This window comes from Ciconia boyciana, chromosome 17 (genome assembly GCF_034638445.1).
Source record: "Ciconia boyciana chromosome 17, ASM3463844v1, whole genome shotgun sequence".
In the NCBI taxonomy this organism is placed as follows: Eukaryota; Metazoa; Chordata; class Aves; order Ciconiiformes; family Ciconiidae; genus Ciconia; species Ciconia boyciana.
In genome coordinates, this window is record NC_132950.1 from 1,408,454 (window position 1) to 1,696,811 (window position 288,358).

The 288,358-nt window shown below is 44.6% G+C and overlaps 1 protein-coding gene across 2 annotated transcripts; it reads right to left on the bottom strand.

Annotated features, from left to right (window-relative positions):
* Positions 1–10,249: 10,249 nt before the first annotated feature.
* Positions 10,250–225,645, bottom strand: GALNT17 (polypeptide N-acetylgalactosaminyltransferase 17). 2 transcript variants are annotated; one of them, XM_072882456.1, is made up of 11 exons: positions 225,187–225,645; positions 169,259–169,442; positions 146,865–147,031; positions 137,606–137,780; positions 134,683–134,880; positions 88,326–88,443; positions 29,425–29,610; positions 25,796–25,933; positions 24,434–24,529; positions 14,219–14,386; positions 10,250–13,550 (listed from the first exon to the last, which is right to left on the bottom strand). In XM_072882456.1, exons 1-11 carry the CDS (start codon positions 225,422–225,424, stop codon positions 13,422–13,424), a joined length of 1,797 nt encoding a protein of 598 aa, XP_072738557.1. In that variant the 5' UTR covers positions 225,425–225,645; the 3' UTR covers positions 10,250–13,421. The 2 variants fall into 2 exon arrangements, with proteins under 2 accessions (XP_072738557.1, XP_072738558.1); XM_072882457.1 differs by lacking the exons at positions 134,683–134,880; positions 137,606–137,780; positions 169,259–169,442; positions 225,187–225,645 and having other exon boundaries at positions 146,865–146,984.
* Between the last annotated feature and the right edge of the window lie 62,713 nt (positions 225,646–288,358).

Below are 288,358 nucleotides of genomic sequence, written 5' to 3' on the forward strand. Positions count from 1 at the left end.
AGCACAGGGCAGCACTGCTGAAGGCCAAGCCACCTCTGTACCAGCCCATGCAAGTCCCTCTCTCCTCTGAGCAGCTAGAAGATCCCTCCTTGCCGTGTCAAAGCTTGTGAATGTGAAGCTACAATTACACACCACTTTTTACCTAACAATAGCTCTTAGATGGAAACCCAGACGATCTGTATCTCCTTTTTAAAATATTAAACTACCCGTCTCTCTCTCTCGTCTCCAAGTGTCTGAAAAATGAACCTGCCATTGACTTCTAGCAGTGCCTCTACCAGAGGCACTTTGGGACAACTCTGCTCCCAGGGAACCGGGCTTTCTTGGGGTGAGGCAGAGCAGAGCCCACCCACAGGAGACCCCATCCTTCAGCCTGTCCTCATCACCCACCCAGCCCCCTGGTGAACAGGGACTTGGCACTTTCCCGCTGCCTTGTCAGCAGAGGAAATATATATTTTTTGCTATGATTTGTTCTAATGCCATATGATATGATTTGTTCTTCTGAGTGTTTTAGAGATGGAGAGCTTCTGTAACCCAGGCCTTTTGCCCCAGATGCTACTGTTCAAATGACAGATTTACAATTTGTACCTTTTCGCCTCGTTTCTACTCCTGCGTGTCCTTTCCCCCCGTTTTTGAAGATCATCCTCTTGCTTGCAATGTGCAGAGATGCCTCTATTAGGTCTGACATTGCCCCTGATGGTTTGCCAAGTAGTTTAGATGGGGTTTATTAGGCTCACATGATTTCCGTGTTGGAAAAGTCCAAGACCGCTCCAGACCCAGCAGTTCCCAGTGTTGATGGTAACACACTGATGCTTGCACAGCATCAGGGCCATCTCTGCCTCCCACGCTGCCCTCCAGCAAGAGGGCTGGGGGTGGGCAAGAGGCTGGGAGGGGACATGGCCACAGCGGGGGAGCAAGCAAGGGGCTGTGTGGGCTTAGCTGCCCGCTGACATTAACCCACAACAAATACGGAGGAGGTTTTCCTGGTCAAGCGGGCAGAGTTGCGTTTGAAGGTGAGGTTTGACTCTGCAGCTCCGTGTTTTCACCCGGTACTTCCAGCCGTGCCAGCCTAAGGCAAAGCAGCTCTGTTGCTCTTCCCTCTCCCTTGCCTCCTACCACTGGGCCTTTCAAGAGGTCAGCTTTCCTCTTTGCCTGAAGGTGTAATTCCCTGGTTTGATAGACTGATGGCCAGGACACTTGCTGTAGTTAAGGATCAGGGTTAAAAAAGGGCTAAAGACGCACACACACACACAGAGGATACTGGGCTGTGTCCTGCACTGCTTGACACTTCCCCGGGCTCAGCATCTGGCTTCTGCATACGGCAGACCAGGGACGTGTGGCTGACACCAGGAGAGCATCTCCACAAGAGGCCTCGCTGGCAAAGAAAGCACCTTTCAGACACACGGGCACCCCAAGCTTCAAACTCCCATTCTTGTTTATTGCCCCATTTACCAAGCGTCTGAGTCCCGACCGGGAGCCGCATCCTGAGGGCAGAGCTCCCCGGCCTGCGCGCCTCTCTCCAGCTGGGCAGGTATAAACCTTTCTTAAATACACCATTTGTTAAGGCGAGGCTCAGCTTCCCTGGTGAAAGCTTCACATAAAGTCACGTAGTCAGCAGGGCACCTCTCCCAGGGAGGACCCATTCACAGCTTTATTCAAAAGCCATTGTTTGCCCCCATTTGGGATTTGCTAGCCCCATAGGCGAGTCCCGGACTGCTCACCGCCACCACCCTGTGCTTTTTCATCCTGCAAAACCGCCGGGCTGTTTGGTTTTCGGGCACAAGGTGGCACTGAGGAAGCAGCTTTCCACGCCGTGCCGCGGGCCGCCGGCACAGCAGTGCCCACGCAGGGCAGGTTCCCCCCGCGGCCCCTCCGCCCCGGCAGCCACCGCCGCTCCGCTGCCGTGTGGGGCTTGAAAGGAAACAGAAAACCCTGCGTTTAAACTACCCACCCACAGCTTCACCCTCCACGCGGGCACCACTTCCCTGCGTGAGCCCCGTGGGGTGCCGACACGCCGCAGGAGAGCGTCGCCCCACCAGGCCGCAGGCGGGGAGCGGCCGGACACCCCCTGCCGCTACCCAGCCAGGGGTCCAAGCCCATCACACTTCGCCGGTGTTGCCCTCGCACGCCTCACGTGACTTTCCTTCTCCTCCCGAGGCCTCGCACCCCACACGGGGCAGTGGGGCACGGGGCGGCACCCCACCATGGGCCACCCCACGCTGCCTGCACGCGGCTGCTGGGCTCCGGCTGAGGATGCAGCACCCATCAGGGACTCGGCTCCCCAGGAAGGACACCCATCCTCTTTACCTCATCAAGGTGCTCCTCTTGCACTTGTGATTTCCAACTTGCTTGGGGGAAGTTTTTTATTATTTTTATTATTTTTTTTTTTTTTACACGCACGCACCACAGCCTGTTTCCCTTCAAGGAAGGAGATGTGAGCGTGCAGGAGGGGCAGAGGGCTCTGCCCTGAGCGTTGCCCTGGGACACGGGGGAAAGGCGCGTACTTGGGTGGCACCAGCCCCGTAGGCAAGGAGTGGCCTCCGGGCAAGCACCGAGCACCAGCACCTTGCCAGGGCCACCCAGGAAAGGGGAGCAGCTACGAGGCAGCTGCCAGCGCTGCTGGAGCACACGATAGGCATTGGTCGAGGTCCCATATGAGCCTCGTTGCAAAGGGGACAGGTAGTGGTTTTCCGGCAAAGCCAGGAGAGAAGAGCACCCCACGCTGCTCGCCCACGTTCAGGGGTTGGCACAAATGAAGACCGTAGCCAAAACATGAAGCACCTCAGACCAGCTGCTCTGTGGTATTTAGAGAGCCGTCTGGCTCAAGGGGAAGGCAAAACGAGAGAAAGAAATCCAAATCTAGCAAATAAATAAAGCACTCTGCCTCCTCGCTGGCTCTCGGGATGGACATCAGCACCCGGGACAGGCAGGGGCACAGGCTGCCCGCAGGCTTCTCCCCAGCCTCAGAGCAGAAACAGCCCTGCCCTGCCCAGGGACCATGCCCAAATACTCCTCCTTGCCTCCAACCTTCACCCCAGGCATTTCAGCCATCTCCTTCACCATGCTTCGCGCAGCTCCCACCATGGGGACACCCACATTGTTGGGGCGTGCGGGGTTTCTCATAATAAATGGCTGGAGCATGTTGCATACAGCGTAGCTGAAAAATAACAGTCATGAAACGTTAAACACTGCAGCGAGGAGCAAATACCTCCTAGGTAGTTTTCCAGGCCAATGGTTACAACAATCTCTCTGTGTGTTTACACACAAATAACAATAATTAAAGCAAAAACCAACAGAACTCCTTGCACTCCTAACCAGATTAAAAATTAAAAAAATAAAACCCTCCTTGGAAAACAATTACACTTTTTCTGCGCTGTTTAGCTATTTGGAGTCCCATAGGAGTCCAGTCTTTTAACGAGACATATTATAGGATGCCATTACATAGGTTAAGATCCCAAGTATTCAGGGAAAAACCATGTCCCTGCTCCACAGGATGGGAGTGGGAAGAGTTTTGTGCTCAAAGGCCCTCAGCACAGCTTACTTCTTGCAACAAATAGTATTAGCATTATTGACGGGATTGTCTGTCTCATTGCAGTTTAAAAGCAAAATTGCAGAGAAATGGATGAGCTTATTACTTTTCATAATTTCACACACAAATTTGCAGTATGGAGGAAATAATTCATTAAAACATGAAAAGCAGCTTGTTTGATTTTAAGGTTTTAAGGACTCTGGTTTAAAGGCTTGAGTAATAAATACATTTTACCTGCCACCTTTCTCCAGGAAGGATTAAAATACTATGGGGCCTTCATTTTGTATGCAATCAAATATTAAGTAACATTTTAACCGCCGTTTTTCACTCCTCACCTTGCAACTCCAACCGTTAAATAATTCATGCAAGACTAACGACAAAATCCACCCTCCTCTGATTGCAAAGGGGAGATGCTCTTGTTCACATGCCTTCTTCACCTGCAGTAAAAGGAAATTGGTGCTAACTAGGATCATCGACAGCTGGAAGCAAGATTTCTAGCTGCATTTCCAGCTCCAAGGCCGCTTCTGTAGCGAAGCAAGCAGGAACAGTTAACAGCCAGCTCCAGCATTCAGCCCGCAAGCACACTCCTTGCAAAGCATTATTTTTTTTAAATGTGCATCTCAGAAAAATCATGTTTTCCCTCGCCTGCTATTGTCAGTGATCACTTGCCTCCCAGCAGTCAAGAGATAGCAGCTGATTAATATCAAATCTCTGGGAGCTGTTAGATATCCATCAAAGGCCTGAAGAGTGTGTCTTTTGCCTATTGAAACAGTTTAACCACTGATGGGATTATAATTATCTTGCTATCAACTGCAACAAAGCAGCTCAGCAGGAGCTGTTACACTTAAACAGAGGAGGTCAACTAAATTATCCTAGTAGGAAAGTAAATGTGAGACCGTGACCTTGCTCTATAGATTGCCTAAAATTAATTGGGTTTATGATTTATATTGGGGCCAAGCTTTTATCTGGTGGTCCCAGGCCAGTGGGTCACATGCTCAACAGCTGGATGGTCCCTTGCCGTCACCTCCCATTGAGGGTTTGGGATATGTGAAGTCTCTTGGCAGCAGGCGTGGAGTGATTCCTGGCTCCAGCAGTCATGGATGAGCAAGAAGGAGCTGCCTCTTTTGGGCTAGGAAGCATGAAAGAGCCACAGCTCGCCCTTTTCTGGACCAGAAGAAACACGACACAGGGAACAGGAGCAGAAGGAAAAAATCCATCCAGCCTCCCTGTCGGGGCTGAGGAAGGCAGAAAGGCTCAGGCTGGCCATTCAAGCAGGAAAATTCAGCTTAGACACGTGAACAATATTTATGACAGTGAGCACGGTGATGCCTGAGGAAGCACTGATGAACCATCAGCAGCGGTTCAGGACCAGATGGGACGAACATCTGCCAGGAAGGGGCCTGGGCACGGCTGCCCTGGGGGACGGAGAAGCTGCTCGGTGCCTCCCAGCCCAGCCCCATGTGCGCTGGGGCTGGGGCTGACCCATGCACAGTCCTGGGCATGGCAGGGCTGGCCCTTCCTGCGACCCATGCTGGGTCGGGCCCCTTCCTCGTGGCCAAAGACAGGCCCATCCTGGAGCAAGCAGCCCAGGTATCTGCCCATTCCCCCTCTCACAGGATCTGGCCCTAATGTCTTCCATCTCCCTTTCTTTATTTCCTCCACCCCATGCAGCTCCTGGCTTTTCCCCTGGAAGTTCCACATGCTTATGGTCCCACCACTGACCCACTATGGGGCATCTGGACAGGAGGCTCTGGGCATTTCTTCTGCTGTCATTCAGCTCGACTGGGGTAGCATAAAGACTGGTAGAGTATTTGGGGGGTTTTTCCTTATTAGAAGAAAAGACAATCTCAGCCTAGAGCAAAGCTGTGTTCCTGAGACCCTGACACCCTCACATCTACCCTAACCCCTTTCCCCCTCCCTCTGCATGAGTGACCTGGACCCTCTCAGTGAAGGACCACAGGATCACCCCACCACCTTGGAGAGACGTGTCCCCAAACACCACAGCTTTCTGCTGCTTAAAAGCAGGATCTGCCCATTGCCTGCACCTTTTCACGGCAGGGAGGTCTCAGAGTCTGGAAAAACCATGGCTTGGGCCATACGATCACCACCACCCAGCCTATGTCAAAGCACTGCAGCACTGGCAGAGGCAGGATGGGTATCAGCTGCTATAACAAGCTGCGTTGATGTCTGTTTATTAGCAATAAAAAGGAAAAAAAAGGATTTGGATCATAGGCACTATGATTAAAATTTAAAGAAAGAAACAGACTGGTTTCCAACTCAAAATGCAAACTTGGAGAAGAAAGCGGTAGATGGGGACTCTAAACAGCAAAACAATGATGTACAAAGAACAGAATGACTAGGAGAGAGAACAAGAACACGGGGAAAACAAAGCAAGATGAAAAAAGAAGAGAGATGAAACAGGAAAGAATAAGAAGGAGTGAAAAAAAAATCAGGAGTGGAAATAAGCAATCAAAAGAAATAGCAAAGGAAAGAGAGAGCAAACAAAAGAAAACACATGGAGAATAAAGGAACGAGAGAGGATAGAGATGGAGCAAACTCACACAGAGAACAAAGAAGGGAATGTAAGGCAGCCCCAGACACAAAAACTAAGACAAGACAGCACTAAAGACAAAGGGAAAGTGGAAGAAAAATAGCACCGAAGCAGAAAAACATGAAGAGAGTGAAGGTACCGGTGAGATGACACTGGAGTCGAGGGGCAAAGCAGAGCACGGGGGCAGCCTGGGAGGGCAATGCCGGGGCAGACGCTGCTCGTGTGCTGCCCTCCCTCCTCCTAGCGCAGCCCTGCGGGACGAGGAGGGGGCCTGGGGAGGGTGGGCAAAGGGAGCTGGTCACAGCAGAGACCCACGGCCGGGCTTGGGCTGGAAGGGTCGGTCCCACACCATCTGCCTCCCCACCAAGCCTCCCTCCCCACCCCGGGGCAGGAGTGTCCTCGGCTGCCTGGCCTGGAGCCAGCTCTCTGCACAGAAACCCCTCCGAAGGTTTAACAGCTCCTCGGATGCTCAAAGTCATTGCAAAACCTCTGATGGCAAGGGGCAGCCCTCCTTTCCATCGTAATTTGTCCCTCCCTCCCAGGACCAGAGTTGTCTTGTCCCCTGCTTTACTCCAGGAGCTGCATGAGGTCCCACCTGGGCAAGTGGGCACGGGGCAGAGCAGGGTCGAACTCAGGCTCCAGCCAGTTCCAAAACCGACCCGCTGCTGGCCAAAGCTGAGCCCAGCAGTGAAGCTGGTGGAACCTCTGGGATAATATATTTAATACAGGGTAAAAAATGCTGCGTAGCAGCTCTGAGAGAGAGGAATGAGAAAAATGTGAGAGAAACAGCCCTGCAGATACTGAGGTCGGTGAAGGAGGAGGAGGAGGTGCTCCAGGTGCCAGAGCAGAGATTCCTCTGTAACTGGTGGAGAAGACCATGGTGAAGCAGGTTGTCCCCCTGCAGCCCATGGAGGAAACCATGGGGGAGCAGATACCACACTGCAGCCTGTGGAGGACGCCACTGGAGCAGGTGGAGATGCCCTGAAGGAAGCTGCAGCCCACGGAGAGCCTGCACTGGAGCAGGTTTTCTGGCAGGCACTGCGGCCCATGGGGGACACACGCTGGAGCAGTTTGTGAAGGACTTGATCCCATGGCAGGGACCCCACGATGGCGCAAGGGGAGAAGTGTGAGGAAGGATCGACACAGACAAAGTGTTATGGACTGACTGCAACCCCCCTTCCCATCCACCTGCACCGCCTGGGGAGTGGGGAGGAGGCAGAAGAGCTGGGAATGACAGAGTGAAGTTGAGCCTGGAAAAAAAGGGGGTGTGGGGGAGAACGTGTTTTTAGTTTTGGTTTCTCACCATCCCACTCCATTTTTAATTACAATAAATTAAATTATTTTTCCCCAAGTCAAGTCTGTTTTGCCCATGATGGTAATTGGATAGTGATGTCCCTGCCCTTATCCTAACCCATGAGCTTTTTCATCTTATTTTCTCCCTCTGCCCTGTTGTGGAGGGTGGGTGAGAGAGCAGCTGGGTGGGCACCCAGCAGCCAGCCAAGGTCAAACCCACCACACCTCTCCTCAGCTCAGCATCTCTGCAGCCGCGGGAAGCTCCTGCGCGTGCCAATGACCCATGTGGAAGCTCTGTGCCATCCGCCACGTGGGGCTGCATCCTTGGATAAGGCTTCGAGCACATTTTCAGTGCTGAGGAGCACTATGGGAAATAACCCAGCCTCCTCAGGGGGAGCTTGCAAGGCTAAAAGGATCCTCGTGGTAGCTGTTCTGCTCTCTAAATGCCAGAAGTTGTTACCGGTTTAGTGCTGGGTGCCCATTCTGCATCTCAGCACAGCAAATCACCTTGTCCCCACTCTGCTGTTATTTTCCTCCCGGCTGTGATTTCTGAAGAGCACAATAAGAAATTAGTTCCTGCACGGGTTCTTGCCTAACTATGAAATACTTGCCTATAACAATAAAACCTAGAATTACAATAGCCAGGAAAGACATTTGGAGAGCTATTACCCATCACGTCTCAGAGCCACCAGATGGGAATAAAATAAGAAACTCCTCCTCTGGAAAGCTCTCCAGGTTATGCAATCTTTCTTCTTGTTATTTTGCCTTCTGTCAGAGGAACAGCACTTGACACAGAGGATCAAGATGGCCCTTCTAGGTAATGATTCCTGCAGGCCTTCAAAATAAATATTTAGCAGTTTAGGAGACCCTGGTGCTAATGCCTAGGTTATTATTTTCCCAATAAATGGCACTGCCTTGAGCACAGCCAGCGTGAGGTATCTCAGCTCCAAGCACGACCCAAAGCACTTGGGTCAAATTCTCAGCTGGGGTTTGCGCGAGTAGCCCAAACTAGCAGTCCTGTAAATTGGAACTGAGCCTTTTTTTCTGCTATAATTCCTACCTCAGCCCATAGGTGAGACCTCCCCGGGGTGAGGAGCCATGGATGGCACCAGCTGCTGCACCCAGCTGAGACACCAGTGGGTATTTATCACAGTAATCCCCGTGGGGTGTGACACTTAACCCACTTGCTCTCGACAAGATATCCTGGATAAGCGGAGACCGCTGAGCTGGGATTGCAAGCTTGTCATTTCTGCTATATTATTTTACTTTGAAGGTGTTGCTAGAAGGATGCTATCACTTTGCTTCTAAGAATAAGGCGCAGCTGAGATCCCAGTCCCACCAGCACCGACTTAGCTGAAAACCTGAATGAGCTGAGCAACTTCAGTGGCTTCAGCGTGTTGTGTGGCTCCTGCCTGTAGGAAGATTTAGAGCTGTTAGTAATTTGGGGAATTTTTTGATTTATAGGAACAGTGATTCCAGGAACCACCTCCTGCCAACACGCAGGATCAGCCCACCTGCAAGACCTTGGCCTTTCAGTAAAAATGCAGAAGAGCTCAGCCCCTCACCTTTCCAGCACTAGGCTGGTGGGGCTCGAAGGGTTTATGTCCCTGAATCTGGCACAAAGTTGTTCTGACGTTTAAAGGACCATCTACAGAATACTTTGGTGAGGCAGTGACAGGAAAGGGCCCTTAATACTTCATCTCAACGTCCCTGGAAATGCAGCTGAGATTCCTAATGGCCATATATGCTTTCCCCACTCCCCAACCCAATACAAGACGGCTTTTCATCTGCAAAGGCGAGCTGCGGAGATTTCAAAATGCCTAATTTCACACTGCATAGCGGAGTGCTTAAATCTGTATCTATTAGCAGTGGATGAGTGCCCAAATTGCTCAGTCATGAAGCAGAGAGGCTTTTCTATCGGGAGTCCATGACTTAAACTTTTGACTTCAAAATGACACCAGTTTAACTTCATCTGAAGGCTTAGAGGGAACTTTCTGAAAGTTTGGCTCTCTGCCCTGGGCAGCACAAAGGTCCGGCTATGGGCTTCAAAAGAGTGAGAGCTCGCTGTTGACTTCACTCTGCCGTAAAGCACATCGGATTGTGCCGTTCTCTAACCTGGACCTTTCCCCTTAGAAAGTCTCGAGCGTGTAAAATGCGCACAACAAGAGCACAGGTTTCCATCTTGTGTCCTCCTTCAAGAGAGCTGTGGCTGCAAATGGGACACTCCATGATGGAGCTCTGTTCACCATGCTCTGCACTAACAGGCCCAAGGTTGGAGGCTACACTTACCTGGACTCATGCTAACAGCCTGCTCTGTCCTCAGCTCGGGTGGGAGAGCTGCTGCTGCCATCAGGAGAACTGCAACGGTGCCCTTATTAGACGGTGCACCCACAGACACACTTCCCTCTTGCATTGGCATATACCTACCCATACCTCACTGCCCTTACAGGGACACCACATCACTGGCCAACCTGGTTTTTAGGACAATATGGACGTAAGAAAGTGGGTCTAAGGAGTGCCCCCAGCTTCATGTTACATTTAGAAACGCCCAGCCTGGGTACAGGAATGCATTTGCAAGCGATGCTTTTTTACCGTGTAACGTCTCTTTTCAGCTTCTTGAATGTAACTGCATTATCTTGGTGAGTGGCAGCCGGCAGGGACGGATGAAATGGGAGGTTAATCTGCATCGGCCATCTCTCTTGATTTCTCCTTCATTTCCATTTCTTTTTAAAATGGAAGTTCCATTAAAACAGCAGCACTTTTCTATTAAGTAAGTAACAGAGAAGAATGACTGCCTCTGTATCTCATCAGCAGTGAATCTTTTTAAAATCACTCAAGAGGCAAGGCTCAAATCATATATTTAATAAGAACCACTTCGATATCACTTTTTAAAGCAATTAACATATTATTAGAGATAAGCGCAAGATGCAACATTTAGATCCAGATTTCTAAGACAGATTTCTACGGTTTAGGAGGGTGCGGACCTCGGGTCATCGCCTCAGCAATCATCTCTGCATGTCACAAACCAATGTCAGAACAGAACTTCAGTTACATGGACACAGCCGATTAAATTCTCAATTTAATCCTTATTTTACTCATGCTGCTTCTTTTCAGTCATTTTAAAGCACTCTATGTACACCAGCGAGAATGGGCAAACCACCTCAACAAGGTTTCTGCCCCACCTGAGGGTCCTGGAGCAAAGCGTTCATTTCCACGGTCCCCTTCCTTCTGGATATTCAGGCATTTGCTGTCTTTAGGGAGCATGAAGGAAACACGTATCTGAACCTTAATTTTTCAAAAGGATCAAAAAAGCCCGTCACCAACAGGATCCCCATCGCCAGGTCGTCTTGTGTCACCTGCGGGCAAGCTCCCAAGCGCACGTACATCACCTCCAACAGGCAGCATGAATGCCACCAGGCAGCTGGAGATGCTCGGAGGTGGACCCCGCTTCTGCCAGGGGCTGCTGCCTCCCGAGCGGAGCCGCGTGGCCGCCCTGGAGTGACTTCGGCTGACAATCCGGTGCGTGACACAGAGCGAGTCCCTCCTGCCTGGTGGCTGAAGCACATCCTGTGAATTACGGTAGCGAGGTGCAGCCACACATTCATTTCTGCTGCCGGTGACTGGGACAGAAACCTCCAGCAGCTGAAGCAGATGGAAGGCTGGGGGCAGTGACACCTTATACCACCACGATTAAATCTGACAAAGCCCATCTGTCGGCGCCCTGAGCACTGGCAGGACTAGAGCTGAACTGGGAACCGTGAATTATAGCACAGGCAACATCCAAGGGCTTTTTAGCTGTTTACCCTGAAACATGCAGGCTTTTCCCAACACTAAACAATATGCGGCTTCCGCTGATGACTGACTGATTGCTCAATTAAAGGGCATTTTACCATTTTGACCATTAGGTGTGAAGTCGCAAATCCCCCAGACTTTCCTGGAGTCCACTTCATCAGTAAATTGCTTTTCTTAGAAGGCAGCAACAAATGCAAGGGGAAATATATCATGCACCTAAAGACATTGTGATCGTGTTGGTTTTGTAAGTGCTAAAATTTATTACACGAGAGATGATGCAACAGCGAATAAGAGAGCAAAATTCTACATTGACTCCCTACTTTGCAATTCAGGACAACTAAGAGGTTTTGCTTCATTAAGGAAGGCAAGGGAAAAAAATCAGAGACAACCCCAATGGATGAGGAACTCTTGTCAAGCCTAAATGAACAATCAGTCCTATGTGATGCTCATTGCTGTAGAAGGAACTATGAAATATATCTGCTTCTGTTCAATAAATTACTAAAACATCAGTTATAAACCTGCTGCATGGCATTGAAAATTAAACTCATTAAACATCCAGGTAGCTTCATCCTGATGCAAATGGAAGACAGGCATGAGTGCTCTGCAGCAAACAACTCTGTGCACATCCCGTCTTTGGGAAACATATTTACACGTACATCTCATATATTAATATATTTTAGTGCACCCTAGCCAGAGGGCAACCAGAAAGAGTATTATTCCATGAGGACAGGAGATGGGCTGGCTTCTCCTCTCCACCGAGCGAAGCCCGTATCCAGCCATTAGTCTAGCATCCATGTAAAACAACTTTGCAAGATCACATTTCCCTTTGCCAGTTAGCCAGACATCAGGACCTCAAACCAACCATCTCCCATGACGGCTGGGTAGATTTGGTAGCCAAGATTACTGTGGGCTAAAAAAAGCAGGTGAGATTGCCCCACTGTATTAACAAGCCTCAAGTGACTTCAACGTCAAGAATTTCAGCCAAACTGCCATTTATTGGTCTCTTGCCCTCCCTCTCCCTTCCTTACTTCACCATCGCCCATGAAGGACTGCCGCAACACGTGCTGTTCGGGGTGGACCTTGAGCACAGTCTGATGCTGACCAGGCAGGATAGGTGTGCTTGAGCCTCAGGAAGAGAACTACACCACTACAAATTACGGAGACCATTATTGAAGGTCTTCATTCAGAGCAAGAATGCCTTGAAAACAAACCCTATAGCCTCCACGGGAGGGAAGCCCGAGCGGGACTTTCTCTCACGTTACCTGCTCTCAGCCTGTTGCACCCACCTGCACATCCACCCTCACTTCTACAAGAAAAGAGCAAAAAAAGGGTAAAGGTGGGTCTCCAAGGGGACAGTGCCAGGCCAGCAGCTCTGCTGGGAGGGCAAGGTGGATCTGCAGCTCCCCAGGCTCCTGCAGGGAAGGAAGCATCCCGCAAGCCCTCCTCACCACACGAGTCCAACCGATACCCAGAAGGGCAGGCAACTGCCTGAACAGGCAGGCATACATCCGAGGTCTTTTCCAAGGGGAACCCATTTGGGGTCTCCATGGGAGGGACTGGTGCTGCCTGGGGCTGGCTTGTGCAGCAGCGCGTAGGCAATGGAGAGGGGGCAACGGGAGATCGGTGTTTGATTCAACAGGATTTTGTTTAATCACATCTGTGATCCATGGGAGCTACCGGGGTGTCTCTGAGAGCTTTGCCTCTCCCAGACTCAAGAAAGGGGCTGCTGGATGCTGGGGCAAGAAGGGGAAAAGAGAGAGAGAGTACCTAGCAAAACACCACATCTTTCAAACTCAGCTCATTTGGGGCTTGGCAACCTTTTCCTCTGACTAGCACGTAAGTTTTCATGCTCGCGAGGCAGGTGTATCCTCGGTCTCTTGACTCCGATCGTGGTGCAAACCTACCTCGCCCTTTGGGAGAGCTTGGAGTCATCTGGGAAAGCAACAATTCCCTGTCAGTAAAATGCTCACAAGACTGCATGAGCTTATTACAGTCATTCCAGCAGAAATAAGTGGTACCTTTTAGAGTGCTTGCCAGAAGAAAATAACAGTTCTGACCCAATTTCACACAGTTGGAATCAGCTGTGGGAGACTAATATACAATAAAAATAAAAAGACACAAATGCCCATTTCCCCCATGTCCTCTCCTAATAACACGAATAAAGCTCTGTTTTGATATTTCATCCTTTCCAAAGGAGTCCAGTCGGATCAGTCCAAGTCAGCCGTGTTTTGAGTCAAACTCCTCTGACTCTTCCACCCTTTACTTGATGAAATTTTTAATTGTCCACCTTTGTCCTGTGCAGCTGCGAAGAATCAGATCGATGCCGGCCATTCCCCTGTTCTCCACTTCCAAGCATCGTCCTGTTCCCTTGTTCAGGATGGCACCGTTCTAAAATTAAGGGATACGGGGAAAATATTAAAAAAATTAAAGGCATGGGGTTGCCTGTGAAGCAAGCCAGGACGGTGCATTGCCCAGGAGCACAGCTGTGTCCTTGTGCATTGCTGGAAAGTGCACAGCACTTAGCTGGGCGGTAATGCAATTCAAACAATAAAATAATTCCTAAGATAATCTCTAAAATAATCAATGTGAATTGAATGAGCAACCTTTATCACTGACAACACAGATCCCTAACACACCAGCCACCAAAGGATATCTGTAACCTTTAAATAGCATGGCTGCACACCTGCGTCAGGAAGATGTGACGCTTCTGTAGAATGTATATTATTTACACTCTGCTTTGGGACAAAAGTACCGTGTTTTCACGTATTTCACCACAGATTATCTGTAAGAAACAAAGAAATCTGGAAGTCATCGGCAGGGCAGGTTACGTACACCTGAGGGTATCAAAAAGGGAGACTTCTACTGGAAATTGTCCTAAAACACTGTCCCTGCCCCTGATCCCTCCTAACCTTCTCCCTCTGCCCTAGGGCCTGGCACCTGCTGTTGCATGGGACCATTTCGTCCTTGTCTCACACTGTCTCACGCCAAAGACGATGTGCCACACCCCACGTTTTGGGAAGCAGAGGAGCAGCATCGATGGCAGACCCATAACAAACCTGTATGAAATTCCAGCGCTTATGGAGGCTGCTCTTGACCTTTTCGCAATCGAGGAGCTGAGGGAAGCGGCTTTTCACGTTATCCACCAGGCAGCGGGTATCGGGTAGAAGAGTCGTGGTCCCGAGGGCGCCGAGATGAAGGAATCCCTCCTTGGTGTAGCGTGCAAGCTGGGGGGGCAGGGAAGGAGAGGAAAAAGACCATCAGTATCTTTGGAGCATCATTAAAAAGCGACAGAGGAAAGGACAAGTTTGCAGAGCCCCAGGAAAAAAACTGTGAGGATGGTGCACAGAGAAAGTAGAACTGACAAGAGGAAAAACCCCGACTTTCTCCAGCCTTTTTTTCTTGTTTTTTTGCAGATGCAGGTGAGGAGCTGGGGCACAGGGAAGGGATAAGAATAAGTCTGAGCCTTAAACTCATCACGGGGCAGACTCCTCCGGCCTCCTCTGGGCCTGAACACTCTGTAGGTTGGGGCGATGGATGATTTCCCCTGGTTTTCAGCCAGAGCCAGCTGGCTTGGCCGGTCATGCTGGCCCAGCCTGTGGCTTCTCGCATGCTTGGTGAGCCAGCCTTGCTTTGGCCTGCGAACAATGCCGCTGGTGTGTCTGGCACAGCCCTGCAACAACTCCAACAGCAGCCGGGCAGCAACATCAGCCAAAGGGGGCCAATATATAATTGGCCCCGTTCCCCGGGGATGCAAGCCCAAATCTCCCCCACGCTTCAGCACTGAAGCAAAGGCTCAGGCTTGCACCTAACCGCTGCAACACCCCCCGCATCCGACCGCCCAGTGCTCCCAGGGACCCGTCTCGGCTGCGGGGAGATGCAGGCTGGGAGCATCGGGCAGCGCACAGCTGGCACCAAGACAGCCCCGCTGCTGCTGCGGGCTGCACACAAAGGGCACCTCCATTTGCAGTGTTTAAGGAATCCCACCAAAATATTTCCCTAAACATATTTAAATTCAGGAGTGAAGAGAGATGAATGACAGTGGCCTGCCTTCTATAGTTCAAGGGAAAGATATACAAGCTGCTTATTTAAATTATGAATCAATCCATTATCTAGCAGACAAATAAGGAGTATTCAGCACGTTAATTAACTGAGCATATCTGTGACTCAGATGCTTAAAAAGAGACAGGAAATCACACTGGGAGTTCGGGTTATCTCAGTGAGAATAATTAAACATTGAAAATCAAGTTAAAACAATGTAACAGGGTCCGACTCCAGCTAGTAACTGCAGATACAGTTATGGTGCTTGAAGCTGATTTTGCCTTCCCTCAGTGATGCTGGTTGCAGGTATAGGTGTGCTGAATCCGCCGGCTGGCCCCCGTGCTGCCCGTCTTCCTTGGGACGGAGGGGTTCCTGACGTGCTTTGCTTCCTGCTGCTTGTGGAGTTACACTTTTAGCCAAGGTGTTGTGCATCAAAGCAAGACCTCTGCTACTTTACATCTCACCGAGGTCGATTTGCCAAAGGTATTCACCCCCAGGTGGATTCAGCTGCAGCAGCCCACACCATACAGTTGATGCTAGCGTGGGGCAAAGCTGCCCTGTCCTGTCCCCCGGTGCAGGATCTGCTCTTCTGCCCCCGAAGCCCTTTGCGAGACGGTGCAGAACAGTACATGACTCTTCAGCTTTACAGTAATTTCCCTTCCAAGCTGCGGCACTGGTGCAGCAGGGGTGGAAAGGAGGGCAGCCTGCAGAGCTTAAAGTTGTAACCACCACCTCCTTCTCCCACCGATTCTCCGTCTCCCCCAGGCGTGGGGTGCCCGACCGCAGGACGGGGATCCCATCCACCACCGAGCTCAGCTCCCACTGTGCCAGGCTCCCAGCAAGGGAGCTGCCCTGCGCACGAGGCTGGAGCAACCTGGGAATGACCCTCCTGGGCATCTCCAGCCCAGCTGAAGGCTCAGATTCAGATTATTTGTTTTTAGCAGTTTGATGTTTTGATGAGCCAAGCCTCGAGCACGATGGTGCTCTCAGCCTGACAGCGTGTTTTTAACCACGCAACTCATCTGAATAGTATTTGAGCACCAATACAGAGAATGAGGCCACTTGCCTTGCAAAAAGAAAGAGGTATATAAAGGAAAAGACAAAAAAAGACAAGCCCTCTCCATGACAGATGGAAGAAATTGTCCAGAGGTCCCCAATGGGCAGTGCAAGTTACTCTCCTTCTCCTGTTTCCGAAATGTTTCCTACCACGTACATAAAAAAAGAAAGCGTCTAGCACACTAATTATGATGTTTGGCAGCTTGTCTTCAGACAGTTGGCCTAATGCCCACAAGGCAACATGATTTCTGCTCTTACATGTTATCGCCTAATGTGGTGGGAAAAATAAGTAGAGCAAAAATCAAATCTTTCCTGAGGAAGAGAGCGGGGCGGGGGCTGGAGGGAGACAAAACGAGCTGAAAAACAAACACGGGTATTAGGAAAAATGCATTAAGTGCAATCTATTAGATGTGTCATCTACTATGTATAACAGCCAGATAAATAAAGCCCCGAACACGCACCTGGATCTAGCACACTGCCTAACACTTGACCTACTCTGCTGAGGGCAGCGGAGGCTCAGCAGCAGCCGTTCCAGCCTTCAAGCCTGTCCAACCATCAAACCTGAGAGTGGTTATTCCCCAAAAACCCCATCTAACTCGCAAGTGCAAGCTCCACTGTGCTGCTAAGACATTTATGGAATTTTTGTCTTTTGGGATATTTTGCCTTTGATGCCTTAGTTCCTCTTTTGTTATTTTGCTCCTCTCCAGAGCAAGCCTGCCACAGCAGCCAGGGGCCTCAAGGACAGGGTGACAGTGGGGGGTGAAGCACTCGGGTAAATGGGAGTCCTGCAGTGAAGCACCGATCCTGCTGCCGATGGGTCTTTCTTGAGCGATAAAAGGGGAGAAAATACAGAGCAGAGGCTGACGCTTGAGATGGCCCCACAAGCAGCGGTGGGAGCGTACCCGCTGCCTGGATGGGTGGCACCTTCTATCTGGATTTGCCTGGTAAGAGAAGAGGTAGGAAGCGCCTCTGTCTCATCACCACATACTGCATTGACCAACATTTTAAAGAGTAACTCCAGACAGTGCGCCCATGTAAGACCTGAGCCTACCTTAGAAACTGAAGATGCCATACAAATACTTTATAATATCAGTAAATTACACCTGCTGTGGTTATTAAAACCTTCTGAGTGGTTTCAGCAATTCACCAACTCAACAACTCAGTATTTCAAGCAAAGTTGCCTGCTTCAACACGGCCAGCACAGCCCCAGATGATGACCTCTGGGAAAGGCGGTTGATGAGAACTTATCCTTTGGCTACATGTGAAAGTTGAATGAACACGATGTAATAGTGAGAGGTTTCTGCCTGACCAATACTGCAAGTGCTCATAGGGATATTCAGCATCAGCGCAAAATACCCCCAGGGTAACACCACTCCTTGGCTCAGGGGAGCACAAGAAGGGCCTGCCTAGAGCAGGATTTCAACATGCTCCTTCTTTGGGCACCGTGTTTGGGAGTCTCAGCAACGTAATTGTGTAAATCCTGCCGTCTTGCCCAGGAGTGTACCCGGCACCGCCTGAACAGTCTGTGCTCTTCCCCGCTCCTCCTCATCCTCACAGCACAGCCGGGTGAGCTCTTCCCACAGGATCTGGGAAGGCTCTTGTACCATTTGTTCTCCTGTTGGACCACATCGGTGTTCTCCTCTCAAATGTTTCCTAAGGATTGTCCCTCCTGTTCTTGATTCTTTCATTGCCAACCACCCCAAAAATGTTGCCTACATCAGCAAGTGTCTGAACAAGGCTGCTCCCTCAGGGATCCCATGGCTGCTTTGCAGTCACCAATTATTTCCTCCCACAGTCATCATGGTGCTTAAAGATAATAAAAGTTTGCCTTTTTTCAAGGGAAATTATTTCATTGATGAAGAAGGAGGTTTTGCCAAAGTGTCCAGTCACAGGAAGTTACTGACAGCCCATGTCGTATAACCAGTGGTTATACGTATAACCAGTGGTATAACCATGTCGTATAACTATTAAATACCACATCCAGTGGTATTTAATATAACAAAACCATGTTTTCCTGGCTTTGTGGAAAGGCAAATCACTGGTCATCTGAGTTTAAATTCTGCTCTACTTGCCCTCAAAATACATGTTTTCCTTTAAAGTGATGGGTTCTACGTCTCGTTGCCTGTTAAGCAGGTTTGTCAGCCTCCAGAAAGCAGACCAAGCCAGGCAAGAGCTGAACGAACGGTAAGGGATGCGGCCAGTCCAGCAGGAAAAAGACAAACATGGGGGTACCAGCCTGAGGAAATGCCTGAAGGAATTATCCAGCCTGGCACAGGTCAAGAAACAAATGGAAAGACCAAGAGGAAGGACCAGAGAAAAACAGTTTGAAAATATTAACAAGTTACCCGTTTAAAAGTGGTTAATATTGATGAGGTCTTAAACCCCGTAATCAGTGTAAGTGGCCCAAAGCCACATCCCCAGGGAGAAACACGCATTCATACCCACAGCCTCGTACAAACACCTTTCCAGGTAAAACTGCATCCTGGCTAAAACTGCATCTTGCAAAGTCCCCCACCTTCAGGTACTGCTCTGGGGGCTGCTTTGCCCTGGGGGGACCCGCAGCCCCGCTGATGCCAGGAGAGCGGAGGGGCGTGCGGCCGCACACGCGCCTGCTGCGTCTCTCGGGTTGGTCTCCCGTCAGCAAACTTGCACCACCAATACATCTTCTTTGATTATTGTTTCTGGCTGGCTGCGTCTTGGGGATGGGAGAAAGTTAATTAGACATCTTAGCACCTGGGAAATAAAAGCCTTGATGGCCTTCATTGACTCTATTGGAAAATAATTTAGTGTTGCTTAGCTTCCTTTCTGTACTGAGCAGATCATCAATTAGCAACCATAAGTAAAGCATACAGTATTTTCTTTTTAACCCAATTTAATCTGATGTGCTATTTTGTCACCCTTGATACTGCAGTGTCCCAGATGATCTCAGTATTGATGGTTTTGTCCCCAAGTTCTGATGCTTAAATGGGCAAAACATATTTTATCCTATAATTAAATGAAATGCTCTGCTGGGTGAACATTATCTTAAGTTTTATAGTATTATAGTGCTTTCTATCACATTAATATATCACCATAGTTCTGTCACTCCAGTGAGGTATTACTATATTATTAGTGTAATACATCATTACGGCAAGGTGTTTTCATGATGTATCACTTAAAAGATGAAGCCATCAGGAAGAAAAAAAATCCAAGAGCAGGCTCAATATAATTACAGGATAAAAGGATACTTCATCATGAAATCTGATAATGATTTGACCTGGAAGTGAATGAAAGCAGGGAGAATGGAAAGCTAAAGGGAAAACAAGAGAATAAAACAAAAATTTCCCCCACTGATAGATGCTACAACAGAGGTGCTGCAAGCAAAAGCCAAGTTCTCATCCAAATTCAGTGCTAGGTATGGGGTCCATCACACCTAACGGCATCCATCTGAATGCTACACGCTTAGCTTAAACCAATTAGCAGTCATCAACAGCGAGAGCAGAAACTCAAGATACAACTCAAGCTGCCCGGCTTTGAACGGGACAAATCAGTCCCTGGAGAGTAGGTCATTTCCCCCTCTCTCTGCGTTGGGCTGCTCATCTACAGATACGCAGCAGCCACAGCGGACAGTAGCATGGTGTGGGGATGGACTTGGAAAGAGTGAGGACTTCCAACAAAATCCCAACATTACCCGGCGTGGCAGGGAACAGGACCTGTGACACTGCTGTCCTCGCGTCATTAAAATGCCAGCAGGGAGCCCACACCTTACCTTCGCTTGCTGCAGCCAAGGAACCTGCTCCTTAATTGTGAAATACATTTAAACGCGTATGTGATGGGCCACATATCATGGAGAGAAGTGGAGATTTTAGGACGCTACATGAACATTGAGCACAGGCACCACTGTGTGTGCTGAACAACTCAAAAGGAATTGCAACTCCTTGTGGTTTTTATATATATATATATAAACCAAGTGAACTATTTAAACAAAGTGTTTACATTACTTCAAATTATATTCCCAGCAATAAATTACAACATGCAGCCCATTAATTAAACAGTAGTAGCGAAAGTCCAATTTCTTTTGTGCAGCGCCCATGCTTCTGCAAAAGGCTAATTTCAAAGCTTCTGCACTCACTGATAGCTACTTTTAAAATGCATTTTCAAGGGGTTAAACTAATTGCATGTATCACGAAACAAAAGAACTGCCAAGAACTGACTCTCAGCTGGAGGGGGAAGGGACAACGTGGAGGTGGAAGACCAAGAAGAAAAATCTGTGCTGAGCTTGTGCGACAGGCGAGCTGAAGGGAGCCAGCAGCGCTGCAACATTTGACTTCAGAACATCAGGTAGGAAAAGAAAACATCGTTAAGTCTAATCACAAAAACAGCTGAGGAAAAAATAAATAACCTGCTTTTAGCCATTCATCTTAAAGCCCAGGGTTAGCAGACAATGTCAGGCTAATTCAGTTTCTCATACTATAATGCACTTAGAGGTTTAAGTTTCCATCCAGAAAGTCCAGTTTGTGCCATTTAAGAAAAAAATTGTGTGCATTTAAGCAACAGCTAGGTTATATTTAGCAGTGACTTGATCAGCCACAGTTGACTGATCTTTGCTTAAAGGCAAGGATAAACCAAAGTGAGATTTGTCTCTACCCCGAAGGACTCCCATGGCCAGTTCCTAGGCACAGGTGGCTCCTGAATTTTGCAGTTCAGGCTCAGATGAGCTTTGGGATTACTTAGTCCTGGTGAGCCTGGAAAGCCCAGGCTGACCATATTGTGAGAACGGGATCTTTACACATTCCCATCACTTGAACTATACTTTTTTTTAGCTGGAAACATACCTCCTTGAGCTTGCTGGACCCTCAGATACTCACTAAGGCTGCCACAGCGGCAGTGTCCTGCAGCTCTACGTCCCCACTCGCTCCATCTCAATCTTCAACTCACCCTCATGCCAATGAGGCTCATTTTGCAAGTGGAGAATTAAGAGCGACGTGTTTAAGCCATATTTGAGGCCTGTGATAGAACACAGAACTGACACCCCATCTTGCTAAGCCCTGATTAATGCTTCAGGTTTTCAGCCAGATTTGATGAGCTAATCATTAAGATGTGACAAAAAAATCAGATCTTTTCTCGGGAAAGCTACCAGGAATGGGATCGCATGTTCCCAGACCCTAGGGAATGGCTACAAGATTTTGCTGTGAACTCTAATATGTGTTTCCCACCTGAAAAGCAGCAGTTGGGGCACCTCCCTCCCTCATAAAGACCTCCTCCCACCTATGGGCTGCACCAGCACTGTGAAGGAGCTAGACTGACATTATCTGTAATGTCCAATGGATTAAAGAAAGTTCCGTTTTCAAGATCGAGTTTACTTATCTCTGGTATTCACACAGGTATTCAATATTTGGGTATTCAAAAAGAGACACCCAAATCCAAGATATGCTACAACCCATCATGGGCTAGAACGCAGCTGGAGCCAGCAAACCAGTCACACCAGCCTCTGCTTCAACTGGAAAGCTCTGATGCTTAAATTGGAAATCTGCTCAATAAATAAATTACCCCAAATATGCTGGGAAACCTTACTGTCTGGTGGGGCGCTTCTCCTCCTCTCCCTGCTCTCCTTTCTGATTCATGGGAGAAATTTGCACAGGCAGGGTTTTATTATGCAAATACCTGCAGGCACTTAATGGGATGGTCTTTATTATGTTATATTTCACAGTTTTGGCCTTAATGAATGCAACTGCAGTGCTAAGCTTTCTCCTGTAACATTATGAAGGAACCAGAAGTTTCTCCTCTCTGTACCTGCAGGGAGATCCCAGTGACCCTGGAGCAGAGGTGCAGGGCAGGCTTACAGAGCTCTTAGGAGCAGGAATTCAACTACTGGTGTTGAGCACTTCTATGTAATTTATGTGCTTCTGGGTTGAGACGAAGGTTTGCTACAGTAACTTGCCTTTGATGGCACAGTAAATCTGTCAAACACTGGAATGTATCAGGTGGCCTGGCTCTGAGTCTTCACTCGTTGCTGTGTCACCTCCTGCGCTGCTGCAGCACAGCAGTTTGCTGTTGCGCAGTAATTTCCACAGGACTTAGGTGCTCACAACGCTTTAGACGTGGTCCTGCCCATCCAGTTCTCAGCCTAAACCCCGCGTCATATGCCAGCACTGACAGCTCTGGTTTGGGGCCGTGATGTTAAAATTAGCTGTTGGAAGGCATGGCCAATGCCAGAGTAATAAACATCACGATGCCAAGACAGAAAATGGTGGAATGACAAAGCCAGGGTTGCCTTACTGGGTAAGGGAAGAACACAGCCCGTACAGCACAGCGACCAGAACACATGCAATGAGAGGGCAGGTCTTCCCTAAAACACGCAAAGACAGATTGTTGTCCTGCAAATAAAAAGAAATCTCTGTCTACACCTTAAACGTACCTAACTTGGCATCCAGACACAGCTGGAATGGGATTGTCTCACCTAACCTCACCCAAATCAATGTTAAACTTCCAGGGTAAGACTTGTCCTCTTTGCAATGGAGCACAACAGGCCGGACCTACCCCACCGTGCAAGGTGCCACGGGTCTCCTCCTGCGGCACATCTTGACTTCTTTTGAGAGAATGTGGCTAATGGCTTCAGCCTAGAAACTTGGTGTTCAGGCAGCTTTTAGGTACAGTTTTGCCTCAATTTCTAAGCAGATTAGTAGATAAAACCCCTTCAGTACAAATGTGGCTGATCCAGAGAAGGTAGCAGGGAAATATTTCTGAGTCTGGCAATGAGCATGGACTTTTTAACAAAGAGAAAAGAAAAGCAACAGAAGAAACAGCTTTGTCACAGAGGAGTTTATCCCTGTTTCCACCCATCGCCACTACCCGCCGTGCAAGCACAGTGACGGGAGAGCCCATCATCTGCAACCTCCCTGCCTTGGCTAAATTTCCAATACAGATAGCCACAGCATCTACCTGGGAAATGTAAACAAAAGCAGGAGGTTGAAGTCAGATACATACATCAAATCCTGATGATAAGCACCCAGGGATAGAGCTAAAATGCCAGAAGAACAAGTGCTGCTACTCTGCGGCTTTAGGGCGGTCAGGCATGGTTTTGGTAATGAAAGAAAACGTAAAAGTCACATCGTAACTCTTGGAAACCCCGTGTGTCACAAGATGGCCATTCTGCTTCCAGACCTAAAGGGAAACTTGTTCTATTTTCTCCTCAAAGATTGTAGGGGAGAAGGACATTGTGCTAAGGGATTTGCGTGATGAGATGATGACCACCAGGTGTACAGAAAGAAAAACACAAAGGCAATCACAGGATTTAGGCAAAATACTGAAGTGGGGATATGGGCAGAGATAAGAGAAAAACAGACAGGAAAAGTTAGTGGGGAACTGGGTAAATTGTCCCCGGAGTTGCAGATCCTGAAAGTCCAGCTTAGAGTCTGCCATTGGTTTAACAGATGCCAGCAGCGACAGAGCTGGTGGTGTACCCCGTTTTGTTCCAGCTCTGTGGCAATTGAACCAGCAGCATTCCCGTGCTGCTTTCTTCTTAAAACATGGTGAGATAAAACCACAGAAGAGGCTGAATTAGTTCATCACCACTAACTTTCAGTATTTGACATATCCACCAATCCTCTAAAAGATAGGAGATCTAAAGTGAATCTTGGAATGATGATTTTTAATCTACAATAAGCTTAAAATTAGGGTAAGAAGCTTTTGGTTTGCTCCAAAACTTTTGGAGAGGCAAAACGAGTGCTAGAAAACTAGCTACGGTAAATCCCAGCCAAGCTGAAACAGCTAATTATCATCCTATTTAACATAGGATGTGCTATTTAACGTACAGTTAAAAAGCACTGTATGTTTTCTTTACCCAGTTGGTACGTTTTTACTCTGCAGGGTGAAAGAGAAAGGAAACATCTTCAAATGCTCTGCTTGTGTACGCTCTGCTCTGCTCATGGGCTATTTGCTTTCAGCATTATTTACCCTCGTCTGGAAGGTTTTTTCAAATTATGCTTTTACTTGCAGCTCTGGCATGATTAAGGTAATCCAGAAAACAGTTACTCTAAGGGTAGCTGGGAAAGCGCACCTTTGTATCTGAGGTATTTTTAACAAGAAGCTGGGCCTTATAAATTTGAGAGAGAAGCCAACAGACACGTTGCACATCCACACGCTGTCCTCTGTCCATCCAGCCTCTGCCGGACAGTTCCAGCAGAGTAACTCCTCACCTGCGGTCCCCAGCCGTGGCACGGGTACAATATTGCTGTGTGGTTCTCCTGCGGGCCCTGGTCAAGGCAGACGTCTTTCGCCTTGTTGTTTCGAAGCTGTAAGAAATAAAAAGTGCAGAGTTATATGGCCCCGTCTCTTCGGAGAGAAGCAATAAACTGACATGCAGCAATGTTGGGATTGCTTTAGAAGCCCCTCTTGCTATAGCAAGGATATACGGTGCTATATCACTGGGCATAATCAGGCAGAGAAAGGTTTAGTGCGCCATATGTTTTCTTTAAATACAGGGCCTAATGATGACTGCTTTTATATAATAATCATCATTCAAAGGAGACAACTTCCTTGAACACAGTTTCCTTTGTATTTGGTCATGTGTGGTGGTAACAAACATATTTTTAGACTGCCGTCAGCATGTTGCCAGGAGCCTGAAATCAATGCAGAATTGCTTGTATTTCATCGAAATCTCAAAGTGCTCAACAAGGCAGGGAAAAAAGTCCAGCTAGCGCAAGGAGCTCCTTCAAATCATCATGGGGATGCAGGAGGAGATGCAGAGATGGCAAACCAGCCGTCAAGTACTGAAGGACCCACTTCGCAGGGAGCACTGAAGTGCTGGGTTCGTGCTACAAAGCCGCATGGCCACTGAACCCCAGCCACCAGGTCTGGTAACGCAGAGACGTCCTCTCTCCAGGCTCCCCATGTAGGGCAACGGCAATAATGCCTTTGAAAATACTTTTTGGGGGCTTTTAGCTTGAAGGCATTAAGTAACTCTGATTGATAATAAATCTTTCTCAAAATTAATGCCCATCTGGGGTGCTCAGGCTGTGCTTCAAGAAGGCTTCTCAAACTGCCACTATTCCATGAGACCTATTGCAACAGAGTATTATTAGTTCCCATACATGTCTCTTTTTATATTCCCAGTACGGTCTCAAAGCCAGCAGAGATTGAATTAAGTCTCCTTACTTTATCTCGTCCTTAAGCTGTTGTGACAACGCACTGTATCCTACAGAGACCTTGTAAGGAATTAGGCTGAGTTTAAGTCAAAGGATTTTATAAAATGACTATGTATTAAAAATATACATACAGCTGCTTAATCCATGGAGTCAATGGGTAATATAGATAATTTTCTGTCAACTCAGTAAATGAGGTATTAAAATATTTTACCGTATATGGTCTCCAAGATCAGAAATAAATCCCAAAATAGGTTTTTAGAAGAAACTGTGAACAGATTTATACAAATTTATATAATTATACACAAATAGTAGGTTGTGATTCACATTCCTCTCCTTTGAGGCTATTTCTCATCAGAGACTCACCAGCTGTAAATATTACCAGTCTGATCTAAGGGACTGCTCAGCCTTAATTACCTCGCCATAAGCGACGGTGTTGTTGTATCTTCTCATTTCCGGATAAACGTGGTCCAGGTACCACTGGAAATTTCTACACTTCAAGCTCTTCCTTAACGCTTTTCTCTCAGAAACATCCCCAATGTCAATACCTGGATTCTGAAAAATAAAGACACAGCACGTCACTGAACAGATACTCTTAAAAAAAATGTAAAAAGAGCATATTTCACTGATGTTTGGTATCACTTCCAAGCCGCCTGGAAACTGCCAACAGCTGAGTAATTCCACGCACAGGCCATGCCAGGGAATTTTAGCATGTGTGTCCAAGCTGAAATCATCGTCACAGAACTCAGAAGGAAGACTTGGGTTTCACAGTCACAGCGAGGAGGAGATGTGTACTTCTCTCAGAGGTTTTGAAGGCATCCTTGCAATGGCCACCAGACTGATGCTGGACACATTTTGGTCCTGGCAAGTAATTTAGAAAAGAGAACCTAAATGGAGAAGAAAAGGTTTTGAAGGAAATATGAGAAGTGCAGGGTAACAGAGGTGAATCTTCCAACCGATTCCCCTGGGCTTTGGATGCATCTGAAAAAGACTGAATTTGTCAACGGGTACAACAACTAAGTATTTTTAAAAGATCTCACCTCCTGTTTAGGTGCTGATGTACAGGACTTCCAGAAGAGCTTAACAGCAAATGTACATCAGGATTTAAAAGATAGTCACGCGCTGACTCCTGGAAACGCAAACGCCTGACTGTGCCCTGAGCACCAAAACTCTGCCCCTTACTCACCAAGGGTGTGTGACCCTCCTAAGAGGCAACGCAGAGGACAGCACAGTTAAAAGTATAAAATAACGGGGGAAAGAAAAGACGGAAAAAAAGAAAGGTTTAAGATTCATATATAAAAGAGGCAGATAGCTAAGAATAAAGGATAAAAATTACAGGAGAAGAGAAGTTCAGGCTGAACCTCAGAAAAATCTCTTGACAATTTGGACAATTATGGGCTGAAATACTCTCACTGGAGACATAGAGGAACCCCGCTGCTCGAGCCGATTTAAAAGCAGACAAAGCTACGATATCTGTCCCTGGAGGAATAATCTTACAAGAGCCAGGGCAGGGGCTGAAGAGAGCTGCCTCCCTTTAACCTTTTATTCCATTATAGAATTTGGGGAACTAATGCAGCAGCCAGGTGAAGGAAACCAAAGGTACACTGCAGCCCCTTTTACTCCTTCCTACAGGTGTCTGGGTTTCTACTCTATTTTAGCTCCTGCTCTTGTCTTTTCCAGTGATCATTAAATACAGATGGGAAAGCAATTTTCCATTACAACGCTTGTAATGATCTTCTAATGAATTATTCACTCTGCTTCAGAGAAGACACCATTTTAATGCGCGACTGGTAGCTCATAGGTAAAAATAAAGATGATTCAGTGTAGACAGGTAGGACAGGCTGAAATCTGAGTGGCGAGATGGGACGCAGAGCAAAACAGGACCTCAAACCAGTCAGCACCTGAGATATTCAGTGCATGGGGTTTGGCTTCGTTTTGAATATAGTGGCATCACAAAAGAATTCAGTGTATATCCATAATCCCCTGCACAATACCACCTGTCAAACAAGGCTTCTCTAAAATTAAATCTCAATTTTACTGGTAAGACCTAGAAAAAAACCTCAAATTGTTTTTAGGGCAACCCAGATCTGTTTCCCCAGACCTGCCCCGAGTGCCGACTCGTGTGATGCTGCCTTTTCCGAGCCATACAGGACCTGCGGCTTCCCGATTAATTTTAATCCCTTCTTGTCGCTCTCCAAAGCTGTTCCTGAGCAGGAGCATGGTGCCTCACCCCTAAAAAGGAATCAGCCCGAGGATCGGGGCTGAACCCGCAGTAATTTATGATCCCTGCCTATGGGTGTTTGGACCTTCGGATTTTTAAGAGAGACTTGAAATCGCTCAGTCCTGCAGGCAACTCTCTGCCTCTCCAAACGCTTGGAGCAGTGCCCGTCACAGCCAGTGCCCTCCTGCCGCTTGCTGGGTAAACAGCATTTCTTTCCATCTCTATTCATCTATTTCTCAATAATGAACTAATCCAGGACTCTCCACCACCCCCAGGACGACAAACTGGCAGCGCAGGCAGCTCATCGACCCTTCCCAGGTACCTGTTCTCTAATGCAGTACAAAGCTGCGACTACTGTGGTTCTAAATGCCAGTAACTCTCCCCAGATGTAACCTTTCCTCACAAAACAGCGGCAGCTCATGTTTTTATGTTTTAATGTTTTTCAAAATGCCCCGGAGCACAGTGCTGCCAGCCAGGGACGCTGCCGCAGCAGGATCAGGACCACAGCGGCTCTTCGCAGGGGTGTGATCTGCAGGGTATGAATATTTCATGTTTATTTTTAGCACCCAAAGGGTGGCTGTAAATAACTGCTCACACAGGGTCTGGCCACTCGTGGCAACGGTTCTTCCTCGCACTTGAACAGAGCAGCCCAGCGCTTGTGCTTAGGTACGCTGCAAGAGGAGTGGGTGACGGGGGGCTCTGCAGGGCACCCTGAGCCCTCATCTCACCCCTCACCTGGAGAGCACCCCTGCCTCCCCCTCCCCACCACCCCTTCTTCTCCTTCTGGCAGGACTGGAGGCAGGAGATGGGGGGACTGGTCCGGCCGGGGGTGCTCCCAGCACGCTCCAGGCAGCGTTCCGAGCCGGGAGGCAGGAGATGCTCTTGGGTTTCATGATTAGACATAACCTGCACAGAGACCAGAGCTCAAGCAGCAGCCTTGGACCCACACAAAGTCCTCCTGGAGCCTACAGAGCTTTATGCAGAAGTGCAGGGAATCACCTAGAGAGGTCCACATGCAGGATGGGTTCCTTGGGCATGGTCAGCCTGTCTTGTTGGTGGGACCCCATGGTTTTCCAAAGACTCACCATGCTGTGACATGGCAGGATTTACATGAAAAATAAAACGTCAGATCTAAGAAAATCTAACCATTTCTGTGCAGAAATAAATATAACTACCAAAGCTACTTAAAGAGAATGGGTTTGGTGCATTTGCACACGGTGCTGCTGGGAGGGGATCTCCTTCTGTGAGATGCTGACCTCCCATCCTTTACCTCTGAACACGGTTTCTAAGCGCTGATGGCCGCGACTTTCCCAACGCTGGGAAAGCAAACAGCCCAAGCACCTGGACCACACACCGTCCGCAGAGGGCTCTGGGCAGTGACAGCACCTGTGAGCTGGGAAACCCAAGTTGGGCTGCATGCGACACGAACCTGCCTGAGCCGCAGGAAAAAACCTCATGCACTAATGATGCTGATATTAATAATCTGCTGCCAAGTGACTTTACAGACAGACTCCATCTGCGGAGCAGTGTAATGACATAAACTCATGCTGTGTAAACACTCAACGGGTAGATAAACACTACAATACAGGTTTAATTTTTAGAAATGAAAATAAAGACGCTGATGGGAATTGTAGGAATTCCTCCAAAGTCTGCAGGTTTTGCAGCATCTTTGTCAAAGCCGAGGGAGCTCTGCTGACTTCCACAGCTGGGGATGCGACCCCGGATATTTAAGGCTCTCCTTCACCCAGGGGTGCTAAATGAATTCTATAATTCAAGTTTTTAACCCAATAAAGTGAAGACTTAGGACAGGGTGCAATGGCCGTACCTCCAGCGGCAGGTTCCACGCGATGTAGACGTGCGATTTGTAGTCGTCCATCCACACCTCAGCCACCCGCAGAGCATTGCGCTTCGTGTAAAAACCAATGTTGTTGTTGTAGGGCTTCTTCTTGCGCTCGATGTGAGCCACCCTGGAGCAGGGCAGGACCTCCATGCTGCCGCCGCACAGCCACACCTGCAACACAACCGCACAACACCGTCAGGACAGGGCTCTGCCCTGATGCAAAGGGTCCACGTATAAATTAAAGAGAAAGAAGTGGTGGGTTTTGAGGTTTCTATAATATCCTGGCAAGCACAGAGCATCACATCATCTAGCTGGCAAGTGGAAACCCATGGGCAGGTTTGGTCTTTGCTCAACGGCAAGACACACAGGGATACTTTAACCCGTGCCCAGAGCAAAACACATGTCAACTTTAGAGGGATCAGGTCTATATCCAGCACGTGGTATTAATGCGTTGTAGGATCAGGTGCTGAGTTTACAGTGATGTTGCTACTAAATAAAAAGGATTAGCGACTGGAATAGTTGAAACAATTGCAAGATCTCCTCCTGCAGAAGGGATGACTCAGTGAAACATATGGCAGGGACAGATTTCTCCCACTTGAAAACATTTGTTCATTATTTTTCTTTCACATGCTGTTTAAAATTCCCTTAAATCACAGTTTACAAGTTAATAAAATCTTTTGAGATCTTCTTTTTATCACACGGAAAGGGAATTTGCAGAAAGACTCGCCATACCCAAGTTCTTCCCTCCCTGTTTGTCTTCACCAAGAAGTTATTTATCTTAAATTAAAGATGTGTATCCAGTACACCAGGCACCGGGCAATTGTTACAAACACATATGCCAAACAGGCCTAATAATCCCAGTTTTGCCTATTTTGCAGTCTGCTCCGCATTATCATTTTGCACAGTTGTTGTAACACCCATTGTTTCTGGGATCGCTTCCAGGCTCACCACCTTTTATCCCATCTGCGTTCCCTAAATTTTACTGACCCTGCTCAATCCGCTCTCCCCGCACCACGAGGAGCCTCAGCTGTATCAGCTGCCCTTTTTAATCTCTCAGTGGTGGGTTTAGCACATCCAACGCAGGGCACGTGCATCTCCCAAGCTCAGGCAACACACGTAAGGGACAGTACAGCAGGGAGACGTCTTCCCTTGGGGTAATCCTGCTCCTCGTGCTGTTCTCACTTGGACTGCTGCAGAATATAGGAGTCCACATCAAAAAATCAGAGCCCCATTTATTAGCTGGTGCATAAACATGCAGCAAAAAAATCCCATCTTACTCCTGTTCTGCTGTTTGACCGTTCTGAACACCTTTAAATACAATTTCATGCCTCCAGAGAGAATTCAGAGTTGATCTCTGAGACGAGGGGCATGCCCATCCCTCCTATCCAGCCTCAACCACACTCGCCTTTGGCCAGCAAAGTCCACGTGGTCTGCTCGAACTTTTGCAACAGGCCACATGCTGGCAAAGCAAATAAGAAGCGAACAAGGTAGTTCTAAAGAAAAATATACATATTTTCAAAAGAATATTCCCAAGGCAATAGTTTGACAGAAACCACCTGTGTTGCTTGCCTGCTCAGTTTTTTAGTTTCTCAATGTCTCGGTGAAATAGGAGCATCGAGCTCTGCCCTCAGGTGCTCCCAAAGCTGCTGGGTTCAACCGCAACGCTGAATAAAAATGCCAGTCCTGGAAGATCCCCAGCACCACCTGTTTTTGTAGTTTTGGGGTTTTGCTAGGTTTTGTCCTGATTTGAGATCAGAATAATTATTTTAAAAATGTAAAAACCGTGACGTAATTAAAATGTCATTTTCCAGCAAGTTTGCCTCTAGCAGTCAAGGTGCAATATTGTCTTTCTGTGCTTTAGTTAAATAATTCACATGGCTTTATGCTAGACAGCTTTCCTAGACTTCTGGAATATCTGTACAAACCATCTTGAAATGCACATATTGTAACAACCTGAGAGAGAAAGAGTGTTGGGCATTGTGCAAAGGGCATTGGCCATATACGTATCCACAAGCCAGTGCCAGAGAGATCAATAAAAATTTAATTCAAAAAAGGCACTTATGCAAGGAAAGACCATACTTCTATCTCCTAAATAAAGCCTAAATTGTCATTATAAATTAAAAAATCTAACTGTTTTTACAAGGCATTTATAACCATTTCTGCTGGTAACAACGGGAGCAAGGAGAACTATTACATGGGAAACGGCCAAGTCGCACCCAGCATTGCTGTCCTCAGTGTACAGAGGAGTAAACCACGGCCCCACGAAGATGTTGCTTGTTCCACATGGCCTGGCAAGGACCTTCTGTTCCTGCTGACATGCAAAAATGCACGTGAAGAGGTCCACAGGTGACAGCACAGGGACTGCAATCCAGGAGACATCCTCCATGGCCACGAAGCGTGAGGTGTCTTTGCCCTACAAGCTCAGCGTGATGCTCTGTCCTTGCTAACCACAACTGTGGAGTGGTGAACGGCCCCGAGAAAGGTCTCAGACTTTGTTCTCTTGACGCCAACATGAGATAAGCTGCGAGACACCGCAACCAAAAGAGCTCAGCAGACTCTCCATCCTCCAGCAAGGCTGGAAGTCATTGCCTGGCTGATGCCCTGATGCATCTCGGCCACTTGTGTCCATGTGCCGCAGGCAAAAGCCGCACTCAGTCGTGCACACACGCGCAGAGGCAGCCGCCTCCGCTGAGTTCACTGGCCCTAATGTCCCAGCCTGCAGCAACTCCACCCCTGTGGCACTCAGACCCTGAGGGCAGAAGGTTCTTTGGGAACCTTCATTTATGTTCCTATTGAGCAGCCATTTGTCCCACCAAAGACCTTTAACAAATAGATGACCTTCCTATTAAGTAGATTTTTCATGTTCACAGAAAATAAACCTACAATCACTTAAGATGCTCTATTTACTGCAACTAACAGCATTAACAGAATAATCAGTCCAGCATGTTGTTTCTGCTAATTCCTCGAGGAATTATCTCAGTAGATGGGTAATCAAGAGCCAGCGCAACATTACGACCAATCAGAAAAATAAGGTATTGTCACATGAATTCATGTTTAGCCTGTTTAACAAGACAGAGTCTTTTATATTGCTTCCTACAAAGGATGAAATCATGATCACTTCATTTTATAAAATATGCATGGATGGGATGTAAAGGCATGTTTAAAGACTCAAGATAGAGTATGTAACACAGCAGGTTAAATATGACGAGCAAGTCTCAAGTTTCTCCCTTATTTTCTGACATTCAAATTTCAACACAACTATTAGCTTGCCATTCATCCACCCGTAAAGAGACGCAGAACTAAAAATAGAAGCATTCCCCTCCAGTAAATGACGGTGACTCAATAACTTCTCCATCAGTCTACACACAGGAGTAATCAAACATACAAAAAGATGTTTGGATTTATAAATAACCAGTTAACACTAAATTCTAGTGAAGAAATCCCAGAGAAACAAGCAGAAAACAAATCCATCACCCAGAGATCTTTGATGTGTTTTGCAGAAAGCTGGCGGGTAATACGCTTGCAATTATTTTCCAAGCAAAATGTGACTGTCCTAAGAATTCAGCATGGAAAAGCGGCGATTCCTCTGAAGCAGTGAAATGTCCTAGTACGGCTGAAACTGCATCGGCCATCTACTTTCTAGAAGTGTTTGCACATGTGGGAGGCAAACTTTGGTTAGCATGAGACTGCATCACCTTGCTCCAGCGATGGGATGACCCAGCTTTGCTTTCTAATCGCCCAGAAGCGCGAAGGTGTCACAGGTGTGCGAAAGCATGTGTGAAACAGCCAGCATCTCAGTGACCCGCACTGGGGATAACCCAAAATTATCCCCCAAATTATCTGGGAGCAGATTCGGCGTGATGCAATACAGCAGCAGAGCTACAAGGGAGGTCCAGGCACCTCTCTTGTGCACGCGTACCTGCATGTTAGTGTGGGCGTGCAAGTACTCGGCAATACTCAATAGCAACATATTCCTCCACCTCCCAGCCAAGGCATCAGCATCTCCTCTGCCATCCGCCTTCAGGCCTCCATTTGCAAAATCAAAGAGTTGTTTTTACGTTGCTCTTGTGGAGCACTCTATACGTCATTCCTAATGACAGCTAGGACATGAGTAAACGTAGCATTTGGGAGCATCCTGGAAAACAGCGGTGACCAGGCCTGTTAGACGGGACTGCAAGCAAGCCGAGGGAGGAGACACCCTGGCACTGCCTGGGGAAGTGCACGTCCCCTGCGGTTACCGCACTCCTGGTAATGAAGGGAGAATGGAAGACTGCTCACAAAATGCAGCCTACCGATGGTCCTTTGTGCACATAATAGAGACAGCAAGAAAATCCCAATTTCGCTTGAGCAGCTCATTGCAACAGCCGCAGAAACCATTTTCAAAGTGTTAAGCAGTTAAGAACAATTACTGTCCATGATCCCCTTTGCCCTCAAAAATATACTGCAGCTATCAATTTGCTTTGCTACTGTCTGCCAGAGCCAGCAATTACTCTCAAGGAGCATTATTTAAACAAAAGGGCTTTTGGCAATCTGCCTGATGTCAAAGGAGCCAGCCAGGCAGAAAAGGACCAGAGGAGGTCCACCACCCAGGAGGGTGCCAAAAGCCCGTCCTGTGCTACACCAGGCTCAAGGCATCATCTGCGCTCCCCAGACGAGCGGGGATAGAAATACATGTTGGAGGGGTTGGCCAAGTTCATGCCTTGAGGCTGGCAGTGCTGGTGCTATTAGTGCTTTACAGGTCTGGTTTGCTTGGAGGGAGCAACCCAGAAGATGTGTTTGGATGCCACTTGGGGCAAGCAGGAGGATGCTGGGGAGCATGGGGGGCTGCTGCCTTGTCCCACCCTCTCGTCTCCGGCAGGTCAGAGCCGCTGCCTCCACTGCGTGCTGTCCCCCTCCGCTCACCCCATGGAGCGGGGACCCCTTGGGGCTCCCTCCCTTGGGTGCAGGTGCAGCAGCACTGAAGTCCAGCCAGCACCCGCTGAGCAGCAAAGGACACACAGAAGGGAAGGCACGGCTGCAGCTCTAGCAAAAGAATGGCCGAAAAAATTAACTTTGAAAACAGAGGTTTTAATGCATATATATTAAGAAAACCTTGTTCCCCTCCCCAGCTTTCTGCAACCAGTCCTTGCTCTGCCATGGTGCCCACTGGCAGGGAAGCAGAAGATAAAATTATTAACTTGAGTATTTTCATCTGAAAATACTGACGCAGGGGCTGCTTCCCCTGGGATAGTAGAGTAACTCGTACGTTGCTCTTCTCTTCACGCGGCTGCAAGCCGTACAAGGGAATTCGGGCTCACCATCTGCTTTTGGCACAAAGAAAGCCCACATCAGAAAAAGAGAGAAGGAGCTCTGCAAGATCTGCAAGATCAGAGGCAGCACTGGGGCTGGTCCCTCGCCCCTTTCCAGCCTGCGGAATGCCAGGACAGTGCCCTGCCCCAGCACAGCACCTTCTCCTCTCAACCATCAGCATCTCCAGATGAAAAACCATACCTATTGGGCACCCCTGGGTCGCTGCCTTATATAATGCTGTGCTTCCTCCTCATCCCTGGGATATCATTAATACTACTACTACTACTACTAATAATAATAATAATAGAAGAGACAGTGACTACCTTGGATCCTGGACGTGGCATTCTAGCTGGAGCGTAGCGTGACATCCGTGATGAACACTGACAGCTCCCATTAAAGGATCCTGACTTTAGTTGCTTATAACTTTGCCAAATTTTAACTATTCCGACTGAAATATATCCTAGAACAGCTAGAGCCTGCCTGCAGTTAATGCAAAGAGACATCATGTCTAATGGTGTTAAGATGAGTCTGCGAGGTAAACTTTTAATCTCTGAATGTATTGTGACAGAAGGAAACGGGGGAAAAAACCCGCTCCTAACTTTCATTACACAAACTCCAGGCTTTTTCAGCTGATAACTTCATTTCTAAGGTGATTAGCAAAACCGTGCCTTAATTAGCAATAGATTTCCCATTTAACAGCTTTGCCTTATCTTCACCCCCTTCTTTCTTTTAAAAGTAACTTCCTAAGTTAAGGGAAAAACACAATTACCCCAGGCAGCTAGAATAATAAGGAATGTATCAGAACAAAGACCTAAATAATAAAATCGAGAAACAGAAAATAAGGCAAAGAAATAACCATTTCTCCACAAGCTCCCTTGTATAGTTCTGAGAGACGGTATCTCTCCAAATTATTCCTTTTGTCAGAAGAAACAACACTTTTACAGATACATTTCCAGCTACGTATCTGAAGCTGTTTCTGCCCTTTCTGTTCCCATTTTGGCTGTGCTCCATCCCACGTCCCCGCAGGCCAGCATGGGAGGATGTCCCCAGGGCGAAGCTTGCGCTGCCACATCCTGGTCCCCGAGATGCCAGAGCAGCAACGGGGTCAGGAAGGGGATGAAGAAGTCTCTCCCCAAAACCTCTGTAATTCCTCGTGCCCAAAGCGACGGCGGGGACGAGACTCGAGCAGGCAATGCCGACGTGGGGCAGGGCAGCCCAAGCCTAACTCCTCACCCCCAGGCAGTGGGGCCAAGGATTCCCACAGCAACGGCTTGTGCAAGGAGAGGTAAACACACTGCATTTTCGGAGCAACCACCCCTTACACTTGAAATCCCTCTTGAAGAGAGAGGTGATATAGTACCTGGCTGTTATTTAGGCATTCTCTCAACACAGAGCAAAGGCAGCGTGTTGGTCTTACTTCCTCTAGAAAGCCTTATGGTTTGGTACTTAAAACAAGTATAACTTGGCAGTAGTACCTTTATTACCCTGGCATAAGGTCCTTCTAACGTAGCGGCGAGAGACCCACACCACAGTGAGCCTGTTAAATCCAAATATCGGTAAATAAACATCTCCACACCATTAGCTGATGCCTGTCTATGGGTGACAATCAGAAGTTGCATGACTCATGGCAAGCTGGATAATATTTTATATTTTTATATATATATGCACACACTATATCCTATATAATCATTGAAGTGCTCCTTCAAGCTATTGTGAATGCCACTATCTCACGTAACAATCACAGCAGGAACTTTAGTAGAAACGTTAAGGTGAATTACATGAAGGTGGTTAAGAAACCACATACAGAGGGGAAAAAAATAAAAGAAGGAAAATCAGCTCTCTTTGGGAACTTTCTACTTCCACCGCAGTGGAATATAGTATTCATGATCTCTGTAGGTGGATACCAGCACTCCTTGAAGAGGATTGCCTTTTAATTTGAATATGTGGATTTTCACTGATCACATCAAGGGAGGACTGGTGGCGTGAGAATTCATACAAAAGCAGTGAATGTACCACCTTTGAGGCCATTTTGCTATAGATCCAGCAAAGGTGCAGTGTTGTATCGTACCCCAGACCAACAACCAGACCAACCGGATGGTGAGACATTTCTAACTGCAAGGAGGGACAAACCCTCCGGTTAAGTCGGCCTCAGAAGGCGGCAATGCCATGCGGGTAGGGACAACATCTGCATCGATGGACCCAACAGAGACCCTCCTCTTGTTGGAAATCTCAACACAACTTCATCCTGAACAACTAATAAATTATCTTGGAAACCTCTATGAAGCAGTGAAAGAGACTAGGCATCCTGCAGCTGAAAGGGGAAAAGGAATTTCATTGCTAAACCTGTAGATATGTTTTCTCTCTCATGAGGCCACGGAAACCCTTTCCAAGATGATCAGGGCCAAGCAGCCAGATCAGGTGTGGTATTCATCTGCCATTTCCTTAAAATATGATTTTTGAATGCACATGTCCTCACCTGACCATCTCAGACAATGTCCATTCAAGCAGAGAATGGAAGTGGGAGAAGAGGGTAATAGTACATTTAAAACAACAAATTCTTTTTCTTTTCGGCATTCCTTCTCTCACATTTTATCACCATGGATGATACCACTTTGGACAGGTTCCTGTCTATGTCGTGCCAGACCAATGACAGAAATGTCCAGATTGTCCAGTGTCCAAATGTCTTAGCTTTCCTGCTGAGACTACTAAATTCATTCCTTTTATAATGGCCACTTAAAAATGCCAAGTAAGAGTGGACCTCAGGTGCACAATTGACTCCACAAATCCTAACCTATAGCAATACCAGGTAATAGCCATGGTTTTAATCCTCTTAACTTGGCAAGGCACATAAATAGTTTAACACTTGACATATTGGAGATGTTAGAATAAAGCAAGCTTCACGTCAATGCAAAGCAGTGATTTCTCTGCACTGCCACAGTTCAAGGAGAATGATACATACACATCGCAATTGTGTTTGCTCAAACTGGAGGCTTTTCCAATGAAAAATTTATGCTGTGCTTCTCCAACAAATGCAAAACCACCTGTTCCAAATAGTGCATCATTCCTGGCTACAATAGGTATTGATTTGACTTTATCACCAGATAAGATACATAAGAACGGGCTTGGTGGGAAGCTACATTTAAAAGACTCCAATCACAAAGCACAGCACGGAGAGGATTAGCCATAATGACAAGCGTCCACATCCTCTTGGCTCGGAAAAACTACTGAAAAGAAGCATTCCGCTTCTCAGTGCATCAGGACTGATATTTTAATTGCTGCAAAACTAAACTATAGCAACCAGGGCGACTGTAGCTTTGTCATTGCAGTGCTTTGAAAAATTATTAAAAAAAAAAAAAGAGAGAGGAACAGAATATTTTTAAATCCACATCTTGCAAATGCTTGGTAAAACGGGAGAGATGCTCTCACACCTGAACTCCCAGCCTTGGCTGGAGCTGGAGCCAAAATTTCTATCAATCACCAGCTCCCCCATGGCCGAGTCCCACATTCCTGCAGAGCACAAAGCTCTGAAGTGGTTTGCAACTATTGTGGTATAAATCTGGGTCTCTCCTAATAAGTTTAGTACTAAAATTCCTCAGTACACTGATGTTATCTGATCAGCCTTGGCAGCATGACAAGGACCTGATTATGTTGTAATAGTATAATGCAAAGATTATTACAGACTCGTAAACGACAAGTGCCTTAAAAACAGCAGCAGCAATACCTGTAAGCCCTTTCAGAAGGAGAAGAACATGCTGGGCTTTGTAAGCTTGTAGTACAGAAATTACCTGCAGGATTTGACCCTGAACTATTTGGAAGTTGCTCTTTTTTTTTTTTTATTGCCAGTAATGTACCAAAAGCATCTTGATCTCATTTTCCTATTACCATTTCTGTCAAAGCTGTAAACATAAAATAGCATAAACAGTTCAACAAAATTTTGATCTATTTTTCATGCAAAAAAGCCTTTAGAGAAAATTATCCGTAGACTGTTCTTCGGACTAACATGATTCCATGTGGGGAGCGGCAGGAGGAGGGGGAAGGTGCCATGTATCATTTTAACCATAAGAGGCAGTTCTGAAACAGAATTATTTATGCAGAGAGAGGCAGGCGCGTGATAGAGCAGCTCCTGAGCTGACAGCACCTCAGCTCCACTGAGCTCCTTCCAGTCCTCTTAACTCCAGCACATCACGACTGTGGCTTTTGTGATCTGTAATTATAGATATCCTCTCATCAGACACTGATGGGGAAGGCGCTGGAAGGAAGCCGAGCTCCTTCATAGATGCTCATAGATGGAGACGATGGAATGTGACTCAGCCTATCCTCTCTGCAGAAAACTGCTCAAGTAACTCATCAAAAAGAGCAGCTAATGAGTTTAAAACTAGAGCATGCAAATATAGAGAGAGGAAACATACACAGTGTCTGTGTGTGTCTGTTATTTGGGGTGAATGCCTGTGAGTACGTACAGGCACGTACACACACGAGGTATTTTATGCCTTGTCAGTGCTCAAAGCCAGACTGACAGTGTTTTTACCACGGTCTTTCTCATTCATTATGCTGGAAAGGATTCTGAACAACAGTGTTGAAACAAACTGTCAGGTTTATCTAAGGCTCTCTACCTTCATTTTAGATCTTTTTCTTCTTAGGAGGGGCTTCAAAGGGTCCTGCCTGTCCCTGGTGCACGGAGCCTGCTCTGCCACCCAGCCGCGGCCGAGGCAGAAGGAGCTCCAAGCTGGTGGGATGTGTCTGAACCACAGGTATTTATGCTCCTTTGAAAAATGCTCCATTCTGAATTTTATTGCTGTGTTTTAGTTGATCATAGGTCAGACAGGAGGAAATGCTCAGAACTGATGTCCAGAAGAGTTGGAGGGAGCCAGCACAAAACCTGTTTTCTTGCCCCTGCCAAAACCAAGAGCGATGCTGCGTTGCCAGACGCTTGACTGTCACCTTAGTAATGACCTATGGGCAGCTCAGGCAGGGCAAGTGAAATTCGGAAGCTAGCTGTCGTCTGGCCCTTGTTTTGGAGGGGAAAAAGTATCTGCCCATGTTACTGAGGTAAGCCATCCTACGCTGCGGGCTGTCACGTGCTCCTGCCCAACGCACTCCCCCTCCCAGCACCGAGTCTGCTGCAGACGGACTTAGTGAGTGCAAGTTTGAAATGTTAAACTAAGGTCCAAACCAGATGGTTAGAGACCAGGGCAGCTCTGTCATATTTTTGCCATTCACTCTGCCATCTGCTTATTTCCTCTGGCAGTGTTAAAATCCCCTCTTCAGTGGAGCCATCTCGTACTTTGAAATAATGAATACTTTGCAACTCAAAGCAAGTATGAAAGTTTAAAGCCTGAGCAATTGCTGTGGCTCTGAAGCTATCATCAGCAAAACCACTGGTAACTGATTGTCACAGGCAGCCTTCAATCTCCGCTAAAAAACGATGTTAAAATTCTGGTACATGTGCAGGTAAAGCATTGTGCAAAGGCTCTCTAAGATTAATAACCTACTAACAGCTGCTCATCTCAACGGTGGTAGGCACCATCATCTGTTGAACATCACTCCTTCAAGTCTGGCCAACTCCTGAAACATTTCCCGTCAGGACAGAACAGCCACTGAGCTGGAGCTGTGATTTTAAATTTGGAAGCCCTGTCTTTGGGTGCAGCGTTTAGGGCGATAACAGTGGCGCAGCTGCTTGATCTATCCATGAAACACTCCAAGACCATCAAATTACCTTGGTGGCCATCCATCTGGACTCTCTCTTTCATCTTCAAAAGTTTCCAGAGCAAGCGGCCAGGGCTCACACTCACTGTTAGATGTTGGTTTAATAGAGACCACAGCATTTCCTTGATGTAGACATACTCTGGGTGCATGGCCACTGATTTCAGAGGACTTGAACTGGCTCACAGCAGCCAGTAATTCAACCCTTCAACTAGCACACAAAGCCAAGAGGACCGAGGCTGTGCAGTGAGTGGGGACAGATTTGGAAGGGATGGAAGCAAAAATGTGTGTGATGCAAAATGTCTTTTTTCCTCCTGTTATACACAGCACTGTTTAAAAACAGAGCTGCATTCCTCTTTTTATTAATAATAGCGCTAACACTGTTCCTACACAGTCTAATCTTGATCAAAGCCTTGTTTGGACATTAAGTCCTGCCCTCCCTGAGACCAGCAGCCCAACTCCCATTGTCTTTCCCAGGGCCAGGATTTCAGCCCCTCTCTCTAACCAGCAACAGCAACAGCTTTGTGTCAAATGCAGCAAGGATTCACATGGTTTTGGTGAGGGCTGTCGTGGACACATCTGCACGCCCGGGTGTTATGTCCTCCACATTACAAAGGGCCTTGTGTTGGTGGCAGGAAAAAGGCAAACGTGTCTTGGTCAATTCATGCTTTTCCCTATCTACATGTTTGTATTATTTATAATAATCAAAGGATCACAGGGTACCTTAAGAAAATACACCAGATCTGCTGGCAAAGCTGCTTGCATGAGCCCTCCCTAAGCCTAATTCAACGAAACCCAACGAAGGCAGAACATATTTACTATTGCACTGTTTAGGGCGACCCAACCCACTGGAACAAGAGCACCTTTGGTCGCAGCTCCGTTAGGAGATCTGAGATGACATTAACATCCAGAAGAGCAGCAGTAACCTTTCCCCAGCACAGCCACATCCACCTCTGCCTACCCCCAACTGGGCATCAGTCACGCTCATATATCTCACCACTACGGTAGGAAAGTGTCCTTCATAGCTGCCCAGAAAACACCTTGCTTCACATGAAGTCCTCTTGTAACCCCCATTGCAAATTGCTCCTTTGATCCGTGGCACCAAACTACCAGGGTAGAGATCAAAGCAGTTTTGAAATCCTACCTCTGCTGCTTGCAGACTCCATTAGCTTGTTACAGCTGGCACTCCATTCCCGAGGAGCACGTTTCAATGCTTCCCTGTTCCCGAAAGCCCAGCCATAAAGCATCTCCTTCATTTCTTTCCGCTTACCTTGGGGTCTGGTCACAGCATGGACACCACTTTGCAGAGCATCACAACTAATGATTTTTCATGAAGCAAATGCCGGCTGGCTGTCGTGCTCATTATATTGCACCTCTTCAGTGCAATTTAACGGCAGCGAGTCCCAAATGAAGCGTTAGCTCTGCGCTGTCCCCAGGTGACTCTGGCATTACCTGGCTGCCGCGCTGCAGAGGAGGTGGCACAAGCTGCTATATTAGGATGTCCTTTTGATCATCTTTCCCAGAAGGGACAGATAGGTGGGTCTCCACGCTGTCACGGTGTCTGGCCATTGCCCTGAACGCTGGCTGAAGGTTAAACTACACACAAAATTGCTGTAAATCAATCACGCGTAAGACTGCACTTGACGGGTCCATGTGGGAGCTTTATGTAAAAGATAAAACACACGGACGCACAACCGCTTTGGTGCTTAGGCTTGTTTGTGCTTATGAAAAACCTGAAATATCCCAAATTCCTTTTTTTTTCCCCTGCAGATGTACATAGTATGTAGCCCCAGAAGTATCCTGGGGAGCAGGGGGGTGGGTAGGAGAGCCATAGCCCCTCTGCACCTACAGTGCCAGCTGGCTGGGTGCGTGGCTGCGAGCATCCCAGGGCTGCGGTCCTCCCTCCTCCGTGCACCTTACAGCGAGCTCTGGTTTTGTAACTATTTTGATTTCGAACTATTTATATCACTGTGAACAGGAAAATATGCCTTCCCTATGCTCAGCTCCCACAGCCAGGATGCACAACAAGAGCATCCAGCACTGGGACCACGAGAAGTTGTGGAGCCTCTTTTCTCTACCCTTGACTGCGCAAGTGCCTGGGAAAGCTGATCTGACTCTGAAGCCTGGCCAGCTTTGAGCTGGAAGCGGACTACAGCCCTCCAAAAGTCCCTTCCAGCCTCAATTATTCTGCAATTCCTGTGCAGAGATGCTTAAGACAGATGTTTGGAGGTCACAGTGAGGACAGCACTGGGCTAGGGTAGAGAAAGTGCGACATACTGTCCTGGTTCTTCCACTGAGCATCTTGACAAGTTATTTCTGTGCTATCTACCTTTGTTCTCTCCTTTTACAACTCATGTAGTCTAACTGAGATACAATCTCACATGAGGAGAGAGGCTGTCACAACACATGCGGATGGTTCCTAGTGCAACGGCAGTCTAACCTCAGATGAGGCCCTATTCAAGATACTGGAATACAAAGAATTATTTTGTACACCAGGACTTTTAGGGATATTTTAAACTTAAATGTCTACTATGGTGGTTTTCAGATGTTTCTAATCTCCGAGTGCTGTGAAATTTTCCAGTTGAGGAGAAGATCCCTTCAGAAACTTCTCCACGTTAGGCTACTGTGCATCACGTAAGAACTTTTTTTCTTACCCCCTTCACAGACACTGTAAAATAATTCCTGGACAGCCAGTGTCCACAGGTACCAGACTGAAAACCCAGTCTGAGGTGTTTTCTAGGTTCCTTAAAGCATGGAGGAGATGGGACCATCCATCATGTGATTCTGCTAGACTAGACAGCTAAACACAGGTGAGATGGATCAGGGTATATATTCTTTTTTGTCCATGCAGCAACTAGCACACAAGGACTTGAACTGTGGCTGGAGTCTGTAAGAACAACAGGTTGGTGGACAAGGAGGACACGGCTAGGAGTCTTTTAAAGGCCAGTCTCTACTTCAGATGATCAAAGATCTTCAATAAAGTTAAAATAAAAGAGAAGCTGAATCAGGAGAAGAGAGCTGGGCAACACAGGCATATTGCCAAGTGTCGAAGGATAAACCTTAAGGAGTTCCGATGTGCACTAAAAGCACTGTTTTTCTGAACAGTCAAATCTCTCAAGTGAATTCAACCGCGCTGGAAGTTGGTGAGAACAGTCATTTCCCAAAATGCTCTACAGCTTCGCTGTAGGAGCGTCATCTGAAGTCTTTGGATTAGAGCAAACCAAAACACCTCTGAACGGGTCACAGACTCGGTTCATTGATTTATTTACAAAGTTTAGGAACTAATATTATTTATTTTGAATGAAAGGTGCAGAATAGAGATGGCGGTAAAAGCATACAGTAATACTTCCATGTGTTCAATCTGAATGGATACTGTTTATTCATTTGATAGTACTGCGGTTACCACACTTCTGTGCCTTCCCTCGTCCTGTTATGTATAGAAGTCTCACTAAATATTTAATAGATTTTGAGAATTTCAGTTCTAAATCCCCAAATGCATAGTGGTTGTTTAAGATCACCTAATATCCATGTGTTTCTATTTTCATATTACAACCCTTTTTAAAATCACTGATTAATTTACTCCTCAAAAAAAGAAAGCCTCTGTAAAATAATGATGCCCTCAATCCCCACAAAAGGTACTGCAAGCCTGGTTAGTGGCACTACATTTCACTCAGCACAGGCCAATTTTGAGACTGCATTTTAACAACATGCGCACGGTCCTTATCCGTTCTTCCCTCACTCCTCTTGTCCTTGATTTGCCAATTAGAAATAACTGCGGTGGAAGTGATACAATCCCACAATGCTGGTTTCAGACAGATTGTCACCCAAATAGCTATTAGAGAGCCATAAAAAGAGCTTATAAGGAATTTTTTTTTCCCAATGAAGCATGTTGATAAAAACAATTAATGTTTTCATTTATTTACATGTATACATACTCACAAACACATATACTCAGATATTTTATTCTAACACGAAGAAACCAATTACCATTCCCTGTAACTGAGAGCCTCAAAAAGCACCAAGAAGTACGAAAATGGTGATTATATTCTAATCAGACATTTCCAGGGAGAATATTTCTACTTTTTCAGCCAAAGCCTGGAACAGCACACAAAACAGGCTCTCACTGTAGAAATTTGTCTTTAAGTCAAAATTGCTATTTTCCAAGCCTGCCAAAATTAGTCTGCGCTTCAGGCTGCCCCATGTGGTGGCATCCACCTCCCACGTGCATTCCCACCCATTCCCTTGTAGTCCACACCGCTCTGGCTGGGGACATCTCAGAAGGTTATGAATGCCCAGAGCACCGGGCATGCAGAGAGCCAGCGCTGGGCATCCTGCAAAGGCTGAAGGCAGCACGGGGAGTACTACACACATCTAACGAGACAGAGAGAGAGCAACCGCCGGGTCATGCAGTCTGACCGCACTTTTTCTCCCTTGTCCTGTCTGATTGACTCCAGGCATCCTTATCAACTGGAGTGTCCCAGGCCTGCAGGCTCCCATGGCCCCAGAGGTGCCGCGTCCAACAGTGCCTCCCCAGTGGGAAAATCACATCTTCTGCGCTGTGCTCTGCAGGGACACATACCTTATCTGTGCTGTGTACAGATTATGACAACAAGCTGGCTTTGTACACACACTACGACTGGCCTCTCCAATGGCAACCACGTGGTAATACCTGCCCCCAGGTCCTTCCCAGCTTCAGGCAATCTGTGGCTTAAGGACTCCCTGAGAAAGAGGTGAAGCCTTTGTATTCAATAACCCTCTGCAGATTTAATTTTCTCATTTCTTCCAGGAGCAGCCAGCCATGGGGAGAGCAGCTCACTGTTTCTAAGTGTCTGCAAAAGCCAGGCCAGGGCTCTTGCATGTCATGACCATGTCACATCTTGACCATCATGATCTGTGCTTTTATTTCCCATCTCTCACCAACTACTTTGCTTCAGGCCATTGCCAGAAGAGGGCTCTGATGGCATTTAATGTGATGGGGCTCTATGGGATTCAAGATGACCCCAGTATGCAGGGTTGTTGTCTTCCTCGGCCGTGTGAGACCGCCTATGCTCAGTTTGAGCTGGCACCAACAAAGAAGGGATAATTTTTTTATAAAAAACCATACTTGTTATCCTTTGACTGGAGTAGGACATGCCATCTCATGAAGAAGGGCTGGTCTCTCTAAAAACATTTCCTCTTTTTTCTTCATCCTCTAAGACAAGCAGCAAAGCTCTGGATTGCTAAGCACAGGCTGACTTTGGGGGCTTTGCTCCTTCTCAGCAGCTTTGCTATGCGAGGCCAGCGCAGCTCTGCTGCAACTTCCTGGACAGAAGACCATCTTTTCATTTTACTACACATCTGCGCTGTGGACTCAGTGCCCTGTGGGAAAGCCATTTCCTCCATCCCTTCTCCTTCCACCAGATCCAAGATTGGGGAGGGCTAACTGGAGCAGGCAGGGAAGGAAGCCAGGCTGCTTAGGAGGAGAATTGCTCTCCCGTCCCTCAGTTACAGCCAGAGAGCAAAGAGTGCAGGGAACAGCCTGAATTTCTTTTATATAAGCAGCTCTCTTCCAAGAGGGCTGGCTGACGCAGCGAGGTTTCACTCAGTGCTACAATAGCTCCCCCACGTCAGCTGTCTCCAGAGAGCAGCTGAGAAGATGTGGGCAGTGTGGTTTCGTGGGAAGAAGATGAAGAGTGAGAGTTTCCAGATGAAGGATGTATGGGAGAAAATGGACAAACAGGAGCCCACGTGCTGTGGGTGCAGCTGGGATGGTACAGCATCACCTGCACCATATCAGGGCAGTCCTGTTGTGTTTGGCCATGCTCTGCCTCTACAATGAAGCAATTCGGCAGAAGAGGACTTCCCAGGCTGGGCTGCATGCTATACATCTACAGGACTTTGGTGGCATCAACACCCAGAGGCAACAAGTGCTTTGTTTCGGACCAGGACAGAAACCCAGCAAAAGCTTTGCTGCTTCTCAAGTAGTCATGACAGCTCCCAGCAAGGGGACAATGAGGCAGGCTTCCACAATCAGAAATTAAAAGCCTGTATTAATCACCCTACCTTGTGGAGACAAAATAGTTTCCCCATCAGATATTATGTCAAAAATCAGCAAGTTTAAGGTTCTTCATGATGTCATCCACCCATCTGGCCACGTTCCTGGTACACATCTGCTTAGATACACATCTAGTTCAGGCGAAGGCACCACAGCTTCTGAAACGGCCCCGGCCCATGGAGGGGACATTCCTGTTCCCTCTCTCAATTGGCCTAAATATAGTGAAAGTCACCCGTTACAACATGCTGGCACACCAGGATGGGAAGGGAAACGGGACCTGTTGGGTAGAGCCTTCTGGTGGCTCATGGACTTTTGCAAAGCACCGGTGAAGGACAAGAGCAAGTCCCAGAAGAGCCTGCTGACGCCCAGGAGGGATGGGTGGGTGCTTTGATATCAGCACTCTCACCAACACATTCAAAATGCTGTATGGGGAAAAAGGCTGTGCTGTGGAAAAAGCAATCCCTGTCCTTTAGCAGGAGTGCACAAGGATGAAAGACATCACCCGTTAACAGTAAACAATTAACAAGGCCAGACTGTTCTCAGTTATTTTCGTCTGAGAGACTGAAAAAGATGGGTGCTCCTGACATAACTGTCACTGAGCTAATTTATTCTGCTACATTTTCCACCATGTATATGAAGTATTTCCCAAGCCATTTATCTAAATGAAGTATCACGTACTTATAAACAAATAAGTGTATGGTGGTTACCCAGCCACATTCCAAATTCTGCCTCGTCTAAAGGAGAGATTCATCTTGCTTTGGAGCCCACTTCAAGATATACTCCTGCCTCTTCCAAGCACTCACAGTCACTTACACATCTTTAGCCAGCTTTCATTAAATTGAGATTAAAAGGACTTTCTCCACAGACAAAATCATAAAATGGAAAATGTCTCATTTCAGCTTTGCCTCCAAATATGAGGCTTGCCATTCAAGTGCGCACCAGCACTAATAACTTTTCTGCTGAAGCAGCTACTTTATTCCTTTCAAGGAGCTATTTTATTCCTTTCAAATGCACGACAGAGGCTACAAAACCCAGAGCAGCAGCACAGGACGTGTTTTTAAGAACAGCTCTACGGCACGCGTGCACCACGTTTCGCTCTGGGAGACTCTACTGCACCACGAATACAAAGGACACGGATGTGAAGTGCCCCGCTCTGTTCTCACACTCTTCCCTTACAGGTATTTGCTGAGAATTCAGCATATAAAGGTCTGGCCATGTCTGAAAATAGAGATGAGTCAAAAGCATCTAAAAACTTTTTCTTTAAAAATTTGGAATAGGGTGATTTCATTGAAATTCTGCTAAAAAGGAAATGCAGCATTTCAAGATAATGGACCAAGCCGCATTTAGAGCTCATCAGAATGGAGACTGTCTGTATTTTTGGTTTTGCATTAAGTTCAAAATTCATAATAAATTATAATAAAAATGAAAGCTGTGAATGGAGCAAAATTTCAGATTTAGCAAAACAAAACATTCTCATCAACTAGAGCATTTTTTAACTTCAGTTCTGGAAACTTTTCAGGCTTTTTTGAAATGCATTTCAAAACCCAAACGGAAATAACGAGTTTTGGAAACTGGAATGTATAAAGTGAACAACACAGAAGAAAAGAGACAATGAGCAGCGCTGTGTCTTCAGGTCATGATGACATTATGACTCACTTCTCATTCATTTGTTGAGATTTCAACACCAATTGTTATTAGTGCCTAATTCATCAGCATTCCTGGGTTTGGTACGAGTTTAAAATGACAAATATAGCAATTCCCTGTAAACACACAGAACCACAAGAGATGGCAAAAAAGCATAAAATCAGAAGATCCCCCCCTTGATTGCTCCCAAATTGCTGTCAACAAATTTTTCTGAACCTCCTGCTGGAAAAACTGTCCATTGCTGCAGCCTTGGAGGCTGAGCAGAGGCTGCCTTTTACGTGTCCCTCTGCTCTAGCAAGGTCATGCAGGAGAAGGGCTGCTCCAACGCTATTCTTGGTTTTGCAAGTCATACCGGCATGTTAAGACATTTTATTTTATTTTACCTGTAAGTCACCGGGCTGCCTTAAAGTCACTGCAGACCTTAAAGCAATGAAAAGCCTTAAACCAAATTCCCTCTAAAATGAAGCCTGGGCCACATTCTGGCTCCACTTCAAATTACACTTGTAAAATGTGAGCCAAGTCCCTAAAGGAAAATGGAAACGCTTCCATCCACTTCCATAGGTTTTAAATCAGCCTTAAGCGTGGCCCCACACGCTGAACTCGGCAGCAGTTCGCTTGGGAGGTGCCAATGCCATCATTACCTACCGGGGCTGAGATTTCAATCAGAACACGATGGTAAAACTTTTTTTTAATTAAAAAGATGCATTCAGGTGCAAAAGGATCTGCTCCTCCAAGGCACGTGGAGAGCTCTGGGTCTGAGAAGTGCCTCTCAGCTCTGCTTCATTTGTTTAACCAGAAGCTGCTCATTGATCTTCCCTGTAAATGAGCGAGCTCTAGCACACCGCTAAGCACGGTTATGCACATCGTGCTGGAGGCAGAGAAAAAGCCTGCCTGGATGCTCGCATCTTCCTTGTCGCCGTGGATAGCTCATATAGGGAAGGCTGGGGTTCTCCTGCCTCCTTGGCATTTCTGTGTCTTTTTAGCTTTCTGTCTGAGGGTAGAGAGCAAGACTCTCCTTCCATCATCGAGTGGTTCCCCCATATTTTTGAATAAGCAGCTCCTTGCTGAAAGCACCAGGAGGGAGCAGCTGGACGGCTATTTTCATCACTACCTGACCCAGCTCAGAGCTGACGAGGCTGCCTAAGCCTTCAGCACCGCCGGGGAAAGAAAAGATCGGGCTTGGTGTCACCAAACCTGCCCCGCACCAGAGCAGCACATTACAGGTACATACACACAATGATAACGTGTGTATCAGTGTACTGGTGATAACCGGGCTTTGTATATGCTCACAAAGCATATAATAACTCACCTTGTTCTCATTTGCTGTATTCTGTCACGGTTTGGGTGCTTTTAAAAGTCTTTAGAGCTATTTAGAGTTACTCATCCTTCCGCAGCCTGAAATGAGAATCTGAACGCAAACTGCTGGTACAGAGCTTGTCACTGGCTGTTTTCATCTCGCTATAATTACTTTGAGATAGATGCCTTCACCAGAGAGAGATGACTCAGCTTCCCAGAGACCAACATGCTCTCTGGTTCCCCAATACCCTCTTGCTGTAAGAAAACCTTGCTGAAGGTGTTTGGGGTGATCTGCTGCCTAAACCCCAGCCTTGTGCTGGGCTTTGTGCCGGCCAGGAGTCCAAGCCCAGCCTGGCTTCAGCAAGGACGGGGCAGGCACAGAGGTCCACAGCAGAAATAACATCGAGGAGCCACAGCCCAGTCGGGGCAGGCTTGCCAGGTACCAGGAACTCCATTTCCATGAAAAATACTGCAATTTGGAAATTCCTTTTAATTCCTACCAGTCCCAGATAAGGGCACCAGAGCAGAAACACAGATCCTGCTCTTGTGGGGCTTCTCAGGTTTGACCTGCCATTGCACTGATTTACCAGGAGCACTGGGAGAATACGCACACAGCGTTTAATCACAGACGCTCCTCACCAAATCCATATGCCACCAGTTAACCCCTCAGCCAGCAGTGTCGGTGGCAAGCCAGTCTAACACCAGCTACTTTTTATTTCTCTTAAGCTCCATACACGTAGCAGAGAGACAGGATTTAATCTCATCTGTGTTAAGATCATGTATTACTGGGTCACGGATGTGCTGCACAAAGCACAGCCAAAGCCTTGATGCTGCCAATGGCATCTTGTGATGGTGACAGAGGGACTTGGTTTTAATCCCAGATCTGTAAAATCTCTTAAAATGAACTAATGGCAGCTGTTAAGCAAATGTATGGTTTAAAGGTGGCTATTAATTTATGTGTTGTTAGGGGTCGCACCCTACACTATCTGCGGATCAACAATGAAGCAGTATTTAACTCCTTCCAAAAGGCAGTAACAATTACTTAGGACAATGGTATTGTAGTTGCTGTTTTTCTTGAAAGTGCTTTGCTTTCACCAAAGCCTATTGTTGTATTTCATTTTCACACTGGTAGCGTTTCCTTTTTTGCATTTTCTAAATGAAAACCAAACCCCAAAGTCTTCGCACTCCAAAAAAGGAAAAGAAAGCTGAAAACCATTCTTCTACTGCTTTTCCCTTCCTGCTCTGGAAAGAAAGTATTGAAAAGCTTTTGACAAGTCAAATACTTTCATAACCAGCTCATAGCTTTTCTTTTTTTTGATTGGCAAGAATTACACCGTTCATCTTCCCAAGCTGGAAGGTCAGGACGCAGTGAAGATCTAGCAGCAGTTGGGAGGGGATGGCTGAAGCTGGCACCGTCGCCTGCCTGAGTTAGCACAGGACTCACGGACAGATGATCTCCATACACGAGCTGTAAAGTCCCGCAGCTGTGAAGCAAAGGCATGTCCTGCTCAATCACGGCTGCAGCAAGGGCCATGACTGCCGTGACAGCTTTAATCTAGTGCTGGATTTGAGTTAACAACCTAAACTGGGAGCCTTAACCCTGCAGTCACAGCTGTACAAAGTCTGAAGCAGTCATTGAGCCAACCAGCCTACTTGCACGTGGTGTCCCACTGTTGGCAGATCCCTCCTGAAATTCAAGGCCAGTCTATGCCGTTCTTATTTAGCTCCAGTCTTTCGTCCTACATTTGTTTTTGCGTTAAAGTAAAGCAGGAAAAAAAAAGATTTTAGCAGGGACCATCTCTTCCCCTCCTAGGCTTTTAATAGCAAGATCTCTAACCCAAGCTCATCAGCTATGTTTTTCCCGAACCCACGCAGAAAGAGAGGCACCTCCACAAAGAGCTTTACTCACTGATGTCAGGGTGGGATCAATCATCCCTCAAAAGGCACTTGTCTCCCTCTGATCTGTGGAGATAGCCCAGATGCAGGGCCAGACACAGAAAGACATTTCAAGATAGGCGAGATGGATATTATACAGCTCATCCACACATGGGCTTATTTAGGAAGAGCTTTGGTTGGGGTTGGCATCCCCATGCTCTCGGCTCTCTGGAGACAAGTGCACTTCTACATGTGTCTGGTTGGAGCAGCATATTTTAGGCCTAAGGCAATGCCCATCAAAAGCAATAAAAAGTTCCTACGAACCTCACCAGACACTGAATAAGGACTAGTCACCAGAAAGAAGTTCAAGCTATCATTAGGTCCTTATTAAGCAGAATAAAGAGATTAGCTTAAAAAAAAAAATGCCTTCACCTCTGCGGGGTGGATGCTGCCACGGCCGAGGATGTGCAGCCCATCCCGTGCAGGACCACGTGTGCTGTGCTCCCCCCGCACGCACGTGGGAGCAGACGCCGCAGCAGCGCCGGCGCTGGGGACCCCACCCAGCCTATGCCTCCCTCCTCCTCCCCGCAACCACACCTCCTCCTTGCGAGTTGCTTCCAGCAGCAGTGATTTATTGGACTGAGTTTTAAGCAAGGCTCATTTTGGTTTGCTGTTAGCTGCTCTCAAGAAAGGCACCTCGTCCCTGCTGGTCACCCAGGCTTCCCCTGCTGTCGATGGATGAATTGCACCCGCAGGAGTACCCAGCTCCCCTCCAGCGCTTGTTAGGCTCGTTAGCACTAAATAACTAATTTCTACCCAACTCTGTTTCAGCGCAACAAGTCCCACTCTTGGAAGAGACTTCTGCTTGCCGTAAGACCGAGGAATTGAGCTGCAAATGCTGTTCGGCACACGCAGCCCGAGGGCTGTGTTATACATGCGTTATTATACCTACAGTAACTACAGGAACAAACCCAAACACTGCACAAATACAGTCACAATGAGATTCACACTGTCATGGCCACTGCTGGCCAAACGATTATAGGTTTCTGAGTTCATCTATGCAAAAAAATAAAATAAAATCTATAAAACAGCAGGAAGCATGCAGGCGAACACTGGAAGTAAACATCCTTGAAAACTGAAGTGGTGACTCACTCAAGGATCGCAAGAACTGGTAGGAACTGGAATAATCAGTGGATTAAAAAACCAGAATAATGAACCCCATATCTTAAGGGACGAACTGTTAATCCATGATTCACATTACTGGGTGGTTTCCCTTAGGCACCACTCCACTGAAGTCCCCTTGCCGAGGTTTGCAACTGAGAAGGGCAAATCCAGGGGCAGGCTGGGCACTTACTGAGACCTTCCTGTGAGAAGAGCCCACCAAAGCGAAGGAGGAATCAAAAATCTGGAGCTGGGCAGATCACATCTGGCAGTCTCCGCTCGGCTTCATGTGATTTCATTCTGACTCTTAAATCTACTGGCTTCAAACCATGGTAAAAAGGCATATCCAAAATGAAAGGCAGATTCTTGGAGGGTTCTTCTGCTGCCATCTGCAAATCATTATTTCTCCTTCGTAAAAATAATTAAGTGCAAATGGCTACAAGAAGGGGAAGAAATTCCTTAGCTCCTTCCAGCAGGAATTCTTACCAGCAGCAGCAAAGGAGGAGAAAAGACCTGTGTGCAGCAAGTGTCCACACATCCTTTCAACAGGCTACCTCCAAAGCAGAGGGAAAAGGAGAACAAACGCGTCCTCCACCTTGCTGCAGAAACAGTCTGAGTGTGCGCAACCCACCCAACCCATTCCCAAAGCACCGACTGCCGACACACAGCTCTGCTCACACCCTGGGGCCAGCCAGAAAGGCTTCAAGTCTAAAGTAATTTCCCAAAATTAATGTATATCATTGCAAGAGCCAGCATGGGGCAAAACTGTGCTCCTGCCAGGAACCTCCTGTCCTCTCCCTGGCAAAGGCGGTGGGTGCATGAAAAGGGACTGACGTCTTCACCCTGCACGGGGCTGCTCCGCAGACGAGAAGAGCCAGCAAGAAATCATCTCGGAGGATGCCTGACCCACACCCACAGCTTAGGGACTGCAGCGCTTGGGGCTGGCGCGACAACTTGCGTCTTTGGCTTCATTTTATCCTGGGAATGAGGGAGAGAAGCTTGGCCCAAAGAAAGAAGCTGTTCGGCGGCTATCTCGTATGATCTTTTAGACGAGTTTTTTTCCTTTCCAATGTGAGTCATGAGACTGGAACGAGTGAGATTGTAAGATTAAACAAGTTATCAGGTCCCCATCACTGGAAACATAAAACCCCTTTTTCTTTCCAATGGCAATTAACAAGGAGCAAAAGCAGATAAAACTAGAGCTAGCTGCTTGCCATCTCTGCTTAATCTTCAGATAACTATTTTCTTAAACCTCCTCAAACTAGCTGTTCTGTGTCTGCAGCACAGTGGTCCCTGCAGATGAGGCTGTCACAAGAAGAAGGATAAGGACATAAAGGAAAAAAACAAGATAAAGAGATGGGGGAAATGCTTGGCATGCTAAAAAGGGCGAAAACCTACAAAGCTATTGCTTAGAAGCAACACAGAACCAGAGATGAAAGGGAAAACATTAACTTCTGTTGTTCAGTTTTAGGAAGGTGCTGTACACAGCCTGAGTTAATAGGGCTTCTTGCTGAAAATCATATAGGACAGAATTAGCAGCAGCTAAAGCAAAAGGGGGGATTTGAAGATTAAAGCTCAGTGCTAGGTAAACGCTCGTTTGCCAGTGTACTGCCACGCTGTTCTGAAGTCTTTATTGTCACAACTCAATCCAGCTGAGCTGGGCAGCGTTGTCTTTCCCGAGGTCCCTTCAGTGAACCTGAACGTTGCTGCTGAGCAGGGACGTACCACAGATGAGACAGCTGAGGCAAGGACTGTGCCGACTTCCCCGGGCAACTCCATGCATTTGCCCTCAGAAGCTCAGCATTGGAAAAACTACATCTGTCTCATGACAATGTATAATCCCCCTAGCCTAGCTGGACTAGTGCCCCTGATCACAACTGCCTGAGCCCAGCACCCCACTGTTCACTTCTCTAGTTTGTACCTCATCAGTCTGTCAAGGAGGATGTTATGGGAGACAGTGTCAAAAGCTTTGCTAATGTCAAGATAAACATCTACTGCTATCCCTTCATCCACTGAGCCAGCCACCTCTTCACAGAAGGCTATTGGGTGGGTCACATATAATTTCCCCTTTCTAAATCCATGTGGACTATTCCTAATTGGCTTTTTGTCCTTCAGATACTTGGAAATGGCTTCCAAGATTAGTTGCTCCATCACCTTCCAGGGATGGAGTTGAGGCTGCCTGGCCTGCAATTCCCTGGATCCTCTTTCTTGCCCTTCTTGAAGGCAGGAGTGACATTTGCTCTCTTCCAGTCCTCAGGCACCTTTCCCAGTTGCCATGAGCTTTCAAAGATAATCGAGTGGCCTTGCAATGATGTCAGACAGCTCCCTCAGCACTTATGGGTGCATCCCTCAGGCCCCATGGACTTGTGTATGTCCAGTTTGTTTAGATGTTCCCTAACATGACCCTCCTCCACTGGGGGCAACGCTTCCTTGCTCCAGGCTTTCCCTCTGGTCTCAGGGGCCTGGGGTTCTCCAGGGCCAATCTGACCAAGATGAAGGTGGCATCGAAGACCTCAGCCTTTTCCAGTTCCCCTGCCTCATTTAGCAGCAGACCCACATTTTCCCTAGTCTTCCTCCACTGCAGATAGACCCATAGAAGCTTTTGTTGTTGCCCTCCACATCTTTCAGCAGATTCAACACCAGGTAGGCTTTGGCTTTCCCAATCTCATCCCCACACACTTGGATAGTGTCTGGGTTCCCCTGGGTGACCTGAGGCTGCTTTCACCCATGGCACGTTTTTTTATATTTGAGTTTTGTCAGGAGCTCCTTTTTCATCCGTACAGGCGTCCTGCCAACTTTGCTTGACTTCCTGCATGTTGCAATGAACCGTGGGCAGATGATCCTTGAAAATCAACCTATCCACCTAGACCTCTCTTTAATTTTTTTTTTTTTTAAAGAAAGGTCAATATAAAGTAACTCAGAGTATGTTCCAGTCTTCCTGGATCTCCTCTCTAAGCTGAGAAGTCTCAGGGAGATGAAAAAGCTCCACTTAGATACCACAGTGATAAAGTATTATAGATAAGACATCACAGAGGGATGATTTTGGCTTTGTTTTTCTTGAGCATAAAACTGCTAGAAGCAATTTTCCTCTCTTTTATCCAAACCTGAAACATATTATTGAGCTCTCTAGGTTCCATTAAATCATCAAAGCCATGTTCCACACCACGGTTCTTTAAAAAAAGAATCAGTGCACTAAAAAAAAAGTCCAAACTCCAAACCCTGCTTTCAGTTTGAACTGTCAAAATATTTTCCATATGCAGTGCAGGTACACACTTAGGACTGCCAGTCATTCCAGATGTCTTCCCTGATAAGGAGAATTTTACTTTCTTACTTGCTAACTTTTTTATCCATTTTGTGGAAACACTTCATCCTAATTGTCTATTAAAGGCAAGTAAACAAGATGTGATTTCCAGTAGGACACCCACGTAACGCATGTGAGAGACTACTACACAGCAGACACATCAACCAGGATTGCTGCTTTGACAGAAGCAACCAGAAGAATTTTGGATTAAAAAAAATTACACCATTAGGCCTACGGCTTCTTAACAGAGCCCCAGGTATTAGGGCAGCTTTAAAATACTTGCTAGTATCCTTTCAAGACCCCAAAATCTGCTGTAAGTAGCTTTAGCAGTTACCGAGAGCCTCTCCTGTAAGCACCGGCTGCGGTGCTGCTGCTTTTCCCTCCGTCCCAGCTATCAGCTTTAGAGTCTCTGCTCCGTTTCCATCTTTCCCTTCTTCGTGGCTGGTCCCACTCAGGACTCTCCCCTGCCATTTCACTCCCAAACAGCATCAGATGAACAGACTAAATCAACCAGAAGGTTTTTTTTTATAAACCAGCCAAACTCTTGTAAATCGGTGGCAATTTCACATCCTCCAAGGGTTTCTTCTATCTTTCAGATGAGGTCTTTGAGTAAGACTTAGACCACTTGTGACCAATTCCACCTCCGTGACAGTTTTTATATGAAAAGACATGTTGAATCGTGACATCTCAGCCCCTTCGAGATCCATCTGAAGCCAGGCAACCTGAGCTCAGTTCACTTTGACAAAGTTGCAGGATTACCAAAGCTGCTTAAGAGATGAGCCGCTCACATCGGAAATGGCTGCGTTGTTTATCGAGGCCGGCTGCGTGATTGGCATCGGGAATTTCAGCGCTCAGAGCTGGCAGCTTCCAGGCCAGAAGGCACCATGTCACCTTGAAAATAAGTGTTTCCTCTTGCTCTCAAAGGTATTCCAGATTAGTTAAAAGTTATTTGTTATCTGAAATGCGGTGACAGCGTAACACCGAGAACACCCACGCTGCCGACAGGCACGCTCGCTAGATTTGCTGCCAGTGTCAAGGGGACAGCGGGATTCACAACGGTCGGCTGCCCAAAATAAAACACTGCATTGTGCTCTTTAAACAAATGCCCTGTATCCAATTCCCTTATGCCTCTTTTACAAATTGAGCTGCTTAATTAGTCCATGATGAGTTACTGCATATATTAATAGGAAGCCCATGAATAAGCACTGTGCTGCTGCCTAGCGCAGCAAACGGGCTCTCAGAGCTGCTGTGCACAGTGACTTGAGCACGTGGACTCTGCAAATTAAATTCAAGGAGAAAATCCGATCTTCATGGGTTTGATTTTTTATTTTGCTTCTCACCATGTCAAGGCTTCCCTGACCCTGACAGCCTCTTGGCAATGGCAGCCTGAACAGTCTCAAGCTTACTTTGTTTTGTTTCCTTTAATATCAGTCTGATAACAGTATGAACATTCAAACTAAATCACAAACAGGCCGAAATACCCCGAAGGCTGCACACACAACAGCGTCGGTGAGCTACCACCGCTGCACAGCCATCGCTGTGATGGCCCACGATGACTTTTAGTGCAGTATTGGCTACAGCTGAGCACTTCAAAAAAAATCCTCATTCTCAGCCCACCTGGAAGCTCAGCCTCACATAAATATATCTAAGGTCCTCCTGAAATATATGCTGCTTGTTTATCTTATAAATGCACTGTGAGTTTATTATCTAGACAGCACCCTCAGCCCCTTGGAAGTGAATAGCCCAGGCAGGAACACCGATAGGGCTGAGGCAGGATACGTGCATGGCACCGATCACCCCGTGGCAGCCCCAAGGTCTCACGCACATGCTCTTGATGGCCCTTTGCTCTTGCAGGTGCCACAGAGGACTCAAGTGAAGGTAGTTTTCAGGACGCTTGATTTGCAGAGAAGCAAAAGGAGAATTAAGAGCTTGGCAGCCAGGAGCAGCGTTGAGCTTGGCAAAAGTGCAGCCAACACCCACGGTGGCCTTCAGCCAGGATCGTGGGCTGGGAAGCTCACCGGATCCTCCGCGCTGACAGTATCAGTAATGGTAACAAGCCTGTAACAATTACACGATGTTACGATAACCTTGCAGATCATCGTCTGATCATGCTGCGGGAAGCTGGGCAGTTCAGGGTAACATGTGCTTGTTTTTCTTTGAATTAGTGGTAATTAATTGGAAGCTGGATTTGCTGAGCGCTGTGTCCAAATGTATTCTCTGCTGCTCACAGGCTGCATAAAAAGGCACAAAAGAAACTTTCTTATTGCCGTTTTAAAGATGGGGAACCAAAGTACAAAATAGTTCCGTTACTCAAAATTACAGAAGGAGCCTGAAACAGCTGGAGACTGAACCAAAACTCAGGTGCTGGTTTTGTGCAAAGGACTGACCTTTCCGATGCACTGGCAATAGGTGAAATCTTACATTTACTGCAAAGAATAAGCAAGGATAGGAGGAATGAAGGGGAAAAAAGAAAAAATTTGCTTATTTATATCCCCTCTCTGCACTGCAAGAGAGTGTGCGCCTGCTCATACCTGCGAGACTAAAGAACCACAGCCAGACGGGTAAATTCCCTACAAAAGGCTCGCAAGGGACATGGAAATGGAACTTTTTTCCTGATCGGGGGGCTCAAACTGACAACGTTCCGTTTGCAGAAAAGTAATTTTACAGTTTTGAGCCCTGCTTTGCAGCAAACATGGTAAAATTCACGATGCCCCTGGAATGAAACGCAAGGCTGGACCTAGTCGGGACGTGAAATTGTATCGAATATCGTCAAGAAGGAGAAAAGCCTGGAGTTTCAATTTACCCTCTGAACATATTACAGCTGTGAACAGGAAGACAACAGAGCAACAATAAGCCACGACAGTTCAGCATTTCTGGCTTCAGACTCCCAAATTTCGACGTTTTCAGCTGGTGCAAGACTTGATCCATCGAATCGGCCACCTTCAAAGAAATGCAAGGTATTTATTTCCCCCTTATATCGATTACTAATGCTACCCCAACTTACCTCTCTCCCAACCAAAGCAGCCCTGACTTTTGCAATAACGTTTAGCTCCAATATATAATCACATATTACAACTACAAGGACAGTGGTGGCTGCTGGGCAGGACTGGGGCTGTCATGAGCAGATCGGGAGTGCAGCTGGCCCGGGGATGCTCAATCCTTCATGTGTGATACAATCAGGCTTTGCATTTGCAGCAGCCCGAAAGGTTCCTTGCATACAGGAATTCAATTAAAGAACTGAAAGGCGGCCTCTCGTACCACTTTGCCCAGACAGGCACATCAATTTCTGCCCACAATTAACTAGGGTGAAAAAAACAAAATGAAATCTGAGAGCAACCCTCATTCTCTATTGACTAAAATTCATACTTTGCTTTCAGATAAAAGCCACTGTCAATCTATCACCTTTCCCCAAACCAGTCTGAGTAACCGTCAAAAGCAGGAAACGCTGAAGCTGGTATTCAAACCAGGAAAAACTTCAAAGTGACAGGAGAGAGAAATAAAAAGACTGCGGGGAAGCAGAGTGACGGGAGGTTACACAGCCGCCGAGAAGGAACGGGATTATCTAAACAACCTTGGAGACGAAGACTATTCATTGTGACGGGCTACATCTTGAATTTGCTTCCTTGCTTTTTTGGTTTAAATTTCTCTTCAGCTATTTAAATTCTCTTTAGTGTTCTATTTTTTCAAGTAGTCCTCTTCTCAAACCATTTTGCCTTCAATACAGACTTTGGAAAGACATTACTGATGAAAGCCAGAGGACTGTGGTCCTCACTGCTACACTGCTGCTGCCGTGACAAACCCTTTCCTTTCTTTTTCTCTCCCATTTTAACTGCCAGTACTTAAAACTTATCAACTGTGATACTGGGAGAGAAAAGGTAAAGCAAGAGACAGGGCTCATTTATTCTTCTTGCTGCTTCACTTATGAGACGTCAGCAGAGCCAAGACTGCTAATCAAAAGTCCTCTTAGATGTGCGGTGGCTTTTTTTAATGTGGAATATTGACTAAAGATTTAACTCAGATCATAAAACTAATTTTATTTGGTGCTTTCAAAAAGTCTTAAAGTTTGCTAAGCTCCTCCTTACTTATTTCAATATTTGCTGATAACTGACCACCCCGAATAGCCCAGAAATGAACTTCATCACTGGGGTGTTATGCTCCACAGAATATGCAACGTCTGGTAATACTGAAAAATTCAACACTTTAAATTGTTTAAATTCAGAGGCAAAGCAACAATAAAGATCTTTCTGAAAAATTTCAGAAAATCGGCTATTCAAAAATTCATTTCCCCATTGGGATTTTCACATCAGAAAAAGAGTACCTTCACAGTTTTGGTTTTTTGTTTTTGGTTTTTTTTTTTCATTTTTGTATCATTTTGCCATCATTTATAGCATTAAAATGGTTTATTGAAAAATAAGCAAGAGAGAGTCTATTGTGCTCTGGACACGAAGGTATCTTGCTCAGTATTATGCACAGGAACACTCCCATATCTTAGAATAAAAGAGAAAACCAGAAAGTAGAATACAAGAACACAGTACAATTTAACTGTCACGCAATACTTCAATATTTGCTTCAAAAGTCAGCTGCTATGACTTTCATGACCATGTACAAGTCATAAATATAAACCCGTTAAACCTAACACAATTCAATTTGAAATTAAATTCTGAAGCATCCACAGTTTTTCAAGTTCATACTTTAAACCCATAAAATCTGTTACCACACGGATTTTCATTCAAATTTATGAAAGTGCATGAAAATACAGATCTTGAAATTGATATTTCCAGCAAACACCAGCTCAGACAACAACTCTCTGTCTCACCCTACTGCCACAGCAACCACTGCTAAGTCCTTGGCAGACCCCAACATCTCAGATATGTAGTAGGATATATATGATAAGTAATATAAAATTTCTATTTGCACAGCCTCCCCACTCCTGCCACGCTTCACAAGGATTTCAACACAGACTCCTCCCATGCCTTCAACACACCAAGCAATAATTTAGTCTTGTCTGTTGGCCACTTTGCAGCAAAACACAAGTGCCTAAAGTTTTCTGTATTTGAAAGAGCTGCATTAGAGGTAGAATACGTTTGTCACAGTGATGTGATGAAACACATGCTCAATCAGCCAACAACCTTCCTTTTTCAACAGTCATTCTGGGGTTTCTTCTGAGTTATGAAGAGATCGAGCAATGTTCAGGGCACCCTTAGAAGGCAATGTTGAATGCTTCAGATGGCAAAAGCATGGGCAAGTCTATTAAGAGTCTCAGTTTGTAAAAGAGCCACACTAACGTTATATCTATGAAAAAATCACAAAATAAAATATAGGGGCAATAAATCCCCTCCATGTCATCCTGGAACCAGCCATAATAAAAGATGCTCCATTCAGACATGATTTCATCCAACATGATGAAACCCTTAAGACATGTTGGCTTGAGGAAGACAAGGTCAGTCTGAGGCCAAAGCATACTTTTTACTTACTCTTTCTAAGGAACAAAATCTGACGACTGTGGGCTCAGTCCTGCTCTGTGATACGCTGGTGCAAAGAGGGAGGAAGAAGAGGAGGGTGAATGAAGCACTTCGACTCTGTTCCTCTGAACAAAAGGCAGGCCAGAGAACTGGAGGAGCAGCAGCACGCCCAAAGTGGTGAGCAACGCTACTGAATTAATAGCAGGTAGGTCATGGTAAGAAACAGGTAAGAGACAGTCATCACAAAACAGTGAAGCAGCAAATCCAATCCCACTCCTGCAGCCCCACCTGAAGTGACAAGCTCAGGGACAGATGTGGCCTTAAGGGCATCTGGAAATTGGGACTTGAATCTTCTACATCTGAGATGGGTGATCTAAACCACCGTCCTTGGTCGCACTTCAAGCAGACCAGCACCCTCTTGCCATTTTAGAGATGATGAAAGCTGAGGGGGGTAAGGAAAGTCAGGTTGGTCATGAGTGGGAGTCCCACACCTCCTCCCCTCATCCAGTGTCCTCACAAGCAGCCCAGCCACCACACTAACCCGTGGCCTTCCAGATGGCTCATACCTGACCAGGACCATGCTAGGCTGTAGGATTTTTATTCCATGCCAAATCCAATGATTTACACAGCTATAAAAACAGCGAGCTGGCTGCATCTTCTCTTCCGTAGCAGCTTGCACCCACCCAAGAGCCCACAATTTAGGCCAGATCTATTTTTTTTTTACTGACCACTCTCTATACAAGCTCAGTTGCTCAATAGGATGTGCCTGCTTTGCTGGCAAAAAATAAGCCTAAGAGTCAACAGGAGTTCAGACCCACAACAACAAAACGATGGAAAAAATTGTAATAGAAAGAGCCAGAAAGCTTACTTCTTGGCTGCCTTATAGTAAGAAATAAATGCTGTAAGCAGTGCAAGAAGTCAATATTTTTCTGTACTAGTTTAGACTTCATAAAGATAATAAGGAGTAATTGCACTGCACAAACATTTTGGCTCTTTGTGTGGATTATTTTACATGAGGAAAAAAAGAAAAAATTGCTTCAATAAAAGTTTTAAAGGAAAACTAACTTTGAAAAACTAGGCACTAGCAGCCAGTTAATGACACCTTTTGTTTTTGCTGGGCAAGATGCCTAAAACTCCCTTTATTTTCCCTGATCAAGTAGGCAGCCATTCAAGTGCCCCAAAAGCCCAACCACAGGGGTTGGGAAGTGATTAATACTACACCAGCTGACCCGCTGCAGTCCTTAATGTGTTTTTCCAGATAAAATTAGAAAATACTTCATCCTCCCTTTAATTTGCATGATATTCACCTGCATTTTCAACACTTATTACCATGTTCATAATGGAATAACTAGGCTAAAGACTGAATGTGAAATTGAGTTTCATTTCCCAGACCATGTGTTATATTTTAATTAATTCTAATAACTGCTTATAGCTATTAGCACAATGCCAAGTTGGGGCTTGTGTATATATATACAACATTTCATTAAAGCTATTTCTGCGAGAGTATTTTTGCAGAGAAGTATTTTTCCAAGTCCCTGGTTTTGTTTGGAATTTGGGGGCAGTGGGTACCATCTAGGTTGGCTGATCGAGAAGTCAGTCCCACCTGAGCTGCAGGAAAAGTGTGGAAGAAGGTCTCCCAGCTTTGCATTTGTGGCTTCTTCAGAGGAAAAGAGAACATTCACTGTTCATGCACTTTCATGCTTAGGAGATGCTTGCAGTAAGTACTCAAGGGCTTTGCTCCCCTAAATCCCAGCTCAATCTCCTTCTTGCCCTGGTGCCTACAGAAGCAGGGTGACACCTTCAGCACTGAAGACCTTGGACTTTGGTCCACAATGGTAACTCCTTACCCAGCTGGATCCAAATAATCCGTATCCATGTGGGTGTTTTGGGGATTAGACTTAGAGCTGCTGGAAACCTATTGACAGTTGGAAGGGAAGGGGTACAGACTACGGAGGCAGATGGATCCGGCCCCCACCTCTGTTAATGGTGTGAAGCAGGGGAGGACCACCGAGAAATCCCATGTCCCCGGAGCTATGGAACTACCACGCAACATTCAAGCAAAACAGAGTTTAAGGCCCTATAAAAATTCTGTACTACATTTTCTTTGAGGCCATAAATCTATTATCAGCACAGTTTTCCATCACCCAAGAAGCTGCGTGAAACCAATGAAAACACCTCCACACAGAGAAAGTTTCAACGTTTTCTTCCAAGTAACTTTGCGGCCAATTCAGTGAAACACGCTCAGAAAGAGCCCTTCCTTCCAGCGGGCGCCGATCATGCCTTTCTTCTTTTTAAGTAGGAAAAATGGTTTATTTTCTAAAAATGGTTTCCATTTCATAGTCAGAAAAATAATATTCCAAGTGTCCTCTCTCCGCAGTGAAACTATTTCACATAATTCCCACAGCATCTGGTTTTATTTCAGGAATTTTATGTCTGGCTTTGCCAAGCAACTGTTACAATTGAGACAAGGGATGTGAACTAAAACGGGGATAAGAATTTACAGTATGTTTATTCTGACTTCTGAAAAGCTTCATTAAGGTCCCCACTATCCTTTTGGACAGGGGGATATGACTTCTGCTTCCAGTGGTTTCCTCCTGAATTCAGCTCAAAGACAGGTATTTACCTAGAGAAACTAAGAGCTTTGTATTCTCTTTTTTATCGAGCCTTAAATAATTATGCCTTTCTATGCGTGGCACAATCTATATTTGATCATGTGGGAAAGCACATGAAATCCAGTGATTTGTAACTGAAGACTGAGCAAAACCAGATATTTTATGTGAGGTTTTAGGTTTTCACTGTGAAGGCGGCAGGGGAAAAAATGCAAGTGAATTTATAAGCATGATCTTTCTTCAAATCCTTTCCAAAGAATCAGAAAATAATCAGGTCTGGGCAAAGATTCGATAAGCAGCTTTCCAGTGCGGGAATAATATTTTTTGTGATAATGTTGGCCAGTGGCAGAAGAAAATGGCTGCTTGGGGCACTCCAGTGCTACTAGGGCATGAAATTCCTTCCAGCAGGATCTGCTTAGAAAGCCTCATCCAAAGCCAGCTACCTGCAACAGTCCAAAGCTCTCCACCACTTTGACTCCAAATTCCTGGTATAATACCTTCAGGGACACAGAGGATTTGGTTACCAATGATGAGGCTTTCCCTGATTTCCCAGACCATAAGCATCCCTATAGCACCAAACTGATGGAGCTTCGCCTGGAGAAGAGGACTCCGATGCCTCCTGAACCACTGTTTCCAGAAACCCACCTCTCTCTAGTACTCATGCTGCTATTGTTACTATTATCATCATCATTTTTACCTTCTGGTATTCTCTTTCCCAATTGTGTTAGGAGTAGCTGTACGCTCTTCCTTACCAGGGGCAAGATCAGCTTTTTCACTCTTTCTAAGCTTGCAGGACAGCACACTCTCACTACAACGCAATCTCCAAAAGATGACCCCCTTTTCAGGAGTTCTCTCTAGCTTTCTAATTTCCCAGTATGCTAATTCCAAGTATTAATAATCACTTGCTGCATCTGGTTGCCTGTGCAGCATTTGCCACTTAAAAGGATTTCACATGTATCAGAACACACTCACTCTGGCAAAGCATTTGATCTGAGTAACATGCAGTGCCCTAAATTGCGTAAAGCCAGACTGCATTAGCTCTCAGGGGCTTATGCCTAGTATATTGTAAATGTATAGCTTTAAACATATCCACTTTTGATCTCAAATCAGAGGAAGAATAATAAAATAATCCACTAAAGATGGGAGCTTGGGAAAATGCAGTGACTAAAAGCACCCTTTGTTTTGAGGCTAACTTGGCTCTGAACCAGAGCTCTCTTACTAGAGATGGAGAAAGCAGTTAATTTGTTCTGCTACTAAAAAACAGATTAAAGTACAAGGCTAAAGCACAGTAAATAACATCGTGTTCCTTCTCAAAGCCAATCGAATGGTTGTATAAAACAAACAAACATTTTATAATGCAAACAGAAAAGGAAGGGAGGTTGAATTTGCACAAGACAGACCCAAGCACAGTCTTTTTCAAACTATTTTTCTCTCCAGGAGAGACGCAGTAGCAACCTGTCTTCCATTCAGGAAACACTCGGCATGCTGGCAAGTAATCCATCATTTCAAGCTCTTTTTTTCCTTCGAGTAATTATTTAGAGTTCACAGTGTATTAATTTAACGGTAGATCTCATCTACATAGTATGCTAAAAGCTCACATTTAATCAGAAATCAGCCTCACGCTTGCTAAGCACTACCTCTCCCTCGTTTCTTTGATTTGCCTGATTCTGGCAGTGTTGATGAAGGACAAGGGTCTTTTATTCATAGGCAAGCAGCGCGAGTTACCCAAACCCCAGTAACTCATCTTGAACGACACCGTGGCCAGAGCCAGGGCTGGGCGAACAACTCGCGCGGAGCAATTTATCCAGTTCAGACAACAATATCAACCACCTTCTCTGCTTCTGAATTGCCAAAGACTTTGATATTTTGTAAGTGCATGAAATATTTACAGCTGTAGGATGAGCACATTAATATAAATGTCTCGAACGGCTACAGGATCCAGCAGTAACCCCGAAGCCCTGGCCTTGCACAAAGAGCACAACGTTCCAACAAGCATACAGAAACCGGTGACGTTTTTGAGGGACAGTGCGGGGACAGCAAAGCTGGTTTCAGGTATGTTTGGAGCTGCATTAACCTGCATTATACACAGGCCACATGAATGAGCAGAATGTATGATAGTAACCTCATTGGTTACTATAATAGAATATAACCAATAATGATATAACCGATGTCATACCCTGATATAAGCTAGAGGGGGATCTGGGGATACAACCAAGCACGAACGACAGGGTCTATCAGCATTTATTAATCCTCCGCACCCCTTTCACAAAAGGACGGCTCTCTAACGTATGACCCCCCCCTTCCCTCCCAGACTAATGCAAACCCAAACCCGCCACTTTGCATTTCATTCAAATCACAAGAGACACTTCAGGAGGTAACAAATTGAAGGGATTCTTGCCCTATATATTTTCACAACAATAATTTGCTTTACTTTATGCAAAAAATGTCATGAATATGTATTCCAATAGCAGCACACATAAATCAGAGCTCAGGGTGAATACACAGCATGCAGCTCCTCAATTAGAAACCTGCCTTCCCCGGGGATTAAGCAGACTGTTTGCAGAAAAACACCAGGAGCCACTTTGTCCACAGCAGCAAGAGGTTTAAGTAATGCAGTGTCCCAGGCTACATACGCTCCACGCACAGGCTGCGGCCGCCCTTCCCATTGCCAGGTTTGCTGCACTTCCCTCTCAGACCTATTTTATAACGTGCAATGTTTGCCGGACCACCCAGTCCCAGAGGCATCAGCCTGTAACGCTCATCCTCAGCAAAAGGCACTTGTTTGAAACACCCTAGCGTTGCTCTCAATGGCATCTGGCTCAACCGCAGGATGCGGTGCAAAGGTACCGAGTCTCCGTTTTTCTTTAGGCTTTCCCAGGTTGGAGCAACGCCAGGGAAGAAGATTATTTTTTCATGTCATTTTTATATGCACAAGCAATATTCGTTAAGGTAGCATATTTTATCTGGAGACCAGATATAAACGATGACACGATGCTGGTGCAAGCCAAGTTGACGCAAGGAGGACTTGGTGCTGTGGCTATCCACGTTAAACCGCAGCAGCTAACCTTCTCTGCTATAGACTGAGCAAAACCCTGCCTGAGGATTCAGCCTGGCTGATATGGGACTCACACACAGCTCTTGGAAATTAAAATCTCTTATGACTGACACGTGTGGTTCTCACCCTGAGATAACCCTCTCTGCCTGGATGCAGAAACTCACTGGCCTTTTTTTTCTGCAGAAATAAATACAGTTGCATCTTCTCCTGCTTTTAGAAAACCTGATCATGCTGCGTTTCTGAGAACAGCAGAAGCAGCAGCAGCGGGAGGGCAGGGGAGCCCCAGCACGGGAGTGGGGTGCTTGTGCTGCAGGGCGGTTTGGGGAGAGCTGAGTTCGGCTGCTCAGAGCTGGCTGAGATGCACCTTCGCTGTGATGCGGTCCTGCAGACTGACATCAGGCCATGCATTTGATCCCTTCGCAAACTGATCCCAAGCAGCCTGAAGATCCTCACTAGCTTCTGGCCAACTGCAAAACCACAGAGTGTGGGTGCTCCAGCAACGTGGTGAGTCTGGAGAGGAGGAGTTGGAGGTCCTGAGCGCGTCCCCGGGCAGCGGCAGCACCGCAGCTCTGCATGGCCCAGATCCTGCGAAATGCAAAGCTGGGAGAACAGACCCCAATCAAACTTCACAGAAACCAGCAGGCACTGGAGACTTCAGCAAGCGCCAAGCCTAACCTAATTCCTTTATTGCATCCAGATCACAGGTTTGGAAAGGACTCTGCAAATCTCCTATGGAAAATCTGACCTAGAGAAGTGCAAAGTGTTATTACTATCATCAGCATCAATCGTACAGTCAAAAGGAAGGTTCAGTTCCACCAGGACCGATGGTTTGACTCAGATGCCATCCACAAGCATTACTTCAAAGCAGCAGCAATTATCAAAACAGAAAACTGATGAAACGCTCGGGGAAAATAAATTTTCAGATACTCTATTAAATCATCCTCAGCCAAGGGGATTATTTTCTGTATCGTGAGTGGGCACGATCACACATCTTCCAAAGACCTTGAGAGCAGAGCAAGGCTGATGTCACACGACTCAATTTACTGGAAACATTTATACCACAACCAGCAGAAGGCCAGGACAACTCTCATGAGGACAAGCCAGCCAGATTATAAAGGAAAACCACATGCTTGTCTGCATCTCATTCTGCTGTTTGCTGAAGGCATCTAGAAAGGAGAAGAGCAGAGTAAAATGAAGAGGCTGGCGCTGGATGCAGGCCCCTACCCTGGAAATGATGCCTATGAACGTGTTCCTGATGCTCAAAGGATTTCTTGCATGGTGCAAGGCCTTGTATTTCCATGCTTAGGAATTCATCATACTCATCGTTGCTATTTCATCGCCACTTATTTCACCATCAAACAGGGGCTCGGCAATAAACTTGGGTTCTGCGGTTCTTTAAATTCAGCAATACTCCAATCTGAGGACGTGCCGGTAATAACAATAAAGATCCCAGAGATCCAGACATCCCATTTCAACAGAACATTTCCACCTACTGTGATGGTAACCAAGAGAAACAGGAAAATGCCTGAATAAAGACTCCTTTTTTATACTTGCAAAATTCATAAAAACAGGTGGGTTTACTCTCTTGATTTCCCCTGAGCTAGCACCAAGGACTTACCATTTCTGCCTAACAGGGAATTCATTGCAGATCAGCTCCAAAGCATAAGAGCAAGAAAATGGGCATTTTCTAGTAACTTCAGTTATTACCTGCTGCCCTGCACATGTTTATGGGGAAATATGTCAGATCACTTCTTTAAGACATGATCATGCCACTTCCAGGACATCACCATAATTTAAATAGCAATTCTTATGCAACATGCAGGAACTGCAAAAGGCAAGACGTCATGAGATATGTTTTATATTTATACATGCTCGGGAGGAACATTTTTTGTCTTTAAATAGCATTGCCTTTCAAATAAACTGATCTAGAAAAGAAAAAGTAGATAATGGCAGTCTGGGAATGAGACTTTTACAGGCAGGTCCTCCCTGTGCAGAGCCCTGCATGAGGCAATCCCAAAAACCCTACTGCCAGATCAGGGCCAGTGCCGGTTACCTGAAGCAGGTGATGTATCAGTTACGGCACAGGGTGGTCCAGCACTGGATGAGCATTAGAAAGTTAAATTATATTTGAGATGATAAACAAGGAAGAAGCAGCAATCAGTTTTCTTAGGCGTGAAGTGTCTGGCTCTTACACAGCGTGTTAGTAAGTATTTAAGATAAGTGGATCGACCGTCACATTGTTCGCTGGAAGGCAGGAACCGTTTCACATTGATAGTTCAGGCTTGTGGTGTCATGTTTGCTGGCTTCAGACCTTTCATGTACTGCTGGTATTAAGACCGCTGAGACCTGTCTTTTCCTGACCCAGCCCCGGGACTGTTAGATACCAGCTGTTTCGCTACACTTCAAGCATCCTCAGAATTCTTCCTTCTTCTTTTTTTAAAGCAGTATTTCAATCACTCTTAGAAGAGAAACATCTTTTCTAAGGTGGGGCCAATTTTGCAAAGCTGCTCTTCTGGAGACTATAAATGTCTCCTGCAGTGATTTTTTTCACCTAAGTTCCACTGATGCATTGATTCGGTTTGTCTTCTTTCTAACCTACTGTTCTTGTGAAAAAACAAATTTTGGCAATAACAGCAGTGCCAGAAACTGCATTCAAGATGTCTACTCTGTCAGCTGCATCTCCACAACTCATCAATGCCAGTGTGCATGTCCCTGCTACCTGTACATCAACTTTCAGATGGCACACATTGTTCTGGCACATCTAAACCTGCCTTAAAGTGGCTTAAAATGAAAGTGCTGACGCATCAGCCCTCGCTGCAGAACAGGAGTGCCAAATGCAGTATCTGCGCAAAAGGTAACAGATATAATCTTCGAGCATCTCTGCTAGTGATGTACAAGGAAGGGTCAAATGAGGAGCAACAGCAGGAAAAAAAATCAAATAGAAAAATCTGTAATATCTGCCAATGCTGACTTTTAACTGGCTCAGATGGGCTGGCAAGTACAGCAGCGATGAGAAGGATGAAGTCAGGCACGCTAATCTGATTAACAGGTGATTAAAGGACATGGCTTGAGAAAGGAAGGGAGTAAAGGGTTAACAAATACCACACTCCCAACAGCAGAAGAGAGGACACTGTCTGCCTCGATGATGAAATGAGTGTAGTTTTGACAGATCTGGGTCTGCTGTGCTTAACCTCTCCTGCAAGGAGATTTTGAGCTGATTTGCTCTGTCAGAAGAAATCCTTCCTTGCTGCTGAGCGCTTCCCCTACATATTACGATTTAGCTAGCAGCAGGGCACAGAAACAACTTGGAAATCACTTGCTGTAAACTTGTGTGCATCTTCTGTGCTTTATGGCTTTCCCAGAGTTGTCCTATAAACACACACGACTTATGAAGCGAGGCCACACAGACAGAGGCGAGATAAGAACTGTAAGATGCATCTCTTCTCAGCATCTAAAACACAGGCATCCAGCCCAAGGCATTTATCCAAACTCCCACCGCAGGAGTTAAACTTAAGCAGGATGAATCACTCCAAGTGCCCAACGCTTTCTTCTCATTATAAAGGACACACATTCCCCTCCAGGATTTTGCAGCGAGAGATGCAAGAGAAGAACCTTCAACTAAGAAGCTCAGAGCTGCAGCAGCATCAACGGCAGCATCACACGGCCAAAACCAGGTGCATCCGTGGTGGCACCGCTTTTGCAGGCACAGTGAAACAAGATGGAAATAGCTGGGGCAGAAGAGACCTGAATAAGCTGAGCAAGGGTAACATTCAGGAGTCAATCTCTTTGCTTTCAGCCCAATGCAGGCCAAGGTTTTGAGAAGTGAAATTGGATGTGGCCAACAGCTGGTGCTCAGTGAAGAGGAGAAACGCATAGTGCTGCTGCCCCAGAGCCCCACCCTCGGAGATGTGGGTGACATTTAGAGCCAGAGGCAGTCTCTCTAAATTTAATACCCCTCAGTGGACTTTTCATCCATTAATTAACCCAGGCACTTGTTGAGCAAGTGAAGTTTTAGCAGCCAAGTGCCCACAAACACTGTGAAGAAGCATCTTCATCGGTGTTTTCAAATGCCCCTATGCTCCCTTCGGTATGTGTCCCACTGAAAGGGCCCAAGAAAAAGCAACTCTCCATTCACTTGCTCTGTGCCACTTCTGATTTTGCAGCTTTCCCACATCGTCCTCCACTGTCCAGGCTCCAGGCGCCCTCTCCACTGAGCACTTCCCCATGCAGGAGCTCTTTTGTACCCTCCATTACCCCCACTGCCCTCCTCTGAACCGTTTCCAACTCTAAGTCATCATTTTTGAGACTGAGGTCCAGGAGCTACACAGCATAGTTCAGGGTGTGGGCAGCCACAGCAACGTCCTCGCCTTTGTTCTCAGCTCCTTTCCTGATAAATCCCTGTGTTTTTGTTGCCTTTTCAATTGTTGCTGACACAGAGATGATGTTTTCAGAAACCGCCCACGATGAGCCACTGTAACACCAGTCCCCAGCTCCCCACGCAGAGGACAGAGTTTCATAAAGAAAAGGATGGACATCAGCAGAGAAATCAGTGGGGCACGTATGATGCTACATCAAATGTGGGTCAACCATAACAATACTTCGACATTTGAAGTACCAAACGCCTCTGAAGTAATGCCAACAGAGAAACCTGCACGTGGGTTTACTTCTGAGAGCCACAGACCCTTCCAGGTGATTATCAAGAGCATTTGTACAATGGGCTTTTCATGCTCTTCAGTCGACATTATCAGATATTCTTTACAAATTATTCTATTTACATGATACACATTTGCCAAGAGCTAAATGCTTTCAATGAGAATAATCTACTACATGCTGCTCATTTAGAATAAAGTTCTCCTTTTTCCTTTACAGTAATACTTTCCAGTAATGAAAGCAGCTGGTCCCAAAATGCCCCAGGACTTACTCATAACTGGAACTAAAATATGGAAGTCCAGGAAAAAAATCTCATTTGCACTTCTTGAGATGTGCTCTTAAGCCAGAAAAAGTCAGCAGAAGCAATATCATTCCCTCAGCGCAATGCCTGGAGATCTTCAGCCTTGGGCCAGGTCTCCTGCAGCTATAAAAAAATACTGCTCTTCTCCCTTCATAAACCTACATGAATTTACACCAGCAGGATAAGTACAACTGAACACAGGCTCTACCAGATATAAGTATTTATTTATCTACAGTCCAGATAACGTACCTAAGGTGTGTACACCTGCTTGAAGAGCACGTACTGTGCACTACTTCAAATGTTGCTATAAAACAAGGAGTTTTATGAATATCTGTTGTTTAGTTAATCATTGATTTATTTCTGAAACCTGCATGCAGGAAGTCAGATCAACTTTAGGAGAAAAAGGAAGAGAGATACAATTTTATGAGAAGGTAAAAAAAAGAGGTTTATTGTATATTACCATTATAGTTCCTCCTTCAGATGTTTCAATGTCTAAAGACATTTAAAGCTCTCTCTGTATCTTCCTCCCTCCCCCACAGCGATGATTGCCTTTAGTTATATACACCAGTTACAGTAATATAACAAAAAATGATGACATGCCATAGGTATTTTATTATGTGTTCAGTTTTTTAGGACTTGGATTATAACCGCATTGCAGAAGCCTGGTCAGTAAAGCTGAGAGAACTTCTGCAAAGATAGCAAAACTGACAGTTTCCCATTTCGTATCCCATTTTCAAAAGCACTGAACATATCTCCCTCTTAAATGTTACAGGTCTTCTAAATTTGATACCAATAAACACATTTTTCCCATTATACGTGTCACAGAAGAGCCAAGCAAATCCATTAAACACGCAGACTGCTATACCACGAATGAGGTGTTCCCTCAGACCAAATGAAATCAAAGCAGCCCAGGCACATGCTTCCCCGGGGTGCCCAGTTTTTAGGTAGATAGTTCTCAATTTTCTTGTTCAGAAAGATGCTGGGAAGAGGGGAGGAGAGGAGCAATTCAGTATCTAAGTGTCTTGCAAAAAAAATGAAAATACAGTTGCTGTAAATGTTTTTAAGGACAACAGAGATTTTAGAAACAAGAGGCACTTTCCACCTGAAGTCGAAGCAGAATACACAGCCAAGTTCCCTGGCCTGATGTGTAAATCTCTACCAAGAAGGGCAGCTCTGGGAGGCACAGAAAGCATGAATGAGCAGGCACACCCGCTCCATCATCTACCCCATCAATACACGTTTTTGCCAGAAGCATTTCCTTCTCAAGGGAGTTGGGGTCTTGCCCATGCAGCTCACACTGGGACACTCCTTACATTCCTCCAGGGCACAGGGCTCCTGTCCCCCTCAGTCACCGCCGGAGTCCTGCCGGAGGCCACCCGCAGCGCCCAGGCTGCCCTCCGTGGGGACACGCTTCCGTGTCACCAGCTCATTAGACCAGCCACACAGAACAACAAAACCTGCTCCGCAAGGAGACTTCAAAATATGCTAAACCCGTATCTGCCTCTGGTCTCTCACCTTGCCTGGGCAGACAAAAAAGGACACTCCGCTCACCAGAAATGCTCCTCCATGAGCTCCTCCTTATACGGGGGGACCAGAGTCAACACTGCTTTAGTTACTGTTAAGTTTATACATTAGGAGAAAAAATAAAATTAACGGCAGTTTCAGCTGAGGAGGTAACCACCCTGTTACTGTTCTTGAATGTTCTCCTCATATCATACAAATGATAATCCCTGAACAACTGTTTGTTCCTGTAATATAATCTAAATAGACAACATAACTCTTGTAAAAATGAGACAAAAGACACGACAAGACACTCTTTCGTGTATCTGACAAAAGCAGCAGATGATGTAAATGAAGAGTTTTGAAAGGCTTTTAAAACGGTTCACGTGGCTGATTTTTGACTGTCAGCAAAAATTACCATTAAGATGCCCTGCTGAAAAAGGTCTGTATGCTGTTCCTGCAGCTTGTACAAATGTGAGTAACTGAGACCTCTAAGGCAGTGATCAGACAAGTTTGCTTTCTTAATCATTTTTAAGCCTTCTGTATTCTGAAGCTTTTGCTCCATGGCCTTAGAAGCACATGGAGATGCATTATCAGACAAGATGGGGGCCCTGCACGCAGACATGGGGGTTCAGCAAACCCTTGGCCAAGAGGTCACGTCCAAGTAAAGCAGGTATGGCCAGGTCAGTAAGAGAGGTGACACGTGCTCGTTATCAAAGCAAAGCAGCAGGGAAGCAATGCCACTGCTCTGACAGGATGGTGCGGGATGAATGGGCAGGCGAGGAGCAAGGCTGGGCAGGAAGCAGAGCCAGTGACCTATCACCACGGCACCTCAACAGCCCCGACGCTGGGCAGCAGTTCCTCCCCGTCTAGGCAGCAGAAACGCAAGAAAACTACCAGGGACTCGGTGGCTGTGATGAGCTTGGACTTGAAATGTCGTTGTAACCCTCTGATAATGTAGGTAGCAAGAGCTGTGAAGGGGACCGGGATGGACAATGTGGCTGGTCACCCTTTTGGGTGCTCTGGCAAAATCTGCTGGTCTCTGAGTCCCATGGCCACACACTGCCCCTTGCTCGTGGCTTTGGGTACGGCTGCAGGAAGTCCTTGGTAGGAACAGAAGGGTTTGGGGGCTGTCAGAATAGCTCAGGGCAAGAGCTGGCTGGAAGATCAGAAAACTCTGCATTTTTTTTCCAGCTCTGGGTTTTTCAAATTGTGTTGAATGGAGACATCTGTGCTGGCCATTAAAGCAGGCGAGAGAGGAACCCCTGGGGCAGGCAGTATGTGTGTCATCTCCTGTGACTCACCACCTCTGAGCACCCACTGGAGATCCCATAGGAGCAAGCACAGATAAGGAGAAAACAAAGCTTGCCAAAATCCGAGTTCACCAGCACAGTGAGATATTATGGGATCTGGAGCTGGCTGAGCAGAAACCAAAGCCACAGGAATGGGTTTTTTATGTTCACAGCCAAAGCCCAGGCTCCTGATCCTGGAAAAATCCAATAAGGAACATGAGCTTTTTGCAGACCCATACTGAGTTTCAAGTAGAAATGGCCAAAGCTAAGGTTTTGAATAGAAAACAGATGTAAATCTGTACATTTATATGGTTTTAAACCCAAAATCCCAGGAAGGAGAAAGGAAACATTTTACTTCTGGGTGCAAACTTTCTTTGCATTTGTTTGTAATTCTACAGCTGCCAAGCCAACCAAATCAGACCTCCAGGGACAAATCAGAGCTCCAGGGACAAAATGGGTAGGCACAGGGGGCACACAAAGTGCTTGGGGTTAACACAGACACATCTGTGCTACAGGACCCCATAAGCAAAAGGAGAATATCAACAGTTACCTTCCTTTGCAGGGTGGATCAACGTCCCTGGACGGAAAAAGATCATAGAGTAAGGAGTTTCTTTACCATTCACAATGTCTTTGCCAGCAATGTTAATGCTAGCTCTTCTTAAACATTAAAGGTTACAGCACCTACCTACAGTCCTGGCTCATCATTTAATATCCAGCTTAGATCCTTCGTTTGGAAAGCAAACAAAATGCATCCTCAGAAGCAATTATAAAAACACTGATGTGCCCTTAGCACAATCAATACTTGAATGACACCAAAGCAACAAATTAGATAAAAGAGGTACTGGAAGCAGGCTGCTGAGCTGAACAGGTCAGCAATGAGACTATTACCCTACCTTCTCCTGCAGACAGGTACCTATCTCGCATGGTCTGGGAGATGTGCAGGACACGGACGTGCAAGGTGCTGGGCAAAGACCTGAAGCATTTAAGAGCTGACGTACCAGGAGCATCCCCAGTGCCTCTGCCCAAGAGCGCGGCACTTGGGAGGTGCTGCTCGACCTGGTGTCCTGGCCGCTGGCACCCCAGGGAGCGGGGAAAGGTGACAACACCGAGCATCATCTTCCTCCTAAAGTGAGCACTTAGCAGGCCAACCTGGGAAACCCTTTGTTATCTATTGCTTTGGGTATTGCTATCACCTTGTGTCTTGGAAAAGCAGAGCTATAGACTTAAAACTCCTATTTTACACATTAAGTTCGATATATTTAGTCCAAATGTGAATTTATATCTAATTGTCTCTCTCCATTTAACTCTGTTGCTTTGACAGAATGAAGTACCTTCTACAAAAATAAACTTGGGTTCTTTGTGCCTGAGGCAGATCTAGACAGTTATCTTCTCTACGGGATTACATATGAATTCTTCATTATAAGCTGCATTATTTGCAGCGGTTTCTGCAACGCTAGGAAATTCTGACTTTCTTTCTCTTTTCGGTCCTAGCACTGCGCTTCAAGGCACAGATCTGATATTAAGGAACTGCAGTCAGCACAAAGCAGTATTTCTTAATAAAGTAAGAACGCAAAAGAAAGGGTGATCTTGGCTTGATTGATGCCACTTCATTTGCATATGCCCACTAGCAGTACTTTGGTTAATTAATATGTATTTTGTGTCTGTAGATGAATATGAAATAATGGGTTTGCTATTGAAGCTTTAGGTATAAATTTATTCAGTGAACAGGTTAGTTTACTTCCTGGTGTCTTCTCCCAGTATTTTCTGTGCAAATAAGACATAATAACTCTCTAGAAGGTGGTGACACATGACAAAATCCAAGAAGGATGCACTTGTATTTTAAAGCTAGATGAGTTAATTAGCTCATAAAATGGAAGAACTGTTTGGAGGGGGTAAGGATGAGAAACACCACCTTCTTCCAGTGAAAAATTTTGTTTTGAAAATATTAACCCTTATGGCTCAAGTTCAGCTCTAGAGGCCTCAATCCAGAAAGGCATTTAAGAAGCACTTACATTTAAGCAGGCGCGACAGTGCCACAGAAATTAAGAAGACTGCCCAGGTGCTTGAAAGTTAAGTGCTCTGCTGGATCACAGCCTCGGTGGTCAAAGGTGGAATTTCATTTTATTCTCTGATCTGCCTCACCAGCTTCCTGTACCGGCTGCTTCTAACCAGCTCAGGGAGAGACTGGATGCTGAAAATACTGCTAAAATGCTGAGTGCAGAAAAAACCCTAATATACACTTTAGTTCCATGGTATCTCATACCTTAGTGGCCAAGTTTTTAGGCAAAGCCAAGGAAGTTTTGGTCAACCACCCAAACTCTTATAGAATTTCAGGATGGGATTTGGCTGGCAGCTTAATACCAGCACCAGGAGGCTGATGAGGAGGCAGCCCGCAGTGTAGGGGTCAAGCTGCGACATTTTCCCTTGCCCTGGGACTCCTGGGAAAACCCTGAAGTCAAGGAGACAAATGAAAACTGTGTGGAGTGTTCCTGGGGTTAACTACCTTTTATGCATTACGGCAGCGGTGCATCATCGCGATTAGATCATCTATGAGGCAATAGTCTTGCTATGAATAATAAATGCACCACGGGGAAGCCAGAAAGTTCACTGCTGTGATAGCATTCACCTTACAGGGAGCTCCGACTGTGAATGCTGTGCAAAATGAGTCCCACAGAGCACCACCTCTGCAGTCTCCATCGAGTATCACAAGGACACACTAGACTGAAGGATAAATGCACTGGGAGACATAAATCATGTCTAGTTATTTCCACTGTTATTTTCAATGATGCACAGGGCAAGCCTCAAGTGATATCACATCAAGGGACGTGCATTCAGCACCAGGCTCTTGCTAGTCACAAAAGGAAAGAGGAGATTTTCCAGGATGGCTGAAGGAGATAAATGATTAGTTCCCACTGAATTTTGCTGGGAATTTTCTCTCCTTGTCGCACTGAAGCCGTCACTCAAGTCTGCCGGTACTGAAAGAGCTGTGGAAGAGGTAAGCCAACTAATTTGAGAAGACGACTAAAGAAGCTGATATTTCTTATCACTGCCATTAATACTGGTTGAGTCCAAAGACACCAACAACTTTTCTGAACATGTGAGATGATGCAATTCCTACCCCAATCAAGCTTCGCGTATATTATAACAAGCTCAAGTACATAGGATTTGTTCAGATCAAAGCAAGCCATGGGCTGGACACAGCATGACCTGCCAGAGGGAGGGATTTTCCAGGGCCTTCTGCAAAGCTTCAGAGCCAGGCATGAATGTGTACCAAGCGTTAACATCCTTATTAAGTGTTTTACATCTGCTTTGTACGCACCGCATGCTAGAGCTTTTGACAGCACAACAGCAAATCATGCCCAGTAACACCGAAAAGCAAAAGGTCAGGAGGCAGGTGACTGGCATACAAACACGCTGGACCGAATTTCTTGGAGGAACAGGTGACTGTAACATGGCACAATCCATCAAACCTGGCCATAAGCTGACATAAAAGAAAGTGCTATAAGGCAATCCCAAAGAGTAGGATACCGGTCTCAAAAGGACTTGGATGTTCAAGGGGGAGTCCAGGAGGTGATGCAGGGTCTTCCAGCAAAACTGGGATGCTTGAAGGGCACGGGCAGGAAGGAGGCAGGATAGAAAGGCCTTCCTTAATTTGGGAGTGAAGCTGGCCTTGCTACAGGGCTGGGACAGTATTTGGTCATGATAACTATTATTGTTACCATAATTTTCTGCTGACTCACCAGAGCCGGGATGGACATACGCAGGGAAAAGCAGATGGGCTCTGTTTCTTGCCATCAGCCATCAGGCTGTCAGCTGCCCTTTAACTTCATTCTGTATTGGTGAGGAGTTCAGATGAAAAAGAAATACGGCTTGAACAGTTCTCAGAGCCAAGGCTGCGATTGCAGCAGGGGCTCTTGGAAAATAGTGTTTTCGTTTGTAAAAATGAACAGGTTTGACCTGAAAGTCCTTGAGAGAGGATGACTGCAAAGCCTTACAGAGACACTGAACACACTAAAAGCTGGTTGAGGATTTCTAACTACAAGCTTTTTTGGTTGAAAATCACAGGAGTGTAACGGCATTGATTACATTTTCACCAGGAACAATCCTCAGGCCTAGGAGAAATCTGTAGTCAATGAAGAGAGCGTCTTATCCTTGAAAAAACCCAACACTCAGTGATTATGAGCCAGGACCGCTCTGAGGTCTGAGGCCACCACCCTGCCTGAGTTACCAGCGGCTGGTGAGAGTGATAAAATCAACTTCGTGGCTCTGGATGAGGTAGGGAAGAGGTCTGTGTGTCCCACAGCCCCAGTAAGTACATCACAAGTTAGTCTTTTCATAAGAAAGGACAGATGAAAAGACAAAAAAATAACCTTGCCTTTGCAGTCATGATGAACAGGGAGCTTTCTGAAAGCTTTATGAATATAATGGGATGAAAAAAACCCTCATTTCTCATCTCAGTTTATTATGAGCCTCATTTATTGGTGCGTAATTTCATGTCAAATTTTCTCTTGGCATTTCCCAAGCGTGCTTTTTGTAAGAAGACAAAGTTCAGTTTGGCTTGGAGTTGTTTTTTAGGAAGACACAAGCCTGTTTTTTGTTTTATAGGGTAATTTATATCCCAGACGTTGTAGGCACATGCACAGAGTAAATGTGCTGCTGCTCACCTTGTATAGTGATGAGTGAAAGGAGAAAGCAAATTTCAGAGAATTATTGTTTCAGACACCCAGAAATACTTTAAAGGACAGTTGTCCTCCAGGGAGCGATGCTGTAAAACCAGCTTTCAGAGGGCCTAACTTTGCTACATCTCAGCAATTCCTGACTGAATTGCAGCCGCCAGGCACTTGGAGAGCCGGGACCACTCTGGCTCATGCATCATCCCCACGTTAACGAGTGCTCAGGGCTGGAAATGTGACCATGGCCCAGGCAACGGGGGACAGGAAGGAGATGTCCCAGGGCTGCTGCCACTCAGCAGGGCCCAGAGGGCTAATAAAGAAGCAAACCAATGTGCCTTGCAGTACAGAGGGGAATACGTCAGTTGAAACGATATGGGAATCCTTCTTCAGCTGCTCATATCCATCGCTGCTGTTTAAGAGGACTTAAGTAATTTATTTCCCTGCAAGAACACAGAGGGTGAGAGTCAAAGCACGGCTGCGCCAAGCCTGCTGGCATCACCCATGCCAACCCCTTTGCTTCCCAGCCTATGGTGAACGCCAACACAACAAGCCTCTGGCCCACACAGTCTTTAAAATGCCTGCTGATGTACCCCAAAGATGCAACCCGGATCCCACATTTCAGTGCGTCCCAATGCCCCTGCCCAGCCAGCCAAGAAACGTCTCCTACTACAAGAAAGTCTCTTGAGTCTTCCCCACAACAGCAAGGGCTGGCTGGATGAGATGCATAGGATGGCATCTATGAAGCCTTAGAAGAGACACTGAACACACTAAAAGCTGGTTGAGGATTTCTAACTACAAGCTTTTGTAGCTAGAAATGAAGGGAAACCATTCGATGCCTAAGCATCGAAGCCAGGACTGCCAGATAACCCAAATCTGTCCTGCAAACATCTTCACCAGAGCCCAGAATGGCGCGAATGTCAGAGCAGACCACGCATTGGCAGCAGGTGCTACCTATCTGCTGCGTTTTATCCCAACAGCCATAATACAAAGCATGGAAGGTGAGACATCCTGAGCCCCATGCCTAGCAGGGTTCAGGCATTTCCACATAAAATATTGAGGGAACATGGCCAGGAGTGGATGCATCCCTGAGCAACACGCAGGAAAGGGTGAAAATGCAGAAACTCAGGGTGCCTCCTTTGCCACATCTTTCTCCACAGAGGATGGAGAGCTGGTAGCCCAGGAGGAGTTAAAGGGCCTGTGGGATGGGCATCATGTCCAAGAAACACAGCGTGTGGTAGAAAAAAAATCAGTCTCTCTTGGGGATAACTGGAGGTGTCTTTGATGCCCGCAGCCTGGGTGTGGGCAGGGGTGTGAGCACCTGTGCTTGAGGAGGCCCTGGAGCAACCTCACCGGCCAACGTCAGTGTGGTCCAAATCCTACAGCAGTGGAAATTCAAATTTCCACAAATTCAGTGGAAAGAGCAACATGGGAACGGCTCTGTTCAATAGGAGCAGAGTTAGGCCAAAGACAAGCACTGCAGAACCTCCCTCAGGATTTAGGCTCCATTTCCTAAAATCCATTGGTGAAAAGCATAAATAAACCAAACTTTGCTAAGTCTCTATGAACCTGGCCACTTGCCCTTGCTCTCCACAGCCCCTTTAGCTTCGGAGATGCTGTGGCTGCTCTCCACATCTGGCTTTCTCCACCTGGGCCCTGAGACCAGGGTGACTAGCGTGGACTCCAACTGTGGTCCAGCACGTTAAACCAACGCCTAGCAGATCCCTAACCACTGCTTGCCAGAGGTGCATGCCGGTCCTGTGAAAAATCTGTAAAAAGCTGACACCTGACAGAGTTTCAAGTGAAGATAAGGCATGGCTGAGTCCTAAAATGGATTTCTTCATCCACCAGTGAATCTCAACCGCAACACATGGCCTATTGCACCGCACGAGTTATCATGTTTCCCAGCAAAGATGATCAGTGTCTTCCCAGCATAAAAATCAACTTGTCAGTAAAAACACTAGAATCCAGTGGGGTGAAAATAGCGGTCCCTTCCCCCCCCTCTACCTGTCCCCATCTGTCAGCGGGTAACAGGCAGCGATGACAAATCATTTTCTATCAAGAGGAAAGAGAGAGACGGGAGCTCTGCGGCTGCCTGCCTGCAATTTCCTTTCCCGAGGAGGGATAGCTATAAACTGCCCAAGCACTGCGGCAGCAAGAGCAGAGCTGCTCTCCGGCTCCCAACGCAGAGGTTATAGCCTGTTTGGAAAATAATCAAAATATGGCTCCATTTCCATGGAGGCAGTTGTGATGAAAAGCATTTTACCAGTTTTGAAAACTACACTGGAGCTTCTTATAAAGCATCTTCAAGCACCTACAGTAAATACTGAGCTGACAACTAAAATGCCAAACATAGGATCCAAATTCATACTTGTACTGATTCCTGCTCTTAAAATAAATGCCAGAGTGATTGGATATTGTACAGTGGTGGAAATATTTCTTCCAACCACACAACAATCACTCTGAAGAGCAAAATTTACTTCTCTAACAGGGATACAGGTACAAATAAACAGACTGTGGCTGTACACAAAGGTAACGTATTACCAGTGTATCACTATTTCTAAAGCTATATTTCTAAGACCTTTTCCAAGGTCAGTCCTACTCTGCCTCCTATTTTGTTCCAAATTGACTTGATTTTTATTTGGAAACAGCCTTAAGCCCCAATTTCTAAGTGGATTTTGGTGCCTGACTGATAAAATACTTCTTAAAAGCTGGTCTTGAGTTTATATTGATGGCAGATTTGGGTTGTGGGGTGGGTTGGTTGGTTGTTTTGGGGTGGGTTTTTTATGTTTCCTAAGCTGCAGGAGTCTCTGGGGTCTTGGCAAGCCATAGGCAGGTCTGTGATAGCCTGCATCAAACCCACTGCTGCTGCGGCTGCTCCGTGCTAGAAGGAGGCTTTCTGTGCCTGGAGACAGAGGAGGGAGGTGTGATCCATCCCCATGCAGCTTCGTCCCGCAGATCAGGCTGGGCTAACTGCAACTCCAACATCTGTTAAAGAAAACTTCTCCAGCCTTTAGTCGTTCCCCGTTACTTTTACCAAGGTTTAGCCCCCAACTTTTCAAACTGGGTCTTGCTCTAGCTCCAAAATTTCTTTCCCTGATAGGTGAGCCCAGAATTTCATCCCCTTCCCCTCCTGCCAACAGCCCCACTTAGGCATCCCCCACCGCTGGCACTGACTTCTGCATCATCTGCATCTGACCAACTTTGTGAAGATTGCAGTTCCTCGGTATAAATTCTCAGAAATGTTAAAAGAGTGGATATTTGAACAGTACATACTCCCCCAATAATCAACTGATATCTGGTCATTCTACCCCAAAGCCTTCAACTAGTCAAAAGGCGTGTTCTTTCCTTCCTTGGAACCAGATGCGCCGACACCTCCTGCAACCAACCACAAAATAAAGCTTGGGAGGCATCTCGCAGCAAACCCTATCTGTGCTCCTCAAAGTCCTTCCCTCAGAAGTTTGGGCTGATTTGTTTCCACACTTCCCAAAAAATCCCTTTGCTGCCGCATGTGTAATTTCATGACTAATTCAGTCTCAGCAAAGCTAGGTGCAGACGGGGAAAAAAACCCTGCACATCATGAGAAACTTGATTCAACCCTAACTACTGCATCTCAGTGAGCCCTCACAAGCCTAATAAAGCCTTATGAATAAATTACATGCTTTTCAGCTTCCTACTTTTCAAAGCGATAACAAATGTAACAACGCATCATCGCGGATCTCCCGCATCCCACCATGCGCCGCGTCCTGAAAGCTTCGGCACACGCATCACACAGCGGCTGGTGAAGCCAGCAGACATGACAGTCACCGGAGGAATGCTGTAATTCACACCCAGACACTGATGGACAGGGTGGTTAAAAAGGGATTTCAGGTGCTGCCTACCATCAGCTATCTCTGCCTGCACCCAGACTTTAATATATTAATCAGAAGCACTGAGAGAGAGAGAGAGACATTTGAAGATGATCAAACAAAAAGCCTTGGCAAAACAACATTTCAAATGACAGCAGTAACACACATCGCAGAGTCAAAACGTGACACTTGTTATTAGATGTCTGGGTGTCTGGCTGACATTATAAAAATAAATTCCACCCTAACCAGGGGTATTTTTACATTTTGATGACAGGCACTAACTATTTAGATGTTAGGTTCATGCAAGTAGAAACCTAGCCAAATATCCAAATTTATGTGCTCCCCATTATGCTCGCGTCTATCACTCTCCATTTTAGAGACGTGCACAATGCCATATAAAGACGTATAAAGACACATAAAGCCACAGGGTATCCGCACCGGAGCCTGTTGTTCCCAGTTGAGCTGGGAAAGCAAGCCCATGCTAGCGTATATTTTTTTCAAAAAGAGAGGAAAAAATAATTAAAACATCTTTCTCATGACTCATAGCCCTGCCCTGACATCCTTCCTCTGCTCCCACCCAGCACCCCATGGGGGGGATTTTCTGCCTCCCATAGGGCTGGATACAGGCTGCCCATCCCTCGCCTCAGACCCGACAAAGCCACGGATGCCGAAAGAACCGCTTGCTCTAAATATCCTCACTGTACTCTTCTTAACAAAAAGATAGAGCCATAATTTTATGGAAAATGTATGCAGGAAGAAAAGGATTTGATTTTCTGAATGCAGAAAGAGTCAAGCTCCGTTGTGGAATCTCAATATACCTATTTGATGGCTTTCCTTTTTTTTTTGCCTGACCCTCTCAACATTTCAGCATATGAATAATCGTACTCATATAAACAAAATGGGCTCCTTCATGGATGAAACGCACACAAGAGATTTGTACCATTAAAATGCTATTTAATCTATTTTAAGGGTTTCTGAAAGACTAAAGGGTACACAGGCATGGTACCCTCTGGGAGAGGATCAATGTCACTGCCGGTGCAATGAGGTTACTTATGTGCCTAAGCGGCTGCAGGATAAGAGTCTGATTATTAAAGAAATCCCCACTAACAACAATATGCTCAATCCCTTGTTGTACCCATTTGGTTTTCAAAGCTCCATATTCCCAGCCCTTACAGCTATGCACATGGATGCAACTCTGTCTGCTCCATGCACACAACTGCTGGCTCAGTGGCACCAGAAATCTGTCCTGTTGAAGCTAGATGACAAATCTGGGGGAAAAAAATCTGGGATATTAAGATGACATGCTGAGCTTTTCCTCTGGGAATAGTTTAAAAAGACCCAAACCAAATTTCTGACAATTTAACATTTATAGTAAAAAGTAGCTCGAGTCAGTCATGAAACCTCAAAGGGATCCCTGAATTGTGCTTTTCTTAATGAATTCAATAATCGATTCTTACTACACAAATAAGGTGTGGGATGGATCAACTAATAAGCATTCTCACTTAATTGCCTTCAAGTGACAATTTGTACAAATGATACCATCAAAGGAGTAATAATATCCTTATTGATTAAATTAATCTCTAAAAGACAACTCAAATAAATTGAATTAGCAATGCATGACAGAAGCACAAAATACTCTGAAAACAACCTTGTAACCCATCCCAGACTTTGAAATCATGGCAAGTCACGCAATAGCCTTTTGCATCTTTATTCAAATAGGCACGTGCAATTTTACGGAGCATCTTTAGTGAATGTCTGTGACGAACCATGAAAATCCGTGAAACTCTCCCTGCAGAGAAAAAGCGAGACATGGAGCAAAAGCGGTCTTCCAGCTTAGTCACACACTCACTAAAAGCCAGGGCAACAAACACTTCTAAAATAAAATAAAAATTTTCAACAGAAGGAGCAGAGATGGTCAGAGAAGCCTCTGTGCCAAAATTCACACGTGGAGCTGGTGGGGACCCAGAGCAGCGTCAACATTTCCAAGCTGTGGAAATTGCACTCCAGGTTTATAAAATCAGAGCAGAAACTTGTTCGGTACAGCAAAGGGTTAAAACAGTTGGCTCAAAGTTTGTTCAGAGAGAGAAGGTTATTCTTTCTAGGTCCAACAGCAAAAGCTGGGCCCAGGGAAGGGGCCAGGCTGTGGTCCACAGCACCCACACGCTCCCCAGGACGAGCGGTGGGAGCTTGGAGCAATACTTGCTCTCCCTATTCCTACGGCAAGACCAAGACCAGGTATGAGATGTGTCCACACGCCCCGGCTCCAGCAGCTTCACCGGCATCGTCCGGTCGCCAGCCAGGCGCAAGGATGAGATTTCCACAAGCAGTCTGCTGGGGGGAGTTACTAAGGCAGGAACAGATCAAATGTTTGGTCCTTGTGGCTGTCAACACAGTAAGGAAGACCTGGCGCTATTATAATTTGATTGCAAGGCACACTTGGGGGAGGTGGAGGGGGTGGGGGAGAAAAAAAATGTGCCTTGAAAACCTCCCAGTTGAAATATTAGCCTTAAATGCCTTGCTTAGCAAACACTTCTCCACTCTCTGCCAAGAAAAGGGGAATTAGACTCAATTCTGCCTCGGGAAGTGAAGTAGTGGACATAAGGGACAAGAGGAGCGAATAAGCACAACCTTCTGGAGAGACTCCAGTGTGATAAAAGAAAATACAATAATACAGAGAACAGCATGTTCCCCTTGTCAGGGCCAAAGCTACCCCGCAAGCAGAACAGGAATTTGCCTGGGGCAGCAACATGCTTAATGGCTTTATTATTATTATCTGAGCAATCCGAGGATGCTTCCCAGCACGTACGGGAGAGCAGCAAGCCCAGAGCCACCTTTGTGAATGTGAGTAACGGGATTTTAATTTTTTTAAGTGGTTCAGGCAGGAGTTTTCTCATTTAGCTAACTGAATTCAGCAACTGAAAGAAACATATGGCCCATGTATTTCAACACACATAGGTACAGTACAGCTTATTTCAGAATATTTGAAGCATATTAATAAAACAAGACTCTTGTACAATATATGGCCTTGGCCCTTCTAGGTTAGGACAGCCCAACCTTCTCAATTATTTATTTCATTTTGTTATTCAGATTACTTGCATTTAATTTTACCATAATATAGTTAGCTTGTGCCTTTGCCTGAAACACTGTAATTTTTTCATGTCCTTCACGTAGCCCCAATGGGTTTATCATCTTGTTTTTGTTCTTTGAGCAGTTTTGGTAATACAAGAATACAATGTTTAAAAAATGCCTCATGATTCTCAGAAAGATGATGGAATTTGCACCAGCATCAAAAGGAAAAGAAATACTTTCTGTATTTATTTTCATCCAAGAGTCACTGAAACAAACAACCACCGAATTACTTTTCTGACTACAGACAGTGAGGAAGGGCTGGCAACCTTTGTACATCGGGACTATGAGAAACAGATACATTCATCTGAGAGCTGACATCTGCTTCAATCCATAACGAGACTCTGCTTCCTTACCTTGGATAAACCTTCCTTACCTTGGATTACTTGCCTTCCTTTAGCCTTGGATAAACTATTTATAACTGAAATCTTACTGTGAAGTGGAACCCAAATATCGGCAATTGCAGACACACCATCTCCAGGACCGCTCTCCCTACGAGCTACCTGACGGGCATACACAACAGCCAACGTGTATTAAATGGGACTGATGGGCATGAGCTCTTGGTCGCTAAACAAGACACTTGCACGCAGACCGATTTTTGGGACTCAGGAATCTTTGAAAATCTACTTCCTACGTAATCTCACAAGGTGGGTTTCCTAAGTATTTTGGCTCTCAACACCAGCAATATTTTTAAAACCTTGACCAGAACACACAGCATATGAATGGGCAAAGAGCCGGGAAACATATGGGTTGGAAACGCAAGCCTGGGAAAGTCACCTGGGGAAGAGAGGGATTATTATTTTCCAAAAGGCTGTTCATTACATAGCCTTTCTAAAAAGTTCAGCATGTGAAAAAGAAGAGGACATATGCTCATCACTTGTCCCTGAGACATCCTTCTTATTTTTCCAGTTAAGAAGCCAATCTTCCATGAAATCCCCCAAAAACCTAGCAGATGGGTTGAATTACTAATTGTGAGAAGGCTAGTGCCACAATGATATTATTAAAAAATCCCATAAACAAACAAATAAGGAGAGCCACAAGAGAAGCTTGGTTTAGAGCAGGATCTCTCTAGACCAAAGAAGTGAGCTGCATGATGATGTGCAATAATTACTTCATATGGAGAAGAGCTATGTGGCACATTTAAAGCCTTTAATTTCTATTCCCTTGTTTAAGTGAGATTATTGCTCCCCGTAGCCAATAACAAAAGATTTCTTAAGTTGCTTCTGATTTGCTAGCAAAGCAAATATCCTCTGGTAAATCTATGAACTAAACAATGATTTTTCATTTTTACAACAGCACAGTCAATTCAATTTTCCACTTATAAGTCTCAAGCCTCTCCCTATCAGCTTGTGTACAAGTGCTGTACTCTAAAACATGCCTGGAAGAATCTCCCTAGACTTTGCCATCCCAAGTTGCTTCTGAACACTGAATTCATTGCTTATGAATCACATCGCTGTATGTAAACACTTGAATCACTAAGCCACATCTAATATTGTACATAGTAATCAAGTGATGTTGTCACAGTGGATTCCGTAACAACGAATGTCTGCATGGATGCACTGAGGCAGCTCTAAAAACACAGCTATTAGTGTTTCACTTTAAAAAGCAGGTTTTGCCTGTTTATGAACTTACTTTATTTGCAGATGCTAAACGCCTGTAAAATATTTTCAGGCTTGTGCCTTCTTGAGATACTCACGAGTCCCACCAACCTCCCTAAGACTGTTCACAAGACAAAAACAGCACTATATTTTTTCTCATGCTTAGGATACCTATAACTTACAGTAACTGTGTGACAACATGACCAGGGCCTGTATATGTTGGCATGCCATTTCATCTCAGTAGCTGTTTGCATCAGGTCAGACTGACAAGCATACAAGAAAGAAACAATTGCACTCACCCCTAAAAGCAAGTCATTTTCCCCCTTAAACGTCAATTAAAATGCTATGAAACACATCAATGCTCAGTTCCCCTGAAGCATTCTAATAACTGCTTATGCTAACTTGTTAAAGCGTTGCTTTGGGTTCCTTAAATACCATTAGGTGCAATTTTTCTTGCAAATGTGTCACAAACCTTGATGCCGAGCTCTATGTTCTCCCCTCCGTACACATCCATCCCAGGATCGAGAAGCCCAATCTCTCCAAAGAACTTTCTGTGCACAACGAACGAGCAACCGATCATCGCTGGTGTCCTGTACAAAAAGAAAACCAACAGAAATGTACAATTATTGACATTTTCCAATTTTTAATGGACCGAGGGCTAATTTCTGCAAAGTTATCTCAGAGACTTTGCAGCAATGAGTGAGCTCTGTGCCTTTGAAGATGTTATTTTACCACTGCAACGAAATTTTCCAAAATTTAAGTTCATTTTGCTGTGTAGACTGAAGAAAGAATTCTCCTAGGATTAAATTACTGAAGAGCCTTCAGGTCTTGGTTCTGTCGCAAACACCTTGGTGTGTCTATGGGCAAGGGCACAAATTCTTGGGGTTCCCATTCCCCATTTGTGAAGGAAATACAATAATGGCATTTCCTTTCTCTTTCTTTCTTCTAGCATGTCTACTAACAGAGTAGACTTCAGGACAGACACCAGTTTTTATGGTGCCTCGCGAAACAAGGTTTCCAACCGGGATCTTTCTCATATATCACAAAGGAGTCATTATCAACTAGCAACAAGGTAAATTGCAAATTTGCAAAAGCAAGTTCTTTAAAAACTCAAGACAACTGCTTGCAGAAACTTCTGCTGTTTCATCTGCCCAGTTCCACCAATATCGACAGGGCTCCGGGTTAGAGATCAAGTTGTCACGTTCATCCTGCGAAACCTTGTGCCCTCCAGCTAACAGGGCTGCTCGGCTCCACTTCTGCAAGAGCAGCCAAGTGCGGTGTCCGGTCAGGGAAAATAACAGAGATAAATGAGAGCAGTACTAACAATACTGACAGCAATAGAATAGCAGAAAGATTGAGGAAAAACTCAGTGTCAGGGGTTGATTTATAATAACTATGCAATTTCAAGGATGTAATAGATGGCCGTGTTTACTAACGACCCTGGCTGCCACGTGCACATGCACCATCTCTCCCTTGTTACCTTGCAAAATGCTGGACCAGATCTCCATCTGATACAGCTTCCCTGAGATGAGGATGCTGCTCTCATTTGCGCAAGCTGAGATCACGTTTGGGGGTATTTTTTGAGTGGTTAAACACTTGTGACCCTCTCCATAAAATTACACTTTGCCACAGAGCGTGGCACTGAACAAAACCGTATCATTATACTCTTGCTGCTTGGGGATACACTAATCTGTTGTGGTTATGGTATGTGGAAAGTTTACCCCCTGGGATATTTTCTGTACTAAAATAGAAATATAAGAACTGTTCTCCCCTTTTACTTGCTTTCATTTGAGTCCATGCTGTAAAGAAAAAAACCAAGGATCCATTTAGAGGGATCAGCAGGGAGGAGACAATGAATTTTACAGCTAAGCCATGCCAAGGTACTGCCAGATTCTGCTCTTATGGGGAGCTACGGGACCCCCCCGCCCACCCTGAGCTCAAAGCTTCGAGCAGGGGGAAGCTCCACCACGCAGGATGGGACGGCCATCACTTCTGCAGCTCCTCGCCTGGGCCTAGGGGACACTCGCCTTGTGCTGCCTGCGGAAGACTTGCAGGGTGTAACACCAATGGTAGCCCATGTACCTGGAAATCTCACACCACTTAGAAATGCCTGTTCTCCAGAGCGAACCTGGTCTTGAGGTAGAAATAGGGCAACAGGATCATGCAGTTTAATGGCAGCCCCAAAGTCCTGGCTCAAAGCACATTTCATGGCTTGTCCATGCTGTGGAGCACGTTAAAGGCTGAACTAAGCAATTACGGCTTGCAGAGGAGGAACGCACACTCGAGTATACCCAGACGCGGCTTACAGACAGCAAGGATCGGGCCTTGCTATCCTCAACCTCTCCATCCACACCACGCAAAATGCCCGGTATCTGCCAGAGGAGCATCTGGGGTCCCCGACGCACCCCAGGCAGCTGCAGGGCTCAATAACCCCCAAGGACCTTACAGCTCGGCTCCACCGAAAGCCGGCCAAATGAATCTTTGTGAAACCCTTGAGCTCCTGGGATGAAGAGTCCTAGCCACTTAAGTATTATTATTTATAGACATTTTAATACTTTTAATAGACTGGTAGAACAGCCGAATGCTGCTGCCATATTAAATTAGTTAGAATTTGAATCCTTCAGAGGGTTTTTTCAATAGATTTCTTCCCTGACAGCCAGCTCGGCCTTCCTTCCAATAAGTGGCATAATGTTTCATGGTTTGCTGCCACTCTAGTACTTAAGATTTCAATTCTATTGCTTTATTTGTAGCAAGTTAACTGCCATTAGCAGAAACAATTCTTTCTGAAATGATAACCACGTTAGAGGTGCCAAATCTAATAGGTCCATTATCCTAGATTACCTCCTGGAATTAAATAGAACGGTAAGTTGCTCTGGTTTTACACAGAACATGAACAACCCAGTTCATCTCCTACATGGGGAATAGGTGTGGGGGAGCACAGGAACCTTTGACTTCTCCAGTCAAAACCCGTTAGGTCTGCTAAAGGCACTCAGAGATCAATTAAATCCAGGAAAAACTCCAGGTGAAAGTTTCAGACAAATGAAGCTGCATTTCTGACCCAGGAATTTGGATCACTGGGAACTCACCACCAGATGAACAAGGTTTTCTGAACTGTAAGCCACTCAACAGTCATGCATGGGAGCTACACCCCAAGAAAGCTTTTGTCATCATTATTTTGCGACATGACTTCACTTTATAGACCACAGAGTCGCCGATGCTTTCCAAAATGCTCTTGGAAACAGCCTGATTGGGATTTTGTAACTTCACCTTCAAATTTTCCTCTTCTTCATTTTGCTGCACATTCTGTGTTCAGCACACGATACCGTCAAGCATGCAAAGCAGCGCTCCCGAGCGGATCTGAGGTCCCTCAAGCAATACAAATTAAGTGCTACATTCTTCTTTGTAACAATGCCTCCATATTAAATAAATGAGAAATCAAGCAGCGCTCAACAATTTAAATAAAAACACCATTTGATGTTGTAGTAAATCCTTCAAAAAGGTGGACGTTTACAATAATAGATAGCCCATCCACAATGAAATAATGGCCTGCAGACAAAGAGCTGATAAAGCCTCTTGTTCCTCTGCCCCTTAATTAAAAGCATTAACAGAGTTTGTTTTTAAAAATCACACAGCTCAGCTCAGCTAAATGCATTTTTATTTGTCCCGATAGCTATTCTTTCTTTAATGAGAAAGGAAAAGCAGAATTTGGCAGAAAAGGATGAACAGAGATGTTTAGCAGCATTATTGGTTTTGTATGCAGAAATCCACAGCATTAGTTCCTTGCCATTATTTCGGTTGGCTCCTCTATACAGTAAGTGACGAAAGGTCAAGAGCAGCAGCTTTTATGAAATATCCTCAGCATGAATCTCTAAATAAAGATGAAGAAGATACAGGGAAAAACGTTTATCCTAGTCTATTAAGTTACTTTAATGGTCTTCATTTCTTTCGTGCACCAGCTAATGATTAAAAAGTCTCAAGTAGATTGTTTCTTCAATTCAAGGAAATTAATTTTCCTATGCAACTGGATTTTGCTTCCAATTTTATCCTAAAGTGCACGTTATAAAATATGTAGGAACAAAGATATTAAAAAAATAATTAGCAGTCATACCGCTGAGCAGTCATACCGCAGGAAGACTGAGAATATACTTTAAGAACTGCTAAGGTGTCCAGTTTCCATTAAACTGCCGTTGTTTTTAAGAAACTTCAATCATGGAGTTGTTCTACCTTCAACAACACATTCCCACTGCTTTAGGAGACACGGCTCCACATTTAGCACATCTGGGATGGTCCTTTACCTGCCCAGAAAGGTGTTATTTGTCACTCTCCCAAATCTGCCATTCCTAATTTAACATACCAAACTCAAACATCTTATTTTCCATTTTGAGATTTCAGACTTGTCCAAAACACGCACAATTTCCCACTTCAGCTGCCCGCCTGCACCTCCGCGTTTCAGCTGGGGGTCACCGGCAGGAGACAGCATCTCAGCAGGAAACACTGGGAGATGCTGAGCTTTATGGTCTAAATTTACCAAACTCACAGTATGGAGAAAATTTCAGGCCAATTATCAAATTTGGTCAAATTAAGCCTGTGGGTTTAAATAGTGGCCTATCAATTATTTCCCTAACTATACCAGGGTAAGGGAGAACACCATCTTTATTTTTACATAGCGCTCTATGATAAAACACTTAATTTTCTTTTGGCTGTAGATGAAATTAAGGACCCAATTTGCAAACAGAAACAGCTGTCAGTGCTGTCACCTCTGTGCTTCTGCATTTGTGGCACAGCAAACATACTGCAGAATAAATAAAGACCGGGATGTGTAACATGTTTATAGCAAGCGAAATTAAATACAAGTGTGTGGCATTAAGGATTGATCGCTCTGGTCATAAGACAGGGTTAATCAGAGCCTGCCCACAGGCAGCAGACCTCCATGGGGCAGAGACCATGCAAAACCCTTCGCTCCGCTGGCAACAAGCTGTGTCCCGGGGCTGGGGACTGCTCGGCCTCGCAAAGGGACTCCAGGCTGGAGCTCTCCCGCTCCGGCTGCCTTCCTGGCCCGTCCAGCCCGCTGCAGAGCACGCACGGGGCCCAGTCTGCCCGCAGCGGGATGGTTCCAGGATGGCAGAGGGGCAGCGCCTCTGCTGACTGAAGAAATTAAAAATGAATTGGAAAACAACAAGCCCATTTTTCGGTTGCACTCAGCTTGGTGACCACCCGCATCCTTGGGAGCTGCCTTCTGGAGCCGGACCTGGCTCTTAGGGCCCGTGGAGTGGCGAGGCTGTGACAGGACAGGTTCAGGCAGAGTCCGAAGGCGGAAAGCAACCCCGTTCCTCTCTGAAATGAGATTACGCCAGGGCACGACAACTCTGTACAGGGGAAATGGCAGGGCCAGGCAGAGCAAACCAGAGGCTCGAAGGCAAACCTGGCCCTGCCCAGCCTACCTGCAGCCTTTGTCAGCCCTACCCCACCACCACGCTTTGCTCCCCTTCCCCTGTCCTCAGAGAGGGTTCAGCCACATCCAGGAGGCACCAGCGAGGACAAGGATGAGGACAAGGAAGAGGATGAGGTGGCACCCTCCTGCCCGGTGCCGGCCCTCGCAGCCCTCCTCCCAACCAGCTCCTCAACTGCAGTGGCAAACGCGCGGTGCCCGTCTCGCCCCTTCGCTCTGTCCCAGCTTCTCCCAAAAGCAAATATGCAGGGCAGACAGGGCCCAGCTGCGTGCTATGGAGCAGTATTTGCTTTAAAAGTGAACTTCAGATCATTAATTTGAGAAGTTTGCAGTAATGGAAGAGTGTTTGAGTGCCAGGGCAGCCGCGGGAGGCGGCTAACAGCAGTGCACGAGCTGAGGGCGAGATGCTGATCACAACAGCCCAAAAACTAATGTCACACATGAAGCGCATCTCCAAAGGAGAAATATATATTGCTTCTGCCTCCTACAGCGGGGCATCTACGTGCAGATGCAGAGTCAGGCAGGAGCCACGCTCTCAGCTTCCCTTCACTGCCTGCGTAATGGCTTGGGCAGATAAAAGCTGGATGTCTTTCACGAGAATGTAATAAAATTTCTACAAAGGAACGGCATTTTAGCCCACAGCAGCGTACCTTGCTTAATATTATCCCCAGGATGGTATCTGCAATAGTTGTTTCTTGAATAATTCTAGCTTCCCTGCCCCAGTGACCTTGGTTAATTGTCTGTTTCGAATGGGTTTATTTTCCTGCTGTTGCTAAGTACTACAGAATCTGCGAAACAAATTAAAAATAAGAGATACCACATAAAAGAGATGCTAGATTGAATGCCTTTTCTGAATTTACTGGAGATTAATACGACTTAAACTTTTAATGACACAGAAGCTGTGAAAACTATGTATTTTTTTAAATACCTATTATGTCTACCCATGTCTGTGACCTTGCTCAAGATAGATTTGACTTTGTTGCTGTTGTATGCCTGCTCCCATTTCCACGTCAAGAAGAGACTCACTCTGGGACCTCAAGCAAAGCATTTAACTTCTTTGTACTCTGTTTTCCTCATCTGTCAGATGAGTATAATACCTAGATGGTCTTGAGAAAAAGCATTTATAAATCAGTTTAGTGACTTCCACATTGGAGCTGCTGAATTAACTACCAATATTGCTATGTATGCCAGATCCTCCCCCAATTTAAGTCATCTATGGTGAGAAAAGCACTGGTATAACCAGTGCTAATAACCTCGTAAGCGAGGAATCACGCTCACAATTTGCTGTTTTTAGCCTTGTTTTAAGCCACCAGCAGCAAGGAGAGCTGCGTGCACACCCCTGCGGTGCCCACGGCATGCTAAGGTACAGCGTGCGGGCCTAAAGCAGATTTCTATTTACATGTCCAAGCTTCAGGACTGTAACGCAACTGTAAAATTTCCCCTCCAGGATAAAAACTGCTGCCAAGGTCACTGCCTAAAAGTATTTTCCTTCCTTGTATATTTTGGAAAACCCAAGGATGTCCCAGCACTCAAAGTCACCGGATGCCTGGACGCCCACCGCTATGGTCCCATTTTCTTCAGCACTTTTAGCAGCAGTTTTCGTGCAGCATGCGCTGCTATACGCTGTCAAAATGCTCCTGTGCAGGTAGTATTAGTCCCCAACTCCATGTATTTTGTCAGCTGAAGTAAAACTCCAGCCCCAAAGATCTCCGTTACATGGATCAGGGCTTACCCCACTTCCACAGCCAGCTGGAAGCAGAAGACACACAGGCCACATGCCAACTGCCCAGCCACCTCGTTCGGACCCCAGCAAAAGACACCAACCTTGAGAAACCCTTCCAGACCAATGGCTGTGAGATGGGAGCGAGCTTTGCTCAGGATCATGAGAATTTGCACACCCTAAGGCGTTTTGGGCTGTTCTCCATCATTAGCCCGAGCGCTGGCAATAGTGCAAGGTGCCAGCTCTGATGGTCCCGGTCCCGCTCTCTCTGCGTACACAGGGGAGCCATGCTGCATCGCAGCGTTCGAGGTGTGCAGTTCTGAGTCTAAAAAAGATAACTCAGAGCACAAGACCTGAAGAAGTCACCTTGGAGAAAGTAAATTTGATAATTACCTGTCAAATGGGACTCAGTCTCTGTTCAGGAATGGTTTTGAGGAAATAGTTGCAATTACAGGATTCTCCCTTGGGATACACTTAAAAGATGGCTCTTCATTTTAGCTAATTTAATGGCAGTTGCAGAGCTATTCCTGGAGGCAGCACAGACAGGCACTCAGGGGGAAACCCAGTCTTTCACACTTGGTGCGAAGCCTTTGGCCTGCTGCGATGAGCCCAGGTACCTCCCCACAGCACAGGGGAAAGAGGCTCCTTCCCAAAAGCCACTGTAGCATGACTGCACGCTTGCAAACGTCAGTACGCCAGGGGCTTGACCTTTAATGGTGTCCCATTTATTCACAAAGGCAGAATTGGAGGAAATAATAGTGATCGCTCATAGTGATTTATTGGGGGCAGTCCCATAGCAGAGGCGACATAGAGCCTCAGATTTGGAGGCTGAGATAAAACAGAGCATGATTTTTATATATGCACTGGCTCATATTGGAAGCCACTGAAAAATGCATAAAGAGCAAGAAAAATACCTTCCCTGTCTGGAAAGCTACTGCACATCAAGACAGAATACAAAGGGGAGCACAGATTAGCGCGGATGGGAAGTCAGAAAGGCACAGTATTAAGTTAACCTGGTTTTACTTTTCCTATGTGACTGGTCCCCTAAAGGTCTTGCTCTCAAAGCAGATCTGGAAATTGCTGTTACATTTTACTTGCACAGAAATTATCCAGCCAGAGTACATCTTGTAATCAAACCCGGGAGCTAAGCCACAAAGCCTTGTCTCCGCTAGGAAAATAGATGTTTTCTTATACCTCATTAGTTAAAACACGTTAACCAACATGAGATAAAATTCTAGCAAAACAAAGCAGTTTTAATCTGAGCCGGGAGGCGAGAGTAAATCAGAGTCTCTTCCCCACGCTGTGCATCACCACGCCACGCACAGGAAAGCTGCTGTTACTTAATGCAGCATAGGTAAGGAGAGCACATTCCTTTCAAGATTAATCAACAGGAGGTCACGGTCTCTTCCTACTATTGATTATCAGTCGCCTCTTCAACACAAGTGGCAAGCACCCTCCTGAACAGCTTATTCAGGGGTTTTCAATCTCACATGAACTTTTCATTAAAACGGTAGTGTTTGTCTATGCAAATCAGACCTATTTATTCCACGTTAGAGACACAGAACTCCCCAGGGCAACGTCAGGGACTGGCTTCAAAGTTTTGCCAGAAGTAGTTTAAAACCTCATTTCTGTTAATTGGCAGCAACTGAAATCCACCTCACTGGGCAGCTCCGAGCAGAACGGGAGGTGCCTTCACCAGTCCTTCTGGATACTTGGATTTCACACACACAGCTAGGCAGCAAACATCTTTAAAGCATTTCCCAGTTCCTCAAGATTACAATGTTTTTATATAGTCCTAGACATCAGGATTTGCATTTGCACTACTTCAAAAATCCCAGTGGCATGAGAGCAGACGAATGCTGGGATTTCACCTCTATGAAGGTGAAAGATTTCTTGTACTTTATTTCCTCCAATGTGTGATCTTTTGGCATTTCCGATCCCTGACTTATTATAACAAATGTTTGGTGGATGGAGGAAAAGAGAAAGAAAAAAAGACCAAATGTTTATCCTTAGAAATACCTGGAGTTGACACCCAAACTCTGGTCTCCAAGACTGCACATGCTCAGCTAATCTGATATCTAATCCTAATCCCACTGGTTTTCAAATGGGAGCATCTAACTCCTCATGCAAAAAGTAGATATCAGTTACGGAAAACCTGCAGTAGGAACATTTTGGTACCACCTCGGGGCCGCTGCTGTCCCGCTCGCTGCAGCCCCCGGCCCCGGCGGGTTCGGCTCCGTGCTGGTGCTTGAGCTCACCGAAGGGCCGCTCCAAATCGCTCCTGCAGGAATTGCTTCATCAGGAACACGTCCCTTCGCTTGCCATCAGTAATAAATGCAATGTAACTTCATCTCCTTCCACTGTTGCTAGACTGCTAATTAAATGATAATTACTTTTAGATGTAATATGTATAACTAACAGGCACTTAACAGGAACGTGTTATTTACTTTTCTTTTTTTAACGTGAATATATTTTTGCTCAAGGGCAGCAAAGCAGCTGACTTTCAGTCATGTTCTTCCTCTCCACCTCGCATAAAAATCACAGTGAACAAATTTCACAGGTAAACAAACTTCTCTTTGCCTCAGACACAACACTCGGCCCACCGCAGCAACAAGCCGTGCCCCAGTTAAAGCACCGAGCTGGAGGATCAGGATTCAACCCCCTGCTCCTTCATCCCCACGGTACCCAAAACGGGACTTGAGTAGCACGCTGTGTCGTAGCCTTTGTCTGAGAACAGGAAAATCAGCGTCCCCATTAACCTGCTGGGCCCCCCCGCCGCAGCGAGCACCCCCCGGGGGCTCTGCACTCAGCTGCTCTTCACGTGGAGAGGAACGAGCTCAGTGCAGAAACGCGACCACAACTGCTTTCTTCCAAAACCTCCAGCTGGAGGAGGCTGTGCCACCACCTCATCTATTCCACAAAGCACACTTACACGCATCTATACAGACCAGTCCAAACTGGGGGCTTCGGAAGGCAGATACCATGTGGTGGCTGGGTCCCATCCCAACCGCACGGCTCCTTTTCACCCTTCTTGGATGAAGATATGCGACGTCGCAAGGAAGACTTTCTTGATTAATTGCGCAAACCCAAAAAGCATTTCTCTAATGCAGCGCTTACACCAAAATACTCCTCCAGCTTCTAAACGTGCTTCAAGTGACTATCAAATGCAAAAGGAAAGAAACTGCAATATTAGAGTTAAATTGACTTTTTAAAGGTGGTGATAATATGAAGATGGGCTCTGAGGGTCATGCATGTGAGCATCACTCTAGAACAAACCTGCTCTGTTTATGGCTGAAATGTCATTTTTATTCTCTGAACACTCAGGCCGAACCCCAGAAAGCAAGAGAGAAACCTCTCTTGGTGAACCACTGCCTATAACAAAGATGCTGCAAGCCAAAACCACGCATCTGGGGACAAACACGCAAGTGGGCTGTCACAAAGTAGAGTTAAAAAGTAATTCCCTTGATAGCCAGGAACAGAGCACAAGTCCCTGTCAGCTCAGCTGGCCCCTAAGCAGCAACATGAATAAAAGAGCAGCGAGAGATTAATGCCACCGTTACGCCTAGCTGTGCTTGTGAATGCAGTCACACAGCCCCTCTTCCATGAGCAGGTTATTTTGCACAGTCACTTTCAAACCTACAGTGTAACCACAACTCCCCGACCGGCCCTAGTTTCCTTCAAACACTCAGAAGTACCTCCTAGGCCCAAATTCCTCCTAAACACTAAATTCAAGGCACTATCAGAAATACGTGTTGGATGATGACTGAACTCCTCATTATGAGTTAGTTTTGCACAGACCAGTGTTGCTTTCTGATACATCACTGTAATGGATGTTGAAGTTAAAGATTCAGGAGACTGAAGTTATTCGGAATTTCACAGATATTTCTGCAGACAGAATTTAGGCAAACGCATTTACGTTCACGATAGGCTGGTACTAAGAATAGGACGTGAGTAATGGTTATTGACAGATGGAGCAGTTTCACTTTGTGGGTAAATGAGAGTGCACTGAAATAGCCCTGTAAGCACCTCAAAGAAGCTGAGTAATGCATTTATTTTGACAACTACTTGATACGAGCCTATTCGTAGGGAGGGCAACTCTCAGGTTTATCTTACCCTTCACGCATCCGTAGCGCAGAAGCACAATTCCTGAGAAATATAACAGACATATTTTGTGCCTCTAGCGTTTAATAGTAAATGTCATTCTCATTTCTCAGGGTTTGGGGTTTATTTTATTTTAAACACAAGCGAAGCAGACAGAAAAGACAAATGAATATGGGAAGAACTGTATCGAAATGTAAAAGCAAACTTGGTAAAGATGATTGCCAGGTAAGGAAACTCAGAGGTGGAGAAGCCGTTTTGGATTCACCTCCATCTGGATTAGAGCAGATCTACCCAACCACAAATCAGATGTCCCAACATTTGCAAAGGGATTTAACCAAACTGCCCGTTTAAGGGTCAGACAACTTATGGCCAACAGCTTCAAAAGCAGAAATCACATCCCATCCCAGGTACATTTGTCGCACCAAAAAACCTGTGAAAACTTTAAGGCTGTGCGTTTCCTCCCATAGACGCACACAGGTTGGAGACCACTACTTCTGATGCAAGAGCTCTTGGAAAAGGTGGCGTGAAGCAGCGCTGACCACCGTGCAAGCAATGAAATTGTTACAGATGATCTACCGACTTCAAGTTGGCACAAAGCTCAAAGCCTGAGCACAACGCTCTAGCCTGTGACTGACTTCTGCTGGAACGGGGCACACTCAACATGAACCCACTCAGAGTCAGTTTGTTGTGGGTTTTTTAGGTGTTGGGTTTTTTGTTGTTGTTGTTGGGTTTGGGTTTTTTGGTTGCATTTTTGCATGAAATGCATTGATTTTCTAAATGGAGAACTTGGATTCAAGGCCCTTTTGAAGTTGTTGGCAAAACTCTCAGCAAGCTCCTTGGCGGGAAGAGTTCACCTTCAACGTTTAGGAAAAAAAAACAACCAAAAAACCAAAAAAACAAATGTGTTTGAATTATAAGCTTGCTCATGTAAGCAACCAGTGTACATCATCAGCCAGCTTGCGCTCTCCAGCACCTGATAATTAGGCGACTGCGCAAGTTGGGATGAATGGACTTAGCCATGTGTAAAGGCAGCATCAGCCCAAGAAGAATTGGACCTGATGAAAAGCCAGGATTTCACTTATACATTTACCATGACGGGAGCTCATTTGAAGTCAGCATCCTCAGGGAGCAAAGGCAACGCAGAAAATAGGTCCTTTTTCCCCTTCAAATTGTCATCCCAAGGAATATAAAGTCATTCACTGACTACACGCAGTCAAACTGGAGAAGTCAGCGCAAATGTTCATTTTGCCGTATTTGCAGGTGCTTTCTTGCAATTCACAACCAATTTGGCAACAAGGTTCTGACGATGAAAAAGGGGAAGCTCACGGGAAGGCTGGTTCCCCGCACCCCGGGCTTGGCATGGGCACAGGCTCCTCTCCGGGAGGCGGAGGGGACCGCCCTTCACCCACCACGGTGCAGACTGTGCGGAGGGGTATTTGGGATGGTTGGGTCTTTCAGCTCTGCAATACGGTTTTGTAGCTTGATGCATAAAAATGCAGCTGGGAGCAGAGAGGGAGCTGCTTCCATTTTCTAGAGAAAGGTGACATTTTTACACAGGGAATCCAAGTGCTTTGCCATTTTCATTTTGCTAACAAAGCATTTGTCCCTCGCCATAATACGTTTGCGGCCAAAAGGCTGACTCTTTTATTTGTGTTTTGCCTAAAAGTTAAGCAGCACCAGATTCCTTGGGGGAAAGGACCTGCAGTTTGCCCTGGCAGACCTCCAGCATGCTGCAGGCTTTAAACAAATCAAGACTTTGTGATTGAATTCAGAGTCTGGAAAAAACTGGAGGGAGTGGATGTCAGTGTCTGAACTCCTAGAAAAGAAGTTGGATTAGTGGGGAAACCTGTATCAGTGGATTGTCTGCAGAGTCCTGCAAATCCAAAGGCTGTCGAACCAAACCATGAGTTGCAATGAGTTTGTATCATAAGGACATGCTCCATGCCTTCTAATGCAAACTGCCTTCTGATTCTTGGACAAACAAGTATTAATTTAAATTGCATTCTTAAAGTGTCTTTGCAGAGGCTTCTTGCTTGTGCAAAACTACCAGTGGGAAGGAAAGACAAAAAATAAAGGCATGTGCTAGGAGTCACCGCCAGTTTTACTACATGGAATAACAATCGTGCCCTCTCTTCCTGTAAAGCACCGCGTGCCAAAGGAGCCAGAAGCGCTTGCACTCCACTTTTGCCTTTAAACGGAAAAAACATGTGTTGATTTTAACAGTCTAAGGATGGACTGCAAAATAGCAGAGGAGGCAAGGAGTTTTAACCTCTTGGTTGCCAGAGCCAAGTGCAGGAGGCTGCTAAATTAACAGCATGCTGCGATGTTAAGGAGTCAATCAAAAATGGGGAGTGAACAGCAAAACCAAACTCTTCTGAAGGTGTGGGGTAACCTGTACATAACCTACACAGGACAAGTGCTATAATGAAAAGGTTCATAATCTGTATGTGAAACGCATCCGAACACTTCAGCATTAATGCTACACTGAAGAACCTCTTTATTGAGGTCCCACTTTACCTCCCTGCTTTAATTGAGAGGCGAGAATCTGACATTTTAACAGTTGAGAGAATAAATTGTGGATGGCATGCTCTCGCTGAAAATTTACTCTGAATTAAGAAAACTATTTAAACACATACTGATGGCTTGTGATACATTTCAGAGATTCTTGACTAGCAATTTTCAAAAAGTAAAAGAACACTGTCATACAAAACACTGTATAGCATACACGTTTAGAAATTGCTGCTTTATGCCTGCAGATGTGCAGCATTCACAGGGGAAGTAGGGTACAGCAAAAGACACTGTGGAAACAAGCTGTCCTGCTGGCAGCATCTCCCAAATTGGAGAAAAAACAAACCAAACCAAACCTTTGCTCTCATCAATATCTAGTCACCAGCACTTAAAAATACGGTTTCTCAAATTTTGGTCTTACGTAAACAGTACCTACTTTAATAATATGTTTTCAATTAAAAGATGATTAAGTGAACAAAGCTTAGAGTATGCATTTTCCATAGGATCAGTGCTTACAGCTGATCTTCGTATAAGCTCCAACTCTGCAAAACCCTAAACACAGCATTGGCATCGACCACGACTAGCTCCAACGGCTTCAGATCCCTGATGTTACACATTTCACTCTTATACTGATCCAGAGCCTCAGCTTTCACTGAGGCCAAAACAGCTCATTGTAATTAATACTGATAAAACTGCTTCCACCCACCTGAAGGTTTGCGAAACTCCCCCCTCACTCCAATAGTTTTTAAGAGAAAAGGCAAATCCATGCACATAGCATCACTTATGCAAAACTCCCAGCAACACCATGAGATTCCAGCCCTAAATCTGGAGCGTGTGAGAGCATCCTTTGTAACCCAGCCATCCAGGTAACAAGAAAGAAAAGGAAATAAAGTGCTGAAAGAGGAGCTACAATAGCAGAGCACGCGCTATCGGAGAGGTGCAATGATGGCAGGAGAAGGTCTGAGCTGCCTATAAAGAGCCAAATCAAAGCCATTTACAGAAGGATGTGCTAGGTTCTTAGATACGGTTAAAGCCAAAAGCCCATTTCACTCTCCCCTTGGCTCTTCTTCGTACTTGAAAATACAACGAGCAAAAAGTAAGCAGATGGCTGGTGCCGTGCTGTGACTGTGGCAACCTTTGCCTGAATTATTCCCCCCCACAAAAATCATATCTGCATCCACAGGACACAACGGTGCTGCCCTTAAGCGGCTGCAGTAGCTCAGGCCAGGGCATTTGTGATTGGGGCCATCTGATCTGGAGCTATTCTCCAGGTCCTGTGCTGGCTGCAAAGAGTTACGGGGCAGAGAGAAGACTTCAAGTGATCTTGGAAAAATTAAATTGCCCCCCAAAAAGTCAAATCACCAAGGCGCATGCACGTTGCTCTGTGCAAGCAGCTGGGTTTCCATCTCTGTCTCTCCCGGGTGGTTTGCTGGAATCAGGGAGCTGCAGATGAGGGAGACACTTCCCTCACACTCACAGAAGCTTCCCAAAAGTATTTTTATCTAATTATTTTAGCAAAAAAAAAGCTCATCTGGCCAATGTAGTCATCGATGGAAAACTCCCATGCATTGCCCGCAGCAAATTAGCCCCATCATACATGCACACATATGCAGAAAGAGATCACAGACAAACCCAGGATTTGATTCCACATCTCACCTTCCAGAACTGGATGAAAAATTCAGCTCTCAATTTAAATACAAAAATTGTTGCTCTTTTGCCTTTCTGAGTGCCCCAAGTGTCTCCAGAGTTGCTTTTGAACCACACTGAGAATCAGATGCAAGAGCCAAAACTCTGCAGTATTAGCCTGGGATTTAGAGCATCTGTGTGGTTGTTTTTTCTCCCCATTAATTTAATTTGACAGAAAAGAGCAGGAAGGCTTCTGAGCTCCCATGTGGGCAAAGTGGATAAACAGCAGGAATTTTAAGGGAAGCTGAAACTAAACAGAAAAGAAAGAGGTTGGTGCCCTGGCTAACAGCCTTTTGTGCTTCCTTTTCCCCCATCCCATTCTCTGTGCCCTGCATGTTATAAATGAGACTATTTTCATGCTTACCACTTGCCTGTTTCAACCCATCCTTTGTGTTTGATTTAGACCACTTTGATTGGAAAAATAACACACAGTGCTCTTCAAAAAGATTATCTCCCATGATGGATCCCATGATGCAGGAGGAGAGGCAGTCCCATGATGGATCCCATGATGCAGGAGGAGAGGCAGTGTCCCGCCACTGCCCGACCGCCCCCCAGATCCACCAGATTTGGACTCGAGAGCAGCAAATCCTAATCCTGCTGCTTCAGAAAAATCTGCGAGAGTGAGTAATTCCTTAATGGGAAAACATTTGTGTAGCTCTGTAGTCAGAACTGCATAAATTTAGCATCATAACTATTCTTGCAGAGGAGATCTTAAAACCTTGTTTGCTTTTATTATTTTCCTGAATATTTTTCAGTGTGGGCAGATACGCTGTACAAGCTGCAGCAGGCAACACACAAAGCAGAGCACCTTATTTGCTGCACCTACTCTTGGTTACAGTAAGCCACGTTTAAGCAACGGTTGCTGACACCAGCTGATTTACATCCTGTGGAGCAGCAACGGGTTCAGTCCAAATGTGAACATCTCTAACCTCTCAGCAGCATATTTGAGCACAGGTTTTTCCAAGCCGCAACACTCCTTTATTTCTTTATAGACGTCTCAGCCAAACTGAAATGCATCCAGACTTGAAGTAGGCTTGAGGTCTAATCTCAGTCCTGGTTTGGAAGCTCACTACTTCCAAGTGGGGAAGGGACAAGGAGACTTTTCTGACTGAAACAGGGTACAGGAGTTGTAACTTGGATATATGCAAATGAAGACAGGCAAGTCAAGCTTTTCCTTCTGCAAATCACATCCCACAGCAGAGCTCTTGCAACAGTAAATAACACCAGGCCTAAATCTTATCCCCTCCCTCTTCAATAAATGGAAAATCTTGGCTCAAGAGGAGAGAGTTTTGCAACCAGCTTCAGCAGGGGAAAGGGTTTTAGTCATGATCTTCAGGATTTTGGCAGGGTAGTTTGGTACAAAAGCTAAGCCCTCAGTGTCTGCCCCACCTCTTCTAGCAACGGCAGGTTTTAATTAAGGCAGAAACATATGACACTAATTCACGTTCTCAGTTGCATAACCCCATCAAACGTCCAGCACAACCAACTGAACGACTCTGGATTGAGCCCAGTCGGAGTGAGATCAGAGTGAGGCCAATCAGCTATATAAGGAACACACTAATTAAACACCAGCTGCTTCACAATTTTCTATAGTTTTATCAGCCACCCACTTTGACAATATAAACAATCAACAAGACACTGCTATGAGAGCTAGCAAATGGTCTACGTCTAAAAGAGGATGATGCCATATGAGAAAAAGCCAAATACAAACCTCCTCTTTGTAAGGGACTAACGGCACTGAGAGTCAAACAACAGAGACATGCACAGAGACCCAAATGTCTGTGGTTATACTATGATCTCCGGCAGCTTTATGAGAAGGCAGGATCCAGAGATATACTACAAAACCCTCAACCAGCTGTTCATCAAGACAGTTTGGTTTTATTTTACCCACTGCAATACAACCACTTGCCTGTTGCTCTGTTATTGCGCTACCTCTCCATCTCCCATCATCTAGTAGCAAACACCTACGTGAAGTCAACAGCAAAAGGCAAGTACCAGGTGGACTTTACGGACAGAGATGGGCAACCATTTTCACAAAAAAAACTTTTAATCCAAAAAAATATATTTAATTCAACCAAAAGACCCAACTTCTTTAACTTTTCAACTAAAGAAGGCCACACACAGCCTTCTTAGTTATTTTCACAGACATTAAAACTTTGATTTTAGATTAGACTAACCCCCCCCAAAATCCCCAAAGTGACATTTTTGTTTCAGATGACAGTCTTATTTTCATTCAGCTGCACTGACATAAAGACATGGGAAGGTCCTTCATATCAGATAATGATGGAAACAAAAATCTCTGACAAACAAAAGTCACTAAGAACTTAACCAGGCTTAGAAAATGATGCAGCATTCAAAATTGCCATTTCGTGAGCTGCCAGCAGCAGTTACCCCACCCATAGCAATCTGTGCAGCCAGAGAAAGCAAAACTGTACTTTCCCAAAGTAGGGAAACCTGTCCCCGAGGTTCCTGTGTCACCCACACCAGGACCTACCTGCTTGGGGGCTCTCTGACAAGCATCACGTAACGGCTTAGCGCCCGACCCACTCGCGCCGGCTCAGCCCAGCCGTTGGCAGCACGTGGCCACTTTGGCGACACGGCTGTCACGCAGGCTGCTCTGGGGGGTGACCCAGCACAGGCAAAGACCCAGCTAACCCACACCAAGATGCACGTCAAGCTGACCCTCAGACCTGCAGTAAGTGGCTTCAAGTAAAACAAACCACGAACCAAAGCCTCCAGAAAAGTTTCAGTCTCCACTTAGAGTATCTTTCTTTTTAAAGGATCTTAATATTATGCACCGATGCGTACTTACCTCCATGCAAATACCAGTTTGCAAAAAAAACTAGAGACATTCGATTTCATTTTTAAAATAAGATATTTTCATTTATACAAACATGGAACGCATTCTAATACAGTACTTCAGAAGAATAAAACTAGTGGTACAAGCATTCTTTCCATCAACCAAAGAGAATAAGAAAGGGAATATAATTTATAATACCTTTATTAGTAAAATTTGTATAGGATACACCTAAAGGCTTCAGACAGTAAGAATGGCACTTGTGCTTTCAGAACACAACATCCGGCAGAACATGAATGCACTCCCTTCGCTTCACTGTTCAACATCTGCACTGTATCTCCTGTGCCCAGGAAAGGGATTTAAAATTACTTGGAATCTTTTATGGAACATGAGAACTGCCAGCAAATTCCGCTGTCTCAGTTCTGTACTCTCAAGAAACAAAGAAAAGAAGGAAAAAATAGCAGGTCAAGTGCAATACTGCAAAGTGAACTGGAAGATTAAGAGGTTCAGTAGGGAATAGTTTACCTGCGATTTCTTACAGAGAAGATGCTAGAAGGCAGGAACGTACCACAAGGAATTACAAAAAGAAAAAGTTATTGGAAATATAAGTGATGCTGGGCATGCATTGCCACAGAGCACAGGGAAAAGCTGAATATTCAGGATTTCTGGAGGGTAGGTCCTGCGGCACATTTTCAATGCCCAGGCCCAGGCACAAATCAATGCTAAGTCCAACGTCACTCGTAGCACAAGGTAAGAGGAAAAAGAGCATCCCGGGTTTGCCTTACTCTTGCTTTTCACAGGTACTCCATCACCCGCTCGCAGAGGCTGGACACTAAGCTGCATGGGGTTTTCATTACATTAAATATGATTATTCTTACAAAACTTCATGATTTAGGCAACTAATTTCCTTATCTGTTTTTAATGTAAGGTTTCGTGCAGGATCCTCAATGCCCCAACAATCAATACATTCAACATTATGGTGGGTCATAAAAAGATAGAGGGAGCGTATTTTCCAATACTGTTTCCTTGAAAAAGGACCTTGCCTTCATTCTCTGTGAAACGCAACATTTCAGCAAAAACCCAGCATCAAAATTTTGACTTCTGACATTTCCAACCAGCACAAGAGCTCTACACTGCTCCATGCATGACTGAACTAAAAAGAAAGCACGTTTCAGATGAACCAGCAATCTGCACAAGGAATTTCAGCAACACTCGTAAGATTAATTCAGGAGAGTAATGCCATCCCAATCACACATAATTTCTGCTTTCCTTTGATACCATCTCCCATTACATATGCGTTAGCACAGTAGCAATAACTCCACTCTGCTAGTTAAAAGCTAGGTATGATCAGGACCCCAACCATAAAGAGGCAAAATTTTCAAAATAATTCAGCTTCACTGAAAGCCCCCATCCCAGGCAGGCTGGATCCAGGGTCACCTACAGTCAGTAAATTTATTACATCTTTGGAAAACAGAGTCCACCATTCCCCTTGTCATCACAGAATCACGTACAGACAAACCAGAGTCCTGTCCCAGGAGTAACAGAAAAAATTATTCAATGTATGGGCAACTGCCAACATGACTATATAAAGCTGCTCGCTCCAGACGTTTGACCTAAAAATCACATCTGCCTTCTTAACAAATACATACAGTACACTGCGTTTGTGTGACCAAAAATTTCATGCTTGCCACACTGCGCTTGAAACAGATGCTTGACAAAACTCCAGGGATATAAATAGGGCAATCATTTACTAAGGCCATATGTTGGAAGCATGTTAAGATAGACTTACTTAACTGAAGAGCCTTCAAATAACGGTAATGATAATAATAGAACTGAGCAGATCTTGGATCTAATATTCTTTGGAGCTTTTTGGTTTGGGGCATTGTTCACTAGAAGCTGAAATAACCTCTAAATAGCTTTCCTCTGCCCCCTCTGAAAAATGGCTCCAGTAATGATGGCCAGCTACGGGGTCTGAGCAGGTCATGGGCCCAGAAGTCCCCGTGGAGAATGGAGCTTGGCTCACCAGTCATGACAGCAGCTAGAAGACAACCCTCGTGTGATGCTTGCAGCATAGACATCCTCACTGCCTAGAGCGGTCTCAGAGTACTCGAAGACCCTACAAATGCAACAGCACGCACCTCTGACTGCCCATCCCAAAATTTCTTGCTTGGTTAACACCAAGGTGATTTCTTCAGCAACCACTCCAGGAGCAGCAAGTCACCATTCAGAGGGACCTAGATGGGAGGAACAGGCCAGCAGGAGCTTCAGGAAATTCAGTAAGGACAAATGCCAAGTCCTGTACCTGGAGCAGCCTAACCCTTTGCATGAGGACAGGCTGGGGTCAGTGCCACTGAGAAGGACCCAGGCGTCCTGGGGGACAGAAGGCCGAACACCAGCCAGCAGCACACCCCAAACAACAACCCCGGCTTGCAGCATAGAGGGCTGTAGCAACAGCCAGCAGATAAGAGGACTATTCCCCTTCACTTGGCACGTGTTAGGTCGCATCTGGAAGATCATCCAGTGTTAGGTCCCTGAGGGTAAGAGAAGGACCAGCCCAGGCAGAAGAGAGTTCAGCGGAGGTCCCTGAGATGGTGGAGGAGAAGCTGTGGGAACAGGGCCGGCCCAGCCTGGGGAAGAGAAGGCTTTAGGGGGGGCACACCTGCTAATAGCCTCCCATACCTGCAAGGCATTTACCAAGACAATAGAGCCAGGCTCTTTCACACCCTCTCCCAAAGCCAGATGGTCGAAGTTACCGTGACTAAATAGACAGCTCTTCAAAGAGCTCCATCCAGATACTGCTCACTAACACAACAGGACATGTTACAGACAGATTTATTTGTTATTTCCTGGGTAGAATCCCCTTCCCTTTCAGTAATCTTCATATTTTGATGTTTCTAATTTCACTGTTATGTTTTCTAGAACATTAAATACTTCCTGGGTTTGGTTTTTAATATACAGGTAAATATGCATGCCATATGCAAGGGGGGAGCAGAACATGCTGACTGCACAAGCGGGTGGAAAAGTCCAGGGGGAATAGCAGCAGAAGGAAGGGAAGACACTGCATTAAATATTAGTGTTTCAAAGTTGCTGAGCAAGGAGGACGATTACGGTAGCCAGGTTTGAGATGCACCCTTGCTCCATCACTCCAGTCCCCAACAGCAAGGGGGAGAGAGAGCGCAAAGCCTGACACCCAAATGTGAAACATATGGTGAATAATTCAGAACTCATCCATTTTTCTGATGAAATCTGAGGAAGGAGATAAATATGCCAGTATTTGTCTGATCCTTATCACTGCATAAAGGGACAAATCCTGCAAGGTGCTGATCATCAGCAACCTTTTTGAGATCTGTCCACAGAGCAGAATCTGACGGGCGATGAGGATGCTCGGTACCTCTCGTCCATCAGCATCCCAGCTCGACTGCTGGGAGAGTTTAGCTCTCCTTGTTCTTGTCAAGATGCATTTTCAACTTCACTGCCTCACTTATTTCCCCCTCTCTTGTTTCAGAGGCTGAATATTCAGCAGCAGTCAGAGAAGGCTCTGATGTAGGATGAGAACATATTGATCTCTGTAGGAAAACCAAGGGATACGGCTTAAAGTTTAGGGGCAGGAGTAGTTGTCTATAGAGAAGTTCATTCTCTATAAACGCTGTTTTCATTTATAATGAATGACAATTTACAATAGTTCACAAAGTTTTAGTTCACAATGAATAGTAATTGTATCCTAAAACCTCGACTGATTCACTGAAGCAAATTGCTCAACAGTGCTTAGAGGTCTTCAGAACCAAAATCCAATTTTCAAAGGTGACTTGAATGCCTACAATCCTGAACCTCATTGATTTGGGGCAGATCTCCTCTTTTCTCTTACTGCTATGAGAAATGAGGAAAATGGTTCTGCAATCCCATTAGCTTCCCTAATACTGCAGGAGAGGTTCAACATTAACAGTGAGGTGTTATTGCTATAAAGTGACTTAGCTGGTCAACTGTTTTTTCTCAGCAATGCAGCAGGAAGCTTTTTCACCAAAATACCTTAACAGATATCGGTAGCAACCTGGATTTTCAGGTTTCTTTGCTGCTGTTTGTGCATTTGGGGCTGGGCCCTGATATACTCAATAGCCACCCTGACCAGCTCTGCAGCCAGGCATCAAGACCTCCACATGTTCAAGAGCTCCCAAGGGTGACAGCAAGGCCACTCAGGCCTCCCTTGTCCTTAGGGCCATGGAGATACCCCACAATATGGGCCCCCCCCATGTTCATCCCACCCTCCCAAAGCCACTCTTAAATCCCAAAGATGTGTTCAACCAACAGCTAGTCCTAGGTGTGCCGGAGCAAACTCCAAACCACTGACTTCGGAGCCATTACAGGCATACAACAACCACAACCCTGCTGTTAAGCAGACATTTATTCCAGAGCCTTCCCAAGGCTTTTTACAGACTTTTTTTTTTTTAAGACAGTGCTGTTGATCTCCCTCTTTCCAAAGCCATGCTGTATTTGTGGCTGGCCCAGCAGCCTTAGATTTGGATGAAATTGGTACAAACTAAAACACCTTACCACAACTTCTTAAAATCTCTCCACTCCACAACTGTACTCCCTTGGTGCCTCAGCGGCAAAAGGTGTGAAAAACCAACTTCCCTGGATGCCTTGCACTAGCGTTTACACGTGCTTTGCAGCGGATTGCTACCAGATGAGAAAACTGTCTCAACCATTACATTTGCAGCTTCTCTTTTAGCAGCAGTGTGGAGTTTAGCTCTGCAAAACCACATATGAGCTCCCTGGAGCTGGCTCACGACATGACAGCCCCAGGGATCTGGCTCCAGAGTGACAGGGATGTCCTTCAAACTGTCACAAAATGAGCCTCATGAATTATACACACAGAGCGGGCTCGGCGGCTCCGAATTCATCACCCTGCTGCTGTCAGAGCCCTGCCGCAAAGAGCAGGATCATGCCATGCCATCATCTGGGGTGCTTATCTGCCAAGTCGCACTGGCGGTGGGGGTCAGCCCAGGGGACCGCCACCATTTACTGGTGATGCTGAGGCATTTTTGGACTATCCAGCACCTGCATCGCTCTTCAGGGTCGATTCAGGTTTTAGGACATTAAAAGGTGGTGGTCTTGGATGTGCTAGGAAGATGCATCACACCCTGGCGGATTTTTCCTGGGCTGGTATATAACACAATGCACTTTTTCTCAGCAGGATCATTTGTTTTCTGCTTCATACTGTGCAAGACAGAGTGCACACACCACCTTACAAAAGAGCTTACTTTAAAGGAGGCAGGTACAGTAAATAAATGTGCTGAGAGAAGATGTGAATTAGTGTTTTGCCCTCAGGGTACAGGCCTATGGCTCTATTCCTGTCCTCCTTACAGCTTGATGTGTGGCCTTGGGTGAGCCACTTACACTTCCCATGCTTCACTCCACTTTTAAACACCTTTCTCTAGCTATTCAGACTCCAAGGCCTTTGCAACATGGATTGCTTCTGCTGTGTATTTGATGCATGCCTATTAAATGCTTAATCTTGTTTGGGACCTCTATGGGAAGTACTGTGATACAGAGAAAAAACATCCACTGTAGTATCAACAGGTCAAGGAAGGAACAACCAGGGCATGTATTACACATAAGGGTTAATGCTGAACACCCCTCCTTCCTCCCAGGGCAAAAAAAGAAAGGAGGAGGAGGAGATAGATCTTGTTGACCAAAATGAGATTCAGTTGGTCAAGCTGACGATAAAAGCCTGTAATTCCCATCAGTAAATTAAACTGCAACCATTTATACAGCCGCCGTGATGCTTTCATGAACCATCTGCTACTGGCTTACTTTTGCTGTTGTTAAACTTTGTCATTTTAGGACAGTTTCACGTTGTTATAAATTAATTTTAGCTTGTATGACTCACGCTGCTGTTAGCAGGATACTTCTTCTTCGAGACAGAAAAGGTAGCCCAGCCAGCCCCTGTGCACTCTTCTGCCTTCTTCCAGTTCCACCTTGTTCCCTGCCACGCCCAACAGGCAGCGAACGCGTTTTACCATCTGCAGGTCAAACCTAATAAGCCAGACCCTGCGGTGGAAAACCCCAGATCTAACACGGTGCTTTCCACAAAGATGGCTTCCAGTGGCTAACACTTTGCATGACTTTTGAAGGAGCGTTTGCAAGTAATTAGTATTCCCTTGCCATTTTTTCTCTCCCACCCAGGAGAGAACCAGGCAAAAAAAAAAAAAAAAAAATCTCTCCTTCATAAACTGCAGGATACAAGCCAAGCAAGATATTTAATGGGGCACTGTACTATATACAGGGAAGATTCCTCTTTTCAGGGAGCATCCTTGATGTTGGATGTTAATGAGAGAATCTTTCAGAGCAGAAGAGCTCTTTAGAGATTTTAAATATCTCTATTTCTCGGGATTTCAGAACTCAATCAACATTTCACATCTACAAGGGATGAAAGAAGAGCTCGTGGGAGCTCTGCAATCCGGCTTCCAGCTTCCCGCTCCTGTGCCCTATGCTCTTAGAAATATTTCTGTAAGGCAACCACAGTGGCAAAATGCAGGTGGTGTCATAATTCAGAATACAAATTCTCTACCATACGTTATCAACACACTCTCTTTGCACTCCCAAAGACTGTCACGCTGACTGTCCTTGGCTGCCCCTTCTATGCGCAACAGCATACAATGGGGCACTGCAGCATCCTTCACCTTCATCACCGAGGCAGAAGAGAGAACCAAATGGCCATTCAATTTTTAGGCTGCGGGATGAAGATGTTGATCATCTTGTTGAAGCCACCTCCCAAATATTAAGTCACTAGAGAAGAGCGAGCTGAAAACTTCATTCTCCAGAGGCAATTACTAAGCTGTTCAGTAATACATGTTCACGTCTAGTATTAGGCTGGTTATACAGACGACCTTTGGAATTAGTTTTTAAAGTTTAGTCTGAAGTACAACACTACAGATTATTTCTCATTGTTTCTCCCCTGTGTTTTGCAGGGAACAAAGGTCGATCTGCTACAGTCCAGATCGTAACATACAAGTGTGGGGAACAGGGAAGGAGGAAGAGGAGAGAAAAGGGTTTAGTAAGGAGACTCTGCACAGAGGGAACTCTAGAGGTTTTCTTGTACTGGATAGCGCAGTTAGCTGACACAGGCCAGAAGTCAGGGTACACACAGGAATTCTCCCATTCCAGTTAACTTCATTTTCTGATTAATTTCAAGGTAAGCTCTGCCCTACTTCCCCGTCCCTCTGTGTGGGCACACACCTCCTCCAGCAGAAATCAGAACCTGCAGAGTCAGCAAGTCACCAGTTGGGCTTACTCCAGACTGTCTCCCTGCTTAAAAAGCAGCACAAGCAATAACCTGCGTTGAGGACGTGCTGCACCTCCAGGTATCACCGAGGCAATGCATGAGATTCACACAGAAAGCCGCATGCTGCCTGTGCATGCCTACTCTTCTTTTAGTCTCTATTTTTAACTCACTTAAAGACAAGCAGAAGGCTGAAGAAAGAGCTTCTATCACACAAAGTGTGTCTCCATCATTTGTCGCAGGGACATGCATGTCTGCTCTGTCCCTGCCCTGAGCTCAGCTCACACACCCCACCGCTCACCCTGGAGCTGACGAGCCCACACACAGCTCCACTAAACTCATTGCAGAGCCTTTAGCTGGCTCCAAGCTGAAAAGGAGCAAACTTGCCTCTGCCCACCATCATAGCCAAACTAGTGGGACAGCCCTTGCCATAAAAATCCACGGAGTATCATCAACCAAGGGGTAATGGAAAACCAAAGGGCTCAAGCAGAGTGACACTACCCCTTGTCTTCAGAGGCCACGTGCGCTGCTCCTCAGAGCCAAGCCCTGAACTCTTTTTTATTCTAAGTCACAAATCACGAGAGGTTGGTCTGGGGAAAATAAATAAATAAATAAAACGAAGGTTATTTTCCTTTTGCTTGTACACAGCAAGAAAGATAATGCCGGTTTGCTTTAGAATAAAAATGCCACTAGTTATTTATCCAGGTGAAGAATTAGGTATACTGCACTAGCTAGCAAAAGCTCAATGAAAAAGTAAATCCTTAGGATGGAGCGCGCAGGGGAAAAAAAGATTAATTGATTTGTGACTACAAGGAGGTTTATTCAGAACCATATTTATCACTACAGTGTTTCTGAATTCAGTAGAAACTCTACTCAATTTTCTTCTGCAGCCTTTCTTTGCTCTTAAAGGAAATATATCAGCAAGAAAAGAGAAATGACACTTAATTTTAAGGAGCATCACCTTGCTTTAGAAAATAAACTAGACTCAGAGTTGCAGCTCTGGGATATCTGCCCACCATTCACACCCAGGTGGGATTTGGCAGAAAGGCAGCATTTCTCAGCTGACAAAAACAAGAGCATCATCGCTACAGTGAAGGAACTGAAGGTTTACATTCCGATTTTACTCACTTTTCACCTCAAGGTGCTGATGTTGACAAGTTGCTTGGAGTAGAAGATGGGGGGGGGAAGGGAAGATGTGCATTTTTCTCTCTGAGCTAACTTCTGCCTCACTCCAACTTTTGCAACAGGAATGCCCATGGTCTATACCCCAGGGGTCAGGGGGTACCCACTGGCTTTGCAGACTTCAGCTCAATGGCAGCGGTTGTCCATGTCTTTAACATGCACTATCTGGAGACACCGGCTGGGGGCTGTGCTATGACACAGGGTCTCACGCAGCTGAGAATTTACTCACATTTCAATAAAACAGACTAATTTAGCCCGTGTCTGAGGTTCAGCACCCGTTTGCATACGTCAGTGCGGCTGCCCTTCTACACCAAAGTAAAGAACCAGCCAGCTCTTTCCTTTCTCTACATTTAGAAATCGCTCTGCAGAACAGACCGGTCTTTAGAAAACTCCCAGCTAGCACAACTTCTGTGCACACCCCGAAAGCCACTTTGCAAACACACATGAACCCCAGCCACAATGGGGCTGTTATACCCATACCACAGAGAAACTCCGATACCAGAAACAGAGATAACAGACCCAAGCACAGGGAGCCAGGCAAGTCCTGAGCCAGGGAACTCTCACGGATTCTGGCCTCAAATCCTCCGATTCTCGTGTCATTCCTACACTGCATGTTCAAATATGCATTTGCTCCTATTTACCCACTATGGCAAACGGGACTGCATTAAAATACATAGAGATTTCAATACCTAAAGACAGGTATAAAGACAGGTTAATCATTTATTTATCGTTCGTTTCTTATTTCAGAAGCCTGAATTACACCATAATTACTTGAAGAGAGGCTATAAAGACCCAAGCTGTTTGTCTAGCAGCCTCATTTATTTTTGCATGGCAAAGAAATTATTCCCCCAAAAATCAGAAAAATAAGAAAAAGACCCTTGAGTGCTTCATCCAATTTTAAAGTGATGTGTTAGTTCACACAACAGTGAGCAATTTAATTCTCAATTAAAGGATTAGATCAAACAAGAAGTCTGGACCATTTGGCATACCGCAAGCAACTTGGAAAGGAACAGGCACATTTCTGCAACTGCAAGAAACTCGTTTCTTATACAAACCTGCCACAGACACCTGAGGTTTCCTTCGCAGGCTGAAAGAGAACAACAGAGAGCGAGGAAAGAAAAGCAAGTGGAAAGAAATTGGGCTGCCAAAGACTTGAAATGCCCAAACTGAGGGAAACCTTGATGTCCCGCGCAGGAGCCAGGCTTCCCAAGAGCCAGGGCGAAGCCTAGCCAGACCGCAGGAGGTTCGGCTGACATCGTCCCGTGCCGGCCGGAGGGAGGCAGCCCTGGAGAGCCGCTGTCAGGAGGAGGAAGGGGAACGAATTAGGCAGTGCATGAAAGCTGCAAAGCTCTGCTACAGATGTACTTTCGGCTTCCTTCTCCCAACAAAGTACTTACAACTCGCAACATTTGCCTATTAAGCCGTCCCTGCACAGTCCCAGACGTGTCTTGCTGCAAACATTTAAAGATGTTTTTCCTTAATTCCCGGTCTTCTCCGCTTCTTCTGGAAAATGAGCCATGACACATGAGCCATTTGCAACACACTGCAACTATGATATTGGTTGTATTTCCATGGCAACTCTCCCCCTGCTCTCCTCAACTTATAGATATGCATTCCTGGCAGAGTTCGGTTGCAGGCACAGATCATTATATTTAATCTGAACAAGTGTGTACCTGAGTTGACTTTATTTCACGAAACTGCGTAAGAAATTAAATTTATCTCACTATTTCCTTCTCTTATGTCCCAGTGTCATTACTTGCAGTGCTGTGCCATTACTTGTTGGCATTTTGCATCAGTACATAATGATCCAATATCAGATAATGTTAAGATGCAAAAACCACTCAAAACACCAGACAGCAATTTTCTGCTCAGTTTCCCAATTTAACCTGAATTGATACTACATTGTAAGTTTGGATGAGGTTCAGGGACTACTCTAATTGTAATAGCATCTTGGGCAGCAGCAGTCACTTGCATCCTGCCTTTTTGATACTGGCCTTGATAGTACAATTACGAGGCAAGAGAGAGAATTTCTTTCCGAGATTTGTTCTAATGAACAGTAAGAGGCCCCGATGTTAAACCTCTTCCTTTGATCAGGCTGCTGCCTCCAGCCCAACGTAGCCCTCAACTCTAATGAAATTCATTATGTTTTATAAATACCCACTTCAAATGTACACGTTTAACTTCCTCTTCCAAGAATAAAGCAGTGAATACAGCAGATAAGCACACCTGGCAGGACGCAACATCCACTGTCTCTGCAACTCCTGCAGCAACGTTATTCAGCTTACAAGTTAAAAAGTGTTTTTCCCCCCCTCCTAACCTCTAGCACTGCAACTCTTCTGCCATTGAGTCTTTTCTGTCCCAGACGCCACCGAAAAGAGATGCTCAGCAGGTCACGCGCGATGACAGCAACCCAGCCCGAGCTGGGGTATTTACCTACTGCCCCGAGGATAACGTGAGACAAGAGCGAAGCAGATGGACATAACCAAAGGAAGCTTTTTTCCTGCGGTCCGACCAAAGAACCGGATGGAAGGTGTGCCGACCCCACCGGGCAGTCCCCCTTGGCCACAGCAGCCCCTGTGCAGTGGCCGAGCACGCAGGCAAGAGGGGCTCTGCCCCGCACGCAGGGGATGGCAGCAAGGACTGAGCCCACGGGGACTGATGGAGGAGCTGCTCCGTGCACAAATCCTTCTTCCACATACACTGAGAGATCCACCTGATGAGGAGCAGATAGCTACTGAAATACCTTCTCAAGTCCTCATTAGCCTTTTCCCCCCTAAAACTGTGCATTAGCTCAGGAAATAGCACGGTGCTATAGTGAAAATCCATACCCCTGTGTGCCGAGCATGCACAGAACCCCGCTGCTTATATGGGGCTGGATTTGAACCCAAGGCATTTACATTAACAACTCACATGGTGTGTGATGATAAACACTGGGTAGAAATTTCCTAAAGGAAACTTGGAAGAATTCTTCCCCGTTGGAAAGCCACTGGCAAGAGCTGCCTTATGTGCAGCTTCATGGCCAAATGGAAGACGACAGTGGATGCGGGCTGGCACATAGAAAGACAGCATGATTGTTCGAAAGAGCGATTTAACATTTTATGCTGCTTTCGTCTGAACTCAGCTGGTGGCAATTCCTGCATCCCTAGTAACGCCTTTTATTTGATACCTGTGGATAGTCATTTCTGCATTTTTAGCCAAGTCTATGAAGATAACAGAAAATACACCAATCGCGTTCACTTATAACTGCCCCATCTTGCAGAAATGAAGCTTAAATGAGACAAAGGCAGGATGAGATGAAAATGAAATAAAACCAGGATTTGCTAGTCTGAGATATGTTGTATCTCTGATGCTATCAGAGATGTATCTTATATCTTTCTTCAGGAACAGTTCTCCATGTTCACAGAAGATGCTAGTGACAAATGAAAAAAATCCATTTGGAAAACACGTAAGTTTAAACGGATGCATTAAGCACTATTTTGTCACACATCATATGTGCTCAAGCAAGACAACGCATGGTTTACGCCGTGGTTAGGAGTATTACCCATGTAGACACAACGTTGTGTTACGGTTATTTATCAGATAAGAGGCAATCTGAGAATCTGAATCATAAATGTCCTCAACACCAGTGCAGTCAAGTGCCAAACCCCAGCCAGCGCAAGGGACCATATCTAGATTTTAAGCAGCTACCTCCCACCACACACACATATATTTACCACCCACCCCATATTATCAATTAGTGGGGATAGTCAAGAAACAAAACTCTTTCAAAAGGAGAAAAAAAAGAAAGATTTCAGCATTTGTTTTTATTCTGCACTGGATGCAGTGGGTTTTTTTTTTTTCCTGGGGAGAGGGGAAAGATGACCAAAGGACAACACTATCCCAGAGCAAACACATTGACTATCTTGTTGCTCAGGATATTCAACCAGCCCATCAAAAAGGGAAAGCAGCAGCTGAATCCAGAAGATGCCCTGTGCACCCTCACTGCATCAGAGTTACTGCATTTTGCTTCCAACCCCTTCTCATGTCTGATAAATTATACAGATTAGAAGAGCTCTAACCAAAGGGCCTGGAAGCATATCCCAAAATGCTGAACGCTGACCTGGGACTACACAAGCTTTGGTTTCCCATTTTTCAGGTCAATGCTCTGAACTGAACCAGGCTGCATCTTGCTGCCAGTTAATAGGTTTCATACAGCTCTCAAAATCCAAAACCAAAAGCCCTAGGCAAGTCTGGCTGCAACTGCTACAGCGCCACTGAAATTTCATTTTTGAAAAATGGCAAAAAGAAGGAATTCAACCCAAAGCTTTCCCACCTGCACCCCAGAGGAGCCCTCTTGGGTACTATGGCTCGGGCGGAGGGTGCATCACCAACTCCCTCCTGCGGCACCAAACCTGCCCTTCCAACAGTAACTCCCTTTTTGTTTCATCTCTGCAGCTTGCCTTTAATAAATCATTTTCCTTTAAAATAAGCTGCTCCAGTGCGGTGCTCACTCACGCACAGGAAATTAAAACGTGTTATAAAACTAATTCATGCGCCCTGTTGGCCACAGCGCCTGTGGAATACGCCTCCCTGGACACACACTCGGGAAGCATTTGCACATGTTTGATCTGAGTTTTGCTAAACAGTGTTAGAAACAGCTGAAAAGTTTTTAACTTTTTGTTTTTCCAAATGAAAAACTTCATCAAAATGGACATTTACACAAGGCTGGGGCAGGGCAGGGGAGGTACCATTACATATTCCACCCCTGAAGAATCTCACAACAGACATTTTCATTTTTAATACTGAGGGTGCAAATCGTCCCAATTTCTTTTCATTAGGACTTGTTATACTGTTCTTGCTTTCTCTGAAAAATTTCACAGGAGAAAAAGAATTCCCAACAAGCCTTAATTTTAATTGATTCATATTCAATCCAATGAGGTCATGCATGTTTAATTATCATCATCCTTATTACAGATGGAAAATCAACTTCCTCTGATGTTGCTATGCTAATTATCATCTCATTTGTTTAGCAATGGCATCTAGACAACTGATCGAGATTACGGCAAACAAATAGCAAAAAGACCTGTACAGAAGCCATTACAAACAGTGGCCAGGATTCAGCAAAGTACTTTGCCATGTATCACATTTAGCACCATTTAAACATTCCTGTTGTAGCTCTTCTAGTTAAGAACATGCTCGAGTATTTTGCCAGATTGCACTTGCAGTAGAAGAAAGAGGAAAAGCAGGAAGAAAATATCATCGCATTCATTCAACTGATGGGAATGGAGGGGCAGAGTAATTAAAGATGAGCCTTTGAAAGGGACAAAACGTTTCTGAATGCAAGGCTGTTAGAAACACCAGCTCAGGTCTCTTGGGTTAGACTGACTGTGAGGAATAAAACATACTCTGGACAGGTTTTTATAAATCCCCTACAGCACCAGTAAATCATCAGGCACCTACATACCTTTGCCAATTTGTCCCTTATGACTGTTAAGGGCCAAGTTGCCTGTTGGTAGTGGTAAGTTTTCCTCCTAATGATGTTGTCAATTCGACACTTTTTAAAAGTGAGCCAGGGGACCGATATGAGAGTAAACAAAATCAGCCAAAAACCTGCCGATAGACTGAAAATGCTTCCTTTTCTTCTTTTGCTTTACAGAGAAGACAGGTAAACTTGATGCTAATCTCTGCTCCAAGCAAGTGTAATTCTTTTGCATCTGAACAAACTGTGGCATCTAGGAGTACAGCTATAGCACATTAGTGCAATGATGCGCGTGACCCAAAATAAGAACATGAGGGCCAGGAGACTGCTCTTCAAAGCAGCTGGGTGTACATATCTTTGAAATGGTTATTAAGTCCATTTAAGTACCAAATTAAGCAAAGACTGAGAGGAAAGACTGATGAAACTATGATCTGATCTCCTGATCCAAGCTTAACCGTGGCTTAGCAGCACTGTCTGGTTTCATATGTATTTTTAATTTAGTAATGCTCTGGTGATTTATTTCTATATTAAAGTCTGTTTCACAAAGGTACAAAAAGAAACTACTGTATAAAAAGAAAATGCTCCCTCGCAGTTAAAAATGAACCCATTTTACTAGGCATGCAGGAATTTCTTGACTAAGCTAGCCATAAATCAGCAAGAGAAGGACTGCTCACTGGAAAAAAAGCAGTCATACTACATTGTCTTTCTGCAAGGGTATTCCTTGCTAAAATGGAAAATGTGCCTCTACTTTACAGCCCTGATAACTAATAGGTCTGCAAAGCTCCTTGGTTCACGTCAAGACCTCCCTAGAAATCTCGACCGTAAGTATTTTACCGCATGCAGCATTAAGAGCCCCTTCTGATCGCTGCTTCGCTGTCCCGGATGTGAAGAGGCCATCAGCCTGGTGCCACAGTACAGTAAAACTATTAATCCTTTATTATACTTGTCTTCATGAATGCCCAAGTGATTTTCCTTGGCAATAACTGCAAGTCCCCATCCCAAAATCAGCTGGAACAATCCACTGTGGCTAGCAGCAAGCCAGCCATCTGCTTCCCCCATCTCCTCCTTTCTGTTCCAAAAGTAACTGGAATCTCTCCTCTCCTTCTACTTTCCGCTTTATTTTTAGAGCATCCTTCAGCCAGAGCTCAGTTCCCCATCAGTAAGTAATACTGCATATTGCGTGCTTCTCTCTCCTTACAGCCACATTTTCTTCCAGCAGAAATAGTACATTTGTTGACCACTCAACAGAGAGCTTTCCAACACGAAGAAAACAAAATATCATGTAGATTAGACAGACCTAGATCCTGAAATTCACTCAGAGGAAGGTGAAATACCTTCATCAAACCTTGTCATCTAAAAGAAAAAACGGGTTTTTGTTGTTTTTTTTCTCTTGGAAATGGTGACCAAACTCATGAGTGCCCACATATAAGTGCAGATGCCTATGGACAAAGAGAAAGGACAAAATCCAGTGCTCGTGCAGTTTATTTCTTCTCTGTATTTTCAGCCTGCTTCTAAGATGATACCCACACAGCAGTCAACTGAAGTGAAAAGATAAGCCTAAACACTGGGTTGATACAACACGGGTTAGTAAGTGTTCACATCCCTTTCCTTCACCAAAAAAAGAAGGAAATGCAATGAGACATCCCAAGTCACTGGGAAAGTCGCAGCTATACTGAGAGAGAAGAATATTCAGGGGAACTACTCTCAGCCACCGCATCCTCCATTTTAAACCGAATTAACACCTGCTTTTCAAGCTGGTATAATTAATGCTATAATGGCAGCACTCGCTCTTATGACCAACCCTTTGATCTTTCTACGAAATGCAAACACATGCAGGTAAGAGCAGTTTTTAACACATCCATTTTGCTGCATTAATTATTCTGTCCAAACAGCTTCGTACCAAAACCTGTCTTATTGTCTCTTCCAGTGCGCAGAGCCCACCAAGCACCAGGGAACTTCCCAATTCCCTTTAAACTTAGAGAAAAATGTAACAGGCTGCATCCCCAAGCCCCTTCTTATGCCAGCCTTTGCTTCTGCCTCTGTTTTGGCCACAAACGTTCCCAACACATTTGATGGTGTAAGTCCAGTCCCACTCAAGACTGCCACCAGTTTCAAAATCCTAAGTGGCACCTTCCCTGGAGCCTGCAGTTCTCCAACTCTTTTGTTTTTCTGCCTGCATAAAGTTCTTACTGTGAGGATTTCACAATACTGCTTCTTGGCACCCTGCCTTAGCAGACTTCCCACACCCACAGAAAAATTTCTGTCATTGTAATAGGAAAAAAACCCAACAACTTATTTCCCCTAAAAAAGAAGCCAGAAACACGAAATCACATGGTCATTAAATCCCACGTGGAAACAGCATTTGTGGAGAATCTCTGCCGAGCTCTGGGAAACCTGTCAGATGCTCTTTTCTCCCAGGGCTGGACTTGACAAGAACATCGATGCTAAACAGGGAGCGCAAGAAGGCAATTATAAGGTGCACATTTGTGAAAATGATTGATGGTTTTTCTAATTGCTAAAAAAAATAGAGCAGTGGTGGTGGTGGCAACAGCAATGGTAACAGAACGGACTGTTGCCTTTGCAGACATCAATCTAACGCTTGGCAGAGGAAAGAGCTCTTCAAAACACCTCCAAGCAGTGACTTTGGGAGGAATTTACAAAGACTAGCAAACCTGAGCCTCCCTCTCTCCGGGGAGTGACAAACCTCTCTGGAGACTCATGCAGATGCAGGATGCCCACCATGGAGGAGCCCACCCCTCTGCGTGACCTGTGTGAGAGCCAGGACACCCACCTTCTTTCAGCGCTGAAACCTCCGCTTCAGTCCAGCTCTCCCATTTGGACAGACCAGCTTGCTGCAACTACTAAATTTTGAGGTCTTATGGCACCATGGAAAGCTGCTGACAGCTGTTCACTTAAATACTGCATGTCATCTTTTTGTTTTCCCCCTCCCAAACCATTTTTTCCTGAAGGAAAACCACAGAGAAAGACAGAAAGGATAAGGAAGGAGAAGGACGTGCTACACCTGCATTCGAGCAGCGACGCTATGCTATCAGCTAGTGCTACAGGCTGTGCTGGGTTAATAGAGATGCCACGCCAGGCTATTACTAACGCCTCCACGCTTGCCAGTGTAAAGACAGGACTAAAGAAGGGAGAGGACAGGCTGCAGGGCAGACGAAGGGCTGCTCCCCCCAGGGCAGACAAGCCAGGTGCAGAGCCCAGCCTCCAGCCCTCCTTGCGGACGGCCAATTTCTTTGCTTCAATACGGCAGGCTTGAACCAGTTCCCTCTCCCCCCAAAAAGAGGTGACCTTGCCCAGGCATTAATCAGAACAACACGAGCGCTAGTCAGATCAAGCTAAGAACAACCCCAACCTGACTGCTCATTAGCAAGTACCCGCTCGTCTTCTAAGGAGCAGAACAGCTACAAGACAACTGGGATCTGACAAAGGTGTTCATTAAACACCACGGTGCCCAGCACAGAAGAACCAGCCTTCCCCAGCCATCGTGTCGAGGCAGAGACTCGGCCAGAGAGCTAATCAGAGCAAACTCTGCTCCCAGCCTCCCGTTTCCCCGGAACAGTCTTTTGCTCTCCCCAGGTCCTCTTGGGACTGGAGGCACAGCAGGTTTCTGATCTGGGGAGCCCAAAAATCTTAAGGAGCTGTGAGGACTCCTCCCCACCCCATCCTCCCTCCACGTGGGATTCAAATACACGAGCTGAAGCAGCAGGGCTCGGCTGGGAAAGCGGGAGCAGTGACGACCCAGCACCTCACCAAACCCTTTAGGATCAACACAGCTGATGCTCTTCCGTAAAGCTGCTACAAATGCTGTAGTGCTTCTGCAGGCAGGCAGCCTCTCTGTCCACAGCACAAAGCCAGACACCAGGCTGTCGCTACGTGCGGTCATTTAAAGGCATTCATGAGAGCTGCATTCTGGAGCCTCAAAAACCAGCAACTAAAACACGTTCAAATGTGTTTTCACGTATATATGAATGCAAAAAATCACTGGCAACAATATTGTCTGCCAGTCCTCATTCTGTCCTTTGAAGAAGCCCAACGCACATAACTCCATCAAGGGCCATCATACAAGACCAGCCTGGCTGCAGAAGGCAGCACATACCAACTTTTCAGTTCTTCTTCCCCGAAGACGGGGAGGCAGGGAGAGGGTGGGTGCACCCGTGTGTATGGGGGTGGGAGATCACCACCCCGGAGCACCGTGCCTCCAGGAACCCAACCGCCAGCCTCTTGTCAAAGCCTGAAACACTCCTCAATTCCAACCTGTGATGCTTGGTTTGAGCTTCTCTAATGTGTCACTTCCCATGACGAATGATGGGGCCATGGGGACCGTGTTCTGGAGACCAGCCGTCTCTTTCAAAGCTGGCTGCTCAGCAGTGATTCTGGCATCGGTAGGATGTGTGCGCATGGCCCACCGTGGAGAACAGCAGTGCTTGCTTAGAGACCAAACCTGCCCCTAACTAATAGTGCTCTCAAAGCTACTGCTTCATCCAGGCATACATTGACTGTAAAACAAATCCTCCCAGGAAAGTCCTGTCTTCAGAGTAAGTGGTGATTGACTGGAGAGAGCTGGCAGCCAGACATCTACACGCGTGCCAGGCTCTTCGCAGAGTCACTCTCTCTGCTGCCACCAAATCACACCCTACCTACAGCTACACTCTGCCACCTTGTCTCTAGGTGACTTTTACCTTATCAGATGTCCTTCCACATCACCGAGGTCCTCAAGATCCCACGACAGTCATTTCTGGAGCTGCTGGTCCACACCAGCCCGCTAGCCTGGACCCACTCTTACACATGCCACGGCCAAGGCAGCAGGCAGGGGTCTGCTGTCCTGCGCAAGGAGGTTTGTGGTCTTGATCCTATCCCACTGCAAAGTAAAAAGCCACCACGCAGCCTAAGTGGCAACGTTACCTCAAACTTCCCCAAGAAGCTCTAAGAAATCAAATTGAAATGCCAGAATTTTAAAATAGTCGAAGAGCTAAATTTTCAGAAAACCAAATACAGACAGGCTCAGCAGTGACCCAAACAAGTGACAGCAGCAAAACCATTTGCAAAACCATTGCAAAACGGCCCTTCTCCAGCTTTTTCCACTTGTAGATTTCCCAATCTGCATGTTTGCACTAGCAACCCAGGACGAAGAGAAGCAGCTGCGCCTGGCTGGGCTTGCCAGCATGGAGACCAGGCACTTGCGATGGCCACAGATGGCCGAAGCGAGCATGCCGAGACACGACCGCAGCCTTCTGCTCTGCGCCTGCCAAGGCCGGGTTTAATGGACAACCCCCAAGATACGTTTTGCCCATTAAACACGCGATGTGCAAGCCTGCTGCTCGCACCCACGTGTACATGCTTTACAAGCACTGTGAAAGCATTTAGAGATATAACCTCGAGAAGATTTAATTTAGACTACCCGACACAGAGCAGCACGTCGGTGCTCTGGGTAGGGAGAGAGCGGGATAGTTTATAAAAGCCTCCCGTGCTCCCAAACGGAGGCAGCTGGGAGCTCCCAAGGCATCAAACACTTATTGCTTCAACCGATGGATATGATAATAAGGATCTATTTTTCCTTTAATTTAAACTATGCCTATTTATGCACCACTGACTGAAAAGGACAGTGAATTAAAGTGCACATGAAAGAAAATCATAGCCCTCAGCACTTGCTCTCAAACACTCTTTTAAGTCTGTTTGATGAAGGGCTGCTATATTTTGTCACCGCGCGCAATCGGCTCGATTATCACTTCTTTGTTTTGAATACGCACCTCTGAAGTCATTAAATACTTGCTTCTTAATGAGAATAGATTGGTTTTGGCCAATAACTCACTTAAATGCCATCTGCCAAAGAAAAAAGAAATTCAAAGCGCCAAATTCCCCCAACTCCTTTTTGCATATTTTCCCCTCCGTTTCAGATTTAGAGAGAAAAGACGCTTGTATAATCCATCAACGGCAGCTTTCTCCTAGGGGAAGTGTGAACAGACCACAGAAAAGGCTCCATTTGGCTTTGACTTGCAAAACCACTTCATGGACTACTTTGAAACAATTCAGTCAGCGGGATATGAGCTCCGTATATTGGTGTTGCCCCAGACTGTTTTGTTTTTATTCATAAGATTATTTCGGTGAAAACAGGCTGACTGAAGCTTAATTTTACTAGCAATTGTTAAATAATTCAATACCCATCTTTTCTGTCTCTTTAATGCCTCTGAAAAATCAAAACCCTTCACAAATTAAAGGCCAAATCCTGTTTACTCTTTCCTTTTCTAAAACAACTTTGACATCAATAAAGGCTGTTTTTGTGACTTGGGCTCAGATTAAAAGTTCTGTCAGTGCGCATATTTATTTGATTTTTTTTTTAATCAGGAGCATACTTTTTTTTCTTTTTTTTTTTTAATCAAAATGCTCCGCTTATGCAAAGCTTTAAAAATACAAAGGCAAATGCCTCCAGTACGGTCAGCTTGCTTTCTTTATAGAAATGGATTACATTAACATTTTATACCAATAAACTATGACTCCCTTCAGGAAGGAGGATTTACTCCCTTTCCCTGCACCCTCTGCTCACCTCCTGAAGGGAGAAGCCCGCAGGCTAATCGTCCTTTGCCCAGTTTTAAAGGCTCTTCAGGAAGAAGCCCTGCTGACTTTGGTGCTCAAAGAAGGACTTGGGGTTTTACTTGCAATAACATCTTCAGTTTGGCAAAGAGCGGTTTTTGATGAAAATAAGCCCTGACTCAAGGCTGTGAAGGGCTCCTGGCTGCAAGGGGGGTTAAATCTGCACCAAGCTGGCCTGAAGGCTCAGGACTCGAGGGATGGGTCTCCTCCATCCCAGGAGAAACACAGCCTTCTCTGGGGGAGCTATTTAATCTGCACCCAAATCCCACTCCATGCTCCCAACCGGTCTCCCTAAAAGTACACAAATGCTGCCTTTTCAAGGTCACTTGGCCAAACTGGCCAAGCACAAGCCTATTTGGGTCCTTCCGTTGTGTCTGTACCATGGCACGGTAACGTCTATGACGACAACATTGGCCAAGATGCTCAGAAGCTGCAGAACCATTGAGCTTTTCTCTAGTTTACAGAAAAATCACATGGCTTGTAGGGTCCCCTCCCAAACCCTGATGTTTGCTGGGAACCTTGCCATGTTTCAGTGAGGTTTGGATCGACCCCAGCTTCTGGATGCAGCCAACATTTGCAATCCCAAGGACAGTCTTACGAAAATAAAAAGATCTTCTGAAACAAGACGTGGCACTAACATACACGGAGATGGCTGGTCATCACATGGGCTACTGCTAACCAGCTACATACGCTTAAATCTCAGGTGCACTCTCAGCAGAGGCTTTATAGTCTTTCAGGCAGTGACATAAATCTGTTCATCTTGTAAAACCTGACACTATTCCAAATTATTAGACACCCTTCTTTTACGCTTTGCACTAAATTATGTATCATTAAAAATGACCAGATGAAGAATTCATCATAAAAAGGCATGACACCAGCAATCTGAGCTTCCAAACGTCCAAAGCTAACGGCAGGTTTCTCACACCACAGGGAATCTCTGTGAAGTTTAAGATCTTTCTGTGAAGTTTAAGATCTTAAAATTAGCACACCAGTGAGTGAAAGTCACTTTGTGCAGTGAGTTGGGGTTCACTTCTCCCCACTACCTTTAAAATAAAAATCAGGGAAGTCAATTAAATGTTTGGGTTGTTTGTTTTTTTTTCTCTGTGGCCTCAAATCATCACCAAAACCCTCATGGCAGAAAGGAAAACCCAAACTGAGAAAACTGAAAAGGTTATTGCCAAAGTACTTTTGAAGCTGGTAAAGCACTTGATGGTTGTAATTTAATCTGGAGAATGGATGACAAAGTTTATTGAGGTCGTGATTTTGACCTAAATATTCCCTCTCCCAGAATCTGAGCCCAAACAAGACTGCCCCAAATTAAACACTGATGAAAAAAATCCCTCCACTTCTTCTTCTGTTAGCTTATTTTCAAGTCTTCAGAGACCTCCATTCTGACCCGTGCCAGTCAGGAATGACCAGACCTTCAGCTTAAGAGCCACACACTGGGAAGCACGAGTCTCCAGCAACCACGTAAGGATGGCTGGGGTTTGATTTATTCAGATGTTTACATGAGAAGATGCTTGTACAAAAATAAATAATAAAACCTTGCCTGGGGGCAAACGTCCATGTTGTTCCCGTGCTGGACTAAGGTCTGGTCCAATGTACTTTGAGGCCATGGGGATTTTTGCTATAAACCTGACAGCAGGACGTTGACACCCTGGACATGTAACTGCAGCGAGTATAGGGCTTGGAGGAGAATCAGACTTCAAGGAACAGAAAGCGTTTGGGTGGCCAACGCAGACCTTTATTTTCTTTGAGCTGCTTAAGAAAAGGGGCTTTAGAGACCGAGACAGATTACCAGTACCATTATTTTATCTTTGTGTTTGATTTAAATTTTATATGAAGCCATTAAAGAGCTCCGTAAGCGTTCTGCAGCTGTTGTGACATTCACACACATCCAATCCCTCTAAGCAAACACCTGCACACAAGTATCTTCTCAGACATACCAGGTGAGGTTTCCAAATGCAAGTGATCTTGATCACCGCACGTCTGGCTCCTATGGAAATCAGCCTTCCCCTTGACTTCCAAAGCAGCTACACCAGAAGAGCAAGAACATCTTACAACTGTCTTCATACAGAAATGGGAATTTGCCTGCAATGTGTAGATGCTAAAGTCAGGAAGCACTAATTTTAAAAATATTCAGCATTTTGTATGAACAGTTTTCTAGGAAGTTTGGGATTTTTCAAAACAAACCAATAGAAACCAAGGAAATAATCCTTGAAATTGTGCCCTGCCCTCACATGTCACCTACGTTTAAGTCTGCAACATCTCTGAGTTGCTGGATGCCTTCTGATAAACTGCCACGCTGAGTACTCAAATGTTGGTGAAGCTATTTATAATAGTTTAAGCAAGCCTGCCTAAACCTATTTATTGAGGTTTTGATGTGCTGCCGTAATATGCTCATCCCTGCAAAGGTGTGGATGCACTGCAGGAAGAAGGTGTCCCAGACATGAGGATGCACTTGCCTCATTCTGCGTGGCTGTAGAGGTTTTTCCTGAGAACTGTTTTACTCCTACGGCTATTTCAACGTTTGTGCATATCCTGTGTGGACAGAAATTTCAGGCTGTAACAGTTGCCTGGAAGAATTCTCAGTGGTTAGACTAAAAGAGGAAAGAACACACCATTTATTAAATTACAATAAAGAAAACACCAAGTTTTTGTGCTTTTGAAAGCCATCATAGGACGATGGCTGCTGGAAGCACTAAGGAGAAACAATAGCTAGTGGTTTCTGGAATTAAAATAAATATATATATAATAAATATTTAATATATATATAATAATAATATTATCACCTCAAATCCCTGTGGTCTTACTGCAAGTGAAATGCACAGCAACCAAAGTGGGAGACCTCAACAGTATTTGCAGTCTATGACTGAGAGAATAGTTTATATTAAACACTGCAAACATTTTGTTAAGTAGTAGAATTAGACATCTTCTCTCCACTCGCGTGCCGTATTCAATAACCTAAAACCAAGGGGGTTTTGGTTTTTTTTCCCATCTCTGCCTCTGCATCATTTACACAACCGGGGTAAGAGTTCGTAAGTATGTTGCAAGAGCAAATCCATTAGCATTTGTGAGGCTGAGATAACAGGTAATTGGGTGGGTTAATTCAAATTATTTTCATCTTTAAAAAAACACCCCAAACCTAACAGCCTTTCTATTCTTTTACAATCCATAACTCTCAAAACCGATTTCCTCCTCACAGTGATCTTAATACTAATTAAATGAGCTTTTGTCTTCCAACACCAGTAAAGATTAAGTACCACATAAAACAGCTGCAGCAAAGCCCCATCCAAAGTGCAATTTAACCTGCTAGCTGGCTCCCAGCTGGTACCCTGCCCACCGCATGCTTGGAAAGAGCTTCTTTGTCATCTCTGAAGTCACCCGAGGACTTCTTCAGCCCAAACACATTATGGGGGGTTGCTAACTAATGGAGCTATTCAGCAGTGCTTTTGCCTCTTGGGCTCAACCGATCCGCCCAGCCAAGTGTAGAAAATATAGAGAGGAAGTCAGGAAATGCATTATATTCTAAATAATCTATTGTTTGGGACTAGCGGGGTCACAGAGCTGTCGATGGACTCGCCAACCAAGGAGCAAAGACTCAAGTTTCTTTTCTCTCTGGTGGGTTATGGGAACTACTGCCAGCAGAAAAGTGCAACGACCCCAATTTCCATGTTCAGGTAAGTGTCTCCTCGTCCTCAAGGCTGCTTAATATGCACTATCTGCTTGTTTGGCTTCTTGAAGAGACACAGATGCAAGAGTGCATTTAATTGTTTTCCTGAATCAGACCCCTGGAGCCATCGATATCTCACATATGTAATTACAAATCATGAGTCTTGCAACTGAAGCGCAATCAGCACATCTAGCCATAAATCTTCCAGATATCAGCGACTTCTCCAAAGCTGCTTTTTGACAAAACCTGATGCAGCATGAATTAAGTCAGGCAGAAGAAACTGCTGGCGTTGAGGTTCGCAGCCCAGCGTGCTGCAGCAGCAGACAGGCTCTGTACCCCGAGAAGCCCAAAAAGTCTCCCGTTTTGCCATGTGGGAAATGAATTCCTGGAGACCACGAGAAGGCAGATCCTACCCTAGGATACCCCATGTCCAGATCAGGCCATCAACCTGCAATTTCACAGCATTTCCAAAGGCCTTTTTTGGACTTCCCACAGGACACGGAAAGCAGCTTCCATTTTTTGTTAACACTGGTTTACTGGACTCTCAATAAACACTGATCAAGGTATATCATTAATAACAAAGGACTGGATAAATCCTGGCTACACCTCCTAGAGCAAAGTATGTGTGTGTATACATATATACATATACACACACATGTGCCTGTATATGTGTATATACATATACACACACATATGTGTGTGTATATATATATACATATACACACACATGTGCCTGTATATGTGTATATATATATACACACACATATGTGTGTGTATATATAAAGCAAGCATGTATTCATTAGCACCATTTGAACTAGGAAATCAAAATATCCCTGCAAGAGCTCATGCTGGTGAAGATCAGGATCTATATGATGACCATTTCAAATGTCACTTGCTGTCTGCCTGTTCTGGGAGAACTCATTTAGACATGATACATTACGCTGTAATCACAATTTTATCTTCTGGGCAGAGGTAGTCAGAGGAAGTCTGTAAGCCTGGCAAGGAAAGTCTAGCTGTGAAATGCATGCACAACTGAGTGCTAAGATTGAGGGTAACTGTGTACCAGGACTTTAAATGTTAATGGGAAAAAAAATACAAAATAAGATGTATTACAGAATACAGGTATTACACTGGCATCCCTCCTAGGCATTAAGAGAGACTATTTCTTGTAGGGAAATTATTGGATAAAGCAGGAGCCTGGAGCCAGTTTGAGACTGGGCCATATTTTAGATGGGTTTCATGCCATCAGCTCTCTTTGCCTGGATAATTATATCTTGTGAATTATCCATGAGAGAAAATTGCCTCCAAACGTATTCACACAGCTGTCTGTCTCCAGTCTCTGCCGCTGAGTATTTGGTAGGGGCTGACACATCGGGGCTCACGGGCACGCTGGAGCACCCCTCGCGGGCAGGGGAACTTCTCTTGGGGCTGCCATAATCCTCACACACCGAGAGAGTAAAACCAAAAAAAGGAATAAACTGCCTTACTTTGCTCCCACTCTTTTATCCTAAGAAGTCTCTAAAAAACTAATGTACCTCTGTATGCTATAATTTCAGAATTTCCTCTAATCCCATGCATAATTACATGGAGTACTGCACTGGCATCCCTTTCATGCAAATATTGCCATAAAGTGCATAGTTTTCATAGCATTATATGACAAAAAAATAACCGTAGTCATTTATTTCTGGGGTGTGTGTGGCTACACAACATAATGCAATGAGACAGTATTTTTCATTAGCTTTTTGTTGTGGACAGTACCCATTTATCTTTCTCATAATCCTTCCCCAGTGCATGTTAACAATGTTATTTTAGTAAGTTGTTTAATTATTTAACGTTGCTGGGAGGCTACTGAATTTGTTACAGAAGCCCCTTCCCGGAGCACGCTTTGGAGGCAGTGCCCTTCCACCCTGGCTCCCTCTAGCCCCCGAGCCCCAATTCCCACACCCTGCGGCCTCAAGCAGCAGCGTCCACATTACAGATGCCTTTAACAAAGTCAAAGCGGAGGATCACTACGTGCATCCTTGTTGCTGCCAGTTGAGTGTCTCCGTAAGCTTTCTCTGCTCTCTCATTCCTTGGTGGTTCAGCTCAGCAGTGTTCAAGAGCTGAGCAGGCAGACCCTTGGGATTACAAGGCTGCAGATGCCATGGGGCTCACAGGGCATCACCTGCTCCTAGGTTGTCTCCAAAAATGGTGTAGAAAGTTGCAGGAACCCCAGAGCAGACTGATAAGCCTCTCGCACCTGCCAGCTCCTCCTAAGCAGTAACCATTTGCAATCTGCTTAAACGTAGAAATACGATGCTCAATATCCTGTCCACATTTTAGTAACATCTTTTTTTAAAGACAAAACAAAACAAGCACCAGAACAACCTAATATGCATTCTGCCCAACAGAAGACAACTCCCACGGCAAACTCTTCGTTTCTACAGCAGTAGATCAGAAGTACATAAAACACCACAGCAGCACTCACTGGAAGCTTAGCAGTACCTGCTGGCTCTCAACACTGAACCAAGGAAAAAAAGTGTGTTGGTAGATCTGGAGACGTGTGTAAGTGTCCAGCATTCATGTGACCTCATTTATACTCCTGGCCTTGGCGGCCGCCTTTGTAAACCAGTTCATACCTGGGGAGCCTGGGGCAAAGCTACGTTCTAAAAAGCCTCCATCCTCCTTGCATTAGGCACTGATCTCCCCACTCCCCCTCTTCACAGGCATCCAACCCTTCGGCTGCCCATAGCTCTCCTCCTCCTCCTCCTCCTCCTCGGTCACTCACTCTTCTTCCCGGTCTCCTTCCCTTCTCATGTCCCCTGCCATCAAACACCAGCTTCCACAAAGAAGCCTGTTCCTCCCCATCTCCCTCCGCCATGGCTTGCCCTCCTTAACTACCCCCCTAAGCACAGTGAAACTGAAATTAAAACCACATCCTTGGAGAACGATGTAACAGAAGGTTATGCCATACATTTAAATGTCGTATCTGGATGGGTCCAGTTTCCTCAATGCACCCTGCCTGCCCATTTTTGAACCACAGTAAGCTCCTGGGGTCACGTCGCAGTCACACGGGACATCCCGAATGCCAAAGCTTGCCTGTTTCTCCCAACTACAGCAGTTTAGCATAATAAAAGAGGTTGCTCTTCCCTGCAACACTTTCTTGACTTTTACACCCACTGGCTGAGAAAGGCTTATCACAACGGAGATGGTCCACTTTTATCATCCTCCAGAGGCACCAGTTTGGGCACCAGCGTCACGCGGCCGGAGGGACTGCCAGCACCACATTGCTCACCCCTCACTTGCAAAGGCTTTTGAATTCCTCAGCTTCACCTCCTGTATACGGCAGCCATTCAGCCCCTCCTTTAACAAGTCCGGCAGCTTGCATTTGGTTAAAATAACTGTTTATTCCTCAAAGACTTGATTCCTGTCCAGGGTAAACTGTCAATTCCTTCACTGATGGCTGAATATGCTGTCTAGAACAAAGGGAGCCCAAAGGAATAGAAAGGTCTCTGTGTGAATGGGAATAGCCCTAATTTCAGCTTCCAGGGATTATATAATTGATCAAAGCACAGATATTTTGGTTCAGAATTCAGATCAGGTGTGGATTTGCACATACGCATCTGTTATATGCCTGAGGACGAGCCTTCTCCATATTAACCAAGTTAGGAGCAATATATCCTATTCACCTGGCCAGAAAACCACTCCTGATCATAGCATCGCTTCTGATATTTAGGGGCTGTCAAGGGAAAAATCATTGACCTCTGTGTACAGAGCAGCCCCAGTCTCCCTCCCACACCGAGCTATTCCCTCCCTTCCTGCTTCTGTTTTGTCCGAACCTGAAGTCTGGAGGACAGGTCAGCCTTGTCCCACACCTGAAGTCTGGAGGGGCTGGGGCAACATTTCAGAGCTGCCGACCCTGTAAGCTGAAGTGTTAGAACAACCCAAGATACATTTTTACAAAGTTTGCCCTGAGAGGAGATGTACTAAAAAGTAGTTCAAGAAAAAACAGCACTATATTTCATGAATTCACGCTCAGTTCATTACACAGGAATAATCACCTCATTCCTTATGATTTGCAAAAACTTAATGCTGTAATTAAGGTAAAGCGACTTTGTCATATGCAGTTAAACATAAGACTGTACAAATCTACACAGTTCCTATGCTTCCCCAGTGTTTTTGCAGATTGTTACCAAGTACATACCCCCTTCCAAATCCCTTCACGCTAGCAAAACCCCTCCAGGCTTGTGTTACAGCCTCTCCGAGCTGGCTCACGTTATGATTCTATATATCCAACCCCTGTAACCTGGCCTCCTCACTTTATCTTTCTGCATTTTGCCTCATTGCACCTCGCTGATGGAGTGCGAGGGGCCCAGGGCTCTGCGACGTACCTGATGGGCAGCGAGGGATCCCCGGCATCCCACCAGTCCTTGGGGGGGCTGATGTACATGCACCACAGCTCCCAGCTGTACCCATGGGCAGAGTTCTCGTAACGCTGCACCTCGAAGTTGTCCTGCTTGATGTTGTCTATGGAGGGAAGAATGACCCTTCTCCGATTTTCCTGAATTCGTGAAAGTACCGGCTCAGCCCTGAGTGGTAAAAAAAACCACAGGAAGAGACAATTAATTTCTCCCATAATTTGCAGATGGAGACCGTAGCTTTTGTACAGCTTGTGCACTTAAATGAGGGTAAGAAAACAGGCGTTCTCGTCACCATTCACTAAACAGAAGGGAATAATGTGGACTCCTCTCTGCTCCCATTCACAAGTGGCATCATGTCTTCAGAGAGACAGAGCAAAACCCAGACTGAGGAGGCCGGAGACTGTCACGAGGCTCCTCGCAGAGTCAGCGAGTGACCCCAGATCGCAACACACCGGCCTCTGTCTCACCCTTCCGCTTGCCCATGCTTTTGGCAGCACAGAAATCGCACAGAGAGGCAAAGCACTTGCGCTGCCAAGTTTAAAAGGTTATTTCTGAAAGGCTTGCCAGGCTTTGTCAGCCACGAGGGAGATGCTGCAAGAGGCTTCAGCACTTCCACTTGATGGGATTTCCCACCCGACACATCCCTTGCGTGGAGCTGCCGTCAGAGCAGCGAGGCCAGCCGCCGGGCACAGAGCTCAGGTAGCCACAGACCTGGAGGCCTGGGGAGTTTTAGCACTCTCCTACACAACTGACTACACAAATTCATGGACCAGCTGAAGCTATCAGTACAAGGAAAGGACTATTTCCACAAACTAAGGCATTAAGCTGTGGAAATGAATCGAAGCCTCTGAAACTGGACCTTATCTTTTCCTGCAGAACTAGTACACCATGTTTTCTCTGGTGTGCTGGTTTAAAAAAGCATTATTAAGTAATAATTCCATATTCTCAACTTTTTAATTTTCAAAATGTCCATGTTTTTAAACTGAGCTTTCCTGACATCTTTACTTGGGTAGCAATGAAATCAGACGATACATTAACTAGGGGCCAGTTTTGCAGCGTGGGCCGAGTGTACGGCCAAGAGCAGCTCGGAGAGGGTGCTCCATGACCCCCTGGAGACTCTTTCCATACAAGAACTATGGACCATCAAAAGAAAGAGGCTCAAGATGGACAACAAGGAGTTAGCTTTTTCCACAGTGGGCAGCTAAGGTGTGGAGCACCTTTACCCAAGGATGCTGTGAATGCCTGAAGTTTACATGGGCTCAACAGACAATAGGAAAAGACTCATGAGAAATGCAGTGAGGGTTGCTAAATACATAGAAGCCATGTCTGCCCCATATCTGCAAATTGTTGGACTTCAGTAGCATACTCTGAAGGAATGTTGTATGTGCTAGCCCTACCCATATATGCTTTCCTAGGCTTCTGGCTATGGTTAGTGGCGTAACAGGAGGCTAGACAGGCCCTTGGTTTGCCATAACACAGCTGCTCTCACATCCTTCTGTTCCGCCTGGATAGTTATCCTGTGTAAAGCTCCCATGTGCATCTGCAGGGTAGCTGCACACAGATTCCCACGCTGCCATGCACAGGTAGACATCCTGCATGAAAACACAATCCACAGGCTGGGAAGCCTGGCTCGAAAACTTCCCTTCTGTAAAGCAAGGCCATGAAGGATGTGTTCTGTTTAACCATGACTTACCCAGTCCAAACTTCCACCAAATCCAAAAAACCACATCCCTGGGCAGAACAGGGTAAATTCTTGAAACCTATCTGACAGGTCTTTTTTCCCTTGAGACACAGTTCGAGGACTCTATAGCTATAAAATTAATCTCCGGGACATCAAAATGTGTTCAGAGCAGGGGGTGCGCTCAGCCTCACCTCTGCAGCCCAAGAGCCACTGACCGACCTGGGCTCAGACTGCCAACACAAGGAGCAACTTGCAGTCTTGGTGCCTCCAGTGACAGCAGCGGGTATGTAAGACCAGAGTGAGTCAAGCCCACGCTGCAGAAAAGCTCACTCTCTATCCCTGGAAAAGCTGTTTCAAGAGCTCAGGTAAATGGGAGCTTCCTCTGTATATCAAGAAAATCAGGTGTGAGGACTTAATGACCTGAAGAGAGGAATGTTTAGCTGGGAATACAGATATCAACATAAGAAACAGCTCTTAAAGACACCCTTCAGCTGCATTGTCATTACAAAGAATTCAATAACTGTGCAGAACTCTTTGTTTGCAGCTGCTAAAGCATTTTTCTTGTGGATGTTACTCTCTGTTCAAATTAGACACAAGTTAGCTTCTTCTACCTCCACTTTTCTAAACATGGTCCATTTACTTTTTACACTTGGTTAGAGGAAAAAAAAAAAAAAAATCACTCTCGGGCTCCTCTCATGATCTAGACTCAAACTTAAGCCACTTGAACTCAAATGTTCTGAATCTCTCTGAAAAAAATCCTTATGAAACACTGCTTCTGCACCTTTGCACTTATTCCTCGCTGCAGAAGAAACAAATCAATCTAAAACATCTAAGCCTTCCCTCAGTGGGATCCAGCTCCAAAGGGCAAGGAAGCGGGAAACACCATCTCTTTCAATCCCTTGCTGTCTGGGCTTTTTTAAACTTACAGAAATTACTCAGGGCTAAGGGAATGGGAAATCAACCTGAAAAATATAAACGGGGGGCACGCATAAAAGGAGGCAATAGAAAATGATTACAGAAAACAAGGGAAAGGAAAGGTTTTCCTTGTATCCTCCCATCATATCTCATCGGTGGCCATTCAGTACAGAAGGAAGACAGGATTAAGAAAAGCCAGTGGACTTGTTTGCAAACACATACATACAAAATCATGGACTGTCCCTTGTTTAATGCATCACACACACTCTAACCGAGACCTTGAGGTTGAGCACCTACCAGCCGGCAGTGAACTCCACATGAGCATCAAAAAATCCAGTGATCTGGCCAGTGGCAGCTTTCCAGCCTTCTATACGAGCTCGGATAAGGCCTTCCCTCTTCTGGTTGCGCACCACCTTCACGAGCCCTGGGTATCGTTTATTGACGTATTCTTCTAGTGGTGCCTTCAGTTCCTCTAGAGAAGAAGTGCCAGAGAACCCATTGAAAAGGTGCAACAGTTTTCACCTAAAATAAACCCACTGTATTGATGGATACGAACATAACTTACTGGAGCCACACATCTCTCAACACCACTGGGAGGGATATGATCATTTAGGGTCAATCGATGCAAAAGACCACCTGACGGTGGACTGACCACAACCCTTACAAAAGAAATTCAAGGCTGCCAAAAACATTGCTGTTGGATGACTAAGGAGCCCAAATGCCATCTTTAGAGCCAAAGGGTGGCAGCAAGAGGCAGCTAGATTGCCTTGCAATACCTGGGTATCACCCCACCGAAAGACAAGAATAGAAAGAAGTCAACCCATGGATACCAAACACTAGTGCTCTGCATTTCTGACAGAGATTTTAACTGAATGGATTGCTAGAAATGCTGGAAACCCCATCTGAAGTAACTTACACTACATCAAAACTGTGTATGAGCGTCACTATTCTTTTTACTCAGCCTCACTACTGCAGTCTTGGCATTTGCTGTGTGCTTTCCAAGCTTTGCCACTAGGAAAGTTGAAATTCCCCCTGCTTTTATGATAGGATGGAAGAGATTTTTGGCTTCATTCAAAAGATGCTCATACCACGTATCTTCTGTTCAGTGGAAATTGCAGATCATTTAATTATGTTGTCTAAGCCTGTGTATGTGCTACGGCTGAGAACATAATGGATCTGTCAGCCTGCTGTCCTTACCAGCATTAAACTTTTTGGCAGTTACAAGTATTGAGTATAAAAGACACACAGGACTTTGAACGTGGAAGCATATGAAAGGCTACAATAAGGGGTACGTACCAGTATGTTTTTTCAACAATTTGGAAAACCGATAGTGCTCTACCAGAAACCTTGGTCCTTTTACTTCCTGGTGCATCAGTTAAATGCACGAAGATCTACTGACGAGAAATACTCTGTAAAAGCTAAGCAATACTGTTATCCCACAAGTGTGAGGTCATTTACTGTTAGACTACAATATCGCTGTGTACCAACACGGACTCTTAACACCATGAAAGCAGTTCCTGAGACTGTCTTTTATCCCTATGAGGCTCCAGGATAGCAGAAAATTAAGATATGGTCCGTGAGCCCAAATTATAGTCTACTACCCTTCACACATACTCTCTCTCTCCAGAAAAATAAAAGAAAAAAAAAAGTCACCATTAATATAATCCACATGGTAAAATACTTGAGGCATATGAGAACACATGGGTTCCTACATGAAGGAAACATGGCATTGGAGACCAAAAGAGTAAACAGCAAGTCCCATCTGCTGGGCTTAGCCTGAGAAATCGTCAAAGGAAAAGGGATTATCTGTTCCCTCCCCTTCCACGCCTTCTTCCAAGCACATAAAATGTGCTTTCTTCAGATTGCCTTTCTGGGATGGTTCCCCTCACATATCAATTTCCCAAGTCTCATTTCTCTTTTATGCTGAAGTGGGAATAAAAAGAATAAAGCAAATGAACCCCTTCCTCAATTCAAAGCATCTGCATCACATACATACATAACTCAGCAACTTCCATTTCATGCTGAGCCACTCAGAGAAAAACCAATCTTTTATGGAGACAACAACTCTTCCGAATGGTTTTAAGGAGACAGAGACACAGAATTTTTGACAGATGAAACCCCACAAGCATAGCGCTGGCGTCTCACATGTTTTTGTCAGAAGGTAAGTCAGTAATGCTGCAGACCACAGCATTACAGGCTAGACTGAACAACTAAAACAACTTTCAAATTGGAGTTTTAATCTCAGTTGAAGGAAAACAGGAAAAATCTTCATGGGAATCGTTTGAGCAGCTCGAAGGAGCACATAGCTCCAGTGAAAGAGGGAAGAATTGTAACGTCATGTCTCAAAGGCAGTGAAGGGTGAAGCCCGAGAGATTCCTACGCCCACCATGCTGTGTAACAGGCAGCTCGTCAGAAACTCCCCGGGGAGCCACAGCCGCATCCTCCTCCTTTCTGAAAGGATGCTGGATGCCAACAGGTGAAAAACTGATCTGCTAGGAGCACGAAGGCCAGTACAGCACACCCATGCACCTGCGAAATGGCACGAGGTGACCACGGAGAGCCGGTGGAGAAGACGCTTATGATTAGCATCATTCTAACCCACCACCCCGTTCATTAGCAGAGGCCAGAGTGCCCCTCTCCTGCCCACAAGCACGCTACAAGCATCCCTAACGGGCTGCTACCCAAGTGGAGAAACACGCAAGTGAGACGAAAGCATTAACTAGACATGGGAAATGTGATTCCAGACCCTCTCTCCGCTAAGGGCTTCCTGTACAACCTTGCACAGATTTCTGGGCTTTGCTTCCCGCCTTCCCTCCCAGTCTGGCTCAGCCCACAGCACACATCTTTTGGGGGAGAGAATTCACTTTTCTTACGTGCATGTCCAAGCCGTAACGGAGAGGATGTCTGCACATCTGTGCTAGCCTTTGCCAGTCTCTCGCCCTTCTGAGCTGGTCTGCAGCTCTGCGGGAGGAGGGCATGGTGCACAGCGGCTGCTGAGCACTATTTTGGTATGGTGAGATACAAACTTGGCACTCAACTGGGCATCCAGCCAGCAGGCAGAGATGGGGTGGGCTTTGTATTTCATTTCTCAGCGCATCCAGAAGTGCAGGTGTGGAAAATCCAGTATTGGGTAACAAAAGTGAAATGCCAGTCTCCACGAACGCTCTGCAAAACTCCCGTTCAAGTATCAAGTCAGCCTTGATCCAGGTCTCCCCTCATCGATAAGCAGGACTGATTGATAGTCGAAAAGCATCAGTGGAAACCTCAGTGCTGGCACAGCCGTGCTGGCAGAGCTCCCCCGGTCCTGCGGATGCTGACCCCGCAGGACCAGACATGCTCAGCTCCCGCCACATGAACTCCGGTGGGCTGGAAATCGTAACTCACTCACAAATCTAATCTTAATCCAAGTCATTTGAAGTCATTCCTAATTTTACCCTGTGTTTTCCTTCACTCAGCAGTCACTTCATTGAGTGCCATTAGCGTAACAGGAAAACAACTCTCGGCAGCTCTACGTGTGTTGCCAGAACGCGTGGCTCCAGCCTGAGGATGCGGAGAGCTGTTGCATTGTCAGTAGCAGCAAAGCTTTTCGTCTGTCATATTAACTTAAGAAATGTTTCATCCCCAACTGCTGTATCTTTGCAGCACGTCCCAGAGCTGTAATAGAAAGGTTGGGAGGTCTGAAGCAGTATGCCAGGAATTAAATGACTTGCACTAATGGGCAATAATAGATACCCTTGCTTAAGGGAGTCAGCTTCCACACAAACTCGCAACCCGGCCTTTGGATCTGCTATTTTCAGGACTTCATGCAAACTACAGCAGGGGAGAAAGCATCTCGCAGTTCAGATAACTTGCTGCCATTCTCCCCACCTCTGCCTTGCACAGCGTCACAGCAGTGCTTTCGCCCCTTCAGCTCACCAAGATGAAAACGAGAATATCCACTAGATATCCACTGAGCTGATGATAATTTTAGCATGATAATCAGCCCAATGTTCATAAACTGAAATGAATGCAAAGCAATGACAAAGAAAGTCAGGATCAAGATGGGAGCAGAGCAGCAGCTCCTCAGCTCACCTTCATCCTTCCTAATCAAAGGACCACTTATTTAGGCCATGCACTCGTGAGGTATCTGAGTGGGTGGACCTACGCGGGCTACACAACCAGTAATTTGATCCAAACACTAAGCACTGCAATGGAATCTAGAGACTCCTTTCTCTTCTGTACCCTATGACACTCTTCCCCCCAACACTCAGGCATCCTTTGAGGACGCCTACTGGACTATTCTTCAAAGCACACCCACATCATTCTTAAGTCATGTTTATTAAGGATGCAACCAATATTTGCACATGGAGGTATTTGTGAACGTTTGGTCTTTGCCATTGCACGAGCTACTCCAGGGAAGATTTGCAGTGAGAAACCCTACTGAAAATGCCAGCAGGTTCAATTTCAGTCCTGCCTTTTGTTATCTATCTGTCTGTATTGATCTTCACTGAAGGGCAAGTGCAAGAAACTACAATCCAATAGACCTGTTGCTCTATTAAAAAACCCATCTGCCAGCTGCAATGACTTATGTTATCTATTGCAAAGTATTTTGTCACATACATGAGCTTTCTGGGAAATAGGCCTGCCAGAGAAATTGAACCACCTGATCCCACTAAAAGTAACCATGACACACATTAGCCCAGAGGCAACCGCAGGAACATCCACTGCTCTTTGGTCCACACCACAAATCCTGCCAAAGTCCCCAGAACTAAAGATGGGAACTGCTTGGTGCCAAGCAAAGAAAGGAGCAAAGACCAACGGCACCAGAGGAGCGCAGAGAACTACCAACATCAGAAAATTTCTTAGACAACAATTCCCAGGTGGTCCCAGGGAGTGGACTGCACCGCCTCTACACCCCTAAAGAAAACATGGTCATGTTTGCCAGGCTGAGCTGGGTGGGAAAAGTCTACAGAGCCCAAGGCTGTTATCAGGAACACTGAAAGCTGGAGGACACAGGAGTCAGGGCTGGGAGCGCTCCAGTGCCACAGGGGACACCAGCACTCCCTTATCCCACGCTCTCGCCTCTCTGAAACACCAAAGCCATCACAGGCTGGATTTCTGAGGCACAAACTCACAAAAGAAACTCCTTCAACAGGAAATAAACGAGTATGAGACTTTTTGCAGCAAGACTCAGAGCCAGGTGAGTCTCCGAAGCTTTTGATGTTTGCTTGCAAATACTGAAGAGGAAACTGTGAAAAGGGGAGCAGGTGCAGGAATGAATTCTCATACAGGGTTACAGGCAAAGCTGGTCCCACTAGGTGCATTTGGCTGCAAGTCTCCGGTTCATGTGGTTCAGCAAAAGCCAAATACAGACAAACTAAGGAGGTCTGCTGCTCTCCTCCACGCCTTGGCAGGGCCTGAAAGCCTCGGACCTGAACACCACTGAGACAGTACCAGGTCTGCTGCAATTAAGCAACCCATCTTCTGTTTGAGCAACTGGAATAATTAGGCACTCGGGTTGGACCAGCGCCTAGGAAAAGCTGAGATATGACTCAGCTTCTTGCAAGTCTGTTAAAACCTTCCTCTAAACAAACACACATGAAACGCAAGCGAGCCAGCTCCTGGGAGAGCATGCACGGACCACTGTTGTTGCTGTTGAAATTAGCTGCAAAACAAGAAAGCGATATATCAAGTCACAGCTAATACATTACATCGAGGTAAATTACAACCCATAGCATGTCTCCCTGAGTGTAGCCAGCTCCTTTAAGCAGTCTTTTATCCAAAGGTTTTCTTTTATACCGAGAGGTTTGCTTTTCAAAGAGATATTATCCCAGATTAAAAAGACTAAAAGACAGACAGCAAAAAAAAAAAGCAGGTGATGATTAAGCAACAGACTCAGAGAAAGTGTGCAGCTGCGAGATAACGTAACATCTCAGGGGCACATTGCTGCATCCCTCCAACAACCTAGGAAACATGTTATCACTCAGAAACACAACCTGCACACTGGCTTTGTAATTACACCCCTGCAACAAACACAAACAAAAGCAGACTCCAAAAAAGTCTTTACGAAGTATAATGTGCAGCTCAAGGGAGAAGGGGGTTCAAACTACAACTCCCCAAGCTTTTTCCTTCAAGGAGGGATTTTTTCCCCCATTACAATACATTGGTATCTTTTATCTGTTTACAGCTCAGATATAAAGAATCAGAATGACCGTGCTTATTAGCTTTTAATCTCTCATTGCATACTTTTATGTTGTGCAGTGTTGTTGTACATACCTCGTTACACAAAGATAAGAGCAAGAAGTGTCTAATGAGTCTTCAGAAGCAGTTTGTTCCAGTCTGAAAACTACAAAACACCAAAAAGGTTTTGATCGTGTCTGTGTAACTAGTTAGTGGTCTACCTGAAGGGCAAGTAACAGCCAGGGGTGCCCTGGTTATGCAGTTCTTACCTCCATCCCTGGGACTAATTTTAAAACTTGAAGTTAACTTGGAAATCCCAGGGGTCTTTTAATATTTGGTTTGGGAACATGTTTTGTTTTTCAATTACCCATACAAGCTGTATTTCCTCTTCACATCTGTGTGAAATGCTCCCTGACAAAATCTACACAGAAACCCCTCTGCGTGCAGCCCTGAGCCATGGACTTTCATGAGCCTTTCGCAACTTGCCCAGAAGTTGCTTCTGGTAACCCACCAGGGTACAGCACAGCTACTGGTTTTGAGCCACTAAGGTCAACGTTCTTTCAGGTGTATAAAACTGAGCCCAAAGGCTTTGCTCAGGCTACAGCGACAAGCCATACGCCCATAGAAATTGTCCCTCAAACACACACCGCTGCTCACAAAGAGGCTAAAGTAATTCCTTCTCTTGTTCAATCACAACCACCAAAGTCGTACCCACAGAACCCCACCCTCTGCTTCAAACCAGCACTTGATCCTCCAGGATTCACCTCTAAATCTTAGAGCTCATAAGAAACTATTTTCCTGTAATTATTTTCCTGTAGAAGCCAAATCCAAGTATTGCAAGGACTTTGTTTGTAATATCCACAGCATCAACTATACAATGTTGCTATTGCTGCTTATAATTATTTCCTACCATTAGTGGGAACTATACGACAATGTTATTGCCATTAATAATTCTTTGCTGTCATTGAAGCTCCTTGACAATGCAGAGAGTGAGTGCATGGATTCCAGAGATATGTTCTGGTTTGTATAATTTCTTTTACATGAGAAAACTAGATTATTACACGCTTGGGAGGAGCTCTCCATAAACATCTGCCAAGTTACCTCATTATCTTCCTTCAAATCCATCCTTAAAAATCTCATTTGTCATGATGCCTACAAAGACTCAACAGCATAGTACTGACATTACTAACTAACCCTACTGGCTAATAGTATCGCCTCATTCCCTACACCCACTCTCCTTGTATACTTCCATCGCAAGGTTTTTGAGGACAGAGCCGCTTTGGTGTTCAGGTGTTGTACAACCCTCAGCACAACCCTGGCCCATCACTAGGGACCCCGGATGCTCGCATTCCTGACTCAATCAATGCATCCCTCTTGGTGGGATGCAGAGTGCGCGTTGCCTAGGTGTGCGAGGAGGTTGGGATTTTCCCACCTCCTGCACACAAGGTATGAATTTGTCCCTCAATTTAGGTCATTTACCTGCATCTGCCTCCCTGGATAGGTGGGTGCCACAGAGCACTCCAACACAACCCAGGCAGCTTGGTCAGCCTGCAAAAACAGGCACAAAGAGGAAATCCCAGGGCTGGACGTGCTTGAGCACGCCACAAGCTTGGCCACCCGTCTCGCTGCCCTGTCAACACCCTGCCACCATCCAGCCCCACCACCAGAGCCCTCCAGCACTGGCCCAGCCCTCGCAGCAAACAGCCAGGGAAGACAGTGCCTTGCAATCTCAGTGGAGGATAAAGAGATTTAATTCTGCATCCTTGCTGCCAGCTGCAGTCTCAGCTTACGCGGGGGGGGGGGGGGGCAATGCTTTTTGAAAGGATTCATCTCGTTGTCCTGTGCCTTTCAATAGTGTCTCCAGAGTACTTGACTCAATATTAGCCTTGGTGCTGCATACTGAATGATGGGTGGAGGCTGTTTAGAAACATATTTCTTTGTGAGTGGCAATGGATAGAGAAGCTCAATAATTATTACCAATGGGTTCTCTTTTAAAGAGTGTTCTTCTCTTCACCCCATTGATATAGTAAAATTTGGAGAAGCAGCATGTCATTTTGGCATTTCGAACCCTTTAAGTACTGGGCAATGCTAAATACTGCAGCGACAGATCACCTGCACTTTCTCCTCACTAGCCAAATAGTTCCAGCTCTGAAATCCCATGGCTTCACTGGTGCACATCATCCTAGCTTTTGCACTAGAGATGCTGTGATTTCCATCAGCTGAGAAGCTGCCCTCCTGCTTCTTTTACTGGTAATTATAATTCATCAGCTTTCTATGGTGCTCATTACTGTGGTATTTGAGTGCCTATTTTTACAGGCTTGAGTAGCTTGCTGTATACCATCTCATCTCACTGCAGACAGACAAGCAACCTCTCAGGCTCCCTCTGGAAATGAGCTCTCCACATCCTGCACACTCCCTATTCTTCCCTTTTGATCACAGCATCCACAGCACATGCCTATTTTTTAAAATAAAAAATATTAAAAAGCATGCAGTACAAATAAAGAAGGCAGTAATCAAAGTAACTTAACCATTTGCTGTTCTTCATGAAGATTTTTAACTACCCTAATGACATTATCCAACTGTGTATTGCGAAAAACAAATCTTGGAAGAATCAGAGTCTGAAAATGCTTCCACGTGAAACCACCTCCTGCAGCTTTGTCTTATTAAAAGCCAGAAGGGAAGGGATTGCAACAGTGACTGAGAGCAGGTTGAACCAAAGGACACACGTGTGTAACGTGGAAAACCTAACAGCCCCCTCCACAGTTTGCCATGGCCTGACTTGAGCAGGTTGGCTGTGTTTGTTTCCTCTTCTTCCTCTTTACTTGTCCTTCTCATATCAAAAACATAACATAAGAGGAAGGAATGCCTCTACAGGGCCCCAGTCATTTATAAAGCCTGGGATGTTATTTTACAGATAGGGAAACTGAGGCACATACAGAGAAAATGTCTCGTTTAACACCACTGCAAGGAGCCAAAGCAGAATAGCTCACTAGGCTCCAGGGTTTCATCCCTCATATCCGTGGTAAATATTTAGAGGTGCATCTGAGCAACAACCAAAGTGTTATTATTAGAAACAAGGATACACCTGAAACCAGAACTTCTGGATGCTACCGTGAAGAGAAAGGTAAGATGGCTTTCTGGCTTCCTTTAGCCTTCTACCTTGCAGCTACACTTTCAATCAATAACTATCTAAGATTTTAACTTTGGTTTGATCCTGTTCCTTTTTTGCTACAGAAGCTGGAGAAAACTGGTGTGCCAGCCAGCACACTTGTCACCTCATACCATGTGCCTCCCAGCAGTGTCACCGCTCCCAAAGGAGCACGACTCCTTCATGAAATTTTAAGAAATTAAACATCCCTCTGGTGTTTTGGAGATTCGAGATCCCAGTGCTGCTAACCTTCATCACTGTTGTCGTCCACAAGGATAATCTCCTTCAGGAGGTGAGCTGGCGTATGATTAACAGCGCTGTGCACCGATCGCAGGATAACTGACAGCGCTTCGTTCACGAAGATGAAGATGATGGAGATCTGGGGTAGGTCCTTACCATATTTCAGCTCTTTACACCTGTAGCACAAAGGGCAGAGAGAGAGACGGGGTTAGCAGAGCACACAGCACAGCGCTTCAAGTCAGGCACACATTTAATACACAGCACGACGATGGCTGACATCCCACAGCTTTGCACAGCCACATATTATAGCTGCCTGTGCCTAATTTCAGCAGTGCTGTCTAGGAAGAGATAGCAGGGATGGAGAGCATCCTCCGGGCTGAGAGCACCAAGGGCAGGGTGCAAATCCAGAGGTCGCTTAACTGAGGTTGTGTTTGCGTGTCTACGTACCTATGGCTGTGGGCATGTAACAAAATGCACCCTCCAGAACTGAGAAAATGGCTTTACCATATAAAGTGAAACTCCACATTCCTATTCTGTTTTAAGATTAATAGGTGCTCAGAAATTAGTTCTGTTCTTAAACGGCACTTGTGAATTTTCTTCCCATTTCTTTGGAACGAAATGAATATGAAATGACCCTTGGTTAAATAATCTTAATAAATGTTTTAGCTTTCTTTGCAGATACTTCTGAAGACATTCCTGTCTGTGAAGTACCCCAGCAGAGCATTGCCATGAACTGGTGTCTTCGTACTTCACAGCCAGGATAGATTAACAACAAAAACTTGCGGTCATCTCTCTGGGTTTCAGGAGTAATTGCTTAACTCGAGCTGGTTTTGTGGCTGAGTACCTGCTTAGACACATTTCTGCATATCAGAGTGGGACAGAAGCGGAAGGAGCTCCCAGGTTGCCCATCAGCCAGCATCATCCCTGGCAAGCCACAGGTTCACATTACATCGATACACCAGACCTTGAGACCAAGGACACCCACGGAGCAGAACTAGGGTAGCTCCAAGTGGAAGAGGTCTTCCAGGTAACCCACAGCTCTCCAAGGAGCACACGTTGTTCCCAAAGAGATACGGGTGTTGTTTTAATGCCACACTTTATCCTAACCAGAAACCTAATCTTAATAAAGTACCTGCAGAAAGCAAACAGGCAATCTTGAACTACTTCAAACAATTTAACCAAACTCTCCAGCTTTCCCTACAATAAATACGTGCGAGGGAAGAAGAAAACAAGCCTCCCTGCTCCCTCTCGGCATTCATGACAGATTAGACATGCAACATTAGCAGTGTTCACAGAATTACAATGAGCGTTTACCAAGTAAATCCTGCCCAGATAAGCAAAGAAAGACCAAATGCGGGAATGACATCCCAGCGTTGCTTCAAGCTCATTGACTCCCCAACAATGACTCTGTATTTAATTGTACTGGGTGTTTCTTAGGCAACAGCAGGCATTCTTCAGACTCCAAAATGAGACTTGGGAGACAAAGATTTTCACAGAAACACAGTTCTTTATGAATCTTCTTTAGTTAAACAAGTATGCTGGATAAAAACAAGGTTGTGTTTCTTGATTTAACTATTGCCTACCCTAAAGCAAGCCAAGCTCTCTACAAAAGGGAACGTACCGAATGCTGAAAAGGATCTTCCAAAGGGAAGATCTCTCTTCAAAATGAACAGTCACCATGGGGTAAAGTGACAACTGACCCTGAAATCCCACCACGAAAGTCTAAGTAAACTGACTCCAAGATTAAAAACCTGCTTTTGATATATGTTGAAACCTGCTAAGCTGAAGAGAAGGTGGTCACAGGAGCAAGCGTATTTCCTCACTGCACACCTCTGGGCAGCCTTCCCCCGGGGCACGCTTCGGGGGATAAAGAGCTCGGTTTGTGATCAAAGAGGTTTGGAGGAAAATCCAAACTGAGCCCTTTGAGGTTCATCTCCTGCTCATTCGCATTCGCCCTGCGCCACTCTTATCACAGTTCTCCTTCCCCGATTGCTGAGGACAGGCGAACAAAGAGACAGGGAAAAGAGATAAGTCCGGGAAGGAGTGGGCCCGCCAAATACCCGCATTGTTCATACGCACAAAGCTGCAATTCTCCAAAGGCGGGCGGGGAGGGGGGGGCAAAGGCTTTGCATAAACACCGTGCTCTCCAGTGGCTTTGGTTGCAACTACAGGAGTGGGAAAGGCAGCAATTTAAAACCAAATTAACCTCAAGTTTGTCAGCCTTCCTCACAGGCCCTCTTCAGCAGCGGGGCCGAGCGATGCTCTCTGCCCACAGCCACGTGCTATCGGACTGCAGCCCTCCGGGCTCGGCCGCAGCGGTTTGTTATCGACAAGCTGACGGGTCAACGGATATTCCTGCGGGCGGGCGGGCAAACACCTGATGCTTCTGGGCTCTGCTGGGGCCAGGGAGGCGAAAGAGGGGGAAAAAAACGCTTGCTCTCAAACGTAATTAGAAGGGCCAGCGGAGAACTTGTTAGAGACAGCAGGAATAATGAGTATGCGAGACGGGAAGTGGTGGGGTTTGGGATGTTTGGTGGTTTGGTCTTTTTCTTCTAAGCATTTTAAATAGAAAAGGGACTGATCTGGACTCTGTGGTTCAGCCTTATTGTTCAGGCCATTTACAGGTGGAGGCACAGAGTTTTGACTGTTTTACTCCCAGAAACATCTGAGACAGCAGTTTAGGGAGGATTGACCATCTCACGGCAGGTCAGCAGGTCTGGACCCTGCCGGCTCCTGCCAGCAGCGGGCAGGCGAGGCGGCCAGGCTGCCCATCGCTCCAGCTTACAGAGCTCCATCCTCCATCTCCACTCCCCCGCACCCCAAAGCACAACACCTTTTCAGCCCTAAGGGGCTGCGTTTGCTGCATAAGGTGGGAAGATGTATGCTGTGAAATTTCTGCTGCCTTCAGCGTTTCAAGTGCAGCCCAGAGGAATGGCACAGAAAGCCAGCACCAGCGCCAGGTCCCAACAGGAGCCATGACAAGGGGCTCGGAGACAAGTCCCAGGCAATGCACAGGCTACCAAACCCCGACTGAGACACATCGTCCCCCTCCGCCCACAGTTATCACCCTCAGGCAAGAAAGCATTTGGCTGTCTGCCAGACAGTATGCTCAAAATTCAGATCCCAGGCCAAAATACTTCTAAATTCAGGATTCAAGTCTCACTAATTATCCAAAAGGGGATGCACGGCGCCAGAACTGGATTCTCACACAGCTGTAGTCCTCAGCTCAGACCGTGGGCTGGTCTCTTCGGGGATTAGCAATTAATGAGATAAATGTGATATTCGAGAAGGTTCTCAGGGGAGCTCGAGGCTAAGCAGCACACGGGAGACTAGAAGCTCTAGGAATAAACCTGTTGTGCTGAGATTTTTGCCAAGGTTTTCTAGAACCTGAATGAACACAAAGCAAATCCATTTCTTACATAGGCTGGAAAACAGTCACAGCTCCTCACGTCTTCTAGGAGGAGAAGCTCAGGTTTTAGTTGGAACGCTCAGCTCACACCACATCTGGTCTGCCCACAAGCAAGTCTCGGTCCAGTAAGTTGGATTTCCAAGGGAACACTGCATACATTGGAAAACTTTTAAATTTAAATGAAATATGATGGAGAGACCACCACAATACGTTCCTGTTGGTGTCAGTGATTAGTTACCCATAGGGTTAAAGACCAGCACCTCATTTTAAATTTAAATTTGCCCACTTCCAGTTTTCCATCATTACCAGAAGGCGGTCTGGGAAACTTCCCCCCCGCCACGTATCAGGTGCTCATCAGCCAAGTGCACATCTGCACGTGGGCCCAAGGCAGAGCTGCACGACAGAGGCACTGTGCCAGTTCACAAGAGCGCAGTACCTGGTCTTCTACATCTGAAAATACTTCTGACTGGAGAACACCGAAGCAGGCTGCAGTTGATCCCTCACAATCCCCTCTTTGCTGGATGAGAAACACTCGACTGGTACAGCACCGAAAGCTACTTACTTGCCAACACCTGCAAACTAAGTAGCACAGGTTACACAATGACGTTTTCCCCACTAAATCCCACTCTCTTCAGTTAAACGTAGGCTGGCACCTGCTTGCAGGATTTCTATCAAAGTATCGTGAATCAGTATCAAAAAGAAACAGATCCCTTACAGTTTTGTCTCATTTAGATCGATGGGATATCAGAGTAAGAGGCATTTTATGTCCTATTAAATCATGCTTGACTACATCCCATTAAATCATGCTCACAAAGTTCTCTGTAAGTTTTGAGAGACTGGGGAAAACCTCCCAACGTATGGCACTGGGTTAATTTAAGGAGCTCGCTGAGCTCTCATTGAGGAGTGTCACTTGTCCTTAAACAGGGGAGAAAGGGGGTTTATTCCATCCTTGGTCCAAGGCTCAGACTCATCCTTTTTCACTTCAGAAACAGACCGATGGACCGACCACAGACACCAGACCCAGCATAAACCTCTGCCCGGCACGTCCATGGACCAACTCCCGACATCCTCCCCACCTGCCCCACAAGGGAACCAGGGAGACAGATGGGTGCAGAGGCCACGGAGCTGCTGGACTGTGGACACTGTCACCTTTCTCAGGTCTGAGATCTTTATTCTAAGTGAAGCCCAAGTTTGGGCTTTTATAAAATATATTTACAGAGGACAGTTTTTACTGTGAATTCTTTGCAGTTACTGCTTTATGTAAGAAGCCATTCAGAAACAAAAGGAGGATGAGAAGGGGAGATGGGAGAAGGGGAAATATGGCTGAGTTTATGCTGAACAGCTTGGCACACATCAGGCCACATTAATCAAGTCAGCCAGCTTCAAAACAAAACAAAAAACCTAAATTTTGCTACTACGTGTGTTTGTCTACTGTAGGAGTCTGCCTTTGAATCCTTCGATCATTTGTTTCATGCTCACCACACAGTTGTAAATCTGCTCTTCAGTGCAGCAAGTGAGATTAGGATGTTTATTGGCTGTCTCGGTAACAGAAAAGGGATATCATATCATTTACTGCTTCATGATCCCACAGCAGAAAAATAACCTGGAATCATAGCAAGCACTCCTGGAGCACAAAGAGGCCACAAAATGGCAAGTAACATTTAAAAAACACTTCTTCCTGCTCAGCGATTTAACATGATCCACTCTATTACTTGACGAATACATATCAACTGTCTTCTGGGGCGCAAAGCTATTTCCATCAACCACCTAGAATCACACTGTCCAGTATCGGGCAACTGAGAGCCAAACTCAGATGGTTTCTATACCTTCGCTATCCCAATACAAGCCATTTATTAGCACTAATAAGTGCAGCTTATGAACAACCTGGAACACAGACTGTTCCAGGACAAAACAGGCACCCACTTGTCTGATCCTTCAGCTCCAGATCAAACCGTGCTGGCGCAGAGCTGACGGTGGACTTCTATGCCAACGATGTGACTTGATAGACTGCGTATAGTGCATCTTCTCCTATGGATGACGGGTGCCATCAGGTAGCACCTTTCCCAAAAAAACAATTTAATGGAAAAGACAATAATGCATTACATTCTTTCGAAGTCCATCATCACAGACAACAGTACCACTCTCTCATACTCTGGAAAAAACGAGCAACAGCATTCAGATATTAGTCCAGAGAGGAGCTGGACAGACAGCCCTGCAGCTTGCTTTCCTCCCAGGGTATTTTCCTCCCCAGATCACAAAGCAGAAATACTGCTAATACTGAGAGATCGGGTACCCACTAATCCCAGATGCTGCATCAAAGATTGCATTAATCACTGACTCTAGAAATCATCTTCCACCTTCCATGATATGCCTCCCTCAAGCCATCCACTCCTGACAGCACACGCATCTCTTTTGCACAGAATCTCAAATCTTCAAGACCACCACCTTCTTCCTAATTTGTGCTGTTTGTACTGTCTCCTTCGCCCCAATTCCAACACAAATATGCCTACCAAAGTTTTAAGTGGAGATTAAATACCATTAAGCAGAAAGTATAGCTGTCCTTATTTCCAGTGAGGAGGCAGAACTCCATAAATTTGAAAAGCCTGCTTTGGTCAGATGTGCCCTGGTATTCAAATATGTCCAATGTTTTAAAGGTAATACTTGGATCTAGATAAAAAACAGGCTTCAACAGGCTATCTGAAAATGATCCATCAGTAACCTGATTTTCCTAATGATATATTTCTAATAAATCGTTCCTAATGCCTATTAAGCATCATGGATTATCCACCCTGGAGCCCTCTGGAGCCATCTCTCCAACTGAGGGATGAGGGTGCAACAACATGCAGAGGTTGTCTGTCAAGATCCAGAGAGAGGCGAACTGGTAAGAGTATCAGGTGGTAAAGAGATATTAGGAAAAAAACACCAAAGGAAAAGTATCTGCTGCTGCAGACACAGAACCCTGATGATGTTTTTAAATCACAGTTTTAAGGAAGGTAAAGAAAAATCTAACCTCATACCCCCTGTGCCTCAAAACACTAGGATAAAACGGTCTCACCATCTGCTTTGAGACACATTTTTGCATTGTATGGAACCACACAGACACAACAGTTTTGCCACAAGCTGTTTTCCTCCAGGCTGGTGCCACCTCAGCGCTGTCCAAGGCACAGCCTGGAGCATAAGCAGAGGTTCTGCTTGCAGATTTGGCCATTCGCCCTTTGGTCTGCAAATGCATGGCCCAAAGCTGATCTCTGCCACAGCCCCACCAGCACAAACCCTTCTGCAAAGGTCACTTCCACCTCTACACTTAACTCGTTTCCCTACTGTCTGGGATGCCAACACAATGGCAAGTGAAGCCAAACAGAAAGTTCAAGAAATGCCAATAAAAACCAAAACCTTCTCGCAAATGGAAGCACTCAAACATGCCCTACAGCACAAGGAAAGAAGCAACACGCAGGGGTTCTGGGCAGGACCATGGTGCCTAAGCCAGAGAGCAGAAGCCACATCAGAGCCTAGGGAGAGGACAACCATCTTCCTCCAAACTACATTTTTATTTTTAAACACGGATCTAACCAGTAACTGAAGAACAACAAAGATCAAGGGAGAGTCAAAGGCAGTGCAGCTATATCTGTGTGGGGTCTTACAATTTACTAAGAGGAAGGATATGCCTCCCCCAGCCCCCATCACCTGCCTGCCCTTGGTTTAAAGCCCTTCCCAAATAAGCTGTAGCTGAGGTTCCCAATCTGACACAAACCTGCGAGCCTGCCCAACAGGCCTGCGATGCTCTGGTAGGAGCAAATTGGGCATCATGGCTCCAGCACAGACCATCAGCAAGGCAGGTCAGCCGCTCGCCTTGGCACTGAAACCTTCCTCAGTCAGCAGCAAAAGGAGAGGTCCCGAGGGGCCCCTCGGAAACCACTGCCAGCTGCAAAACCAGATCCCATGCTCCTCTCCTGGACGTGGACGCAGAGCAGGACTGAGGTCTGACCTCCAAGCTTGGGCAGCTCGCTATGGGCAACAGCATCAGCACTCCCTTCGTTCAGCTCCTCCAGGACTGATGACGCTGTTTTCAAGATAAATATATGCAAGTGCAGAAAGGCAGCAAAGGCCAATCAGCCACTGCAGGCCAGGCTCAGGTACCACGCTGCAAACAGCAGAGGAAAATACCTCCTGAGCCTGTGTCACAGTAAGAGCAGAGCTCGTCCTGGCAGGCATAGCAGGCAGGCACAGCAGGCAGGCACAGGAAGAGTTCAGAGAGTTACGCTGCAATTTGTTCACCTCGTAACGTTAGCACACATCCCTGCCCCATACCACCACCACCGAGACAGCCAGCAGAACATGCAGGTACCCTCTCCGCACACACAGCATCCTTGATTGGAAAGAAAGCATCTCTGTTTAGTGCTCCACAAAGCACAGGAGAACTTTACCAACTCCTTACATTCAATAACCAAGAAGAGCTAGCAAAACTTTCTATATGCTGCGCACAGCAGGAAAGGGCACTAGCACGCTGAAAATCCCCAGAACACCAAGTCCCACCCTATAGAACAGCAGTACATACGACCAATTCCTACTCATTTTGAATATCAGTGCAAAGTAACTGTTGTTATGAGAAAGCAGCACATCCTACTTGGAGACTTAAATGCGTTGCAGGCTTTAAGTTTCCCACTGCCGCCCGTGCAGGAATGGTCGCTACTTGACAGCTCAAGAGGTGATGCAGAATAAGGCACACAACTGCCCAAAAGCAAATTACTGGCAGACCAGGAACTTAGAAGTCTACTGTAAAACCTTGATACCGTGTTAGAGTAAGATTATTGCTTACATTCTCCCTGCTGATGTTCAGACCTCGCTGGCCTACCCATTGCTTTGTATCCTTCCTCCAGCATGAAGCTGGTAGGGTTCCCCATCCTGCTCACCCGATACACGAAGGACACCATGTACAGCCTCTGTGTTAGAAGCAGGATGGCCAGGCTCTATTCTGCTTTGGATGGATGTCAAGTATGAAAAACACACAGGAGAAAAGGCCAACAAAGTAACAGGAGGTGGCTTTTTCATGGCCACTAGAACAATTTAATTGGTCTGACTAATGTCTGACACAGGTAAGGATTAGGCAACATCATATGAGGTAATTTTTGGAAGCACACAGCACTGTGTTATGCTCTTAGGGAACACACTGACGGCCACATACGGGTGTTGGACCCACTGCTTCTGCTGCCACGTGGCAGAGGGTCTCGGGAGCAGAAGCCCTCTGTACTAGCCTTGACGGGTGCTTAGGCTGATTGATGACCAGTGTATCTATTCAATAGCTACATCATCATTAGCTTTGACGCTATGCCATTACTCATCTTTGCAGAAATGCCCTTTAGGGCTGCTCAGGACATAATTCTCCCACACCGCATGAAGGTGACATCCCTTCTACATGCCCTTTTGAAATGCCAACAGCAGGAACCACCACGGAGAAGCGTGAACACCCATGGCCTGCAGAATGTCCCAAGTCTTTAGGGCTCTATGTGGCTCCCACATCCTATGAAGCTACCCCTGTAGCTACTAATGGGGGTCCTACAGGACCCCTTCTCCATCTTTTTCATGTGACCAGCCATAATAAACACTCATGAACTGGGCAGACAGAAATAGTTAGGCATGAAAATCTGTGCCAGTCATACAGTGGCACAAAATGGACAGGGGAACCCAGATCCCACGTGTCTGTGGAGGAAAACAGGGTAGACAAAGACTTTGGTGGTTCTGACTATGGATACCACACTTCTTCATAAAAGAAGATCCTGATGATGGGTTTTCAAAGATTTCCTCCTCTCCTACATATTAGAGAGGCTAGATTCCCCCCCCCACAAACACACACTTTTTAATTCTGAGCACCCAGTAGTTCCCCAATCTGGCTCCTGAAATATAGTTATTAATTACTTCTTTGCTGGCCATCACACAAAATAAATCCAGCTAACGTGCTTATCAGGACCTTATCCGCTCCTGACATTTCATTCTTGTATAAGGCTTGAGGGTTTGAATATTTAAATAGGCAAATATTCTTTTGATTAGTAGAATAAATGATTCCTGCTACTTACTGTCCTTAAAAACACTGTTAGCGTCATGAAAGTGCTCAACTACATTGGCACAGCTTTTACAGGATTTTATAGATTTTCCTATAAAACGTGGTTCAGTAGCAGAGAGAGAGTTCAACTTAATAAGCTCATACATTTTTAAATGCCTTTCCTACAATGATATATGGAACTGCAACATTAAAGCTAAGGGTGCGTTAAGAGACAACTTGGTTAGAATTTCTGCACATTAAGTGGAATTCTCCCCAAAATTACTATCATATAGATTACTGTTTCACTAAACTCTTGTAAAGCCAAGCTGAAGTAAACATTATCTTGCAACTAAAAGAATTATCAATACATCTTTCAGTGCCTAGGAAACTCTGACCCTTCGGTTCCCAAAACTGCACTTTCAGAGCACTCCCCAAATAGGACGTACCAACAATTTTACCCCATTATAGAGACAGAGCATCAGGACTTTTTTGGTGGAGCAGGGTCCCAAGAGCAGGTTAACACACAGATGGGTTTATAATCCCACAGCCAGCCTATGGGTGCCTATCGCCAGGTACATACTTTTCAGGATAGCACAAGTAACGACGTCCACTGTTTCTGCTTCTTGCACAGAGCCCCCCGGCTCTTTGCCTGCTCCTCATCAGTCGCACAGTGACAAAATACACCATGACAAGTCAGGGCTAGACACGGATCAGTGCCTTTGCCGTGCATGACCATGTTGCAAGGCGGCGAACATGCCTCCCTCAGGGCCACACCTGCACATACCTGGACACCATGGACACCCACAGCAGAGCTGGGGACTCTCAGTTTGTCAAGAGTCTTCAGGAGAAGGAGGCTGCTCTCCCCTTAACTAAGGCATCAATGATTTAAGCACCACACGATGTTGTTCAAAGTTAACATTATCATTGCTCCAAATGAGGAAATGCAGAAATTAAGTGGTCAACCCCAAGGTGACAGGAGGTCAGCAGGGCTCAGGAACAAAACCCACAGGTCATGCTGCAATGGCTCTGCCAGTCTGTTGGCCTTTCTGTCATCCCAGGCAAAGCGCATCAGACAGGGAGAAAAATTTAGGAGCATTTTTTTGGTACGTTTGTTTTAAAACAGTCCCCTCCAGAGCTGAACGCTGAATAATGTCAGAATAGGCATGGACTGAAGGAACACACTTTGAAAATGGCTGTCTATAGCATTTTACAAAGACGGGCATCATTGCATCAAAGCGAGAAGCACCCTGACCTCCTATGCAGTGCGGATCCTGAGCAACCAGGCTGCGATGCAAGGTCTGCTCTCAACTTCATTGCCAAACCGCTGAGCAGACCCTGTGTTTCCAACCAAGGAAGGACTGGTACTGCGCCAGCTAGCGCCATTAAGCAGAGGAACTCTGACTCTGCTACCCAGGGGCAACCAAATCCTCAACAATTACAGGCTTGTAAGTGCTCAGAGATCATGGGATGAAAGGCAGTAATGTAAAATTGTAAATGAACAGTGTGTTTTGACATCCTCTATTAGAGGTGTCTACTAGTCACGTAGCCGATCATGTAGACACAATACTGGACGTGGCTAATTAAGAGGCACCTAGTCTAAGGCAGAAGTCAAAGCTCCCTTCGAGGTCAATGAAGAGACACTGACACCACCAAAGTGCAATTTATTCCACCCCTCTATCCGAGGTATAAGCATATTGCTGTCTGGTATAACAGACTGATGCAGCTATTTTTGGGGTAGGTGTAAATGCCTTTTTTTCTCCCCTGGTCACAGGCAGACCTAGACTGAACATTCAGATGAGCACGTCCAGTGAAGTGAGCCCTTACCCTCCCATCAGGGCCTCCTGGGCCACCGACTTCAGGGTGGCAATCACACCAGCAAGCTTTACCAACAAATTCACAGCTCTGCTCAGGTAGGCTGGTAGAAAACTGTCACTGCTGTAAGCCTTACCTGCCAAATTTAAAATGAAATCCTTGGTATATAGCCTTACCGTAGGAGCGTCTTACTAGAATAGATCTCAAGGGAACTCAAGATTTTGACATCCCCAGTACATACTTAGGGCAATGAATAAGAAAAGTGGCCAACACTTGTGTTGCCTGGAACACAGGGTGGAACGATACCATTGCTGGAACACTTAGTATAAAAGTGATGAACTTAAAAGGCACAATGGATTTTTAGAGATAGCTCTTCTTTTTTGTAATAACAGATCCATTCTGCTGATGGGTTTATGAACTGGGAAGATGAAGAGGTTTTTAAACCTTTTCTGTTGTGTACAGAAATCACTGTATAAGTTTACTTAACCTCTGTTAGAATTAGATCAGCTCAGCCCTGTCTAGCAAATTTCTGCATGGCGGAAGTCGGGCAGGGAGAGCTCTACAACCCCAGTGTCAGCCTGCTGGAGCGGGCACCACCGCAACCCACCCACGCATCCACACAGCGCAGGCTGCTCACGGAGGTCATGATAACACACCATTTGGCAGGGAGTACATACTGCTTCGTTTGGAAAAAAACCCAAACAAGTCACAAGCAAATATCAAAAGGGTCAAAAAACAGAGGATGGGGTTGATTTTGATTTGCATCTCTACTCATATTCCAATTTCAGGTACTAGTTAACTGAATGCAATGAACTGGTTATAAATATTGATGCCCCCTTAATGGTAGGGGACAATTAAGCATGGAGAGGTTAATAAACTTGAAGACAATATAGGTATTTAGTGGCAGAGTTCAAAAGCAATGTCGGGCCACACTATCCGTCTGTACTCTAGTTTTTCATGGAACAGATTTTTTCTGGTGGAATAAATGCAAAAGGCCAAGCATTCACTCCAATATGCCAGAAGTTTTCCTTTATCCCACAGATGAAGATCCACACCACCATTGCTATTCTGCGGTTAATTTTGCTGCTGCATGATTTCTGTACTGTTAAGGGTTACATTCTCCACCTCTGCCAAAGTAAAATACAAGAGAGGCAAAACTGGAAGACAAAACTGACCGACTCGGAGCCCGAGCATACAGAAGAGAGGTCATCCAGTTTACCCCAGTGCAAAACAGTAACACCATTTACATACCTACTAGGCAGGTTAGGGAGGGATCCAACCCAGTACAGCCAGTCAAACAAGAGCTGAATTGCTACAGGGTTAAGAATAAAAAAAACTGTACTGTAATTTTTAGTGATGAGTTGGAGATGCCCCGTGACCTTTTTTGCTATGCCTATTCAAATGGATCTCTGCAGAGATCCAGATGACAGCAGATACACAGCTACCTAGCACAGACACTTTAGAAAGTCTTTTACTATTACTTAAACGCAGAGAACACGATTTCAGGCTATAGATTTGATTGCTGCTGCAACAGAGACACTAACAGGAGTATCTAAAGCCTGCCACACTTGAAGTCAGCTCCGTTCTCACCCTGCCACCACCAACAGCCCCCAAAGGAGATCAATGTATACTGCAACTTCAGGCTGTAAATACAGACTGCCTTATTAGATGCATTTTTAGCACTGGCCAGGATATATTTGATGTGAGTAGACACAAAATACAAACAGCAAACTTGTACAGAAATACATACAGTGACACAAGGTCTACACCTTCCCAATACATACTTGTCATTTACCTATCTACACCAGTGGTTTGGGTCTACACCTGAAAACCACACACTAGGAGAATTCAGGAGTCTTCTCCCCTCTCCTCCTCACCTTATGAATGCCGTCTGACTTCTACCCGCTTCCCACAAGTCCTAATGCAAAATGTAACACACAATCATCTCCCACCTGCACAGCCAAACTTAACACATTAACACACATCCAAGATTTGCCTTTTCTGCCTGCAGCCAGTAGCTATTCACAGATCCCCTCCTGGCCCAGCACATGCTCTGCTTTGCCACAGAAAACCAATATGTACTTTGTACTGATGTAGCTGAAAACCTGGGAGGTAAATTCTTATATATCAATGGTACACTGATTGGATTGAATGATTTACTCGTTGATTGGGCTGCACAGCACCGTGGCTGAAATACAATACGTTATAAATAACGTTACAATCTTCTGCTGTCTGCGCACACGTAGTGTGTGCGAACGCACACAGGCAGGTTCAAGCTTGCTCAACTTTCCTTAATCCAGCCATACAGACTGCTTCTCAGCTGTTCCTTACATATTTGTACTGCTTTTTGTCTTTAAATCTCAGTAGGAAAGGAAAAACCTCACATATCCTTCTGAACTGGTGACAAGTAATTCCACAAACTAAAGCTATTGATTTCAAACAAGCTTCATTCATGTTCTCCTCACAAAAATAAAGCTTCGCCAGGAAATGAATTGATCTTCATTTGGCTTTTGTAAAGATTACGAACAAGCTTAAAAGAAAGCAAGCGTTCAGACTGCTATTCACATTGCCACTTCCTAATCATGCTCCATTCATTGATTGCTTATTTTAGTTTGTATTTTGCTGATTCAGTTGCACATGTTTTCTTGCAAAAGGGATTATCAATATTAAATCAATTGTGTCTACCCTATGAAGTAAATGGAAAAGCAAACCATTTTCTATTATCCAAGCATCTTAAAAGGCCTAATGCCGTCTGGTATTTAGTGTTTACAGATTCAGAACACTAGATTCTCATAAACTATTTCTGATCATTAAAGCTCTAAAACTCTCCACAAAAATTGTTTTTTAAAGCACCTACCTTATTTCCATTACGTATTTTTCAGAAATGTTACGCTTTATATTTTAGAATTAGGGTATCAAGGGCATTTCTGATTAGGGTATACAGGCATTTCTAAATGCACATTACTTACCCAGCAAGTTCTAACAAGAAATGATCTACTAAGTTGTAAAAACAGAACATGCAGAACAGGATTTATTTTTGTGAGGGGCTCTTCTAATAAAGTTATTAGGTTCAGACATATCTAAGGGAGATAAAAGCCAGAGGAATTATGAGTGTCACATCCACTTACCCATCTCTCCCCACGTGCACAAGCTATTTCACACATACGAAGAAAAAGAGTCATTAGTAGATCCTTGGTCTAGGGTTTATTGAACAGCCACAATTTGGGGACAACAGGGAGGAGAAGAGGAGGAAAATTCAGTAATGAACTCTAAAATTATTTCAAAGGATTCACGCTTTGTGGTTGACTGTCCTTTGAAACAAGCCACTGACTGCAGGACAAGCTCACCCACCGCCGGGGTCACCCATCCCTCTGCCCTTCCCAGCGAGCTGCCCACATTCAGACTGGCAGCTCAAGGGAACATCCGCCGGCCAAGCAAGCCAACACACCAGACTGTCATGGATGCTGGAATACTAAATAAATTACTTCAGGACCGACGCTGTCAGACGCAGTGTTTGACTCATACCTTTACCTGGTTCGGCTGTGAATATGCAACCTATTCAAAAGCTCCCGTGGCAATAGAAAAGTTCTCTGCAAGACATGGAAGCAGATCAGTAGCACAAACACACAAGCTTTGATTTCTTTGGAAGCCAACTTAAAAGTGTATCCAAAGCTTAATTTGGTTCATTTGTTTTCATAAGTATAGTTTAGTCAGAAGTATTTATGGTAACACAGGTATTTTTCAGCGCTGGAGTTCAGAAGAGCACAAAAGCAAGTTGTTAAATTATACTAATCCCATCCTCTGCCAAAGTGTGCATTTAATACTTATGTTTACATTAGTAAATGTTTTATAGCACACTTCATAGATAGAAGTCTTCCCTGAAGCATCACATTCCAAACTTCTAAGAATAGGGAATAATTTTGTAGTCAGGAAGGGAAAATTGACAATTAGTGGAATCTATGGCGTAAAAAAAATAAATTACGTACCGTGTATATAAATCCAGGGTCACAGCGTTTCAAGACTGCACTATGCAGCATAATGATAGTAAGAGAATCTCATAACAGCCACTGACTGAGTTTAAAGAAGATATTGGGACTTCTAAGCACCGAAGCCTTTTGACACACTTCTGACTCCATACAGAGCACGCATAGTTGTCAGACAAAGCATACTTCAACAACCTGCACTTCAAAAGGGGAAAAAAAAAAAAAGGCAAGCTGTCCTGTGTCCCTGTCTAAATCCAGAATAGGAATAAAAAATAAAACCCTAAACTTTTCAGTAGGAAGTCAGATCCTTTCAGTTCTAGGGCGATTTTTCATAGCTCTCTGTGGAGCCAACCCTACCTGCCTGCATGCAGGTACAAGGCACGACACTGCTCTGTGCCATGGAGCTGGCTCCCTCTAAGAGGTCACAGTAGTAGGCATAAAAAATAATCATCAAATACCAAGCACAGCTGGAAAAGCGTGCCTTTAGAGACTTGCCCAGTTTTCAAGAAGAAGAAGAATTACTGGAAGTCCAATAACAATCTCTCCATACGCGCACATTGGTATGCACTGAGGTATAAAGATCAATACCAGTATTTATTCAACAGGCTGCTGGTTTGTATTAGCAATGGAAAAGCAATGCAGCAATAAAGCAGCTTTTTCCTCTCGTGCAAATCATCCAAAAGTCACCAAAAGTTGCAGCACCGTCCCCGGGGAGGCAGGTGGTGCACACGGCTTCCCCAGTGCCAGGCAGTGCCTGCACGCACAACACAGCAGCAGTGGCTCTTCAGATCTCAAGCGCCTTGAGGGTGCTGGAGAAAGAAAAACCAAATTGTTTCAGGTCTGAAGCTGGGTTTGCAAGTACCCTCCTACCCTCACAATCTTCAGAGCAGAGAGGGGACAGATTCAGCACAACCTCAAGCGTTCTTCTAGAGAGCACAAGAAACACATGCAGCCTGGCAGAATAAAAATGCCTAAAGCCACACAGAGATCGGACAGACTGGGCAGGATGGCATGCATGGAGAGAAAATATCCAGCAACCTGTCTCTGAACTGCAGAACTGATCTAGCTTTGGTGAGCCTTGTTCTGAGGCATGTTTCCTTTATGCCAGAGCTTTGACACTGACACTCACTGCTTGATTTCTTTACTTGCTCTCCCAGAAAATTTTCAGGTGGCACCTTTCCAAGAATTGGAAAATATTGCTTTTCCTTTTTTACGGCTCAAGCCATGAAAAGCCAAGGGCAAGAGTGTTTTTCACACAACACTGGATCAGACCACGACGACGAGAGAAGATACACAACTAGTTCTGACTTTTTCCTAGAGATGAAAGTATCTTTTAGTACAACTCCCACATGCTATTCAAACAGAATTTCACATCTGAAACAGTCATGGTTTTTTTTTTTCCTTCTTACACTGTCTTGATTCCTCACTGGTTTTTCCTTCAGTTATTTGATGAAGAAAAATCATTATGTCTTGCCTCTCTTTTCCTTGCTATTGTTTGTATGTAGGATTGATAAAGGAAAAAAAACAACAACAACCACCACCAGCAAAAACCTCTTTGGAAAAGGTAAAATAACGTATTGTGCATGCAAGAGAGAAAGAGATCTTTTGACCTCCTTTGTTTGCAATAAACAGCAATGACTACAAATAAACAGTCATGAAACTCTATTTCCCAGCAAATATCACCAGCATAATTCAAGTAGTTTGTTTTTGTCTTCTTAAGCCCTGTCCTTCTCCTCAGACTCATTTCATCAAGCCTGGCTAAACACCCTAGGGCAGGACATGACTAAGTAACTGGCATAATATCACAAACGTGCAACTCCAGGAACGTTCCAGCTCCTAAAAACTTGAGGAAAACACCAACAAAGAGCTCTCTCACTTGCTGCAATAATATTTGCAAATCTCAGCCATGTCTACCAAAAAAGAATATGCTTGTTTGGGCAGGGGGGAAAGGCAAAAAGCATTTTGCTTCAAGCAAAGCTTGAAGGAGATTGTATGCCTTCTGTTTTGGGGAAGAAATGAGACACTAAGACAAATGTGATGCCAGATGTATGAAGCAGCATACAAGGCAGTCTCTCCTGCCCAAGTCATGATATGTGCTGAGAAAGTATCTCGGCACAAGAGAAAACTGAGACAAAGGCACCTGCAAAGCCAGGTCTTTTTAATTATTTCCATAGTGGAAGAGATTTGCTCTTCTTCACAAGAAAATAATTAAATAAAACCTACAGAGACTTTCCTGAGCCCCATCAGAGCCAACCACAGGGCACAGGTTGAGCCTCACGGCACAAAACAATGTCAGTCTTGGAGTCTGCAGGGGAAGCCCCTGAGAGCAGATGCAGTCAGCGTTCAGCACAGGGTGAGACCGTCTTGGGACCAGCACAAGAGAGATGTGAAGGCAGGTGTGGTCTCATAGGCAGGAGACCAAATTACAGGTCTCCAAGGCCCATCCTCCTGGACAGTCCTGATGTATCTAAGTTGCATCCACATTCATGACTTTCCAAAGATGTATGCAGTTTTGATTATAAAACCAAAATCCAATTCTTTGGCCCTGCAACACACCAGTAACCTGAGTGGAGGCTGAGACCCAAAGGTAGCCCCACGGCAGGGGGCAAGAGGCTCCCCAAGGGTGGAAAGAGACTCAAAGGGAGCAGTGCCTCCCGCTACAGCTTGCTCCCGGCAGCCCAGAATATGTTCTAGCACCCAGTATGTACGTGCTCAGAGCCCCCAAAGGGCGCACACAGACCACTTTAAATAAAAATAAAATCAAGAATGCATTTAGTTCCTTTAAGTTAAGTAAGTTGCCAAAGAACAACCCAAAGTCTTCTCTAAAACTCTCCGCCTCTTCCACTATATCCCGAAGAACGACTTTCAACTATCTGCTACACAGAAGTCTCTGGTAATAAAACCAGCTAAAGCCAGATGGTGCTAAAAAGCCCAATTGCTCCCAGGCTCCCAAGGAAGGCAGCTACAGAAATAAACGGGTGATTCAGCCACTTGAGACACTTGAATGTAATGACTCTGACTCAACCCCCAAACACGCCACTGGGAAAAATTAAAATCAAGTCAGTGATATGTAACTGTTTAATCTTTAGCAATGGCTTCCAGGTGATGGTATAGCTCTACCCAGGACATTGCTCCAAGGCCCTGTGGTCCAGCTAGTAAATGCAAACCTTTTACCAGGCGCATGCTGCAAAAACACAAGAGCAGATCGAGCTCCCCATACACAGCCCCAACATTTTTCCATGCTTTGCCTGACCCATATGCAGGACCCACAGGACAGGCAGGAGGAAGGGGTAGGGTCTCCTGGCTAGGAAGCCTTCAAAACCAAGCTGTGGAAGTTGCTTATCACTTACACCGTTTTTCCTCTTCACTTTAATATCTTGAAGCTTGCCTGCATGAGAACAGCTGTTGAGAGATTTGCAGCAGCAGGAATATGTCATCTTTACCCAATGATTCAATAGTCCTCACAATTGTGGGTATTATTTTTCTTAAATCTACTTCCTTAATCCCATAATGCCATAAAATACCACTGAATCAGAGCTTAGCAGGATTCCAGAAAGGAACAGACTTTTAAAGAGGTAATGAGAACTCCACCATCTATATTAGATAGGATTGAAAAGAGAGAATAGAGAAGACAGAACGTACCAGATGGGCAGATTATTTCATAGTTTTCCTTAATATGATTGCTTCAACCTGAAGCATCTGGTAATTCCACTATTGGAGAGTAGATACTGGATAAGATGGACAGGCAGGCTGATCTAACACAGCAATTTTTATTTTCCCGCTACATGTAGGAGGGGTTCCCATTAAATTGTACATCACAGAATAAAATAGAGGTGCATAAAATCTAGTATCAAAGCGGGGAATGTTAGCAGCCCCCAGGATCCCATGTAACTATGCTTCGCTTTCAATAAAGAAAACAACACATCTTCTTAAACTGCCTCATCCTTCACAGGCAAGCAGAAAATGCTGTGAATTGATCAACAATGAAACTCACAGATCAGCTTCGTCCTTCCCAGTTTTTGCAGAAAATTGAAGAAAATCTCTCCAGCCCATTTTTTTGGAGATTTGTGTAGAAGTCCTGCAGTCTGCGGGCAGCACCTTGGGTACTTCCAATCTAGAAGCAGTAATTGTTTTCCAGAACATGCAGGATCTCATCTTAAAGTCCAAAAATCTAATCGAGCAAGACAGAAATGTGTTGCCTATGCCTATCTCATTATGCCACAGTTCTGCAGCAAGACTTGAAATAAGGTCCCTTGCACCGAAATGCTAGACCTCCCTTATTTTCGCCGAAGGAGTCGCTTTCTCAGTCATCCAAAATATAATACCATTATCTGATTCACTCTAAAAGCACACTGCATTGCACACCCAACACAACCTTTCCTAGTCAGCAGAAGGCCAGGATCAGAAACATCAGTATTAATGAGCTCAAGGTCTTACAGGCACAGCTCCCTTACGGTATCTGTCCCACACACGGATTTCACGTATCCATTCCTGTACCCAGCAGCACTTTTTCAGGAATCACTGCAGCATAAAGCCCAATACTGCTCAAGTGGTGAACAGCAGGGTAGGCTTTCTACCTTCCAGCCCAGGCAAGCAGCCTCAGCTTTTAAAGAAAAGAAAAGAAAATCTCTCAGACTGCATTTTATAACCAAAACGAAGATGACAATCCAAACTACCAAAAAGAGACACCACAACTCTCCAAATCAAGACAAGCAAAGTACCCTGCCCTCACTCCTGGCCCTGGGAAGGACCTGACCTTCTCCTAAGCACCACCGGGCATCCAACACCTCTTGGACCATTTTCTCCAGGGAAACCCACCTCTATCCTTTCTGCTGCCTCTGGGCAGGGACTCAAAAGGCCACCAGCTGGGACTTGTGATGCCTCCTCATTGCAAACATCTGCCTGCAAATCACTCTGAGCAAGGACACCTGCGTCTCTGAACCCTTAGTGATGCTGACCACCAGGTGCAGGGAGTCTAAATACAGAAAGATTACAAAACATGCCCAATTTCCCCTAAACTCCCCTTCACTTTGGCCACAATCACAAAGAGGGGGCAGGAAAAGGACTAAGAGGTCTGAGCCAGCATAGCTCAGCACTCAGGAGAGTGACACTTGACCACGTTCATCTTTTTCTTAAAAAAAGAAAATTAAAAGGAAAGAACGCGTGAGCGACAGCCGCTCCTAGGAACAGTCCGAGTCCATCGGCATTCCGGACGCTGAACAGCCTTTAGTTGAACCAAACAGGCTTCACTATTATGTTTAAAACTAATACATGCTTTGTAATGCTTATCAGCTGGAGGGTTTTCAACAGTTTCTCCCCACTAATGCTGCAATTTCAGAACCATTTAGGCTAATTTTCTTTGACTTGAATCTATTTTAATCAGAGACCAGGATACTTGACTTAAATGGTTTGTATTAAACCCTTCATAAAATCAGCCATAAAATTGCATGCACAAAATAGCGAATGGATCTTGAAGTCAGAAGTAGAAAAAGCTGAAACTTTTCAAATCTTCCAGCAAACTCAAGCCTATTTCATAACCAGACCAACCGCTCTCTTACAATACCAAGACGATTGATCCCCCCCAAAAAAACCCAAACAATAACCAAAACACACTCCTGAAGTTATTACAGAGATAAAAGACACCAAGTTATGCAGCTGCAGTCAGTAGCCACAAATTCTCTCCAAATGATTAGCCCAGCTCCAAAATGATGCATATTTAATAAATAGCTGTGTCTGCTCTGTCCTCTCCACCACCCTCGCGTGAAATGATGGATAGTGGCACTGAGGAAGAATACAATGCAAACCTAAAAATGTCAGAATTAATCCTCTTCTTCCCCCAAAATCTGAAAAACATTACTTCTCAAATTAATTCTCACAAAGTAATGCTGGCTCTGCTAGAAGTCAGAGTTCTGGATGAGAAATGAAAATAAGAAGCTCAGGCTCAGGTAACTGCTAGAGAAGGTCTCACTTCAAGGATTTGTCATTGTAGTGGGATTTGCATATCATCTAGCCAAAGGTGCAATTTGTACCTGCAATTCATTTTGTCCAGACAAACCTTACCAGCAGAACTGGAGGCTGGGCCTCCATTCCTTTGAAAACTCATCCAAATATTTCTGTTGTCAGTGGTTGACAGCCTTGGAAACTCTGAGTGGCTGCTTGAAATTCATGCAGCACGCAGAGAAGTGAAGGAACAAAAGCTCTCCATGCTCTCACATCCTTAACAATTTGCCAGTACGCTGGAGACGTGTAGCTGCATCCCCTTGCTGCATGATTTTCAATGGTTTGCAGATGCCAAGCAATGGCTTTGTCACTGTCCTAATGACACAGCCATTGGACACATATCTTTCAGAATCTAAATCTCTCTCAGCTCATTTTTTTTTTTATCAGGGATTTCACTCCAGGCCTGGACAAATTGACACTTTCTTATTTTGAGGTACACTCTGCTAGCCATATCTAAAATTAACTTTCATAAAGATAAACTTACAGCATGTCTTTTCTCACACTCTTAACAAAATGATTCAGCATCTCATTTAAAGTCTATTCTTCTGCAGTGCTTAGCAGGTAAACATCATCATCATCACCTTAAAAGGTCATTCTGGAAAAATAGTAGAGGAAGGATATTGCCATCTGAGCCATTGGGCTCCCTTCAAAGGCATCTGCACCGACCTCCAACAGGAGATCCCGCAGCAGCGTCCCAGGAGGACGACTGCGCTGGGAGGAGTGCAAGTGCGGCCGGAGAGCCCCGTAGGTCTTGCAGGGACATGAAGGAGCTGACAAGGGAGGACAGAGGGAAAGTCTTTTCACACATTTACAGGGTAATAAACACCAAAGGCCAACAGCTCAGTGAACAGCCCTTTGGTGACGAAAGCAGATGTGAGCTTCTGATCGCATTACTACCACCCAAAATAATGTATTGCTTTAGGAAAATAAAAAGAGAGAGAAGAGTGGGAAGAAGTTAGCTTTTTTCCCTGATAAATCATCTTCATGAACTATCTCAGTTTCAGCCAAACTACATCAGTCGCTCATTACTGAGCATGGCCCTGTGAACGATAAGGAGGGAAGAGAGAACAGTATCATATGAGAATATGAAAGCAACCATCACTCCTGGCTCTCAGATGATACCTAAACATGTGCACTCCTTCATGGAGCAACTGGTACTTACTTGGTTGGACGATAATCTGGTATGGAACGATCCAGTGAAATTTTCTCACTGAGGTAGGAGTTGTAGCCGTATTTTTCATGTGGTCCCTTTGCTTTCTCCTCCTCCTCAGGGGACAGGGTGGCTGGAAGCCCACCTTTACCACGTCCACCATAGCCTTCAATGAGACCAAGTGACTTGGACAGACCTCGAGAGAAAAAAAAGCCACCATCACTGTTAAGATTCATCACTGTTATTTCCGAGCTATCAAAGAAACAAAAATAACCTGAAAATCCAGGGTGTTTTGTTTTGGTTTTCTGAAAGCATTTCAAATTCTAGTTCTTTGGCCCGACGCTGGAAAGAAAATGACTCAAGTCTTGAAATTCTTCATGGCTCAGGCACAGTGTTCCGGATAGCTCTGTCACCAGCATCCAACTGATAACCTGTCCCAGGGATCTGTGCATTTATTTAGTTGTTAGGAAGGTTATTTAGGCCTCCTTCCCACTCTCAGAGAGGTAATTACATATAAGGTTAGATGTCCCCAGGAGAAGGATCGGTTGAACACAGAATAAGAATAAAATAGGGTTGGTTAACTGCCAACTGAATTTTTGCTCAGTATGAACACTGAACAGCATACAAATGTTATGGATTTAAAAACAATTTCCCCTCAAAGCTTTCTTATCTTTTAAAGTATAGCATGCCCAGACCTTTATCAAGTGGAATTATTTATTTATATCTGCATAGCTGAAGGAAATAGGCAAAGTTCAAAACGAGCTGCACAAAAAGAGCTATATTGATGATTTGGTGGCGATTGTGGGAAGCCAAGTTCATGCTCATGTTATTATTTATTACACAGGACACCTGGAATTTTAATATTTTTCATTAGCAGAGAGTCACACTCTTCTTTTTGTCAGAAACAAAAAAAAAATTTGACGGACGATTTTGCTGTGGTTTGGCTTTTTGGGTTTTGTTTGCTTTTTAAAGAAAGACAGCAGGGTATATTCCCCTTTGTTTTAATGGCAGAGCCCAGACTCTGAGAGCAGAACAGACTGTCGTCACCACCGATGCTTCTGAAGGGACAATAACCCTGATGTTATGCACAGGGTTTCATGATCCAAGAGGGTGACCCAGCTCCAAAACCTACCACAGATTTCCACTGCCCTGGACAAAACGGTCTGCCTCCCCATCTACAAGACAGAGATGTAAACACTTTTTTCCTCAAAAAGTAGTATTGTGAAGCAGTAAGAAAATCACCTATGAATGTAAATCACAGTCTGAAGCACTTGAATAGAAATTATTATTATTATTATTCCTCCTGACAAGGAACCTCTAAACAGCCTTCCCTGCTAGGGAGCTTCTGAGGGTTGATGGAGTCCCTCTGACCGCACTGGGCTTGATTAGATTTTATCCGAGGACAATAACAACAAATCAACTGCAAGGAGCAGCTGGCTGTGACGTGGGGATGGATTAGATATCCAAGCTGCCTTTTTCCATCTCTAGGCTCAGCAACAGCCAGAGGAGTAAGTCAAGAAAGTTGGGAAAGGTGAAACTTTCTGGCCTGCAGAAGGCCAGCAGATCGCTCCACGAACTTCCTAACCCCCAACGGCTGGAGGGACAAGGTTCAGCTTGCTTACGAAGAGAAGAGATACCAATTTAATTTCAGACACAGAATCCAACAGAATTAAAACAGTATTTAAGAAAAATATATTCTCACGAAGAGACAATTCTTCTCAAAATGTCTATTTCTTTATCAAAATCAGATCTTTTCTGCTTAGGAGCACTGCACCTGTAAATACATATATTTCCTTAGGGTGCCCTAGATCATGTCTTGCTTCTTGTTACACCAAAAAGACAAAACAACTTCCTCAGTTCAACAGCTGAGGGTTTTACCACTATAACAGACACATTCTAATAGAAATTTAGTTTCTAATTTTAATTACTTCTTCTTCACCCTCCCCATGAAATGTTTCCACCAAAATATGTAAGAAATTGTCTTACTGTCTACCAATTCTAGTTCTTGGCCAGAAAGACTAACACAGAGCTATGAAGTCCTTCCACGGCACCTAGCACGCTCATACTTCTACTATAGGTACACTCAGGATCTACCTACCAGTTTGCTTTTAAAGCTTGATTTTGCTTTTCTTCATTCGTTTTAACACATTTCTCAGTTCCTCAATGCTTTTGCTATTGGTGCTTTGAATCTACACATCTGTAAGAAGGGCTGAAGAGAAGTAGAAACTTTCTGAGCTGGGTTAGGGCTGGCAGAGGCTCCATGGATGGAGGACCTTGGCACTGGGCAGTGGCACCTGGGGTTCCCACCCAGTGGGATATCAGAACCGCTAATATCACAGCACCTTGCTCTGTTAAAGCAGGTTTAAAAAAACCCACAAGCTCGGGTTATTACCAACAGATTATAATTGTTTATCTCAGATCTCCAAGGCAGCACTTCTCCCAGAGCTCCACACTTGAAGTCAACAGGGAAAGACTCATTCCTCCATGGCTAATTCATCCACCACAAGATCTGAATCAGTCTCCAGAGGTGCTTACCTCTGTCTTGACTGAGGTAATTGGGCTCCCAACTACAGCACCTCAGTAAAGTATCTGAAATTAGATGGGAGGCATCTAGCTCTCAGTGTTCAAAATACCAACAACCACAGGAACTAGCTATACCAGCCTTTTCCACACTGCTCAGCCTGGGGGACCTGAGCTGGTATTAGCAGCAGTAGGAGATGCCTGGAGCAAGGATATGTTTGCCAAGGAATTCAGCTGGCTGTACTGAAATTGCAGGCTGGGTGTACTCGACAGCCAAACCTTCAGTCCTCATCTACCAGTGATGTAGACTGGGGAGAGCAGGGCAGGAGCTGCTGGAGAGCACAAGGACACCTTCCTTACTTGCCCATCTGTGGTTTTATTACAGAAAATATATGTACAGAAAAAAAATAATAAGGGGATGGTGCAGACACCACCTCTCCCAAAATACAGTCAAGACACGGGCAGAGCCAACATAGACCCATCTGTGCACCCATGCCCTCAGCTGTCGCAAGGTAGCAGGCTCTGCGGTGACAAGGCAAAATGAAGGTCCTGGTGAAATGAAGCCTCTCTGCTGACTGCAGAGGCACCAGAGAAATGCCAAGACATTACTTTATATTCAGCAGCTTTGACTGACGAGCCTATAATGCCATTAACTGCTTTATTCCAAGACCATAGTCATGACAACTACACACACACCCCCCCAGCATCCACTTCACTCTACTCACTAAGTATATTCCCTCATTTCTGCATACAACCTCCTCAGTCCTTCTACTACTATAAACCCTGTCTCAGTAAGTACAGATAAATTTGTGTCATTTAACCGAAGGAATCAATGACTGTGATCAATTCATACATGTTGGGCAGGGCACTACTGTGAGACCATCATCCTCTCTTTCAATGCCACCCAGGATAGCAAGCACACCCTCAGGGATAGTCACAAAGATGAATATTCCCAGGTGCGATGTGACGGGGAGGATCTACGTGTCTGTCTCTGTGCTGGTTAAACATTTCATCCTCCAGTTCAGGCTGTCAGAAGGGTTCATCCTTGCAGCTGGAATGTCACTTTGGTGTACGGCACTTCAAAACAAGATTCAAGTAACGTTTGGCAAGAAAGATAATTCACGTCCAAACAGAATAGGAAGAAATTTGCTTCCAACTGGCTGAAAAGATGCCTCAGGAGAGGCAGGACTGAAAACAAATGGTTACAGCAGACCCATATCCAGCCAATCCATTAATTCATTTGTTTTTTATTTGCTCCATTTTAGGGCTGCACAAAGAAGCACACATTTCTGCAGGCTTGAGAGGCCTTTAGTATAGCTTCAGAAGTTATCCTCAGCCCAGCCCGTGTGGCTCCTTCAGCCGGGCAGGAACCCAGGAAAAGCTCCTTCTCTGCAGGGAGCTCCTGGGGCTTTGCATTAACCCATGTCTGAGGTACACAGGGACACCCACATGCTTCCCAAGCCTAAGTAAGGGCTCACATGATCTCCGAATGACCTTTTTCAGTCCCCGCGCACACCATCGTCACTGCAGCAGGGCCCCGGCCCATGTCAGGAGCTGAGCGCTACAGGCTGCATGTTTCTGGAGGCAGCATATACGCATTCTTCCATTTTCTGTTTGCCCTTCACAGCCTACGTGGAAACGCTGTTTGGGACTCAAAGGATAAGCAATCTCTCATATCGTGTTCAAACGGCAGAGCACTGCAAATGAATGATTAAGTGCCTCTGGTGACGCAGGAGCAGAAAGGGGAAATCACCTCTGAAGCCCGTTGTTCCACACACACAAGCGTCCAGGGCTGGTTTCCAGCCCAGCCTTCTACTGTGGCCTCTTACTAGCACATGCTTGTAGCATCTTCACACTTTGAAAACCTCCAGCCCTTTGCCAAACCTGCTTAAAATTGCCCCGGAAGGGCCAGAAGTTACACACAACGAGCAAGAAAGAGCAAGAGCATGATCCCATCAGCTTATTTCCTTGAAGAACTGGGCTAAAAAGTAAAGTCTCAGAGCTGTTCCCAAGTCACAGACCAAATCCTTTATCATTCTGGGCAGACACCAAAGCAGAAGTGCTGAACCGCTGCCAAAAAGTCTCTCCTGATGCCTGCTCCAGCCTATCTATAGTGATAAACAGCACTAATCCCCCACAAAAAAGCTTGGTCTTTGGAGTGAATTCACTCCCTAGTGAATTTTGCAAGCTCATGAGATGGTAATGGGCTGCATCAAGATTAGATGCTCAGTGTAGATCAGAGCTCTGAACAGTTGTGAGCTTCACTCATGCTTAAACTACATTCACCCAACAAGTACCTTAGAAAGGAAAAGAGGATTTTTTTTTCAGTATCTCCTAAAACATCTGAACTTTGGGACAAAAGGAGTGTATTGCTCTTACATTGCAGGAATAGAAGGAAAAAAAGACACCACTTAGAGCTGCTAAGATCTGAGCCACTCCTGCTGAAACGGCCAGACATCAGATCCCCTGGGGACTGACAAAGAGTTGGTTTTCTTCAGGATGATACAAAAATTTAATCTCTACAGCAAAATTATTCCTAGACTGAGTACAGTTATAGTAAATATATTATTCTCTCCTTAAACTGGCAGTATATTTCATAAGGAGACAGGAGTTTTCTAGGATAGAGAAAACGTTTGGTAGAATACAATATAATGTGATACGCAGCCTTCATTTATAAAGCACCCAGCCGAACAGGCTCCCCAGGCAGCAGCCGTGTTGGAAAAGCATTTTGCTACATGTCAGCCTAGATGAAGGAAAACGTTAACCCTACCAATACAAACCTTAGCTGAGGAAACTTCTTTCATTAAGAAAGCTAGGGAAGAGGGAAGAGTATCTGAAATTGAAAAGCATTACCGAGAAACAGGGGTCCTGAGCCTTGCCTCTGGGGGTGGAGGAGGGAAAAGAACAGGAGGAAATAATATAGGAAAGATTTCTGGAACAGCAAATTTTTTAGTTGCATCCTTCCTTATTTGTTCATGTCATCCTGCTGCACGAGTCACAGAGTACGTATAGCTCAGATTGAAAGGCACGTTCCTATAGGAAAGAGGAACACGAAGCTCTCCTCAAGAAGAAATACATAATACTGAAATGGTCCTGAAAAATAAGGGAAGCATAAAGAGAAAATTAAAGTGGATGTCTTTGAAAAGTGCAGCTCTTATTAAGCTAAGCACCATGGATCTTCCAGCCCAAATAGCTCTCCTAGGGACATGTGCTTCTGGCCTCACTTCAGCCAGAGATTTGAAGGCTAACAAGAAATTTCTGACTCGGGGGGGAAAAAAAGCAAAAATGATGAGGTAAATGGCCTAATATGTGCCGTGTGTTACACTGCAGATATTGCCTCTGCGTGACCTCTCAGTGAAGATGGAAAGAGAGGATACAACAGATAGGCTTTCAGGGGTATTTTATGAGAAACTACAGTAGATACCAAAGGGCAAAATGTCGTAGGTAATGCTAGAAATTATGGAAAACTGCTGAAGTTTTTAGTGTTGTCCTGCTGATCGCTGCAAATACAGACTATTAAAGGGAGAACTCATTAACGATAAGGATAATTGGCAGACTAACAGGCACCAATTTTCCTTTGCAGCTTTGGTGGAACCTGAGACCTGGGATTTTCTCTTTTCTCCCTGCAGCAGTTTTTACACAATTTTTACCCAGTCTGTGCCCAGACCTTTTGTTTATTGGGCTAAATAACGCAAGTTCCTCTGACTGTAGGTTACACCTACGTAACATGCAACCACGCACTGTTAAAGGGCTATGGAAATTGTCTAGGGAGTACCAAATACAACCGGCTCTGTCAGCTTCCTTTGCTCTTGCTGCCTCCCTAAAATATCTGTACACTCTTGCAAACCAATAGTAGTAGTAAAGGGATTAGAAGATAAGAGATCACTTTCGGGGGGTGGGGTGGGGTGTTAAAATATGAGCTTAAAGACTAGAGTCAAGTGGAAAAATCACTGTTCCCCCTGAACCCTATACAGTTTTATTCAGTGTACATGCTAGGCATGTTTTTCCCAGGGCTGACCACTTATCAAAAGCCAGCATATCCCCAAAATCAGATGCTGCAGCAGGCTTCTGACAAATCCCCCTTGCTAAAGGATCAATGCTATCCCCTTCCATTTGGAAAATACTTTTCCAGTGAGCTATCTTTTAGCATATCTGAACATCTCCTTCAGCTGCAAGGACCCAACAGAGCTGTTTGGTGTCCTTTGCCATGCAAATGATTTGTTGGTTTACCGCAGAGATAAACACAAACATGACGACTGGCGAAAGGTGGTCTCAAGAAAATTTCAAACCTCTGGCTTCACGCTGAATGACAAATGTGAACTCACAAAAAGCAGCAGATGAATGCTGCTGGGCCCATGCTTGGCAAGCAGGGACTTTAGCCAGATGCAAACTAACTGAAAATATAGCATATTTTACCTGTAATCCAACATATTTCATCTCTAAAAAAAGCTCCTGTGTATGTAAAATTATTTGAATAATTCTCACTAAAATGAATTTGTCCAACAGACCATTAAGATTTCACTTAAATAATTGTGACAGGTGGGTGTGCAAGAATTGTGCACATTTTCCAGCAGCCCAGCCAGGCAAGCACCAAAACAGGCTGCCCGGGGCAGACACAGCTCCTCATTATTAAATATATTTAAGGAGAGATTTGATGAACACCTGTATCAAGAATGATGTAAGTACAGCTGCGCTTACATCATTATGGGAACAGTCAGACACCGTCAAGGTTTCTTCTCACCTTGTACTCTATGAAAAGGATGGGAGAAGAGAGCACAGTTAAGACTGCACAGAGTCTGAAGTCTAGTTTGAAATATTTTAACATAAATATACATTTATACACATATATATGTATGTATGTACGCACATACACATATTCAGAACTGAAGTTTTCTTATCTCTTTGGAAATGGAAACATGGAGAAATTACCTTCAGAGCCAGAGGGAGGATCAGCACCCGTTGCAAGGAGAATATAGTCATCAGGAGAATTTCAAAGCCATTCTCACCCTGTTTAGGCCATTACACTACCAAGTTCTGGTTGCAAATGATAATTTCCCAATCAAGATTCGCCTCAGGCACAAAATAACAGAAATCCTTCAACTGGCTGAGGCTGTTTAGTTCAGAGGAATGATTTAGTTGATTCTAAAACCTGGGACTAGTAGAAGAGCTTGGACACAGACCTGTGCTCCCTGAAAGTCTGAAGATATTAGTGTCTACGATTCTGCTTCACATTTTTAAAATAACTTGCTGGGGAAAAAAAGCCTTTTTTTCAACAAGTTAAGGACCTAGCAACAGAACAGGTTTAGAGTCAGAAAACCATAGAGACCTGGCTAGGAAAAAGCTCTCTGCAGCTCAGCAGGGAGAACAGGCAGTGCTTCGATGGGAGACTTACGCACAGATATCTTGTTCAGATACAAAAGACAAGACTGAAGGTGATTTATACGCCAAGGAAAACCCTGGGCACATGCAAAGCGTTCCTGGCAATTTAATTAGAGCAATACTCTTCCCAAGCTTGTGCTGACATAACCACTCCAGGAGCTGCCCTGCTGCTGGGAGCTCCCCGTTTCAAATAAGAAATTCAAACCCAGAGGCCAATCGTTTACAGTTGTTAAGTTTGTCTCAAAATGACCAGTTACACTCTGCTGCCCTCAGTGTGGTCTACAGTTTCAAATGGATATGGCTTTCCTCTGCTCTTCCCACCTTCACCTCATGCCCCACTGCACATGGTGTTCAGCAGCTGGTGCTTGCACCCCAAAGCATCCCTGTACCCGCTGTAGGAAAAGGGATTTCTGTGACCGGTATGCAGTTCATAGGGCTTTTGGGGATGAAATATGCTGTAATAAGCCACATCGTTACATCAGCAGGTGCAAGATACATGTGTTGTAAGAAAGGATATATTTTTTGCAGGCAAGGCATTGATATATTTGAGGCAGTTGCCAAGTAATGGAGTGACATATGCAGCACCAGCAGCTGACTCTCAAATCCAGATAACAGACTTGGATCTATCTGCGAGAGGGGATGGATGAAGTGCATTTGCAGAAAAGGCAAAGAAAAGAATGCGTTGTAGCACTCTCACTTGCACATTATGACACAAATACAAATTTATATCTCTGACTAACATATGGGACCATCATATTCTGGAAATATCTGTGTTATTTAACTGGAGAGAAGGCGGGGGGGAAGGCAAAAAAGTAGTAGATCACAATGTATAACAAAAAAGAAAACCAGGGTCAAAAACATCACTAAGGTCGTTTAGCGAGATGCCTGACTCCAGGCACACTGCATCCATGTTCAAGATGTTGAAAAGCTCCAGAGAGCTCACTTTATTAAGCCCTGCCTAAGGCCTGCTTTCAAGGATTCTTTCAAGGATTCAATCTTGCTGGGATGCAGGCAGAACCATTTCCCCACCAACACAGAGCAACATATTTCCATGAAGTGTTTAGAACAGTCTAAAGCAATCTTCTCACTGTTATTCTAAACTGGCATAAGCCATCACAAAGAACAGTCATGCCCAGGTAGCAATAAGAAAGCAAATACTCCTCTTAGTTAGAGACGGGAGGGGAAAATCAATAGAGGAGCACCCAACACACCAGACACAAGTAATGAGACCTAATTAGACAGAGAACAGATGCCCAGCATAGCAGAGCAAGTCCCCCCCAGCACAGCACAGCATCCTGGGGCACGCAGCTTGATTCAGAGGCAATACGACTGGATTTCTATGGCTTAAACCCACCTTCTTGGTGAGACACTCCAGTGTCAGCAATCTGCGTTCAATTTATTTCGAGGACCCTTTCTCTCCACTGTTGGTCACTCAAGTGGCTGCAGACAAAATGCTCCCCAGGCTTCTCTCTCTGGACCTTTTTTGCCTTTTTCCCCTCTTAAGACCAGACTAGTCACACGTAAGCAGGGATGGTTGCTCCGCTATAAGCCATAAATCTGGGAGTTACCTGCTGATGCTCCAGGACAAGGAGGGGACTCAAGGCACACAACTGCTACTATGGATTCTCTGTGAGAGATGAATTCTCTGTACAGGAGCGAGAGATCACAGCTTCTCTTCACGTTGACAGCAGCAAGGTTAAAGAGCAACACTAAAAGCTTTGTCCAGCAATACATCTGCTATGAGTTAACATACAGCTATCTAATGATGCAGTATCGTAAGAAGAGTCTGTGTTAGTAGCCTACCAATGCAATATAACATAAACCATGGCAGGACTTCACATTAAAAATCTGATACTGTTCCAGTAACTTCAAAGATCAATTATAGGGTGCGTCACCATTCAAAAGACAGACAAGGTCCTTGGCCCATGCACCTAATGGTGTATTGATTCAGCAAACACCTAAGTGCTAGCTCTGCACTTCATGGACTTTGCTGAAGCACCCAAGCTATTCCTGGACACGCCAACTAACTCAGTGCCTATCGGACAGCTTGGGACACAGGAGCTTGAATGAGAAAGACCAAGGGTAAAAGCAATCTTGCATATTTATGCTGGTCAGCCATGAGCGCATTTGGGTGATGAATTAAGCAATTGTCTGCAGCTTTATTTTTAGAAGGTAGATTGCAATTCAAGCAAGTACAAACTATCTTGCTTTCCTATTTGAGCTGCCTGGAAATCAGTCTAGCAGGACACATGGCTACATGCAAGACCTGCTCAGAGAAGGTGGCAAGAGCAGCTCTTCTGCCCAGAGAAGTTATAGGTGCCCCAGCACTGGAAGCGTTCAAGGTCAGGTTGGATGTAGCTTTGAGCAACCGTTGGAACTAGATGATCTTTAAATGTCCCTTCCAACCCAAACCATTCCATGATTCTGGGATTCTGCTCTGAGGTTTCCTCGTTTATTTTGAGACCCAACCCAAGCATCAGAATGCCCAAAGGAAAATTAGGATACATTGCTCATTATAACATCTTCTGTAGCATAGGCAGCTTAAGAAGTTCCCAAACTCTTCTGCCCTCAGCAGCAAAACATCACCCCTCTCATTTGTGCTAATGCAGTGATTTGTGGGACCATTCTGCAAACTGTTCATCCCCAGATAGTCGCTCCTACCAGCCACTGTCAGAAACCCAGGATCACATGAACCTTTTGTTTGACTCCACATTGCTGCTTTTATGCTCCGGTGTAAAATTTAACTTCTTTGGGTAGTGCAGTCCATTCTCACCCCTGTCGCAACCCTTTTGCCTCCAGGCAGAGCTGCTGCTTGGGCACACCACAGAGATGCTGAGCTGCAGTGCCAGCACAGGACCATGCAGCCAAAGGTGGGGAAACAAGAGTTTCTTAAATTCATCTTGCCCCCAGAGAAACTGTGACTGGAGTTACACCCACAGTGGGACAGGACTACCCCCAGGAACTGGAGTAGAGCCACAGGAACAAGTATGGAAACAGAAAAAGAACAGAACCCACAAACACACAAGCCAACATTTTTTTAAAGCCCACTCAAAGGTTAAAAATAATATTTTGCACTTTTATTTTCACAAGGAATCTGTTATTTCCAGATCGTGTTTCTACAACAAGCTGTTAGTGTTTGTGGTTTCTTTTAATGCATGTTCTTGTTTTCCTTTTTGTAAAATATTTCCTCTCTCTATAGATTAGCCTCTTGGAAAGGGGAAAAAAAGTTGCCATTTAGTACGAAAGGAAATGAAGAAATACCACACTTTAGCACAAACATCATAAACACAAAGCTGGCTCTCCATTTTGGGGATTTTGGTTACATGATAGGTTACATGTTCAGCACGCAAACTGTGTCAGCCCCTCTGCAGAGCCGCTGGGAGCCAGGGAACAGGAAAGGGCAGAAAACTGGAGACGGCCACCGAACTGCTGTACCAGGTCAGGCTACAGAACCTTACAAAGGTTGATGAGGCCAACCAAGGAGCTCCCTCCAACTTCCCTAGTTCCCACTCCTGAAGACTGGGGGAAGGAGGCAAGCATGGGGGGTATTTTTAACCCATGGCCCCAAGCAGAGTACCCACATCAGTGAGACAACATGCCAGCAAGTTGGGAATCAGTGGACAAAAAAATGGTATGTTGGACTGTACCCTGAGAAATACCACTTTTCAGAGGGGTCTTCAGCATGCCTCCAAGTTTCTCTACAGGGGCCCTTTGATCCATATTATCCCTCCCTGAGCTACCCCTAAATCTGCTCATTAAGCTATTCTTTAAAGACCAACATATTATAGAAGGGATGATATTGCCCACAATGGGCTTTTCCAAAAGAAGAACAAACATCTTGAAGCCAACAGGGAATTATTATGTCGACATAGCTGCAGAAAGAGAAACTCAGAGTTAAGATGTGCATCTTCACCAAGTGTGTACATGCTTCTTCCTGCTAATTGCGTTTTACTCAGCTGTGAACTTACTACTTATTTTTAAGGTCAAGAAAGTCTATTTTACAGGGTTTTGCTTAGTGCATTTAATTTCTTTTATAATACTTGTTCTGGCTCTGCTCGGATGCTCGCTCAGCGACTGAGCCAATTTGTTGTTGGTTTCGTGATGTGCATTCAGTGCTCTCAGACAATACAGAACACCCCAGAGAGCGTTTTTGCTCTTCAAATTTCTTCCCATCTGTTTGTGCTTTGCAAACAGGTCATAGGGGTGACACACCATGACTTGCAACATCTAAGGACAGAAATAAAGGTGTTAATTTGGTCATCAGAGAGAAATATTCTCCACTGTGATGCCTTTGTTCTTGTACACGTCTGTGTTCTCCAAAAACACCCACTATTAATGGACCCAAGGTGTTTTATGTAATATTATGTATTATTGTAACAAACATACAAGCACAACAGATACCTCTTAGATAAAAACCTGGAATTGCTCTAGTATGTCTTAGTCTCTATATGGTGAAGGCAGAGCTTTGTTTAAGTTCAAGTGCTTCGCTACCAAACCCAAGTTACTGAACTCGTTGAAACTATTCAAGTGTTTAAGTAAAGCGTAAGCTTAAATGCTTTGTCAGACAGGGGTCTCAAGGAAGGAGAAACGGAGCTTGCTCTCTACCGTCAATGGAAATTTATGAATGGTTATGTTGTACAGCATCGGGAACAATTCCTAGAGGCCATAGATCTGTGACTATTTCACTTTGTGTTTCTATAGAGAGCTTCTGATGATAGGCACTAAGTGCTTTAAAAACATAATTAATGCTCAAAGCACTCTTGAGAGGGAGCTAAATATATGACTCAGATTTTTAAGCCACCTGTAGGAAGTAGGACTGTCCTTGTTCTTTTCGCAAAACACTTGGTACAACAGGGTACATGGTACAACAGGGTCTCGGTCCCATTGTGTTTGGTGCTCCAAGAGAACACAAGAGAAAACATACCTCACTCCTTTTCTAGATAGTCAAACACAGAAAATAATTTGTCCAAGGTGACTTAGTCAGAAAAGATCAGTGTTTAGAGACAGAATCTGAGTCCCTATGAAATTAAAGAGCTTACTGCCTCCGGAACAAAAATCTGGGCTACGTTACAGCAGTAAAAGCTGCTCAAATCCTAACGTGAATCCTGCAGACAGCAGTCTGTTCCAAGGGGTGAGGAACTGACTCAGGACAGGCCACTGCGGCAGGGTGGCTTCCTCCAGAGGCACTCCCTCTTGAGTGACCAACACCAAATGACAGGTAACGCCTGAGCACTGATCGCATGGCAGCTGTACTTTGAGACGCATCACTCCCAGAGCCAACCCCCAGGTTGCATGGCTCATTTTGAAGGACCAGGTCAATTCAGTACACCAGCTTCAACTGCCAAATCCTTGACAGGATTTTGTTTTTTGCAAAAGCAGAGTGTTTGCAGTCTTTTTTTGAGAGCAATGCATTCAGTTAAAATCATGACAAGAAGGCCCCAGAGGTGGAGCAAGCACTGAGGTGTGTGGTGTGTCCGTGGACCAGTCTTCATAAGCCTCCTGCCCTGCAGCAGAGATTCCCACACAACCCAGGGACGCGTCCAGCGCCAGCAAAGTCAGGATAGCGCACGCTTGCCACTTTGCTTTCTGGTCCCCAAGTAGGAAATAAGAGGTCTCACAAAATGTGACCTTTGCCAAACCTCCTCTCTGGGAAGAACTGCCCTGCGTTTGCCACGTGGTGCCACAACTTCCCCTGCAGATGCAATCCTCATCTCCATTTTCTCTCCCACCCTCCCAGCCCTCTATCACACATACTTTCTTCTGTCTCTCAATCCTACCTTCACCTTATTTCCATCCCTTAAAGCCCCTCCTGATCAGGGCAGTCTCCCTTCTACACCACATCCCTTGAACACTTTAGCCCTTGCCCCCCACCAGCCACGTCCTGTCCCCAGGACCACACACCCTGTGCCAAGTCATGGCCGGATCCTGCCCTGGAGGAGCCAAGATCAGGCCAGAGACTCCCACCCAGATTCCCATTAAATAAATGAACTCACCCTTAAAAACTGTGTTAATGAGTCACTCTCTAGCTCCCCAGCATACAGGAATCGACTGTTCTTTTTGTGTTGATGCTTACAGTTAAGAAAAAAAAAAAACATTTAAATGCCTTGCCATTGCTTGTTCTAGACATGGAGGGAGAAAGATAAGTGGTTAAGGCTATATTTTAATTAATCCCCAAATTCATCATCTTAAGCAATTTGGGAAGTATCTTGCAACCGCTCAAACAGTGTGTTTTATCTTCCTCTCGCTCTTCCACCTATCTAGGGAGAAACGCAATTAACACCCACCTCACAAAGCCTGCCCTCTTCACCCTTAAGCAGATTAAAGGACTTAAGGGGGAAAAAAGGTTGTTGTACGATACCCAGGGTCACCAACCTCATTTAGCAGCTCCTTGCCTTTCCAGGTCAGGTTTACCAGGGAATCAGATTCCCAGTGGGAAATGCAGCTTCAGTGGACATCGAGCTGCCAAATCCTGAGCCCCATCCCTGCTCAAGCAGGTCCCGGAGAAGCTGTGGAAAAGATGCCCTAAAAAGACGTTCTTTTCAGAAAAGGAGGGTATTGCTTTAGGGATCTAAAACGATTACAAATCCAATGCTTACAGCAGAGAATGAAAACCAGACCTTACTAGAAGCTCGGGGTAGACAAAGGGAGCTGAGGACCTAAACTGGGGACACCTTCCCCTAGGACAGGGTCACGCTCTCCCCTGACTCTCATGAGGGCTGAAAGGGATCGTTTCTTTTCCCCCACTCTTTCTCAAAAACATCCTTCCAGGATCTGCCACTTTTTTTCTTCCCGCTTGCCATGACAAAGCCTCCCACACACCCCGAGTTTGCAGAGATTGCATTCTCCTTGGGGAAATTACTTATTTATGAGCAAAACACAGCTCCCGCTTCAGATGCGGGTCAAGAGAAAAAACAAAAGCATTACATTCATTTCTCCATGTTTACTTATTAAGGATATATCACCTTTTGACAACACCCGAGAGCAACTTAGATCTACAATTCAAAGAGAATAAGAAATGTTGAGCAGGAAGCGAGGAAAGGCAGGGAGAGCAGCGAGCCACTCTCCCAACTCATCTTTTGGGCTTAAATCTTTAGTTTACAGTACTCTCAAAGTGGAATGTGGAAGACTAAAGTATTTTAAGCACTTGCTCTTCAGCGCTGCTTTTCCAGTGACAAGTTTTCCATCATGTCAGAAGTTCACACCTCTGCTTCCACTACGACCGCCAGGCACTGCATGGTAACTCTGCACTCATGGTCCTCCACGCATCTCCATGTCAAGTGGCTTTCCAGACCACAGTCCCAGACCCCCATCCACAAACCCTACCCTGTGCGCCACCCAGCCCCTCCTTTCCCTCTTCCTACACCTTCCGTACCACGATCCACCCCTCGTCTTGGGCATCTCACCCCTACATGTGTTCAAGGTCCTCAGAAACATCCTCCAGTGATACCGACACGCTGAAACACCTTCTTTCTATCAGAGAGGGGAATACTGGTGTTCGTTGCTATTAAAGCATCTAATGGCTGACAGCATCCATCCCTCTTTTCCTCAAAACTGATCCTTCTCACTTGAATCTGCCACATGAGTTTACCAGCAGACAATCCCAGGTACCAAAACCCTTTTATTCTACGTAACCACGCTAAGCGTAATGTCAGGCTGCTCTGGATTTATTCCTCTGGATATGCTCTTACTTAGTTTTCAAATTATTATAGAAATGTATTACCATCAGAGATCCAGTCTCCAAACTACCAAGTTGAACATGCTCAGAGGCTGGTGCTGATTTGGCATCAATCCACAATTCAGGTATGGACTTGGGCTTGAAACAAAGACTGCAGAACTTTTAAATCTGAAATTTGGAGTTTAATTTAATAACTCTGAGAGAGCTTTCCCTGGAAGAAGCACTGAAGGGGCCTGTGAACCTGACACGCTGCTGGTGCCTTGCTGTGCTCTGCATGAACTTAAAAGCAAGCCATTAGATTAATTTGCATGAGTAAAAGTAACTTATATGCCTCACAAACCAAAGTCGAGATCCCTGGGTGGAAGGGCACGCGGCTTGCAACCTGCATGACAGCACCTGAAGGCGCTGCAATACTGGCAATTACTCTCATACCTTCTTCTACAGATTAAAACAAGTATCTGAGCTACTGAATCTAAGTTGCTAATGGCTACTGAATCTACGTTGCTAATGGCTTTGTAGCAGTCTGACTTCACGGGAGTCCTTCACCTTATTTCACTAAGCCTTAAGACAGATTCCTTTTTATGTAAAACTGACCAATTTGCTGATGGTCACGACCATTTGGAGCTGAATACTTACTGAATCCCATTTCAAATGCAGGAAAAGTTTTCTCTGTGACACATCACCTCCCTGACCTACTTGTACCTGTCATCACTTCTTGAAGGTACAAACCGAATTTTGGTCCCAGGCAGATAAGTAGCAGTTTGAACCAGGCTTTTTCCTACGTGCATGTAGATGCTTAATGATCTGTGCTGGAGGGGAAGAGAAGGGGGGAATAAGACACACAAAAATAATAAATATATTTGTGTTGCTCAAGGTTTCAGCTCCAAACTGGGTATAGTTATGGGGCTGGCAAGAAAGGCGCACATAGTTTGAGCTACTAGAAAATAACTTGCTAAAAATCCCTCAAAACCCAATCCTTTCTAAAAGGTCACATTCCTGAGAGGATACATTCAGAAGGACAGCATCACGTCCTTTAGGCCAAATAATTTGTCATACTTTCAATACATGCACTCTTGTAAGAAATGTGGTGCTCATTCCAACTAGACCAGCCTCAAAAATCAATCGTTCCCAGACCAAGTCTTTCAAAAGAGAGAAACAGCACACGTGCTACAAAGCCAACCTGCTCCACCCCCCCAAAATAACCCTCAGCCTCCTACCAGCAAAACACGTGCAGATTCCCTGAAAGTCCAAAGAGAAACCACTGCGCGCTGTTCAACACCAGCCCGCTCCCTGGCTCGGGAGGTAAGTGGACACTAGAAGGCACTTGGAGTAAGGAAGGGCTAAGCGGACATTGTTGGCTACACTTTGATGTCCCAGCATGGCTATTCTTGTGCTCCCATATAATCGAGAGCAGAGATAAAAACCTCAGGATGACAGTATCTGACACAAAAAAGGACAATATATGTTTACTAATTTTTCAAAAGGTCTCAGGGCAAATTCTCCAATTTTTGCACAGATTAATTAGAGTAATTAGTAAAGTCATTAACTGTAAGGTTAATTTTATTGCTTATTTGTGAATTTTATTGTTTATTTGTACCGAGCCTAACTCAATGAGATCTTAATATATGACTGGGTTTCCTGAACACAACCTAGGTACAAATAACTAATGACAACAACAATAAATGCAATACATTTAAGGTGACTGCAAGACTCCAGGAAGATGTTAATCAGTACAAATGTATCGCCCTCTGTACGTGCCTCAGCAGGGATCTGACCCTGGACTGAGGGCTCTGTGTGCTAGTGCCAAACAAAAAAAGATGGTAACTGCAAACGATGCTGTATTCCAGACTGGTAAACTGTACAGGATTTGATTATTGCATTGCTAGACTTCAGGGACCAAACAGAATTTTACCAAATCTGCTTTTATTTTTTGCAATGTCAAAACTCACATCTCCAGCCAACACTGGCTGCCACTCCACTGACTTATTTTTAAACACTTGCCTGTGTTTTATAAAATGAACATCCCTCCCCCCTCAAGGCTGGAGAGAAGAGCTGCATCTCATTCGGGAGAGAAAATCCCATCTGCTGACAACTACTGGGCTACACAACGTAGGAGGGGAAGGAAAGGCAAGTGCATCACGAATTACCAGCAGGAAACTTTTATTAGCATCTGAGGAGCAACATGTACCTATTTCTTGGTATCACTGTCAGAGAAGCTCACATAACTTCCTAGGGTAGGCTGACCCGTTGACTGGACTTTGTGTTTGTAATTACAATTTTTCTCTTATTCTTCAACCTTAATGCCTATAAAATCCAGTATTTCCAAGCATCACCTACCTCTTACCTGACAAGGAGATCATAAGGCAATGAAATCACAAATATTTTTCAAACACAGGGCTGTGTGTGGCCTGTGTCGGTTGAGGAGGGGCACGGCGGCCCCGCAGGACCCTTGGTGTCCGTGCCAAAGAGCAGATTGCACAGGAATGTCTATCCACAAAGAAGCAAGATAAATGCTTCCCATATGAACTTTGAAAGAAATACAGGGCAATTGCAGACCTCACTCCATAATTCCCCATGTTACATGCCTGTAATTGTCTGCAGAAAGTAACTTGTTCTTTATGTTAAAAAAACAAAAACCCCAAACCCTGCTGTGCATATTTCTGGCATTTATTAAAACTGCCTTTGTGAATTCTGCATTAGGCTCTGCATTCGTCAAATGAAATAATAAACAGCTGCAAATCATTACACATACATGCAGTCTAATCTTATGATATCCTAGACTTAGTAATCAAGTACTAAGTCCTATTTCCTACTAGTAGTAACAGAAGAAATTCTGAGATTCTGGTAAAATTTTTCAGGTAAACCCAATTACTGGCCAGGAAAAAATTCAGTAACTTTTCTTCTCAGGTTTCATCCCATATGCAGACTAATGTAGTCGCTGTTCCCTGTCGAAAATAAGCATGTTTTCATTCACATGATTCACTATTATGTTAAACAAAATCCATATGTTGGCATCAGCTACCAAATACCTCATGGCCCAGACTACCAACAATAGCTCCATAAAACTAATTTTACCCTCCTTCCAGCACACCACTCTTTCAAGCAATCTGCTTCATAAAGCCACACTGAAGTAACAACACACGGTTCCAGTATCCTATCGACGAAGAAGGAAGGGAAATAGATCCCTAATGACACTGCACCCAGGTTTAGGTAGAAAAATCTGTTATTTGAGTGCAGCCAGCTGAGCTGGTATCAGGTTCCTGGAAGAGCCCAAAGCTCTTCAGCAATCACAGAGGATCAGGACCACAGATTAAAACTCTCTCAAAGTTCAATCAGCAGCAACAGCATCACACAGACACCAGCGTGCTGCCAACCCAAGGGCTCTCTGACACCACGGGCATCCCTGCTGCACCCTCTCGATGTCTCCCGACCAGGCAATACCTAGGCTTAGCCCTACTGAGCTGATGAACTAGTCATGTCAACTAACCAAAACACTAATATAAGGAGAAAAGAAAAGGAAAGAATAGCAGCAGGATAGTAAATGAAGATAGATGAGTTTGTATCAGCATGCAGCTATTGAACTGCAGTGTTATCTAACACATTAGGGCTGTCTGCAGCTGTCTGAGAAGGAAGACAGTCTAATCACACCTTTCTTTCCACCAGTGCTCACAAACGCACCTCTCTGAATCCCACCCAACAGCCCGGGATCCTTACGTTTCATTTAACCTCCCAAAGTGCTGAGCAGCCTCAAAAGTCTTGCACCGTAGTGGGTTGAGATATTTTTAGTCCCCAATTGTTTGAGCTAGAGGTAGAGCAAGAATTGCCCCCTGCACCAACAACAAGGTTAGAGGCAAGTAATCCATGACCTTTTTCTAGTCATTTCTGTACATCGTATTATTGCTACAGAAATACAGAGGAGTTGGTTTAATCACTTTCAGATCGGAGACTCACTAAGTCTGCTTATACCTAAAAAATATTCCACATACATAAATTAACTAAAGACAGTCCAGGGAAAATCTGGAGAATTTCAGCCCCAAAAGCCAAAGCTTTAGGAAGCTGTGAATGTCTGACCACAGCCACTTATGGAAACATTCAGGTTATCCAAGTGCTGCCACTCACCCGTGTGTCAGGCCAGCAGATCAGTAAAACAGATACCCAACTTATTGCCATCTAACGTGGCATCAATCACACCCCAAAAAAAATCAAACTTAAATATGCATTTTCAGTTCCCTAACTGCTGGAGAAAGAGTGCGTACAGGAAGCAGGAGTATGTAGAGAAACATAAAAGTCTCAGAGGCAGCAGTCAAGTATTGAAGAAGACAGCCAGATGGAGGAGCGAGCAACAGAGATAAAAAGACAAGTGGAGGAATCACAGATTTCTTGCATCTTTCTGTGCATCTGACTTGGGCTTGGCTATAAAACATTTTCAAGTGTTAAGATGCTGCAAATTAAAGATCCTTCTTTAATCTTGAGGTGGCAACCATTCAACTGCGGGAAGATGAGCTGCCTACAGGCTGGTGCTACAGGAGCAGTAACCCCACTGCTTTGCTGTTGCCGTCCCTTGCAACACCAGACTGATAGAGCAGAGAAATGACAGCACTGGGACTCGGGCACTTGGTCCATAACAAGGAACGACAGTAATTAAAGGCAGGCAAAGGCAAGAATCGTGCTATTAATTCCTCTTTGCATTTAATTTTGGATTCTGCATCTTTGCCTGGAAAAGGAGCAGGCAAGCACAGAGGGCTCGTGCTCAATAGCCAGGGTGGAGGCTGATGAGAGCTCTCCAAGCAGGGGCCCAACATGTGCCTTCCAGAGCTCATTGCATTTTTCCTATTTTTATGTTATCTCCACAATAAATTTAGTTGCAGACTTCTTGAGTCTTTTGAGGCACAACCATTTCAGAACTTCCAACGCAAGTATAAATACAACATAGGTAATGGCAAAGGAAGAACATTACCTTGAAGAACATTATTTAAAGCCTTTGCTTTAAAATACATACAACTAAATGATACTTCAATGGAATCAGAATGAAAATTAGCCATTTCATAGGGTGAATTTTTCCCTGGAAAAACTGCTAGTTTTCTAATATCTCAATATGTCTGTGCACCCCTTGAAAAATCAAAACCATACAACAGATCTAGCTAGTGGAATGATAGCATGCTAGCACAAATACTAAATAAAATACCAATAATATCAGAGTACTGCCTTTCAAAGGCAACAAGACGTGATTAAGATAAGAAAGGTGAAGAATGGGCAGAGATTAAAGAAAAGGCACTACAGCAGCGAGAAGGCATGTTTGCTGGAGCGGATCCAGGCAGCATTACTACATCCCCAGTTATCTCCCATGTCATCGCCCCATCACGTTGCCGAAGCACATCACAACCTGTTACACACCCTGGCCTCATTCACAGCACGAGCTGCACGTTTCAAAACCAGTGTACATCAGCAAATTTGTCATCTTGGGAGCTCTTAACTCATTTCCACTCTATTTTATGCTCACACGTGCCACAGCAAACTGCAGCAGCCCAAGTCCTCGAAGCAACAGATTTTCCTTCCCCCTGAGGCAGCACAAATGTGTTTGTTACCTTGGATGGAGCTCACCACAAACAGCGAAAAGCCCAGCCGCGCTGAATCGTGCTACATATACGATACATATATGCAGAACCAGCTGGTGGCTATAGGGGTTGACAAAAAAAAAAGAAAAAAAAGTCTCTCCTCTTACTAACCATTTCTTTTACAGACTGGATGTTTCTAGCTGTGATATAGAAAGATATAAAAAAGTTTTCCATCCTCTGGCCAAATGAGAGCTCTGTTTTAGGCATCTGACACACAATTTGCATACCCTGCAAGATTTTTCAGACAAGCACCTATAGCCAGGTGTTTAAGGGTATTTAGACTCCAATTTCTACCAATTTCATTACCTGTTAAATCATATTTGGAAACATAAATGATCTATGAGGGTCTGAGCCAAATGACTTGCCTGAGGTCACAGGAGGCATCTGGAAAGAGGCAGAAACTCAATCTGTCCAGCAGCAAACTTAACTCATGATAATCCTTCCTCCTGGCACATCGGGGACCTTAGGGACACAAAAGGAGATGCTTCGGACACCACCTGTGTCCCCGTTCCCAGTGGGGTCCTGGCTGCTCCTGTAGTGCCTGACTCTTGCAGCTGTGAATGCATTTACCACCCTGGTGATGAATAAGGGCAGGGATCTCCTCCCAGCACAGCACAGCATCTTCCTCACCAGGGTGCAAAACTAGTTTCGCTGCAATGGCACAGGCACAGCACCAGTGCTAGTTTGGCTGCTGCTCACCCAGCACCTCCCCAATGCACAGCGTGACCATGCACCAAGTAATTTGTCCCGGCTGCAGCACTGCAGGGACCTCAACACAGATCTCACAGATCAAGGTATAGGTGCAACGCTGGTGCATACGTGCTGGTGCAATGCCTCCTTTTCTCCCCACGACATCCCACAAGCATGGGTGTAAGCAAGCACCTTAACCCACACTACCCTACAACCTAAACAGCACGTCTGTAAAATGGTTTCAACTAATAAAAACCAGATGACTCTGATGCACAAAGCCCATCACACCCCGCACCAACGAGAAATTTAATACTGCTGGCAATGCGTGCTGAACTCATGATAAAGCTTTGTGACACACCCTTGGTTTTCTAAGAAACATTTGGGTTTGGGAGAGCAACTGCAAATACTCCAAACTCTAGTGAACTAGAGGTGAAGGGGCAGTTAGTGCTTTTGGTAGCCTAATGTGCTTTTCCCTATGCATGTGAACAGTCCCATTAGCAAACTTAAAGCTAAAGATGTGCTTAAGTGGATCTGGGTCTTAAAACACTTCTATAGGCCAATGAAACAAATAAATAGTGGGGCAGATTTGTACAGGCAAGAAAGCAAGCCTGGTGCCTGGCTAAAAGACAGCCCCATGGGATTGGTACCTACTGACATCTGTACCTGGAAAAAGACACCCTCTCCTTTCAGTAAGGACTGACAATTCTTTCGTGGGAGAACACAATCCATCCCAGCTTTGCTTAATACTCACGCCAAATTTACCCGGACACATGACAACACCTGGCATTGAAGGAACATGTGCTTAGCATCCTTGCAAATCAAGCCAAGTATCTAACTGCTGGCATGGAAGTACCTGCAGCTTTGTGATATTCGGTGTCCATGTATCTTCTAGTCTGGAAATAGATCATCCACTTAATGTGTATACCAAAGAGATTAATGCTACAGAGGTTTAATAGCACCCTTGATAATAGGACCTGTAATGGATTCTTAAAGTGAATTTAAGTCTGAGGGAAGGCACTGCACTGATGCTCCTGGAAACCTAAATTCTGATGAGTAGTGTCCCAGGAGCCATTTTCGGTGTGGAAGAGAGTACTTTAAAGAAGAGAGCTGTATAATTCATGAATGGGGGAGCAAAGCAAAGGCAGAGGTGGCTGCTACATGCCTACTCGCAACTCACACGCAAAATGCTCACTTGTGTGGAAGTGCTTCATTGCACCTGCACCTTTTTCTGCTTCTGGTCAAAGGACAAAGGGAGAGGGGAGGAGAGAAAACCCAGGAGCACAAGTAAATCTCCGAGGCACTGGTAAATTCTTTAAGGTTCGTAATCTAAAAGGAGGCAAGGCTTTCACGTGGGCTACAGGAGACCCTTGCCAAGGCGACGCTAAGGTCCTGCATGACCCAAGATGTCACCCTTGATCCTCTCTCCCTGCTTTTCCTCTCTGATGTAACTAAAACTACCTTTCCTGACACCCTGAGCTCCTGTCCCGCCAGTCCTGACGGATCCCATACGTCCAGCAGACTTCCATGGGGACACCGGAGTCAGTGCACACAGATCCTCTGCAAGACCAGAGCCAGAAGCACTGGTCCAGCAACTACTTACGCCTACTTATTTGTGGCAACTACTTATATCTACTTATTCGTGCTTAATTTTAAAAACATGAGTATTCCCACTGCATGTAACACAGCATCTTTCCCTGGACTTCAATTGCAAAAAAGAAAGAATAAAAGTCCCAAAACCCCCACCTGTATGTTCAAGGGAAGACAGATGCCTTGTACAAAAGCCATTAAGCACTTGCTTACCCTCAAACACATACGTAAGAGCCAGGATTAACACCAAACAGAAACAAACAAGCAAGCAAAAACCTCAAATTGTCCTGAATGCAGTCAAATGAAAGAACAAGTAATAATTTATGAGGAACAACGGCACATGAAAAAATGTGGCCTTTAACAAGATATCACAGATAAGATGAAAAAGGTGGACAAAATAAAGGTACCCTCCTTCAGTGACTGCTGCTTGAAAATCGTCTTTTTGCTTCAGCGTTCTGTATAAACCACAGTACCTCTGTCACAGGGCCGAAGATGTAACATGGTGCAAAAGTAGATATGAATATGCTTAAACAATTCAGGGCGAAAGTCTAAAGATTATGGGCTGCCTTAGGTACTTCCTGACATTCATCTTCAAGACACAGAAGAGACCTAACAACTCATGACTGGTATAGTTGGACTTATCAAATCTCTTTCTTCTCTCACACAGATTAACGTCACAGAAGATCCAGACCATCATGCATTATCCTCCTTGCTCTTGTGGGAGCTGTGTCGTAAGAAGGCTGTCAGCATTTCCGTTAAAATCTGTATTTTCAAGTTGAAAATAGGAATTTGCTCCAGGGTGAAACTTGACATACAAGCTTCTGCCTTGGAGCAACTGTTTTAAGAAAATGTATTAAAAGCCTCCTGTGGTAGAAAAGAGCAATAGAAAAAAATATCTGAGACTATTACTATTATTATTAATTATAATTACTATAACCTTTGGTCTCGGTACAGTAAAATGCCCTTGCTTTCTGGGAGAAAAAAAGTATGCCTCAGGCAGAGAGGCCAAGAATTTTAGTACTGGCTATCTAAAGCTAGGCTCCTCAAGCTATGTCTTGAGATTAAAGAAGAGATTTCCAAAGACATATATGAAAGTTAAACGCTTCGATTTTCCAAAGGTCACTAGAATTGCAATCCTGCAGAAACTTATGTATCTTTTTATCTTAACGCACTGCTGAGCAGCCCTACTGATGAAGTGAACTTAATTTAAGCAGGCACACACAACTGTCTAAGCCTTACTTCTGTAAAAGCCTAAGTCTTACTGATTTCTGATAAAATTTGGCCTTCAGTCCACATAGATTCTTTTGAAAATGTAGCCTTTAATGCCGCTTGTCGTCATCTAATGCCATGCCCTTGAAAATCTCCTCCTTACACAGAAAACAGGATTCAGGAGCCTTGGAAAAGGTATCTGAAAGACAGACTGACACCGTTCTCGCTCTAGCATGAGTTATTTTACTCCTTATCAGCTGCACTTTCAAGATCTTTCAGCTTTTTTAATAGGAATATAAGTGAAGATTAAAAGGTGCGTTTTGAAAGACTGGGCAACATGGAGATGTGAGACAGGATAAGGAGGTGAAGGTGATTTTTCCCTTGCAATGACTTTAATATAAATATTTTGTTTATGTTAATGTAATTATGTTGATGTAAACAGTGCAACATTAGCATTAACAACAGCACAACAAACCAGGAGGTGCGACGTGCCAGGCGCCCCGACACTGCTAACCTGCGGAGCCGCAGCACATTTGACTACAGTCTCTGCTGCTGCTTGGGGCAGCGGGAGCTGCACGTGGCCAAAACACTCATGCACAGATCAACTCTGCAGGTACACGGAAGCCAAAATGAACCCTGGGCATGCAACACACAGTCGATCTGTGCCCATACGCAAGCCATTATCCAGCATTTCTGAACATTAGGCAGCCCAGACAGAATTCAAATTATGGGTCCAACAACTTAATCCAGCTACAGCCCCATCCAGAAAAGCAGTGACACAACACAAGCCTTGCTCTGTGCATGACTTCTGCTCCCCAAGCCTTAAACAACGCAAAAGTGTTAGTGTGGTTCCTTATTCCAAAGCTTCACCCCAAATTCAGCTCCAGAGAGGAGTTCACATCCCCATCATGGTGCTTTCCTTACACAGGGTCCCCCTCTCGTTAGGGCTGCCTGCCAGCACATATCCCTGGTTGGAGACCCCTCCAGGAGGAGATGGCCATAAGAGCAGAGCTGAGAGGGTTCACAGGGTACGGAGGAGCTGGGGAAAAGATGCCCGTGGCTGAAACATTGAAAAGAGCATTTGCTTGGAAAGCCAGGAATCAAAGCGTACAGATTGAATGCAGTAACAATCATTCAGCACGTCTTCTCCTGTGGGTTGAAAAATCCTCCCCTCCTTCTTAACATGATAACGATAATTCAGCACATCTTCTCCTGTGGGTTGAAAAATCCTCCCCTCCTTCACAGAATAAAGATGTGAGGCCATTAAGCAGAGAAGAAGGGTAGAGGGAGCTGTGTAAGCTCTTGGGAAAAGTTAGTACGCAAGTTAACATTGAACAGATTAAGCTTCTCGGCAGCCACTCTGTCTGTGTGTCCCAATGCATGTACCGTAACCAAAAGCTGCATATGAAAGCTGCTGGACTGACAGTAACTGCTTGCCTCCTCCTCTCCTGCCCAACAAGGAAGGAAGACAGTTCAAATGCTATGCTCCACGAGCATGGGTGATAAGATTCCCCCCCTGAAAATAAAGACAAAAACAATTCCTAAATGCCCCAAAATGTCCTGGGTATTTAGTATAAAGACAGTTGAGGTTTAGCTACCAGCAGAGGATGATATAAATCAGGACTGAGACTCACCCATGGGATTGCTGGCTCGTCTAACTACCACACCTGGCTATAACATCTTGCTTAACCACTATCATTAACCATCCCCTTTTGTGCAGCTCTGCATTCATCCACGAGTTGTTAAATGGAAAAGAAATACATTGATCTCCAGGATTTACAATTATAGCACAACACACGGCTGGGTTTATTAGGCGAATCAAGCCTGCGCATACACACAAAAAATAAGCCTCTGTGAGCTACACTTATGAAAGACATCAATTTCTTTGGGAAGCTTGCACAGTTACAGACCACGCAATGCTTCTTCTGTGCATTATTTAAAGAGGGCTTCAAGCCTCCAGCACCATCAGTTTGCCCTGATGGAGAGGTCCTATTCAGTGTCACAAAATGAGGTTTATTGAACCACTCTGCAGAACTCAGGAGAGCGATGTTCCCTCCTCTCCTCAGTTCAAAACCCAGACAGAAAGGCTCCCACTCACAGCCATGCACTGCAGGTTTCCAGGCACAGTGGTTTCAACCACAAGCTTATTACACTACTCTACAAACATTACTATATTACCACAGTTAAGTTCTGTGGTTGTATTTTTAAAGCAGACTATTAATTTTACTATAAAACATGCATCTAAAACCATTAGACTGTGACGAAAGCCTAAACCAAAGAACCTACTTACCATTTTTCATAAACATAAGCCTGTAACGAGGAAAGAAAACAAAAACCCAAAACAGTGAAGTGAAAGCCTCACAGAGACCTCCTTGTGCACTATTGCTCACTACACTGGGACCTTTGCAGGTCTACCTTAGGGAAAAAATAAAATGTGCCTGTCTCAAAGTGGAAGTCATCAGTTGTCTCCTAATAGCCAAACACTCCACGTGATGGACTGAAAAGACTTTCTCTTGAGTTTATGTTGAAGGACAAGGAAGTATGGTGCCACTGCTTTTGAGGGCAAATTGATCAGAGCCTGTCAGGTCAAATAAATACATAACCTGGGTTTTAATGCACTCTATAAAAAAATTCAGGCTATGCAAACTTAGCTTTTCTGCCCTTGCATGTTTGTAGCAAACTTTGCAGAAGTCTGGCATTCGTGAATTACAAAATACTAATCACCAAAAAGACATTAATTTTAAATGCCCAGACAATTTGGATATTATTAATGATTACGTGTACATAATTGCTAATCAAGCCCAGAAACGCCACCCCACCAGTGCAACGGCCCTGGGCCCACCACCCCCTCGGTGCACAGGCCTCCATACGGCAGATATCTCCCCATCTACTCATACATCACCTGCTCAATTAGTCATTGCAGGATATTATATCGTCTGGTACCCAAAAAAAAAATCCACATTTGGGCAGAAGGCTAAAAGAGGGATGGGTCAGAAACTAACTGGGAGATAGTTATTGAGCTGCTATTTCTGCCAGCACAGACCCAACAAGTAACGTTGAACAAAATTTGCAGACATAATGGCATTGCAATGCAAGGGGAATATACAATGTTAAAATGCTGCATAACATCAACAAAGAGGCTCAACACAACAATAACCCTGCTACAGAATACACTGAGGAGAACAAACCGGGACGTATGGGAATGGCACTCTTGAAAATGCTCTTTCAAGAGCCAGTTGCAAGCGGCTGCTCTGCTGGTAAAAGCCCTGCAAGAGCTGTTTCTCCCCAGAAACACAAAGGACAACTGAAGAAGTTTTAAATTGGGTTTCACTCAACAGCAGCAGAACAGGGGTTCAAGCACAGAAAATAGCAGCTGGAGGGTCAGTCAGTTGTTTTCAACACACAATGGCAGAGAAGGTCAAGGATGAAACAGCAGCACAAAAATACCACGACCACCACACACCACACAGAAAGCAAACCGACCTCCAGATGAACACACAGACAGATGCACTTCGATGTTTTTAAGATGTAACAGCCAATCTTGCAACCCTGTAGGACAGTCCCTGGTAAGAGATCAGATGGTGGGAGGATCTATGTTAAACTGTTTTCAGAGCCTGCCGGAAGCCCCCAGATTAATTCTTGATAAAGCTATTTATTTAACAGAAAATCATATAGATCTGTGATTTAAAAATTTAAAAGAGCAACCTTAAAAGAACTGCCAGGTACTCTTGCTACAGGTCTCATGTGAACAGCCATGTTCTGCAACCAATGAAGAAGCTCTTACAGCTGATCAAGCATGCCTGAAATGCACAGCAAAGCAAGAAGGGCTACATCAGTGCTACCAAAAAAAAAAAAAAAACCCACACAAACAAAACAAAACAACAAAAACAACAAACAAACAAAAAAACCCCACACCAAACTTTTCCTCCATCTCTCCCCCCTCCTCAGCTTAGATTCATTTGTTCCTGGCAGAGACTTACTGAGGGTGACAGTTAGGGAGCTGATGGCACAGAACACTGTAGTTTTTCCCCACACATGACAAATGCAGCAAGAAACCACCGCCAAAAACAGCGGGTGAGGTGTTTGCAGGACTGCAAGAGGTCAGCTGTACCCGTATTATCCACACCTAACAACCTGATGGAGAAAAGTGCCGTTTAGAGGCTAACACATCATAGCAGAGTAGAAGTTAGCACTGCTCAGTCTCCGCCCCGCATCAAATGTGGCACAGCAAGGAGAGCACCCAGGGACCGTGGTCAGAGGGATGCAGGGGAGGCGCGATGGCAGCTGGAGGGCTGAAAGAGCGGCCACTGCAAGATGCAATCCCTCGCACCATCTTGAACCGGGGGAGCAGGTGAAGCAGATTTGAGGCACCCCAAGTATTAAAATCACCTCTCTCTCACACAGGAAGTCTGAAAAGGGGAAAGGGTTCATCTCTAATACTACAGTAGGAAGAAGCACCCACTTGCAACAGCACAGAACAGTACAGTTTGTATTGAATTGATAACTCATCTAGCCTCGGCCAAAAAGATGATAAATTTTTGCAAGTTCCAGGCACTCTCCCAGGAACACTGATGCAGCTTCTTGGTATGAATCCAACAGAGTTATCTCTCAGTCATTCTGCCTTGCTGTTAAAGATGGGAAGAAAAGTGTCCTTTGTGAGTAATTCCAGATTGTTCTCCAACTGAATTATCTGCAAGGATCTTACAGAGATTCACACTGAACTACAGAACCTCCTTTTCCAGAAAGAGAGGTGAGGTTATTTTAGAGAATATATGTAGTCCTATATCTTTAGCCCCGTGAACCTACAAGAGATTGTACACTCCCGTTACTGCCATTTTTCAGTATAAAAAGTACATGCCTTTTGCCTGATCCATACACCAAAGCACAGAAATGACCACTAAAACACTTTGCACCCTTTTTCTGATATGAACCTTTCTTGTTTCCTACAGTTCCTACTAAGCTTGTTTTCTTTTCTCTAAAATTTCTTAAATCTGACATTTAAAATTTTCAAGTTTTCACAAGACCTCCTCTACATTTTTCACCCAACTGAACTCCCTTCCATTAGTTTAGTTTTAGTAACACTCATCTTTTCCATGCTCCCTCCTGTCTTGTAGCATCGAATATACATGGAATGAGTTGCAAGATCCTAACACCTTGCAAGCTCACCACTTGCAGTACTTCTTTTCTCAAAGCCCCAGAATCTCTCTTGGACAACAGAGAAGTGCTGTGGATAAAAGTCTGCAAAGCAGCAATGGTAGTGATGGGAACTGGGTCTCAGCTAAGTAACATACCATCGCCTTATGCACTTGTAGGTTCAAGCTAACAAGCACTGTAACTGGAGGTGGTGCCTTAATGAGCCCTGTGGCAGCAATGGTTGATTTTCCATATGCAGCTTGGACACTGGTCATCAAACCAGCGCGAGCCACAAGCCATCAGCTTCTCACCCTTGCCCAAACGCTGCTCTGAGCTGCAAGCTGTCTGCAAGGGAAGCATGTGCTCTCCTGGGGGAGATAAGGGAGAAGGGTCGGGGGCCAGAGGAAGGACAGCTGTGTGTCACTATGCAGATTTAACCTCAGCCTTAGGCTTTATCCACATATGGCCATAAAAATCAGGAAACTGCAAAACTTTCCAAGACTCACTTGGGCATTAATTCCATGTAACACCTGCCAGTTTCAGTTCATCCAGCTCAGCTGTCTGGGGAAAGGAGGAAGGTGGAACATCTACAAAAGGAAGTTTTACGTAAGGGCTTTAATATATAAGGGTTAGGGACTCTGAAGAAACAAGAAACTTCCTGCCAAGCTAACGAGCATCCATCCTTGACTACAAGCTTCAAAGGAAACAGTCTCATCACATGCACGCAGCATGCTCTCCACATCTGGCATGGACATCTCTCTCCGTAATGATCAATCAAGACTTGTGAGTGCACTAGGAAAAAATGTAAGCCAAACCTGGTGGAACATGCTTTACCAGAGGAAGAACAGGAGTCATGTTGGATACTTCAGAGATTTTTCTGGCTGCATCTGAGCTGAACGTTTTACAGCACTGGCTGCGTCTGCGCGCATGGAGCAGAGATTTCTCATTTCATACATCATTTACTCCTGCAGTGATTCCACAAAGTCACAACACGTCCTTAATACACAGAAGAGGAGAAATCCATTCTTCTCATGATAATGGTTAAGGCTGGAGATATTGAGCATAGATTTCTCTGCACAGCAATGCCACTTGCTACAGGATAATCCTGTGTTCTTAACAGAGAAATACAAGGCAAACACAGGAAAGCGTCAAGTCCTTGCAATCAGAGGACGATGGTTACAACAGGAGGTTTCCCACAGCTCTTAACAAGTTAGTCATGTGCAAAGCTCCAGCCATAAGTGGAACATAATTCTCGCTGGAAGCTATCGACAACATTTTTAGAGAACAGGTGCCCGTGGGTGGTCAATAAATGGTAACAAGCATCCAGAACCTTTTACATAACTTGCAGTACCAACACCAGTTAAACCAATCAAAAGAATTATGACACTTGTTGGCAAGTTCAGCTTCGGCTTAAGTGTCCATCTGTCTGGATCTAGATGTCTTCTACTTGACCTCTGCCATCACAGTGCTCCTCTCCCTCCCCCCCAACACCCCTACAGACAGTTATGGCTCGCTAATACTGCAGGACGGATACCCTTGTCCATTTACTAAGGTTTAAGTCCTATTGTAGACTGCTGCTAAAGCACAGCTCCAACAATCACTGAAAAAAGGGGAGAAGTATTAAAAAAAAATATTAAAAAAGAGAGAACTAGGAAGGAAAAGGAAGAAGACATGAAAAGTGAAGAAAAAAAGATTTGAAGTGTAACACTGTTAGTCAAGGTTGCACGGGTGTTGATCGTTAGAGCTGCCACACTGGGTCGCACGTGTGGTCCAAGACAGTGACAGACCTCTCAAGGAAAAGCAGAAAAAACAGGGCAAGCACAGCATAACAAGTGACTGCAGTGAGTCAACAGGGCTTAGGAAGGGGTAAAACATCATCAGTTAAAGCCACCCATTGAAATTTAACACAGACCAACAAAACTTCTGTTGTCCAATGGGTCCCTGACAGCCGTTTTGGAATAGTATCAGCGCTTACAGATAATTTTATAACCTAGAAGGCAGCACATAAGAATGAAATGGTTGCAAGTCTCATCAGAGATACCCTGGTCAGAGCTGCCAAGGAGATGGCTAAGCAAATTATTTCAGAGGGGTGGTAAAAGAAGTTCACCGACTTGCATTAGAAATTTGTTTCCATCTTCTGGAAAAAGACAGAATTTTCTTTGGGGTGTGAGGGGAGAAAGAACACAATATTTAATCAGATGCTTAACGTTCCATCCCAAATCTATTTGGAAAAGTCTGGCAAAGGAAGTACACTTTAAAATGTTACCCAAAGAAAAGGGACTGGCAGTAGGACAGAGCATATTAAAGTGAAAAATTAAATGAAGGGCTCAAGGGAGAATTTATTAAAAGCCTATTACTATGAGATTTTTCATGCCTCTGTTTCCTTTCCCAAAACACTGACTTACTGGAGATTAGCAAAGATGGGAAAGGACATACTGAAAGAATATACAAACTAATATAAGTAATCTTATATAATTTATATAAGATCACTCTGTCTGGTGTCCTGAGGGCCAAGAACAGAGCCAGCGGCCTGGAATCACTCCGTGCTGCTTTAGCAAACAAGCAAGTCCCCAATTAACTTCACTAGACACAGACCTCAACAAAAATCCTGTGTCCTGGCTTACGCACACCCTACCTAAACGTAGTCTTGGACCAGCAATCTGCGTCTTGGGGCTTTTCTAACCCTCACAAATGACTAGAAAATGTTTGATGCTAAGGTCAGTTATCCCAAGCCGGTACGTGGTGCTCTCGGGCATCTCTGACTTTCTGCCCTGGACCTGCTTTCATGAGCCGAGCTAGCAGTCAGCAACAGTTGGGCTGGGAGTCTTCCTGCTGGCTTCGTAGGAAAGCAACACCTATGTCTGGGTGCTCCATCTGCTGTAATCTGAACCTAAATATTCTGAAACATTTTAGGGCAAAATCTGCCATGTGTCCTACAAAAGAGCGTCCCTTAGTTGAGCTCCTAGAAACAGCTCCTAGTACCTTTTAATATGCAACTCCTTTGCATACATATTTGCTCTTTGCAACTGGGACCGCGTCCAGCTGGATCCAAAAACTGAGCCTCCGATATCCCTTTCTTCATACAGATGCCGGTCCTGTACGGTTCCCGAGATTACACGAAAGGGCAAACACGGGGGCTCAGGCAGCGCAAGCGACTGATCCAACACAAGCAGCACGGCGAGGAGCGCAAGCCATGCAAAGCCCCTCCGACAAATCACCCATCTGCAGAGGCTTGGAACAAGCACCCTTGCATGCTTGGTGCTAAATGCTGCCATTTGACAGGGCTTCCAACAAACGCTCATTACGAATTCACGGCTGCAGCTGACCCCCATTAGAAAGCGTTTTATTAAATTAAAACATCAATCCCAGAAATAGATGTTTGCTTAACAGACGTAAATGATTTGGGGACCTCATGCTGCAAGCCGTAAAATAAAATCAAACTGTGGCAAAGCCGAAGAAACTAAGCCATAAAGAGAAAGCAGTGGGAGGAACACAGAGACCTCTTGCCAAAAGGAAGCTGCTTATCGCAGGCTTGGTACAGATCAAAAGCTCTCGGGTATGCCACATCCAGCAAAAAAAATTCAGCAAGTGAAAGCAATTATCAAGCCATACTTGGACAACAGTTTGAAAATATAAAAAGCCTGATTTTACAGACCTTAAGCGTACATTTTCTTTCTGACAGTTTTCTACATTTGCTTCCATACAGAATTGGCTACATCATTTATCATTATGAATTGTTGGAGGTTTTTTTAAGCAGGGAAATTGCATTGGTTCCAGGATGTTCAACTGAGAGTCAAATCCTGCCTACACTGCACTGCCACCACTGTATGCCCTTTATGAGCAGTGCTGTGCTGCAAGCTAGTCTGCAGGGGTTGGGGGGAAAAAAAAACCACCACACAACAAAAACAACAAACAACCAACCACCAACACAAAAAACCCAACAAAACAAAAACAAAACAAAACAAACCCCAAAACACTCTTCTTCACCTCCAAACCCAGAGAGGATTTTGGACACTGCTGCCTCCCAGATGTTCCACTTCCTTTCTACTTTGAGGTCTACGTGTTGCAGCATTCAGATTTTTACCCTTCACAAAGGCTCAACTGCAACGGGCTACTTGGAGTATTTGCCCCTCTACTTGCACACCTGTACAGGAGGCACTGAATTGATATCAATCCCCTCCTCTGGCTCCGGGATCTGTTGGAAACACCAGTCCCAGCATCTCTTTGGAAAGCCACGTGAGCAAGGTCCCATCAAGCCGCACCAAGTGCGGTTCAGATGGTTTTAAGGGCAGAAACATGACACAATAATTTATTTTCAAAATCCAAACCTGTACCCTCCTCTTGCCCCTAAGAGAGATGTTCTCTCCAACTCCAGTTTATTGCAGATAGCAGCCCTTAGAACTACCCTCCTCTGTCTTCCAGAAGCACAGATGATACACACAGCACAGCTTAAGTTCATATGATGCAGCCTTGCTCAGAGGCATCTCAGCAGCCACTCGCTAACCCTTTTGAAGTGGCTGCATCCATCCTTTTTCCACACCAAGATAAGATCTCCAAGTGGTTCTGTGTTTATTTATCCACTCCACGACTCCAGAAAGTTGCTACATCTCTTTAGCGCGTACACGAGGAAAGCGATACCCGTTCTCGCGGGCAGGCAGAGGTTAGAGGCAGCAGCCCCGCAGGCAGGAGCACTGTGGTTTCAGCACCAGGGCATCGCCGGAGCTTCACAGGAGTGAGAGGGAAGAAATCATAAGGCTCAGTGATGCAGAACCACCGTATGTAACAGCACAAGTTGTCAGTCTACATGTATTAGAAAAAACAACTAGTTCATTAATTTTCTCAAGAAAAATATAATTTTCCGGGCTTTTACAGGGTCTGGCATTATTGAAGCTCCACTCCTACAACAGACACACTGGCTGCTGTGCCAGCGAATGCAGAAAATGCTCTGTTTGCACACAAGGGCCCATCTGTTCCATCTCTCACAACTGGATCCAACAGCTCTGCTGCTTTTATTTGTGTTGCCATACCCACGGTAATATCTTTATCCTATGCCATGGACAAGCATGTCTGAAAAAGGACACTGTCATCATCGTTGCTCAACTGTTTTTGCACTCTCCCTCCCTGGAGCTGAACTCTGCCAGCTACCAAACACTGAGGACAGAAACTCTGGGGCATTTATCATCAGGCTTCAGCTCGGTTTGTCCACTGCCATCCACACGGAGCAACCGATAACGGAAGCGCCTTAGGTTTCGAAGCATAAGGCTTAATCCTTGTATTTTATAACCTCACCACAGAGCAGAATAACTGAATTTAAAGATGGTGAGAAGCAGAGAGTCTGCTGACCCAAAGCAAGTGCTACAACGTGGGGAGACTTATTCTTCAGCTAGTTGTGCATCAAGGATTGAATCACATCCCTAGGAGACATCTCACCAATGCCTCGGCTTTCAGCTTTGAAATGAAACCAACTCACAGTGTCCCATAACATCCTTGCTACCTTTGATTTCAGATTAATGTTCTGGGCACTGCGAGAGATGGGCAGTGCCACTTTAGGACCCCAAAGACCCTGAAAATGGCTTGCCAGCCATCTGAAGCCATTATCCACAACAAACTGCCTTCAGCTAAAGACAAGAGGCTACAATACTAAAATCCAAGATTTCATTTACCAGTTATTTGAAGACAGATAGATAACAGCAAACAATAAAACAGCTTTGATTTTGGATTCCCTTTTTGGGTATCTTCCAGTTTGTCCCAATCCCCAAGTCCTGCTTTCAGGCCAGCCTTTCCCAGAGTTAATCCTGACATGAGCCAGAGTTACTTCTTACCTCTCAACAGGCTTTCTGGTGAGTATAAGACATCCCATTTTGGTAACTGCTTTTATTTGGGCAATATCCTGCCTTTCACAACCTTTCCTTTATGTCAATGCCAGTGAACCTGAGCAAGTTTTTGGACTCTTTCCTTGAGCGGTGCGGACACTGCTGTTGCAACAATCTTTTGACTGCAAATGTTTTGTTTTCAAATGGTGCAAGCACACGGCACCCCACCAGGGTCCATTACTTCTGAATATATAGGCGCTCCAGAGCTACCCTGCAGTGTAGCTGGGCAGCAGGACTTACCCCTCTCCCCACTACATTTTCCTGCTAGCTCTATAGCACCTTGAGGTTAAGACAAGATTCACAAGCAGACAAAAGCTACAACCTGTGTCCAGCACCTGTTATCTCTGCATCCTCGACCATTAATCCTGCCGCAGCTCAGGCTGGGACTGGCTTATGCCCGGCCAAGGCAGAGTGAACGGAGTGGCCCAGGGCTCAGCTCTCCTGCAGCAGGGCTCAGGACGACAACCTGCACCTCACCACCAGCACCCCGAGGCTGTAAATCATTCACGTTCAAAGCAGACCCATTTGGCTAACAGCACAAGCATTGGTACCAGCACTAAGGGGAGGGAGAGACTGGCGATGAATCTGGCTCTGAGACTTCAGTCATGTAAACCAAATACTCCCCCCTTGGTTTACACCCCTTTCTAAATTGGCCACACAGGGCTATGCAAGAATGAGTTAGTCGGTATTTCTGAATTATTTAATTCTGTAAGTGCTCTGTAAAAATAAGATTTTTATTAAAAATTCACTTACCTGTTTTACCATTCAACCAAATGGCAAAATGGCTAAGAAAGCATTGCCTTATTAGCTCTCCAACAGTTCAGCCAATTAAAGTGGGTTTTTAAAAATACTGTATTAAAATAAATCCCTCTGAAATGAATCGTTAAATTCCTACCATAGACACAATTTGTTTTAATGACACAGAATTACACTGTAAAGTGTCTTATGTTTTACATTTCAGTTTGGTCTGTTTATACTCTGCAGCATTGGCACACAGAGATCTGAAGTGCATCGTATCGACGTACACATTAAATACAACTGCTACAAAAAAAAAAAAATCAAAGCCTTACTGGTTTCTGACATTAACAAGAGAGTCCATCGGGCGAGATTGGAAAAGAGTGAGTTGCAAGGATCACTGCGCAAAAGGAATAGCTGCAGAGCGGAGACTGGAACGAGTGCAGACTTGCCAAATTCTGCTCAGCAAGAGCTCCACAAACTGCCACAACACACACACATTCCGAGAGAAGGGGGAACATCCACCTGCAACCCCACCTACAACAGGTAAGACACATCCTTGGCGGTGGGGGGTACCATCAGCTCCTAAGAACCCCATAAATCCTGATAGTAACAAAATTAATGTTCTAAACTTCCACAAGCAGCTCAAACAGTCCATGTCATTTCAGGTTCAGCTTTAAGCACCTTACTTCTATTTTCTGATACACCAAGACTCTACAGGCCCTGTTAAGCAGCCCAAAGGTGCGGGAGACTGGAGGGATCTTCCAGTCTTGCCTTCTGCAGCACCAAGACACGGCAGGAAAGAGGGTAGGAAGAGGAGGACTTCTAAGCATTAGAGCCATTCAATTCAGGGTATGAGAAACTGTCCACCTGAGGCCTGGGCCACTTTAAACATTAATAGTAGAAATTCTATATAAAGGAATGTCTTTGACTTTCCTGCAAATATTGATACCATTTTGCCAATGTCTAGCCCAAGTATTCCCTCCTTATTTTGGGCCTTGCTTTCACACCCAGAATACTGGGTGCAGCTCTAGTCACCTCCAGTTAAAAACAAACAAGAGTATAAAAAAATCTAGCAATACAAAGCAATAGGATAGCAAAGATTTAAAAAATGCTTTTTATATAGGAGGAATTAAATAAACTAGGACTCTTCACCCTGGAAAGAAGGCAGATGAGCTCAGAGGACATGAGAACTCTGCAATACTGAACGATAAAAAGAAAAAGCAAGATACGGTTACTCATTGCACCTCCCCAGAAGTCAGAAGCACCTAAGAAGTTACAGGTAGCAAGTTTACAACTTGCTGAAAGACAAAAGGAAGGCCTCCCATGGTCTTTCCCCAAAGCCCTGCCACTGGTAGTGCTGGGGAAGGTGGCCAAGTTTGGAAGTTACCCTCTCGCACAACCACAGGACTGCCAAGGGGCATAAGCTCTTGCTGGCCACTGCGTGTGTTATTCTGTGGCTTCCCCACTCCCCCGTGCTGCCGTGACCACTTTTTCCTGGCCACATTACCCAGCTCAGTTGCATGCAGGTGAGTTAGCACTTCCCAGAGAACCTAAATGTTCTTTGCAAAGTGTTTCCATTGGAACAAAGTGTTTGATTCAAGTGTCTCGACAAATGTTCTTCTCCATATCATGTAGTTAAGAGTCTACCTCTTACCAGACCCACACAGGGACTAAGACGCCACTCAAAGTCCCTGCACAGTGCAGCCCAGGGGGGAAAGGCTGAGGAACAACACAACCAGGTGATGTTTTAGGCAGTGGAGCAGCAGTTCTCCCCGTCGCTCTGTCAGCCTGACTTGACATAGTTCCCTCTCTCCAATGGGTCAATAAACTTCTATTTTATATATGTTACTTAAAACATATGAAACTTTTAAAACAGGCCACAAGACTTCCTCTAGACTTCTCAGATTTACTATTCTTAATGAAGAATGGAAGTTAAAAGGAGTTGAGTTTTGACTCAAAGAAAAAGAAATGCTATTAAAAAAGCAACAGGGGACAATAATTACATAGAACAACATTGTTATGAGATCATTAATGCCCTGAGGTGGCTGTGAGCAGTCTTTTCTCACCTACTCGTCAGTTCTTAATTTTTAACTTAGTTCACAGATCCTGCCAAATTCCCAACGGGCTTCACAAACTCAACATATGGCTCCAGTGAAATGCAACTACCCACAGGGCAGGGAAATTTTCATCTCGTTCCACTCAGGTATTGGAAGAAATAAAGATTTCAGGCAAAGACAACCAGGCACACATTGTTCTTACAAAATATTTATTGCTATGGAGGGTGAGCAAAGAAAACTTTTTAGTACCTTCTCTAAATGAACGAATCTTCATCTCTACATAAACTTGTTACAATGATCAGCTCAGACAAGCCTGTCTCAGTCAGAAGCTCAGACCAACAACCTGTCCTCCCCTTCTGCCTATCAGGCCATCATAATACTTCAAATGCAAGAGCAGAGTATCTATCAATTTCTGAGCACGTGAAAGCTCAGATCATCATTTCCTGCAATGCATGAGCTGCACCCAACTCAGGTACTGGATATATAAATTATTTTGCAGATGATGTAAATCAAGTGAAGATACAAACACAGTTTGCAGACCAGAAACCAGCCCTGGCAGGGCATAGCCAGCCTTCAGCAACCAAGTGAGCGCTGGTTCTCTAAACAAGTTATAAAACCACTGGGACTGATAAATCAGTTTTTACTGTATAAATTCATGCATTTCAATGTCTGGTATGACCCATGGTCATTCTGATCTAGGTGCACATTACACTGACTTCACACCAAAGGAAATGACCGTGCTGGAGACAGGGCAACAAGCTGTAACTGCATGTGCTTGTGTTGCTTACTCCAGCCCCGAGGACAGCATTGGCCTTCCAGACACTGATGTTGTTTTGCAGAGTTAGATCCCCTACTAAGATGGTACCAGACCTGAATCAGATGTCTATTATTACTAAGGGAGTCCATTTTAAAGAAAAAAGGCCACAAACCGTATACCCAGCCAGCCAGTGTTTATTTGATGGCACATACATACATACAACTCCATGCGTCTCCTGGCTACCAAACCAGGAGTGTGCATGTCATGGTTTAACCCCAGCCAAGCAATTAAGCACCACCCAGCCACTTGCTCACTCCCCCCACGTGGGATGGGGGAGAGAATCGGAGTAAAAGTCAGAAAATTCATGGGTTGAGATAACAACAGTTGAATAGGTAAAGCAAAAGCCGTGCACACGAGCAAAGCAAAGCAAGGAATTCATTTGCTCCTTCCCATGGGCAGGCAGGTGTTCAGCCATCTCCAGGAAAGCAGGGCTCCATCACGCGTAACGGTGACTTGGGAAGACAAACGCCATCACCCTGAACTGCCCCCCTTCCTTCTTCTCCCCCCAGCTCTATACACTGACCATGACCCCATATGGTCCGGAATGTCCCTTTGGGCAGCTGGGGGCAGCTGTCCCGGCCGTGTCCCCTCCCAGCTCCTTGTGCCCCCCAGCCCACTCGCTGGTGGGGTGGGGTGAGGAGCAGAAAAGGCCTTGACACTGTGTAAGCACTGCTCAGCAATAACGCAAACAGCCCTGGGTTATCAACGCTGTTTCCAGCACAAATCCAAAACACAGCCCTGTACCAGCTACTCTGAAGAAAATTAACTCTCTCCCAGCCAAAACCAGCACAGTGTAAAAATAGAAGCAAATGCACATCACTACCCATCTGCTGCTCCAGCCCGTCTACTGGGAGATCTCCGGATCTGCTGCACCATTTGGCAATTCTCCGCGAGGATGTTCCCGAACATCCCGTGCTCTTGAACATGATGCTCAAGAGCCCCAAAGCAAGGCATGCTGCTCCTTCTCGTTTAAGTGAAGCAATGAAGTAGATGTCCTACAAATGTTAAACTGCGATTAACATTCCCCCAAAGCCCTGTCTGAATCTTGTCATCTCCCAAATGCCTCCGCACTGAGCTGCCCAGTTCTACCCTGGCTGCAGCATCAACACAAGTTTTTTTAATACAAAGGAGACTCTTGAAGGACAAACTATGTTTCTTCAGCTCCGAGTTCTTCAACCCTCTGTCAGGTGAGTGTCAGGAGAGGGCTCAGCCAGGGAAGCACTGACGTAGATACTGTAAAATTATATAAATAAATAAAGAGCCCATTTTTGACTCCGCTCGCTCGCCCCCTCCCTTTAAGTAGGTCACTCTGCCTGCTATGGAAATCAGCTCATCTTCAAAGCAGGTTTGCTCATCTCCTTCCTTATCTCCTTAATGTTAGAAATGTGCAAGCATTGTAAAAGCAAAGGCTAATTTCAGGCTAATTTGATTTATTCCTGGCATGGGTAGAAATATGAAACTGTATTTACTTGTCAAAAAAACCTGAAACATGAAAAATTAATGAAAGCTTGCAAGGTACCTGCCATACAGTTAGTTCTGAATTTGGTACATAGCTACAAGTCCAAGTCCCTGACAGATAACACAATGCAAGTGGAATACAAAGGGTCTTCGTGACCTAGCAAGGGGAGGGGGGAAAAAAAAAAAGAAGAAAAAAAATCTCTTGAATTAGACTGTAAAAGCTCAAGGGACTGATGTGACAGAAGCCCAGCTCATACACCAATTTCAGCCTGAAAATTAGGCCCTACCTTTTTATTTCTTTAACGTAACATACAGCCTTCCAATTCGTACTGCCAATTAATAAAGCGCATAAGACAAGCCTGATCCTAACCCCGCTGAAGTCCCTGGAAACAATGCAGCGTGCACCCGTAATGATGAAAGCGAGTTCCTTGGGTTTTTCCCAACCCACCCATATGAAGGGGTGCAGGCAGGATGCACTCATCAGAAGAATTTACAATCCACACAGGCTGGGCTACAGGGTTTTAAACACCATCAGCCGTTTGAGCTGTCCCCAGAAGACAGACTCACAGAAAATCTTCACGCTGATCGAACTAAGTGGCTTCTTCTCATTTCAGCCTTGATCACAGAACATGCAAGGGACCACCGTGGGGGGACCTGAGGTTTCCTGGGCTCCCAGGGCACCCTGGGCTCCTGCAGACTGCCGGGACAGCGGCTGCTGCTCAGCTCCTTTTAGGAAGCTCTGGGCACCTGGCAGGACTGAGTATGCACACTGCAGAAAATGCAACTAAAGGCATGAAAAGAATTTCCAGCGCTCACAGAAGGCAAATACTGAAGAGGTTTTATCTAATAACATCCAAAAAATGAGTCAAAGAAAATGAACCACAAGAATGTCATTATTACCTGAATGCCCCTATCAGCAATTTTGTTGTTTTAAAAAAAAAAAAAAAAAGAAATCAGCATTTTAAAATTCACGTATAACAGAATTTCCCAAGACTGGAAAAGCATTTGCCTTATGCACCTCTGAAGATAACTGCGTGGTACAAGGCCCTGACACAGCATGCTCAGCAAAGTTCTAACTCACAATTGTGCAACTTCAGCCTCTTCTTTTGATCCGCTGATCCAGTCAGAGGACTCATAGATCAGCTTTTTTTTTTTTCCAACTTCTTGAGTTTCAACTCTTAAGGTTTTAAGCCAGGGCTCACCGTGGAGGTGTGAGAAATGCAAAGGAAGGAGCAAGCAAAAAAGGGGGAAAAAAAATTATTTTTTTTTTTAAACTTCTGGAGGAAAGAGAGAGAGAGGCTGAAAATAGGTCTGATGCTGCCTCTAACAGCAGCAGCATTTTGCCTTCTAGACAGCAGAAAGGGAGCCTATGGCTTAAGAAGCAAGAAATAAGCTCAGTAAATATGTAACCACATTAGGTCTGTGCAGGAGGAGCTGTTGCTGGTTGGCAATGTTCAGCCCGAGAAGGACCTGCTGCACATTGTACCCCTGGCACCACAGTCTCTTCTTCCAAGTCAGAAGGAATTATTTCACGGGATGTGAAGTGGAAAGATTGTATTCAAAGCTTTCACTTACATTTAAGCTTCCTTAAGAGTTTAAGGATTTGGTTCCAGACTTGAGTACTGTCCACTGCACCTAACCCTAAAGCACTGACCATACTCTGGAACATGCTCATAAGCCGTGTTTACTGCCAGGACATACCTGCCAAAAACTGAGATTTAAAAAAAACACAACTGCAATAGGCCTGGAGGCTTCTGAATTTGGAAAGAGCACTATTAATATTAATATGTATCATTTTATAGTAGGAAGAAATACAGAAAATAGACAGCACCGTGCCTTAAGCCCTAGAATCAACTGGGATTTTTGGCAGCACATGCTGGAGAAGACAGTAGCAGCTGTCAAGTCACAGCTGGAGTTGCTGTGAAGGAGGTGAAGGTGATTGAGAAATGGGATTAGGAAAAAAAGAAAAGAAAAAAACCAACAGGTGAAATTCAAGGTAAAATGAAATGCAAGGAAGACAGACAACTGAGTTAACAGGCTTTCCTTGCTTGCAGAGCATCTAAATTGTTCTGAGCTGCGTACTTCCCTTTTTGCTTCAAGTACAGACCCTACTTCCTAACTTACACTTTACAAATTCTTCTTTTTTATTACCACTCTTCTTGCATTCTCGTCTCTGTTTTGCAGGGAGGTCCATCAGACTGCAAGGTCAATGGACTCATAACATCTGCGGGGCCTTAAACTACTTCACATGGTCCCATCACAGTGGCCCTTGGAGCAGCAAAATGGACCATGAAAAAAAACCACCCTGCCTTTTTCTTCCCCACAAGCCACTTGGGAAGCTTGTAAAGCTGCTGCCCAGGCTGCTACCTTTCAAACAGCCACACTTCCCCTATTATAAATTTGTTGGAAAATCCTAAGGATTAAAAAAAAAAGACAAATAGAGCAGGAACTCCCAAATCAAAAAGGGCTCCACACCAACCACCCCTGGGTATGCCCTCGCTGACTCGGCATGAGTTTACGCCACAAACCAGTGCTCACTGAAAACAGATGTGCTCTCCAGTGCTGCTACTCCTCTGCCAAGTCCAACTATTTCTGCTTCCACTGGGGACCTGTATATCAAAAACCTTCTAACGAAGAACAGTATGAGGCGAGTACTTAATGCCAACCTGCAAAAATCACTGATACTACCCAATTCTCAGACATAAAAAAAAAAATGTCACCAGCAGTTAGCTTGAAACTAGGACAGCTGCAGCATTTAAAATACCTACTACAAATGAGAACTACTTAGGCACATCATAATTAGTAAATGGCAAATATTAGGAGTTATGGGAAAAGAGATCGTTAAAACAGATTTTAATAGCCCAGCATTTCATACATTCAGATGTGAAAATCCAGTCAGCATACACTTCAAGCATTAAGCCTACATTAAGAAACAAACTGCTTCATTTCTGGAGTTGTAAAAACAAAGGTTAAATATCTGCTTCAGCACAAAACCCGTAATTTTTCCACAGTGACTATATTGTTTTGCTTTACGCAGTTAATACCACCTGCCCCAGCTTTATACCCACACATCTTCTGAATGCTCTACAAGGCTAACACTTTAATCATCAGACCAGCAAAAGAACCACATTTAGCATTAAGGTTTCTGGAAGTAACCTAACTTTTTAGTTATACTTCATTTATATAAAATCGCAAGTTGAAAATAACACTTTTTTTTGCAGACAGCCACTTTTCCACTACTTGTAACAAAACCACCAAGCAACCGCGCTGCATTCAAACATTCCTGTAGCAAAACAGAGATGCCCTCAGGACCCCTGCTCCCTCCCTGGCCACCTCGTCCCATGCCCCCTCTCCCTACCGATTCCTATGCTGCCCACCCATGACAGCCTCCTCATCTCCCCCCTTCTCTGCTCCGGTGGTTTCTCAGCCCCATTTTTTTTTGGAGCTGCCAGTTCAGTCCCTCCACTGCTTTTCCCCTTTGTACCAGCTTTTGTCCCTCCATGGGAACAATGATGTATGAGAAAATCATGCACCATTTCCAAAAACATCTGGACCAGTTTGCTGGCATTAAAGATAAACATGATCTTGACAGTATCTGACCATCTCAGCCTAACTAGAAAAATTATAAACAAATTAAAGCAGTTTCTAGTGATGGAAAAGGCTGGGCAGCCTCAGAATAAGATGCTACCAGAGGTGTCTACACCTGGATCTGCAGCTTTGGAGTGAATTACTTTCTCTGGATACCCAACTCTGGTAATTGTAGTTGGAGCTGGGTATTTCTGGATATGCAGTTCCGGTAATTATAATCAGAGCTGGACATTCAAGGGAATTCCAGGGTTTTCCAAACAGCTGCTCAAAGGCATAAATTATGCTGGATGCCTCAAATTGGGACGCGATGTCAAAGTTTTATTCCTTTCCGTTCATTGCCTCTTTCCTCATTGTAGCCTGGCAGCCGGTTCTAATTTGCAAGGTCTGATGCTGTTCTACAGGATCAAACAGGCAGCGTCAGTAGGGAGGAAAATTTGTGGAAGGAACATAGCATTAATTAGTATTTGGAAGTTGAGCAACTTCCTGAGAAAAGACTGATAAAAGTGTAAAATCCTATTTTACTGTCTAACCCCTTTTATGTCTGTGCAGAACAGCTATTAAACTCCCCCAGAAAGTCACTTACTGATTCAGTGCTTGATCCAAAGACAACTGCAGTCAATATGACCTGACCCCTGTAACACCTTCCATGTAAGACATTGTAAAAGCCAGTAACTACCTTTAGACACTCCTGACAGGGGCAGATTTCTAAATGAAAGCTGTCTGCATGCCCATAAATCATCTGCATGATCCAGCTGTCATACTGTCCCTTCATACCACAAGCACTAATCAAACAGCACCATGTCTGAACCGTCCCCGTTCATGTCAGAGAAAGCAGCTCACCCATCTCTGGCCCATTAGGTTAATTATTAATTTATTTCTCCAGATACTGCAGTTTTGTTTCTGACCTCCACCTGCAGAGCTTAAAAAACAGCTCTGTCCCTCTGGGCATTGCACACGGTCAACCAAATCAGCCTTATCCAAAGAGCACTCGCCCCACCACCAGCATCTGCTCCTCCAAATTGAGACTTCTGGTCCCCCCACCTTCCCACAGCCAAGGTCCCACTGCATGTCCCTTTATGAATTGGCGCATGGTGGGTATTTTCCTAATTTTGAACCAAATGTTGAAGCTGTCCCCCATAACTCACAGGGGCAAGTAAAGCTTCTGGAGGCAGAAACCCTGAGGAAGTACACAGATAGAATCTGCTGCTTGCCCCCTCCCCAGCCCTCAAAGCCCATGGAGACCCTTCAGCTGCATGACTTGGCTCAGCACCCCTGCCTTCTGCTCTCACCACTACTGCAGTCCTCCCTCCCTCCAGCTTCGCTTGCACATCTTCCTGCTTTATTATTTCATTTTCTTACACATCTCCCCTTCAACCTAGTCAACATATAATTAATATAGATTTAAACCAACATGAGTTTTAAATCCAAAAGCCACAGGGAATTAAGCCAACATTAGGTCTAATTCTCCCCCCATCTTCTGCCTCATTCTGTTGCATGATTTATCTCACTAAGGGATAAGCAGTTTGGGAATGGTCTGTTTCTCACTGGTTTATGGCACCAAATATATGGGACATGAACCAGCCAGGGCCACTGGGCAGGGTCTTAATGTAAGTGAGTGGTAATCACTTAATTAAGGCTACCTTCCAGTCATTTGTTATGGCAAGGAATAAGAAGTGAGGCATTCTTTCTCCTATTCTTTCTCACTTTTTCTGTTCCTACCTCTTAATTCCAAATATTTTAAAATCATCAAAACACATCTGCCACTTTTTCTTTGTTCTCATACCATTTCCACATATAAACCTCTTCATCTCTCTCTGCCCTTGAACATTCACTAAGTAATACATGAGGGAACTTGAACCCTTAACTAGTATATTTTTTTCTAATATTATTCTAAGTGACTTGTCCAGCATCACACAAAATGTTGGAAGAAAAACTGAGACCTAACCCTTTCCTACTGAATGCCTGGTGCCCTTAATGGTGACACCAGGCCCTTCTGATTACATGAATAACAACTTCAAGCAAGCTGAAATTCCACATTACGGTGTTTGGTCTGCACTTAGCAAAGGGCAAAGCACAACATGGCCCCAGCCTTGACTACAGGTGTAGACAAGTGTAATGGTTATTACTATTATTGTCTTGTCAGTGCAAATATGAAAAACTGAAATAAAATCTAGCAGAATAGGGGTTTTATTTTCCAAGCTATTTAAAGCTTTCAATGTTCCAGCGCACTTCACTAAAGGTGGTACACACTAAAAACACACAAAGGTCAGCAAAAATTATTTTAAACCAAATTAATGGAATATAAACAAGCTTTAAAATATCATTAAATGGCTTTTCACTTTTTTTTGGTCCTCCTTTGCTTTGTGTTTTTAGAGTATGATCAAGCAATTGTTTTGGAAGAATCTGTAGTAATTGGGCACAAACATGAGTGCTCTCATGATTTAATTCAAGGTGTAATATAGGCAAAGACCCAGAAAGAAATTCTAATTGTTACATTTTAAAATTAACCTTCTCGCTTCATTTTTATGCTCTGAGAACATGCACAACCATTTTGGGCTGTTACACTGCCCAAAATACTACACGAGCAAATGAAGATTAAAACAAAGGTTAAATAAAATCTGACGACCATCAGGTAAGAGACCTTGCTTGAGCCTCTTATGCTCTCTGCGGCTTGAGGACATCCCCAAAATAACTCAGCCAAGGCACTGCTGGTGTCTGTTAATCCACTGTTGATTTTTCTCTTGTAATGGTTTTCCACTTTCTGTATCTCAGCAGCACTTAGACACGCCAAGGAAAAGCAATTTGGATTTCCATTGCCTACAAACACAAAAAGGCCTTACTGTTACGTAGAGGAGATGGGAGAAAAGAAAATCCTGTATCCCGTTCGGGTGCTGGGGAATGGAGTCAGGGAGACTAAGGATGCTCAAGGGCCCAAAGGCAGCACGGAGCAGAGCCCAGCTCTTCTGCCTTCCCACCCAGAGCCTTTCCCTACCAGACCCCAGAGAAGTGCTAGTGCTGAGCAATTGTACTTCAAACCACGGGAAGGAACGCAAGACGTTTCCACTTGCACATAAACTGAGGGTACTAAAGAGAAGAGGGACCAAGGATTCCCTTTCCTTCCTCGGCATCAAATGCTGACACATCACACAGTTGGTTTTACTGTGATAAAATTAAGTAATCAGGTGCAACAAGGCATGACAGCTGTGCAGTAAGAAGTGGTGATTTACTATGTATGACACTGCCCCAGCTTTAAGAGATCTTCCATTTTCCCTATCAGCAGGAAGAGTGGTGCTCTTACACAACAGCCTGGGTCGGACAACCTAGGAAGATCCCAGAAAATCCATTTACCAAGAGTTACCATATTACTCCCATATTACAGATCCTGTGAAGCTGTAGGTACTTCCTGTTCCAAGACTGAACAAGTGCTGTAATATGGCAGATAGCCTTTAGCATCGCTGACCGTGGGCATCAGGTACCAGAGTGAATCACAGGGAGCGAATCCCTGGGAGGGCAGTATCATAGGAACTGGTACTCATCACACAGCGAGAGGCATGTGAGCACAGATCATCGGGTTTTTAAAAAGGAAAAAGCAAACCATGATTTTTATCCAATTCACTCCTGATTTTAGGGAATTGTCTGTCTTTTTCAGATAACTTTGCATCTCCTCACTGACACAAGCATCAAAGCCCTAAGACTGCATCAGAAGCACGGTGCGTAATTGCTCAGTGACAGCAGAACGAGGCTCAGCATAGCACTCTCCTTGCACGTAATGTTTTACGTAGGGCTCTCATTGCATCATTACCACATTATTTTTAGATAACCGTCAGTGAATGTCAGAACGTGGGTCGATAGCTATTAGATTTATAGGCAGAACTAGCTACGCTTGTAGCAATGAGATGTAAAGCATTCGACAATTTCTTGAAGAAATTTGACCACGGGGATTGGGGGCTAGAAAATACGGTTGCTAGTACTCTCAAAACTGTTTAGGAAAAATAATATTGTACCGCTAGGATACATTACTGAAGTTGAATTACTGCTGTTGACTCACAGCAGGGTCAATACTATGCGTATTCAGGTTGAACAGCCCTTTGCAGACTTCAATAAGGACATCTTACCAAAAAAAGTCTCCCTTTTAAGTTTAATATTTCAACATGCAGAACGTCCTCACCTACCCCGGGATCCAGGCATACCTGTAGGAGCCGGGAACTGGCAGCCTGCCAGCCTGCCGTAACATCTGGACCAGACTGTTCAGTTTTAGATAAAGATTAGCAGCATAAATCAGAAAATGAGTAAAACCTTTTTAATTACCTGAGAAGGCTCATTTCTATTTTCTTTTGTGCTATGCCTTATTAACAGGTAGATTTGCTCAGAGGCTGCACACAGCATTTTCTTATTAGAAATGCATGCGCTTTCTGCCAGGAGAGAAGTAATGAGGGAAGATGGTGGCCAAGAGTAGACCAGAAGGACTCCCCAAAATTCAAGTGCATTGACAGCACGTGCCTAAAGCCAACTTCATCTGTCTGTCCTTCCTGATCAAAGCGGAAGATCTTCAAGCCGGCAAGTGTGGGACTCTGTCATCTCAGCAATGCCTGCTGCCATCCAAAAGGCCTCGGGGTATCCAAGATGCTGCGCGAGCCCAGCAGATGTGACACTCCACCGACGGCTGAGTCGTGCCCTTCTGGAGTGGCAGCTGGAAGCCAGGCAGGATGCCTTCAGGCACTGAAATGTCACTAGATGCCCATGTTTTGCCAAATGCATCCAATTCCAAATGTCTCTTACTGGAAACACAATAGTACACCACTGATCCAGACTGAGGCTTGGAAATAATACTGTAATTCACATAATTACATAACTTTTTTTTTTAATCCTTATAAAAATATTCCTAAAATCTGCCTAACTAATTTGGTAGCGTAAATCTAACGTACCTTTGTAAATTTTATCATCGAGGTAAGGTTCTGTTTCTCTATTCTGGCAGACCTGAATTAATATGCAAGAATAAAACACCAACTTTGTCACTATTTTCTAGTCACTGCTGTTGCATCTCCTGAATCTTGTGTTGTCTCTGCATGATAAATGTGTTAGTGGCTTATTACTCATTCATTGCCAATGACAGTGAATATTCGGATGATGATGCCAAACAACTATCGAAAATAAAAATTATCTATCAGTTCCTAGTCAGCCGGGTTGTAAACTAAATGTCACGTTAACGTCTAAGCTTCCAGACGCTTCCAAATGACTATCTGAAGCCTCATCTTTTAACTCTATTATTTCTCTAAGAAGTATCTCTTTTATTCATTCTTTGATCAGTATCAGACCCAATTTTCATGAATCTGATAAGAATAATTTACAGACAGCAGCTCTCAGGTGTCTCGAGCCTATGCAGACCACGCTCCTGCAGTTAGTAAGTTTAAGCTGCGAACTTCTAAAAGCATGCACTGACTCTGGATAATATGCATTAGTCCTAATGGGGAATATGACACCCAGGTCTGTTAGGTATATAATAAATATTAATTGCAATTTTTATCAAGTAGCTATATAAGGCTATATAAAATAATACAGTTGGTTTCTACTTCAGAAACATCATGGTAGTGGGGCAGACAGGGAAAGAGCATCTCAGATCCTGTGTGATACCCATCAGTTAATACAGTAGTCACATCCCCATAGCGTATCACTTTATCTCCACATCATCATTTCTTATATCAAAGGATTTCACCCAGCAAGGCTGTGCTCGTATAAAGAGCTATTTTATTTCATTAACATGATTAAAGTTTGGGCCCTTCTGCCTACAAACAGCACTTCCCTACTCTCAATTATTTACATTTGGTGGTTTATCTTAATCAGAGAATTTCTTAGCATTTTAGTTAATATATTACCTACTGTTAAAATCTTAATATTACTAGTCTGTGGGTGTAACGCTATTACATACTACTAAACAGCTGACAGAACCGCTTTTAATCTGCCTTATTTACATATATAATTTTTATACTCAGTAGTTAGCTAAGTTTGTAATGTACTTTGAGGATGATAAGTGTTATAGAAGATAAGCATTATCTTATCCTTATGGGAAGTAAATCCACATATCTCTAAAGTGTTCTAAGTTAATTAAGTGCCATTTTACAAGGGGGATAGCAAGACCATGCAAAAGGCTGTGTTGCAGTATCAGCCTCAATGTCCATATGCAACCCTCACAAAGTTAATTTCCTAATTGGATAAGCAGACAAGAGCACAATCTGTATGCAGGGAGGCTGCTGGCATGCACTTGTTCATATCTCAGCATGTGCAAATAATTCCATGTGCAAAAGCACAGATGAAACTTGTTTAAAAAAATGAACATAGGCTTATTTAACCACCAAGGAATTTAAAGTTCCTCTTCAACTTTTAACATTTGGTAAAGCAGCAGTTTACTCTCTGTGCACTTCTTTAGCATGAAGGGAAGAACCCTCTCTTGCTTACTCATTTTCTGACCTTCATCACTGGCCTCTCATTTACAACAATTTGCAAATAGCTTTTATTCTCCCTGATCTTATACATAATCTTTTGTGAGTTTACAAAATAAAATTTAAAAGAAGAGCTTAGGATGAGTCAGCAGTGCCCCTTCACAGTGTTTTCTGTCTTACTAATATTTAGCTTGAAGTAAAGAATTGTTAAATTTTTCTTTCACACTACTCAGAAAGACGCCACATCATTCCTGTCTCATTGGCTTCCAGGCAGCTGAGTGCTTACTAGATTCAGCTGTTGTTGTGTATCAACCAAAAAGCACCAGAGAGGGAGTTTAAAGCCTCCAAGGATCGTGAAGGCTATAATCTAAGACCCAACCTCTGCTGAACATGCACGAGCAGCCATGGAGGAGTTTACCCCAGCACACCTGGGAGGTGGCTGGGTGGAAGGTTCCTTAGCTCACCAGTGACCAGCAGAACTGATCTGCTTCTATTTGTTTAAGGTGTTCAGCTATGGTAGATATGGATGATGGCTTCCCCACATGCAAACCAAGGGTTTATTTAGAGTCATCTCCCTCCTGCACTTCTTATTCTCAAACTAGCAGTACTATTTAAGGACTAAACTATTTATATATCGACTTCAAGAGCTTCTGGCAAACAGGGCTTAGAACAGGGGATTGCCCACTTTTGGGCAGGATCAGACTCAGAAGGATAGAGACAAAAACACACAAGAACGGATCCAGGCTGTCTCCTCCTACCTGGGATGAAAACTCAACATTGGTGCAGCCCCAGTGCTCTGCACATGTAAGGAAACCTGCTTATGGACCCCATACATCCCATCAGCCTCTCGATGCCTCAGCACCATTTGTCCAGCTTCTCAACACTTCTGCCTTGGGCAGGCACCACTGAAGGAATGCACCAGCCTTATCCTCTCTCCTTCTGAGGAGGGGGGTGAATGGGTGCTGCACTGCCACAAACATTTCCCTTTCCTACACCCAGAGTGGGATCAAGCACAACTTCAAGAGGACAGAGGGAGGTGGAGGAGAGTAATGTGAGAGTTCAAGGAAGAAGAAACACAGCCAGACAAAAGCTACCTGGGCAATTCTCCCAAGGCCATTGCTTGTAGGAGGGGAGATGAGCAGCTTCTCACCATGCAACGAGCATGCACCCATGCCGTCGCGAGGAGCCTCATGGTGAGCAAAATCTTTGTATGCTGTTTCACGAGGCAAACTGCAGCTTTCTTCAAGTCATGTCACTCATCCTATATGCTACTTTGATGTTAAAAAGTTCACCCACCTTTGCTGTCTCAGGATACTACAAATGCACTATTTGTCAAACTTCTCCGGAGAGAGAGGGTTGGGTAAATCAAAGAGTTTTCCCAGCACTCCCCAGGAAGCCCATGGTTGCGGCAGAAGCTGAATGCTCTCTTACGAGTCTTCTGATTCACTCCAGCTCCTTCCTAGCTAACTAGTTTGCCATGTAGGCACAGAAACCCTCTCTTTGTAAATGTAGACCCAACTGGAAAGTTCATTTGTGTGAATCTCCATAAAGCTGGAGGATAATCTGGACCACAATTTTTGCTTACGTAAATATCAGCACACAAAAAATTAGGTCTGGATCAAAAAGACAAGTTGTAGTTAATATCCAGAGTAAAACACACACATTCCTTCCAGGCCTTCATTAGCTTTCTCTGAACATCTGCTGAACAAGAAAATTCCATCCATAAAAGTGACTACAGAAGTTAAAAATCCTCTGAATTCTCAGATGTGTGCACATACAAATCACTCCGTTTCAAAGGGCACCCTTGTACTTCTTTGCAACCGTGGGAGCCATCCAATTAGAGACCAGCAAAAAGCAACAGAAAAGCAAAAAGTAAACCCACAAGGCTTGTGCAATGAACTAAGGAACTAATAAACTTTTAGAAAGAACAAAGCACGCATACAGCTCCCAATCAGTTTTAGGCCAAAAGAAGACCAAATAGACAAATTTGGACAAACCCGAGTCTTCTCACAGATACTTTATGAATTATGAGGAGAAAACTAAGCAAGGCCACCGTCTGCCGTGATGACTCCCCGATCCCATTCAGCATCCCAAAGGCACTCTTTCAACCACCATCTGACACAAGCATCCCACGGCTGACATGACGTAACTTTGTGCAGCTGCAACCCCAGCTAACAGCGGCTGGAAAACACCACAAGACCAGCAAGGTGCATCACCTGGAAAGTGAGGAGTCATTGTAGGAGGCAGACTGGGCCACGTTTGGGACAGCTCTTCTTGCACAAAGACCACTAAGAGGGGACCCAGTGCTATTTCCAGAATGGCACTGCAGAGAAATGTCATTCAAAAGGAATGACTGTGTAAAATAGTTCCTTTACCAGACCTGAGGCAGTGTTGTTTAGCTTGTTTTCATGGCCAATATTTACAGAAATAAATACACATAACATAGAAAATTAGGGTTGCCATACCAGAGAGAGCTGTTATTTCCAATATGCTTTACACTACATGATTCAAAAAACAAAAACACAGCAATGGTACGATCAGATTGCTCATTTGATCTTTACAGAATGGAGCTTTTTAAGAGATTCAGTTTTTTAAAGGTGGCTTCAACTCCCACTGAAATCCAGCCAAGTCCTATAACGTAGAAAAAATCCATAGCTGATTGCACCCAAACTATGGTTTAGTTTCTCTCTTTGGCCAAACACTTCCCAATCCTCCCTGAGGTGCAGCTTTCCACATGCTACGCCATAGGATACCATATTCCAACACTCTGTATGTGCTAAACCACAGGCCAGATTTAAAACAAAACACCTTACGCAACAGAAAGAGAATTATCTCGGTGGATGCATTTTGCAGGGAGCTTGTCTAAGAGCATATGGTGGGTTTTGTTAGACACTTCACACCAGCATGCAACTTCCCTATCCTAAGAGGAGGGATTAAAAAAAAAAAAAAAAAAAAAAGAAAGAAGCGAGCTCATATTTGCATAATTCAAGTGGGCAGTAGGATTTTAGCTTTTAGGTATACTTCAAGTGCCCAGAATGAATGCCGATTCAGGCATAGAAAACTCCTGGTGGCGAAGCCGGTCCAGCTGCCTCTGCATCCTCAGTCCTGTGGACTGTCTCAGCACACCTGACTGTTTCCTTTCAGTGGCGGTGGGTGGTGATGGGGGTCCACCTGGCCCCCCACATCTTGCTCTAAACCCTTGTCTTGCTGAAGCACGACACACAGACATCAGTCAGAGAACAGAGCACATCGTACTTTCCTAAAAATCACATGTACCAAGTATATACTTGACCCAAAGTTACATAACCACTATACCAGAGCTATTTTTTAGCCAGACTCATCAGTGTTGCTATAAATCACCCCGGTATGCGGAGGCCAGACAAGATGTCACATTTATGTGCTCAGCTTTCTGCCTGCCCTAAGAAAACGTTTGTGATATGGGCAACATATCTATTACCTCTCTGCCTCCCCTGGTCTTTAGATGCATGACTGCTCTTCAGCACTAAGCAGACTACTGTACTACACCGTAAACATACTCCAAGTGCCCACAGCAGCCTACAGATGAGACAGCATATTCAGAGCTGTCCTTGTGCTCGCGGCTCCTGCTACAAGCACCAGCTAGCTCCAAAAGCAGCCCCTAGAGCACATTGGAGCATGGAGTCCCACGTTAATCTCCACAGAAGAAGGGTAACAACTCATGATTTCAGCTCTCCCTCTGTATTTGCGGGAAGGGTAGACAGCATCATGACTACTTGTCCAATACCAAGGTCCTAGTATGAGGTCTCCTGTCTTGAACTGCAGCTATTGCCCCTTTTTAAATAAGTGCCCAAATCTTCCTGGAAACTTCTGCCCTAGCAATATCCAGAAGCAGCCAGTTTCACAGTTTGATTGTAAATAACACCCAGCTTTCTACCTTATTCCCTGTTACTCTTTTGTTTTACCTTGTTTATCACCCAACAGTGCCGCTTCAACATCTTGCGGTGCTAGACGCTTTCATAGGCAGGACAGGTTTTCCACGCAAGTATATAAAGTAGCAATATAAAGACGACTTTCCTACTCAGCTGAGTGCCTCTCATTTTGTACAGCGCCTTCCCCAAAGCACAGACACTGAGACAACTACTATGCACCAGGAAAGGTACGCTTCATTCCTGCACCTGCCTCACATCCTCGGTGAAGAAGTATCATCAGCAATAGCTCTGATTCAGTTCGGAGACACAGCGCACAGCAGCTTTCGGTTCAACACGGCACAGAATTGTGCATTAGCTTCATATTCAAAACTCACGCTGAGGGAATCACACTGACTTCGCCAAAAACATTAACTCTGCTAATTCTGATACACGAAAACTTGCAGTCGTTAAAGCTACAGAGATTGGAAGCAATAAACAGGACTCTTGATTGAGATTACATTCCCAGTTGTGAATCTATGGGGAACAATTTAAAAAAAAAATAGCTTCCACAGTCAGTGTTTTAATTGGATACCTCACCTAGATTTCTTACATCTTTACAATATGTTTTTTTATCCCACACGGCATCTTTAAAACTCCCTTTCTACATCTCAGAACTACTGAACCTGGTGAGATTTTAATAGAAATCCCTTCACTACGCTATAAAGAGAAGCATTACTTGAGATTTTAATTAGCAGCTGTCAATGCTGAGCCATAGGAAATACTGAATAGTTTGCTTAACTTATTAGAGAAAGTGCATTTTGCTTTCTGACCTTCTGCACTCGAACGATGCAACGTACTTCAGCCGTTCAAAAACTCGCTTCCAAAAAACCAACTCTGTAGTAGTAAAAGCCATTCCCTGAATCAATATACAGAGTGCTGCTCCAACCCGTATTCGCCTGCTGAACACCCTCTCATTTGATGCAGAAATCATGACACTGTAATTTCCTGACCACTGCTATAAACCTGAAAGGCAGCATTATGTTATTAGGATTTCCGCCCATCCTGTGCAAGGTACTCTGAGCTCTAAACACAAATGGAACTTGGAAATCGGGTCCTAAATTGATTCAGTCCGTTGAGACTCCGTTTGCATGATAATACAGGAAAAAAGCACGGTCCTATCACGCGAACTTCAAGCAAGCCCTGCGCCCGCTTTTTGCCTCGATTCTCCACCCGCGACCGTACCCAAAAGGCGTTAAGAGCAGGAGAACTATTCCTACCGTTCAGCTGCCTGTAGACTATATCTTCTAGGAGGGAGAGTCTCTTCAGCACTGCATCCTGGATGGAGCCGATGCCGTGGGCTGTCAAGTTGGCCACTTCTGCCCTGGGATGGATGTCATGGAAGGAGTCGCCACTCTTGGCCGTGATGGGTCTGCACTTGGCCAGGAAGAGGACGAAGCCAGCCACCGCGATCAAGTTTAACACCAGCAGGACTTTGACTCTCCTCAAAGAAGCCATCAAACTTCCCGAGGGGCACCGCCAGCCGCCGCGCTGCCTGCAGGGGCTAGGGGAGCGGGCCGGCAGGTGCCCGCCGCTGCGCGCACATCCCACGCCGCCGCGCGGCGCGGGGGGCTGCGCGGGGAGCGGCGCGCCCCAGCCCGGCCCCGGGCTCGCCGGACGAGCCGCGGCGGGGAGCGGAGGGCTGCGGGCGCCGGCGAGGAGGGGCGCCGGCGAGGAGGGGCGCCGCTCGCCGAGGCGCGGCGCAGCCCGCCCCGGGCTACGGCCCCGCAGAGGAGACGCCGCCGCCGCCGGGGCCGCCCGCCCCGCTCCGCCCGCCGCCGCGCTGCCGCGGGCGCAACTTCATGCCCCGCGCAGGGCGCCCGCGCCTCGGCTCCGGGGCGGCCGCGGGGCCGAAGAGCCCTGCGGCAGCGCCGCCGCCGCCGCCCCTGCCTCCGCCGGCCGCGCGGGGGGGCGCGGGGCCGCTGCTGCGCGGCGCGGACGGGGCATGCCCCGCCGGCCGCTGCCGCCCCGCCCCGGCCGGAGCCGCCGCCGCCCGGCTGCACCGCGGCGGGGCGGGGGGAGCAGGGGGCGGGCGCGGAGCGGCGCGGGGCTCCCGCCCCTCTCGGCGCCCGGGGAGGGGGGGAGAGGGAAGAGGGAAAGTCACCGCGGCGGATGCCCCCGCCCCACGACCCGCCGCGGGCGCGCAGGGCCGGCAGGCTGCGGCAAGCGCCGCTCCGCGCACCGCCCGCGCCTGCGGAGAGCGGCCCCGCCGCGGCCCGGCTGCCGGGAAATCCCGGGCTGGAGGCCCGAGCCCGGCGCGGGCACCGCGCGGCGAGGGACGCTCGAAGCCGCGTGCTCGGGGGCAGCGCAGCCGCGGCGGGGCCGAGCTCCCCCCGCCAGGGACGGCGGCGGACGGCGCGCGCGGGCATCGTCCGTTTCCGCCGCTGCCGTGCGGTAAGGGAGCAGCTCTGCCGCCCAGCTGGGTATAACACCGTTCCATGTAGAAAGGCATCGTCACGAATAATTCGCCTTTGCCGTTCACTTCCACAAAGTTTCACCGCTCTCCAGGCTGATGCGTGGTCCCTTCGTGAACTTCGCTACCCGGCTTTCCTGGATGAAAGCTCTAGCCTCTCACCGGGAAAGGTGGCTTTCTCTACCCAGGCATTTGGTCACAAGTGAAGCAAGCCATGCGGCTTTCGTATGTGTCTCCACAAATACTCTGTGTCAGTGCAAGGGAATAGCTTTAGAGCTGTCACCTAGGTGGTTAGCAAGGACCTTCTATACTTCAAACATTAAAAGGAGGTAGGTGTTAAACGTCACAAACTAGAATTCAAATCCAAAGTTTTAATGCCAGAATACCGACTATCCTCATCTGAGAGACAGCTACTACTGAACAACCACAATAAACCCATCTGTTTAGAGCTTTACCCAGTTGCCACAGTTAACCCTGCTTTTCACAAAGATGACATGAAAACGGATTAGGAATTCAGACAACGTTGAGTCATTGTATCCTACAAGGCAACTGTTCAAGATGTAAGAATATCCCCTCTCACCTTCAAGCCATAATTAAAAAAAACAAACAAAAAAATCAATGCCATGGAAACAAACCTAAAATTGCTTTAAAGGAGTTGGAGTTTTAATTTAGTGCTAGCTGCACACAAAATCTTTTACGTTTTCTACATTCAGACCCAGGACCCTGCTACAATCCTGAAGAAGGGAGACAGGCACATAATTCGTAGTCAGACCCTAAAATAACGTGCTCAGTCCATCATCCACGCTCAGGTTTATTATTACACTAAGAGGGTAAAGCCATGAATGATTTTGGTGACATGAAGCTAGAACTACCTTACAGATTCCTGAAATCCATGAAAGCTTTTTGCTGGCACTGAGGGGAAGCTTATCCTGACACCTGCAGGTTTAGGGGTTCTTCTGGGGTGTTTTGGCATGTGATAAACAGAGGAGTTTTGTTTCCAGAGTTGTCAACCAAGATCTTTTTTTTCCCCCTCTATCAATAAAAGCACTTAAAAAAAAAACCAACAACACACACACAAAAAACCCAACACAACTTTGCAGAGCTGTTTACCAAAAAGGGAAGCCACATGGCCTCAGACCCTCAGAAGCAGAAATATTCATCCAAACGGAAAACTACCTGCTACTTACTTTAAAGCAGTCTCAGATTAAGAAAACCCATTCCTGCTAGTCCTTCATTACACAGCGCTCCCACTGAAGTCAGCGTTGTTGCATTACACAGAAACAGCAAGATCTGTTTTAATTATAAAATACTGGTTGTAAAAAGCTAGGTTTAAGGAAGTTTGGCACATGGCTATTACATAATATGACCCTAGTGCAAAAAAAAAAAAAAAAACAAAAAACTTAGTATCTTTTCAAAAAAGTGAATGCAAGAGTTTGAAACAGCTCCTTGCTGAAGGACAAGGACAGTATTTTTGCCACCCCCACAAAGGAGCAGAATTAAGTCCCCAAATAAAGCAGGGAGGGAGGAAGCCGCAACTCACCTTATGGTGACCTTGTGTTGCTGTGTACAGTTACAGGACACCTGGCCGCCGTGAGAGTGTGTGGTCCCAATGAGAGATGCCAGGACAAAATAAACATGTCCAAAAACCTGTAGGGAAAAAAAATACTCTGTGTGGGAAATAGCATGAGCACTAAAAATTAAGAATACACACGTGTTCAACAGCTAGCCATACAGCCCCCCTGCGCTATCCAGGAGGATTAACTTCAAAAACTTTCCCAGGCATCTGTTGTTGTTGCTGCTTTTCTTTATATAAAGGGTAGAACTAAACAGTACAGACTTTAAAGCTCTGCTAGCTGACAGCAAACGGCCATCACCTGGGAGGTTCACCAACCCAGCTTCAAAACATCTCCATTACAGAGGAGAAAGGTTTTCTACTGCTGGCCTCGTGGGGAGGAGATGCAGCTGGGCACGTTATTCGCCTTTGCAAAACTCCTGATATGAATCAGCATTGGTCTTTCGGGGGTCAAGGGGCACCTTATAAAAAACTGATCCCCTTCTCCTGAACTGGTTTGCAACATCACATGTGCCACAGGACTCCTTCCACTGTGTTACTCTCAGCAGCAGCAACAATTTTCCCTTAATTTCTTTTACCCAGAGGAAGTTATTTCAGTTTTGCTCAGATGTCCTACAATCACTTCTGGCCCAATGATCACGATTTTAGAAACGGCTAGAGCCCCAAACCCAAAAAACTAGCACCAATCATCATGTGCCCTTTAGCATGTCCCAAGCAACAATGACTAGCATGCTCTGCACAAGACTTGGCCCACTCTATCATATTTCCAAATTGCCTAAGGCTATCTGCATCAAGAGTTGCAGTATTTTCTACCAATGGATACCTTTACAACTCCCCTAAAGTGACACGGGAGAAAGCAGCACACTGCAGACAACAAAAAACAATAAGGACCAAAAAGTCCACTGAAGATGGACACCAACGGGATATGGCTGTAGGAGCCCAGGAAAGGTTATGCTTTGTGGCGTTAAGCCTTGACAACAGCCTCCCACACGCTCCACAACCAGGATGTCATTTAAGCTTTGCACCACTGCGAGACTGAACAAAATTTAAATAAAAAATACGAAATGGTAGTTTGCTGTAAACATGAAAAGGTTTGTCAAGACCCCACTCTCCAAATCAGGCTTTCAGCAAGGAGTAGCTCAACCTCCACTGCAGTGTTTGGTTTTTCATTGGTTTTCTTTTTTTTTTGGGGGGTGTTGTTTGTTTTTTTTTTTTTTCTCATTTTTACCATTTTCATTGCATTCCCACAAAAAAAGCATGAAACATTGTTCCTAAATAGAGACGAAGAACTGAAGGGTATTTATCAGTATTGGGGAGAGAAGATCAGTTTGCATGTCTAATAGAAAAATTCTATTTTTGCCCACTACAGTGGAGTTCTACCAACAGCACACACACACTTTTCAAGTGCTAGCCAAAATAATTACTTCTCCTCTTCTGTGGGGGGAAAAAAATCCACTAAATCATGAATATTCAATGGATTGATTAATGACACACTAATCCTTTAGCTAAAATCTCTGCTCCTTAAAATACAGCGAACACTAGCTGCCAGTTACAGGAAGAATTAAAAATACAAAAATAACTTGGTTTCCAGAAGTTATCTCATCCTGATCACTTTGGAAGTATACGACGGTAGTATGATACCATGACACATCCAGGGCAGACTCTCTTCACATTCTGGTAGATGTAAACCAAGCAGAAAAACCTGGTTTCTTGCTACTTACTGGAGCCACTGCCAGTGTTGTGTGTTCTCCAGGGCCCGCAGCAAAGGTGCCTTCCCCTCAGCTCCAGCTCAGTCCTCTCCCACCTGCCCCCAGGGCTGGCAGCGAGTGAGGGTGTTGCTGGGGTGCCCTGCACTGACCAGGGAAATCTAAACCTCTACATTTCCAGCCTTGTAAACACCAGCGTATGAAAGCAGGTGTTTGGGTTGCTTTAGATAAATTAGCCTTTCTGTGACTTCAGATCCCTGTATAAAAACCATGATCTGCGGGGGGGGGAACAAACCAACCACCGGGGTTCAGTTTAAAGCCATGAGCTGTTTCCTCAAAATCTTCAAGTTCTGGCTGGAATATTAGTTAGTGCAATTGGCTTTCTTCTTTGTTTTCAGGCTTCAGGTGATGCTCGGGAGTTGCCAGTCTTCCCTTTTTCTCTCAGGCTTAATTGCAGGTTTAATTTTGTTTCTTTGCTGCCTGAACCCACCTCAGAGAGTCCTCCCCCATCAGGTCAGGTGAATTCAAGCCTTCATATGGCCTACGGGCTCTTTATTTTTCACACTGGTGTTTTCTCCATGCAGGAATCTGCTCCATGAAGTGCTAACGGCTTCTGCAGGAGGCATGGAGCTGGCAACAGTTCGGGAAGGGTAGTTGCAACACGGCCTGCAGCATGAGGCCTCGTTGCGTGCAGACTGCAGTCCCCACGCTGCTCCAGGAAACACGGTAGTGCTAGCATTGCAAGGGTCATCAACACCATTACGCTTCTCTGTACCCTCCGTTTATTGGCCACGTGAGGCCTGATCTTATGAAATGAGTAAGCACTTGCAAAAAAAGATTTTTTTTTTCAGAAGCTAACATTAAAAAGTTGATGGCACATTGTCTGCTCTCTCTGGATTCATTTTTGACAGTAATTTAGGCAAGTATTTAACATCAAGGAGTGAACTTGCTATCTCCAGCCTCAAAATTTTCTTCGACTACGGGAACAGCTAATGCACAAAAGTTACTTTCTTCAGTTTTATCTTCAAAGTTTGGGAACATATTTAGTTCTACATTACAATGACTCTATTCATATTTCATGAATTTTTAAGTTCAGACTGTGAGCATGGACAGCTCATCACTGACACATCAGGGAAATGCTGTGAAAAAACAAGCAACTTATTGTACTTTTAGCTTATGAGATTGCTTTATGGTTCCCTCAAGGATATTAAAGGGATCTTTGCAATGGTTATCAATAAGTATCTTTCACGATCAGCATTTCTAAAGCTTCTAGAATGGCTTCAACTCTTGACTGAGTTCAGAAATGAAAGAACTCACTCAGAAAAAGCAAAATCATAGCTTAAAGCTCAACTACTCTTCAGTTTTGCTGCTTTGAACTTCAGTATTCAGCTTGATGACCAGAATCTAATTCTTAGATCATTTTCCTTCCAACTATTCTAGTCTACTCTATTCTTATTAAAGCTGGTTAGAAATGTTTCAGCTTCTTTCTTGAAAAACGGGGGAAGGGAGAAGAGCAAGTTCACTGCAATTTTGACAAATGATTAAAAAATAAGAAAATATGTTTTAAATATTGACTTTTTGTGTGACTAGAAAAAAATTCCCCACTTACTTCTTTTTATTACAGAAGATACCTATATGGCCTGTATTATTTCAGCACCTAATCATCTCATAGTCCTTCAGAACATCTCAATTGAGCCAGAGAACACTATTGTTTCTTCATGTTACATGTGCAAACAAAAAGATACCTAAAGACCCTTGAAAAAGCGGGCTTTAAATTGCCAAGGAAATCAAGAGATGACAAAAATGACCTGGCCAGGATCAAACCAAGAGCCTTTAGTACAAGAGCTCAGCTTGCCACCAGCCTCTGAAGGTCAAGGCTAACACACTCAGCTGATGGCCCCTTCATCAGCACTGCAGCACATCCATGCCAGTGGAAAGCAGGGAAATCCAGACAGATCCACAAAGCCAATTTGCAATATATCCACGTTCCTCTTAACATTGGGGTTGCCTTTCTTGTGACTGTCACAAGTGCAGATCTGATAGTGCAACAAAGATGTAGACAAGAAGTCAGTTAGCTTGGATATAATAAAACCCTTCAGGGCTTACTTTTCTCCCTAAAAGCCTGATCTTGCTTCCTGTAGCAATCTAGCCTCTGTTACCGCAGAAGAGATCCTAGAAACAGAGGATCCCCTCTCCCCTGCTCATTAAGCTTGGCTCTGAGGACTTTCTGGATGCTACAGCTCATGCTCAAGAATACCTTATTATCCTTAAGGATAATATGCCTTATATCAAGTATTCAGCTTAGGGTCAAGACTCAAAGCCTCTCCTGAACCCATGGACTCCTGGAGGTGCGATGCATGGCTCTCCCCAGCACCCTGCTCCCCCTGGCAAGAGCAGTGCTGGGGCAGGACACTGGTTCGGAGTCATGGAGACTGCCCTGAAGATACATATTCAAGACTTGGCCATGGTGCAGCTACAGATATCAATGGAAAACTGACACTTGCTTTTTATCCTTATCTATGAGGGCTCTCCATGTATTGATGTCAAAAATACAGAATGCCATCTTAAATAAAGAAAACCAACAAAAAAAGTTAGTGTGAGTTTTACAAGCCAGTGTGCACGAATACTTGCTTCTTTATGTCTTTTCATGTAGTTCTTTTTTTAGATAATTAAGATATCTCTTGCACTGGATTTGTGCTTAAACTATGGCACAGACATGCTAGGGCAGCTTTTATCCTGCTGTGATTATGAATGGTGGGCTGACCATCTGGAAATAATACACTATTTTAACCTTAAAAATTTAAACCTCCCAATAAACAGGTACCACAGATTGCAACAGCTGCTTAATGAATGCCAGTCTGTGTACCGCATCACACTAATTAAATATCATTGATAGATATGAATAAAATTCTTGTTACAGAACTTAAAAGATGCTTCTAAAAAATTTCAAGAGTGCTGCATCCCAGAAAAAAAAAAAAAAAAAATACTTCAAGGCAGCTCTTAACATTTAGAAACACACATAGGTCAAGAAACAGACATATATATGCTTACACTTTGAACTAAGTAACTGAATTTCCCTGTCAGGTAGCCTTTTGTTTTATTATGGGGACTCTGTGTATCGACTGTTTTACCAGTTCCCAAAAACATACCCAGTGCGTGTCTCAGCAATACCTCATAGATAAATACAAGGTGCTGTGTATCCTTGTGGAGTTCAATGGAAGGTAGAGTGGGAAAAAAACCCACAAACCAGATTTTATTCCAGATTTGCTGTCGATTCATGGGTGTCCCCAGGCAAAGTGCCCAGAGCTGAGTTTTCAGGGTAGTCATGGATCAAATATTCAGGCACTCAACGGAGGGCCACAGTTTCAGAAGAGCTCCACTCTGCATGTAAATCCCAACACGCTGAGCAGTTCTGAACAGCTGGTGGCTATGTGGAAAGGGAGATCTTTGGCAGATCTGTCCTCTTGCACAAATACTGCACAAACTCACATCCTCTGCTGCTACCTTCATACTTTTAAGCAGCTCTGAGCAGAACACTGAAACCCTCAGCTCAGCAATACTGCTGAAATATTCCCCATCACTGGCCATGGGTGGTTAGTCTGGGAGGTGGGGTCCACAAAACTGCAAAACCCAATGTGGAAGCTCCTGAAAGCAGCTCTTTTCACATAGCAGTCTCCTTTTTATTGCAAATATTCTCAGCTGGGACGTCATTCAGGACAAAACCCTGTCTCCCCCTCTTGTTTCATGTTTAGGTGAAGCTGCTGTAGGAGATTTGGGACAATACAAGCCAGAGTTTTGGCTGTATTGTGCTTTCTTGTCAGGCTTATACAGGCTGCAAGAACATGGGAGGAGGACAGCCAGCTACAGCCAGGTCAGCTCCATTCACACCAGTCACTGGATGGCAGAGCTGCAAAGGAAAACAGATCCCAAGGCTGAGTAAAACCTATAACGTGCGCTATCAAATGAAAACTGGTGCCCAAAATAGGCTGTGATTTTCTTCCCCGTTATAAAAGCAGAATTCAAGCAATCTTCTCTGTCACCAAGCAGAGCCCAGTGAAGCACTATCCCAGCTGCTGCCAGATGCAAACATCTCCACAGGTAGCTCCAGCCTGATAAAACAGCTGCGAATCTCGATACCTCAACAAGTACAAACTGCCTGTTTTTGTATGGTCTAAATAGTTATTGAGTTCCCCTGAAGGGATTGTTTTTAGCTTTGAAGATTGCTGCTTTCATTTCAGAAGAATGGCCAGAAAGATTTTCTGTTTTCTTTCCAACAATAGCACTTGCTGTGGGTGAAAGATATGACATCTTTAAGGAAGCAGAGAGAGAGAATTATGTGCTAGACCCTGCCTCTGAAATGCATCCCCTGAAGGAACATACATCCGCATCTAGGGCTGAAGATCTTGCAGAGAAGAGTATTTTTTAAGGGAAAAAAGCTGTGCTGAGCCTATCCAATTCTCTCTCCTTTGGTCTGTCTCAATCATAGCACTGGGGTGTTTCCCCTTTTCTCCATGCAGAAGGGGAATAAAGCATTAAGAGATGGAGGGATTCACTCAAGTCGCATCCACGGTTTGCAACGGCACAAAGAAACACTGGTGTCCCCGGCCCTGCCCTCACCCCAGAAGCACTCTGCCTTTTCCTTGCCCTGCATGAACCACCTGCTCAAGGACTGGCAGCAGAGCAATGAATGCACTCCTAAGGTCCTGCTTTCGCGCTGCCTCAAAAATCACATTAAGTGAAAAATCAGTGAAGGTGAATCAAATGGATGTCATTCTCTCAGTGCTATTGCTACCAAGTGCATGCTCAAGGTTTACCAGGGATTTTGGCTCAAGGAAGAGTTATGCCATTCTTGCTGTTCATTATATATGCCTATATGCCTCTAGTAAACCAGTTCTGCAGCGCTCAAAGCTTTTGGCTTGCTGGCTTCCTCATTCACTGTACGTCCTGCAGTCATTCCTCCTCACTCGCTAGCAATGCTGCATTTCAAAGACCAGTGGAACATCAGACGGAGACACTGCAGTGCTTTGTTTTCTTCTCTCCTGAACTGCTTTTTTAGCATTTTAAAACACAATGCACTCATGAAAGCTTGTAAAATTCCTCATAAAGTTTACTGTGCCACAGGATTATAGAATACCTCTTGGAACTATGAATAAACAGCTAATCTTGGATCTGTCACCAGAAAGCACTAATATATTTCAAAAAGCTATTAGCCCTTAAACCAAAAGCAACACAGAATTTGATTTGGGACAACAGCCTATAAAACACTGAAATTGTTTGGCAACTCTGCATTGAAAGCAGGTGGAAGAAACTGTAAGAGCCCTGGCATTTATATTATCCTGCTATTTAAGGCCTATTTTACATAGTTTCCAAAAATGTGTGCATGAAAACTAACATTAAGTAACGATACTTGAAAAAAACCTGTTGAACAATTGATTTCCACATTTTCAGGAAGCAGAACACCATTTGTTATGTTATGCAAGAAGGCAGGGGAAGGCAGTAAATATTACATATAAAAAATAAGCTATAAATAGCCTTTGTTTTTTTTTTTTTTTTTTTTTTACAGCATCATATCTTTCAGGAGCTTTAGAGCCATCAGCACTGACCATAACCTCCAGATGAGCAATATCCATTTTGTGGATGGAAACACTAAAGCGCACCTATTAATCCTAAATGCCTGGGTTATTTCTGAAGGGCTTTGCAACAGGAAGGGCCGGGCCGATGTGGGATGGAGGGCCAGGGAGGAAAGAGTGTTTGAGGAATGCAAGGGGGAAATACAGTTTGAGATTCTCCTGTGTAAAGCCAAAGCCTAAACGTGTTTCATACCTTGCTTCTTTCCCCAGCCTTTATAAGTACCTGGTCTTGTCCTTTCTTCTTCTCAGTGGATGCAGGTGATGAAACAGAAAAGAGAAGGAAGGTGAATTTTCTGGGAAAGACAATGTGAAGAGACCAGGCAGATGGAAAAATGCTTCAGGTGAGGAGTGCAAGAGTTACCTTCTCACAGGGTAGAGATACTTTTGTCAAATATTTTGAGTGAGGTGATCGTTAATCTCCTCAAAACCTCAAAGAAATGCAAAATATGAGCAGGATGCAAGGTGAGTTTCTAGCTTGTGGCTGTGTGCTCCAATCTCCTGTTAGAGACAGCAGAGCTGGAAATGGAAACGGGTGATGAAACTGAGCAGCAGAGCCAGGCCCATGCACTGGCAGTGATGCCATTCCAGCGTGGGTTTATTTGTGGCCTGGACAGTGTATTTGCATTTTCTACATAGACTCATTTCTGCAGAAAGGCTAATACTCATGGGAAAAATATTTTTGGTATTTCTCTCAGAAGTAACCTACTATATGCAACAATTTCATTTTTTCCCTAAAAAAAGATACAATCATCTCAGAGCCTTTTAAAGAAGGGAGGTGTCAGAGTAATTAACCAGAGCATTGCTGCTCTTGCGTTCCTGCATCAGCAAGTGTTGGGGTATACAACTTATCAGCATAGTGGTATGCCTCTGATCTTTACATGAGGCTTTGGTGTTTGCTTTCCATCAATTAGACACACATATCTGCAAGGAAGCACTGAATTCTAAAATTTTGTCAAAACCAGGTTTCAGTAATAAAGAAACTATGCCTTCAGCATCCCTTCATTCAACAGAGTGTGAGCAGTATGGAGCTGACTCATTCCATGGTGCTGTCACTAGCAGTAAAAAAAATTTCAAACAGAAAGTACTAGAGGTACAGAGGAGACAGTTCTGGAAAGAAAGAAAGGTTATTATGACCCACAGAGGTCATAGTAAATAAGTAGGAACAAGATCCACAGGCCTGAGAGGCTGAACACATGCCAACAGCAGCTTTGCAAACTGCTTTGCTCTCATTGGGAAACATCCTCCCATTTCCGGAACTCACACTGAAAAGCCACGAGGTTTGGCTATTCAGAAATGCCGTTCACAACTATTCCAGGGCACATTCACACCAGATAAGACAAGACAGCTAAATTAGGATGTATTCTTCCTTCTTAGTATTCAGTGTTTTGGTGTTCAGAAACAGGACAGCAGAAATTTAGAAGAAAGATTCTTTGAAATAATTTTGGCTATCTCCATCTCTGATGCTGTAAGCCCTCTTCTGCACCAGCTGGATATGGAAAAAGGCATGTGCACACGGGGAACAGGCCTTTGGAGAGTAAGAGGCATAACTCCAGGCAAACATACATGCCTGACTATTCCTGTTTTGTGGGCAAAAGGTGGAAGAAGCCTGCTTTCAAACTGAGCATTTGTAATCTTGAACAGTAAAAATCCATGGATGGGTTTTTCTGTCTGTATAAAATTGAATCAAGTAAAAACTGAGCAGGTAATTTCAAAATTACATGTGCATAAATTTAAAAAAAAAACCCCAAAAAACCAAAAAAAACCCAAATGAAACAGAAAAGCTACTTGCTCAGTTTAGCTACTAAGCTACCTGTAGTGGTTCACTACAGATGAAGGAAGAATCACAGACAGGATCACAAGAAACTACTCAAGAGGTTAAATTCAATAGGCTAAGAAGTGCACAGAGTACACCAGCTATCATTTTTCAGGATTAACAGAGAGAGAGGTGCCACATACAAATTATTTTGCAGTCTGGCTAGAGTACCTCTTGAGATAATTGAAATTAAGGACTTCAGGTCTTAAGCTTACCAGTTACAGCTACCAGTTGGAAAGCCTGGTCTCCAGAGCCCTGCAGGCACAGAACGGCCTTTGGAGTTGGACGTCCACACACTGAAAAAGTACTTTATTAAGACTCCTGATGCTTAAGCACACCTGACTCCAAGCACATTGACAGTCCTATTGAAGTTAATAACTCCACTCATTTAGACAAAATGTACCACATCAGTAAGTGCTGGGAAAACTGGGATCTCAAGTACTGGGTTTTGGAATAAAGCTTTTGACTGCTGAAGTGGGGGGAAGAAGAGTTACTCAGACTGAGCAATTCAGTGAATCAGAAAACACCATTTACTGGATTTAATTCTTGCATTTGTGAATTGAGTGCAAAGACTCATTTTATTTCTTTTGTGTGGATAGTCTCAGTAGTGCAATAGGAACCTGAAGGCATATATTATAGCCTGTTAATCATTCCTGTGCAAATGGCCAGGATAATATCTGCGTATAACACAAATTCATTTAAGCCCCATATTTAAAATTTCACTACAGTGGCTCACTGAATTGAATCATGTGAGTAATCAGTATGTACAAGCCTGTGTTTGAGTTGTCTTGCTGTTTATCTAGTTCCATTCTGGCTTATGAGATCATTTGTGATGAACAGCTACAAGGTCACAACATTAATTTGGACTACAATTCAATCAGGGAACAAAATAAATTTTGACATACTACATGTAATGAGCCAACAAAAGGGTTAATTTTAACTAAGTTGATGTTTAATAAATGGTTATTTAAATGCTGTGAACTCTAGTAACTTGATAGATCTACTTATAAAATGACAATTCTCTAGCTCATATTAACTAATCATATTCAAGCTATTAATAGCTATAATTTATCAATTATCCATGAACCCTCGACAATTAGACTTCATGTTAAAAACACTCATAATGCAAAACAGCTTTCTGCAAAATTTCTGAATAAGCACATCAACTGACCACTCACAGAACATATAGTCTATATACCTATAGTATGGGTGTCCTACATGAAAATCAATGCATAAAGCTTAAAATATTTACGTGTATAGTTGATTCTGCTGCTGAACAAGAGCATGACTCAATCTCCCTTTTTTGATGCAGGAAGTCTGGAAAGGATCTGTTTTTAAACTCTGCCTTGGGTGGGATAATGAATGGTCTTTCAGCTGCATTAGCAAGGAGGAAGGCTTGTAGGCAAAGCTTTCAGTTTTTCTTGTAGGTGTAGCTTTAATCACTGGGGACTATGCTGAGGCAAATAAGCTTGTTGATGTGGTATTTCTTTGAAAAAAAAAAAGAGCTTTCGTTGCTCCTTTAAAGAGCTGCCAGTGCCTGGAACAACTATATATATATATATATATATATATATATAAAAATATATATATATTTATGTGTGTATACAAGTATTCTGCTTAGAAAGAACATCTAGGTCATGTTTTCCATACTGATCTACCTTCCATCTGCATCATCAAGGGCACTTTCACAGAAGCAAGAGCCTTATTAGGGATCTCATCTGCTACTGCTGCTTATTCCCCTAACTGAAGTTTAACCCTCAGTAGACATATCTTTTTCATTTCCCCAGCAAGCAAACAACAGTATCAGCTTGCCCGTGGGAAGAGTTGAATTTCAAGGGAAGGCAAGAACACCTAAGCAAAGACAAACAAACAAAAGATTTCATAAGGTGTCATTAATAAATGACAGGTCAACCAAAGAGATATTTTCCCATATGCTTCCCACATGGTCCTTAAATGGAAACTTTACTGGGCTCTGCAATTGCTGGTATATAGCTGGGGATAAAGGCATCTTCAAAGGGAATACTGGAGGCTAAGAAATGTAACATCGCCCACCTTCAACATAAGCCATGGCTATAAAATACAACACTTCTATGGCATATTAGATATAAGACACTTAGGTACATGGTGAAAGTCATCATCCGCCACCCACTATTTGGATTTTTGCTATGGACTAATGTTTGGCATCTTTATTTATACTAGGTAGCGCTTTACCTAGTAAAGCCCATTTGTATCCCTGGAACAGATCACAAAGTAACTTTTAACATGTTATGGATAAGAAAAGTAAAGCCAGATCTTCTGTAAGTATATTAAATGCAACATACCTTTAGTGTGCCTGTTATAATGACAATGGTTTACAACTGGCAGTTTTAACCCTCTTCCAAATCCTGGATCCACAGGACTCGATGATTATTAAAGAGCATGCCATACCTTTCGCCAACAAGAGGCTCGTGTTTTGGAGCTGCAGCTTGATTCAGTACTTCAAGGTCCAACGCCTGCTGCAGTAGCCTGCAGGTTCACATGCTAACTCTGATATCATGTAGTATCCTGTTACATACCGGTGTTTATAGCACATCTCAAATCTAGAGGCAAACAACAAGAAGAAAAATGGCCTGTACACAAGAAAAATCGTTTTGGCTAGTATTTGAAGGGAGGTGATGGAAAAGAACAGGAGATATATATTCCAGAAGATATAACCAGTAATTCAGATTATATTGAAGCGGTTATGACTGTTGCACTGTACAGCAATGTCCTCAGCAAACACCCTGATGACATTTGCATTCAAATGTTAATATCCACCCCAGCGACTGAGGAATGCCCCAGGCCCACAGAAGTCACAGGCAAAACTTCCACCAATCCAGGAAAGGCTGACAGCAATCCCTACAATTGTACATGACATGCTCATGCTCAGACACCCACCCACACTGAGCTGTGCTCACAACCCTGTCAAAAAGTCCAATGTGTATTGACATTATGCAAAATTACATGCATTTCATAGTGGGTTTGGGCTTTGCTTTTTTAAAAATCTGAAATAATAGGTCAAGGCCAATCCAGCTTTGAGTGGACAACAATTAGAATAACCAACAAGCATCAAATCCCTGCTATGCTGCAAAGGGCATAGCCCTGATCTAAACAGGAGGATGCATGAGGGTAGTAACATCACATCACAGTTCTTCACAGCGTACAGCAACTGATACCAAGGGGAAAGGGAAGATCTTTAGTACCTCCTTGCCCACTCCTCCTTAGGTAAATCCATACCTGTTAACGTCTAAGTGCATCAGAAGCAGACTTTGGTGGTCATTTATAAAGAGCCACAAATGAGAGCCTGTGAATGCAACGTCTTGATTATTTTCAGAGAAGAAAGCATAAGGCGGGAGCTACGCACAACTGCAGACTGACAGCACTGCAATTAGCCCATACCCACGTCCTAGGAGGAACCTTACAGTTCAGCACAAGTCCCTTAAAGGGTAGCATTATTCAGACATTATCAAGCACTTGTCTTTGATCTGCATAGTTCGTGTATGTACTTGTCTAGTGCATATTAACTTGTCCAAGGTGGCTGAATACTTTCTTTTTATTTTAATTTGATGCTTTGCCTGCCCAGCACTCTGTGGCCTAAACTCAAACAATGCGGGAGTCCAAGAACAGTGATGCCACCAAACACCCAACACTGCTGTGCTGTCCTCTGTACAGCATCCTCACTGAGCTGCCCTTGTAACCCCCAGTGAAACCCCCATTTTTCAGAGTAATTTCAATAGCTTCCTTCTGCCACAGAGTACTTCACAGCATGGGAAAGGACCTCCTCATCAGGTTTAATTACCTATTAAACTGCCTCATATCAGCACTTTTATTAAGGGATCACGCCCACAACATTAATGAATCCGACAGACCAAAGTGGGGCATCTTGGATATCAGATCCTTGTTTCTAAACAACGTGCCAAGGTCTCCCAAGCGTCCTACAGCGAGAGCAAGAGAGTCCAGCCACAAGACATTGCCTTCAGACCCTCCTTCCTCCTCCACACCGAAACGCTTCTCCAAGGGGCTTTATCCCCAAATCAAACCTGAGAGATTTTACTTGTCTCAGTTGCAGATACTCCACAGGGACAAGGCAATTATTTGAATAACAAAATCCCAAAGCCTTTTCTAGGTGGGTTTTTTTGTTTGTTTGGTTTTTAATTGCCAAGCCCTTTATTATATATACATTAAATAAAGTGCTACTCACCGACAGGCTTTGGGAATTACTGGGCAAAGGAAAACAATAAATCTATAAGAAAACAAGATACAGAGATGATAAATTAGGGTGAAAAATGCTCAGATTGCACAAAGTGCTTTCTAGGAAAGTTTAAGTTTTATTATATTATTTACAGCTTCTAAAAACATGAGGCATAGAAAGATGCTTTCTGTTCTCCCCCCACCTACATTTCTTGATGAGGATAACAAGAGTGAACTATTAAAATGTGTCTGCAAGGAGAGTCTAGGCTTGTTTACCTGGGTGTGCTGGAGTGGGAGAAAACAGCAGGGCCCCTGGCAGCGCAGTGACCTGGAGTGTTTAAGCTTTTTAAGCCAGTTTGAGGCAGATGAGCAGGAGGGTTGCTCGCAGTCCCTGGGGGCTGGGGACAAACAGCATCACTGCAGGACACGGTGCAGCAGCACTGGCAGAGCATGCAGTTAGCGCTGAGATACTGGATGCAGACAATAGCCTGGATTAGCTTGGCAGCCACCACATATATGAATTTCTGCAATACTGTATCTGCATGCAATTAGAAAAGAAAGGCAATAAAACCCAAAGAAGCAAACCCTACATCAAAGCTGCAGCAGGGACCTTTTTAGCCTGATGGTAGCAGTGATGGCATCAAAATACATGGCATATGTCTGTTAAATTTATCATTTCTCCTGAATCACCTACATGTTTGCACCACAGTTTCTCACAGATTCACATAGCCTCATTTTTTCTTGTCTCAACACTGGGATTTTGCAACAGTTCTTGAAGATTAGTGCAAATTATATCTTCTTCTCCCTCAGTTCAGAGGAAAAAAAAAATAAATGAGGTGAACAAGGGAACCCAATACAGCAGCACCAGAAGCAACTTAGCAGTGACCTACTTCTTTGTGAGAAGGAAGCAGAAATGCAGGGGATTAGGTCCCAAAGACCATGGTGCCAGGTGACATCTCATCCACCAACAGCCCAACCTACCACTGAGTTTTCGGGAGAGTGCTGCAGAAGGCTGTTGGTGCACTGTAATCTCAAAGAAAATTCAGGCATGAAATAATTTGAGTCTATTCATGGCACTCAGAGTGCTGCACGTTTTTCCTTTTTCGAGTAAAACAAAACTGTGGAATCGATTTCTCTGAGCCAAATATCTCATGTGACAAATATAAAGCTACATTAAAATATCTGGCAGCTTCACTCTCCTCCAACTCAACATAAGAATTTAAATCATCTGGGACACTCAAACTAAGAGCTAAAAGAAAAGGAGATGTGCAATTATAAAGGCTAGTTTGAGGCTAGAGAGGGCTGATTATATTCCTATTTCCCCTCTCTTGAAGATTGTTGTACTGTGACTAACATACTCCAGAAAATACAGCATGAAGTTTACATTAGGAAAATGTTTGGGTTTTTTTCCTGCAAATCTACTAACAGTAGCCACCATTAGAATTTTACCATTCTCTTTAGCTGTAGCCCTGCAAAAAATTAAATCATCCACATTCACTTTTGTGACATCTAAGTCTTCAATATCAAAGCAAGAGTCTTTCAGAATATAAAAACAATGTTTCAGATATTACAGCTTGATATAATATTTGGATTTTTTGTTGTGATGGCATCTGTGTATTTACAAACTGGCAACACACCACAGTTCCTAAGGGAGCAAAACTTATTTCCTTAACTAATCTCCTTCCTGAGACAGTAGTGGAGATCTTAGCAAATATGCTGAGCTATAAAAGCTTTTATCCCTGGGACAAAGCGCACCAAACTCTGATGTGCTACATTCATCGAACAGAGTTGAGGGAAGCACGATCAGTCCTGCTGGCCCTGACAATAAGAATATTCCAAGAAGTTCAAGCTTGCATTCAAAGCCTCATTCAGCTGTACGTGAAACCTGTCCCAAAAGCTGTGGGATGCAAAAGCATCCGGACACAGACGCATCAGCCTCTTGCTCCTCACCAGAAGCATCCTATATGTGCAGATAACCTGCCCAGAGAACCACTGCTGTAATTTACAGAATACTTTTATCAGAGCGCAGACATGAAACGAGCTCTGCTCAAATTTAGTTCTATACTCATCACTGGAATAACCTCACAAAGAGGCAATTCCTTAATCCTAGCAGAGGCAAGCTCCGAGCAAAGCATGTAAATATAAAACAGGAAGAAAAACTGCTCCTCAGTAAAGGCTTATTGACTCATGCAAGGCAATGTATATCAGGCAACAGCAAATCTGAATTCCAGAAACTACAGGCTGAATTCTCTGCATCCTCTGCTCAGTTCAATCTCTTATTAAACTCAAGAGAAATTCAGATAAATAAGATGTTTGGCAACTGGCTTTTCATCTGAAGTTCAAAAATCCACAGTTACTTCTCCAGAGGAGTTTCTCCAGATGTGATCGCAAGGCTATTTCAAGCAGGAAGCCTGTATTCCTGGGTTACAAACCTGAAGCGGGAATTTATGTGAACATCAAGGAATCGGAGCACTGCAATGCCAGTTGTAATTAGCAGCACTAGAGTATACTGCAAACACCACCATTTCCCCTTCAGTCCTGTTCTGTCCTATGGGATGATCCCTGGGGAATTTATAAATTGAGCAGAGTACAGCCCCGAATTGAGATTTGCGCTTGGAATGAGAGTCCCTGGAGAGAAAAACCCACCTAGGGCTGGAAGCTGCTGCTGGCAAGGCAACCCAGCTCCTCTGCTGGATCAGAGCCAAAGTCGCACCAAAAGGTCAACACTGTTGTGCTGCTGGGAGCTCTGTTTTAGGCGAGACATCCAGCAGCACAGTAATGATCATCTGTCAAGTGCAGGGGGCTTCCACAGAGGACTCCAAACATTATGTGCGGCCAGACACTTTCTACTGACAGAGGTCATATGAAGAGCCAAAACCAAGGAAAAATGAGAATAGCATGGAAGAATAAAAAACAAAGGGTTGAGAATTGCAGTTCTAGACTCTTCTCAGTCCTTCTCACCTGCACCTCCTGGCCTGGCACCTTTCTCCAGGAACATGGTCCTGTTAATCATGAACAGTCTCTGTGTACTTACAATTTCCCCAGTTCTGAGCTGCAGCTGTGTTTCATTGCTTGCTCCAGTTGAGACCTTTTTCATTAGGAGTCTCTAATCAAAGTTCCTCAGAAGCAGCCATCATCTCAATACATATTATTCATTGACTTGAAGAGTGTCATGGAGAAGTGCTCCTATGCAGTCCCCTTACCTAAATCACAAGCTCCTTCTGGAGCCTTTCCTTCAGCCCAGCGAAGCAGACTGCCCCTCCAAAGATCTGGGTGCCTCTCTCAGGCCCCTTATCCAGGCACCACTTCGCTCTCCTTTCCAGATCAAAGACCTTTTGCAGTTCAGTAGTCCCAGTTCAGGCTGGGATGAGTCAGACCCAGTAGCCAACATGGAGACAAGTATGGACATGCCAAGTCCTGATGTCCTAGGAGCCCCCTCTACCCTGAGCAGCTCTGTCCTGAGCAAAGGGGCCTCTCTGATTAACACAGTGTCAGGCAAGATACGATCATATAAAATAAGAAAGGCAGACAGTATTCATCAAATCCTTCATTTGTCACACGATTCTTAAATATTAGTTGCTCTTACAACTCAACCAACCAGTCTATATTTTTATCCTCTAATTTTTCGCAGTTTTCCTTTGTATTGATATAATTCTCTACCACATCACTATGCAGAGTTGCTGCTTGCTGTTAAACAGATGCTGCTATTTATGCCTCCAAGAGAACTGACCTCTAGATGTGGGTGTGCTTTGTTTTTAAAGCATTTATTTCCTTTTGAATGAAAGTCACCAAATTAAAGCAAGGTATTTTTTCCCCCATTTTCAGAGTATAATAGAACACAAAAACATAAAACAAAGTATGTTTAAACAACTTCTCCAAATCAAGTAAAAACCCATCCATCTTACTGGCAACCAAAACTGATAGCTCTTCCTACACACTATGAAGACAGCAGATGATAAAAAGCTGTTTAATCTTCTTTAGAGTGCTTTAGGTAAAAAGCTGTGGCTTTCAAATACATACAAAGAAGGTCAGAAAACTAAAATGCCTTGAAACAGTTTTGCTCAGGGGCCAAGGGGATCTGAAGTGACCTCTGTAATTTCTCAAGTTCCCAAACTTCATTATTATCAAGCCCTCTTTCCCTTTTGATGTTTTTAACTATGCAGAAGGTGGGTGTTGCCTTCAGCTTATCTAAAACTTTTAAGCATTTTTGATTTATTCTCCTTGAAAGGTTAGTATACCTGAGGCTGAAGCTAATGACTGGAGATCCATTGAAATGTAGATTTACCATAACCACTTTTTCAACCCCATCGTGAGGGCAGCTTTACAGTCTCCTGGATGTTCAAGAAAAAACACTGCAACCCCTCAAAGTCTCAAACCACATAACTATTTTATAAGAGTTACTATTCTTAGAAAGTTTCCTCTTGCTTTACAAAAGGATATTGCATCTTTACACCGGTTCATTTTCACAGACAATGCTAGCATCTGCACCAAAACCTCAAGAAGCTGACCCGTTTTGAAAGCAACATTGTTCTACTGCTACTAACCTCAGCAGACTCGCCAAACACCAAAGGAGGCTTATAGCAGAGACCTTTCAAATTATAGTTCTTCTTTTTACAGGTCTGTCATATCTCCTAGCAGGATGCGTGGCTTTCCGTATTTGTTACTATCATTCTGAATAAGACTAGACCATTTTCTATAAGCACGTACACAAACCCATTACTTTTAATGTTATGGCACAGACACATCCTTTGATGCGATTTAGTACATCTCTGCCACACACATTAAAAAAAAAAAAAAATCAATGATTCATCCAAGTTAAATTCAGTCATTGATCAAAAGAAATGCTAATTTCCTGTATTTATTCCTGCACTTAAAGTGCAAAACCACCACCAAGACTTTTTTTTGACAGCATGAAGGGAGGGGGTTTAACCCCTGTCTAATCCTCTCTAATATTATATTGTTGCTCACCTTCACTTAAGAGAGAGAAGCCAGAAAAATATTCTGCATAAGAGGGGAAACAAAGTAGTACAAGGTTTGACTCAGGTGCAGAATATAACATCATGAACACCACAGCTAGAAACCAGGATAAAGCCAGAGATAACAGTGCTCCTGCAAAAATGCATTGCATATACAGAATAAGGGCCTAATACAGTGAAGGCTGCAAGAAAATTTCTTATCATCTCCAATAGGCCCTAGACAAGACCTTGAAGAACAGCTCAGGAGGAGCTTGTATTTGTTCTTAATCTTTTCTGTAGGGACATGCTGTCACTGGATTCACTTTCCAGCACTGAGAACAGACAGACAGAGAAGAAGGGTCACATCCTTCTGTGCCTCCAGCACTTAGCTTGGGGCCAGGATGAGGCAGGAGACGTTAGCGTGCTGTGCACTTTCATCAGAAAAATGTACCGACTCATCCCCTCTGTTTTCCTTCTTAGAAACAACAAGGTCATCCTCTCCAACTCAGGAATGTAGTCCTCCCCTGCAGACAGCTCTCTTCTGAATTTGTCTGCAGCTCTTCTACAATTTTAATCCTCACAAGCTCATCTTTGTTCATGTAACAAAGCCTACAGTGTGCCCTGACTGCCCTGGGACAGGGCCCGAACCTGTCAAGCATAAGTTACCTTAGCAGTTGCCTACAGGTCTGCTCTGACTCCAGATGTACACATTAAAGAGTTACAGGCAACTGGAGATGCCTTCATAGCAGTCAATGACAAGCAAGGCTGTATTTCTTTCTTCACTACAGAATGGCAGACAGTGCTCGGGAAGTGAACACTGCCTTTAATTACAAATTTATTAGCCCACACTAACTACAGCCAGAAGGCATTATTATTAGCACATACATTTTTTTTCAATCAGACCTTAATTGGCTATCTATCTGCTTCACTCAAGCCAATGAAGTATCAACGCCATGCTCTCAGAGAAGTTACAATTCATTCTTTTTCACATTAAAAGGGGGAAATCATGTGAATACTGGTGCACTTGACAGCTTACTCATTTGGAGAGTCAACTTAAACATTTCTACTAGAACCTAGTCTGAAAGCTAAGTTTTCTGAAAACATGTATCTGGTTTCCCCACATCTGCTCAATAGAGCAGTAACACAGGTACCATTGTTGCTGTCAGCTCCTAGGAAGAATATTTAAGGAAATATGAAAGAAGTTGCCTCTCAGGACCAATCCTCTATTTACCTGGCTTCTCCTTGTGATCTGTCAGCACCCAGCTAAAATTAATTCTAGAGAGATACATAGAGATCTATTGCACTAATTGGCAATTAAGCATGGAAATAGGGTAGAGTCTGCCAGACTATTAAATATAGACCCACTCCAAAGCCAAGGCAGGTTAATAATGGGTCTTATTTTCAACTTTTCCTTATGCTCTCCAGTTTGCAACTATAACGTGAAGAAAATTTCTCCTCACATCTTTACAATAAAACAAATAATCAAGTCAACCTTTTATCCTAGCTTTTATCCCAACTTCCAAAATATACAAAACAGCTCTGGGGTTGCAGGTCTGTGCTCATCAACTGATGTCCTGTATCCAAAATAGCTCACCTCAATTAAGGGAACACAGAATGCTTTAGACTGAAAAAGGCAGTCACACGTCTCTAGCAGTAAGGGATCTCTAGTCAAACCGTGACAAATTTGACCTTTATTTACATTAAAGAGTGTCCTAATGGTGCTCAGGTGATGGCTCATTGGCACTGTTGGAGTTTTTTGAGCAACAGAGCCCTCAGCATGCCTGAGGAGGTAAAGAGGTTATTCTTGTAGCATTGTACCATCTGCTTTGATGTAGGTTTGTAATGGTACTGAGAACAGATTTTAAAGGGTTGAAGATTTTATAAATGTAATGAATGATGGGCTTTATAGTGTCCTGGAGTTGGAGTATCCATGACAACTCTCCGCTGTGCCAAGGGACTTTTAGTCAGATACTGCGAAAGTCACTTATAGCCTGGTTTTTGTAAGATGCAGCAAGGTCCTGGTGGGATTTTTCTCTTAATCCCTAAAGACTTCACTGCCTCCAGCTGTAACGGGAGACAACATCCACAGCTGCAGGGTTCCTTGGTTTCAGCGGGCCCCAAGAGTAGTTATAGCTTAAAGAAGATCTACCTAGAAAATTGTTCCCAGTTAGTGTATACAACTAGCTACCATGAAGGAAGCCCAAATAATCCACTTGGTTTCAAAACCAAAAAATATCAAAAAACCCACAAAAAAAATCCCACCCAAATCTGTTTCCATTGTAACAGCTAAGGAGTTCAACCAGTACAGAGCCCCAGTGGACACAGAAACTTTGATTATCCCAGGCATGGTATATCTTACCTAAGCCCACTGATACACATACCCCCAATGCCTTTTAGAAACCCTTATTTTTCTGGCCAAGTACTGTGAATCGCGTGGTGTGGCATATTTGTTATTTTTTATTCGTCCTTTCCCTAAAGAATTACTCTTTATTCTGTCTCTCATTAGGTGATGAGCATTTAGGAGCACATTTGAATGCTCCCTTGAAAACACTTGGTGACACAACCATAGGTCAGATCATAACTTTACAACTTCGATCCATTACTAATTCTGTTTTCCAGAGTGATCTCACAGCACAAGCCTCTGCCCCAGCCAACTACAGCTGCTGTTGTGGCTTGTGGGTTTCAAAGAATGAATAGAAGTGGCCTTTCCCTCCCTAATTTCCCAATAGTGAACATTAAAGCATAGTACACAGCCAGATTCTTTTTCTGTGATTAACTGATGTTTTGAATGTGTACAGTTGATTTGACCACATACATTATTCATGAGCTTTTGCCTTTTTAATTGTAAAAATAAACCCTTATGGGTCTTAGGACTGTCAGCTGTCTTGGGGGCTCAATGCTATGCTGTTTGGTACAAGAGCCCCAGTCTCCAAGCCTCTAGCTCATCACTCAAGTATTTACTAAATTCGACACACAGAAGTCCCAGTAAAGCCTGTGGAAGCACGTACTCGCATCCTTAAATTTAAACATTGCTCAGGTGCTCTGAGACTGCTGCAGAGTATTCAATGCATCAGAGGTCCAAGGATTTACAGGCTCCCAACAGTTATGAGTCATACTGGCCTGATCCTCTCTCTACGACACACACACAAAAAAGGCCACACAGCTCTGAAGAGCAGGCTGTTGAGAGAGTGTAACATGTCCTGTTGTACACCAGGTCTGCTCACCAGATGGACGGCAGAGCTTCTTCTGCTTGGACCGAAAGGCTCTCTCTGGGGAGGTACAACCTAAAATGATTCTGGTAAGGAACCTGGAAGAACTGTGATGAAGTTTACACCAGAAGAGGCTGCTACGAACTGAGCACTGTCACATGGGGAAACACAGGGGCCCCTTTGTCTGCAGGTACCCAGGGGTTAGCAGGAATAACAGCCCCAGGAGACCAAACTGACCAAGCTCTGCTCATTTGTTCTGTGTGACAGGTAAGAGGCTAATTAGCCAGCCAGCAACACAGCCCGTCCTACTTGTATTACACAGAAATCTTAACAAGACCAGCACAGCAGCATTAGCAACCCTTCACACATGACTTGCTCACAGGATGGATCTCCAGATAATTTACTGACTCATTTATGCTTCTTTTGTCAGTAAAGTTACAGAATGTGCATAGTGTTCATGGCCAGTACAAAAAACCAAAACCAAACAAAAAACCCCAAACAAAACCAAAACCACCCAACAAACAAGTTTCCCCAATGCTTTGCAGTTGCCACTATTTGCAATCCTGAGGTTCTCTGCAGTTCAGCAACACCTTTTAACAACAGCAAAAAAGCATTATGGAAATCTGATTCACAACTAGACAGTGCAGGAAGAAATTGTATTCCTACCAGATCTAATTTGATTAGCATTTATATACAGAGCTCTCAGTATTTTGGAAAAAATACTGCAAAAAATAAGTTTATATGCTTTTCCCTTGTCAAAAAAAATATAGCATGTTTTGAAAAGTTCTCTCTATTGAATAAGAGGCTTTCCACACTTTTTCTCAAGTTACAAATTAATGAAAAACAGAAACAAAAATCTTTTAAAAAACCTAAAATCCTTCTGTGAAGTTGAAGATTATCTTGGAATATAGGTTTTAACTAATAAGCTCTTAGAGCCCAAATGATATTTTTAAATAAACCTTATAATTTGAAATTGTTATGACTTAAGGGAATTTTCTAACTGGGATTCAAGTATTTTAAAACTGAAGTAAAGAGGCAAGGAAAATGATAACAGAAATTAATTAACGGCATTAAACAGAGTCAACTGAATGCTTTCATGTTCAAACTAATGCAAGGTCTGTATTCAACAAATGTGAAGATAAATCAGAAAATTTCCTTTATGTACACTCCTTAAATCTGTAGGTAATTGATTTAATGCATTTTGCATCTTTATTAGGTTACAGTTAACAACATGTTAATATAAATAAAAGTCATTACTCCAGTAGTGGCTTCACTAAAAGTAAAATGCAATCTGAGCATTGTAAGTGATCTTTCTTGCTGTGACAATATTGAATTTATACTAAATACTGAAGATAGTTATATAGATCTACTGGGATGTCTTCCTGCAGAGGACTTTGGACAACTGAGAAACATTCTAATATAAAGACATATCACATAGACCTCAGTTTTCATTTTATGTTGCCTGATAGCATGGAATTAACTGAAAGGAGGTGGTTGAAGAAGGGAAGAGTAGAGATGTGGCTCTTCAGGGCAGCAGGAGCCCGTGGGGCTGCAGGGAGACCCTATTCCCCATGCAGGGGCAGAGAACACTTAAGAGAAGTTAGACATTGCCATATAACTTTGTTGCACGCTTACTTTGCAATCCTACTGGTTTGCATTTTGAAGTTGAGTCGCTTTAAAAAGATGCTTCCTATTAAGTGTGCTGAGCAGACAGCAAGTGGTGGTTAGTCCTACCCTGCAGCAGAACTAAGAGACACAGGAGCGCAGGGTTCCTCCCGCAACATGGTTTTGGGACTTCTCACACACCTCTGACAGCTGCAGCACTGTGGAGCAACTGGGAGAGGTCTAAAACACAATCATAGCTATCTAATATGCAATTAAAAATCCATTTTCTATCACAAAAGTACATTTCTTTAGTTCAAGATGAAATTAGAAGCTGTACTGACAGTAATATTTTTTTTCCCCAAAAATCTCAGGACAGCTTTCAGCTTTTCCCTTCCACAAGCTCTATGCACTAGACTGCTCGACTATCTTGTTCCCATTTGCACACCTACATGACGCCTCAACTTTAAAACATCAGAGAGCGATCCATGTTATCAGTACTTAATCTTGCCATGAATGTCCAAGTCACTCATCATCTCCTCCTGCCTCACCATAAAGGATATGGCTGCTGAAAAGGAGAGAGGGGGGGAAAAAGAGGTGGGGAAAAAAAGGGTGGGGGAATGGGGGGAGAAGGGGGAGGAAGAGGGGTGGAAAAGAGGGGAGGAAGAGGGGGAAAGGGGAGGAAAAGGGAGGGAAAGGGGGAAAAAGGGAGGGAAAGGGAGGGAAAGGGGGGAAGGGGGTCAGAAAAGGGGTGGGAAAAAGGAGGAGAAGAAGGAGGGGAAAAAGGGAGGAAAGAGGGGAAGGGGGGGGGATCCTGCTATAGGTTGTTATTCCTTGTCTGTTCAGTTTAGTTTTAAGACATGCTATTGGTCAAGTGTCCCTCTGAAGTACTGCATACATAGCCTGACACATCGTACTGTCAGGATCATTCTTCCTTGCATTTATTTCATACCTCTCTAGTTTCACCTTGCTTCTGTCTTGAGTAATCCCTCTTCATATTTTTGTTCTTCAAATATTTATAGTGTATTATGTTCCATCCCTTCCTCGTCACCCCCAGCACCTTCCAGCAATTTTCTTTATTAATCAAATCCTTCAGGTTCCTGTTAATTTCTTAGCTACTCTTCTCTGACCATCTTCCCAATTACAATAACTTCACAGTGATGAAGTAATCAGAATGTAATTTATTTTGGGTACACTTATGTAGAATCATAGAATGGTTTGGGTTGGAAGGGAACTTAAAGATCATCTAGTTCCAAGCCCCCTGCCATGGGCAGGGACACCTTCCGCTAGACCAGGTTGCTCAGAGCCCCATCCAACCTGGCCTTGAACACTTCCAGGGATGCGGCATCCACAGCTTCAGTGCGCAACCTGTGCCAGTGCCTCACCACCCTCATCGTGAAGAATTTCTTCCTTATATCTAATCTAAATGTACCCTCTTTCAGTTTAAAGCCAGTACCCCTTGCCCTATCACTACATACCCTTGCAAAAAGTCCCTCTCCAGCTTTCTTGTAGGCCCCTTCAGGTAGTGGAAGGCTGCTATAAGGTCTCCCCGGAGCCTTCTCTTCTCCAGGCTGAACAACCCCAACTCCCTCAGCCTGTCTTCACGGGAGAGGTGCTCCAGCCCTCTGATCATCGTCGTGGCCGTCCTCTGGACTCGCTCCAGCACATCCATGTCCTTCTTATGTTGGGGGCCCCAGAGCTGGATGCAGTACTCCAGGTGGGGTCTCACCAGAGCAGAGTAGAGGAGGAGAATCACCTCCCTCGACCAGCTGGTCACGCTTCTTTTGATGCAGCCCAGGGTATGGTTTGGCCTTCTGGGCTGCAAGCGCACATTGCCAGGTGACGTTGAGCTTCTCATCAACCAACGCCCCCAAGTCCTTCTCCTCAGGTCTGCTCTCAATCCATCCTCAGGCCAGCCTGTATTTGTGCTTGGGATTGCCCTGACCCACGTGCAGGACCTTGCACTTGGCCTTGTTGAACTTCATGAGGTTTGCACAGGCCCACCTCTCAAGCCTGTCAAGTTCCTTCTGGGCGGCATCCCTTTCCTCCAGCGCATCGGCCGTACCACACAGCTTGGTGTTGTCGGCAAACTTGCTGAGGGTGCACTCAATCCCACTGTCCATGTCACCGACAAAGATGTTAAACAGCACCGGTCCCAATACAGACCCCTGAGGAACGCCACTCGTCCCTGGTCTCCACTTGGACATCGAGCAGTTGACCGCAACAATGTAAGTCATAAAGAAGCACAGCCAAGTGGATCAAGTAGCATTCATTTAGGCAACGCATTCAGTTCTGACACTTAGACATGCACCCCTCCCACCAAGCGCAAGAGTTTTTGCACATTATTTGCAAACTGGCTACAGTTAAACTGTCTATCTCTCTGGATAGAGCAGTAACAGGGACAGTTGTCTGATGAGCTGAACAACACAAGCAGTTGCCATCCTATGGCTTCTGTTCAAAGCCACTGACACTCTCCTTTGCGTAATGAACACTTATACCATATGGGGGTTTTCTTCCTCTGTAAGATGACATAAGCTTTACACAGGGGAGCTCCTGGAGACTTCGGTCTTCAAGAAAAGAGCAAGGACAGGTCAACAGGAAAGAAGGATAAAGTGTAAATCATCCTGCCTGTTCTGTCCCCTGCAGCTCTTCTGTGGATGGGAAGGAGCCTGGAACTTGCAATAATAACTGATGCAATCCTGTTCCTCTTTCTCTAGGAGTGGATTTATGTCCCTGGGCTGAGAGACTCCTCACACATTCCCTCTGCAATTCACCTTTCAGCACCTTGTTTACATTTCCAATGCCTCCACCCAGGATGCGTTTCAAATGCAATAACCAGGAATTCTGCATGCACAATAAAATCCAAACGTACTCACAGATTATGAGAGTCGACCAAGAAGGATGAATGAGACATTGAGTATCAGTAAGGAAAACAAAAACCCACACAGTAATGGAAAGGAAAAATAACAGTAAACTCAAACTAAGGTGATTTTTATGTATGCTAAGGAGGGTCAATTGAACGCTTTTATGTTCAAACTAATGCAAAGCCTATATTCAACAGGTTTATAGGCAAATCAAATTTCAGATATGTACATTTCTTAAATGCGTAGGTAACAGTAAAATAAAGGGTCTTGCTTCAAGAAACAAATTCCTTTTAAAAAGAGATATTTCTCAGTGTTAATGTAAAAACAGTTTTTTTCCTCGAGTTTGTAGTATTTTCGTTAGATCATACTACATACTACTAAGATCAACCAAGCCAAGAACAAGATTAGAAGATATAAGAGCACTGTTTACAAGCTGTCAGTTAGATGGGGTCTGAAGTGCCCTTCTGGACCAAATCAGGCTGCAGTGCAGTACCCTCAAAATTAATGCCAATTGTTTGGCATTTCACTCCCTAAATAGGTTTACTTCCCCCACCCACACCTCCCCCTGCATTTGTTTTCCTCCTTAGTGTCACTGCACATGTTTGGTTCTCTTTGCACTATGCTCAGTTCACATTTTAGGACAGGTGAAAGTACAGTGTAGCACTAGGAAAGTATCTCTTATATGCAGAAGTTCACCAAGTTTCCGTCCTGACCCACAGATCCTGGAGCCATTTCAGTTTCTAGTTCTCATGAGCTGAAATTCTGCATTCTTGTTCATATACTTTCTTAAGCTGTTTAAAAAAAAAGCATATCACATGCACCAAAATACTCTCCCTTTTGCATACCCATCCCACGACGTCTGGAATGCAGCTTTCTCCAGAACAGACAGGAAGAGCTTCCCATATTTATTGTACCATATGAATTCACTCGAAACATTCTTGCTAGATGATGAAGAAAACAGTTTTACACTTGGAAAGTAAGGGTAAGTTTGAGATGGGCGCAAAGAGCAGGAGTGTGAAAAATCACTGCTGCTGACAACATTCAGCAATGTCCTTAGGGCTTTTAGAAAGTAGACTTGGCTACAAGATCAACATTGAAAGGACTATCACTCAATAGCTGACTGAAATAAATGTTGGTTTCTCCTAATATGAGCCAGCTGGGTTTACCCTTGTCAAGAATATCATGCATGGTTGGCCCACGGTATATTACATAGGGGTAATGATTCAAACCAGAGATCTTAGAAGCCAGCCCATGCCATCTGTAACACCAAGCATCATATATAAGATTTGCTCTGCAGAGGTTTAATTAACATGAAAAATTGGTTTTCAAACAAAATACCAGTGTTAAAACTTCCCTAGTTCCTTTTCCTTATGTAAACATGCAGTTTTGCTTCGTTATGAATCAGCACAACAGAAAGTTCTTATCAAAAATCCATCTTCTCCCCTCCATTCAGAAACAAACAGCTTGGCCCTCAATGTAAGTAAGGCTCTGTATTGGTCATGACTTCAATTGCTTAGTACCAGTTCCGGTAAAAGGGTAAAAAAGGGGAGAGGTTCAGGCAGAAAAAAAAATAAATTCTCCTTTTTACTGTTGATTCATTTCAAAGACCAGGAGAACACGCAAGCATTGGCAGAAGTGATCAGATGGGTGGCTGTATTGCTGAGGTTTTGTGTGTGGCAGTGCAGCTTGGGCAAGGGTGCTAAAAGCACTTCAGTCCCATAGGCAAGCCTGGAGAGCCCCTTGCCCTCGCTGCTTTTGCAGCTTTGGCTCAACTTGCCCAAGCAAAATAGCTGAACTGGCGGTCCTACACACGCCCTCTTTGGTCTTGCCCTTTTAGCGTGTCTGCTCACCGCGTCTCATATCTTTTTGCAATTTCCAGCCCGTCTGCACTAAAGACTTCTCTTCCTTCTTTCCAGAGATATAAGTGTCAATTCCTTCCACCGAATTATACCAAGATCTGCTTTCTATTCCTGACTGGTGTCTTTCTACAGAAGGAACTGGACCTTGACCTCCTCATCATTTCCTTACAATATTTGCCAAGCATAAATTCAAACTGAAAGACCCATTCCCACTGAAAGACCCAAACTGAAAGACCCATTTCCCCATGTCTCCCTACCCCACCCTTTCCCATGTTCCTGGTTTGGCTATCATCTTCAATTCAACCTTCCAGAAAACAACTCATTGCAAATGCTTTCTGAACAACATCTCAGAATAACACCATGGAGACAGACTAGTGAGGTTAAAACTCTGGTCCAGGCGCCAACCAGCATCTCTACTATCGCAATACCTGTTTCCCAACCTCGGCAAAGGTTTGTGCACCCTTTCACAATGCTACTACAAAGTCAGACCTGAGGGAGTTATTTGGTAGATGAGTGTGCCCACTCCCTTACATGAGAGATTTAACTGAAACCGCACAAAGTGGAGTAAATTCCAGGAGCAGAGATTATGTTATACCAACCTCCAACTAATCAACAACCTGGAAATTAAGGCTCTCACACCGAATGTAGAAGAAAAGGAAAATTTCAATTCAACATTTCAAATTACAAGCTTTTCCTCTCAAAAGTATTGAAGTATTTTGATCTCAATTGTTGTTTCTGATGAAAAAAGATTTTTTTGTTATTATTATTTTGCAATGTTTTTGGTATGGAAAAGTGGCTTCTCTTCTAATCTTTTTTTAAAGCCATAAAGTGCTACCATTCCACCTACCAGACTTCATTTATTATTGTAGTTTCTTCTCCTCCTGGACCAACCAAGTAAAGGTAGGTATGTGTACATTTATATACAGTGAGCTGCACAAAGCCAAAGAATAGAAATAGGAAAAAGAGTACATAGAGCAGTATGGCCAGGAGAAGTAAGATCAGCAGGTTTGAGTATTAGAAGTGCAGGAAATATGAAAGCAGAGAAAAAATTGATACTGCTGACACTCTTTTCCAGATTAAGCATATCCGGTACATCTGACTCTTGTCAACTGGCATAAGAAGATATAAAAGGAAACCAGATATGACGTACATTTGTGTTATTGCACATACCTAGGGTAAGGTTTTAATCTGCTTCTTGGGTAAAGACAGAATACCTACTTCTTCACGCTTATTGTGAGCATTTCGAGTTGCCTAAATCCACTGATAATATCAGAACCTGTTTTGGGGATTCAGAAATGGTTTACTTACATGTAAGTAATTTGATCCAGGAGATGAGAATGAGCTAATCAGCCTGTAGTCATTGCAACATTACCTCATGTATTGAAATCACTTGTTTTTTAACTAGCTTCTAACTGTCATATTTTATTTCTTCAAAACCAACCAGCTCATGCTTCAGACACACAGGAGTAGAACTGCAGCTACGAGGGTCTCCTTACGGATCTCCTGAATAAATTGGGGACCTATAACAGGAAATCATCTGATAACAATGGATTCAGGAGACTAAAGAAAAAAAATCTAGATTTTTTCACTCAACACCACTGCAAAGCAATCATAATATTGAGACAATCATTTAGCAGGGTTGCTTGCTTCCCAAGGCAATCAGAACAGCCGCAAGAAAGCCTTGTTGTACAAAACCTGCTTTCCTCACCCTTTTGCCCAGTCCAAAAAAATGAGCAAATTGGCTCAAAAGCTCCCACACAAACTCCAGTCCTGATGTCCTGTCTTGCATTCCCTGCCACTGCGCAGAGCCACGAGCAAGGAGGCAGGGCGTCAGGAACGGCGCACACTGCAAGTACACCAGGTACCGAACAGCCTGAGACCCTAGAACAGACGGAGGCGTAGAGCAATACAACCCAGCCAAGTTCAGAGCCATACCCACTTTTGTCAGTCAGGAGTTGCCTCTCCTGAGGTTGGCAAAGACCCCAATACCAGCGTTTCACCGGACTGACAACCCAGCACTCAAGTTCAATTTCTAGTTCAGCTCTTAGTTGACCACAGGCTAATGGGGAAAAATTATACTGATAAGTGCTTTTAGATTCACAGAAAGATAATAGCTAAGAAATTATTATCACTAGAAGAGACGGATGATCTTTGAATTGCTCTGCTTTTTTGCCCGAGTTTGTCCTTATAAAAGTTCCCATATGCTAGAAGAAACTCTCGGCACTGCCGAGAGCAGTGTCAGCTCAGCAAAGACACAGTTTGCCTACCTAATTTTCTGTGTCTTACCCTCCTCTTTAGTCCTCCTTTCAAACTCATCGCTAAAACACTCCAGCCTTATCTCAGCACATTTACTTGAGCAACTTTGTCCTACATATTAAATTTTTAGCAAATGTTATATTTTCCCAGTAAAGGGACTGCCACAGAACAATAGCCTAGAAAGATGCCAGACAGGCTTTGATATCTTCAGCTGCTTCAGAAAAATAGCCAAACTTATGGTTGTTAGCTGTAGTCACTTTTCAGGAAGTGAATGAAAAGGTAAACGGGTTACATGGAGCAATAAGCAGAGTGGTAATTAGATATTCTCATCCTCGGGTCTTCTGCGCTTATCTTCTCCCCAGCAGAAATCCTCTCTTTAGTTCTATCACACCCAGCAAAAATAGAGGATAGGACATGTGTGCCCTACTCTAGGAGACTTGCTTAAAAATTACAAAGTAAATTAATCATGAACCTCCTTAGGCCACCAAAGGTAGGGAAAGGACGACACATTAGGGAACAAAAGCAAGGTTTTTGCAGTTGGAATTGGCACATTCCTGCAGCAGGAGTGGAAAACATCTGAAGAGTCAATGGTACTAAAAGGGTCGGTTGCCATCTGCATCACACGCATGGCACAGCCAGCTCAAGGAGTGAGGATTTCTCAGGAGTTTTAATCAGGGTTTCAAGGTTGGTACATACAAAGTGTGCTCTACAGTGCTTCATCCTCCCCAGTCTTAGCCAGAAAGATCTCTCTTCCTGAAGACATCTAGGATTTTATATGAACTTCCTCTTAACTTGCATGGACCTGGATGAAGAAAAGAGATTTTCACGTGTAGGAAGGTAGAAATCCAATGGAGTTACATTATGCACACACACCATCTCATCATGCAGATATCATTATCACAGGAAGAGCTAGCTTGTCAGACACTTGTCCCAGCTGCCTGTCTCAACACAAATGAACGCTTGCACATATGGTTAGCAGTAGCATCTTCAAGGCCTTAAAAAGAGAAATGTAAGAATAGATTTATATTATCAACTGCCTATTGCTGGCAGTGGCCATGACTTTGGTGTGCTCAGAGAGACTAGAGAAATTTAATGCCAAAAAACACAGTTGTAAGGGGAGAATCAGATACCCCCATGTCCATCAAGTAAATGTCATACCCAGGCATAATGCAAAGACTGATTTTTCAGCACTACTAATGACTATTTCACAAAGTAGTTAATTAGGGAACCACAGGAAAAGCAACTCTTGACCTGGCCCTGGCCAGCACTGAGGATCCAGTTCTTCATACCTGTTCATGCAGACCAACTTGGGCCCATGGACCACTGTGTGTTTAAGTTCAAGGTCCATCTTGGATTAACAGAAAAGTGAGAGACTCTTTTTGCAATCAAAAACTTGAACTAAGTTCAGAGAAACCCCATACACTTCAGAAGTGCAGTCAGAAAGACCAAGATCCTGGCAGATGGCAGAAAGGTTAACGTAAAGACGACACTACACTGAGGCTTCAAGAAGGAGAAGTTGTACAGCAAATAGAAAGCAGCACGTACTACTCTGACAGGCTGACTATAAAGGTAGTACAAAACAGGCCAAAATACTTTGAGGAACAAGCTTGCAGAAGTTGTAACATCTAATAATAAATCCTTTATCAAAACTGTCCTAGGTAGTAGCCTGCTAGAGAGTCTGCAGGGCCAGTGGATGAACAAGGTAGAAAAGGAGCTTTCACAGAAGATAAGGCCACAATAAAAAAGATTTCTTTTTTTTTTTTCTTTTCAGTTGGAATGTTTCAGTGCTAGAAGTCTTTTTTCCCCGCAAGACAGTGGGAGCTAGTGGCCTTGGAAGACCTACCTGAATTTGAAGTGCCAGTGGAAGAGGTTATAGCAAAGGTAGAAAGCACTAACAGTGCCAAATCATGAGCAGAGGGCAGTATTCAATCAAGAGTATTCAAATTAATTCAAAGAAAATAATTGAACTTCTTTTATACCATTTGTTTAATACCTGTTTTTGGCCCAATCTTGCAAGGGAGATTTTAAGCTGAGCTTTCTGGAAGGGCAAAAATATTTATTTCCAAATTTATATCCAAATTACTCTTCACAAGGAAACACCTCTTTAAAATGCTTTGCTATGTGCACTAAGAAAATAAATGCATGATATGAAAAAGGCACAAGACTTTCTCCATGTAACTTGCAAAGGTCTTCATTATGGAATAGTTACAGCTACTAGGATTTTCAAAGTAGGCTAAAGTTGTCAGGTATGCAAATGCCTCCAAAAAGGTTAACTGAGTATCTGGTAACTGCTTCATGGGCACCTCTGAAAATCTTATATTCATCACGGGTGGACCGGTTTATCAATTCCAATGCCACTGTTTTCTGTGATAAAACTGAAAAAGTTTATAGAGGTGCAGAGCTGGACCTTGATAGATCGGATTTTCTCTCCTACTCTCATTCATCCAAATTTTGGCACTTCCTAAAATAGTTTGGGTGATCATCCACTATAACACTTCTCGCCCCACTAAGTATAGACTGGACCTAGTGACCTGGTTTAGGATGGAGATTTAACTGCAGCTGTGTACAAGTTTGGTTGGGAGTTCTCTCACCCATGTCCCTGATCAACACCTTCGATGCCAGAAGAGCAATGTGGTCTTAAAGGATCAGGTGTCAGCTCCTTTGCTCTAATTTTGTTCCTGTGCTCTTCCATTGCAGTCAAATCCTCTGCCTGACTCTTGTCAAGTGCTTGTAAAAACACGTTACCATTAAAACAGCAAGAAGTTATAGCTACCACTGCCAATGTAACATAAATTAACTACATTATCTCAGACTGTATTATAAACAGCTACATACTGCGGCACTCAGGATATATTAATAAGAAGACATTTCATTATCTTACTCAGAGCTGTGAAGATAAATTTACATCTATAATTAATGTTGCACCACCTGACCTGAAAACAGAGCCCGTCCCTCAGAGCACACCACCACAGGGAGGCCGTGAGAGGTGAAAGCAGAGAGCAACCACTTACCTACAAGGATCTAGACCGCAGTTGTATACATTCTTTCTTGTTTTGAATGAAAACAGTTGCTTCTAAGTTCACATGTACTGGATACAAGTGAATTTACCTTGTCTTAGATTTTGACACTAGTCTGCCTTACAACCCTGGACATTTGAAGCAGCAAATCTGAACTTTGGGAACTGGTCTTCTATGATATAACTTCCCTGAGCTATCCATAACTTGAACCTAAGTTTACAAATGATACAGCTGATAGTGAGGAATACTCGTCTTCACCTCTTGAACTTACAGATTGCCAAACAGAGCAGAATGGACACACTTCTCTTACATGCACAAGGACTCCACTCACAATTAGAATTCATTTCTCAGTAGAATACATAAAAGCAAAGTTACTTCAATAAAATACCTTCAGATCTCTAAAAGGTTGGAAGGCAGTTTAAATTCTCATGATGCAAGTGCACTTGAACTCAGTCCTTTCCATTAGACTCTGATCTATTTGCTTTTTTGCATTTCCCATAGGACATGCCACTACAATTTTCCCTTGATGTCTGCCATTTCTGAAAGCCCAGAGGAAATTATAAGAATAGCCTAATACAGATGAAAAATGAAGCAATCAATAGGCACTAAAATGCAAAATTGCATACATGTATATTACATTAACTACACAGAAATACATCTTCCAGGAGACTTTACAGTAATTGTTGCAAAAATAAATCACACCCGAAAAGTGCTTATTAATGTTATGGGAAATAATGTTGTTTTTAATGTAATTTTTACTGATGGCTTACTCATTTATTTTTGAGTACGCTATAATTAGTAGCCTGTGCAACAATTTAGGTCAAAAAATAAAAATCTGAGGCTATGTAGGTCAACACCAACATTGTTTACGATTTTAAAAAGGAAAGCAAATCCTAAGGGATTCTAAAGGCTGCTTTCCCAACAATTGCATATTCCCAGCTATGCAAACCCTTAATTATGAGATGAAGTCCGAATCAGAGATCTTAATTAACATTTCAGTTAGGTATTGAGAAAGAGGGGGGGAAACCCACGACAGTCTCAACACTTACCAAATGCATTTTGAGCAATTCTTAATTCAGTGTTTTCTGTAGATGTTGTTTTGACAATACCACAAGAAGTGACAAATAATGGAGCACAAGAAGATAGAGGTTAAATAGAGATGGCTATCCCTGTTATTTTTTCATAGATAGAGGCATAAATCTGTCCATTTATCCTAAGGTTCATATCCTCAGTAACATAAGAGAAAGCTGCTGTTCATCCATGAAGCCAAGGAGCCACTCTTCCCTCATTAGCAAACGAACAGAGACGCATCCTGCTTTTTCCATCCATGGCTTATTTGTGTGGCTATGGCCTTTAAACAGGAGCTTCGCCCCAAGATGATTCTCAAAGAGAGACACATTAATACAATGGACTTTATTAGCAATATATTCAGCTGTCTTCAGTCAAAAAAACAACTGCCTAATTTGTACTTTCAACCATAGCCAAAAGTGACAGTTTGAAGCGTTACAGTAAACATGTGAATGCTCTTCACGAATGATGGAATCGATTTTTAAGTTTCTATACAGGTATATTATGCTAATGTCAGATAGAAATGTATCATTATGAATAATAAGCTCTAGTCGCTTGATATGTTCTCAAACAGGATATAATAATCTCTCAAGCTTCCCCTAATCTATATATCCTCTTAAGAAGGAGATTAATTTTCATGCTCATTCATAAGCAAGTCACAGAGACTATGTAACAAACATTATCCAAATACATCCAAAGAATGTCTCATTTTTAACCCAGGAAGCATCCTCTCCAGAGGCCAAAGAGTTCCTTGTGGACAAGAAAAAATGTTTAACTTTTTTAGCTATGCTTCCTAAAATATTTCTCCATACAGCCTCAAGAATATGAATATGATGTATTATAATAAATTATTACACACACTGGGGATACAGGTCATTGAAATTTCTCCCTGGGGATTAAAGAGAAAGCAAAAAAAAAAAGGCACTGTGAACTTCTTACTCTTCAATAGCACACAAACAGCAGTAAATTGGTTCTGCTGCGTCTCTGTATACTATTGACGTATTTCAGTAGATTACTGAGGGCATTGGGGGGTCATTACACTTCTTCTGTCACTGAAGTTAGAAGGAAACAACTGCTGGTAACAGTGCAGTCATTTTCCTTCAACTTTTCAAAGCTTTCCCCTCCTTACAGCCTAACATAACTGTAGGTATCTCATTACAGAATATGGTGCTTTTTAGCATACGTTTGTCCTCTTCTTTCTACTTACCTGCATGTGAGGATCTATGTTTATGAGAAGCTCTAACATGAAGCATGTGGGAGCTCTGTTATGTTACTCAGAGGTTTGTTTTAGGAGATGCTGCTCAGGTAAGAGTCAGATGCTGGTGCAGGCAGACGTATATTCAAGCAGCCTCCCTGGCCCTACCTGCTTTCTGAACTCCACAGACTCCACGTGTTTGTTCTACACTTCTCACTGCAGTGCTGTGAACAACTGTATCAAAAGCAAACAGGCAGATAAAGGCCATTTCGAAGAGACCTGACCGCATATCACAGTAATGTGATACGCAACAACCTTGTATGTGGCTGTAGGAAAAAAGATAGCCACTTGTGCAAGCCAGATGAATTCTCTGCAATCTAAAAGTAGATAAAAGAATACAGACGTTAGCCCCATTATTTAATTTACTACTAGGAAGCGTTCAAATGTTACTGTAGTGACTGTGGTACAAAAAAATCCTATTCAGAAATGAAAGAATACTATCTCCCTCATATTGTTCACAGCCATTATGTTTTCTTTGTTCTATTCATTCTTGAACAGATGTTGGAGCTGGAGGCTTGCAGCCAGTTTCTCAGTTTTAACCAATATATTTGATATGCTTCAGCATGGACTTCTAAAACCAGAAGCCTCTCTAATCCAGTGTGGAAAGCCCTCTTTGATTTTTAACAGAAAAATGAATACTTGGTCTTCCAACTAACAAGACTTCTGATTTAAAAAGGAAAGTGGGGTTAGCAATATGCTTTCTAGCATTTTTCCAATATTCTTTCATGAATACGTAAGTAACATTGTTAGTCTTAAAGATATTTTCTAGTTTCCCACATTTAGAAAGTTTCTGGCAGGAAATAATTTTATCATCTAGTATTAAAACATAGTATCAGGCAATATGTTCATACCAATTGTTCATTAAATACGTTGTCTAGAAACTAAAACAATTTAATTGCCTAGTAACTCCTCTCTTTTGCTATCATGACGAATTCAGTTTGTCAAGAGAGATTAAACTCATGAATCCTATTAAACTTATCACAGACTTGTTTTAATTTCAGAACACACCTTCTGGCTGGAATGCAGACTGCATCAGGTCCGAGGCTAAATGAAAAAGCCAAGGTGTTTTCTTGTAAGCACTCACTAGTCCCACCGTGTACCACAGGGGGTTCAGGGTTTGGGTATTCAAAATCTAAGCAAAAGGAGAAGAGCCACGTAGCCCCTTGGTGCAGGCCTACATGTTCCTAGCTAGCAAAGCCACTACCAGTAACACAGCAATAACTCTGTGAGTTACTTTACGTAGGTCTGCCCCAGCATGGCTTCCTCTCCCCAGCATTTTCAAACAGCTCTAGGCAAGATCCTACTACCGAGTATCACAGTGGAAACCCAGCACAGACGCTCAAAGTATGGGAACAAGGAAAGGGACGGGAAAGAGCTGAACTCAGCAGCAGTGCTTGAGAGCTGGTATGGCCACAGAGCTGGGGCTGAACTTAGAAGTGGCGAAGAACTGAACACAGGGTAGAGCTCAAGGGCGTTACCTGTTCGCAACTTCTCACTCTTCCTTCCCTTTAAATGCAGCCTCAGAAGATGAGGACTAAAGCTATCAGCACAACTTCCCCAGCTTGCATCCCCTCCTACACAATTGCCTCTAGAGCAAAGTGCTCTCTTTATACACCAGCGTGCCTAAATCAGATGTGGGCCCCCTTCTGTTTTCTCTACATCACCCATCCTGCAAAGATTCAGATAGACCCACGTTCTTTCTGGGTCACCTAAGGAATCACAAGGTCACGATTTCTCAGTCTCTAGGACTGAAAAAACCCCTGCTGCTATTGTAGGTGCCATTGATCAGGAATAATGCAGTTGCAAAAAGGGGCATTTTCTTCCTTTCTTGCCGAACATTTTCAAAAGGGAGAAACTGATGCACATACAAGCTTTTGAAGTTTTCCCACTAGGAAATGCCAGTTTTCCATTGGTTTTGTTTACTAACAAAACCTGAAGTGAAATTACTTATCCCCATTTAGAGAAACAAACCTGGAAAATATAAGAATTGGGTTGGGAGAGCGAAATGGAAGTAAAGAAATCCAGAAAGCAAGGATTTCTGAAGTGAAGGGGAAATTGCAAAATCTGACATCCCTGACAAGATATACTTGATAAAACTGTACTTTCAGAATAATCCTCTAAATACTGTCTTCTTGCTGTGTCACTCACCACAGAGTCAGGACTCCTTTCTTGCTGAGCAGGTACAGCCTGAGGCTCTTTGTACCCAGGCATGCACATGACTCCGACTTCTTCTCCGGAATCTGCCTTCATATTACACTACATTCTTAACACTCTCCTAACATCAGGAGATAAGGAAAGTGAAGTACTGCCCTAAACCTTTGTCCAACAAGTAGTGGCCATTTCTTTGCCTCTATTTACAAATTTACAGCCAATACAGAACAATAGCTTTCTTCATTTCTGGGAGTGGTTGGAAACATTTAGCCTCTTTCATAGAAAGGTCATTTTCTTTGGGCAAGCAATGATAGAATTCGCATCAGCTTTTTCAAACAGTAAAACCCCATGTTTTGTAGTGATCTTACAAGCCTCTGAAAGGTGCAAGAGGAGGCAATGGCAACTGTTCGAGCAGGTAAGCATTTTCATTTGCCTGCTAGTTTACCTGCTTACAGCCCTGCAAGAAAATAGTACAATCTGTTATCTGCATTACTACTCTCTACAAATTGCACAAGTTAATTGACAAAGATCTCCCCAGTTCTTGATATTACTCTACCCCAGAATTTTAATTTACTAGAGGCTTCCTTCAAGTAAAGTTAGGAGATGAGTGAACACAAGTTTTACACTGATAACAGTAATTACAATAAAGAATCTGTGCTGTGACATTATGGCAAAGAACTTGCACCTTAGAACAAAACACAAATAAACGTAAAGGGTGGCAGTGCTAATTCTGGAAAACCAAAACCTGAACCATTCAGTACAACTACTATCTATTAGCACTTCTACATATCCCAGAGAGTTTCACAGCACATACTTAGTTTCCCCAACTGTGTCTCGTTATCAGAAGAGACATGAACATTTGTGTATAATTGTGGTTAGAAAAACATCAAAAATGTTATTAGGTTCCTACCCAGGGACTCAAATACAGCCTGCTGGGTTTTGGATGTCTCTTTCTTGCACCGGCAAGCGCTCAAGCCACACCACCCAAGTTGCAGAAGGCAAAGGCAGGGACTGAGAGAATGAAGAACCACCTACTGTAGGAGAAGATCGGGTTCGAGACCATCTAAGGAACGTGAAGGTGCACAAGTCCACGGGACCTGATGAGATGCATCTGCATGTCCTGAGAGCACTGGCGGATGAAGTTGCTAAGCCACTATCCATCATAGTTGAGAAGTCGTGGCAGTCCGGTGAAGTTCTCACTGACTGGAAACGGGGAAATATAACCCCATTTTTAAAAAGGGAAAAAAGGAAGACCTGGGGAACTACAGGCCCGTCAGTCTCACCTCTGTGCCCGGCAAGATCATGGAGCAGATCCTCCTGGAAACTATGCTAAGGATATGGAAAACAGCCAACATGGCTTCACTAAGGGCAAATCATGCCTGACCAATTTGGTGGCCTTCTACGACGAGGTTACAGTATTGGTGGATAAGGAAAGAGAGAGATTGATGTCATCTACCTGGACTTGTGCAAAGCATTTCACACTGTCCCGAATGACATCCTTGTCTCTAAATTGGAGAGACATGGATTTGATGCGTGGACCCCTCGGTGGATAAGGAATTGGCTGATGTTCACACTCAAAGAGTTGCGGTCAACTGCTCGATGTCCAAGTGGAGACCAGGGACGAGTGGCGTTCCTCAGGGGTCTGTATTGGGACCGGTGCTGTTTAACATCTTTGTCGGTGACATGGACAGTGGGATTGAGTGCACCCTCAGCAAGTTTGCCGACAACACCAAGCTGTGTGGTACGGCCGGTGCGCTGGAGGAAAGGGATGCCACCCAGAAGGAACTTGACAGGCTTGAGAGGTGGGCCTGTGCAAACCTCATGAAGTTCAACAAGGCCAAGTGCAAGGTCCTGCACGTGGGTCAGGGCAATCCCAAGCACAAATACAGGCTGGCCTGAGGATGGATTGAGAGCAGACCTGAGGAGAAGGACTTGGGGGTGTTGGTTGATGAGAAGCTCAACGTCACCTGGCAATGTGCGCTTGCAGCCCAGAAGGCCAAACCATACCCTGGGCTGCATCAAAAGAAGCGTGACCAGCTGGTCGAGGGAGGTGATTCTCCTCCTCTACTCTGCTCTGGTGAGACCCCACCTGGAGTACTGCATCCAGCTCTGGGGCCCCCAACATAAGAAGGACATGGATGTGCTGGAGCGAGTCCAGAGGACGGCCACGACGATGATCAGAGGGCTGGAGCACCTCTCCCGTGAAGACAGGCTGAGGGAGTTGGGGTTGTTCAGCCTGGAGAAGAGAAGGCTCCGGGGAGACCTCATAGCAGCCTTCCACTACCTGAAGGGGCCTACAAGAAAGCTGGAGAGGGACTTTTTGCAAGGGTATGTAGTGATAGGGCAAGGGGTACTGGCTTTAAACTGAAAGAGGGTACATTTAGATTAGATATAAGGAAGAAATTCTTCACGATGAGGGTGGTGAGGCACTGGCACAGGTTGCGCACTGAAGCTGTGGATGCCGCATCCCTGGAAGTGTTCAAGGCCAGGTTGGATGGGGCTCTGAGCAACCTGGTCTAGCGGAAGGTGTCCCTGCCCATGGCAGGGGGCTTGGAACTAGATGATCTTTAAGTTCCCTTCCAATCCAAACCATTCTATGCTTCTATGAAATTTCTTTAAGCTCTGCATCTGAACAGACATTTGTGGTCGCTCCCTTTTAGAGAGAGAGAGAAACTAAAGGCCCAGGGAAGTGAAAGCATGTGCTCAGTAGCAATAGCAGAGCAGGGTATGAGCCCACGTCTGCAGATTCCTTGGTTTTGGTGATCATGCCAGTAAGGTGTGACACTTTCTGAACCTCAAATTTTCACATAAGTCCAAGCAAAGGGAGGCTAAAGTGACGGAGAAGATGAGGAAGAAAGAATGACATTTCCCTACCATCTATTTTCCCACAGTTTGCTTCTAGAAAAACATTTACATTTCATGTTTATCAACTTCCGCTTTCCTCCTTCACTTATCATACTAAGTGAAAACTTGCTGGTTTACTTGAAATGTATGTTGTTACCAGTTATCGCTTGCCTTGGTTCTATTCTTTTTGTCCTCCCCTTAAGAAACAGGAAGGGACAGTGCAGGGAGGTAGAGTATATATGTGCTTTGGGTGAGGGAAGAGGACAGAGGATTTGCTGCCTTATAAATAACTTAATGCCAATTAAGTGAGCAAGTCAGAAACCTCTAAGAAAATGGCCTTGCGGATGATGTGAGAAGCTCTGTGGAAAATCACCTCTGTTGCTGAAGTTCTGTACAGGTACCAAGTTTTAATGTTTCCACAGAATTGGAAACACTCACTGTTCTCATGATTCATTTTGTGAAACGATGCCTAGGTCTGACTAGTTGTGCTAGCTAGCCCTCTACTCCAGACACGTTCATCTTTTAACCCAAACAACAGGAAATGAGAGAAGATTCTGTAATAGTCATCTCGGTGCTTGTAGCAACAAACCTACACCCAAAGCCTGACGGAGTTAAACAAGAGGCAGCCTTTCCAACACTGTGTTGTCCTTTGATGTGCAGGTAATCCATCTCTCCCGACCAACCCTCTACACTGCAGCCAAGCTGACAGGACCACATAAAGTGGCGAGAGTTTGAACCATAACCCCAGCCCATCTTCTCCAAGCGGGACGACCTGAAGCTTTGCCCAGGTCAAAGATGCATCTGTAGAGCTTCTCATCTTTTCATGCAGGGAAGGGAAGCCATGAGATGAGAGACACACTTCTTGCTTGCTGTGTAGAATTTCTCACATACAAGCCTCACCCTCCAGAGGTCTTTCAACATCAGATGCTCCCACTTCCAAGAAAGCTCTCAGCTTTGAGAGCAGAGTCTCGGTTCACAGGGCTGTTTTTCTTCTTACTCCTGTAGACAGGCTCACTCTCTCTAGGTGGCAAATTATTCAGTCTACACATTCTCAGTCTAGGCCCTGGCATCGTGTATACTGTTTAATGCTGCAAAAACAATATATTCTGAAAGCTATGGTAGTTTGTGGCAAGCTGTAGAATTTTGAATCCTTTTTCTAGCTATGCAACTTACCCATTTTTACTGGTTTTTTTTCAATTAAACGTAATTTCTGAACAACAGCATACTATTTTAGAGGACAGTAGCCTGCAGGAAGGATTGAGGTATGTTGTAGTTAGTCTACTTAACACTGTAAAGCCAAATACATACTAATGTTTTATTTGCTAATAATGTCTAGGTGTTATAGAGGTATCCAAACTAAAACATCAAATCAACTATGTTTCCATAGTTTTGAAAACAATTATAAATGCTTGCTAAAATGTTTTACAACTGACTAGCATTCTACAGTTGAAAGACAATGAAAGCCTCTCTCCTCCAGAAATTAAGTTTTAAAAGAGTAAGCTATTTTGTATCACAAATAGTGTGGCCAGCAGGACTAGGGCAGTGATCGTCCCCTGTACTTGGCACTGGTGAGGCCGCACCTCAAATACTGTGTTCAGTTTTGGGCCCCTCACTACAAGAGAGACATTGAGGGGCTGGAGCGTGTCCAGAGAAGGGCAACGGAGCTGGGGAAGGGTCTGGAGCACAAGGCTGATGGGGAGCAGCTGAGGGAACTGGGGTTGTTTAGCCTGGAGAAAAGGAGGCTGAGGGGAGACCTTATTGCTCTCTACAACTACCTGAAAGGAGGCTGTAGAGAGGTGGGCATTGGTCCCTTTTCCCAGGTAACAAGCGATAGGACAAGAGGAAACGGCCTCAAGTTGCACCAGGGGAGGTTTAGACTGGATATTGGGAAAAAATTTATTCACAGAAAGGGTTGTCAAGCATTGGAACAGGCTGCCCAGGGAAGTGGTTGAGTCGCCATCCCTGGCGGTATTTAAAAGACGTGTAGATGTACTGCTTAGGGACATGGTTTAGTGGTGGACTTGGCAGTGCTAGGCTAACAGTTGGACTCGATGATCTCATGGGTCTTTTCCAACCTAAATGATTCAATGATTCTATTCTATGATTTCCCCCAATTTCATTGTTACTACACACGTACTGAGAGTTAAGTATTTGCAGAACCTAGACTTTCCACAACAACTTAAATCTTTAGCCTCTGTAAGGTGTTGTGTGCACTCATGATGAAATCCATTTGTACATTCAAAGACTATATTAATTTTCTTTTTTGGTAATCAGAAGGTTACTAATCCCGATTAGATTTTAAAATTTGGCAACAGAATATCCACACAATACCCTGTCCTCTAGTACGTCCATTCTGGCCTAATTTAAAACAACTGTTGTTCCTAGGCATAGAGCAGAAAGCAAGGACAAAAATGAATGCTAATAAGCCAGCCTCCACCTCATCGCCAGTTAAAGCCCTGGGTTGCTTCACTGAATCTGAATTCTGTTCCCTTTCAAAGGCCAGTCATAGCATTGACTCATTCCTGTGACCACACAGGAGCAGGTGTTCCTCTTCAAGTTTGGATTGAAACTCTCTTATTATTTAAGGGATGGGAAGGAATGAAATTATGTGCTAGTCACTTCTGTGCTCTACTACTGCCTTAGACTGATTAACACAAAATTCAATTTCATGCTAATCATCCCGAGTCTTTGCCACATGTAGCAGAAACGGGTCCTACTGTGCCCCGAGTGCTGCAAAAGCCACCTTCTTTCAAGAAATTATCACTGCAAGACTCTTCTCCTCCTCCCTGGCAGTCTCATTCTCACCTCCACCACTGTGCTCAGGCACAGGTACTCTGACCTAGCTGCAACCAGAGGAGAAAGTAAATCCCCACTATAATAGATGCTGTACAAAGGATGGATAAATCACCATCAGCAAGAGTTCACTTCTCTTTCATACATAGAGACGGACTTGTTGAATGTCTGAATTCTGGAGAAGCAGAATCCAGGGACACCCTCCTTGGCAACAAGCACAGTAGAGGCAGGCATTGGGAAATCCCTACCATTGGAACAAACAAGCATTATTTTAATTTGGACAGTGGTGGATATCTGGGTTTATTTCAAAACAAGCATTGCATCAGCTGAGTGTCTGCAACACACTGCAAGAAATCAGGTCTCTTCACTGCACAGAGTATCGATAGGAGAGAGGGGGCAATGTATAGGGAAGAAGAGATCTGAAGTTCAACAGGGCTGAAGCAGGAGATCAAAAATAGTTTAAAAAGCAAGCACGGCATCCTCCAAGATTGGTTACACACGGGTCCAGGGACAGTTGTGAAGTTACTGGGAAGTCTAGAGGTGGGGAGTGAGTATTCTTATTCGCAGCTCTTTTTAGGCCTGGGGGGGAGGAAAGAAGGGAGCAGAATGATACAGTGCACAGCAGGTTGGGGCTGCTGTGCACTAGCCAAGCAAAACCTGCCTCTGGTGGCTGCTCTTCATTTTCCCTCCTTGGAGGTGCTTGCAGGTGGTTCACGCTTTCCCTTGCTTTGACTTCTGTGCTCTTCTTTCAGCTGGCCACTGCGAGACACAAGGGTTTGCAAGAGGGAGCAGCACCATCCAGCTCCTAGCGACAAAATAACTTGCTCTGCCTCCGCTTTCAAGATCCTCCTCCTTCTCCTCCTCCTCTTCACTCCTTTGTGCTGGAGAGAGATTGCACACCACAGCCCCAAAGGATGTGGACCTCTGTGCATTTCCGTGGAGCAGAAGCTGCCCCTCCATATAAGCTTTCTGATAGGACTCTAGACAAACTATAGGACTCCTATATGGCTGGTACTCAATGCTCTCTTAGCAAGCCATAGCATTTTCAGACTTCAGCCTTAGCCAAGGAAAAACCTAGAACATCTCTATAGCTTTCTGCAAGTTGCCTTTAGCTAGAGGTACTTTTAAATTATGAGCCTTACTGATTATTCAAACTGTTCCTCTGGAAAAAAATAAAACATGTGATAACTCATTTTGGACAGGCAAAAGCATTCCAAAAATTATGAGCATGATTCATTTGAACATGATAATAAACAAAGGGATTTTCTTCAAAGACAGCTGGTAAAAGGCAAAACACTCCCAATAGGTCCCAGCGGCTGCTTTGTGCCGTGCCACTAGGCTTCTTATGAGAAGGCCTAATCAACATGAGAGTCTTTAAAATCCTGTTTGTCAGACTGCACCAAAAGTCATATCGTGCTCTCCTTTTGCCCTGCCCATCCCTATGTAGCTGGGTGAATAGTGAAGAATGTTTCTTCAATGATTTATTCAGTAAAGATCACAAATTAATCAGATAAATTATTCAAGACATTATTTGCTGCTCACATTGCAAGAAAGAAATTGAGCTCCTGAGAATGTTACACACAAAAAGGTTGGACCTACAAAACAGCTTTGCCAAATCTTAAGCAGACTATTATTTAGCAATCCCCATGCCCAAATAGCTCCTACTGCCCAGAGAAAGGCCAGTACAAGAGACAAAATAGAGGTTTGCTCTCCAGCATCAAAATGGGGAAAAAATACATATATTTATCTTAAAGGTCGGTTCAGTCATTGAATAGTTGCCTAGCAACATTTCCTAGCAACACCACTGCAGAAAAACCACAGCGAGCACTCTCCTACAAGTCAATTAGAAATGGTAATTTGTATGGGAAGATCCCACCGTCCATTCCAATTAGAAACAACAATTCTTTCCTCATCACCATTCTTTTTTATTAGAAGCTTTGTAAATTTATCCCTTGCTCCATTTTGCTTTGCCTTCCTTCACTTCTCCTTCCCAGGAAACAAAACTTTACATCAGCAGCAAGTCAACGTCGACAGTATTAGGAGCAACACCTAAAAATATAATACAACCCATTCATCTTAATTTCCAAATCAATGATCGGTTTCTTCTATTCTGCAAAAGAGGCTCAAGAGACACAGCTGGCTCTTCAGTACTCTTCAGATATGGAGATACTTTCAAAGGAAGAGTCCTACAGCAAGCTGTAATTCTGGCACTAGAAGTTGCATTGTGCTTCCCAAAGTTCACACGGCTGTAGCTGGGTAACTTCTCTTCATGTCCTGAAGCATAATACAATTAGGGAATGTGGTATTGCACCAGTAAACTACTATACTTTTCCGTGTCATAGAGTCGGTAAGCAATAGCAATGGGTAAGAACAGTTTGTTTTAAAAAGAAGTAATTAAAGTGCTTGGTAATTTCATGTCATTTAATGCAATGTGTTCTGAAATGAGATTTGAAAACTAAAAAGCCAGGCAAATCCTTGAGATGGGAATGATCACATATTTGAAACCTTTCATACTTGAATCTGTCAATCTCAGCAATGAAATTAAATGAAGAGAAAGAGGAAAGAAGAAAGTGATCCTGTGTGGGCTGGTGACTGATCGAGGTTTAAACAGTCTCATTTACTGATCTCTCCAATAGACAGTAATGATAAAAAATAGATTTCCTGCTGTCAAATGACCATAATTTTCTAGTTGTTTACCCTCTCCAGAGCCGAAAAGCTATCTCCTACTTAATTGCTTGCAAAAACTATTATATGCTTTCATTAGTGTTTTTCATACTCACTCCCTCCTTTATATAAATTGCCAGTAATTTGAGGGAGACAAGCTTCAACAGAACACTTACTTACAGACCTCACCCATAAGCTACTCACATTCCTGACAAGCTGAAAACTCACAAAAACTTAAAGAATTAGAGAAGTCCCTTGAGCGTCTTAGATCCTGGAATATGTTTTCCTAGCACTGCTGTCCAAAAGCAAACAACACTGCTGACCTACACGTGGCCTGGGATGCCTTCACTACTGAAGTAACAGCCAATGCAAGCACTGTACTGCCACTGCTCAAAATCCTCTTTGGGAAAGAAGGAAAAAAGCTGAGGGTCGGGGCCAGCACGTACCATGAAGAAGATGCATTAAGCTGTTGTTACGTTTGGAAGTTACAAGTCCTAGAACACTACGCAAGGGGGCAGGAAGAGAGTAAGTTTGCCTCATCTGTCCCCCTGCCTCAGACAGGGTCAGCTGTGACCCACACCACTCCCAATGTGACCTTAGTAGCCACCAGTGATGAATTTGCAGCTACTTCCAAAGACAAATCATTTCAGTGCCTCATTAACTCAGCCATTAATGGCAAAGCTTTGCCGTATTTGAAGTCCTTTGACTTCACTCAAGACTCTCTTAAAAAAAAAATAATTTCAGAAGAATTCACATGGTCCACAGGACATCTGCCAAAACTTCATTTCTCTTCAAAAGGGAATTTCTGCTTTTCCCAGATTCCAAATCCTGATGCATGCGTGCAATTGCGACCTGTCTCCTCCCCTTACGACATAGGTTGAGCTGCTGCTCGGGGCTATTTTCTGGCCATCCTCCTACAAAAGGTACCCTCAGTTATCAACATTTCCAAGAAGGTATGGCTGCTTTGCAGTGGGAAAACATGGCAGGCATGTCTGGAAGTATCCGACTTCAAGTTGAGAAATTATACTACAGATATTACAGCTTTAGCAGCATCAGCTTTATAGACACTATTAAGAGAAAGCTTATTAGTCTGTCAAGCCTATGTGGTGAATCTGCAACCCTCCGGCTGACTACAGCTAGCTACTTCCTTCATAAAGCCCACAGCAAAATTATTCAATAGTAACATAAGGGGTAAAAACCACAACTGTGTGTTTTAATGTATAGCTTGTCAAAGTTATTTGAAAGGTCTATATAGCCTCTAGCAAGGAAAAGGTTCCCCACAGTTGCCTGAGAGTAATGTATTTGGTAATAAGGCAGTATAATCAAAACGCAGACCTTCCTCCATAGCGAACACATTTTGACGCTCTGATTTATGTGACAGTATCCTGCGTCAACTAGAGCTGGGAGATGGATCTGCCTACACCTTTCCTTTAAAGTGAACACAGTAAAAATACCAAAAGAGCATTGAATCTCCAGAGCTAGCCTGGGAGAAAGCAAACCAAATCAGGTTAAATTCTGCAACAGCAAAAACATAAATGCACAGAGTGTGACGGATTCAAATAAAAGGGTCCAAAACAAGTATTACCATTGCCGGTGAACATGCAAAGAGGGAGGCAGGGATAAACCAAGGGGCTCCTCTCTCCTTATCACCTTCTCAGCCTCTCCAAGAGTCAGTGCTCCCTACTCTGAGGCTGGGCTGTGGGTCTGCTCCCCATTCCCCTTGCTGTCCCCCGTTGCTGCTCATGAGGTGCTTGCCATGCACCTCGGTCTCTCCCAGCTGACCACTGCAGCTCTCCCTGAAGGAAGCAGCCCTCTTGCACAGGATCAACCCAGGGATGAACAGAGGCAGAGGGGTACCTTGCTCTCTTTTGCGCAAGCACACCTTTTAAAAATAAAGCAAACCATGAAGAGTGAACAAGCAAATCACATCCTCCCAGCTAGAACCACCAACAATCCCATGTGTCCATGCTGGACATGGATCCAGCTTCACAAAAGTTAAATGCAGTTAAGTGGTTAGAAGTTACTCTTCCAATGCCACGATTTGGGATTATGTAAATTCTTTGTTAAGAGCACAGGGAGCGATTTATAGCCTTTTACCAAACTGCAGTACTGAAACTGTGTTTGCTCATCCCTCAAAAGGCCAGAGAAGACTTTTACAAAAGAAATGAAAAGGTAAGATTTGAAAGGCAATTTTAGAATTTAAATGAGAAAGTAGTGATTATGCCTTCAGCCCTTCACGACAGACAGAAGGGCTTTGTTATGAAGTTAGGCTGGAACCAGCCCAATTCAACTATCAGAAAAAACAGAAAGAAAATAGAAAAACAAAACAAACAACTTCTCTGCATTAAAAACTTTGTCACGCTAACAGTCCAGAGATCCAAGACACCCTCCCTCACAGGAATGGGAGGGCAAGCGAATAGGTCACTGGAGAGCCCCATTTAATCCTGAAAAATTTCAAAGCACCCGGAAAGGATCCTGTAGGGTAATACACTGGCAAGATGAAAGACATTACAGTCTGTGCATCCCAAATTCCTTTATGTTCTTCAGATGCACTCAGCCATGGCAAGCACCAACTGCTCCTCTTCTCAGCGGAGTTAACTGCTCTGTACCGACCCCGCTGCAGTCCCAGGGACTCAGTAACTCAGCTTTATCCATGCTTATTAGACATGGATGAACTGGAGTCAGAAGACAGGATGGAAGGAAAACAAGACGACAGAGCCACAGGATGGCTCCCTGAGGCCACAGCCCAAGAGGGGCAGTGGGCTCCCTCCCAGCACCCCATGCTGTCACCAGCTTGACCTGTAGGCTCCCAAAGCCCCACAGGTACAAGCTACCCCAACTCCTTCAGGACAAAGCACACACACTTAATTCTGTTTTGCTTTTTGGTAGCTAAGGAAGAGGAATCCTCCCTGTGCCCAACAGGGAAAAAAGTATAGAATAAAATGCAAGTTCAAAAGTCTGCCTTTGTTACAAAGAGAAAAAATGCGTGTAAAGAATATTGGGGGGCAACTATACAATAAGCCCAGGTCACTGACGAAATCTGACAGCCTCTGGGCAAAACCCAAAAGCTTTCCTGGAGACATCTATCCTGAATATCACGTCCATTCTTGTTTTAAGTTCTCCTTTTACTGAGATACCCAAGTGCCTAAATGGTTATTTGTGGAATACTAATAGCCACAGTTTGCAATTGAAATGAAGACATACTGCAGCAGAAACCATGCAGACAATCCTTTTTGTAAGTTGGAGAGTAGAGATAGGATGCAAGCTGCTAAATTTCAGGAAGCATAGCTGTGGCAAACAACCCCAACATTTTATTTGAGCACACTGCCACTATGAACAGGAGCTTTGTCTCGTGGATAACATACAAACTCCCACCTAAGCTTCCCAAAGCTTCCACATTCAACACAAGTTCACTGCTCACTAGACACACACAGGGTAAGTCATTGGCCACATCTTTACTGACAATAGAAATTTAGTACCATCACCTTGACAGAGAGTCAAAGGGGGGGGGCGAAGGCGGCTGCTCAAAGCCAAGTCTCTGATCCATGCATTAGGCTTGCAACTTAACCTAAGAATGCAAGGGGGGGGGGGGGGGGGGCCGAACGGGTAGAATCTGTCCTTTCTATGTATCAAAAGACTTCAGTTTCCAAAAATAGTTGTTTTGAGGACTGCACATTTGTCAAGTCCTCTCTTGCCAAAGGAACCACAAGTTCTTTGCAGAAAACAGTCTCACACAACAGTATGTACAGAAAGATGTAAAATAGAATCGTAAAAAACCCTAGTTTTCTTTAGCACATTGCTTGTTCAACAGCAGGTATTTTCACAAGAGGCTAGCTCCATGCCTTCCTCGAGAGAGAAAAAACAGTTTAGGACTGGAGAGAGAGAAATTTGAATGCACTTGCAACTGATTCTCTGAATCTTCAGTAGCTTAGTGCTAAATGAGCGCAACTGTAACTGCTTGTGTTTCCAAACTACATAAAGATTTTATTTATGAGCAGAGTGGCCAACTCTCTCTCTCTCACTTTCCCTGTCCATTCTTTGTAAAGCATAACAAAATAAAAGCAGCGAGTGGAGACCTCCCAGGTTCAGGTGGAGCAAGACTTCCATTTGCTCCAACTCCTTTCTTCAGGCAGTTTACCTTCACAGACTTCAGTTAGAACACCACTACTTGCCAGCTGATCAGACATGCAGGATTTGGGTGGATTCCCATGCCTCTGACACAAGGCTGCACACAACTCTTCCAGCAAGCCAGGGGAGCATACAGGAGTTTGGCATGTCACTTCCCCATTCTCCTAGGGAGGTGAGAGGGAGCAAAATCTGCTGCTCAGATTCAGCATCTGCCAACTTGCACATTTTTCCTTAGAGAAAGGAGAACCAGGGGAAGAAGTTTTGCAGAGAACATTTTTTGCCTCCTCTGATTTTGCCTTATTATCTGTCAGGGTGCAGTCTGTTTCCATCAGTATCTTCCCAGAAATGACTCACGAACAGAAGGTAAGGCTAAGGCGAGTTGAAGTCCCCTCTGAAATTTCACAATACTGAAATGCAAGACCATCCACAGGAATACAGATCAGCTGTAACAGTGGCAAAGATCTAAGATGTTTGGTAAGCCTGAAGTAGCGGGCACAGCTACCCAAAGATGAAAAGCATTTGGGAGGTGACACAGCATAGTGATGACTCCCTGGAAAGAACTGCTGCTCTAAAAGGCATAGAGAAACCAGAATTCCAAATGGCAAATCTCAAGGTGTTCAAGTATACCTACACCAGAACCATCCACATGTTTCAAGCCACATGCAAGGGCTGGGGGAAAATGTAAAGTCTGTTCATACAGCTTTATAGCGCAAAGGACCAGCTCTGCATGACTGGAAGAGCTTAACAATGCACCAAATATGCTTTTCCACAGCAGTTTGCAATGGGAGATGGGAGAGAAGAACCATGCTCCACTGTTCAGAGCATCCTGCACCACCAGCACCCATTCCTGGGTAGAAAGTTTAGTAACTGCTTCCACTGGGAATGTCTTTCCCCACCCTCTCCCCTGCCCCTGGATTAAAAAAAAAAAAAAAAAAAAAAAAAAAGCCTCTTTGCAGCCTTGTTACCTCTCAGGATTCAGCACCCCTTCCTGCTGAAGACAGCAGGACTGCTCAGCCAGAGGCTTCAGCAGGAGTGTAGGTGGCTACGGGTAGGGATTTTGCTAACAGTTATGCAAAACTTTTTGCATGCGTTGGATCACCCAAATCTGTACTTAAAAGGCAAGGCAAGAAAAAAGGCATGTTGAACTGTGATACACTGGCAAATGGTCTCGAGCAATAGAAAAAAACAGAAGTAGGAGCGTGGCTATATGCCAGATGAATATTCGTCACAAGAAGCCATTTTCATCTGCCCTGCTTTGGATGAGGTAAATGCGCTGAAGGTAACTGCAAACCCTTAGGCACCATTGCAACGGGCTTGTGTACTTCAGCACTGTAACACCAGAAGCTTAATTTAAGATCACAGGAAGCCTTATCTGTAGCTCTTGCTATTGTGCAATTGCTATGGTATCCATATGCAGAGAAAAAGGGAGTATTAGTGAGTGTAATGAACATACTTCTTCCCTAAACTATGTCCTTGGAACACCTCGAGAGTGGCTTAAAGCACAGGTCAAGAAGACTGAGTGGTTATTACATTGAAGGGACGAGACCTGAAAGGCTCCAAGGATGAGAAATGCTAACTGTTGCGATAACCGCAAACTGATCTTAAAACAGATACCACGATAAAGAGAAAAGGATGGGCAGAGTCTTCAAAGGACAGTCATTTTTCATTGCCTATCAGCAACAGTTCAATTATAGCACATGATCTCCCCATGTGCCATAATTATACTTTTGGCTGTGCTCACAGGCAAGTATTTCTCAAAGCTAGTTTCCATTTGAGTGGAAGTGACTAACTCCCTGCTACACATGCCGCAAGGCAGACGTGGAACTGAACGGGGACGACTGGGTCATGCTGGGGGGGGCATGGAACTAGATGATCTTGAAGGTCCCTTCCAACCCAAACCATTTTGTGATCTTCTATGATCTATGATCTTCTACACCAAATTAATTAAAAGCATAAAATTATACACTTGCATGCATACCTTGAATAGTTCTTTTCGTGTTAGCCTTGATGCAAGGCCTGGATCTGCCTGGATCCAGTGGCAAAAAATACTTTACAAATTAGAGCACTCATGTAGCCCAGATACAAAATAATCCTTCATGTTCATGTACTAATAATGTGTTTCTGAAAATGAAGTGGGGGAAAGGCCTGGGGCACAAGCCTGGCAAGCATGCACAGAGCACATATGCGGAGGTTGCAGGTTAACCTACTACAAACTATAAGCACCTCTGCGCCATCGCAAGGAAAGCGGATGAAGGCCTAGAACATCCAATCCAGTACACTTCATTCTGCTGAAGAGAAATAGCCACGAACAGCTGCTATTTCTTGCCAAGATGGCCAGCAGATCTGCAGATCCTTTAAAAACAAAAGGCAACCCATGCTGTTAAATGTCCCTTTACCACCCTTCTGGCTGCTGGAGCTCCACGATTGCCACCTGCTTCCTAAACAACCCAAGCACTCCAGAAAAGAATAAAAAAATGGACCAATTCATACAAAGAAACAGAGCATCCAGCAAGTGATAGTACGTATCTTTAACCCTGGTGCTTGCATTAAAGTTTTATGCAAGTTATCCCTAACCTACCGTGCTTGCACCAAAACAAATGCTTGTTTTACACTGTATTGCTCTCTTCCTACAGACCCTTCTCTACATTTCTCCCTCACTGCCTCCCCACTGCCAGACCTTGCAATACTTGGCACTCCCCGACTTTTTTGGTGGTCTTTGAAGCTCAGGATTTCACTAATTCATTTCCATGCTTTATTTCTTTTAAGAATTCCTTCGTGAAGTCTGCTCAGTCTTGGGAAGCAACACTGCGCTAGTGTGTGCCTTTTATAACCAGGAGCTCAAGCGTGAAATGGGAGAAAGACTGAGCATACGTATACTCACACTATAGCATAAATGAGTTGGAGAATAGAGCTCACATGAGAGATGGGAAACAGCTTCCTGGCCTAGAAGCAGCTTTCCATTCAGGAAGATGAAAATTGATTTCTCCGCTTTGGTTCAATTAATTACTGTAGCCATCCCCATGTGACTAAGTAAAGTAGATGCTTTAGACCGACAGATTTTCTGCCAGGAGCTTCAACAGTAAGTGGGGCTGGAGGCTGCCATTCACACCAGTGCAGTGCCAGAGCCAGGTTGGCTTTCACTGGGCTCCATCATCCCTAGAGCCCACATTTTTCTTCGTCTTCAAGCAACTCACAAACAACTTTCATACCCACCTTCACCAGCAAGCCATACTTCAAGGCGATCGACAACATCCAGGATGTCACCATCCATAAGTGCCTGCTGCCTTGCCATCACCTCTTGGGGCTCTTTTCCCTACTCCTGTTAAAACCCGACTACAAACAGTTTTGCAGCTATCTTTTATTATGCACTGTGACCACTATGCAATTTCTCCAGAGCAACTCCTCCTCTAGTTCATAGGAGTCTTCTCTGCTGGGGTAAAGACAACGATTTCTGCAGAGAGGTGGCATGACCTCAGGAACAAGTCAAGCCAGCTTGTGACTCAGTTCAATCAATCAAACATGAAAATAATAGTCTGCACCTATCCTCCATGGATTTTGTAACAAAGCTTCCAACCCTTGAATTACAGGCCACATTCTGATTCCCTGCCTTTAAATTATTAGGCCAGGATATGTACAAGTTTCTGCTACACGGAACAGACTCTAAGATTCTCAAAGCTGAGTATTCTATTCATTTGAATTGGGACTAGTTGAGTTAAATTGATTTTTTTAATGCGTTTATCCTCCATAGGGACTTTTTTTTCTTAAATGCTGAAACTGTGCCTATCCAATACTCATTACTGAAATGCATGGAAAGCTGCCAAAAGAAGCGATGCCTTCTGGACTAAACAAGGGATTTATTACTGAGAAACCACAGCACAGGGTAAGAATCCATCACAAACTTATTGATTTAAACTGATTGTAAGTAATCACACACAATTTATATTAAGTGAAACATACTGCCATCTAATTTAGAGTAAGTGAATTGAATGCTACTACTCTGAATTCTGTTTAAAAGCAAACTCTAATTGATATCCAAATAGAAATAATTGAAGCTTTCAGAAAACATGAATAAAATATTCCATTATCTTTGTTTATTATGTATTGATAGGTCATTTTTACCTATTTAAAAATAGTTAGACAGTAATTATAGTATTATATTTCAGCAGAGATTTATATGTAAGCCTGAGGGCAAGTTAAATAGAATTGGACAAGTACTGCACCTACAGCGTGGATAAAATAATTTGATAGGTGGGATGCAGTTTACATGACTTCAACTTGCTCTTAATATAGAAGCCTCAAACTTTGCCTATTTCATCATATTTTGGGTGGAAAGTAAAGTCATGCATTTTACTAAAGCACGATTCTCTCACCTCCAGAGGAAGCATCTCAGGATGAAAATTGTGTTGTATGGCACAAGTTATCACTGCAGCACCACATCTTCCCTCCAAGATCCCATTCAGGGAATTGTGCTTGTCAGTCTCCTTTGATATGTCACATAATTGGATCCCAATCCTCAGCAGTATTAGTCAGCCCTATAGCCAATTTTATTTCTAAATAAACATTTGAAGATATTTGCTGTTCTTTCAAACTGTCAATGTGTAAACACTGCCAGGAATTAAAAAAAAAAAATATTGTTCAGAATTATCTCTTACCCTCAGAAATTTGGCTTTCAATATTTAAGGATGTAAGAACATATTATTTTATTAATAAAATCACTTACTTAGAACAGGAGCACAGAGTGTGCCATGACTTTCAGTATAAAATTGGCTTCATTAGCTTTTGAAGACCAGAAGTCCACCTCAAACCGTTCCTCATGGAAACTCCTTCTCCAGTCATATTTAGTTAAAGACAGACATGTAATTTCTCAACAGGAGCACTTATGTGCTGGATGATCACAAAATGATCAACTTACAGGGTTCACCGGAAACATTTCAAGTGTCCTTCCCACTGCAGGTTGGGTTCAGCAGCTCATCAGCTGCCTATTCACAGGAAGGTGTGTTTCAAGTCTTACATGAAGTTAAAAGCCTAAGTAAGGTGTTCAGATGGCCTTCTGACAACTTGAAAATTTTATTTTTAAAGTAATGCTCTAACATATGTTGCACTCATGAGTTTGAACCTAATCCTGCAATGAGGTGCATATAAGTGGAACGGTTGTCCATAACTAGCCTCATTACAATTCAATTAAGTCCATTTGCAGAGTGCATTGCAGGACTGGGCCCTTAGGAATCTGTTATGTTCCTGGAGCTTATTAAATTTCTGGGTATCTTCAATGAGGCAACAGCTCTGCATCCAAATGATAATTTACTCCTATTTGCCTGGTTAGTACTAGCCACCTGTTAGCTGTTATTTTTGCACAACTAGACACTTCAATTTATATAAACTTTCCCCATTTTTATCATAACCTGGCTCTTAACACCAATCCCCTGATTAAACACCACAAAAGGCTCTCTGCTTTTCCGCTGCTCTGAGATGAAGTAATACCCAACTGTCATGGATAATGCTAAATTATACCAGAGGATGTCCATGCCCCTCAGGTACTTGCCAAGCATGACTTAAATTGTAGAGAAGCTACTGTGAGAAACAAAATCTAATTCGCAAGCTCAGTTTTTTAAAACAAAGCTATCCACTACAAAACAATGCTGTTGAGCAGAGACTTTTTTCTGTCCAGTGATGTGAATGTTGCCAGGCCATCACAAGCCTGTTTGCACACAATTCAGAAACACTTGACTGACATTTCCACCCAAAAGTACATTCATTGGATGCAGGTAGCTGAGCTGGTTTGATGTGCTTGCTTGCTTGCTGTGCAAAGTATTTACTCCATAAAACAAAAGAATGGTATGTTATAGAATCACAGAATATCTCAAGTTGGAAGGGATCCATGAGGATCATGGAGTCCCACTCCCTGCTCCTCACAGGACTACCTAAAACTAAACCATACGACTAAGAGCGTCGTCCAGAAGCTCCTTGAACTCTGACGGGCTTGGTGCCATGACTACTTCCCTGGGGAGCCTGTTCCAGTGACCGACCACCCTCTCAGTGAAGAACCTTTTCCTAACATCCAATCTGCACTCCCCTGACGCAGCTTCACTCCATTTCCTCGTGTCCTGTTGCTGGTCACCAGAAAGAGGAGATCAGCACCTCCCCCTCCGCTGCCCGCCTTGAGGGAATCGTAGGCTGAGATGAGGGCACCCCTCAGCCTTCTCTTCTCCAAGCTGAACAAACCCAGGGACCTCAGCTGCTCCTTGTAAGTCTTGCCCTAAATTAGCTTATACTCCCATTTGATGAGCCTTGCACTGCTCTTTGGAGACAGAGCCACAGATTGGAAAAACATTTGTTCGCAGTTCCTGAGCTAGCCACAGCCTAGGGCTGGGCCTCCCAAGAAATGCATGCTATCAGCTACTGCACTGTTTGTTAAAAGAAGTGTGAGGAATTAGCAAGTTAAAGTTATAAGTAATCCTTTTCTCTGAAGGGTAAATTTATTTCTTTATTAATAAATACAAGTAAAACTTCAGTCAGAGATAAACTATCACAAGGGAAGGAAGTGAAAAAGGTTTATTTTGTCAAGGAACAGCTAAAGTTGAGCAGATACAACTAGCAATTTTTTTGCTATATTTCTCCCTCCCCACTCATTCTCAGCCATCTAGCTATTTCCACCCAGTCTCTGAAGTGTATACTAGAAAAGCAACAGAAAAAACAGCAAAAACCAAAAGAGAAAGATTCAGTAGATCAAATGCAGGAAGACAACTCAGGCACAATCTCTGAATAGAAAATACAAAAATGCACAATTTGAGAATCGGCTCTGGGCATCAAAAGCTGCTTGCAGTAGGATTGTTTCCAAGCAGAGCCCTACAGGTTACAGTCGTGGTCAATGGGAAACAAGGGCCACACAGGTGCTTTCATGGCAAAGTGGCAGCAATAGCATATCCTCCTCCTTTGTAATCTTACTCTGATGCGGGAGCTAGAGCTCCTCAGAAAACTTACATCAAAAAGACATCCTAAAAACAGGGGTTTGTTGTTTTGACTAATCCATTTCCTCAGACTTGGATCATTGCAGAGGACACCACAGAAAACATGAGATTTCCTGAGACAAAATGGTTTCATCTGCTGTTACACTAGTAACACCACACAAATACCTAAATACAACTAGTGCTAACATCGTATGTGCCCCCACATCCAAAAGTGAAGGCCCACAGACCCTTAGCTTCAATTTTAAAAGGCTGTTCTAGTAAAAGCCATTTGTCATTTGTGTTGCACTACAGTAGTTTGACACTTTGCTTTTCAGTATTAAAGTAACTCCACTGCTAACAATTTCAACAATCCAGCACCAGAGGATGACAGCAGTACTGACACCATGTAAGAGTATAAGGGACACGAAATGAGATGTTGCAAAATGAAGTTTAGACATGCTTAAGCAGTTGAAGCAGCAGTTAATATTTGCTTTCTTTCCAGTCCAAAAGGAAGCAGTTTTATTAAAGGACAAGCTACCCTATGCACTCAAAACCCACCATTCCCAACAGCTCTAACAGAGGCTCCTGCTCTCCTGGCCCATGGGGCACGGTGCCCCATATGGCAACAAAGCTGAAGTCAGAAAGCAAACACAATCAAATCAGAAACACAGCATTTACACTCACTTCAGATGAAAATTATATTTTTCCAAGCATTAGAGATTAGCCTTTTTTTTGTGGTAATAGACAGAGGGTACTCTCTCCCCTCCTTTCTCAGGCCTGTCCTAAAGCTCGTCCACAAGCTCCAGCCTCTTCCAAACATGGTATCTTCTTAAATACTTGCATTAAGGCTCCAAAAAAGCCAGCTCTTGCACCGTTCAGCTCAACCTCCTTCAGCCCCTGCCCCAACCCACACACAGCTCCCCAAACCTTGCTCCTCCATTTGCAACAGGGCTTCCCTGCACTCACTGCTTTGGCAACTCCTGTCCCCCAAGGCACAGTTCCAGCCCTCTAGATGCAAAAGGACTTTGCGTGCCAACCCCCAACCTCCAGGCTCCCTGGAATTCCTCAGCAATCACCCCCAAAATCCCACTGGCAAACCTGGGCCACCCAGATCCTGGCTCCACAGTCCTGTCCATAGGGGGTGAAACTACCCCCCCGTGCACACATATGACCTCCAGTTGCATGGGTTGGAGGAAGGAGGGGGGACAGGGCTTAGCCCCAGTCCCACCCCACTGCCCTCCTTCCTTTCTGTTCCTGCCTACGCTGTGGCTGTGTCAAGTATTTCACAGGGCTCCCAGGGAAGTGAGACCTTGGGGAAAGGGAGGTGGGTAGGAAGTGAATCTGGAAAATGCTTTAGAGGAGGAAAAATAACAAAGTGACTGATAAAAGTTGTTTACAGCCTACGTGAGAGTTCGAGAGAAGCTGGAAGAGGTGTTGCAGATAGGAGGAGTTACTTTTACCCAAGGAACACTTTTCTAGCACAGAAAAGCATCACAAAGGTTTCCTTTCTCAAAGCTGCCATCAAAGCGACTTATGGCAGCACCTCAGAGCACTGATCAGATATCCATCTACTAGATGCAAAGTAAAGGAAATAAAATGCTACGCTTTCAAGATGAAGCACTGTCTGGCATTAGCTTCATGGATGCAAAAGACCACAAGGGAGCAAAGAGTAGCAAGCTAGCCTAGCACAACCCAAACCCAGCGCCCTAACCCAGCACTCACCACCCTACTGGGTCTGGCATTGAACAGGTCACAGCTTACAACAGCAGAGAGGTTGGCCCAAGACAAGCTTTAGAAGACCAGGATGAAAAACCTGAGCGACTGTCTCTATAGAGATTACTTTGCCTCCATTTCTTTTCCTACAGGAGGTGCAACACTGCCCAGCCTCTGAAAGGGGCAAGAACAGACCCCAGCTTTTTTTTTTGCCTCTTTTTTTTTTTAAATAATCTTCCTGACACACTCTCCAGGGAGATTTGGAGGCCCTGACTCCCCACCGGCACAAGCAAATGACAACAAAATACCACAAGATGTTTGGTGTCCTGGGTTATGCTTTTAGCCTCAGGAGGATTTCTTTAAGGAATGAACTAAAATTGAAGTCAATGTAATGTCAAATAGCACCAAAAAAAATTCCCCTCACAATCCCATCTTCCTTTGGTATCCCTGTGACAGCATCCCCACACACCTTGTGTTTACAGCCTGTTACTTTCTGATGGTTGTCCTCTCCTTGCTTACGCTACAGCTTTGGATCTCAGAAAAGTGAAATGTTGATATTGAACGTGAAAGAGAAATTCATCTGTGTGATGAGAGTAGTGAGCTGGTGTAGAAGCTGTCAAACCAAGGAAGTGTCTTACAACTGCCATAGTATAATGAAAATGTTCTTTAAAACTCTGTGACAACTGCAGAGTAAGACAGAAAATGAAACTGCCTACACCTGGAGACTGTACTCTGCATGTGAGCACATCAGCCTCTGCTCTGGACTTGTACAGCCAGTTTGAGTGGGGCCAAGCCCTATTTCCAAAATGCTGGACCAACAGCAAAAAGGAGCAGGCAGACCATTTTGCTTCCCATTTCCCTTGTGCCAAAATAAGTCATTATTGCAGCACTATTTTGGAGGAGAGAGAACTGCCAGGATCCCAAGTGCAAGTAGCTCCTTGTAAAGAATCAGCCTTGGATGATTCTCTCTGCAGTGTGCAAGGCTTCAGCTGGGGCAGGATGGATGGAGCCTCACACACGTTCAGAGCCACACAAAGCCACACAAAGGCAGGTTAGGTAGGAGGAAGCCTCAGCTCATTTGGAGAGAAGCTGGGGAACACCACTGTCCAGCCCAGCACGCGATTTCAGGCTTTTAGAGAATGCAGTCCTATATAATGAACATGCTTTTTCAGGAATCATAATACAGATGCACATGAAGCTGAAAACTCTGCAGAGTCCATACATACTTGAACTTGCACATCTGACTGTCAAACAGAAGACTTTCTTTACAGAGAGGATCAACACAGGTTCTGTTTTGCCGCAATTCCTGGAAAGCTGCTGATAATTTCAGTGAAACAGACTTTGTCTCACTGCAAACATTTCTTGACTCTAGGAAAGCTTAAGATTTATATGCTTTAGACACTTAGGCAGAGATTTTCACAGGTCACCAGGGAACTTGGATGTTGAGCTCTTGCCAGAAGTTTGAACATTGAAGAGTAAGCACAGGCAGGCAAATATTTGAGGTATTTAACCTCACCCAAAGGTACCAAAGCTAAGCACCCAAGTGACTAACCACTTGCAAAAACAAAAGTCTCTGATTTTGAGATCATTTATGTCAGCATCAAGCAGCTATTAAGAGATGTGGGAGCATTATCCAACATCTTCACCTTAGCCTTCAGTGCTTATGAAGTCAGCAAGGCACACTGGGCCTGCAGGGCAGAGCAAGATTAGCTTCAGGGCTTTT

Coding starts and splice junctions, on each gene's coding strand:
- GALNT17 (XM_072882456.1), bottom strand. CDS start 225,424: ATGGCTTCTTTGAGGAGAGTCAAAGTCCTGCTGGTGTTAAACTTGATC. Junction 134,881..137,605: donor GTGGAGTTCACTGCCGGCTG/GTAGGTGCTCAA, acceptor TTTACCACTCAG/GGCTGAGCCGGTACTTTCAC. Junction 29,611..88,325: donor ACATAGAGCTCGGCATCAAG/GTTTGTGACACA, acceptor GTTGTGTTGCAG/GTGTGGCTGTGCGGCGGCAG.